The 265,933-nt window shown below is 39.2% G+C and overlaps 3 protein-coding genes and 1 non-coding gene across 7 annotated transcripts; all 4 read left to right on the top strand.

The window, feature by feature from the left end:
• Nucleotides 1–11,075: 11,075 nt before the first annotated feature.
• On the top strand, nt 11,076–156,500 carry MROH9 (maestro heat like repeat family member 9). Of its 3 annotated transcripts, none has more exons than XM_061382585.1 (21): nt 11,076–12,862; nt 16,324–16,370; nt 35,589–35,668; nt 41,528–41,663; nt 42,212–42,298; nt 44,683–44,787; nt 51,074–51,209; nt 54,520–54,644; nt 57,827–57,976; nt 71,805–71,959; nt 75,607–75,772; nt 76,892–77,034; nt 78,287–78,424; nt 80,135–80,255; nt 83,978–84,115; nt 87,153–87,329; nt 90,183–90,335; nt 90,438–90,554; nt 91,137–91,239; nt 109,773–109,835; nt 156,417–156,500. In XM_061382585.1, the coding sequence occupies exons 1-21, from the start codon at nt 12,808–12,810 to the stop codon at nt 156,470–156,472; spliced, it is 2,451 nt and encodes an 816-aa protein (XP_061238569.1). In that variant the 5' UTR covers nt 11,076–12,807; the 3' UTR covers nt 156,473–156,500. The 3 variants fall into 3 exon arrangements, 2 of the variants coding, with proteins under 2 accessions (XP_061238569.1, XP_061238568.1); XM_061382584.1 differs by lacking the exon at nt 156,417–156,500 and adding an exon at nt 111,962–113,886; XR_009729921.1 differs by lacking the exons at nt 109,773–109,835; nt 156,417–156,500 and having other exon boundaries at nt 90,438–90,903; nt 91,137–91,223.
• A 1,775-nt stretch (nt 156,501–158,275) lies between these two features.
• TRNAE-UUC (transfer RNA glutamic acid (anticodon UUC)) lies at nt 158,276–158,348 on the top strand. Its single transcript has one exon. It is a non-coding gene; the product is annotated as a tRNA-Glu (tRNA).
• A 1,279-nt stretch (nt 158,349–159,627) lies between these two features.
• Nucleotides 159,628–186,677, top strand: FMO3 (flavin containing dimethylaniline monoxygenase 3). 2 transcript variants are annotated; one of them, XM_061382586.1, is made up of 9 exons: nt 159,628–159,847; nt 160,543–160,680; nt 172,112–172,300; nt 175,044–175,206; nt 175,691–175,833; nt 176,911–177,110; nt 181,910–182,265; nt 184,715–184,787; nt 185,495–186,677. In XM_061382586.1, exons 2-9 carry the CDS (start codon nt 160,549–160,551, stop codon nt 185,835–185,837), a joined length of 1,599 nt encoding a protein of 532 aa, XP_061238570.1. In that variant the 5' UTR covers nt 159,628–159,847; nt 160,543–160,548; the 3' UTR covers nt 185,838–186,677. The 2 variants fall into 2 exon arrangements, with proteins under 2 accessions (XP_061238570.1, XP_061238571.1); XM_061382587.1 differs by lacking the exon at nt 159,628–159,847 and adding an exon at nt 159,903–159,989.
• An 18,848-nt stretch (nt 186,678–205,525) lies between these two features.
• Nucleotides 205,526–235,370, top strand: LOC133227733 (putative dimethylaniline monooxygenase [N-oxide-forming] 6). Its single transcript, XM_061382588.1, has 8 exons — nt 205,526–206,552; nt 213,293–213,481; nt 214,697–214,859; nt 217,534–217,676; nt 219,450–219,649; nt 228,949–229,304; nt 232,683–232,755; nt 234,461–235,370. The coding sequence occupies exons 1-8, from the start codon at nt 206,421–206,423 to the stop codon at nt 234,801–234,803; spliced, it is 1,599 nt and encodes a 532-aa protein (XP_061238572.1). The 5' UTR covers nt 205,526–206,420; the 3' UTR covers nt 234,804–235,370.
• The last annotated feature ends 30,563 nt before the right edge of the window (nt 235,371–265,933 follow it).

Here is a 265,933-nt window from a genome sequence, read left to right on the forward strand (position 1 = left end):
CTGGCAGGGGAAGGATGAGAAGAGGATGAGAGTGACCTCTTGTGGGCAGAACCTCCTTTACTTCACCTTTGTTTACTCTTCTTCCAGAACCTCATATAGTGTCATGAATGTAAAGTGATAAAAGTTAAAGGCCATTTTCTTAATCTTGATTTTCTTCATTAACAAACCTCTTCTAAAATTAAGTCTCATTTACTTGTATGTTCCTCTCATTTCAGTTCAGTCACTTAGTCATGTCTGACTCTTTGTGACCCCATGGACTGCAACACGCTAGGCTTCCCTGTCTATCACCAACTCCTGGTCCATGTCCCAGTCAAACTCATGTCCATCAAGCTGGTGATGCCATCTAACCATCTCATCCTCTGTCATCCCCTTCTCCTCCCACCTTCAATCTTTCCCAGCATCAGGGTCTTTTCCAAATCTATCATTTAGGAGTTTGCTTGCCTGCAAGTGATAAAAACTTAAAGCAGTAGACTAGAAGTTTAACTATCTTCATTAAAAGAAGCCTATGTATACAAAGCTGCCAAGTCAGTTCCATGATTGCCAAGGCCCTCAGCACAGGGCTTCCACCTCACTGTCACAGAGCCTGCAAGACTATGTCCTTGCTCCAGCTGATATGAAAGAGGAAAGGAAAAACAAAGCTAGCCTCTTCATTTAAGGATGCTTCAAGAATTTGTACATAGATCATAATACAGGGAGAAGGCAATGGCACCCCACTCCAGTACTCTTGCCTGGAAAATCCCATGGATGGAGGACCCTGGAAGGCTGCAGTCCATGGGGTCGCTGAGGGTTGGACACGACTGAGAGACTTCACTTTCATTTTTCACTTTCATGCATTGGAGAAGGAAATGGCAACCCACTCCAGTGTTCTTGCCTGGAGAATCCCAGGGACAGGGGAGCCTGGTGGGCTGCCGTCTATGGGGTGGCACAGAGTCGGACATGACTGAAGCGACTTAGCAACATGATACAGGTGAGTGGGAAATGAAGTCCTTATTGCAAGGGACCGTGGGCTCAGCTAAAACTTGGGACTTTTATTATTATAGAAGGAGGGAATACCACAGTATGTAATCAAGAAAGGTATATTAAAGATAAATTTGACATAAAATAAAGAAATTTAAAATATATGAAAGACTGAGAGAGAGTGGCCAGCTAGAAGAAAATGCTTAGCTTGAACCTTTGAAAGTGCAATCAAATGTTTCTATCTCAAAAGCACCATTCAAAGAAAGACCATTTACTTCCCTTGTCGTCTCTTCTTCTTTCCGAAGTATGTTAGGGAGTCAGAAAGGAGATGAGTAGAAGTACCATAGGAGCTGAGAAGAGTATGTTAGTCACTTTTGGAAGCTGCCAGACCACCACCAGCCCCAGTTTGGGGAAGGTAAGTTGTGATTTTGAGTAAAATAAGTTGTGTTATTACATGAAATTGTACAGTTTTCATTACCAAATTGTGACAGTTCTACCACTGAAAGTGATCAGGGGATGTTTTAGTATCAATAGGAGATCATATATCCTAGGTGTGCCTGAAGGTTTTATCCAGGAGCAGGGAAAGAATTTTCCTACTGAATAAAGGTTTAAGGGATGATGGCATCTGGTCCCATCACTTCATGGGAAATAGATGGGGAAACTGGAAACAGTGTCAGACTTTATTTTTGGGGGCTCCAAAATCACTGCAGATGGTGACTGCAGCCATGAAATTAAAAGACACTTACTCCTTGGAAGGAAAGTTATGACCAACCTAGATAGCATATTCAAAAGCAGAGATATTACTTTGCCAACAAAGGTCCATCTAGTCAAGGCTATGGTTTTTCCTGTGGTCATGTATGGATGTGAGAGTTGGACTGTGAAGAAGGCTGAGTGCCGAAGAATTGATGCTTTTGAACTGTGGTGTTGGAGAAGACTCTTGACAGTCCCTTGGACTGCAAGGAGATCCAACCAGTCCATTCTGAAGGAGATCAGCCCTGGGATTTCTTTGGAAGGAATGATGCTGAAGCTGAAACTCCAGTACTTTGGGCACCTCATGCGAAGAGTTGACTTATTGGAAAAGACTCTGATGCTGGGAAGGATTGGGGGCAGGAGGAGAAGGGGACGACAGAGGATGAGATGGCTGGATGGCATCACTGACTCGATGGACATGAGTCTCAGTGAACTCCGGGAGTTGGTAATGGACAGGGAGGCCTGGCGGGCTGGGATTCATGGGGTCGCAAAGAGTCGGACACGACTGAGCGACTGAACTGAACTGAACTGAACTGAGAGATAAAAGTAAAGACCATTTGTCTTTATATGCTGTGAGTATTGCTTGTACTCACCCATGATTACAATAACTACCTCACAGGGTTTTTTGTGAAGATTAGGTAAAAGGGGAATGCAAGAAAGCCAGAAGAGAACAAGGCATAAAGAAGAACTAAATAAATACTGGTTTCCTTCCCTTGATTCATAGTGTTCATCCAGCAAATATGTACTTAATTTATACTATCTGCCAGTTTTGTTTTTCAGGATAAAGACATAAATGGGGGAAATCATAGAGAAAAGTAAAAATTAATTTGAAAAAAAATCATATCTCAATTTCCTTGTCTAAAGAGAATTTAATTTATCTGACTCACTGCCACCTGGAGGCAGCTGTTGAAATTTTAGATACAATTCCCAAGAGGGACTTCAGAACTTGAGGCTTGAAATTTTAACCCCATTTTATTAACAAAGTCATTCTATAACATACTTCTTGAGTTTTTTGTGAGGTCATTTAGTTATTTTTTTGCTAAATGCTTTTGCCAACCCAAATGGGTCCATGCACAGATATGACTGGGCCTGAAACCATTTCCTAGGGGTATTAAGCTAGGTATTAAGCCATTTTCCATTGTGTCAAATGAAGGTGGAAATTTCAGTTCTCTCAATTAACATGATGAATTGCGCTTGCCTTTTCTGTTTTCCTAGTCTCTAATGTATACAAGCTTTATCTTTAGTGACACCTAGTGGTTCCACATGGTAATGACAACTCTTTTTGATGCTTTCTCCGGCTGAGTAACAGGTCAAGAGGGACTAGGCTTAGGTTTGTTTTTCATTTTACCTTGTCAAATAGTCTGTGAGAAAAATTATGTATCATGGCAATTCAGATAACCCCACTTACTGCTTGTAAAATAGAACTGATATCTGTGCTCCTATAATGGGATGTCAGGAATCTCTGGAAATGAGGTGATAATTCTTTCAAGTGGTTATAACTGTAAAGTAACTCCTTTTCCCTCCACTGGAAAGCTATGGAGGCATTACAAACCAAGAATTTGGACAGAAGAGAAACTCTGTCGATTGTTTCATTTCCGTCACTGGAGCAGAGACATACTATGGAGATTTTAGGAAGGCTGAAGGGAATGATTCACGTTTTTTCTGTATGGTTTGAGCTTGTGATTATTTTTTTTTAAAGAAGAATGAAAACCAGAATTTGACATTCAAGATTTGAAATCCATTTCAAAATCATTTTATAACAGACCCAATTGTGACTCAGCAGTTATTTATCTTACTCTTGTCTTTTCTTTTCTGTTCACCCATAGATTATAAAAAATTGAACAGAGTCAAGTGAATTACCAGAGAACAGAACCCAAACCATTATGACGTTCTTCTCTTTTCCTGAGTTCAAATAGAGAAAACCACCCAAATAATATAGCAAACATTCATGTGTCCATGTTTTCTTCATAAAAGAATAAATACTATAAATAAACATGGGGAAAGTTGCTCTTATTTTTTTATTCCAAATCTCCATCACTTGTGCATAGGTATTTACCCTCCCAGCCTGTGTTTTGTAAAAATAATTTTCTTTCAATATATACACATATCAAAAATATTAGTGTGTTTTATATGTCTTAATTATATAAATATTTTTACTGTAGGTATAATTCTACAATTTGGTTTTTGTAGCTATCCATGTACAGATTTTATACTTTTAGTCCATATTTTAACTGCTGAGTTCCACTGTACAGAGATCACAATTAACTGTCCATTCTCTTAGTATAACATATTTTTACAATTTTTTTCCTATTAAAAGTAAGGCTGTGTAAGTACTTTCATAATGGTGGAGTCTGTGCGTGTGTGCTAAGTTGCTTCAGTCATGTCCGACTCTTTGTGACCCTATGGGCCATAGCTCATTAGGCTCCTCTGTCCAAGGGATTCTCCAGGCAAGAATACTGGAGTGGGTTGCCCTTCCCTCTTCCAGCTGATATTCCAGACCCAGGGATCCAATCCTCTTCTCTATGTCTCTTGCATTGGCAACCAAGTTCTTTACCACTGGTGTTACCTGGTAAGCCCAATGATGGAGTAAAACCTCTAAAATTTATTCTTCTATAAAAGCAATGAGAACACTAGCAAAATCTAATTTTTTATAACTTGGGGGATTAATTAATGCAATCATGTAAGAAATGTTTATTTTTAAAAATAGCTGAAAACCAAGAACCCCAATACCATGGTAGCTGTGAAAATCAGCAGCCTAGCCACTGCTAGAGAGGGCAGAATATGTTTGTAGATTTCCCAAATCCTTTAGGGAACGATTACTGTTTGAGTTTTTTGTTATCTCCCTGAGAACTTACCGTTCATAGGACCTGTCACTGTTTTACCTGACTCAGAGATTTTTCAGTGCAAACAGCTTTATTCTCAGAGCAATTGCCCAAACCAATCAGTGGTAACTGTTTAACATGTATCTCCCAGAGGTGGCAATACCAGCTGGAGCAAGTAAGAGGCTGACCAAGAAGAGAAAAATTGGAAAATAAGTGCCCATAGGAGGTTTTGAAAGCTCTGACACATTTCTGGGAATCATGTTCAGGGCTCTGCACATGCCAGGGAAAAACCTGAGAAGGTTCTAATCTCTTACCTCTGGGCAACCTTAAGGCTCTGCAATCAGGGAGCAAAGGCTAAGGCAGTGTTGTAAACTGCTGGAAGTGTGGAAGGCATTCAACAACAACACATGCACACAGACAGAGCTCCTTGGCAAAGGAAGGAAGACTTAGTGGTTCAAAACCCTTAAGAAAATCTCTGTCTAATCATTAGCTGGTAGCTCAGCTGGTAAAGAATCTGCCTGCAATGAAGGAGACCCTGGTTTGATTCCTCGGTCGGGAATATCTCCTGGAGAAAGGGATAGGCTACCCACTGCAGTGTTCTTGCCTGGAGAATCACATGGACAGAGGAGCCTGGTAGGCTGCAGTCCATGGGGTAGTGAAGAGTTGGACACGATTGAGCAACTAACAGAGCACAGTCATTAGCTAACTGAGCAAAGAAAGTGGCCATATGTGACCAAGAATATGAACTTTACAGACTTAGTCCAGGAAAGTCACTACATTCACACACAAAAAAAAACACCACCAACAATAACAATAATGAGCATAACAACAAACTCTGAGAGGGGAGCAATATGATCACTAGAGCTGCTATTAAGTTATTTTAAATATCCATATTTTAATGAAAATTATGACATGCAATAAAAAAGGAACTATGGTCCATATGCAGGGGGAAAAAAAGACCAATAGAAATGGTTGCTAAGAAAACCAGATGTTGTACCCACTAGACAAAGACTTTTAATAGACTGTAAAAAATATAGTGAAAGAACTAAAGGAAACTGTGTTTTAAAAAATATATAAAAACAATGTTTCTCTTACCAAATAGGGTGTATCAAAAAGGAAATAGAAATTATACAACACAGTCAAATAGAAATCCTGAAGTAAAAAGTATAACTAAAATGAAAATTTTACTCAGAGGGGCTAACAGCAGATTTGAATAGCAGATGATAAAATCATCAAACTTGCAACTAGGTCCGTTGGGGTTATCCAGTTTTAAAAGCAGAAATTTGAATGAATGAGGAAAAATAAACAAAGTTTCAGAGACTCGTGGTATATCATCAAGTATACTAAAATATGCCTAATATGAGTAACAGAAGGAAAGGAGAGCGAGAATATTTGTAGAAATAATGGCCAAAAGCTTCCCAAATTTGACCCAAAAAGCCATTAACCTCCACACACGGAAGTTCAGAGAATGTGAAACAACATGTCTAAAGCCAAAATCAAAGAGAAAATCTTAAAAGCAACAAATGAAAAGCAGTTCACTTATTTTATAAGATACTGTCATAAGATTAACAGCTGGGTTGTCATCAGAAACACAGATGGCAGAATGTAGTAGGGTGATATGTGGAAAGGGCCGGGGTGGGGGGGGGAATTGTCAACGAAGGTTTTTATATCTGGCAAAATTATGCTTTAAAAATGAAGAAAAACCTTTCCAAAATTGAAAAGATCATAAGGGAATGCTCTGAATAATTTCCATCAGGTTATATAACATATGAAATGGAGAGATTTATAGAGACACACACCGTCAAAACTGACTCAAAAAGTAGGAAAAAATGGAACAGAACTATAACAAAAGATTAAATTAATAGTCAAAAACCTTCCTATAAAAGAATGTCAGAACCAAATTGCTTTAATGGTTCAGTTCAGTTCAGTTCAGTTGCTCAGTCGTGTCCGACTCTTTGCGACCCCATGAATCGCAGCACGCCAGGCCTCCCTGTCCATCACAAACTCTCAGAGTTCACTCAGACTCATGTGCATCGAGTCGGTGATGCCATCCAGCCATCTCATCCTCTGTCATCCCCTTCTCCTCCTGCCCCCAATCCCTCCCAGCATCAGAGTCTTTTCCAATGAGTCAACTCTTTGCATGAGGTGGCCAAAGTACTGGAGTTTCAGCTTTAGCATCATTCCTTCCAAAGAACACCCAGGGCTGACCTCAAGTTCTACCAAATGTTTAAAGATAATTTTACACCAATTTTATAAACTCTTTTAAAAAAAGTAGAAGAGGACTGAACATGACTGACTAATGCAATGAGGCCCTGATATCAAAATCAGATGAAGACATCTAAAGACAACTTCAGACCAGATTTATATCTCTCATAGTTATAGCTGCATAGGTAGTGCTGATGGTTGTACAGATCTGTAATTATAATTAAAACTACTGAGTTGTACACTTTTAAATGGTAAATTTTATGGAATGTAAAATATATCTTAAATTTGTCATAAAAATAATGCTGCAGTGAATATCCCTCCCCGTGCCTCCAAGTTTGCAAATTCCATGAACATTTCTGTCTATGGACCAACAAATGAAAATTCTGGCATGCAGTTTTTCAATTTTTCTAAAATGTGAAAATCACTCTACAAAGTAGCTATGTCATTTGTACTTCCTCCAGTGGTGTGAGAAAGTTCCAGTTTCTTTGATCTTTGCCAATATTTAAATAATCAGTTTTTAAATTTTACTTGCTTTTAGTTTTTATTTTTACTTATTTGTTGTGAAATGGTACTTTACTGGTTTACATTTCTGTGACTTTGAGGAAGATTAAGCATCTTGTAGTCTATATTGACCATTCACTTTTCCTCTTCTGTGAATTTTCTACTCATATCCTTTGTCCACTGGCTAACAAGCTGTTGGTTTGCAGAGCTACCTTAAGTGCTGATAACATAGGAACCAGAGACTTCCCTCCCCAGGAGTGACAGTGAGCATTACCAGCCATTTGGGCATATCAGTACTTTCTAGGCAAGAACCATGTCCATTCCAAAATGGAATCTTTGAAATATATTGTTGTCATGACGAGCAACAACATCTCAAAGGATTCCTTTGTCTAAGAGGTAAAACACTGGACTTTCTCTTCACTACCTGCCTGCTATCAATTGCAAAGAAGTTACACATAAGTTAAGTGTTTTTTCTTCTATTGATCCTTCAGTCAAAAGCCTGTCTTCTTTCTAACCTTGATTACTTTTCTTAGTTTTTGTTCTCTTGAAAAAATTATGAATATATTATAATTTACCTCACAATGAGCCCTCTTCTAAAGTTCTTAACAAATTTGCCATTTGGAAGAGTTTATTTTTGTTAATCTCCTGACTCCATATCTATCTTCTTTCCCACCATCTTGACCACATCTCTCTTGCCTCACAGGCATCTCGAGTACTTATACTAACTTATGGCAGTTTACACCATCAAAATTTAGACTCACCTCAAGCACTCAAGCTCTAAAATTGAGCTCCTTTCCATAAAACATTTACTTTTCTCAATGAAGCTGGATTTCAAGGAGTCAGGAAACAGAAAAATTCATCAGGTGGTGAAACGCTCAAGACTAAGTAGTTTAAAGATCAATTTTTTAAATGTCAGTCACAGTTTATTTATTAAAATAAACCTTGCACATGTAAAAACCCAGAATAGCAAAACTTGTATCGCAGGAAAAATTCTAGATCTGTTCTAAAATTTCTTCACATTTGTATTCAATCCTGTGAGAATTTTAAAGGGGAAACTTTTGCTAAAGCTAAGACTTTGATACAGTAAACTGGTAATACACATTTAGTAAATATGGAATGTTTGAAAAAAACAATCAGAGTGAGTGTGAGAAATGGCTTTTAACAAGAAAGAACTCAAGGAATGTGATTCCCTTCTTCAAGAGACTAATAGAAAATAAACTTCAGCTCAAAGAGATGCTAGAGAAGCAGTGTGCACTGAATCTATTTAAAAGAAAATGGGGATTGTTTTTACAGAACTGAATGTAAATATTTAAACCTTGTAAGCATAAAAATTATATAACTAATCACCCATGAAAATTAGGAAATAAGAAAATGTAAGTACCTTGATTTCTTTATTATTTATATTTGAGAATTAATAGGTCATCAAGTAATATATACAAAAAGGCATAAATTTTTCACTAAGTGATTTAATCAACTAAAATCATATAGAGAATGAGGGAAGGGAGGAAATATAAATAAAGAAACTTCATCTTTGTTCATAGCTGGAATCGACAGATTCAGTCTATAAAGTTTTGAGAAATAAATACATTACAAAAAAATTATAGTCATCTTAATGATAATCAAAACAGGAATATAACCTTTCATATTTAAAGAAATACCCCAAAACACACCATATCACACACACACACACACACAAAGAAAGGGAAAAAATACCAAGCATTAAAGGACTTAAAAGTAGCAAAAGCAACCGAAAAACAGCATAAAATTTTAACAAAATTAAGACCAAAATCTACTCTGTTCTGTTCAGTTCAGTTCAGTTGCTCAGTGGTGTTCAACTCTTTGCAAGCCCATGAACTGCAGTGCACCACGCCTCCTGTTCATCACCAACTCCCGGAGTTTACTAAGACTCATATCCATTGAGCCAGTGATGCCATCCAAACATTTCATCCTCTGTCGTCCCCTTCTACTTCTGCCTTCTGTCTTTCGCAGCATCAGGGTCTTTTCCAGTTAGTCGGTTCTTTCCATCAGGTGGCCAAAGTATTGGGGTTTCAGCTTCAACATCATTCCTTCCAATGAGTATTCAGGACTAATCTCCTTTAGGATGGACTGGTTGGATCTCCTTGCAGTCCAAGGGACTCTCAAGAGTCTTCTCTAATGCCACAGTTCAAAAGCATCAATTCTTCAGCAGTCAGCTTTATTTATAGTCCAACTCTCACATCTATACATGACTACTGTAAAAACCATAGCTTTGACTAGATGGACTTTTGTTGGCAAAGTAATATCTTTGCTTTTTAATATGCTGTCTAGGTTGGTCATAAATTTCCTTCCAAGGAGTAAGCATCTTTTATTTCATGGCTGTAGTCACCATCTGCAATGATTTTGGAACACCCCCCCATCACCACCAAAATAAAGCCTGTCACTGTTTCCACTGTTTCCCCATCTATTTGCCATGAAGTGATTGGACCAGATGTCATGATCTTACTTTTCTGAATGTTGAGCTTTAAGCCAACTTTTTCATTCTCCTCTTTCACTTTCATCAAGACGCTCTTTAGTTCTTCTTCACCTTCTACCATGAGGGTGGTGTCATCTGCATATCTGAGGTTATTGATATTTCTCCCTGCAATCTTGATTCCAGCTTGTATTTCATCCATTCTAGCATTTCTCATGATATACTCTGCATAAATAAGCAGGGTGACAATGTACAGCCTTGATATACTCTTTTCTTGATCTGGAGGTAGTCTGTTGTTCCATGTCCAGTTCTAACTGTTGCTTCCTGACCTGCATACATATTTCTCAGGAGGCAGGTGAGGTGGCCTGGTATTCACTTCTCTTTAAGAATTTTCCACAGTTTGTTGTGATCCAACAGTCAAAAGGCTATGGCATAGTCGATAAAGTAGAAGTAGATGTTTTTCTGCAACTCTCTTGCTATTTCAATGATCTAACAGATGTTGACAATTTGATATCTGGTTCCTTTGCCTTTTCTAAAACCAGCTTGGACATCTGGAAGTTCACAGTTAACATACTATTGAGGCCTGGCTTAGAGAATTTTGAGCATTACTTTACTAGCGTGTGAAATGAGTGGAATGTGCGGTAGTTTGAGCACTCTTTGACATTGCCTTTCTTTGGGACTGGAATGAAAATTGACCTTTTCCAGTCCTGTGGCCACTGCTGAGCTTTCCAGATTTGCTGGCATATTGAGTGCAGCACTTTCACAGCATCATCGTTCAGGATTTGAAATAGCTCAACTGGAATTCCATCACCTCCACTAGCTTTGTTTGTAGTGATGCTTTCTAAGGCCCACTTGACTCCACATTCCAAGATGTCTGGCTCTAGGTGAGTGATCACACCATCATGATTATCTGGGTCATGAAGATCTTTTTTGTACAGTTCTGTGTATTCTTGCCACTTCTTCTTAATATCTTCTGCTTCTGTTAGATCCATACAATTTCTGTCCTTTATTGTGCCCATCTTTGCATGAAATGTTCCCTTGGTATCTCTAATTTTCTTGACGAGATCTCTAGTCTTTCCCATTCTATTGTTTTCCTCTATTTCTTTGCATTGATCACTGAGGCAGGCTTTCTTATCTCTCCTTGTTATTCTTTCGAACTCTGCATTCAAATGGGTATATCTTTCCTTTTCTCCTTTGACTTTCACTTCTCTTGTTTTCACAGCTATTTGTAAGGCCTCCTCAGACAAACATTTTACCTTTTTGCATGTCTTTTTCTTCAGAATGGTCTTGATCATTGCCTCCTGTACAGTGTCACAAACCTCCGTCCATAGTTCTTCAGGTACTCTGTCTATCAGATCTAATCTCTTGAATCTATTTGTCACTTCCACTATATAGTCATAAGGGATTTGATTTAGGTCATACCTGAATGGTCTAGTGGTTTTCCTACTTTCTTCAATTTAAGTCTGAATTTGGCAATAAGGAGTTCATGATCTGAGCCACAGTCAGCTCCTGGTCTTGTTTTTGCTGACTGTATAAAGCTTCTCCATCTTTGGCTGCAAATAATATAGTCAATCTGATTCCAGTGTTGACTATCTGGTGATGTCCGTGTGTAGAATCTTCTCTTGTGTTGTTGGAAGAGGGTGTTTGCTATGACCAATGCATTCTCTTGGCAAAACTCTATTAGCCTTTGCCATGCTTCATTCTGTACTCCAAGACCAAATTTGCCTGTTATTCCAGGGATCTCTTGACTTCCTACTTTTGCATCACAGAGAAAGGAATCTGGTTAAAGTTACATGAAACCCAGCAATATTCTACCTACTAGAAACATTTAAAAAGCAAAATAACTCAAAAATGGGGCAAAGTACACAAAGTACACAAACTGAAGACAGTTTCTAGAAGCTGAAAAATGCCCTCAGACACAGCCAGCAAGAGGGAAGGATCTTCAGTCTTTCAGCCTCAAGGAATTGAACTCTGCCAACAACTTAATGACCTTGGAAGAAGATCCTGAATCTCAAGTGAGATGGAAGTTCATACTGACACCTTGATTCTAGCCATGTGAGACCCTAAGCACTGCCTGACCTTGACCAGCAGAAAATGTGAAATAATAAATGGGTGTTTATTATTATTATTACGTTTGTGGTAACTTGTTACACAGCAATTGAAAATTAAAATGATCTAAATTGATGGGAGAAATATCAATAACCTCAGATACGCACCCTTATGACACCACCTTTATGGCAGAAAGTGAAGAAGAACTAAAGAGCTTCTTGATGAAAGTCAAAGAGGAGAGGGAAAAAGTTGGCTTAAAGCTCAACATTCAGAAGACTAAGATCATGGCATCCGGTCCCATGACTTCATGGCAAATAGATGGGGAAACAGTGGAAACAGTGGCTGACTATTTTTCTGGGCTCCAAAATCACTGCAGATGGTGATTGCAGCCATGAAATTAAAAGATGCTTACTCCTTGGAAAGTTATGACCAATCTAGACAGCATATTCAAAAGCAGAGACATTACTTTGTCAACAAAAGTCCGTCTAGTCAAGGCTGTGGTTTTTCCAGTGGTCACGTATGGATATGAGAGTTGGACTATAAAGAAAGCTGAGCACTGAAGAACTGATGCTTTTGGACTGTGGTGTTGGAGAAGAGTCTTGAGAGTCTCTTGGACTGCAAGGAGATCCAACCAGTCCATCCTAAAGGAGATCAGTCCTGGGTGTTCATTGGGAGGACTGATGTTGAAGCTGAAACTCCAATACTGTGGCCACCTGATGCAAAGAGCTGACTCATTTGAGAAGACCCTGATGCTGGGAAAGATTGAGGGCAGGAAGAGAAAGGGACGACAGAGGATGAGATGGTTGCATCGCATCACTGACTCAATGGACATGGGTTTGGGTGGACTCTGGGAGTTGGTGATGGACAGGGAAGCTTGGCGTGCTGCAGTTCATGGGGTCACAAAGAGTCGGACACAACTGAGCAACTGAACTGAACTGAAATACCATATAACATAGTAGTATCAAAATTTATAAAGCAAAACAAAGCTCTAGGAACACATACTGGTTTATGTACTAATACAAAATACTCTTTTACAGCATTAGTAGCAGAAGGCTTTAAGTCACCTCTGTCGGCATGTCCTCAAGGATTATTAAAGCAAGTAAGAATTTAGGCTATGTTGAAGACAAAGGTAAGTGTGTATATACGTGTGTGGACGAGAGAGAGAAACTTCATTCTCTAGCCCTGAATGCAAAGAATGTATCTTTTTTTCCCTAGTGCCCACAAAAAGGAATACTCATAAAAGATAACCATATGTTAAGCTAGAAATTTCTGTATAAATTCCAAAATGTAGAAACAGCAGAAATATTCTCTGATCACAATGCAAAAAAAAAAAAAAAAGTTAGTAATAAATTTAGGAAACAAAAAGTTCCTATCATTTGCCATATAAGATATTCTATTTAAACAACTCTTAGGTTAAAGAGAAATTAATACAGAAGTTACAGAGTCTTGATAGCCCTACATATTAGAATCTATAACATACAGCTGAAAGAGCATGCAGAGAAAAATCCAAAGCTTTACATACTTAGAATTATAAACTAGGAAGTATGGAAATAATTGAATCAAGAATCCACAAGAAGTTAGAAAAAGAACCTCACAGTAAATCCAAGGAAGATGGAGGAAAGAAGGCATACATAAAGATGAAGCTGCATCCTTGAATTTGATAAAGGAAAAACAGTACAACTAGTGAATAAACTCAAAATCTGATACTTTCTGATAAGAAGAACACTTCACTTCTGTGATATTTTCCAAAAAAGAAAAAAAACCTATATCTCCAATGAAATGTTGATAAAATATCAGATAAATGCAAACTTGAGGGGCATTCCAAAACATCTGACCAGGTACCTTCCAAAATAGTCAAATTCATGAACAAGGAAAGATTACAAAATAATCACAAAATAGAGGAAATGAAGGAGAAATAACTATTAAATGCAATGTGGGATCCTGAATTGAATCCTGGAACAGGAAAAGGACTTTAGTAGACAAAGTCTACAGTTTAGTTAATAAAGTTGTACTTTTATTAACTTTTCAGTTTTTACAGATGTGCCATGGTTATGTAAGATGATAACATTAGGGGAAATAAGGTGAGGGGTACATGAAAACTCTATGCTATTTTTTTTTCTTTCCAATATTTATTATTTATTGTCTTCATACACTCGCTAGGGCTCTTAGGTTAATATTGCATAGAAATAGAAAGGGCAGACATCTTGATTTTATTGACCTTAAAAATATATATATTCAGCTTTTTAAGTATAAAGTTTAAATTTAATTAGTTCTTTTCCTATCTTCTTCTTTTTTTTTTCATTTTTTTAAATTTAATTTTATTTTTAAACTTTACATAATTGTATTAGTTTTGCCAAATATCAAAATGAATCCGCCACAGGTATACATGTGTTCCCCATCCTGAACCCTCCTCCCTCCTCCCTCCCCATACCATCCCTCTGGGTCGTCTCAGTGCACTAGCCCCAAGCATCCAGTATCGTGCATCGAACCTGGACTGGCATCTCGTTTCATACATGATATTTTACATGTTTCAATGCCATTCTCCCAGATCTTCCCACCCTCTCCCTCTCCCACAGAGTCCATAAGACTGTTCTATACATCACTGTCTCTTTTACTGTCTCGTACACAGGGTTATTGTTACCCTCTTTCTAAATTCCATATATATGCATTAGTATACTGTATTGGTGTTTTTCCTTCTGGCTTACTTCACTCTGTATAATAGGCTCCAGTTTCATCCACCTCATTAGAACTGATTCAAATGTATTCTTTTTAATGGCTGAGTAATACTCTATTGTGTATATGTACCACAGCTTTCTTTATCCATTCATCTGCTGATGGACATCTAGGTTGCTTCCATGTCCTGGCTATTATAAACAGTGCTGCGATGAACATTGGGGTACACGTGTCTCTTTCCCTTCTGGTTTCCTCAGTGTGTATGCCCAGCAGTGGGATTGCTGGATCATAGGGCAGTTCTATTTCCAGTTTTTTAAGGAATCTCCACACTGTTCTCCATAGTGGCTGTACTAGTTTGCATTCCTACCAACAGTGTAAGAGGGTTCCCTTTTCTCCACACCCTCTCCAGCATTTATTGTTTGTAGACTTTTGGATCGCAGCCATTCTGACTGGTGTGAAATGGTACCTCATAGTGGTTTTGATTTGCATTTCTCTGATAATGAGTGATGTTGAGCATCTTTTCATGTGTTTGTTAGCCATCTGTGTGTCTTCTTTGGAGAAATGTCTATTTAGTTCTTTGGCCCATTTTTTGATTGGGTCATTTATTTTTCTGGAGTTGAGCTGTAGGAGTTGCTTGTATATTTTTGAGATTAGTTGTTTGTCCGTTGCTTCATTTGCTATTATTTTCTCCCATTCTGAAGGCTGTCTTTTCACCTTGCTAATAGTTTCCTTTGATGTGCAGAAGCTTTTAAGGTTAATTAGGTCCCATTTGTTTATTTTTGCTTTTATTTCCAATATTCTGGGAGGTGGGTCATAGAGGATCCTGCTGTGATGTATGTCAGAGAGTGTTTTGCCTATGTTCTCCTCTAGGAGTTTTATAGTTTCTGGTCTTACATTTAGATCTTTAATCCATTTTGAGTTTATTTTTATGCTATTTTTTCAACTTTTCTGTAAATCTAAAATTATTCTAAAATAAAGACATTATTTTTTAAAAAGAAGCACAGAAGACCTAGAACATTTAAATAGAACAATTAGAAGAAATGAAAGTAATGATCAAAGGGCTACCCCCTTAAACAAGCAAACAAAACATACCATGTTCTAAAAGTTTTATTAGAGTATTTACCAAACACTTCAGTCATCCATAACTTCAATGCTAGTTAAATCATTCTGATATAGACACATTTAAAAGGCACTCGTGTACTTTCCCATGAGATAAAGAATTAAAAGATACTACAGTCTTTTTCTTTCCAATTTTAATATACTTATTTCTTTCTATTTTTCAATAATACTGGATGGAATGTCCAGAAATGGCAAATGATAGTAGTAATAATGGTCATCTTTGTCTTGTTCTTTAATTGAGAATGCTTCTAATTATCTCTCTATTACACCTGGCTCTGGCTTTTGTGTTTATATGTCACTTTAAGAGAATGACACACATCTATTTTATTAAGGAATTGTTATCAAGAATTGATTTAAAATTTTATCAGAATTTTGCCTTAATAAAAATTATCATGTAATTTTTTAATAATTAAAGTCGAGAATTATATTTTATGTTCTCTTTAATATCACCATTCTTGTGTGTTTGAAATAAATACCACTTGATTATACTTTTAATATGGCTCTTTGGCTAATCTTTAGTTAAGAGTTCAGTAAAATTTGTGATGAATTTGTGTGAAGTTTTCCTGTGTGTGTGTGTGTGTGTCTTCATGCACTATCTTTATTGGGCTTTGCCATTAAGGTTATACAAAGCTTTAGATTTGGGGATATGTTCCAACAGGTGGTAAGAGTTCATTCTCTCTCTCTTTAAAATTAATTTATTTATTTTAATTGGAGGCTAATTACTTTACATTATTGTAGTGGTTTTTACCATACATTGACAAATACATTTTAATGAGTCTCTCTCTTCTCTTTGACTAGTAAGTAATCTCCACGTTCTACAGTCCAGTGTCAAGTGGCACCGTGTGGTAAGTGATATTTCATGAGTATATTCATGTAACTGAAATCTCTTGAGGGGGAAACAAACAATACAGTTGTGTGGGTAGATGGAAGAGAAAAGGGCAGTTTGGTTGAAAACTGTTTTTAGCATTTTCTTGGCAGAGTCCTATTCCTGCTTACCCTTGTGTGCCCCCCAAAACGACCTTCAACACTAGTTCAAAAGGATGAAAGTTTTGACTCATCACACTATTTTTCCCATCCACCTTCACCTCCTGACTGGCCTGCTACAATAGCCCATTATTCTTCTTCATTACTGTGGAAATCCTTCCCAGCAAACTAGGTCGGAAGTGAGTGACCACCAGAAAGAGGACAAGAGGTCATGCTGTGGGCAGACAAAAGAGAAAACTATTTTCCCAGTTCACCACCACAACCTCAGAGAAGCCTCCCTGGTGGCTTAGTGGTAAAGAGTCCGCCTGCCAATGCAGGAGACACGGGTTCGATCCCTGGTCTGGGAAGATCCCACATGCAGCGGAAGACTAAGCCCTTGTGCCGCAACTATTGGGCCGGTGCTCTAGAGCCCAGGAGCGTTAACTACCGAGCCCACGCGCCCCAGAGCCTGTTCTCCCCAACAATGGAGCCACTGCAATGGAAGCCTGCACTCCACAACTAGAGAGTCGCCTCTACTTGCCACAACTAGAGAAAGCTCACACAGCGATGAAGACGCAGGGCAGCCAAAAATAAAATAAATACTATTTTAAATATAAAAATAAAGACAGAGGAGACAAGGAGAGCTGTGAGAGAGAAAACCCCATTATTCACTCCAATAATGGTAAAAATGGCTAACAGCTTTAATAACATCTTAGTTATGCTCCGAGTGCTTCACATGAAAAGCTCATTTAATCCTCACAGCAGTCCTACACAGTAAGTACTTCTATTATCCCTGCTCAGAAAATGAGGACTGAGGCAAGAGGTGTGACCTGCCAGTGGGCCCATAATTTTCAAGTGGTGGAACAGGATACAAATTCATGGAATCTGGTCCCAGAATCACTGGTATCACTACCAAGTTATAATGTGTTGGCCCTAAAACCAAGAATCTTGCCTGCCCTTGGGATCAAGGAAAAAATAATAAGGTTGAAGTTTTTAAATAAACAGGATTCAGTATTAAAAATAATGGTGAATTCATTTTAGTAACCAAAAGAGATGGAAAATTCATGAAATCAGACTTAGAAGTCAATAAGGGAGACAACGAACTCGGAGAGGATCGGATCAGTGAGTAGAGAGGGATAGAGTACAGTAGAAGAATTACAAGAAAAAATAAAAGCATTTCCTGGTCTTCTCAGCTAAAACAGTGTTATTAGCACTTCCATATCGGTGCATTCTATCTCTGCATAGATAGAAGGAAGACGTGGAAATTTTGTCGCTATTTACCCTATCGTGCTGTGCTCTATGTGTGTGCATTACTTTTTAAAATGTTTAAATCAATATAGTGCTTTAAAACTTTACTCAAAAAGATGCTTCTATAGATAATTAAGTTTCATCACTGGCTCAACCTACACATTTGTATCTAAATTTGAAATCTATCTCCTGCTCTTGTAAAGATGCTGTTTCCTATGTATGTCTGTAAATGTGCCTCACAGATCATCAATTTTATCCTACTTTTAATCTTTATTTTACTTTTATGTCATTGGGTTTCTTTTCTTTGTCTCTAAGTCACCCTTAATCCCTTTTATTTCTATGGTGAAGGGGTATCTTAATAAAATAAATTAGTATAGAGCAATCTTACTGTGAGAATTTGAAACTGTTTTGTTGTTAGCTGTTGTTGTTCAGTCAGCTGTTTTACTGATTCCTGCTATGTCTCCAGAGATAAACTGGTGATCTAGTAAGACAGTTGCTAAACTCGTAAAGTAAGAATATGGTCCTAAGAAGGTTAAAATTGCACTGTAATTTCAGTTCTTAATGTTTTTCAGAAGCAGTGTCCATATTTCACTTAGGTCCAAAAACCAAATTATATTTAAGAGAATGACATAGACTTATGTTGGAAATAGATGTATATAGACAGAGAGTTCCAGAAAAACATCTATTTCTGCTTTATTGACTATGCCAAAGCCTTTGACTGTGTGGATCACAATAAACTGTGGAAAATTCTGAAAGAGATGGGAATACCAGACCACCTGACCTGCCTCTTGAGAAACCTGCATGCAGGTCAGGAAGCAACAGTTAGAACTGGACATGGAACAACAGACTGGTTCCAAATAGGAAAAGGAGTATGTCAAAGCTGTATATTGTCACCCTGCTTATTTAACTTATATGCAGAGTACATCATGAGAAATGTTGGACTGGAAGAAGCACAAGCTGGAATGAAGATTACCAGGAGAAATATCAACAACCTCAGATGTACACCCTTATGACACCACCCTTATGGCAGAAAGTGAAGAGGAACTGAAGAGCCTCTTTTCGAAAGTGAAAAAGGAGAGTGAAAAAGTTGGCTTAAAGCTCAACATTCAGGACACTAAGTTCATGGCATCCAGTCCTATCACTTCATGGAAAATAGATGGGGAAACAGTGGAAACAGTGGCTGACTTTATTTATCTGGGCTCTAAAATCACTGCAGATGGTGATTGCAGCCATAAAATTAAAAGACACTTACTCCTTGTAAGGAAGTTATGACCAACCTAGTTAGCATATTCAAAAGCAGAGATATTACTTTGGCAACAAAGGTCTGTCTAGTCAAGGCTATGGTTTTTCCAGTGGTCATGTATGGATGTGAGAGTTGGACTATAAAGAAAGCTGAGTGCCGAAGAATTGATGCTTCTGAACTGTGGTGCTAGAGACGACTCTTGAGAGTCTCTTGGACTTCAAGGAGATCCAACCAGTCCATCCTAAAGGAGATCAGTCCTGGGTGTTCATTGGTAGGACTGATTTTGAAGCTGAAACTCCAATACTTTGGCCACCTCATGCAAAGAGCTGATTCACTTGAAAAGCCCCTGATGCTGGGAAAGATTGAGGGCAGGAGGAGAAGGGTACAACAGAGGATGAGATGGTTGGGTGGCATCACCAACTCAATGGACATGGTTTTGGGTGGACTCTGGGAGTTGGTGATGGACATGGAGGCTTGGCGTGCTGCGGTTCATGGGATCGCAAAGAGTCAGACATGACTGAGCAACTGAACTGAACTGAGACAGGAGATGGTCAAATGATTCATGGGACAAAAATTAAACTTGTTTCATGTAAAGGTCATGGTTTGAGCCTAAACTAAGTTCTTGCTAGAATTCAGGCCCACTTCAGATGGACCACTCCAGATGAGACAGGACTATCAGGATGGAAGAGACTGCAAGAGAAGAACACCTCTTGTGTGAAAATATTATCAAGGTGCATAAGTGTGATTCAAGGACAATGGGCTGGTAGAAGAGTGGGCAGTCTTACTATAGCAGTCCTAGCTGCCAAGTCCTAGAAAGATGAGGCTGCTGTAAAAGAGAGAGAAACAATGAGTAGATAAAATGGTGAGAGTGAATGCAGTCACCTGTGGCTCTTGCTAGAAAGTGAGAGAATCTTTTGTGCAAGGCCAGTTTTCTTTCTCTCTCTTTTAAATTGAAGTATAGTTGACTTTCAAATTATATTACTTCAAACCAGTAACTCAACTCCTTTGTGTTTATTTGAAGAAAACAAAAACACTAATTTGAAAATATATATGACCCCTATGTTCACTGCAGCATTATTTACAGCAGCCAAGATATGGAAGCAACATAAATTTCCATCAACAAATAAATGGATAAAAAATATGTAGTACATATATACAATGGAATATTACTCGGCCATAAAAAGAATGAAATCTTGCCATTTGCATCAACATTAATAGACAGAGGATATTATGCTAAGTAAAATAAGTTACGAGTTCTCTTGATTGTGGGTATCATCCGTCACGGAACTCTACCAGCAAGCACTAGCAGCAGTATCAATGCCTTTGACAGATGGCCGCTTCAGCAGCATCATTTGGCTCCAGCAAAACTGCGTGCTTTCTCAGTCACGTCCAACTCTTTGCAACCCCATGGACTGTACCCTGCCAGCCTCCTCTGTCCATGGAGGCAAAAATACTAGAGTGGGTTGCCATTTCCTGCTCCAGGGGATCTTTCCAACCCAGGGATCAAACTCGCATCTCTTGCATTGGCAAGCGGATCCTTTACAATCAGCAAAAATAGTCAATATTATCTTAGCAAATCACAGCAGTAAAGGAGCTATCACACTTTTAATCTATTACAGATGGCTCAGCTATATATTAATAGCATAGAGCTTTTCTATATCTAATTAAGTGAATCTATCCAGTGGTTCCTCTTATTTACTTATTTACTTTTCAAAACAACTTTGATTTTTTATTTATTTTATTGGAGTATAGTTGATTTACAATGTTGCATTAGTTTCAGATGTACAGGAAAGTAATTACTTACACATACACATTTATCCACTCTTTTTTATATGTATTTTTTCTATATAGGCCATTACAGATCAACTTTTTTGTTTTTGGTCACACTGTGCTGCATGTGAGATCTTAGTTTCCATACCTAGTATCGTGTCCTCTGCAGTGGAAGTGTGGAGTCAACCCCTGGACCACCAGGGAAGTCCCCACTTTCAGAAAAATTTTTAATTGTACTTGTTAAATTTCTCCTAGAATTTCTTTTGGCATTTGATTAGAATTATACTAAATTGCATACCACCCTAATGGCAGAAAACGAAGAGGAACTCAAGAGCCTCTTGATGAAAGTGAAAGAGGAGAGTGAAAAAGTTGGCTTAAAACTCAACATTCAGAAAACTAAGATCATGGCATCCAGTTCCATCACTTCATGGCAAATAGATGGGGGGAAAGATGAAAACAGTGACAGGCTTTCTTTTCTTGTGCTCCAAATCACTCAGGACAGTGACTGCAGCCATGAAATTAAAAGACACTTGCTCTTTGGAAGAAAAGCTATGACAAACCTAGACAGCATATTAAAAAGCAGAAACATCACTTTGCCAACAAAGGTCCATATAGTCAAAGCTATGGTTTTTCCCATAGTCATGTATGGATGTGAGAGCTGGACCATAAAGAAGGCTGAGCACTGAAGTATTGATGATTTCAAACTACAGTGCTGGAGAAGACTCTTAAGAGTTCCTTAGACAGCAAGGAGATCAAAGCAGTTAATTCTAAAGGAAATCAACCCTGAATATACATTGCAAGGACTGATGCTGAAACTGAAGTTCCAATACTTTGGACACTTGATGCAAAGAAGTGACTCACTGGCAAAGACCCTGATGCTGGGAAAGATGGAGGGCAGGAGGAGAAGAGGGTGACAGAGGATGAGATGATTGGATGGCTTCACCAGCTCAATGGACATGAGTTTGAGCAAACTCTGGGAAATAGTGAAGGACAGGGAAGACTGGTGTGCTGCAGCCCACAGGGTCACAAACAGTCACACACGACTTAGCAACTGAACAACAACAACAATAAATACTAAATTTATAGACTAGTTTATGGAGACATCATTTAAATTCTTATCATCAGGAACATGTTTTATTCTCTCATTTACTTGAATCTTCAGTAAAGTTTTTTTCATGTATACCTTAAATATTTCTTAATAATTTATCTAGGTGTATTTTATATACTTATAGTTATTGAGTATACAATATATGATTTGTAAATATTTTCTCCCAGCACATTGACTTTTTTTTCTTTTCCTTAATTGTGTCTTTATGAAAAGCAAAAATGTTTAGTATTGATCAAATCTAATTTTTCTTTTCTTTTGTTGACTGTGTTTTGGGGGCTGTATCTAAGAAAATGCTGCTGAAACGAAAAGTGACAAAGATTTTCTCTTACATTTTCTTCTAAAGATTTTACAGTTGTAGCTCTTACACTTAGATCTAGTCTCTATTTTGAGTTATTTTTGTTTAGGTGTGAGGTAGGAATATAAATTCATCTTTTTTACATATACATATCCATTGTTTCCTTCTTTTATTTTTAACATATAATCTCATAGCATTGTTGCAGCAAAATGTGACCTGCACAATTTCTGTTCTGGGAACTTAGAGATTTGTGTGTGTGTGTGAAGTAGATATATGATCAATTTTAAATGGCTTTTTTTAGTTTTGTAAAAGTAGTATGCTTCCATCTTTTAAATAATGCAATATAGATGAAAATTTTAAAATATAATAATAAAAACAGCTATCATCAATGATGATTCTAGCCATTTCCCTAGGTTGCAAATAATTTTCTTTAAATAATAAAATTGAAGGCATAACTTACATTTTTCTGGTATACAGTATAATCAATGAAAAATCTGATCATGATCTGATTTTGCAGCCTTAGTCATCTGTTTTATTTCTCTGGAAGCCTTTAAGATTTTTCTTCATCTTGGCTAAACTGAAATTTCATAACAATAGTTTTAGGTGCATTTTTTATTCAAGTATGTTAGGCACTTACTCATATGTCAATCTCCAGATTCCAGCCCATTTATCTTTGAGAAACTATCTTGTATTATTTTTTTAAGAATTTATTTATTTATTTCTTGGCTCTGCTGGGTTTTCATTGCTGCACAGGCTTTTCTCTAGTTGCGGCAAGCAGGGGCTACTCTCTAGACATTGGTGTGCAGGCTTCTCATTGGGGGCTTCTCTTGTTGCGGAGCACAGAGTGCAGGGCACATGGGCATTAGAGGTTGCAGCTCCTGGGCTCTAAAATACAAGCTCAGTAGTTGTGAAGCATGTGCTTATGCTCTCTGGCATGTAGGATCTTCCCAGACCAGGGATCGAACTCGTGTCTCCTACGCTGGCAGGCAGATCCTTCACCACTGAGCCATCAGGGAAGCCCCTATCTTGTATTATTGTTTGAACAATTTTCTTCCTCAGGTTTTCTTCATTCTTTCCCCTGAGACTCCTATTAGATATTATACTGTAACATTTTAAGAAATCCCAAGATCTCCTGGCTTTGATCTGAGATGTGTGAAAACATACTGAAGAATCAACTCAGGACACAACCAAAGAGGTTCTCCTTGTGGAGAGACTGAGGTGTGTGTGTTAGTGATTTGGCACATCGAATGTTCACTGACAAGACAATTTCAACAATGCTCTAGAAGGACTATGTGAGGAGAGATTAATGCTTTAGGTATTCATATAGTTAGAATGTAGCTTTTCCATTCTAACTGCTATTGCTAAATGTCTGTCCAAGAGTAACAGTAAAAAGAAATACAGAATTTTTAAAATTCCGTGTATTAACATAATCACTGAGCAAATGCCCTCTATCTTGCCTTCAAGAGTCATCAGACTACTTGCTGGAATGTTATGGTTTTCCATGGGTTACACTGGCTAAGTCAGTGTTACTACTTCCAATTATCATATAACATTCACTGATGAGGATAATAATAAAGGATTTTTCTGCCCATTGAAGATTTATTCATTTAAAGAGGAACTTTTCAACACTAAATAGATAAGCAGTTAGGTAGTATGAGTTACCTAGAACTACTAGTGTTCACAGATGATGTGATTTTTGTCAAAGTGGACAATAAAAGGCATAACAGATGGCAAATTGAAATACTAGATTGACTAGGTAAATCTAAATTGAAATTGTTCCAAAATAAGTGCATGTTCTAGAGAAGTCGCTCAGTTGTGTCCAACTCTTTGGGACCCCATGGACTGTAGCCCAACAGGCTCTTCCATTCATGGGATTTTGCATGCAAGAATACTGGAGTGGGTTGCCATTTCCTTCTCCAGGAGATCTTCCTGATCTGTTCTAGAGGCCTTTCTAAAATGTGGGGATTAGGAAACAATGTCTGTATCACCAACTGGCTAAAACTTATTAATCATTTGGAAAAAAAAATGTGTTCTGCTTACACAGATACCATAGAAGAGATGTAAAGAATGTTTATATTATTACAATAATCCCTATTGACCTAACTCAGAGGTCTAATCTAGGTCTAAATTGGGGATTTATTAGGGGAATGGGTTATAAGGAGCCGTGGGAAAACAAGTAACTAGTAATCCTCATCCTCTTGAACCACTGAAGTTGATGTGAATATGACGGCTTCATCAACTGTTCTGCTCATGCTTTTTTGTATTTATGTACTGATAATACTGTATTACTAGTTCTGATGGTTTATACAATTATATTTTTGAAAAATGAAGGAGGAAGAAACGATTAAGTTTTATCAGCAGAATTCTCTCAAATATTGAAGTGGATATATGAATATATAGGGCTCCAAAGTGGACAATCACCAAAAAGGTTTGGAATGAAGTCGTATTAAGACTTGGACTTAAGTACCGATACTATTGATACTAGGCAGTGATACTGGATATATTAACTGGTTACGATGTCCATGCACACTTGAGCTTGAAAAAGTTTCTCTTTTTGCTGGTCTCAATCAAAGAAAATGGAAATCTTCCCCTTTGGAAGTGAAGGAAGTGAGGGATATTTGGGTCTCTGAAAAGGTTGTCTACTTTTAAAGTCATGCTATAACTTCTGAGATGCCTCAAGAAAGTATACTATAGTGGCCGTCAATAATGAGTTCAACAGAAATGTTCACTGCTCTGTTTGGAGTAGAGAAATAAAAGAAAGCACAAGGGACAGAAATCCAGCTGAGAACAATGAGATAGGAAAAGGTACTATTTAAGGTCTCAGGCAATGGCACCCCACTCCAGTACTCTTGCCTGGAAAATCCCATGGATGGAGGAGCCCAGAAGGCTGGAGTCCATGGAGTCACTGAGGGTCGGACACGACTGAGCGACTTCACTTTCACTTTTCACTTTCCTGCATTGGAGAAGGAAATGGCAACCCACTCCAGTGTTCTTGCCTGGAGAATCCCAGGGATGGGGGAGCCTGGTGGGCTGCCGTCTGTGGGGTCACACAGAGTTGGACACGACTGAAGTGACTTAGCAGCAGCAGCAGCAGGCATAGAATATCAAGTTTCAATGAGTATTACTATGTCACACCAGAATCAATAAGTGACAAGTATTGTCCCCATTATAGATGGTTCTGAAATGGGAACAAATAAAATGGTTTTGTTACAATATCACAGCTTGTTTTTGTTTTGTTTTGAGTGTCTCACTTGTTGACTTTGGTCTTTCTTGTAGAAAGGAAAAGCAATCTTTGACTAGTAGAATTTTTTTCTTTGTTTATTTGTGTATAGCTTCATTTGTGTCTGAAGATAGCTGAGAACCTCAATCTTTGACTAGTAGAATTTTTTTCTTTGTTTATTTGTGTATAGCTTCATTTGTGTCTGAAGATAGCTGAGAACCTCAGATCCAAATATAACACTTGAGCTGAATACTCAGCATGATGACCTGCCAGTCTGGGCATCTACAGAAACCCTCCAGGTCTCCAGTAGTTTTCATGTCTCAAATCTAAAGGATAATTTTCTTGTATGACCTTTATGCAGCATTTGATATTACTACCAGTCACTATGCATCTCTCTTTTTCTACTGCCAACATTCTAATCCTAGTATATTACAATCTCTCTTTTATAACATTCTCTTGGCAACAACTTTATCTCATTCAATCAAGTCTCTACAAAGCAGCCCTGTGGTCTTGTCCCTCCTTCTATTAAATGGCTCCCATTGGCCTTGTGGGCTTCCCTTGTGGCTCAGCTGTAAAGAATCCATCTGCAATGTGGGATACCTGGGTTCGATCCCTGGGTTGGGAAGATGGCCTGGAGAAGGGAAAGGCTACCCACTCCAGTATTCTGGCCTGGAGAATTCCATGGACTGTATAGTCCATGGGGTTGCAAACAGTCAGACACAACTGAGCGACTTTCACTTTTATTGGCCTTAGAGATGAGTACAAGACCTTTTAGAACTAACACCCAAAAAAGATGTCCTTTTCATTATAGGGGACTGGAATGCAAAAGTAGGAAGTCAAGGAACACCTGGGGTAACTGGCAAATTTGGCCTTGGAATACGTAATGAAGCAGGGCAAAGGATAATAGAGCTTTGCCAAGAGAACACACTGGTCATAGCAAACACCCTCTTCCAAAAACACAAGAGAAGACTCTACACATGGACATCACCAGATGGTCAACACCAAAATCAGATTGATTATATTCTTTGCAGCCAAAGATGGATAAGCTCTATACAGTCAGCAAAAACAAGACCGGGAGCTGACTGTGGCTCAGACATGAACTCCTTATTACCAAATTCAGACTTAAATTGAAGAAAGTAGGGAAAACCACTAAACCATTCAGATCAGATCAGATCAGATCAGTTGCTCAGTCGTGTTCGACTCTTTGCAACTCCATGAATCGCAGCACACCAGGCCTCCCTGTCCATCACCAACTCCCGGAGTTCACTGAGACTCACGTCCATTGAGTCAGTGATGCCATCCAGCCATCTCATCCTCTGTCGTCCCCTTCTCCTCCTGTCCCCAATCCCTCCCAGCATCAGAGTCTTTTCCAATGAGTCAACTCTTCACATGAGGTGGCCAAAGTACTGGAGTTTCAGCTTTAGCATCAGTCCTTCCAAAGAAATCCCAGGGCTGATCTCCTTCAGAATGGACTGGTTGGATCTCCGTGCAGTCCAAGGGACTCTCAAGAGTCTTCTCCAACACCGCAGTTCAAAAGCATCAATTCTTCAGTGCTCAGCCTTCTTCACAGTCCAACTCTTACATCCATACATGACCACAGGAAAAACCATAGCCCTGACTAGATGGACCTTTGTTGGCAAAGTAATGTCTCTGCTTTTGAATATGCTATCTAGGTTGGTCATAACTTTCCTTCCAAGGAGTAAGCGTCTTTTAATTTCATGGCTGCAGCCACCATCTGCAGTGATTTTGAAGCCCAGAAAAATAAAGTCTGACACTGTTTCCACTGTTTCCCCATCTATTTCCCATGAAGTGGTGGGACCGGATGCCATGATCTTCCTTTTCTGAATGTTCAGCTTAAGCCAACTTTTTCACCCTGCACTTCCACTTTCATCAAGAGGCTTTTTAGTTCCTCTTCACTTTCTGCCATAAGGGTGGTGTCATCTGCATATCTGAGGTTATTGATATTTCTCCCGGCAATCTTGATTCCAGCTTGTGTTTCTTCCAGTCCATTCAGGTATGACCTAAATCAAATCCCTTATGATTATACTGTGGAAGTGAGAAATAGATTTAAGGGACTAGATCCGATAGATAGAGTGCTTGATGAACTATGGATGGAGGTTCATGACATTGTACAGGAGACAGGGATCAAGACCATCCCCATGGAAAAGAAATGCAAAAAAGCAAAATGGCTGTCTGGGGAGGCCTTACAAATAGCTGTGAAAAGAAGAGAAGTGAAAGTCAAAGGAGAAAAGGAAAGATATAAGTATCTGAATGCAGAGTTCCAAAGAATAGCAAGGAGAGATAAGAAAGCCTTCCTCAGTGATCAGTGCAAAGAAATAGAGGAAAACAACAGAATGGGAAAGACTAGAGATCTCTTCAAGAAAATTAGAGATACAAAGGGGACATTTCATGCAAAGATGGGCTCAATAAAGGACAGAAATTGTATGGACCTAACAGAAGCAGATGGAGAAGGCGATGGCACCCACTCCAGTTCTCTTGCCTGGAAAATCCCATGGGCAAAGGAGCCTGGTAGGCTGTAGTCCATGGGGTCGCTGAGGGTCAGACACGACTGAGTGACTTCATTTTCACTTTTCACTTTCATGCATTGGAAAAGGAAATGGCAACCCACTCTAGTGTTCTTGCCTGGAGAATCCCAGGGACGGGGGAGCCTGGTGGGCTGCCGTCTATGGGGTCGCACAGAGTCAGACACGACTGAAGCGACTTAGCAGCATCAGTAGCAACAGAAGCAGAAGATATTAACAAGAAGTGGCAAGAATACAGAGATGAACTGTAAAAAAAGATCTTCACGACCCATATAATCATGATGGTGTGATCACTCACCTAGAGCCAGACATCCTGGAATGTGAAGTCAAGTGGGCCTTAGGAAGCATCACTACGAACAAAGCTAGTGGAGGTGATGGAATTCCAGTGGAGCTATTTCAAATCCTGAAAGATGATGCTGTGAAAGTGCTGCACTCAATATGCCAGCAAATTTGGAAAACTCAGCAGTGGCCACAGGACTGGAAAAGGTCAGTTTTCATTCCAATCCATAAGAAAGGTAATGCCAAAGAACGCTCAAACTACCACACAATTGCACTCATCTCACACGCTAGTAAAGTAATGCTCAAAATTCTCCAAGCCAGGCCTCAATAGTATGTGAACTGTGAAGTTCCAGATGTTCAAGCTGGTTTTAGAAAAGGCAGAGGAACCAAATATCAAATTGCCAACATCCACTGGATCATGGAAAAAGGAAGAGAGTTCCAGAAAAACATCTATTTCTGCTTGATTGACTATGCCAAAGCCTTTGACTGTGTGGATCACAGCAAACTGTGGAAAATTCTGAAAGAGATGGGAATACCAGACCACCTGACTTGCCTCTTGAGAAACCTATATGCAGGTCAGGAAGCAACAGTTAGAAGTGGACATGGAACAACAGACTGGGTCCAAATAGGAAAAGGAGTACATCAAGGCTGTATATTGTCACCCTGCTTATTTAACTTATATGCAGTGTACATCATGAGAAACGCTGGGCTAGAAGAAGCACAAGCTGGAATCAAGATTGCCGGGAGAAATATCAATAACCTCAGATATGCAGATGACACCACCCTTATGGCAGAAAGTGAAGAGGAACTAAAAAGCCTCTTGATGAAAGTGAAAGTGCAGGGTGAAAAAGTTGGCTTAAAGCTGAACATTCAGAAAACAAAGATCATGGCATCTAGTCCCATCACTTCATGGGAAATAGGTGGGGAAACAGTGGAAACAGTGTCAGACTTATTTTGGGGGGCTTCAAAATCACTGCAGATGGTCACTGCAGCCATGAAATTAAAAGACGCTTACTCCTTGGAAGGAAAGTTATGACCAACCTAGATAGCATATTCAAAAGCAGAGACATTACTTTGCCAACAAAGGTCCATCTAGTCAAGGCTATGGTTTTTCCTGTGGTCATGTATGGATGTGAGAGTTGGACTATAAAGAAAGCTGAGTACCAAAGAATTGATGCTTTTGAACTGTGGTGTTGGAGAAGACTCTTGAGAGTCCCTTGGACTGCAAGGAGATCCAACCAGTCCATTCTAAAGGAGATCAGTCCTGGGTGTTCTTTGGAAGGACTGATGCTAAAGCTGAAACTCCAGTACTTTGGCCACCTCTTATGAAGAGTTGACTCCTTGGAAAAGGCCCTGATGCTGGCAGGGATTGAGGGCAGGAGGGGAAGAGGACGACAGAGGATGAGATGGCTGGAAGGCATCACCAACTCGATGGACATGAGTTCTCCGAGTGTTGGTGATGGACAGGGAGGCCTGGCATGCTGCAGTTCATGGGGTCGCAAAGAGTTGGACACGACTGAGAGACTGAACTGAACTGAACTGAGAGATGAGTACTAAATCCTTTTACTCACAAAAGGGCTCGCAATAGGACCAGCTGCGATCCACCCTTTCTGGCCCCATGACTTACCATTCTCCTTACTTTCTTTGCTCCATCCATATGGTTTCATTTTATGACCTCAATAAAATGGTTCTCAATTCCAGCTTCATATTATTGGGTTGGCCAAAAAGTTCATTTGGGTTTTTGTGCCATCTTATGGAAAAACTCAAACGAACTTTTTGGCCAACCCAATGGAATTGTGTGTGGAGCTTTTAAAATACTGTTGTTAGAGCCACACCTTCGGAGATTTTGAATCACTTTTGTGAGGTGAAGTCTAGGCATTTGTATTTTCAGAAGGGATCCAAGTGATTTTAAGGTTCAGCCAGGGCTGAGAACCACATCTGTAATGCAACAAATACTTTCTCAAGTCATCTTTAGGCCCTAGTGTTTCTCTGTTTGAAAAACTCTTCCTCTGCTCTCCTGACCCCTATAAGTCTCTAAACTTAAGTCTAAAACTTCTTCAGAAAACAAATGTTCCTTGATATCCTCTGCTAGATTAGCTTCCCATAGAAGTCCCTGTAATTCCTCTTTTGATCATGTACCAATTTCCTTTGTTTCAAGTTTACTTACCCACGAGATTATAGGCAAATACTATCTGTCTTGCCCCCTGCTCTAGTCCCACCACTTAACACAGTGCCTAGTACATGGTAGATACTAAATAACTGTCTGATGGTCAACTGAAAATATCTGCATCCTGGGAATGCAGTCTTACAGTAATATTAAAGAACTATTCAGTTCTCTATTTTTCCATAGCAAGATGCTTGGTCGAAAGGGAAGATTTGTAAGAATGGCAAAGGCTTTTTGATGAGGGGAGTGTGTATTTGGGGTCCTATCACAAGTCAAGCTATTAATATGTTGACACTAAAACCCTAAAATGTCTGGAGAATCGGTGAAGTATGACTTCTAGTAGGGTGCAGAGATGAGAGTCCCACACCTCTCTGGAAAATAGCTTTCTAAGGAAAGACAGTGGAGGCACAAAACTAGTTTAAATAGAATGAGTTTTTAAAAGGAGGGGGGCAGTTCTATGTAATATAACAGCATAGTAAATTTCTCTCAGGAATTTGTCCCACCAATCTCCCCCAGAGTTAAAGTCTGAAATGAATGTAAGAACAAGTGAAAACTGAAAAAACTACAATACTGAGAGTGCACAGTGTAGTTACACTGGTTCTGGTGCTTTTTGCAGTAGTGAAAAATAATTTAACTGGATTGGGGAGTTGTTGTTTTAGTCACTAAGTTGTATCTGACTCTTTGTGACCCCATGGACTGTAGCCCACCAGGCTCCTCTGTCCAAGGGATTTCCCAGGCAAGAACAATGGAGTGGGTTGCATTTCCTTCTCTCTGCTTTGCAGGTGGATTCTTTACCTCTGAGCCACCTGGGTAGGGGGTGAATTTATTCTGGTGTAGCCTTCGGCTCTCTTAGTATCTGGTCTTGGCAGGGTTGGTAGGGACACAAGAGCATCAGCAACAGTATCACTACCTTCCCTGTGGCACCAGCACAAAACGAAGAGGTAAGGACATTGAATATTCATACCTCAGTTCACATGCCCCATTTCCCTGAACTTTTCACATTTTGCTGTTGTCAGAGAAAGGAGATGTTCTAGTGAGGTAGAGATGAAGGAAAAGGTATAGACTCACATACTATTCTAGAAGACCAGTCCATGGCTCCCTTTGAACATTCCCAGGAGAGTTTGTGAATTACCAGAGGGGAGTTCAAATTCCCTCAGGATAATGATTATTATGATAATACCCTGGCTAAGGTGGCATAAGACACACGTGATATGTATGTGATTTGAAACATCTGAGATTCAAGAAACTAGCCAAGTTGGCACAACTCCAATTTTTCTGGCCAAGAATGACAAGTGATACTGAACAAAGATGTCAATGATATAAGATATATATAAAAAGCAGATGGCTAGCTTAGAGAAGAAAACCAAAATAATAAATATGGAAGCTTAAGGCCCATAAAACTAGCCCTAAAATCCAGTGTTATGAAATATATTACGAAGTATACATTTCCAGGATTGTGACCATTTTGTCAATTTTTATGGGTTTCCAATGAAGAGTCATAGTGATTAAGGAGTAATTGAAAATGATATAAAAGAGAACTTATCCATATAATAGAAGTTAAAGCTATAATGATAAATGTATCTCCCCAGAGGAAGCACTGAAGAATTTCTGCGAACACTGGTGAACATGTTATATATTCTGAAAAACAAAAAGCCTAATTGGGAAAAGTAGAAATTCCTAGCTAAATTCTATAACTTCCTATACTGACACCACTGGAGAATCAGTTTGTATATGTTCAGTTCAGTTCAGTTCAGTCGCTCAGTCGTGTCCGACTCTTTGTGACCCCATGAATCCCAGCATGCCAGGCCTCCCTGTTCATCACCAACTCCCAGAGTTCACTCAAACTCACATCCATTGAGTCAGCGATGCCATCCAGCTATCTCATCCTCTGTCGTCCCCTTCTCCTCCTGCCCCCAATCCCTCCCAGCATCAGAGTCTTTTCCAATGAGTCAACTCTTCGCATGAGGTGGCCAAAGTACTGGAGTTTCAGCTTTAGCATCAGTCCTTCCAAAGAAATCCCAGGGCTGATCTCCTTCAGAATGGACTGGTTGGATAGGTATATGTTAGACAATCCTTATTGCTTATCAGTGTGTACACTGGCTTTTGGAATTAGGTAAGCATTATCAGTATATATAGCCCAGATGAAAGCACGCTGATAACAAGGAAGGAGTATTGTGAATCAGTGAATCCACAAATGATATACTAAAATAATATGAGCAGAACAATAAGATGGTGCTAGAGTTGTGGTAACAAATCTGGCTCCATGAAAAAGAGAGATGCTAGTTAACAGGAGAAGCAGAGGTCCACATTATTATAGATCAACTTAACAATGATTATTACTGCACAAGCAAGCAGGAGGATTAAAAAGGGCTTCTCAATTCTGGCTGTACATCAAAACTTCCTTGAAGCTTTTTTTTTTTTTTAATGTTGATGCCAGGTCTTGAATACAGACTAATTATATCCAAATTTCTGAAGGTGTGGTCCAGTATTCAAATCAGTATTTTTTAACCCCTTAATGTACTGTGAGAGTTGGCCTGTGAAGAAAGCTGAGCACTGAAGAATTGATGCTTTTGAACTGTGGTGTTGGAGAAGACTCTTGAGAGTCCCTTGGACTTCAAGGAGATCCAACCAGTCCATCCTAAAGGAGATCAGTGCTGGGCGTTCATTGGAAGGACTGATGCTGAAGCTGAAACTCCAATACTTTGGCCACCTGATGCGAAGAGTTGATTCGTTGGAAAAGACCCTGATGCCCGGAGGGATTGGGGGCAGGAGGAGAAAGGGACGACAGAGGATGAGATGGTTGGATGGCATCACCGACTCGATGGACGTGAGTTTGGGTGGACTCTGGGAGTTGATGATGGACAGGGAGGCCTGGCGTGCTGCAATTCATGGGGTCGCAAAGAGTCGGACACAACTGAGTGACTGAACTGAATGTACTGCCAGTGTTGAGATCCAGTGACTGAGATTTAAAGTGTCATATATTAATTTCCAAGGACTCATGCTCAGTTAGAATGTATTTTATAAGAAAATCTGCCACTGAGACAATACCGCCAGAGGATCATTACTCATATCAGACAAAATGTTCAGTTAGTCATTGTCGAGAAATACAACTTGTGGATCTCTGGGCAAATCAAATGAAAGTGGTGACGAGGACAAAAATGTCTTTCCAAAATAAACGAATTACCATTATACTTCCATGTTACAATGAGAGCTGTCTGCCATACAGAAGGTTCCATGCTCTCTAAGTAAGAATGTGCAAAATGTTAATATGTAGCATAGCAAAGACCTATTCTCTCAAGATTAAGTAAAATCATATTTGATGTTGTTAGGAATCAATACTAAATATGAATATAAATATTTTAGAGAAAAGAAAATAAGTCCTCTGCACCACTCAGTCTGAGCACAGCACAAAGAAGAGGTGTTAGACAACAATCAATATGATTCCCAGAAAGGTCATGGCAGGATGCTTATCTCTAGTGGGAAGATGCTATTTTCTAGTTAAGATCCCCAATCAGGAAGTTTCTATGACTATTTCAGTTAGTTTGGGCTGGTTTAATACGAGACCAGAAAATGGATGGGCTTCCCAGGGGGCTCAGTGGTAAAGAATCTGCCTGCCAAGCAGTAGATGTGGGTTTGATCCCTGGGTCGGGAAGATCCCCTGGAGGGGGAAATGGCAACCACTCCAGTATTCTACACCCACTTCAGTGTTCTAGGAAAATCCCATGGACAGAGGAGCCCGGAGGGCTACAGTCCATGGGATTGCAAAAGAATTGGACATGACTAAGCACTAAACAACAACAGGAGAATGAACGGTTTAAACAACAGAAATGTATTTCTCACAATTCTGGATGCTGTGAAGTCCAAGACCAAAAAATGGCAGATTCAGTATCTGCTGGGATTCCTCTTCCTGGTTTTCAGACAGCCATCCTTTCCTTGTATCCTCACTTGATAGAGAGATAAATTGAAAGCAAGCTCTCTCTTAGAAAGGCTCTAGTTGCTAAAGGATTGCTTATCCCTCGTGACCTCATCTAAACCTAATCACCTCCAAAAGATCCTGCCTCCTAATATCATTACATTGGGGTTAGCATTTCAATATAGAAATTTATGAAAATTCAAACATGCACCCCACAACATGGACTTAATAGATAGGAATATAGTTCTATCCTTCAAGATTGTTCTTACACTCCACAGAGGCAGAACATAGATCCCACAGGGCACTCATTGCTGGAGTCAATGGAGCAGCACTGAGCAAATGGAGAAGGGCTCTTTTAGGGTGAGAAGCAATCAGGGGCAGTCATTTGCTTATGTGCTAGAGAGAAAAAACCCTCTTTGAAAAATCATTATCATAAAGCAGTACCTAAAAGAAAGGGTCTTCCCAGGTGGCACAGTGGTAAAGAGACATGTGTTTGATCCCTGGGTTTGGCAAGATCCCCTGAAGTATGAATTGGCAACCCACTCCAATGTTCTTGCCTGGAAAATTCCATGGAGAGAGCAGCCTGGTGGGCTACAGTCCATGGGGTCTCAAAGAGTTAGACATGACTGAGCGGCTATGCACACATACATGCACCTGAAAGAACTCTGAGCTATTTCAGAAATACTGAGGATTTTTATAGACAGCACTAATGGGCCTGATACAAGAAAGTGACATTGCAACAGAGGCTTACATAAACAAGGGTGAGATGCAGAGAAGAAAAGAAATCCTGTTCTATTAGTCCTTCTCTAGTTCTCCAACTTCTTGTATAAAAAACTGGAAATTCTTATTGGGATCCCACTGAATATCATATATAAGTTTAAATTGTTATATTAGACAGCTATATATTTACCTGCACCTGGTTCTCATTCTGTAGTAGTGTGAGTTTGGACATTCTTCAGTAAGGCCTAACATAAATCATCTTGCTGGTATCTTCATAGACAGACTCCACAAGGAGTATATTGCACTTAACAGTGGTGTATACAAGAGCACCTGGTAAAGAGCATTCCTAACAAAATTTTGTCTGGAAATGCCAATTACATAGACAACCATGGTTGGCTACAAAAGGCCAGCATTTAGTATCATGCATAGCTTTTAAATTACAATTTGTCTGGTCTCAACACTTCTATAAAAGTTTGGGCTTATGTTTCAAGTCCAGTTTGGCCTCTTTGGTCTCTGTAGAAGGCAGAATTACACACGGTGTTATGAGCCCCACAGATATATCATCATTGACTCTTTTCTTTTTCCTGGTACTTGCAGGAGCAATCAGCTACCAGCCTTTGGGACGCATACTCAGGTCTGATAAGTAATCAAGCCATGATCCTGGCCTTGAACTCCAGGTATAATAAGCTTTCATGCTCTCTTATTGGACTAGCTGAATACCTTTAAAATGTAATAGATACATATCAACAATGTGAAAAGTTACTCCAGGCTCCTCACCCTAATTCAGCACCTATTCCTTCTGATGTTTATAAACCTTTCTGTATTGCATAAATAGGCAGATAAACTACTATACTACTTTTTATTTTTACTTTGTCTTAACTTTTCTGTAAGATCATATTTTCATTTCAATGGCAACAGAATACTTCCAAATTTTGACATTTTCTTATTGGAAGAAAAGTTATGACCAACCTAGATAGCATATTCAAAAGCAAAGACATTACTTTGCCAACAAAGGTTCGTCTAGTCCAGGCTATGGTTTTTCTAGTGGTCATGTATGGATGTGATAGTTGGACTGTGAAGAAAGCTGAGCGCCGAAGAATTGATGCTTTTGAACTGTGGTGTTGGAGAAGACTCTTGAGAGTCCCTTGGACTGCAAGGAGATCCAACCAGTCCATTCTGAAAGAGATCAGCCCTGGGTGTTCATTGGAAGGACTGATGCTAAAGCTGAAACTCCAGTACTTTGGCCACCTCACGCGAAGAGTTGACTCATTGGAAAAGACTCTGATGCTGGGAGGGATTGGGGGCAGGAGGAGAAGGGGACAACAGAGGATGACATGGCTGGATGGCATCACCGACTTGATGGACATGGGTTTGAGTGAACTCCGGGATATGGTGATGGACAGGGAGGCCTGGTGTGCTGCGATTCATGGGGTCTCAAAGAGTCGGACACGACTGAGCGACTGAACTGAACTGAAACTAAATTTTATCAATACTATGATGATCATCCTTGTACATAAAAGATTGTATCTGCTCTGAAAAACTTCTTTGAAATACCCTTCTGAGAGTGAGGTTTCTGGTTTAAGTGATGTGTGTGTGTGTGTGTGTATGTGTTAATCGCTAAGTCATGTCTGACTCTGTTACTACCCCATGGACTGTAGCCCACCAGGCTCTTCTGTCCATAGTATTTCCCAGGGAAGAACACTGGGATGGGTTACTGCCGGGAGCCACCACGGAGATCCCATCCATGACAAAGGTCATGCGGAAGAGACCTGACAGGCAAAGGCAGATCAGGCCTCGAGGGACCCCCTGAATCTGCTCGAGCATCTACCCCAAAACCAAAATCTGTCTGTCTTACTATTTTTTGCCTTTCACCAACTCTTCTGACATTAACAGGGGGCTATCCCCGACCACCTTTCTCTGGAAAAAGTCAACTTAGGGCTTTAGTTAATAAGTCTCTTGGACATAAAAGGAATATTTCTATTTTAACCCCTCTGTTGATATTCTAGCTTGCCTGACAGGTTTATCCATACTCTTGCAATTAACACACATGATTGTTCACAACTCCCCAGTCTTGAAAGGAACAGGAAGCCAAAACATTCTAAAAGTCCTAATGAGCATAGAGTCCTTTAAGGGATGAAAAATTATTAGACTAGATAGTACTGGTAAAGGGCTTCCTTTTTGGGCCAATGCTTGCTGCCAAATGCCCATATCCCTTATCCATTGTGCACCTGGGAGTGCATTGGTTAACATAGTTGGAATCTAAGAAAAACAAGCAGCAGCCTTGGAATTAACTACATCAGACCTTTGAGCTAATTGGTTCTTTCTTTGTTGTAACTTGCTGCACCTTTGCTCTGTGAGAATGTAACTCTGTTTATTATTTTCTGAGGCTGGGAAAAATAGAGAAAAAACACTTTAAGGGAAAATAAGTTTTCTGACTGATCAGCCTTTACCAAAAAAGGGTCATAAAATGTCCACAGGCCTCCAAGGCCAGAACATATTGTACACAACATTGTTTATGGGAAAGGTATGCAGAAAAAGTCCTGGTTTTGATAAACAGATGTAATGTTTGGGCTGACTCTGTATGACTTTGCATCTTTCATTTCCCTCTATGTACAAGTCAAGGTATAAAAGTTCCTTTTGAAAATAAAGTTATGGGCCTTGCTCACCAGAGCTCGGTCTCCCCATGTCGGTTTTTTTTTTTCCTTTTCCCTCCTTTTCTCTCTCTGTTCTTTCAGGATGACTCCTTGGAACACAGGAGCTTTACTGGCTTTCTGTGTTAATCAAGGAAGATCAAGCCCTGCTCTCTGCTTTGCTATCCTTATCGCCTAAGCCGTCATCCTGAGGGTACCCCTGGATCCTGCTGGGGCTGGACCCCGGCAGGTAACCATTTCCTTCTCCAAGGGATCTTCCCAACATAGAGACGGAACCCAAGTCTCATACATTGCAGGTGTATTTCTTTACCACAGAGCCACCAGGGAAGCCCTGATTTAAATGATAGGCAACCATAAAAATGCCCTGCTCTGGAAGATCTTCACTGGCCAACAGCTACAGCTGCTGCCTGTGTAGATTTGCCAACATGGTCTGCGAGGCCTCACTTCCTGTGGGCTGCTCGCATCAGTGACCCAGCATGGTAGGACAAATAACTCCAGTGGGTGCCAGTGGGTGACTTCAGCTCGAGAGATCCTCATCAGCCAGGCTGAAACCTCCTTGGAACTTGCTGTAATCCAAGACTCTTCCTACCCTAATCTTTTTTCCTTCCTTCTCTGCTTCTTTTGGAAATCTCTTTTACTTCTCTTAGACTTCTTAAAATCCTCTTTTAGCATCTGTTTCCCCTAAACCCGAAGTAATGCAAATTATATGAATTGTCTTAGAGCTTTTGACAGCGTCAATTTGTTCTCCAGAAGAACTGCACCTATAAGTGTTTCATCAAAGCCTAGTCACCTGGAAGATATGCATGCATATATACAAAGATACATATAGACAAGATTTGGAATATTATATTATTTTACAAGGTTCATGGAAAGGCAGACTGTAAATTAGAATCCCCTTCTCCATATTTTAATTTTTTGGTCTACTTAAATGTGTTAAAAATCTCCCACATACATAATGGTTTTCCTTTATTTTAAAAAATTTATTATAAATTTTGCTTTTCATATTTTGATCAAGTATTATTTGATATATAAAGATTTACACATGTTATATCTTCATATATACCTGTACAATTTAACAATATAAATGAATTTTGTTACTATTAAACCCATGGACTTCCCTGGTTGTTCAGTGGTAAAGAATCTGCCTGCCAAGCAGGAGATGTGGGTTCAATCCCTGGATTGAGAAGATCCCTTCGAGAAAGAAACGGCAACCCACCCCAGTATTCTTGCCTGAGAAATCCCATGGACAGAGGAACCTGGTGGGCTATAGTCCATGGGGTCACAAAATAGTCAGACACAACTTAGCAACTAAACAATAACAAAATTAAACCCATATAATATCTCCCTTCTTTTTTTGACTAATTTAGTCTTCCTAGTTATTTAGTTTCTACTCCCTTTTTACTTCTCTTTTAAATCTTTAAAATTGCCATTATACTTATTTCCCCTTATAATTTTTTTTAAATAATGCATTTATTTTGTTTATGCCCTTCACTTCTTTGGTTGTATTTTTAGCCCTTTCAGAATCTTAAGTTATATGCATAGTTTATTATTTTTGTCTCATTTTAAATAAGAAAAAAAATGTTGATAATATTTAAATACTTCTAATTTTATAATTTTTAAAATAGATTTCTCATGGTGATGAGAGAATGAAATATATATGCTTTTATAGTTTGAAACTTTCTATGGCTAACTATATGCAAAATATTTTTCAGCATTCCCTGATTATTTAAAGAGATAACCCTTGTTATCTAATTAGTATAATTTATTTATATCTCTTTATTAATTATATTAAAGCATAGCCTTATCATTTGCAGATTTTAAATTTTTACCTGCCACATACTAATAACTGAATGCTTAATCTTCTCCCATGTACTTCTATTTCTCCTTATATTCTTAATAATTTAATAGTTTTTATATTATATTTTAATAAATATGTTCAACAATTTTCAATTTTGTTTCTATGTGCTTGAGATTTTATGTTAATAACTATGACTTTTATCAATTAATATTAATTGTACATATCTCTTAATACTTTTTTATTTGAATTAATCATACAGCATATTGACATAGCCCTCCTGATTTATTTCTGATGTTTTATATAATATTCCCATGCTTTTATCAAGAGACATCTACTTTCCTTTATTCAATTGTGATTCTTGAAATTAATCTTGCAAAAATTTCACTTACTAATATTATATAATACTATTGCTCTATAATGAGAAGAAATAAAACATTTTCAAGAAAAAATTTTAGTATATTTGGTTTACCGCTAATTCTCACTTCACTCCAATATCTGAAACAAGTATTTAGCTCAAAAATTTTTTTAAAGCACACAGTAATTTGTGAGAGATATTTATTGTTTCTTCTCACATTTATTTCTATACCATATTGTTATATATCTTAGAATATAAGAAAAGTTTTACACTGAAATTCTCAAAAGTGTACTTGCTGATAATTGTCTATGTTGACCCATATATTTTTGTTGGGCTTTCTTCTTTATTATCACCAATATCTGACCCTCAACCTTCTTCACATTTAAATGGGAAGATTCTTACTCCATCAGCAGTTGTGAATGCATCAGAGCATCACGTGTGTGCTTAGCGTGCATAGTCACTCAGCTGTGTCTCATTCTTTACAACCGCATGGTCTCTAGCCCACCAGGCTCCTCTGTCCATGGGGATTCTCCAGCCAAGAATACTAGAGTGGGTTGCTATGCCCTCCTCCAGGGGATCTTCCCAACCCACGGTCTGAACCCTGGTCTCTCACATTATAGGCGGATTCTTTACCATCTGAACCACCAGGGAAGACCAAGAATATTGGAGTGGGTAGCCTATCCCTTCTCCAGGGAATCTTCCCAACCCAGGAATCAAAGCGGGGTCTCCTGCATTGCAGGCGGATTCTTTACCAGCTGAGCTACCAGGGGAGCATCATGCTACTTTCCTAATCCTTGTTCATTATGTGGACCATTTTAGCATTTTTAGAACTGGTAATATGATTTCAAAGTACATTACAAGATGATTTTCTATTTTATCAAAATATTAATTTTTCATTTTCCTAAACCAAATCATACATCCCTAGAATCCTACCACTGAAAAAAAAACCACTGGAACTTATTGATAGGTAACACACTTTTATTTGTTCAGAGTCTGAAAATCTACTGGAGTCCATGAATAGGTCAAATCAATCTTCCTAAGATTTAAAAAATTATCTACTATGTTCCAGGAAATTCCATTTCAAACAATGGATAGCAGATATTTAGATCTTCTTGTCCAGTAGAGGGAAATGATTCTGAGTTCAGCACAAGATTTCCTACCTTTACCAACTATATTACCATCTTGTAAAAAAAAAAAAATTATTATTTGTACTTTAAAAAATCAGGAGGCACAGTTATCCAGATCACACTTATCAAAGGAAAAATAGCTGTGTCACAACTTATCTTTTTAACGGTTGATGGGAAGGTTTATTTTGCCATCTACTGAAAGATATATCTCAATATCAGAAGTGTTACATGTGAAAAACACAGTCTCATGGATTAGATAAAATGTGGCAGTGATATATTTCAACTACCTAAATTTCAGCATGGCTTGAAGAGCTTAGCTGGGAAATAACCACCCTGTAAAGTATTATGTCTATGGAGAAATATATTTTGAATTCTAAATAACTGATTACAAATTATTTTTTACCAAAAAAATGATTCCTTTATATTTAAATCACCATAATAATTTTAGAGTAATACTTAAAATTCACACGTTATATAAAGCCAAAAGTTGGGCCTCATGTTCTAGTATACTAACTCTTAAACTAAGAAAAGGCCACTAAATTTACCTTACATCTGTTCTTTCCTTAGTTTAATAATTATATCTTTTTTTTTTTTTTTTTGGTCAGCTTCGTGGATCCTGCATTGCAGTTTGAAACTCAAGTGAAGATAATAAAGTCATCCTTTAAAATGGCATTTGCTGTCACAAATCTTGATGAAGTGAGGGAAATTGGAATGCATGAAGAAGACGAAAATGACCTAGAAGTAAGACTTTGCTTCCTTTAATCATGATGAGACGTCTTTATGCACAGCAATCCCACAGAATGTCTGCCCACAAGTTGTAATCTATGTTTTCTTCTTCACTCTTTTTGGATATAATAGATAAATAGCATATTCCAGCACTAATCTCTTTTCCTGGATTCCTGGTGAACTCTACAATCCCTGGGGTGTAAGGAATTGTATAGAACTTATAGGAACAAATGGGTGAAGAGATTTTGGTTAATTTGTTTAGCAAGTTCAGCAAGTTTACTGGCAAGTGCTTCAAAGTAAATAGGAGCCAAGAAAAGTGCAGGTAGGCAGACTTCTGTAGTAAGATCAGTAACATCCATGGTTTTTTATTTCTCAGTCTTGCTACACAGTTCTCTTGTCCTACAAGGTATTAAAGCAATTCATGGCATGTTGTATTGAATGAGGTCTCACCTCCATAGATACATCTTGCTTTATTTTTTTTACCTTCAATATATGGGGAGAACTGAGGATCCAGGATTACATAACTACTGGCTGGCTGGTTGTCTAACTTACTTGTTTTTCAGAATTTATACCGAACTATTTTAAACATATTTGAGGACACTCTTCTGATCTTAGTGTCTAAAGATGTCTACAAACTGCAGTTCTTAAAGGTAAAGGGAAAATATATGGCTTTGTTTTCTTGTTATAAAGCTAAAGAGCATACTATATTGTTATTGTTGTTTAGTCCCTAAGTCATGTCCAACTCTTTTTCAAACCGATGGGTTGTAATCTTCTAGCCTCCTCTGTCCTTGGGATTTTTCCAGGCAAGAATACTGGAATCAGTTGCCATTTCCTCCTCCAGGGGATCTTCTCAACCCAAGGATTGAACTTGTGTCTCCTGCATTGACAGGCAGGTTCTTTACCACTAAGCCACCAAGGAAGCCCATACTATATTTTACTTTTTACCATTTGCCATACTTGCATCTCCTTCAAGTATCTGGCAGCTGAAAGATTTTCTTTACCTTCCAGAATGTGTCATTATCTCCCAAGTGAAATCCCTTCCTTTTATTTGAACCACAGAGACAGAATTTTAAGAATTCAATTTTGGGAGTATGGCAACAACAGACACTTAAGAAGCCAGGTTTTATGTGGCAACATAAGTGTGAACACAATATAGGGTAGCAGAACATACAATGATTGGTCAAAACCATCTTCAGGTCCATGTAACAGTTAGCCATATTTTGATAATGTTAATATGCACGTTCTTCCCTCACAACTCTGGGACTAGAGAATTCCATGGTCATCCTATCTTCATGGATATCATGGTATCAAGGAAGGTCTAATAAACATCCATAATCCCAATGTTCATATCCAAGACTTCAGTATATTTTTAATGTGCCAGCCAGAGACAGAGACTTATCTGGACATATTATGATTTTCAGTTTTGCATTTTTAATATGATAGCATCCGGAGGCAGCTGTCTGGAAATACTGAGAAACTAGATTGATGGGTTTTGCAAATCATAAAATACATTCAAGGAAAGAAGTAGAGTTGATATATATGAAGATAAATAGAAATGTGAAAGATAATAAAATATACAGTGCCTGATTTTAGCCATTTATTTTCCATGCACTTTAAGGTGGTTATTGAAAGTGAAAGGTAAAGCCAAGGGTTTCCTTGGAAGCTCAGATGCTGAAGAGTCTGCCTGCAATGCAGGAGATGTGGGTTCAATCCCTGGGTCAGGAAGATCCCCTGGAGAAGGGAATGGCTATCCATTCTAGTATTCTTGCCTGGAGAATTCTATGGACAGAGGAGCCTAGTGGGCTACAGTTCATGGGGTTGCAAAGAGTTGGACACAACTGAGTGACTAACACTTTCACTAACACTCCCATGTATACTCTTTCAACCACCCTATGCTGCTTATTGATCATTTACTCTATATCAGGCACTAAACTGAATACTTAATAAATGGGTTATTTAACTTAATCCTTAAAATAACCCTATGAGGAAGTTAAAATTATTTCTCCCATTTTGCAGATAAGGAAGTGGAAGCTGAGAGAGAAGCAATATGTGGGCCTCTAATGAGTGGAGGCGCTACTATAACTTGGGAGTCCATTACTTAACCACCTTATTCTTAAACGTACCACATCTAGAAACTCTCCTGATCCTCAGAAAGAGCTGAACCTCACTCCTGGAAAAGGAAGAGGCTGAGATTTAAAGACTCTTCATTCTTAGGAAATAAACTTCAGAACAGTTTTATACAATGGGAGCAAGTGAAAGGGATGAGAGTTATCCAACCATTGGCATAAATACTAAGGACTCCAACAATCAGTCTTAAGAAGTCTACTTACTAATGGTGGTTAACATGTGAGGCACATGCAGTCTTATTCCTTTCCCAAGGTTATACCTATGTCCTTGCACCTGAGGATTTAGAACAAAGAGGCAGAAGCCACAGCAAGACAGACCAAATTTAGCAATGAATCAAAATTAACAAGAACTTTCTCACTGAGCTGCCTCCAGGAATATATTCTATACCGTGAGACAGAAAATATCTGTATCGTGAATTTGCAGAGGAAATTCTGGAATAAAATGACATTTCAGGGTCAGATAACATTTTGATTCTTTTTTAAAACTGAAAATCAGATCCAATGATTTAACAGAGAGAATTAGCATGCACTTTAAAATAAAAAGAAGAGAAGCAGTTGATGATAATCCTGTTTTCCATGATAATCATGGTAATCCTAATAATCCATGCTGAAGTTTTCATGATGTCTGGCAAAGTGTTAATAGTGGATATTAGTAAATACGTGTTGGATAGAATTAAATAAAACAAAACCCATAGTGTAGCAACTGTGGCAGATGAAGTACTATACTATTATAGACAGTGGTATACAAGCTCATTGTCATACTTTTTAAATACATAGAGAATAGGTGTGAAATTATTGGGAGATCATGGGGAATCTTGGCTTCGTGAAGGTGATGATCTGAGCAGAAGAAAGGAAATTGTGGAAATAGAAACATCACGGTTCTAGGATGGTTCTTGTGTTTTCAACAGGAAATGGCTGTATGGATGAATGAAGATAATTCGTACATGCAGGAGGAAGCCATGGTGGTGATCAGCAGAGTGCTAAGCTTTGCAGCCAGGAAAGTCAGGGGATCTGTAAGTCACAGGGACTGCTCCTTTGCCACCTGCTCCTAAAGACTGTGCTTCTGCAGTATTGCTTTCCTTTGTTCTGCAGTGTTTGCTGAACGCCACCAGGTGGAAGCACACCAGCATTTTCCAGATGGTGGGAACTATAAGAGCCTCATCCAGCTTATCTCTGGAGAAGGCAATGGCACCTCACTCCAGTACTCTTGCCTGGAAAATCCCATGGATGGCGGAGCCTGGTAGGGGTCGCTAAGAGTCGGACACAACTGAGTGACTTCCCTTTCACTTTTCACTTTCATGCATTGGGGAAGGAAATGGCAACCCACTCCAGTGTTCTTGCCTGGAGAATCCCAGGGACAGGGGAGCCTGGTGGGCTGCCGTCTATGGGGTCGCACAGAGTCGGACACGACTGAAGCGACTTAGCAGCAGCAGCAGCTTATCTCAGTCTTGGAAACAAACCTTTACTAAGTTAACATTGTCTTTAAATAATGTCTTCTAAAGATAATCGTTATTATTTTAGTCGCTCAGTCGTATCCGGCTCTTTGCAATCCCATGGATGATAGCCTCTGTCCACACAATACTAGAGTGGGTTGCCATTCCCTTCTCCAGGGGGTCTTCCCAATCCAGGAATCGAACCCAGGTCTCCCACGTTGCAGGCAGATTCTTTACCATCAGAGCCATCTTTGAAGCACAGGAAGATCACAATTTTTAAAGATAATTAAGTCCGTGAAATTAATGAAGGTGAGGGGACCAATACATACAATGGGCAAAAATATTAACAAATTAAAAGCTAAACTTCCCATAAGCAAGGTCTGTGTAGGTCTGTATATATCTATATCTGACACAGTGTAAATAATGAAGATTTGTTCTGCCATTCTCTAACTAAATATAACTACCCATTCCGTTCTCAGATTCTGGCCATTCACTGGATAAAACTATTTTCTTCATAAATTACCATGGCCTGTGTCTTCCAGACTCTCAGAGGCCATTGTCAATTTGAACAATTCTTTCATTTGTATTCTATCAGAAATATATTTTAAAATGGCATTCCTTTTACATGACCTGTGTGCCCATCAGGGTGAAGGAATGGCTCCACCCAAAGAATATTTGTCCTTTCGATTAAACTATTTTCAAACAGGTGAAGACATGTGAGCTAAACACGTCACCTTATCTTATCAACAGAGATTTTTCCTAGATTTGGCATATCAGCATTCAAAAGACAGGTGAAAGATTTCCAGTCGAAGCTAACAAATTGTCCACATGTCTATCTCCACTCCCTCCACAAAATGATAGTAATAAAATGCATTGAATGTATAAAGCTACAGCAACAAAGAGAATTAGTAAAGGGATCCTAATGGGCTAGCGAGGTCAGCAAACTTCTGGATGACAGAATAGATAGAAGATGCTGCTGCTGCTGCTATTAAGTCGCTTCAGTCGTGTCCGACTCTGTGCGACCCCATAGACGGCAGCTCACCAGGCTCCCCGTCCCTGGGATTCTCCAGGCAAGAACACTGGAGTGGGTTGCCATTTCCTTCTCCAATGCATGAAAGTGAAAAGTGAAAGTGAAGTCGCTCAGTCGTGTCTGACTCTTTGCGACCCCATGGACTGCAGCCTACCAGGCTCCTCCATCCATGGGATTTTCCAGGCAAGAGTACTGGAGTGGGGTGCCATTGCCTTCTCTGAGATAGAAGATGGTAACTGATAAAGTCTGGCAGGAGAAGCTGAAAGACCAGGGGCACGTGAACATCAGGATGGAGGATGGCCGAAAAGGGAGGTAGTTTTCCCTATGGACCCTGGAGAGTCTGAAGCTATGGAAACCCAAGTAGTGATGAAGGGTGGGAGGCAGAGGAAACTTGAAGATGTGCTAACTCACTGAAAAGACTCACCTCATACAGAAGGATCTACATTGCATCCCATCCTCCTTTACACATACACTATTCCACAGGGAAAGGAGTCCATTGGTAGACAAAATGTGAGGACTTATTTCTCAAAACAATTGCAAATTCCCTGAGAAAATCATCTTGGTTCTGTTGTTTAGACATACTTCAGCATGACCCCAGTGTCCCCATTCAGCTACTCTAAAGCCAAGTCGACCAGTTGACAAGTCTTGCTCACATACAAAATCCCACTAGTAGCATCCCATTCTTAAATATGACTAGACAACTGAGATTTGGCAGGCATTTGAGAAAACCCTCCAAATACAATAGCCCCAGGTAAATAAAGAGTACAAAAATGATTATCAAAAATAGATAATTTGGGGTGCAGATGAGTATCTAGTCTCAAAAGGAGTAAAGAGGAAATATTTATATTCCAAAAGGAAACAACAAAAAGTGAATATGGCCCCTGTACTGATTCATCAAGCAGGAATAGGTAGGCAATGCCCCAAACTGATGTGAGAACTGAAGTGGAAGTCCATTGTTTAGAGATGGATAAAAAGCAGCTAAATGACTTAGTAAATGTTTGCCTTTGGAAGTTAACACTTGAAACTCTCATAATTCTTATAAGGAATGGAGAGGCCAGAGATGTGCAAAAGAAGGAATCCATTAAGAAAGGGCCAGAAAACTAAGCAGGAGCACTTAGGGACAGAAACAGAGAAGCTACATGTCTCCATATCTTAACTCTTTTTTACTTTCAACACTTTATATAGATTTTCTAAAAAAAAAAAAAAAAAAAAACAGAATTATACTGTATTAAAAATTCCCAAAGTCTTGTGTTTGAGGAGGTGTGACTGAGGTTGGCAGACTTCTGAAAGGACCTGTGCAGGGCATAATCAGTGTGCCCCGAGGTTCAAACAACCGTACTCTTCTCTTTGCCCATACTAGGTCATGTCTCCCCTCCACCTCAAACATGCTATGCAATCTAGACATGGCCACACCTACTCTGCTAGAGACACACATCTAGAAAGACCCTATCTGGCATCATTAGCAGCTTCCTTTACAAAGACACCTGCTCAGAGTTATACATACACGAGTTCATGAGAAGGGATAATCAGAGAGAATGCTCAAGGCAAAAAAACTATATACAAAAAACTCTAGGGCCAATCCCCTGTAAATGCTCCCCAGCTCCAGTGAGATAAACTGTAAGACATACTCACCTGGTTCTAGATACTTTTGCTATAAGCATCTTTACCATAGATATCTTTGTAGTGTAACTAATTGGCCATGAGGCAATTTTTTTTTTCATGAAAAATAAAAGGAGGACATTGAAAAGGTCATTATGAAACTTGAAAATTTAATAACAAAATTTAAAAGACTTTCTTGATAAATGCAACTTAAATACATTTAAAATGTGTGTAAATTCGTGTCAATCCTGCCCCTGCAAAAAAAATGGATTTTATTTTGTGGGTGGTACTTAAGCACTTGTCTTTGAAGGTTTTCATTCATAGTATAAGTTTGTTGCTTGTTGATTCATCTCCTTATTCAGCATGGCAATTTTTCTCTTTTTTTGCCAAAATTTCTTCCTTCATTAAGAGAGGCATTGGTTTCTGAGTATTAGAATGCATATTTGTAACAGCTTTATATTGTGTCATAAAAACCTCTTTCCTGTTTTTTGTTCTTGGCATGTTACCACATGTCTATTTGTAGACATTCCAACATTCTATGGAAAATGTAGGTTCACCTCTGAGCCTTTGAGACTCTTAACCTCTTTTTCCTTCAATGTAGCATGTTTCAAAATAAGAAACCAACTCTCGGGGCAAATCATTGTCATCTGTCGGCTCAATAAAGTCATCAATAAATGGGCTAACTGAAATAAAGTCTGACTCATTGCAACGAGTTGAAACCAAAGTGTCAGACTGAACTGTCAACTAATTATTTTATCTTTCACAGCAAAATTGCCTTATCACCAATTAGTCATGTGTTAAAATGTTTGCAGCAGAAATGTATGTGGCAAAAATTTTTATGGTAGAGAAGCTTGTGGCAAAAATACTAGACACATACTCATACTCCTCCGTTACCCACAATAGAGAAAAAGAGCACCTTGCCCTTTTTTCTTAATACAATTGCAGTTCTGAAAATCTTGCCATTCAATGGAAAATGAAACTTGGAATGCAAACCAAAAGAGCAGAGTACCCAGTGGAAATAAAAGGTTTCTTCCTGGGGCCTGAACAGCGACCTCTACTGTCTGCTTGTAGATTCTCCTAAATCATGTGCTGAGGCTTGTCCAACTCTGTGCCACCCCATGGACTGTAGCCCACCAGGCTTCTCTGTCCATGGAATTTCCCAGGCAAGAATACTGGAGTGGATTGCCATTTCCTACTGCAGGGGATCTTCCCAACCCAAGTATCGAACCTGCGTCTCCTGCATTGACAGATGGAGTCTCTACCACTGAGCCACCTAAGGATGGGGGGAGCCCCAGGTATCCTTACAAAGAAGTATAGGCAGAAAGAATCCAAGGAAGACATCCACAGAAGCAAGAGATTATCTTCTCTTCTACTTAGACCATCACTTCCAGCATTCTAACTTGGTTATACGCTTGGCACATGACCTAGGTCACCTCATGTTTTTTCAGGAATGACTCCATATAAGTGTGTGTGTGTGCGCTATGTGTGTGTGAATGTGTGTAAGACTGAGATAGATGTGAGTGAGTCAAGCAACAAGAGAAGGTATATGAGATAAGGGTATATGAGAGTAATACAAAGAAGGAGAAACAGGTCGTGGGACCTCCCTGGAAGGTTGGTTTGACTCTTTTACCACCAACCATTGTTCATTCATCAAAACATCTATCTAGGAAAAGTAATGATTCGTCTTAGAGACAAGAAGATTCTGCAGGCCCACTAGTTGAGCAAACCTACATGTGGGCAGAGTCCTAATTGTTTTTAAAAAATTGGTAATAACACTCACACTTTCAGAAAAGCAAAATGTCTCTTCCATCTCTTCTTCTACATGTCTGCTTCCCTCTCTATTTACATGTGATCTGACTAAACAAATCAGTCAAGATGTAAACCTAAATATTCGAGAAGCCTATTTGAGAAGCCACAAGGAAGTTGTGTGTGTATGGGGTGGGGGAAGGTGGGAGGAGAGATACATAAATGTTCTGATAGTAGCTTTCATACCCGAAGCAAATGTACTGAGTTTTTTAAAAAATTAATTTCCCTGGAAAGAATTAGAGCAATTGTAGGAAGAAAAGTCACACTTCTCCAGTGACTCACTCACAGAGTCATCTGAAGTGTTTCATACATGGAGAAGGAGCATGAAAGTTTTTGGACATTCGCTCCCCTACCCAGTATCCTAAGAATTTGCTACCTACAAATGGGTACCTACTTTATGCAATAGAAACTAACATTAGGTGGAATCTCTAGTATTTCTAAGCACTTTGCTAGGAACTTTCCTTTTTGTCATAAATGTTACCGGCTTAGTTTCCACAATAATGTTACAAGGTAGCATTTGTTATATGCATTTCATAGATGAGAAAATTGAGACTCAGTAACAGAGAAAGGATTTTAATACATAGTTTGTGTACTCTGACACTCAACTGTAACCATAGTCAGATACAGTAAGCCCCCCACATATAAATCTTCAAGTTGTGATCATTCAAAGGTGTGAATGCAAATATGCCAGCCATTTCACTGTACTACTGTACTTTTCAAAATACTGTACTGTAAGATTTTAGATGTGATATTTTTGTGGTTTTTTTAATGTATTTGTGTGAAAAGTATTATAAACCTATTACAGTACAGTACTCTATAGCTGATTGTACCTAAGGTAAATTTTTTGGACTTATGAACAAATTGGACTTATGAACACACTCTCAGAACAGAGTATGTTCATATGTGGGGGACTTACTGTGTGTTTGAGTCTGTGTGAATGTGTGTGTGCATGTGTGTGTGCATATAAGACACAAACATTTAACATTGACTATGCTTAGCAAGCAGAGAAGGCAATGGCACCCCACTCCAGTACTCTTGCCTGGAAAATCCCATGGACGGAGGAGTCTGGTAGGCTGCAGTCCATGGAGTCACTAAGAGTTGGACATGACTGAGCGACTTCACTTTCACTTTTCACTTTCATGCATTGGAGAAGGAAATGACAACCCACTCCAGTGTTCTTGCCTGGAGAATCCCAGGGATGGGGGCGCCTGGTGGGCTGCCGTCTATGGGGTCGCACAGAGTCAGACACAACTGAAGCAACTTAGCAGCAGCAGCAGCAGCAGCAGCATGCTTAGCAAGGGCTTCCCTGTGGCTCAGAGGAGCCTGGTGGGCTATAGTGCATGGAGTTGAAAAGAGTCGGACACAACTGAGCGACTTCACTTTCACTTTCACGCTTAGTAAATGCGTCTTTCTGCTTTGTTTGTTCACTAGGCAAGTGTTAATGCTCCATGTTTGGGTGTCCTGGCAGCAGAGTTATCTCTTTTGTGTTCTCATTCTGATCCCTCAATCACACAACAGGCATTTGTGGGAATGTATCACCTCCTCTGCATTGCAAAGATTCAGAGCGGTAAGATTCATCTTTTTTAAGGGTTACGAAGAATCTGTTCCTAATTATTCTACTGTGGGTTCCAAAGAGGTTCTACATCTGTAGATTTCTAAATCCTGCCCCAAGATCTATAGCTCCATTTATCAAAATGTATTTTTAAATCTTTTTTAGAATTATTTGTAAAATGTTATAGTTGGTTCTTCAATATTTATCCCTAGGTCAGGAATATCACCTGGAGAAGGGAATGGCAACCCACTCGAGTATTCTTGCCTGGAAAATCCCATGGACAGAGGAGCCTGGTGGGCTATAGTCCATGGGGTCATAAAGAGTTGGACATGACTAAGTGACTTACACTTTCACTTTCATACTTAGATTAGTGTCAGGGTGTTACTGGCAGGGACAGAAATGCTGGGTGGAGGCAGGGAAGAAAGAGAAGAAAAATTACCAATCAGTTCAGTTCAGTCGCTCAGTCATGTCCAACTCTTTGCAAACCCATGAACCGCAGCATGCAGGCCTCCCTGTCCATCACCAACTCCTGGAGTCCATCCAAATTCATGTCCACTGAGATGCCATCCAACCATCTCATCCTCTGTCATCCCCTTTTCCTCCTGCCTTCAATCTTTCCCAGCATCAGGGTCTCTTCCAATGAGTCAGTTCTTCACCTCAGGTGGCCAAAGTATTGGAACTTTAGCTTCAGCATCAGGCCTTCCAATGAATATTCAGGATTGATCAGAATATTTAGGATGGACTGGTTGGATCTCCTTGCGGTCCAAGGTCAGACTCTCAAGAGTCTTCTCCACACTATGGTTCAAAAGCATCAATTCTTCAGAACTCAGCTTTCTTTACAGTCCAACTCTCACATCCATACATGACCACTGGGAAAACCATATGAGACTCTTAAAAAGCATTCTTTTTGTCTCTAATGGAGCATCAAATAGAATTCTTGCTTCAGTGATGGGGAAAAAGATGTAAATAAATGCTGTTTTGGTCTACCTAACAAAGCATGAGGGCAAGACCTTATGGTATCAAACTATTTCTAAGTACCTAAATAGAGAACAGATTTGCCTTCCCATAATAAACTGTTTAAAGACAACAGATAACAAAGGACAATGATTCCTGAGAGAAGAGAACAAATAAATGAATAAATAAAGCAGAGTCTACAATTGATTGAGTTTACAACCTAGAGTAAGTTTCTAGGCTGCAGCCCAGAAATGAGCAATCCAAGGGTCCCAAGTTGAAGAGACAGATTTGGGAATCCAGAAAGATCAAGATATCTAGAGTTCACATGGCAGAGTACCAGAAAGGAGTGCTCCAGAGATCTGCAGAGAGTCCATTTAACTATTTAGCTATGTAAGGAAACTTCCTGAGGTTTGCGGGGTTAGGGGGTAATACCCAAAACAGTTAAAGAGGTAAAAGCACTGAATTCCAAAAGACTGGGAATGGTGCCCATGCCTATAAGCTAGAATTTGAAACTTCATAATTCACAAGTAATAAAGCAGATTACTCAAAGAGATTTTGTCTCATCAGGAGGAAAAAATTATCCCTGAATTACTTTAGTGCCATTCAGTCCATCTGTGTTAGTTGTTCAGTTGTGTCTGACTCTTTGCAATCCCACAGACTGTAAGCCAGGCTCCTCTGTCCATGAAATTCTCCAGGCAAGTATACTGGAGTGGGTAGCCATTCCCTTCTCCAGGGGGTCTTCCCAACCCAAGAATCGAACCTGAGTCTTCTGCCTTACAGGCCAGAGATTCTTTACCATCTGAGCCATACAGTGTCAGAGGGAATGTGAAATGATACAACTTTGGAAAATAATTTAGCAGTATCCTAAAAAGTCAAACACACATCTACCATATGATCCAGTCATTCTTCAGTCATTCCTCCAGTCATTCCTAAAAGAAATGAAAGCAAATATCCACTCAAAGACTTGTACATGAATGTTGACAGGATCTTTATTTTTAATAGCCAAAAACTGGAAACAACCAAATGTCCACCAAGAGGCAAATGAATACATAGATGATGGTATATATGTACAATGGGGTAGTATTTATCACAGAGAAATCAATCAGCTACTGACAAATACAATAATGTGAATGAATTGCAAATAATTTTGCTGAATGAAAGATGCCAAGCAACAGAAGAGCAGCACATACTAAATTGCTCCACTTACATGAAATTATAAAATACAAATGAAAGAATGCAGATCTGTGTGTATCTTTGAATCAGGAAGTGCTATAGTGTGTATCCAGTAGCAGGTTTGAGCAATTATGAAAGGACAGGAAGAAACTTCTGGAGGGAATAAATCTTTTTTATTGCAGTAATACTCTTATGGGCATATACATATATATAACCAGTCCATCCTAAAGGAGACCAGTCCTGGGTGTTCATTGGAAGGACTGATGCTGAAGCTGAAACTCCAGTACTTTGGCCACCTCATGCGAAGAGTTGACTCATTGGAAAAGACCCTGATTCTGGGAGGGATTGGGGGCAGGAGGAGAAGGGGACAACAGAGGATGAGATGGCTGGATGGCATCACCGACTCGATGCCCATGAGTTTGGGTGAACTCTGGGAGTTGGTGATGGACAGGGAGGCCTGGCATGCTGCGATTCATGGGATCGCAAAGAGTCAGACACGACTAAGCAACTTAACTGAACTGAATTGAATATATATATATATATATATATATATATATATATATGTCATTTGTGAAAGTCGCTCAGTCATGTCCTTTTTGAAATACACTCAGACTCTTTGCGACCCCATGAACTGTAGTCCATGGAATTCTCTAGGCCAGAATATTGGAGTGGGTAGCCTTTCCTTTTAAGAACTTACCAAATTATACACTTTAAATATGTTTCATATTGATTATATCTCTACAAAGCTGTTAGCAAATAAAAATTCAGTTAAAATCTACCTCTTCTAGAACTAAAGACATCTGCACGTGAAGCTTATTTGAAAGCTTTTCTCTTTGTTGCTATACCACTCCCTCAGTTCTTTGCAAAATGCCTCCAAGTCTGCTCTTTTACCAATAGACTTTCCAACTTAGCAGTAGCTCTTCCATTGCACTGAACTATGCATTTGATGGCCGAAATGTACTTGATACTTGGTCATCCTATTAAAATTATATATGTCCTCCACAGAGACTTCTCTTAACACTTTATAAATTCTGGTCATAATATTAATATTTTATGTGACTAAACTTTCAGCAGAGAGTTAAACATTCAGAAAATTTTACATTCCCAGAATTGGGCAGGAAGAGGAAACTAGAAATAGCAATGTTATGGAAGGAACCAGTGGTCAAATGAAAATCTTAAACTTTCTTCCTTAATACAGAGGGTACTGCAAAAAGTAAAAATAAAAAGTATGATAAGCCTGGAAATCATTGTATCCAGCCTTCTTCCTCTGGTACAGAATTTCTACCCAAGAATTTGCAAAAAGACAAAAGTAAAATTGCTCAGGTAACTTAGCTCCCACTTTATCCTATAGCTTTTGTTTCATGTGTAAATTACTTTTAATGGCAACTTATTTCAACAAAATTTATATTAATAGATTTTTTCTCTTTTATTTAAATTAAATTCAGTAAAGCAAAGAGTAAATGATAGAGTATTTGGCTTCTTGATCTTCATCTGTTAATAAGAATTATGCCTATTACTCCAGAACATAGCAATTTACATTATTTACTAGGTAATTCTTACAGAAAGCAAAATGAGGTAAGTGTTTCCTAGTTGTTATGCTTCTTTTTGTTTGGCTAATAAGTTACTAAAGATGGGAAACTTCTGGTTTTCTAGAAAAATTAGTGAAGTCAGCAATTAAGAGGTTTTTCAATGCTATTATAATTTACTCAGCAAACATCAAAATAATTTGGTATATCTTTTAAAAACCTATTAAATTTTAAAAACTTCTTAAGTTTAAGTGATAAACCTTAGTACTAAGTAAGTAATTTCTACATTGACCCAACCTTAGGGAAAATCATGAGACTCTACATCTCTATACACTCTTTCACCTTCTTCAAAGTATATATGCTTATTCATATGCTTGCGAGGTCATCCGGCACAGGTGCCTGAATCATGCTGTCCAACGCTCTTCTAGCTACACAGGAATCAATAGTTCAGCAAAACCGGCTGGAGAGGCCCTTCAGGCTAGCTTATCTCTTGAATTGAAGGGTCTTAGATTTTCTCCTGAAACTACATACATAAAGCATTGTCTTGCCCTCCCACACTGAGGCAGATAGAATTGTGGGAGGCTGTGGAGATATGGAAGCAATACATCTCAAATAATACAATAAAAAAGACCACATAGATATCCTTAAATATGCATCTGCATTATGATGCATCTTTCCAAAATCAAGCATTATTCTTAATCCACCTCCCCTCAGAAGTCACAAGCCTGGTTAACTATAAAGTTTTCTATTTACATGAAGAAACTAAGCATCCATCTAGGTTTACTAGAAAGTCCATCTACATTCTTCCATTCTTAACTCCAGAGCCCTGGAATTGAAATCCTGAGACCCACAATTAGCTAGTGAGCCTAGCACTAGCAGCCTCCTCAGGGTCTGTCTCTTTCAAGTGCTTTATGACGCTTACTATCTCCACTTCCAGCTTGGTGTCCTCTCACCTGACTTCAATGTCCATAAGATTTAGAAATCCTGGATTTGGGGAGGGTGCCCTGGTCCTTGTGTTCATGACCTCTATTACTCAGTTCCCAACTGTGAGATCAAAACAGGCCTAGGACAGCACTGTGTGCAAGAGCAGTAGCTACAAAATCCGGAGGAAGGGACTTTCAAAGGTAGATTGGGACAGGTAGGTGAGAGAATCTAAGGTTGTAGTAAGGAAACCAACAGGACCATTTACAACAACAAAGTCCAGAGGATGCAAATCGGAGGATACGCATCAAGGTTTTTAGCCAAGAGAGCTAGATCACGTTTTATAAGGGAGTCTATCATTTGATGTACTCTACTGTCATATCTATACCTTTGTTACTGAGTCCAAGTTCATACTACTCAGCACACAATAGGCCAATAAATCAACAGACAAGGTGTTGGGATAAGAAATAGCAACATATTTGGAAAACCAGAAAACCCAAGAAGATGGTTGACTAGTATCCCAAGGAACCATCTTACTGGACTTAGAATTTAAGCTTCTTTTATACTAAAAATGGAGGAGGTGTGGCTGGTTGTTGGAAACTTATGTTTCTGCAGCTGTCCAGGATGGTCTGGTCACAATGCTCCCATAAACCTTCAGAAAGACAACTGTTATTTTCTTGTCTTCAACATTTAACCTCTATATGAATGGAAATGTGTTATACTTTAAAGGTCAAGACTAGGAGGCAGAACATTGTTGAGAAAGGGCTAGTATTTTATTTCAGGCTATAGGCAACACTCTTTTACTATTTGAGATAAAAGTGCAAAGCCAGCATTTCTAATCACAGGTTATGGAGCACAAAGGCTAGAGTTAAAAGAATAGATCCAATATGGAGTCAGGTTTGTTTTTCTCCATTCTACCTTCACATGACAGAAACTTCTAACACTATCTCTAAGTTTCACTAGGAATTGCTCCTTCCACAACTCTTAATAGACACTAAGCTATTTTGTTGAATAAACAAATGTCCCAAAAGAATATCCCCTCTTCAATGATTTTTTTTTAACTCAACATCTTGTACAATCAAATCTGACTTTCTGAAAGTATAGCCAACTATGATATTCTGTTCACCTCACTAAGCCTTAGTGACCATCCTTTATCTTTCTTTCATAGCTTTCCAAAAATACTATACCTCACCTGTCTGCTCAGTAGGAGGGAGCCTGGTGGTCATCAGTTTTCAATTAGACCTCAATCCTTCCCTACTGACCAGAAAGATGTATGCTCCATTCCTTTAACAGGGATGCTGAAAAGCTGTTATTGGCAATATTGAATACTTTCTGTATTTCAGAGAATGGCATGCACACACACACACAAAAGAAGTTTTGTATATATACATATACATTTAGAAAGGGAGAAAATGTGGTTCATTTGTCTTTCTTAACTGAGAGATCCATAGTACTGTGATTTTGTTCGTATTTTATGGTCCATGGATGTTCCTCTAACTTTAAAAAGAGATTGTTTGAATTGCAGTTGTTGTGCCTCAATCATAGACATATTGGCCTTTTTTCTCTTCCCACTTCTTGATGCTTCTCTGAAAAAGAGAAAAATACACACCCTTCAGTGGCCCTTCCTTTCTTATCCTATCCTTTCCTTCATCTTCCACAAATCATGTTTGTTTTGGATCTGAACGAGCTTATTTCCAAAGCTTAAGAACTTCACAATAGTTTTTAGTATTTGAATAGCTGAAATGGGGTTAAATCAATATTTTATAGTTGCTCTAAATTTTAATGATATGGTTTCCCACTTCTCCCTGGCTTGCCCCAGAGCTGACTTATTCAGGTAAAAATGTTTTAATTGCTTTTAAAATAAGATGAAAAATAGATATGATTAAGTTTAAATGACAGTCATCTTAATACTAACACAGTGTAAAGTGTAATTTTTAATATGTTTAATGGAGGAAGAGGCTGACAACAGCAAAGGTACCTAAAACCCACAAAAATCATGTAGTTGTCTTTGTTGATATAAGTAAGGTGTGAGATCATGATTTTTCTTTTTGGTTTCAGAGTGTAGGAAAAACCTTATTGCCACCCTTGCTGACTGACTTTGTGTGGAGTCTCCTGATGAAACTCTCTGTACCTGATCAATCAATTGCATCTGAGGCAGCAACCATACTGAAACTGACTCTGGAATGCAATGCCCATAAGGTCACCATGGTAAGATATTTCACAATGAGTGGAGGAGTACAGAGTACATTCTCGAATGGGCTTTTTCTGACTTTGTTATATGCCTACTTCTTTTCATATATATTTCTTGTCATTGTTCATTATGTCACTTCAGTCAAATGAAGCTTTTTGTATGAAATAGTTCAAGCATGAAGAAAAGTTTCAAAACTAGTGTAATGAACATCCAACCACCAATCATACGAAATTGTAACATTTTGCTATACTTGCTTCAAATTTTAAAGAAATACATTAACAACAATAAAATAGTACAACTATAATTGAAATACCCTGTGTAACCATTAAGGACAGTTTTAAGAGCCCTCAGTTTGCTGTAGGGCTGGCCACATATTTGTGGGTCCCAGTGCAAACTAAAATGTAGGACTTCTTATTCAAAACATAGAAAAAAGTAGTATTAAATGTACAAACGTATGAAGCTCCGCCTCCTCAATTTATCATGGGGTTATTTTCTAATTAAAAAAAAAAACTAAAAATTTAAAGTTTTAGCATGAATTCTGCAGCCCACCTTTATATTGTGCAATGCCAGTTATAAATGCAAATGTAAGACCACACAACTTAACAAAATACTACAATTCCTATTTCATAGCTTATGCATGCATATGCATTTTATTCTTGCCAAAAGAGTTATAAACACTACACAAAACTAACTTAATTGTCTTTATTCAACTTCTTGTCATTCACACATTCTTTAACACTCTCTATCACCATCTTACTCATGAATAAGGAAAGATCGGAAGGAAAACAATTTATGGATTGCCACATCTTTCTCTTTCCTCTGTTGTCATTTTCAGCCTAATTGACTGAAGCATCAATAAATGCTTATCTTATACCAGTTTTGATTTCCCCCTACACACTAATGTAGCCACTGGAGTTCTATGGCCTTAGGGCATTGTGAATGCTACCTCTGAAAGAGGCTACTGACTCACATTCTTGGGCCCATCTGGTGGCGGCTCAGTTGGTAAAGAATCCACCTGCAATGCAGGAGACCTGGGTTCAATCCCTGGGTTGGGAAGATTCCCTGGAGAAGAGAACAGCTACCCACTCCAGTATTCTGGGTTGGAGAATTCCATGAACTGTATAGTCCATGGGTTTGCAGAGTCAGACATGACTGAGAGGCTTTCACTGACTCACATATTGTACTTATCTCCTCCATGTACACGCAGGCTCCACTGTCCTTTGGGAGTTTATTTAAAAACACAAGCTAAAGGGAAAACTTATTAAAAATTCAATACAGTGACAGCAGAGATTTAAACAAACTGATGGACCTTCAGCATATGGGACCTTATGCAGTTGCATAGGTCATATGCCCATTAAACCAGCTCTGATGGAGACATAAGGGCTGACCTCCCAATTCCCTCTCTTGACATAGCAGTGTTACGTGATTATAGATAAACTGAGTGCTTGCACACAAATTCAGAGAGCAGGAAAAAGGAAGTAATGCTTCTTACAAACTCCCATGCTAATATAGTCAGGAGCATTCCAAAAGGCAAGCAGAGCAAAGGCAAGCAGAGCATTCCAAAAGGCAAAGCAAAGCAAGCTTGAGGGCAACAGTCATTTCCTTAACAAAATAAAGTTCTCCTCTCATGCAGTGAGGAAAGGAATCTAGGTAAAGCCATATCAGGTCATAGAGAGGAAGAGAAGCCAAATAGAAAACTAGATGTGTAAAATTAACCTGTTCTACAAAAATCATTAACTAGGGAGAAAAAATGAACAAACCTGGGTTTAGCAATTTATTTCCCCAGCTCCCACAAAGAACTGAATTACTGAATACAGTGGATTCTTGAACAGGGTTAGGTTCTACAGTCAGTTATAAGGAAAAAATGCATTAAAATTTTCCTGAAAACTCCTAAATTTCAAATATAGTTTGTGGGCTTACAGTTTCTAAATAATCTAATCCAGCACATCCTTCCTCGAGGATTGAAAAAAATCATCTTTTCTACAATTGAACATACAGTAACATAGCTGGCTCGTTTTAGGGGCATGCTGAATTTATAGTAGTAGGGGGAGGATGAGAAGAAAAAGCTCCAAACCTAGTAGTTAAGAGATCTGTGGAGAATAACAATGGTTTATGTCTTCCATCTCATGTTCATCTTGGTAGGATGAATATTTTACAGTAAACACTTGTTTAGAGTAAAGGGTTGAATGTATGCTAAGTTGCTTCAGTCAATTCCAACTCTGCAATCCAATGGATTGTAGCCTGCTGGGCTCCTCTGTCCATAGGATTCTCCAAGCAATTATACTGGAATGGGTTGCCATGCCCTCCTCCAGGGGAATCTTCCCAATCCCAGGATTGAACCTGTGTCTCCTGAGACTCCTGCATTGCAGGTGGATTCTTCACTGCTGAGTCGCCAGGGAAGCCCCAGAGTAAAGGGTTGTACACAGATAATTCAATTGTACATAAGGAAACTGCAATGGAATATAAATTTACATCAACCAACTTTTCAGCTTATAACCTCTGAGAAGCATTTTTGAAATAAGAAGTGAGGTGAGGTGGGTAGATTAAGCTTGATGTTGAATATACAACCTTTGGTTTGAGAAGAATTCCAGGTCTAGCTAAAACTCATTTAAAAGTGAAGAGGGGTTGGAGACAAGACAGTGGAGTAGAGGGACCTGAGTTTGCCTCTTCTCACAAATGCACCAAAATCACAACTAACCTCTGAACAACCATTGGCAAAAAGGACTGGACCATACCAAAAAAGATATTCTACATCAAAGACACAAAGAAGAAACCACAATGAAACAGTAGGAGGGGCACAGTAGTGATATAATCAAATCCCATAGCACTCAGGTGGGTAACCCACAAACCGGAAAATAATAATGTCACAGAAGTTCTCCCAGAAGTGAGAGCTCTGAGTCTCATGCCAGGCTCCCCAGCTTAGGGGACCAGCATTAGGAGAAGGAGTCTTCAGAGTATTTGGCTTTGAATATCAGTAAGGCTTGACTGCAGGAGGTCTGCAAGACTAAGAGAAACAGAGACATCACTCTTGGAAGGCACACACAAGTTCTTGTGTGTAAGAGGATCCAGGATAAAAGTAGTTATTTCATAGAAGCCTGGGCCAGAACTACCTGCTGGTCTTGGAGGGTTTCCTGAGAAGGCAAGGAGAAGCTCTCGCTCTCTCTGGGGTCATAAAAGCTGGTGGTGGACATATTGGGGAGTGTTCATCTACATGAGTAAAATATCTTGTTTGGGTCTTTGGCACCAAGACCTGGCCCCATGCAACAGCCTGTAGGCTTCAGTGCTGGGGCCCTTCAGGTCAAACAACAGAGTGGGAACACAGCCACACCCATCAGCAGACAGGCTGCCTAAAGACTTCCTGAGCCCACAGCCACCAACAGATACACCCCTTGACACGTTCCTGTCCGCAAGAGAACCATGACCCATTTCTACCCACCAGAGGGCAGGCACTTACTCCTCCCTCCAGGAAGCCAGCACAAGCCTCTAATCCAGCCTCCCCGACCAGGGGGCAGACATTAGACTAAGAAAATCATAATTCCACAGCCTGCAGATCTGAGTGTGCAAACACAGGTCAGAAACTACCCTGGGGCCAGTTAGTTCCTGGCCATTGGGTAATAAGAGGAAAATGTACTGCTGTGATACATAGGACATCCCCTACAGAGGGCCACTTCTCCAAGGTCAAGAAACATAACTAACCTACTACATGCATAAAAATACAAAGAGAAATTTAGAAAAAAGACCGAGAAATAGATGGCAAAGAAATGTTCCAGACAAAGGAACAAGCTAAAACTTCAGAAGGACAACTAAGTGAAATGAAGTGGAAAAAGGCAATCTATCCAAGAAAGGAGTTCAGAGTAATGAACATAAAGATGATTCAAGAACTTGGGAAAAGAATGGATTCACAGAACAAGAAGTCACAAGAAGTTTTTATCAAGAATACAATCAGTTTAGTTCAGTTCAGTCACTCAGTTGTGTCTGACTCTTTGCAACCCCATGGACTGCAGCACGCCAGGCTTCCCTGTCCATCACCAACTCCTGGAGCATGTTCAAACTCATGTCCATCAAGTTAGTGATGCTATCCAACCAACTCATCTTCTGTCATCCCCTTCTCCTCCTGCCTTCAATCTTGCCCAGCATCAGGATCTTTTCTAATGAGTCAGTTCTTCACATCAGGTGGCCAAACTATTGGAGCTCCAGTTTCAGCATCAGTCCTTCCAATGAATATTCAGGACTGATTTCCTTTAGGATTGACTGGTTTGGTCTCCTGGCAGTCCAGGGGACTCTCAATAGTCTTCTCCAACAACACAGTTCAAAAGCATCAATTCTTCAGTGCTCAATTTCTTGAGTACTTTCAATCTCTTTGAAGCCCAATTTCTTTGGGCTTCCCTGGTGGCTCAAATAGTAAATAATCCACCTGCAATGTGGGAGACCTGAGTTCAATCCCTGGGTTAGGAAGATCCCCTGGAAAAAGGAAAGGTTACCCACTCCAGTATTCTTGCCTGGATAATTCCATGGGCAAAGGAGCCTAGTGGGCCACAGTCCATGGGGTTGCAAAGAGTCAGACACAACTGAGTGACTTTCACTTCACTTCATGTGCACACGTGTGTGTGTGTGTGTGTGTGTGTATACAACTTGTGTTTCAAGAATACAATGCTGCTGCTGCTAAGTCGCTTCAGTCATGTCCGACTCCGTGCGACCCCATAGACAGCAGCCCAACCAGGCTTCCCCATCCCTGGGATTCTCAAGGCAAGAACACTGGAGTGGGTTGCCATTTCCTTCTCCAATGCATGAAAGTGAAGAGTGAAAGTGAAGTCGCTCAGTCGTGTACGACTCTTAGCAACCCCATGGACTGTAAGCCCACCAGGCTCCTCCATCCATGGGATTTTCCAGGCAAGAGTACTGGAGTGGGGTGCCATTGCTTTCTCCACAAGAATACAATAACTGAAACGAAAAATACACTCAAAGGAATTAAGGGTGGAATATGTGAGGCAGAATAATGAATCAGTGAGTTGGAAAACAAAATATTGGAAATGACTGCTGCAGAACAGAATAAAGAAAATAGAACGAAAAGGAGTGAGGACAGTTTAAGAGACAACGGGGTCAAATACACCAACATTCACATTATAGATGTCCCAGAAGTAGAACAGGGAGAGAAATAAGCTGAGAAAATATTTGAAAAGATAACAGCTGAAAATGTCCCTAACACAGGAAAGGAAACAATCACCTAAATTCAAGAAGCACAGAGAATCCCATACAGGACTAATCCAAGCAAGAACATGCAGAGATACACTGTAATCAAATTGACAAAACTTAAACACAGAGAAAACATTAAAAGCAACAAATAACATAACAAAGAAATTCCCAAATAGTTATCAGTTGATTTGTTAGCAGAAACTGTAGACCAAGAGGGAGTGGAATAATATATTTAAAGTGATAAAAGAGAAATAATCTCATTCAGATTTGATAGATAAATCAAAAGCTTTACATACAAGCAAAAGCTACAAGAATTCAGCACCACCAAACTAGCTTTACAATAAATGCTAAAGAAACTTCTCAAAGTGGAAAATAAGAGACTACAAGTAGGAACAAAAAAAATTATGAAAGTAGTAGCTCACCAGTAAATGTAGGAGATTATCCACAGACAAATATGATATCAAAATCAGTAATCATGAGAGAAGAAGAGTACAAATGCAGGATATTAAAAATGCATTTGAAATTAAGAGATCAGGAACTTAAAATAATCATGCACATATATATAGACTGCTATCCCAAATGTCATGGTAACCACAAATCAAAAATTTGTAATGGTTATACACACAAAAAAGGTAACAAAACACAACACTAAAGATAGTCATCAAATCACAAAAGAAGAAAGGGAGGAAAATATCTACAAAAAACAAATTCAAAACTATCAACAAAATGGCAATAAGAATCCACATATTGATAATTACCTTAAATATAAATGGAATAAAGGCTCCAACCAAAGACATAGATTGGCTGAATGGATACAAAAGTAGGACTCATATATATGCAGCCTACAAAAGACCTACTTAAGATCTAGAGACATATACAGACAAAAGTGAGGGGATAGAAAAAGATATTCCATGCAAATAGAAATCAAAAGAGAGCTGAAGTAGCAATACTTATCAGACAAAATAGACTTTAATATAAAGCCTGTTATCTGAGACAAAAAAAGGACACTACATAATGATTGAGGGATCAATCCAAGGAATAGAAATAACAATTGTAAGTTTCTATGTCCCCCCATCATAAGAGCACCTCAATATATCAGACAAACATTATCAAACACAAAAGGAGAAAATAACAGCAACACAATCATAGTGGGAAAATTTATCATCCCACTTACAGCAATGGACAGATCATCTAGACAAAACATCAATAAGGAGATACAGGTGACACATTAGACTAGATAGACTAATGATATTTAGATGGAGCATTCCATCTGAAAGCAGCAGAATATACATTCTTTTAAAGAGCACATGGAACAGTCTCCAGGATAGTTCTGGGCAACAAAGCAAGCCTCATTAAATTTATAAAATTGAAATCATATCAAACATCTTTTCCAACTACAACAATATGCGATTAGAAATCAACTATAAGGGAAAAACTAAAAAGCACAAATACTACTACTACTACTACTGCTGTCACTTCAGTCGTGTCCGACTCTGTGCGACCCCATAGACAGCAGCCCACCAGGCTGCCCCCGTCCCTGGGATTCTCCGGGCAAGAACACTGGAATGGGTTGCCATTTCCTTCTCCAATGCATGGAAGTGAAAAGTGAAAGTGAAGTCGCTCAGTCACGTCCAACTCTTAGCGACCCCATGGACTGTGTAGCCCACCAGGCTCCTCAGTCCATGGGATTTTCCAGGCAAGAGTACTGGAGTGGGGTGCCATTGTCTTTTCTGAAAAGCACAAATACATGGAACCTAAACAATATGCTACTAAACAACCAATGGATCACTAAGGAAATCAAAGAGGAAATAAATACCTGGAAACAAATGAAAATTAAAACAATGATCTAAAATCTATGGGATGCAGCAAAAGCAGTTCTAAGAGCTAAGCTTAAAGCGATATGAGGTTATCAAAAAACAAGAAAAATCTCAGATAAACAGTCTAACTTACACCTAAAGCAACTAGAGAAAGAATAAAAAAAAATTCAGAGTTAGTAGGAAAAAAGAAATCATAAAGATCAGAGCAGACATAAATGAAATATAGACTAAAGAAAGAAAAGATCAATAAAAATAAAAGATGGTTCTTTGAAAGTATTTTAAAAACTGATAAACCTTTAGCCAGACTCATAAAGAAAAAAAAAAAAAAAAGGGAGAGGACCCAAATCAATAAAACTAGAAATGAAAATGGAAAAGTTACAATGGATACAACAGAAATGCAAAGGATCATACTACTACTAGAAGCAACTATACACCCCAAAATGGACAATATAGAAGAAATGGACAAACTCTCAGAAAGGTACAATCCCCCAAGACTGAACCAGGAAGAAATAGAAAATATGAACAGACTAATAGCAAGTTCTGAAATTTAAACTGTGATTTAAAAACTTTCAACAAGCAAAAGTTCCAGAATGGGTAGCTTCACAGGCAAATTCTACCAAATATTTAGAGAAAACATCTGTACTATACTAAACATCTATACTACTAACATCTACTAAACATCTATGCTACTAAAACTGTTCCCAAAAAATTGCAGAGGAAGGAATACTTTAGAATTAATTCATGTTGATATATGGCAAAACCAATACAATATTGTAAAGATAAAACATAAAATAAAATAATTTAAAAAATAGTTTAAAAAACACAAAAAAGAAAATTACACACCAATATCACTGATGATCATAGACGTAAAGATCCTCAATAAAATGTTAGCAAACCAAATCCAAAAATACACTATAAGGATCATATACCATGGTCAAGTGGGATTTATTCCACAGATGCAAGGATTTTACAAAATCTGCAAATCAATCATGATGTGATATAAAACATTAAAAAATTAAAGAACAAATCTATGTGATCATTACAACAGATGCAGAAAAATCTTTTGATAAAATTCAACATCCATTTATGATAAAAACTCTTCAGAGAGTGGGCACAGAGGGAACATACCTCAACACAATAAAGACCATATATGACAAACCCACATCTAACATAATACTCAATGTGAAAAGCTGAAAGTATTTCCTCTAAGATCAGTAACAAGACAGTTAAACACCACTTTCATTAAACATAGTTTCAGAAGTCTTATTCATAGTAATCAGAGAAGAAAAAGAAATAAAGGGAATCCAATTGGAAAGGAAGAAGTAAAACTGTTACTGTTTGCAGATGATGTGATACTATAGATTGAAAATTCTTAAGATGCTACCAGAAAACTACTAAAACTCATCAATGAATTCAGTAAAGTTGCAGGACGAAAAATAAATATGCAGAAATATGTTGCATTTCTATACACTAACCATAAAAGATTAGAAAGTGAAATTAAGGAAACAATCTCATTTACCATCACATCAAAAAGAATAAAATAAACCTATGCAACATGGTCCACCAGAGAAGGGAATGGCAAACCACTTTAGCATTCTTGCCTTGGGAACCCCATGAACAGCATGAAAAGGCAAAAGTCAGGACACTGAAAGATGAACTCCTCAAGTCGGTAGGTGCCCAATATGCTACTGGAGATCAGTGGAGCAGTAACTCCAGAAAGAATGAAGAGATGGAGTCAAAGCAAAGACAACACCCAGTTGTGGATGTGACTGGTGTTGGAAGCAAAGTCCGATGCTATAAAGAGCAATATTGTATAGGAACCTGGAATGTTAGGTCCATGAATCAAGGCAAATTGGAAGTGGTCAAACAGGAGATGGCAAGAGTGAACATCAATGTTTTAGGAATCAGTGAACTAAAATAAACTGGAATACGTGAATTTAACTCAGATGGCCATTATATCTATTACTGTGGGCAAGAATCCCTTAGAAGAAATAGAGTAGCAATGATAGTAAACAAAAGAGTCCAAAATGCAATACTTGAATACAATCTCAAAAACAACAATGATCTCTGTTCTTTTCCAAGGCAAACCTTTCAATATCATGGTAATCCAAGTCTATGCCCCAACCAGTAACGCTGAAGAAGCTAAAGTTGAATGGCTACAAGACTTTTCAGAACTAACATCCAAAAAAGATGTCCTTTTCATTGTAGGGGACTGGAATGCAAAAGTAGGAAGTTAAGAGATAACCTGGAATAACAGGCAAATTTGGCCTTGGAGTACAAAACAAAGCAGGTCAAAGGCTAACAGAGTTTTGTCAAGGGAATGCACTGGTCATAGCAAATGCCCTCTTCCAACAACACAAGAGAACACTCTACACATTGACATCACCAGATGGTCAACACCAAAATCAGACTGATTATATTCTTTGCAGCCAAAGATGGAGAAGCTCTATACAGTCCGCAAAAACAAGACCAGGAGTTGACTGTGGCTGAGATCATGAACTCCTCATTGCCAAATTCAGACTGAAATTGAATAAAGTAGGAAAACCACTAGACCATTCAGGTATGATCTAAATGAAATCCCTAGCGATTATACAATGGAAGAGAGAAATAGATTCAAGGAATTAGATCCAATAGAGTGCCTGAAGAACTATGGACAGAGGTTCGTGATATTGTACAGGAGGCAGTGATCAAGACTATTACCAAGAAAAAGAAATGTAAAAAGGCAAAATTGTTGTTTGAAGAAGTCTTACAAATAGCTGTGAAAAGAAGAGAAGCAAAAGGCAAAGGAGAAAAGGAAAGATATACCCATTTGAATGCAGAGTTCCAAAGAATAGCAAGGAGACATAAGAAAGCCTTCCTCAGTGATCAGTACAAAGAAATAGAGGAAAGCAACAGAATGGGAAAGATTAGAGATCTCTTCAAGAAAATTAGAAATACCAAGAAAACATTTAATGCAAAGATGGGGACAATAAAGGACAGAAATGGTATGGACGTAACAGAAGCAGAAGATATTAAGAAGAGTGGCAAGAATACACAGAACAACTGTACAAAAAAGATCTTCATGACCCTGATAATCATGATGATGTAATCACTCACCTAGAGCCCGATATCCTGGAATGAGAAGTCAAGCGGGCCTTAGGAAGCATCACTACAAACAAAGCTAGTGGAGGTGATGGAATTCCAGTGGAGCTATTTCAAATCCTGAAAGATGATGCTGTGAAAGTGCTGCACTCAATATGCCAGCAACTTTGGAAAACTCAGCAGTGGCCACAGTACTGGAAAAGGTCAGTTTTCATTCCAATCCGTAAGAAAGGCAATGCCAAAAAATGTTCAAACTGCCGTACAATTGCACTCATCTCACACGCTAGCAAAGTAATGCTCAAAATTCTCTAAGTCAGGCTTCAACAATACGTGAACAGTGAACTTCCAGATGTTCAATCTGGATTTAGAAAATGCAGAGGAACCAGAGATCAAATAGCCAACATCCACTGGATCATGGAAAAAGCAAGAAAGTTCCAGAAAAACATCTATTTCTGCTTTATTGACTATGCCAAAGCCTTTGACTGTGTGGATCACAATAAACTGTGGAAAATTCTGAAAGAAATGGCAATACCAGACCACCTGACCTGCCTCTTGAGAAACCTATATGCAGGTCAGGAAGCAATAGTTAGAACTGGACATGGAACAACAGACTGGTTCCAGATAGGAAAAGGAGTACATCAAGGCTGTATATTGTCACCCTGCTTATTTAACTTCTATGCAGAATACATCATGAGAAACGCTGGGCTGGAAGAAGCACAAGCTGTAATGAAGATTGCCGGGAGAAATATCAATAACCTCAGATATGCAGATGACACCACCACACTTCTAGCAGAAAGTGTAAAAGAATTAAAGAGCTTCTTGATGAAAGTGCAAAAGGAAAGTGAAAAAGTGGCTTAAAGCTCAACATTCAGAAAACTAAGATCATGGCATCTGGTCCCATCACTTCATGGCAAATATATGGGGAAACAGTGGAAACAGCATCAGACTTTATATTTTGGGGCTCCAAAGTCACTGCAGATGGTGATCGCAGCCATGAAATTAATAGACGCTTACTGCTTGGAAGGAAAGTTATGACTAACCTAGACAGCATATTCAAAAGCAGAGACATTACTTTGCCAACAAAGGTCCATCTAGTCAAGGCTATGGTTTTTCCAGTGGTCATGTATGGATGTGAGAGTTGGACTGTGAAGAAGGCTGAGGGCCAAAGAATTGATGCTTTTGAACTGTGGTGCTGGAGAAGACTCTTGAGAGTCCCTTGGACTCCAAGGAGATCCAACCAGTCCATTCTAAAAGAGATCAGTCCTGGGTGTTCTTTGGAAGGAATGATGCTAAAGCTGAAACTCCAGTACTTTGGCCACCTCATGTGAAGAGCTGACTCATTGGAAAAGACTCTGATGCTGGGAGGGATTGGGGGCAGAAGGAGAAGGGGACAACAGAGGATGAGATGACTGGATGGCATCACCGACTTGATGGATGTGAGTTTGAGTGGACTCTGGGATTTGGTGATTGGACAGAGAGGCCTGGCGTGCTGCGATTCGTGGGGTCACAAAGAGTCGGACACGACTGAGCAAGTGAACTGACTGACTGACAGAGCAACTATTGATGAGAAAGACTAGGAGACTAGCAGAAAAACAAATCTACAACTAAAGAACTAAAGAAGGAAGCACAATAAGATGGGTAGGAAGTCAGAGACACTATACAGTCAATATCCATACCCCCAGGTTGGAGACCAATGAAGCAGAGGATAATACAATTTCAGAGGTTCTTCCCAAGGAGTAAGACATCTAAAGCCCACATTGGGCTAGCCAGCTTGGGGTCTGTTTGCACCAGACAGATGAACTCCCAGAATATCTGATTTTGAAGGCCTCTGAGCCTTGCTTTCAGGAGAGTCAGAGGGCTGTAAGAAACAAAGACTTTACTCTTAAAGCATACACGGTAAAACTCATATGCTCAAAGACCCAGGGCAGAAGCAGTAATTCAGAAAGAACGTGGGTCAAACACACTGATCTTGGAGAGGCTCCTAGAGTGAGTAATTAGGATGAAAGTTACAGTGTGGCAACCATAGCCAAGAATAATGTAATATCTTCACACAATGACAGATGAGAAATTTACATGGTGAACATTTTGTAACATATAGAAATATGGAATCACTATGTTGTACACCAGGAACTAAGGAAGTGTTGTAGGTCAATTATATTTCAAAAACAAATTAAATTCATAGAAAAGGAGATAGGATTTGTGGCTTGCCAAAGGCTGGTGGGAGGTGTAATTTCCAGTTAGAAGATAAATAAGTACTAGGGATATATGGCAGAACATGATAAATGTAATTAACACTGCTGTGTATTATATATGCAAGTTGTTGAGAGTAAATTCTAAGAGTTCTTCACCAGAAAATATTTTTTCTTTTCCTTTTATTTTGCATGATGGATGTATGCTAAACTTATTGTGGTAATCATTTCACGATGTATGGACATCAAATCATTATGCTATATGCTTTAAACTTATACAACGCTTTATGTCAATTATGATCTCAATAAAACTTGAAGGCGGTGACTCTCATGGAGGCAGCGACTCTCATGGAGGCAGCAAGCACGAGATGTGTCTGTTGCCCTCATTAGGTTTAATTACCCAGTTGGATCATGATCATGTCTGAGTCTCTCAAAGTGTTCTAGTAATTGTCAGTGGTTTACATGAAGTGACCATGGGTGTATCAAACTGTACAAAACTGTATGAAAACTATCAAAGTTGTACATATTTCTAAAATGAAAAGGCTCTCATATTCTCCTCACTCTGCACTTTGCTGTTGGTGTGACAAGGCTTTTTAAGATGTTCCTGGCATTTTTTTTTTAATTTGTAAGGTTATGGGTTAACTTTATGGTCATTGGCAAGAAATCCCAAGTTCTCAACTGTACATATGTATAGTTTGTAAAAGAACAAAGCAACTGAGATACACTCTTAATGTTCCTTGTTTGGTGTGGAGGCTGCGGGGCAATGCCTTCCAGAGGGGCCGTAGTTAAGGTGTGCACTGTGGAACTGGACCTGTGGACACTACAGTGGGCATCCAAGCTTGTCTTGTTTTTGTATATAGTGACATAGCATCCCGCTGCCATTATTAGCTGTGGAAAAGGAGAGGGTCAGCTGGAATGAGAATTGTTTTGGATAGTTTTTCACTGAAGTGCTTCCCTTGTGGCTCAGCTGGTAAAGAATCCATCTGCATTGCAGGAGACCTGGGTTTGATCCCTGGGTTGGGAAGATCCCCTGGAGAAGGGAAAGGCTATCCACTCCAGTATTCTGGCCTAGAGAATTCCATGGACTGTATAGTCCACGGGTTCGCAAAGAGTTGGACTCGACTGAGCGACTTTCACTTTCACTGAAGTACAGTAGTTTTAAACTTTTTTTAAACAAACCATAGAACTCTGCATTGTCAACAAAGCCAAGAGCCACTGCACCAATGAAAGTTCAAGAACCTTCTGTACTAAACATGATCTGCAATGTCCTATTAATTTTGTTTGTATGTTTGGAGTACTTAAATGTTTTTGAAATCAAATAAATAGTATTACATTTTTTAAAAACGTCAAGGAAAAAAATAAATGCATGTTAATTTCTCATGCAAATAATCATTTCACTATGTAAAAAAGCACATAAATATATTTTCCATTGGTGCTTATTTGTGTGTTAGTTGCTGCCTCGGTTATTCTGAGAAAGACTAAATTCTTAATGTCTAAGAAATGTTTGGTTTATAAGTGCCTAGGGAACAAGAGACTCTAATTGGCCTGTGAAATTGCTTTTACAGGTGTCTAAAATTGTGGATACTATTTATAAGCAATTGTGTGGAGATGATTCTCCCATTCTGAGGGAAGCTATGTTGCGGGTCATCACCTTGTTGACACGTACTTCACCGAAGAAGGTCATCTTTCAACTTATGGACTATCCAGTACCAGCAGATGAGTAAGGCCCCTCATGCAGGGTTTGTTCAGTCTTGAGAGTCAGATAGAGCGGGGCAGGTCAGATCTCGTTTCTTTTTTTCCTGAAAGATAATGTCTATTTTTACACCACATGAGATGATTGTAAGGCTTAACTAAGATCATATACAGTATGTGTAGCTTCATAAAATACATGACACACAGTAGACAATCAAGAAATGATAATTGTTATTATTTATTCGAGGCTTTAATTGTGTTCTGTTGTGCATCCCACATTGAAAAACCTCTCCTCAAAGTAATAATGGTTTTTTTCCCCATATGTGATAGAATTCATAGTGGTTTTTTTTTTTTCATTTATGAAGGACAGACCTAAGATATTTCCACCCACCAATAAGATAATAAAACAAAAAAATTCCCAAGTATACTTGGGAGACCCCTGTCCCTTAACTGTTTATTTGAAATTCATGATCCAGGATCATAAGAAATATTTAAGAAGAAAGGATGCTAATGTGAGCCTACATGACTTTATAAATCTAACAGCCAAATTAGAAGAGCTTATTAAATCACATTACTCCATTTCTATAGTTCATACATTGGAAGGGAAGGTATTACTTCTCTATTACTAAAAGAGAGTAATAGGCAGGAAGTTACATTATGGAAAGAATGCAGGCCTTGGAAACAAATTGACCCTTATATCCTGTGTGACATCATGTAAGTTTCATAAACATCATGATCCTCAATTTCCTAATCTATGACATGAGGAAACTTTTTATCTATGAAGCTGTTACACGGATTAAATTAATGTCTATAAGAGGTCAATGATTTCAAAAAACACTAAACCAATTTTGTTGATTTTTTTCAACAAGCCAACCAAGTTTATTGGTTTTTTGTTGGTTGTTCTTGTTGTTGTTGACTTTTTTCAACTGAAAGATTGCATTTTTAAAGGAAGCTTAAATTCACAAAGTATTTTACTAAGTATTTGTGAAAGTATTTGTGAAAGTATTTGTGAAAGATGATGCTGTGAAAGTGCTGCACTCAATATGCCAGCAACTTTGGAAAACTCAGCAGTGGCCACAGGACTGGAAAAGGTCAGTTTTCATTCCAATCCATAAGAAAGGCAATGCCAAAAAATGCTCAAACTACCGCACAGTTGCACTCATCTCACACGCTAGTAAAGTAATGCTCAACATTTTCCAAGCCAGGCTTCAGCAATATGTGAACCGTGAACTTCCTGATGTTCAAGCTGGTTTTAGAAAAGGAAGAGGAACCAGAGATCAAATTGCCAACATCTGCTGGATCATGGAAAAAGCAAGAGAGTTCCATAAAAACATCTATTTCTGCTTTATTGACTATGCCAAAGCCTTTGACTGTGTGGATCACAATAAACTGTGGAAAATTCTGAAAGAAATGGCAATACCAGACCACCTGACCTGCCTCTTGAGAAACCTATATGCAGGTCAGGAAGCAACAGTTAGAACTGGACATGGAACAACAGACTGGTTCCAAATAGGAAAAGGAGTTTGTCAAGGCTGTATATTGCCACCCTGTTGATTTAACTTATATGCAGAGTACATCATGAGAAACGCTGGGCTGGAAGAAACACAAGCTGGAATCAAGATTGCCGGGAAAAATATCAATAACCTCAGATATGCAGATGACACCACCCTTATGGCAGAAAGTGAAGAGGAACTCAAAAGTCTCTTGATGAGAGTAAAAGTGGAGAGTGAAAAAGTGGCTTAAAGCTCAACATTCAGAAAACGAAGATCATGGCATCTGGTCCCATCACTTCATGGCAAATAGATGGGGAAACGGTGGGAACAGTGTCAGACTTTATTTTTCTGGGCTCCAAAATCACTACAGACTGTGACTGCAGCCATGAAATTAATAGACGCTTACTCCTTGGAAGGAAAGTTATGACCAACCTAGATAGCATATTCAAAAGCAGAGACATTACTTTGCCAACAAAGGTTCATCTAGTCAAGGCTATGGTTTTTCCTGTGGTCATGTATGGATGTGAGAGTTGGACTTTGAAGAAGACTGAGCACCAAAGAATTGATTATTTTGAATTGTGGTGTTGGAGAAGACACTTGAGAGTCCCTTGGACTGCAAGGAGATCCAACCAGTCCATTCTGAAGGAGATCAGCCCTGGGATTTCTTTGGAAGGAATGATGCTAAAGCTGAAACTCCAGTACTTTGGCCACCTCATGCGAAGGGTTGACTCATTGGAAAAGACTCTGATGCTGGGAGAGATTGGGGGCAAGAGGAGAAGGGGAGAACAGAGGATGAGATGGCTGGATGGCATCACTGACCCAATGGACGTGAGTCTGAATGAACTCCGGGAGTTGTTGTTGGACAGGGAGGCTTGGCGTGCTGCGATTCATGGGGTCGCAAAGAGTCGGACATGACTGAGTGACTGATCTGATCTGATCTGATCTGATTTTACTACTTAGGAAATTCTTGAAAAGTAAAAATATTCATAAGACTCAGTGTTTTCTTGTTTAGGTAGGAACTGAGTATGCACTGTGTGTAAAGTATTCCCAGCCTTCAAGCATTTTGTTGAGGAGAGTGAATATACCCACATGAGTATAAGATAAAAGCTGCCAATGAGTCCATCATAAACAGTATGACTGAGAAGGTACAGAAAGGAAACATAATTAGAATTAGATGAACTTTATTAAACTGGTCACCAGCAGGTCTTGTGCAATAGTAGGTGAGGATGGACGTAAAAAAGAGTGGAATTTGTAGGTAAGCTTAAACGGAGAAACAGAAAGAAGATCTAGTCAGCCAGAGGATACGATCAAGAGGTAACGGAAGAGGCCTTGAAAGATTTGATGTCCATGTGGTTCTAAGCATGGTTCTATGAATAAGCCTTGCAGACAAAAGCATTTGGCACTAGCGTTCTAGAGAGCTGAGTGTGTCCATGTTCTGAAGTGCCAGGGCCCCATAGTAAGAACCCAAATGCAGAGAGAATGAGCAACAGAGTTCAGAACTCAGCACGGCTTGACAAGCTATCAAGAATATACCAAGACAGAGGACTGTTTTTAAAATGAGCAACAATAAGAATAATCTTGAAGAGTAGCAGGTATGTAGGGAAAGGAACTTGGGAATTGGAAGCTGAGAAGCTGGGGTTCTAGTCACATCTGGTGAACTGATTAGATATGTGACATTTGGGGAAATGGCTTAGTTTTTAAATTTAACTTTCTAATTTTTAAGTTATGTAGATTTTTATTTAATTACCTTTTTATCTAGCTTTTCACATTGATTTATTTACATATATGTTAATTTGTATATCGATACCAGTTTTAAAATATTCAATTATCCCTGGACAAACAAGGTCACAAGGTGGAAGGAAGAGTATGGGGTACAGAAGCTGATCAGTTCCTGATGTTGAGCTGGACAGATATTTAAATAATAGTAGGAAATGAACTTGCAGACTGAGAGACTGTATTTTCCATAAGACCTTATTAAAATTCTTCCTCTGTTTTCAAGGACAAAAATCTTAATGGGATCATTTGGGAATGGGAATATCAGTTTGTTTTGGACTTGTCTGAAGTTTCTTTGCTCTATAAACATGTAAAACCAAGATTGTTTTCCTGATTTGAGTCACACTGTCGAGCAGGAAATGAAAAGTGCATGATTCTCATGATCAGGGGTGGGGGGTTGTGTTTGCAGCATTTTGATACTGATGTGGTACGCAGCCGGTTCTGAGTCAAGTGTGGTCCCTCATGTACTGAAGACAATCTTGTTGATACTGAAAGGAAAGCCTAGAGAAATGGAGAAAATAATAACAGAAAGAAAACATTTCTCTCTCGACGCTACGAATATGATGCCTGTGGCGGTAAATAACACAATGATTAATTTCTGTTTGTTGTCATTGTTTTCTTAATCATGAAAATTCCTATCTGCCCACAGACTCAATCATACTTCTTTGACACAGTTTGGCTCTCATTCATTCATTCATTCATTCACTCAATGCACACCCATGATCACAAAGCTTACAGTCTCGTAAGAGACACAGACAATGAACCAAAAAAATGTGTCATATGTCAGATGATACAAAGCTTAGAAGAGATATAAAGCAGGGTAGGAAAAAGAAGTGGCTGGGAGGGTTTCGGTAAATTGCTCAGGGTAGGTCTCTCTACTATAGTAATCTAATCAAAGACCTGAATGAGGTGAGGAAGTGATCCTTGCAGGTACCTGGGCATGAGAGTCCTAGTCAGAGAGAAGGGCAAAAGCCATGTAGTGATGGGAGTTTACCTGGTATGTTAGTGAAGCAAGGTCAAAACATCTGGAAAGAACTAACAAGGGTGAAAGTGTAGGAGATGGTATCGGAGAGGTAGGCACCAGTCAGGTCACATAGACTTGATAAGCACGTGAAGGCCTAATCTCATTCATGCCATCATTATATATCTCCCAAGCACCCACACTGGCACTCCTGAGAGTAAATTCAAGTCTTATAGAGATATAATAGGAAAAAATGGATAATGTTCCGTAAACATGAGGTGGTGAGATATGTTTCTCTGATATTGTAGGTATTGTAGTGGTCAGGGCACCAAACAATTTGTTAGTGACCTGGTACGCCCTGTCCCCCCTTAAATATTTCACTGTCCTGGATTGTTGAAGCAGTGGGAGGACCTGCGTTATTAACCACGTTGGCATGGAGTTGGGGGAGCTGTGTCCTCCTTGGGAACCAGCTTGATTCCTGCCAGTTTGGCAGTCAGGCACTGTTGACAGTGCTTTGGGAGCCCATGGCCAGAAAATGCTTGGCACGGTTCCTGCCTCAGAATGGACTTAGTGACCATTATTGAATGAATGAGTATACATGCTCGCTTCAGGTTTCCCTCAAGGAAGTTGGGGGAAGGGTTGCAGAGTCCCTCCCTTTCCACGTCCCTCATCACTGCTGACTGGGTTTAAAGGGAGATGGTTACATTCTTGACGCCAAACCTTTCCATTACAGGCATCCCAGGCCCTGTGCACATTACTGCCTCTTGGTCCTTACAAGAAAGCGGTGGCCCAGTTTTTCCCCCAGCTTTTGATGGCCCTCATGCTTCAACTCTTTTACAGCAGCAACCTGCGACTGATGACAGAAGACAGGCCTTTGTGAGATACTAGGGCTTGTTTCAGACTGAATAAGAAATGTGCTACTCCTTTGGGTTCCTTTGGAACTACATAATCCCATGTGCAGTATATTCATTTATTATAGTTTTCTCCCCTTAGAAGGGTAGGATGCCTTTGCAAAAGTAATTACCCTAAGTACCTCAAAGTAAGCTAGGACCTTCCCTGAATGTGTATGTAGTGTATAAAAAAAAATCACTCCCACAGAACACAGTTTATTCCTGCCACAAAGGGAGGCCACCACACAGAGAGAAAGAGTAGGGAGGAGCAGCAGGTCCAAAGCTGGATATGTACTAGCTCTGCCATTTACCCTGATAATAATCTCTCAGGGTAAATTAGGTGTCAGGTGAAATAATATGCCCAAATGTGTTTTGTGAAATGTAAAGTTGCTTTGTGGTTGGTGATGTGATGGGTGGGCTTATGATAGCATGCTGCCATTCTGTCCATGTATGCATGCATGCTAAGTCACTTCAGTCATGTCTGACTCTTTGCAACCCCATGGACTATATAGTCCACCAGGAAATTCTCTCCATGGGATTCTCCAGGCGAGAATACTGGAGTGGGTTGCCATGCTCTCCTCAAGGGGATCTTCCCAACCCAGGGATTGAACCCGCATCTCTTACGTGTCCTGCATTGGCAGCTGGGTTCTTTACCACTAGTGCCACTTGGGAAGCCTGTCATTCTGTCCACATAAGGTAAATTCAGCTTTTCTCTTTTGCCCAAGAGATTACAGTTAGGTTTACTACTGTGCAGGGTAATCTGGACCCAACTGTCTGCTATTTGCCCTCATCTAAGCCAGGCAGGACTCTCAAACACAATCTGTCCCATTAAGATATTAAGTATGCTAATATAATCCACTCTCTTTCAAGCAGACATACACCAAATCATCTCAAGTAGGTAAGAATGTATTCTATTTATTTAAAGCATCCAAAGAAGACAATCAACAGGCACCTTTAGCATGTTTTCATATCATTTAGCATCTTTTGCTAATAAGCTTTTAATAAACTAATATGCTGCTCTATTATTAATCCTAGATTTTATATGCTACAATTTCAGTTTAACTCCACACCCCCACACCCTGTTAATCAGGAGAGATGAAGACCATTTAGTGCTGTTTTCCTCTGAAGCATCCCCTTTCCCAAATCAGCATCCTGCCCATCGTAGAAAAGCCAGGTCATTTGTATTTAGTTATGTAATGGCTACTGGCAGGTGATGACTCTCTTTTTTGGGCCCTTAGCTATGCCCGGGATGCCCTGAGAGTTCTGCTGAATTGTTCTGGACTTCAAGAGGTGGATACTGCTCTAAAGAGAAAGAACTGCTGGAACCAGTTTTCCCAAGTGCTGTTTCACCATCACGGAGTCTACCTTGTGGCCAAGTAAGAGCAGGGGCTTTGAGAAATGTTCTGTCTCTTTCCTACCCGTTTCATCTTTCTTCAACTGTGGGAACACAGTCAGTATCCACTCCAAACTTCCAAATCTCTCTTAATAATCTGAATTGCCATTCAACTTCTACTTTTTCACTTATTTTTGAGGGGGGGGGGTTTACTTTTCCTTGCCTTTCTCTCTTACCTAATGATATAGATACCAAATTATCCTTCCTCTACCCAACAAGTTTCTCTTTCAGATAAGGAGAGCTGGAGGGGAATCTGCTTCTTCCTTCCTCTGTTGTTAGCTGATTTCTGCTTTATAGACATCAGATGGTTATAAATGTGCTCCCACTTAGAAGAGGTCTGATATAAACCTGTGCCCAATGAGACAGATAAATTTGGGAAAGTATAATAGAAAAGGGATTTTACTTGTACCACAGTTCTTTTTCTAGTTAATCCACCAGTGAATAGCAAGCTTCTGATTACAGGAATCAGATTTTCTGATCAAGAATCAAGATACATGGCCTTGACAACTTAGTAGACCATTTGAAGTTGTGACTGACTCAGAAAGTACAGTGCATATGGTTCCTGGACTCTTGGAGCTTTTAAACCAACATTTTGTTTGCACATAGATTTCAAGAACATATCTTATTTTATATAAAAACAAAAGGTGGTACCTTTCCATCCTACAGATAGAATCATTCTATCATCAGTACCTTAGTACATTTGAATCTTCTTACTCAAAGCATGGTCCACATACAAATAGCATCACCTGGGAGTGAAATATGCAGAATCTCAAGGCCCTCTCCAAACCTACTAATCAGAAGCTGCATTTTAGCAAGATCCCTGATTGATCTGTATGCCCATTCAAATTTGAGCATCAGAAAAAGACCCTGATGCTGGGAAAGACTGAGATCAGGAGAAGAAGGGGGTGACAGAGGATGAGATGGTTGGATGGTATCACCAACTCAATGGACATGAGTTTGAGCAAACTCCAGGAGACAGTGGGGGCCAAAGGAGCCCATGTGCTACAGTCCACGGGGTCGCCAAAAGTCAGATGCAAAATAGCAACTGAACAACAACACTTTAGTGCTTCTCTTCCTGGAATCTTCAAATCGAAGCTCTGTTACATGATCCTTCCCAGTCCTGCTAATCTGATCCAGGCCAGCATGTTGGAATAACTGTGAGCCTGGTCACTGGCCCAAGTGTCTTATAGAGAACGGCTCAGTGAATCAGGGCTCACCACCTCTTCTCCTTAATAACCTAGGATATCTCCCAAGATAGTTTCTTAATTATATCATTCAAAGGAATGATTTGGTCTAAAACTACCAGTGTAATCTGTGTGGTCACCTTTGATTGTCAAGATATTTATTTTGTATTATTTATTTTTTCTACTTTTGGTTAGGCATGGATGGGAGCTTGCAGTAACATAGGGCAGTCTATACTGTGACACAGGATAGGAGAAACAGGAAAGAGGACTGATGTTAAGGACAGAGATATTATCAGTGATCCAGGTATATATAACTCCCCAGAGTCTGCACAGAATTCATAATGGGGCTGCAGTTTACCTTGGATTAAGGGATATTTGAGAATATTCTTTTTATCTGCATGATACAAAATATAAGGCTAATGGTTCTCCCTTTTCTACCATTAGCATTTGCTGATGCAGAAAGTGTTTTTATCTTCTTTGCTAATTCAGTGCCTTATTCTTCTTTACAGAACTCTCAGTGAATACAACTTTCCACAGTTTCCAGAGACCTTGCATTATCTCTACAAACTCGCTGTAGAAGGTCCTAGAAGGTCAGAAGACAGTGTCATAACAATAATATTCTTCACTGAAGTGAGTTTCACTAGGAGACTGTGAATAACTGGGTTCTCATTTCCTTTCCTCATCCAAACTTAAATCAACATTCCAGTGTTTTATCTCCCTCTCCATATACTGATTCTTACCAAAAGTTAAGACAATAACAGATATCTGAAGCTGAGGGGGTAAGGTGAAGATAGATTTGGACTATGAGAGGGTTGTCCCTTTAGACTGTTCCAGAAATTGAACTTTGAAGGGGTTTGAATTGTGCAAACTAATTATTTTTGTAGAACTAATTCATATATCTCTGCATGCTTGTTAAAGTATGTGGATAATTGAGTTTACTAAAGGTGCTAGGTAACATTTGGATCTAAATGAGATTTCAGACTGCATGGAGGAAAAAAAAAGAATGGACTAAATAACTGGGTAACATGAAACTATAGAACTCTATCACTTTGTACATGAACATTACATCAAATATTGGAATGCCATAAAGAATTAAGCAAATTGAAGATTTTTGCTCACAAAAGGCATGTAGAAAATTCTATAAAATGAAATTAACTAAATGAAATCTAATCTTCCCTAAAAGTAATATATAATATACAAGTTTCGATTTAAGGTATGATGCTAAATATTTCCCAAAGTATGACATGATTTCAAACTTCATAGGAAAATAGTTAATAAATTACAAAGGCATACCCCTACACTATAGTATGTACTTCTAAAGCTTTCAGAAGGATACATGAATTAGTTTAACTTAACATTGCAATAGCAAATCACCTATGTTTTTCAAACTTGCTTAATACATTTGAATCTCTCATATTTTATTATGTGACTCATTATTTTTATTGTACTATCCTTTAATTATGTACAAATACTTAACTGGTCTAAACATAACATACCAAATCCCTCCCCTACAATAACACAGTTAAAAGAGATTTACACTTACTATTTGTTTTTAATTTCTATCTCAAATAAAGCAAATGAATTCAGGTTTTTAACATTAACAGATGGATGAAGAGAAAGACAAGTGGTGGGGGAGAAAAAAAGGATGGAGGGAGGGAGAAAAAAAATTTCTTAGCTCAGAAAGGCCTAGAAGTTGTGAGTACCTCTACTCCTCAGATCTTGGTTTCTACATACTGTTTCCCACAAAAGGAACAAGGGTTCCCTGTAGGAGTGGTTGATTCCACGGAATGTACACAATGAATCTGAAACACCCTGTTCTGCCAGACTTACTTAAAAAAATGACAGAATGGGTCAAAAGGACACAGAAGCCAGCTTGAAGGACCATCCCCAGGAAAACCTATGACAATCTGATCAACAAAAGGATCGACAGTAATGGCTTAAAATCCTTTGAATAAAATAAGAATCCTTGAGCCTGAAAAAAAAAAACAAATAAAAAATAAACATACAGACTACATAAAATTTATATAAGCGTCATTAATATACCTGATAATGTTGAATGAAACCTAGTTGCCTCTCTCATCATGGATGTAATACTTACTGGATGTAATATTACATCATGGATGTAATACAATTGGAGAGTCACATGACTGTCCTTCCAGGAAATCAGCAATGACCACACTCTTCCACTGCTTTCTCTGTTTAGAATTTCTGGACAATTGTCAACTTTCCAGTTCAACTATGCAGCCTCTTGGCCTTTAGTTATTCTGAGCACACAATCTATGTATTTTACCTTATTTTGGTCTTTTAAGCCAGTGACACCTAAGATAGTATTACCAATGCCCATGCCATATATTTATATTTGTTATTTCTAGTTTTCTACTGGAGTAGGCAATGGCACCCCACTCCAGTACTCTTGCCTGGAAAATCCCACGGACGGAGGAGCCTGGTAGGCTGTAGTCCATGGGGTCACTAAGAGTCAGACACAACTGAGTGACTTCCCTTTCACTTTTCACTTTCACGCACTGGAGAAGGAAATGGCAACCCACTCCAGTGTTCTTGCCTGGAGAATCCCAGGGACAGGGGAGCCTGATGGGCTGCCGTCTATGGGGTCGCACAGAGTCGGACACGACTGAAGCGACTTAGCAGCAGCAGCAGCAGCAGTTTTCTACTACTGTAAATAGCAATCAAGTTTACATCTTTGTGCCTAAATTTTCTTTCTTTTGGTATTTTATTTTCTTATAATAGATTCCAAGAATTTGCAATAATAACTAAAGTGTATAAGCATTCTTGGGCTTCCCTGGTGTCTCAGTGGTAAACAATCTGCCTGCCAATGCAGGAGACGCAGGTTTGATCTCTGGGTCAGGAAGAGCATCTGGAAAAGGAAATGGCAACTCGGCCCGGTATTCTTGCCTGGGAAATCCCATGAACAGAGGAGCCTGGCAGGCTACAGTCCATGGGGTCACAGAAGAGTCGGACACAACTTAGCGACATAAACATTCTCAGTCTGGGGACGGTTAACTGGAAGGCAGGGCCATCGGTGCTCCCCACACAGTTCATGGGTGAGCTCATTCCATAGCACTTCACCACCGTGGACAAGCTCTCCAATGTGAGAGGTAGAATAGATGTCCTGCGGGTGATTTGATTTGTTCTTACTGTTAAAACTTTCAGAGAGGTTGAATATTTTTAAAATATTATTATCTATAAATTAAAGTTTCATATTATGGATACCCTGATCTTTATCCATTTAGCTACTATGACCTTAGTTTTTTCTTAATGAATTGTATGATTCTCTCTCTCACACACACGCACACACACACACACCACAGATTTGTGGAGGATATCAAGCAACATATGAACACGGTACTTTAAACATCATTAGTGAGATAAATCACAAAGATTAAAAAAAGTCGGTAAAGAAATATTTTCCCCGCCTCAGAGGGTTTATTGATGTTATATGCATTGAGACCATAATTTTAAGATTATGATATGCATTGAAAGTGAAAGTGTTAGTCGCTTAGTCATGTCCAACTCTCTGCAACCCCATGGACTGTAGCAGACCAGGCTCCTCTGTCCATGGGATTCTCTAGGCAAGAATACAGGAGTGGGTTCCTATGCCCTTCTCCAAGGGATATTCTGGACCCAGTGATTGAACCTGGGTCTCCCGGACTTCCCAGGTAATGCTAGAGGTAAAGAACCTGCCTGTCAATACAGGAGACATAAGAGACATGGGTTTGATCTTTGAGTTGGGAAGATCCCCTGGAGTAGGGCACAGCAACCTACTCCAGTATTCTTGCCTGGAGAATCCCATGGGCCGAGGAGCCTGGCGGACTACAGTCCATAGGGCCACAAAGAGTCAGACACAACTGAAGTGACTTAGCACACACACACGCTCCTGCACTGCAGGCAGATTCTTTACCATCTGAGCCACCAGGGAAGCCCATGGTATGCATTACATGGTAGAAAATGAATAAGTAAACATATAACTGCTATTAGGCACCAAGGTTCTCCAGGTAAGAGAAAGAGGAGGCAGCATAAAAGTATAAAAAGTTAAAAAAAAAAAGTTAACATAAACTCTATTATCCTATGTGAAAAATTTCTTTCATCATATCTATATGTATGAAATTTTCTTTCATCATATGTATATAACAAAGCACGTATTTCTTATTACATCTGCTACTTCTCCTTCCCTCTATGGGCCCAGAAATATATGTGAAGTAAAAGTTTGTGTATGTATTTAGAGTTTTAGTGTGATTTGTATTCGTTTTACTAAACATGTCTTGATTTTTATTACTGAAGCAAAAAAATCTTGCTTGGCCATTATTCCATCTACAAACTTAACTGTTTTCTTTTAGCTTCTCAATAATTTCTTCAAGGACCCATTCCCAGAAAAATTTTTGGTTCTCTTCAGAAACTGGGTCAATGATCCCGATCCTGCAGTTTGCAAATTGAGCCTTCAGAAAATTGCCAGTATGGCACCAGTTATCAATGAGGTATGCATGTGTATGTGATTTGTGTCTGCCAGCACTCAAAGTTACGATCTGAGATTTGATGATCTGAGATAACTCAATATCATTACTGACAAAACACTGATTATTTTTAGTTTATACATCACTAAAACAAAGTCAAGTATTTTATCAATAAGGAAACTGAGTTGAATTGAAAGGATGTGTTGTTAATAGGCTTTATCATCTTATTTCTATTTTCCCAGAAGATTATTCACTACACTCAGGACTTATCAAAATTGCCTTACATAAACACTCTTGTTTCAGTCTAAACCACATGTCTGTAAGTTATTTTTCACTCCAACATATACACATGAATACACACTAATTCCTGTCTCAGAGCGTTCATTCAAGTTTTTTCTTCCTTTATACTACTTTCCTCCTCCACCCATTCACATTTTTCTTATTTTTCAATGATTATCTCAAGGCAAATTTCACTGAATATTCTGCTTTCTAGCACCCTGATCCCTTTCAGAGCCACTCCAACTATAAGCACTTGCTTATATAATATTTATATTTATGGCTCTCTACCTATGACTCTGAAACTAACAGCATCAGCGTCTCTTGGAAACTTGTTAAAAATGCACCTTGTTAGGCCCTATCACAGGCCTATGTTATCACAAATCCTAGAGGTTGTGCCCACCAACCTATGACTTCAAAATTCCTCCAGGTGATCCTCAGTTCAGTTCGGTTCAGTCACTCAGTCATGTCTGATTCTTTGCAAATCCATAGACTGCAGATTACCAGGCTTCTCTGTCCATCACCAACTCCCGGAGTTGCTCAAAATCACATCTATAGAGTTGGTGATGCCATCCAACCAACTCATCCTCTGTCGTCCCTTTCTCCTTCTGCCTTCTATCTTTCCCAGCATCAAGGTCTTTTCAAAAGAGTCAGTTCTTCACATCAGGTGGCCAAAGTATTGGAGTTTCAGCTTCAGCATCAGTCCTTCCAATGAATATTCAGGACTGATTTCCTTTAGGATCAACTGGTTTCATCTCCTTGCAGTCCAAGGGACTCTTAAGAGTCTTTTCCAACATCACAGGTCAAAAGCATCAATTCTTCGGCACTCAGCTTTCTTTATGGTCCAACTCTCACATGCATACATGACTACTGGGAAAACCATAGCTTTGACTAGATGGACCTTTGTTGGCAAAGTAACGTCTCTGCTTTTTAATATGCTGTCTAGGTTGGTCATAGCTTTTCTTCCAAGGAGTAAGCGTCTTTTAATTTCAAGGCTGCAGTCACCATGTGCAGTGATTTTGGAGCCCAGGAAAATAAAGTCTGTCACTGTTTCCCTTGTTTCCCCATCTATTTGCCATGAAGTGATGGGACCGGATGCCATAATCTTAGTTTTCTGAATGTTGAGTTTTAAACCAACTTTTTCCCTCTCCTCTCTCACTTTCATCAAGAGACTCTTTAGTTCCTCTTTGCTTTCTGCCATAAGGGTGGTGTCATCTGTGTATCTGAGGTTATTCATATTTCTCCCTGCAGTCTTGATTCCAGCTTTTGTTTCATCCAACCCAGCATTTTGCATGATGTACTCTGCATAGAAATTAAATAAGCAGGGTGACAATATACAGCCTTGATGTATTCCTTTCCCAATTTTGAACCAGTCCGTTGTTCCATGTCTGGTTCTAACTGTTGCTTATTGACCTGAATACAGATTTCTCAGGAGGCAGGTGAGGTGGTCTGATATTCCCATCTCCTGAAGAATTTTCCACAGTTTGTTGTGATCCACACAGGCAAAGATTTTAGCCAGGTGATTCTGGTACAGGCTAAACTGGAGAACTACTGTCCCATATCATTTCCCACTGTCATGTGAATACTTGCCTTCCCAGAAGAGTACATCAAAGCATATTCCTAAGTTTTATAATTCACTTGCAAATTCCAAAGTACCTTGCACAATGCTGAGACTGCAGATATTCCATAAATTGTTACTGATTTAATAAGAAATTTAATAAATCCTAGTATATGTATTTGGAGAAGGAAATGGCAACCCACTCCAGTGTTCTTGCCTGGAGAATCCCAGGGACGGCAGAGCCTGGTTGGGCTGCCGTCTCTGGGGTCGCACAGAGTCAGACACGACTGAAGCGACTTAACAGCAGTAGCAGCAGCAGTATATGTATTAAGCATAGTCTCTGAAAGCTTAAAGACAGTCAGTGGGCACTCATTTTAAATTTAGAATGAAGTGAGCCATAGTTAATTTGCTTTAGATAAATCATAGGAGTCAATAGTATGAATTATAAATAGAAAGTTATTTATTGCCTTGTCTAGTGCTCTGACCAAGAGAGACACAGTAGAAAGTGATCTGGATTGAGGTTTAATATACCATCTACTAGTAAGGACTCAGTTTTCCTGCATGACACAAGCGTCTTCTGGCTATTACTTTGGCAAATGGTATTTATTTCTTTTACTTCTTTTCTTTCCAGCCTTTCTTTCTCTTTTTTGATGCCTCCTTTTCATGTTTTAATGGCTTGATACTCTGCATGTCTCTGATCTGCAATTGAGGCCCACAACTTAGCTCAGGAGCTCAGTGGCTCTCATGTTTAGATGTTAGTACTGCCAATGGCATGTTGGTAAATATTTATTAAACAATCAACTCTGTGAAAATAAGACCACTTATTCCCTGATGTAAATACTCCCACCATCGCTGATTTCAATCTATCAAAGGGACATCAGTAAACATGGATCTGGGCAGAGATGCACAGTAGCACATTATTAGTTAATATTTCCACCATCCAGATACAATACATGTAAACAACCGGAAAGGCAGAAAAAATTAGAAAATTTAGCAAAAGAAATAGGAAGAAATGAGTCTTGAATATTTACTACCATTGTTTTTTATTTATTTCTAAATTTACAAAATTTAAATTTTTAATAGTGACTTTTTTTGACAATTGATTCCTATAAGCCAGCCCCAGCACATCACTGCATGGTGCCCACAATCAGAGGTGTGCGTATCAAATGCTACCTCAAGTCTCCTTCTAGTCTCTAATTCCCACCGCTTTCTTTCTGTTATACATAGATAGAAAATGTCTGCAGCTTGTTAACATCCATCTTGGACGCCTTCCTTTCCAAAGACATGACTGTTATAATCCGGGCCTTGATAACCCTCAGAAAGCTTTTAGACAGACTGGACAAGGTGACCTACTCCTCCCTGTCTACCAGAATTGCCTCCAGCTACTGTCCTCTGATGGATCATGTGAGTTTCTCACAGATATGTGAGATCATTGGGTTTCATCATTCAGCTGAAGCACCAGCTAAGGCAATGATATTACATTCCAGAATAAGTGAACAGAAGGCGGTCAATTTGTGCCGATCTGCCATTTGTTTTCCAGAGATAATAATATTGACCAAGTAAGCTCTAAGTTTGTATATGTGTTTTTACACATTTTTAAAATTTTATGTATTCATTTATTTTTGGCTGTGCTGGGTCTTCCGTGCTGCTCGGGCTTTTCTCTAGTTGCAGCAAGCAGGGGCTATACTCTAGTCGCAGTGCACAGTCTTCTCACTGTAGTTTCCTCTCTCGTTTCAGAGTATGGGCTTCAGGGTACGTGGGCTTCAGTCGTTGCTGCACATGCGCTCAGTTGCTGTGGCTCCTGGGCTCTAGAGCACAGGCTAACTGAGACTCACAGGCTTAGTTGCTCCATGGCATGAGAGATCTTCCCGGATCAGGGATCAAACCCATGTCTCCTGCATTGGTAGGCAGATTCTTTACCACAGAGCCACCAGGAAAGCCCTGTATGTTTGTTTTTAAGCTACAGAAGTCTGACCATAGGAAATGAGAGTCAAAATGTAGCCTTTATTTTTAGATGAAAGAGGAATTGTAGTTTAGTGGCTATATTTGTTAACACAGAATCTGGACTTTCTAGGTTCAAATCCCTGTGCTGCCACTGACTAGCTGTGAAATCTTGAGCAAGTGGCTCAGTCTGTTAGTACATCATCTGTAAAACAGAGTGAGTAGCAGGTATATTATGGGTATTAGAGTTGACATGTGTAATACCCCAAATGAATTTATTATCATAGAAAACATTAATTAGAAAGTCTTTGATCAGAAAGTTGTGCATTTTGAAAATTCTCATTTTTATGGTAATGTGTAGTATTTATGGTAAATGTATAGTTTATTAAAAATATAGTATTTTAATAAACAAGAACATGTTGGTATGCTATGAGAAATCTATTTGTTTTTAAAGACTCCTTTGATGAGTTGTTTGTGAACCAGAGAATTGTGTCATAGTAAATTATCTTGCCAAAATTTGTAACTTCTTACTAGTTCTGCAGATTTCATTGAAAGGGGGCTCAATATTATTAAATTATAGAAAGAGGAAACTTAGTGGCAGAAAAGATTTTTATAAGGACATAATAATAGTAATAATAACACTGGCTAAAATTTATTGAGCATTTACTGTACACCAGGCATTATTCTAAGGGATTTACATGGACAATTTCATATAATTCTCTAGACAACTCTCTTGGGCTTCCCTTGTGGCTCAGCACGTAAAGAATCCACCTGCAATGTGGGACACCTGAGTTCAATCACTGGGTTGGGAAGGTCCCCTGGAGAAGGGAAAGGCTACTTACTACAGTATTTTGGCCTGGAGAATTCCATGGACTGAATAGTCCACAGGGTCCCAAAGAGTCGGACATGACTGAGCGACTTTCACTTTCACTAGAAGACAACTCTATTACTATTTTCCAGTTTACATATAAGCAAACTGAGGCAAACTGAAGTGAATATTAGACCAAGTTCATACAGCTGATAATTAGTATGTCCATGTAAATAATTATCTTCAAAGTGGAATAATATTTTTGTAAAACCTGGAAGTGATATTATATTTTTAAAAAATTAACCTCTTCCTCTGACTTGTAATTTTTCTCTTCTAGAATCCTTATAATTCAATCACCATCCTATTTGGACTAAGTAAACCCTTGGAAACCTAGTATTATGCCAGTATGCAAAGAACTCGCGTTGGTATTCAGTAGCAATTCTGTAAAGGCCTCCAGCATTTGAATATATCATGGTTACATTACCCTAAGTATTTTGATAGAAATTATCTCCAAGTTATATGGATTTTTACATGTTATATCTTTCAGTTCAGTTCAGTTGCTCAGTCATGTCTGACTCTTTGTGACCCCATGGACTGCAGCATGCCAGGCCCCCCTGTCCATCACCAACTCTCGAAGCTTGCTCAAACGCATGTCCATCAAGTTGGTGATGCCATGCAACCATCTCATCCTCTGTCGTCCCCTTCCCCTCCAGCCTTCAATCTTTCCCAGAATCAGGGTCTTTTTCAATGAGTCAGTTCTTCGCATCAGGTGACCAAAGTATTGGAGTTTCAGCTTCAACATCAGTTCTTCCAATGAATATTCAGGACTGATTTTCTTTAGGATTGACTGGTTTGATCTCCTTGCAGTCCAAAGGACTCACAAGAGTCTTCTCCAACACCACAGTTCAAAAGCATCAATTCTTCAGCTCTAAGCTTTCTTTATGGTTCAACTCTCACATCCATACATGGCTACTGGAAAAACTATAGCTTTGACTAGATGCACTGTTATTGGCAAAGTAATATCTCTGCTTTCTAATATACTGTCTAGATTGGTCATAGCTTTTCTTCCAAGGAGCAAGAACTATGGATGGAGGTTCATGACATTGTACAGGAGACAGTGATCAAGACCATCCCCAATTATATCTTTAGTATGTTATTAAATACTATCTTCCTAAATTTAAGAAGCTCACTTTTCACAGGGGATTTTATTTCATGTAATATGAATTTTGGTAAGTAAGTCTTACTTCAAAATCAGAAGAAGAGATGATTTCTTAGACCCAAGGTGAATTTACCCAAGGTGAATCTTTTCTAAAAACAAATGATAAATATATACACACACATATATACACATCATATATAGTTATATACATTATATAAATATATATACTATATAGTGTGTGTGTGTATATATATATATATATATACATACTATATGTTAGTGTGTGTATATATTTAGTGTGTGTGTATATATATCCTCAAATGAGGTCTTTTCTGTGTGCATGTTTTAGGGTAATGAAGGTATTCGGAGTATGGCCATTCGCCACTTTGGTCAGTTACTCATGGACATGAGTCAGTACACATGGATGCTAAATGATGTGGTTTATGCAGGCTTGGTGCCTCTGATCCTGTTTTTGGAAGACACAGAGGAAAGAGTAGTTAAAGTAAGTCCTAAAATTTTGTTTGTCTTAGTTTTGCAGAGAATCACAGTGTTTTATATAACACCAGATGGAATGGATCTTTACTGACCTTTTTCTGCTTCACAGGCATGTAAATATACATTAAAAATCTGTGCCTCAGAATTAAAATGGTCAACATTATATTTCCTAAAGGATGAATATTACAATTTTGAGCTGGTGGTGCTCAACATCTGTAACAATCTTGTAAGTGTCCACTCAAGATTTACTACCCTAAGAGTTACCAAGACAATGTTAAAGGATATACAAAGTGATGAAAAGCATAATGGGCACAAGGTGAATCCAGAAGGACTCTGAAGAGAAGATAATAAGTGGACAATTACAGCTAGGGCTTGAGACCAGACAAAAATTAAATTTTCCCACTTTCTTCTCCTTTACATGGATCATCTATTTTTTCTTCCTCCAACCCACCTACTTTGAGCAGTCTAAAGATGGGCACAGCATTTCAGATCACCAAAAGAAAAACTGGAATTAGTTTTCCATGGCTGAATGAGCTGGTTTTCTGAAAATCAGCATAAACTGCAACAATAGACAGGTAGGGATGGAAGGATGTTAACCAAAGGTTGGAAACCCAAAAACTGGATATCATATAACAAGCTGAATAATACCTGCAAGCAAGAGAGTAACGTTTCTACATAGAAACCCCCAAGTTTTAACCTGGCCCTGATTTGGTATAAGCAACCAAGTTCATTTCCCTGGAAGCCTCTCTGAATTTAGCATATGTATATTTTCAAGAAGTGAGAGATTTTTTTTCCTTTTTATTTTCAGCTTATTTCTCATCAAAAATACATTACAGATTTGATATCTGAGACCTTAGGATTCTTGGAGAGTTCCAGAACATATCTGAGAAGAGGATCAGTTATTTTACTAGGTAAGTAAAATTCAATTCTCATTTCCTAATTTGTCTTAACAGGTAAAGAATGGATAGCAGCTAAAAGTTTTCCTTGAAAAAATTATAGATTTTCTTTGTTTAGGATGGACTTTAATTTTCAGATGATATCTATAATGAGCAGAAGTTAAAATATATGATGAGAATAGAGTTCTATTTTATAATACACAGCTGAGTATAAGTATGTAATTAAACTATCATACAAAATATTCAACCGGATGAATTTCAAAATTTAAGAAGGTGGCAAACCACTAAAGTTCTCCCTTGCTGCTTAAAAATCACCTCTCCCCATTGAAGAATAATATATTTTTTTAAATGCCAGTCTTTAACAAAACATGAACATCTCTAACACAAATTACAACATATGAGTGATAGTCGCTCCGTCCTGTCCAACTCCTTGCAACCCATCAACCGTCACCTGCCAGGCTCCTTTGTCCATGGAATTCTCCAGGCAAGAATACTGGAGTAGGTTGCCATTCCCTTCTCCAGGGGATCTTCCCAAATTATGGACTGAACCCGGGTCTCCCACATTGCAGGCAGATTCTTTACCATCTGAGCTACCAGGGAAGCCCACAACAGATGAGGAAGAGCTACCAAATCCAATAAAGTTCAACAAAAGAAAATGTAGAGTTGAGGGAGTACAGTAAGATTCTAAAAGAAGACAACCAAAATTTTCAACCTTGAACAAATCTGACCAACCAGTTTTTTTTCCCACTAGCTTCTTACCATGAAGATCAAAACTGCTGCTGCTGCTGCTGCTAAGTCGCTTCAGTCATGTCTGACTCTGTGCGACCCCATAGACGGCAGCCCATCAGGCTCCCGCGTCCCTGGGATTCTCCAGGCAAGAACACTGGAGTGGGTTGCCATTTCCTTCTCCAATGCATGAAAGTGAAAAGTGAAAGTGAAGTCGCTCAGTCGTGTTCCACTCTTAGTGACCCCATAGACTGCAGCCTACCAGACTCCTCCATACATGGCAAGAGTACTGGAGTGGGGTGCCATTGCCTTGTCTGAAGATCAAAACTAATAATCCTTTATTTGGAATGAGAGGAAGGAGTTCCCATTTGCCATCAGGAAGTACGTAGGGCATCAAAGAATGAGAAAATACTTAGTCATATCATACTTGTGGGCTTCCCAGGTAGCTCAGCTGTAAAGAATGCACTTGCAATGCAGGAAACAAATCAAATCTTAAAAAATGTTTCTACACCTGAACTCAGAAAGAACTCTCAAAACTCTAAAAGAAAGTGATGTTTCTGCTTCCAGTTCCCAAACTGGTAAACCATTACTCATCATTCTCAACAGATCACTCCTTTGGGGAATGGGAGAGAGGTACCACCAACCAAAACAAGTATAAAAAGAAACTGTGGATTACGGCTCCTTTTGAATCAGCGTCTATCTTAGGGAGGCAGAACGCGCTTCTCTAATGTTCTATGTCCAATATAACTATCAATACTTTGGCAGAAATAAATTGAGATCTATCTTTCTTTGAAGTTGAAAACAAAATGTTTCTACAGAGTACTTGAAAATGATAATAATTATATTCATGAATCCAAAACATTTAAAAATAAAGGTCTATAGATATAAGTGCTCAGGAATATATAATGGTAAAATGGGAGCACATGTAAAATAATCTTTCAAAGTATGGTAGGAAGTGTAAGAAAAATATATAACCATTATTTAAAAAAAAAAAAAACTACATTGCAGGCAATGGAAGAAAATACATAGTGTTGATAACCCAGTAAGGGACAAGAAGTAAAGGGTTGAGAAATGGTAGCAAAATAAGATGTAAACCAATAAGAAATAGTTTGAAAAGTTAGGGAGTAATGATAGAGAAGACAGATTACAGAAAGATAATATCCCTGAAGAAATAATGGACAATTAAAACAGAAAAAAAGTATTCAAAGGTAAAATTTAAAAACTAAAGGAATTTTTAATTAAATATGCTGAAGATGGTAAAAATTTTCAAGACATATTTTATACAGAATAAAACATTCCTAACAAAGTTATTGGACTTTAGAATTAAAGAATTCTCTGAACATTTGGGTAAAAAAGTCACCTATACATTACAAAATAAATAAATCTTCCATTAGACTTCTCCACTTCAGTATTCAACTCTAAAATATAGTGGAACAGTACCTACAAATCCTTAGTAGAAAAACATGTTACCAAAGATTTTTAGATCATCAAAATTATGCCATGCTGTTCTTAGTCATTCAGTCATGTCCGACTCTTTGCGACCCATGGACAACAGCCTCCAAGCTCTCTGCCATGAGGATTCTCCAGGCAAGAATACAGCAGTGGGTTGTCCTGCCCTCCTCCAGGGGATCTTCCCAACCCAGGGATTAAACCCAGGTGTCTCACCTTGTAAGCAGATTCTTTACTATCTGAGCCAACAGGGAAGTCCAAGAATACTGGAGTGGGTAGCCTATTCCTTCTCCAGGGGATCTTCCTGATCCAGGAAGTGAACCAGGGTCTCCTACATGGCAGGCAGATTCTTTACCAGTTGAGCTACCAGGGAAGCTCCATCAAAATTATATCCAGCTATAAAGATAATAAAATATTTCTAAAACACAAAAACTCAGCAAAAGTTCACTACCATGAACCCTTAAAGAAAGCAGTGATGGGGGGAGGAGCCAAGATGGCGGAGGAGTAGGACGGGGAGAACACTTTGTCCCCCACAAATTCATCAAAAGAGCATCTAAACATCGAGTAAACTCCACAAAACAACTACTGAATGCCGGCAGAGGACATCAGGCACCCAGAAAAGCAACCCAACTCTTCGAAAGGAGAGAGAAGAAATACAGCTCCACCCACCAGAACACCGACACAAGCTTCCCTAACCAGGAAACCTTGACAAGCCACCTGTACAAACCCACACACAGCGAGGAAAAGCCACAATAAAGAGAACTCCACAAACTGCCAGAATACAGAAAGGACACCCCAAACTCAGCAATTTAAACAAGATGAAGAGACAGAGGAATACCCAGCAGGTAAAGGAACAGGATAAATGCCCACCAAACCAAACAAAAGAGGAAGAGATAGGGAATCTACCTGATAAAGAATTCCAAATAATGATAGTGAAATTGATCCAAAATCTTGAAATTAAAATAGAATCACAGATAAATAGCCTGGAGACAAGGATTGAGAAGATGCAAGAAAGGTTTAACAAGGACCTAGAAGAAATAAAAAAGAGTCAATATATAATGAATAATGCAATAAATGAAATTAAAAACACTCTGGAGGCAACAAATAGTAGAATAACAGAGGCAGAAGATAGGATTAGTGAATTAGAAGATAGAATGGTAGAAATAAATGAATCAGAGAGGATAAAAGAAAAACGAATTAGAAGAAATGAGGACAATCTCAGAGACCTCCAGGACAATATTAAACGCTACAACATTCGAATCATAGGGGTTCCAGAAGAAGAAGACAAAAAGAAAGACCATGAGAAAATACTTGAGGAGATAATAGTTGAAAACTTCCCTAAAATGGGGAAGGAAATAATCACCCAAGTTCAAGAAACCCAGAGAGTCCCAAATAGGATAAACCCAAGGTGAAACACCCCAAGACACATATTAATCAAATTAACAAAGATCAAACACAAAGAACAAATATTAAAAGCAGCAAGGGAAAAACAACAAATAACACACAAGGGAATTCCCATAAGGATAACAGCTGATCTTTCAATAGAAACTCTTCAAGCCAGGAGGGAATGGCAAGACATACTTAAAATGATGAAAGAAAATAACCCACAGCCCAGATTATTGTACCCAGCAAGGATCTCATTCAAGTATGAAGGAGAAATCAAAAGCTTCTCAGACAAGCAAAAGCTGAGAGAATTCTGCACCACCAAACCAGCTCTCCAACAAATACTAAAGGATATTCTCTAGACAGGAAACACAAAAATGGTGTATAAATTCGAACCCAAAACAATAAAGTAAATGGCAACAGGATCATACTTATCAGTAATTACCTTAAATATAAATGGGTTGAATGCCCCAACCAAAAGACAAAGACTGGCTGAATGGATACAAAAACAAGACCCCTACATATGTTGTCTACAAGAGACCCACCTCAAAACAGGGGACACATACAGACTGAAAGTGAAGGGCTGGAAAAAGATTTTGCATGCAAATAGGGACCAAAAGAAAGCAGGAGTAGCAATACTCATATCAGATAAAATAGACTTTAAAACAAAGGCTGTGAAAAGAGACAAAGATGGTCACTACACAATGATCAAAGGATCAATCCAAGAAGAAGATATAACAATTATAAATATATATGCACCCAACACGGGAGCACCGCAGTATGTAAGACAAATGCTAACAAGTATGAAAGGAGAAATTAACAATAACACAATAATAGTGGGAGACTTTAATACCCCACTCACATCTATGGATAGAGCAACTAAACAGAAAATTAACAAGGAAACACAAACTTTAAATGATACAATAGACCAGTTAGACCTAATTGATATCTATAGGACATTTCATCCCAAAACAATGAATTTCACCTTTTTCTCAAGCGCACATGGAACCTTCTCCAGGATAGATCACATCCTGGGCCATAAAGCTAGCCTTGGTAAATTCAAAAAAATAGAAATCATTCCAAGCATCTTTTCTGACCACAATGCAGTAAGATTAGATCTCAATTACAGGAGAAAAACTATTAAAAATTCCAACATATGGAGGCTGAACAACATGCTGCTGAATAACCAACAAATCACAGAAGAAATCAAAAAAGAAATCAAAATTTGCATAGAAATGAATGAAAATGAAAACACAACAACCCAAAACCTGTGGGACACGGTAAAAGCAGTCCTAAGGGGAAAGTTCATAGCAATACAGGCACACCTCAAGAAACAAGAAAAAAGTCAAATAAATAACCTAACTCTACACCTAAAGCAACTAGAAAAGGAAGAAATGAAGAACCCCAGGGTTAGTAGAAGGAAAGAAATCTTAAAAATTAGAGCAGAAATAAATGCAAAAGAAACAAAAGAGACCATAGCAAAAATCAACAAAACCAAAAGCTGGTTCTTTGAAAGGATAAGTAAAATTGGCAAACCATTAGCCAGACTCATCAAGAAACAAAGGGAGAAAAATCAAATCAATAAAATTAGAAATGAAAATGGAGAGATCACAACAGACAACACAGAAATACAAAGGATCGTAAGGGACTACTATCAACAATTATATGCCAATAAAATGGACAACATGGAAGAAATGGACAAATTCTTAGAAAAGTACAACTTTCCAAAACTCGACCAGGAAGAAATAGAAAATCTTAACAGACCCATCACAAGCACGGAAATTGAAACTGTAATCAAAAATCTTCCAGCAAACAAAAGCCCAGGTCCAGACGGCTTCACAGCTGAATTCTACCAAAAATTTAGAGAAGAGCTAACACCTATCCTGCTCAAACTCTTCCAGAAAATTGCAGAGGAAGGTAAACTTCCAAACTCATTCTATGAGGCCACCATCACCCTAATACCAAAACCTGACAAAGATCCCACAAAAAAAGAAAACTACAGGCCAATATCACTGATGAACATAGATGCAAAAATCCTTAACAAAATTCTAGCAATCAGAATCCAACAACACATTAAAAAGATCATACACCATGACCAAGTGGGCTTTATCCCAGGGATGCAAGGATTCTTCAATATCCGCAAATCAATCAATGTAATACACCACATTAACAAATTGAAAAATAAAAACCATATGATTATCTCAATAGATGCAGAGAAAGCCTTTGAGAAAATTCAACACCCATTTATGATAAAAACTTTCCAGAAAGCAGGAATAGAAGGAACATACCTCAACATAATAAAAGCTATATATGACAAACCCACAGCAAACATTATCCTCAATGGTGAAAAATTGAAAGCATTTCCTCCAAAGTCAGGAACAAGACAAGGGTGCCCACTTTCACCATTACTATTCAACATAGTTTTGGAAGTTTTGGCCACAGCAATCAGAGCAGAAAAAGAAATAAAAGGAATCCAAATTGGAAAAGAAGAAGTAAAACTCTCACTATTTGCAGATGACATGATCCTCTACATAGAAAACCCTAAAGACTCCACCAGAAAATTACTAGAAATAATCAATGACTATAGTAAAGTTGCAGGATATAAAATCAACACACAGAAATCCCTTGCATTCCTATACACTAATAATGAGAAAACAGAAAGAGAAATTAAGGAAACAGTTCCATTCACCATTGCAATGGAAAGAATAAAATACTTAGCAATATATCTACCTAAAGAAACTAAAGACCTATATATAGAAAACTATAAAATACTGGTGAAAGAAATCGAAGAGGACACTAATAGATGGAGAAATATACCATGTTCATGGATTGGAAGAATCAATATAGTGAAAATGAGTATACTACCCAAAGCAATTTATAGATTCAATGCAATCCCTATCAAGCTACCAACAGTATTCTTCACAGAGCTAGAACAAATAATTTCACAATTTGTATGGAAATACAAAAAACCTCGAATAGCCAAAGTGATCCTGAGGAAGAAGAATGGAACTGGAGGAATCAACCTACCTGACTTCAGGCTCTACTACAAAGCCACAGTTATCAAGACAGTATGGTACTGGCACAAAGACAGAAATATAGATCAATGGAACAAAGTAGAAAGCCCAGAGATAAATCCACGCACATATGGACACCTTATCTTTGACAAAGGAGGCAAGAATATACAATGGATTAAAGACAATCTCTTTAACAAGTGGTGCTGGGAAATCTGGTCAACCACTTGTAAAAGAATGAAACTAGACCACTTTCTAACACCATACACAAAAATAAACTCAAAATGGATTAAAGATCTCAACGTAAGACCAGAAACTATAAAACTCCTAAAGGAGAACATAGGCAAAACACTCTCTGACATACATCACAGCAGGATCCTCTATGACCCACCTCCCAGAATATTGGAAATAAAAGCAAAAATAAACAAATGGGACCTAATTAACCTTAAAAGCTTCTGCACATCAAAGGAAACTATTAGCAAGGTGAAAAGACAGCCTTCAGAATGGGAGAAAATAATAGCAAATGAAGCAACCGACAAACAACTAATCTCAAAAATATACAAGCAACTCCTACAGCTCAACTCCAGAAAAATAAATGACCCAATCAAAAAATGGGCCAAAGAACTAAATAGACATTTCTCCAAAGAAGACATACAGATGGCTAACAAACACATGAAAAGATGCTCAACATCACTCATTATCAGAGAAATGCAAATCAAAACCACTATGAGGTACCATTTCACACCAGTCAGAATGGCTGCGATCCAAAAGTCTACAAATAATAAATGCTGGAGAGGGTGTGGAGAAAAGGGAACCCTCTTACACTGTTGGTGGGAATGCAAACTAGTACAGCCACTATGGAGAACAGTGTGGAGATTCCTTAAAAAACTGGAAATAGAACTGCCTTATGATCCAGCAATCCCACTGCTGGGCATACACACTGAGGAAACCAGAAGGGAAAGAGACACGTACCCCAATGTTTATAATAGCCAGGACATGGAAGCAACCTAGATGTCCATCAGCAGATGAATGGATAAGAAAGCTTTGGTACATATACACAATGGAGTATTACTCAGCCATTAAAAAGAATACATTTGAACCAGTTCTAATGAGGTGGATTAAACTGGAGCCTATTATACAGAGTGAAGTAAGCAAGAAGGAAAAACACCAATACAGTATACTAACACATATATATGGAATTTAGAAAGATGGTAACAATAACCCTGTGTACGAGACAGCAAAAGAGACAGTGATGTATAGAACAGTCTTATGGACTCTGTGGGAGAGGGAGAGGGTGGGAAGATTTGGGAGAATGGCATTGAAACATGTAAAATATCATGTATGAAACGAGATGCCAGTCCAGGTTCTATGCACGATACTGGATGCTTGGGGCTAGTGCACTGGGACGACCCAGAGGGATGGTATGGGGAGGGAGGAGGGAGGAGGGTTCAGGATGGGGAACACATGTATACCTGTGGTGGATTCATTTTGATATTTGGCAAAACTAATACAATTATGTAAAGTTTAAAAATAAAATTAAATTAAAAAAAAAAAAGAAAGCAGTGATGGATGGAATTAGCCAACTAAAGAAGGAATGGATAAATTATTGCATAAGAACATCCAGATGTTCAAGCTGGATTTATAAAAGGCAGAGGAATCAAAGATCAAATTGTCAACATCGGTTGGATCATCGAAAAAGCGAGAGAGTTCCAGAAAAACAGCTTCTGCTTTAGTGACTATGCCAAAGCCTTTGACTGTGTGGATCACAGCAAACTGTGGAAATTTCTTAAAGAGATGGGAATATAAGACCACCTGACCTGCCTTCTGAGAAATCTGTATGCAGGTCAAGAAGCAACAGTTAGAACTGGACATGGAACAACAGACTGGTTCAAATCAGCAAAGAAGTACATCAAGGCTGTGTATTGTCACCCTGCTTATTTAACTTATAGGCAGAGTACATCCCAAGAAGGCAACGGTACCCCACTCCACTACTCTTGCCTAGAGAATCCTATGGACAGAGAAGCCTGATGGGCTGCAGTCCATGGTGTCGCTAGGAGCTGGACACGACTGAGCAGACTTCACTTTCACTTTTCACTTTCATGCATTGGAGAAGGAAATGGCAACCCACTCCAGTGTTCTTTCCTGGAGAATCCCAGGGACGGGGGAGCCTGGTGGGCTGCTGTCTATGGGGTCACACAGAGTTGGATATGACTGAAGTGACTTAGCAGCAGCAGCAGCAGAGTACATCATGAGAAATGTGGGGCTGTATGAATAAAAAGCTGGAATCAAGATTGCCAGGAGAAATATCAATAACGTCAGATATACAATTGATACCACACTTACAACAGGAGGCAAAGAAGAACTGAAAAGCCTCTTGATGAAAGTGAAAGAGGAGAGGGAAAAAGTTGGCTTAAATGTCAACATTCAGAAAACTAAGATCATGGCATCCGGTCCCATCACTTCATGGCAAGTAGATGAGGAAACAATGGAAACAGTGACAGACTTTATTTTTGGGGGCTCCAAAATCAATGCAGATGGTGACTGCAGCCATGAAATTAAAAGACCCTTGCTCCTTGGAAGAAAAGTTATGACCAACCTAGACGGCATATTAAAAGGCAGAGACATTACTTTGCCAACAAAGGTCCATCTAGTCAAAGCTATGGTTTTTCCAGTAGTCATGTATGGATGTGAGAGTTGGACTATAAAGAAAGCTGAGCACTGAAGAATTGATGCTTTTGAACTGTGGTGTTGGAGAATACTCTTGAGAGTCCCTTGGCCTACAAAGAGATCCAACCAGTCCATCCTAAAGGAAATCAGTCCTGAATATTCATTGGAAGAACTAATGCTGAAGCTGAAACTCCAACACTTTGGCCACCTGATGTGAAGAGCTGACTCATTTGAAAAGACCCTGATTATGGGAAAAATTGAAGGTGGGAGGAGAAGGGGACGACAGAGGATGAGATGGTCGGATGGCATCACCAACTCAATGGACATAAGTTTGAGTAAACTCTGGGACTTGCTGATAGACAGGGGGGCCTGGCATGCTGCAGTCCATGGGGTTGCAAAGAGTTGGACACGACTGAGTGACTGAACTGAACTGAAGAACATACAGTATCTGCTAAACAGTAGGACTTCCAGCTCCCAATCCATTTTTCACTATTTTTTACATTTCTCCATGCCTCTGAAAACTGTGTTTTATATCCCCCAGGCTCCCTTGTCTGCTTGCTTCAGGTTCATATAGCATTTAATGTCCATTAATGCATTTAATGTTACAGGAGTATGCTTAATATTCAGTAATAATTGTAACAGTACTAGTCACAACTTATCCCATCTAGAATTCCCTCTGAGCCCCCATTGAGAAATATTAATCAGTAAATTAAATACAATTATAATTTAAAAAATAGATAATTCCATAGATCTTGACAAGTTGATTCTGGATGTATGTGGACGTTCAAGACCAACATGTGAGATATAAGTAACAAATTGTAGACGATCTGTTACTCACTCAAGGAAAGATGAGACCTGTGAAACAGTATAGAAAGCCTAGAAACAGATCTACACATACAAAAACACCTAATATAAATATTAGAACTGACAATGTATATCAGATCAGAAATGATGGGCTGTCAAATAAAAAGTGCTAGGACAATGGAAATGCGCACACACACACACACACACACACACAAATTCCTACCTTACAACCATACAAAAATCAGTTCAAAGTGTATCAGATCATGTTAATGGAAGGAAGGAAGATCTAAAAAGAAACTTTAAAATGTATGCAGTATTTCCATGAAGGACTTGCAAGCATTACTGAAATACACAAAGAAAAAATAAATAAATAGAAAAGTATAAGTGACATTTTATGGAAAGAATCAAATTTTAAATGTGTCAGTTCAGTTCAGTCACTCAGTCATGTCCAACTCTGCAACCCCATGGACTGCAGCACACCAGGCCTCCCTGTCCATCACAAACTCCTGGAGTTTACTCAAACTCATGTCCATTGAGTTGATGATGCCATCCAAGCATCTAAACTTTTGTGGAACCCTTCTCCTCCCACCTTCAATCTTTCCCTGCATCAGGGTCTTTTCCAATGAGTCAGCTCTTCACTTCAGGTGGCCAAAGTATTGGAGTTTCAGCTCCAACATCAGCCCTTTCAATGAATATTCAGGACCCATTTACTTTAGGATGGATTGGTTGAATCTCCTGGCAATCCAAGGGATTCTCAAGAGTCTTCTCCAACACCACAGTTCAAAAACATCAATTCTTCAGTGCTCAGCTTTCTTTATAGTCCAACTCTCACATCCATACATGACTACTGGAAAAACCATAGCTTTGACTAGATGGACCTTTGTTGGCAAAGTAATGTCTCTGCTTTTGAATATGCTGTCTACTTTGGTCATAACTTTTCTTCCAAGGTATAAAAGTCTTTTAATTTCATGGCTGTAGTCACCATCTGCAGTGATTTTGGAACCCCAAAAAATAAAGTCTGCCACTGTTTCCCCATCTATTTCCCATGAAGTGATGGGACTGGATGCATGATCTTAGTTTTCTGAATGTTGAGCATATCTGAGGTTATTGATATTTCTCCCTGCAATCTTGATTCCAGCTTGTGCTTCCTCCAGCCCAGGTTTCCCATAATGTAGTCGGCATTTAGGGTTTCCCTTGTGGCTCAACTGATAAAGAATTCGCCTGCAATGTGGGAGACCTGGGTTCTATCCTTGGGATGGGAAGATCCCCTGGAGAAGGGAATGGCTACCCACTCCAGTATTCTGGCCTGGAGAATTCCATGGACTCTATAGTCCATGGGGTCGCAAAGAGTCGGACACGACTGAGCGACCTTCACTTCACTTCACTCTGCATATAAGTCAAATAAGCAGGGTGACAATATACAGCCTGGACGTACTCCTTTTCCTATTTGGAACCAGTCTGTTGTTCCATGTCCAGCTCTAACTGTTGCTTCTTGACCTGCATACAGGTTTCTCAAGAGGCAGGTCAGGTGTCTGGTATTCCCATCTCTTTCAGAATTTTCCACAGTTTATTTTGGTCCACACAGTCAAAGGCTTTGTCATAGTAAATAAAGCAGAAATAGATGTTCTTCTGGAACTCTCTTGCTTTTTTGATGATCCAGCAGATGTTGGCAATTTGATCTCTGGTTCCTCTGCCTTTTCTCAAGCGAGCTTGAGCATCTGGAAGTTCACGGTTTATGTATTGTTGAAGCCTGGCTTGGAGAATTTTGAGCATTACTTTGCTAGTGTGTGAGATGAATGCAATTGTGCGGTAGTTTGAGCATTCTTTGGCATTGCCTTTCTTTGGGATTGGAATGAAAACTGATTTTTTCCAGTCCTGTGGCCACTGCTGAGTTTTCCCAATTTGCTGGCATATAGAGTGCAGCACTTTCACAGCATCATCTTTTAGGATTTCAAATAGCTCGACTGGAATTTCATCACCTCCACTAGTTTTGTTCATAGTGATGTTTCTGAAGGCCCACTTGACTTCACATTCCAGAATGTCTGGCTCTAGATGAGTGATCACACCATCATCATTATCTGGGTCATGAAAATCTTTTTTGTACAGTTCTTCTGTGTATTCTTGCCACCTCTTCTTAATATCTTCTACGAGAGTACTGGAGTGGGTTGCCATTGCCTTCTCCCTTCTTAATATCTTCTGCTTCTGTTAGATCCATACCATTTCTGTCCTTTAATTGTTTCCTAAATCAGTTTGTACAAGGAATGAGATGCCGATTAAAATACCACTGGGACTTTTTTCAAAACTGACATGCTAATTTTAAAATTGATGTAGAAAAGTTACCATGCAGGAATATCCAGGAAGTTCTAACCAAAAAAGAAAGCGGACTAGCCTTATCAGATATTACTATAGCTACAATGGGGCTTCCTGGTGGCTCAGTTAAGAATCCACCTGCAATGCAGGAGACCTGGGTTCGATCCTGGAGTCCGAAAGATCCCCTGGAAGAAGGTAGAATACTACTACTGCAGTATTCTTGACTGGAGAATTCCATGGATAGAGGAGCCTGGTGGGCTATGGTGTCACAAAGAGTCAGGCATGACTGAGCAACTAACACAACAGTAATTATAATCATGTGGAATAAATAGGAAAATGGAATAAAATACAATCCAAAAATAACTGCTAAAACATACAATTTTTTAAAGTGAATCATTGTTTTTAAGTACTAGTGATGAAAATATGAAATATTCCTTAAATGGTTTGGGAACATCTGGTGAGCCATCTGGAATTTTTTTGATCACTTTATCCCTCTTTTAATTTTTACATTAGATAAATTCCAGATGGTCAAAGGCTCAGATACTAAAACTGAAACCATAATAATAAATAAAAGTAAACAAAATGTAGAAGAATTTGCTTTATAATCATGGGGTAGGTAAGATTATTCTAAGTAAAAGTAAAAGTCGTAAAGAAAAAATTGACACACTATTCAGAAGTAAACATTTCTGCAAGTAAAAACCACTGTAAACAAAATCAAAAGGCAAATTGTAATAAAACATGTTTATAACACATATCATATATAAAAGATGAATAAGTTCTTACTGGTAGCTCAGCTGGTAAGGAATCTGCGTGCAATGCAGGAGACCTTGGTTTGACCCTGGGTCAGGAAAATCCCCTGGAGAAGGGTAAGCTACCCATTCCAGTATTCTTGAGCTTCCCTGGTGACTCAGATGGTAAAGAATCTGCCTGAATTCGGAAGACCTGTGTTCGATCCCTGGTTTGAGAAGATCCCCTGAAGGAGGGCATAACACCCCACTCCTGTATTCTTGCCTGGAGAATCCCCATGGACAGAGGAGCCTGGCAGGCTACTGTCCATGGGGTCGCAAAGAGTTGGACACAGCTGAGCAACTAAACACGGCATAGCAAAGAATCTTTACAAATCCCTAAGAAAAGAAACAACCCACTAGAAAAATGGACAAAATACAGGAAAAAATTTATTTGGTTCATATACATAAAATTTTCACAGCTTCATTCAAAAAGTGATGCAAACTGAACTGATAAAGTGTTTCCATCCATCGAACTGACAAAGAACAAAACAACAAATTTCTGTCCAGGTTACAGGAAGTAGACAATCACATTACTGGTTAGTGTAAATAGCCACAATGTCTAAGAACAGTTTGGCAATATCCATCCAAATGTGAGATGCATATTCTTTTGACACAATAATCTCCCCCCAAAAGAATTTATCCTATGATATATTCACATATGAGAAGTGATATGTGTATATAGGTATTCATTGCATCATTGGATTTATAATGCTATCATTCTTAGCATGTGGTTTTTATCCTTCTTTGTCTTTTCTGATTAACTTCAGCATTTTAGCAGTATTGTGTGTGTGTTAGTCGCTCAGTCATGTCTGACTCTTTGTGACCCCATGGACTGTAGCCCACCAGGCTCCTCTGTCCAAGGGATTTTCCAGGCAAGAATACTGGAGTGAGTTGCTATTTCCTTCTCCAGAGGATATTCCCAACCCAGGAATCGAATCCGGGTCTCCTGCATTGCAGACAGACAATATTAGCAGTATTACACCAAGAAATAAGCAAAAACATAAAGGGTAAAAGGTGTCGCTGGGTTAACCTAATTATGGCTTAAACAAGATAGTAGCTGCTTTCTTTCCCATTTACCAATCCTAGTGTAAGTAGACTAGTGCCAGTTCTTTTGTTGCTCTTGTATTCTCATCATACAGTTTCCTACATCAGATCTAAGATGTTTGCTCTAGCTCCTGCCATCACTTCTATGTAACAGTCAACTGGGAAGGGAAATATATCAAGAGGACACAGCCATCTCTGTAAAGAGTGAATATAACCTACTAAATGATCATTTGCCCAGAACATAGACATGTCACCATACCTAGCTGCAGAGAACTCTTGAAAGTCTAGTCATCTGCTGAACAACCATGTGTCCAGCTAAAACTCACTTTAGTTTTAGTAAGAGAACTAAAGATAAAGAAGTAATTTGACAATAGGGAAAATTAGTATTCTCTGGCATAGGAAATTTTCATTCATTTATTTGTAACCTCAATCTAATTCTAAAAGGAATTACACTGGATTACAAAATTAAGCAAAACTATGCCAGTTAAGGATACCTCCACAACACAGGGCTTTGTCTTTAAGCATCAGTGTTAAATTCTCAAGCCCATGTTCCACATGTCAATGAGAATATCCCGAGTTTTATTATCTGTAAATCATATTATCAAAATAATGTATTGCTGTGATTTTTGTGATCCCTATTTTAACTGAGGTAGGGGCAATGTGAAATATTGGTGAGAATATATAAGCTTCCATTGAAATCTCAGAATGAATACCCACTAGCCATGTGAACTTCACCAAATTTCTTTATCCCTATGAATTTTTTTCAGGCTTCCCTGGGGGCTCAATGGTAAAGAATCTGCCTGCCAATGCAGGAGATGCAGGTTTGATCCCTGGGTTGGGAAGTTGCCCTGGAGAAGGAATTGGCAACCCACTCCAGTCTTCTTGCCTGGAGAATTCCATGGACAGAGGAGCCTCGTGGGGCTACAGTCCATTGAGGTCACAAAAGAGTCAGACATGACTTAGTGGCTAAACAATAATAACATGAATTTTTATGATGTGTAAAAGGAAGATAATAAGAATATCAATAAAAATATTTTTTAAGTCTATCTGAAAACATTTAAGAGCTTTTATAAGGCAGTGAAGAGTAGAAAAACTAAAAGAAGTAGGCCTGATATTTGGGGGTTATTTTCCTTTATGGATTTTCCAATTCTATATTCAAAAAGGGTAGTGGGAGGCTGATAAACTATGAAGAAATTTTAGCTGTTTCACTGAACTGGTGGAACAAAACTTAGAGTGGATTGACAATGAGGAGGGATCCTGGTAAAAACACCCAAGTTTTCCACTCGATCCCTGATGTCTCTACCCTAGGAGTAAGAGTAAACTAAAAATATACCAACCCTTATAATTATCGAATCTTTGAATATCTAACTCCATGGTCTAATTAAGGAGATATACTTCTAGCCCTACTGCCTGCCAAAAAAGCAAAAACAAATCCTCTCTGGGAGAAGATAAAATGCTCAGAGACTAACAGTATCAACACAAATCTGTATACACTATAACTGATATTTAATTTAAAAAATCATTTAGATTTTTTTTAATTACAAGGAAGAACAGTAGAAACAGAATCTAGTACATGCGGTTATTCAACTTTATCAGATATGAACTTTAAAATAAATATGATTAGTATGTTCAAAAGATTACACAATGAGATAGAATGCAGATCTCAATGAATGAAGTTAGCAGCAGATTAGAAAGAACTGAAATGAGATTAAGAGAATTAGAAATGTCAGAATAAACCAACACAACATTGTACTTATCCTTCAATTTAAAATAAATAAATTTAGGAAGAGAAAAAATAGAAATGTCAGAATAAAATATTCAGCCTCAAGATCAAAACTTGAAAAGATAAAAATGGAAAATATGAAAAAAGCATAAGAACATGAGATATGGTTAAAAGGCCTAATATACACTTTCATAAGGATAGTGGAAAAAAAATAAGACTAAATATTTAGAGAGATAATGACCAAGAATTTTTCAAAACTAAAATAAGGTAAAAACAAGAAATAAAATGGGTAAGTTTGGAAAAAAAGAAAATAATACTTCCAAAATTTGCAGATAAATAATTGAGTATTTAGAACATTGGAAAGAATTCATAAAAACTATAAGAATTAAATTTAGCAAGTTTTCTATATATAATACCAATATACAGAAATCAACTGAGTTTCTACACACTTAACAATAAATACTAGAAAATTAATCTTTTAATGCCTAATACATTACACCAAAATTTATCAAATATCCCAAAATAAAACTAAGGAAAGAGGTACAATTCTGAATCATAAACATACATACACACACACAGAAAACAAAACAAAACTAGAAAATTCTGACAAGTTTTTTATTGTAACATGGTCAGCTCTCCTCAACTTGATCGGTATATTTGACACAACTCCAAAAAAAATTTCACCAGGAGTTTTGGGTGTGTATGTATATGAAATATGAGAAGTTGATTCTAATTTTTACATGAAAATTTAAGGGTTTGAGAATAGCCAAGAAAATTTGAAAAAAACCCACAAAGTTGAAGAATTTATACTATCAGATATCAAGACCCATCATATATTAAGGTAATATAGAAATGGCACAATGATAGAATGGAGTTAAGACACTGACCCTCACATAATTTTTGATATAAATGATCCTACAAAGCAATAAGGAGAGGACTTTTTTTTCTCTCTTAATAGTGCTAGATTAATTACATAGGTAATTAATCAACCCCTATTTTATGCCATATAATTGCAGTTGAATTTGAAATACATAAATGCGAAAGGGTAAAACAATAAAGTTTCCAAAAGTAAATATGGGAGAATATCTTTATGACCTTGAGACAGCAAAAATTTCCTATCAGGAGCCCAAAATTCACTAATTGTAAATTGGACTGCAATAAAATTAGAGGACTTCTCTGGTGGACCAGCAGTTAAGAATCCCACCTGCCAGTGCAAGGGTCACAGGTTTGATCCTGGTCTGGAAAGATACCACATGCCTCAGGACAACTAAGCCAGTGTGCCACAGCTGTGGACCCTGTGCTCTAGAGCTTGTGATCCAAACAAGAGAAGCCACCACGAGTTGCCCCCACTAGCCATAACTAGAGAAAAACCCCTGCACAGCAGCAAAGATCCAGCACAGCCAAAAAATAAATAATTCTGCTTATCAAAAAGAAAAGTACAAATGGAAAAGTTTTGCCCTGGGGTAGGAGAAAATGTTTGTAATAGGTGTAATATTTTTAAAAGACTAGTAATCAGAATTTAAAATGCCCCAAAATAAATAATTTTAAAACAACTCAATAGAAAAACAGGCAAGAGACATACAGAACAGATGCTTTGCAAAAGAAATATACAACTGTATATCCAATATACCAAATTATATATCTAATTATATATTCAACATATATAAAATTATATATCCAATTTGTATATCCAATATAATAATACCACCAAATCCATGAGATTGACTGAAAGATTGACTAACAATTATCAAGTGTTAGAAAGGATGGAGAGCAGTAGAAATGTTCGTACAATGCTGGTGGGAGTGAAAATTGGAACAATCACCTTGGCAACTCTTCTGCAGTAATGATTAAAGGTGACCATAAGCATATTTATTAGCTAGTAAGTCCACTCCTAGCTATACACCAAACAGTAATGCATATAAATCTACACCAAAGTTCATGTACAAGAATGCCCACAATAACATCACTATTCATAATAGCCTCAAATTAAAAACAACACACTGTCCATCATAAGCACAATGGCTAAAAAGTGATGCATTAATAAGATGGCATATCATACAAAAAGCATTCAGAAAACTCTTTCTGTGAAGAACCAGATAGGAAATATTTCAGGCTTTGAATACCAGGCTCTGTGGCAACCACTCAACTCTGCTGTTTGTAGGGTGAGAAAAGCTGGAGATGATCCATAAGCAAATAAGCTAATAAGCATGGCTCTGTTTCGAGAGAACACTGCTAACCTCTGTCATGAAGCAATGGAAATGAATGAACTATTGCTATGTTTAAAAACAGGATGAATCTCACAATGTAGTGTTGAGCAAAAGAATGTATTCTGAAAGGTGAAGGAGGAAATTGGGAAGGGCATAAAGGAGGCTCCTAGGATAATGGTAATATTCTATTTAAAGGCCTAAGTGGTAGCTAGAAGTATTCACTCTGGTCATATATTAAGGTGTACAAATGTGATTTGTGCACATTTATATACACACATATATCTCAATAAAGATTTATTAATTATTTTAAATCACTAATTATTCAAGAATAATCTAGAGATGTTTTGCTTTGAAGAAAGCACTGAAGGTAGATACTATCAGATAATGTATTTTCATAATGTATTTTGGGGTAACTTTAATTTTAATTTGTGCATAGGGTACTTGGCAAAATTGGGTGGCCATTTACTGCTCAGAGATGAAATTGATGTCATGCTTGAGGGTAAGTGTTGAAATTATAATGAAATCTTTATATATAGGTCTAAATAACTTCCCTATTTGTGATTCCATTTATATCTGAGCTCTATAGTGATGCCAGGGATGGGAAAGTGCTATAGAGGTAGTTAGGTGGTTAAGGGGAAATCAGTAGAAGGACTGGGATAAGGGGCATATTTTTTTACTTTTTATTCTTTCCCTCTATCTTTCTCTGCTTCAATCTCTCCATCTACCCCTCTCATTATCTAAGACCTAGCTATCATCCTAGAATCCTTAGGAACTACAGAGAGTTAAGAATTCAATCACTCATTAATCCATTCAACAAATATTTATCTGGCATCTACAATATGACAGCACTATTCTAAGAGCAGGACATACAGCAGCAGACAAAGCAAAGTCCCTTCCCTTAGAGAATTTACATTTTAGGAGATAGCAATATGTACTTGCATCAGAAGAGCTTCTCTGATAGCTCAGTTGGTAAAGAATCCACCTGCAATACAAGAGACCCTGGTTTGATCCCTGGTTTGGGAAGACCCCCTGGAGAAGGGAAAGGCTAACTGTATAGTCCATGGGGTCACAGAGTCAGACATGACTGAGTGACTTGGGCTTCCCTGATAGCTCATTTGGTAAAGAATCCGCCTGCAATGCAGGAGACCCCAGTTCTATTCCTGGGTCGGAAAGATCCACTGGAGAAGGGATAGGCTACCCACTCCAGTATTCTTGGGCTTCCCTGGAAGTTCAGATGGTAAAGAATCCACCTGCAATGTGGGAGACCTGGATTCAATCTGGGTTTTGAAGATCCCCTGGAGAAGGGAAAGGCTACCCACTCCAGTATTCTGGCCTGGAGAATTCCATGGACAAAGGAGCCTGGCAGGTGACAGTTCATGGGTTGCAAAGAGTTGGACAGGACGGAGAGACTATCACTCATATGTTGTAATTTGTGTTACATTTGTGTTATGGATTATAGGGTTGCAAAGACTCGGATACGACTGAGTGATTTTCACTTTCACTTTTCAATACTTATTCTATCAAAATGTTTGGATCTCTCTCGGCCTCTGCATATTTCCCCTTCAGGATCAGAATATCAAACAGGTTGCAGCAGAAAACAAGGTGGCTGCCTTCCTTCCTTCTTTTGGTAGCAGACTTTATATTGAAGAGACATTTTAGATTAGTAGAAACTAGATATTTCCTGTATACCTCCTGCCCCCACACATGCACAGCCTCCTCCTGTTACCAACATCTCCCAGCAGAGTAGTATATTTGTTACAATTGATGAACCTACACTGACACATCATTTTCTTCCTTTTTCATTTTTTCATTCACTCATATTTATTGACTGCCTGCTGCCTGGAGAATCCCAGGGACGGGGAAGCCTGGTGGGCTGCCGTCTACGGGGTTGCACAGAGTCGGACACGACTGAAGCGACTTAGCAGCAGCAGCAGCTAAATGCAAAGCACTCTCTCCATGTTGCTCAGATATTTTTGTTTGCTCTCTTCCTCCTCCTCCTGCTCCTTCTCCTTTTTCTCTCATTTCTACATCTATCTGTTTTTTCCTTCTCTATTTCTTTTTATTAAGAAAGAAAATAATAACTTCCCACAAGCTCAGCATCTGGATATAATGATATTTGCATTTTTGTATATATTTAATTGCAGGTATTTTTAAAAAATATAAACTATTGTGTATTTATTTTTTAAACTATCATAACTGTTTTATAATTTTTTCACTTACTCATGTCATAAACATCTTTTCATGCTAAGAAACATGAGTCTACATCATCATGTTAACATGTATGTTCTACTTGGCTTTATGATATTCCATTAATAACTTTAAGCCCTTTCCTGCTGATGAACATTTAGACTGATTCTACTTTTTTCATTATTCTGAGCAATATTGAGCCTATTCATGAATATATGTTTATGCTGTCTAGCAGAATGCTCAACACATAATATGCCCTCAGCACGTAATGAGGTCCAGTGAGGACAGAAGACAAAAACTTCCTGGATGCTATTTGTCTAAGTGACAAACATTAGGGCAGCGGGGCTCCTGTGAAAGGTGGTGAGACTGTTTTGAGTCTGAGATCTTCTCAGACTATGAAAGCAATGCTTTGAATTAATGGCCTGTCTACTGTTACAGCTATTGACCGAGTGATTAGGGATGAAGATCCTGTGATCAGAGAGCTGGCAGAAAAAACAAACAAAATTTTTATGGAAATAGCATATAAATTGACCACTTCAAATATTAAACAAAGCTTCCAAAGACTGTTTAACTTCATCTACTTAAAAAAACTGAAGCTTCTTTATAATTATAACCCGCCCAAGGACCTGACAGGCAGTCCTATGGGGATTAAAGAAATCAGGAGTGATAAAGAAGCCACCACAAAAGATAATTATGAAGATGTATTGGTAAAGAATGAAGGTGCATCGGTAAAGAATGCAAGGTTCCCCAGTGCCTTGGAGCACTCCTCGTAAGAGAAGTGATTTCCTATCTCCCTTGATAACTGGAGTCCTTTTTAGATGCTTTTGTGAAGGATGCAAGAAACTTTTATAGTCTCTTCTTGATCCTCTAACTCAAATGTAGAAATGTCCAGCCTCTCTCTGTCTGACAGTGATTAAAAAGCCTTACTTCATCAAAACCACTAATAAAACTGAAAAAACATATAAGCAAAGTGTTTGATGAGAAACTCTTGGAGCTTGATGTGGTCAATACTTACCTACTGAACATCTTCTAAGTGCCAGACACTGTGCGGGGGTATTTGGATGATGTCAACAAGGTTCCATCCTCAGGAAGACACATGGTATTGTTATTTCCATCCTGCAGTGAATGCTGCCTGTTGTTGTTCAGTTCCTAAGTCAAGTTCGACTCTGTGACCCCATAGACTATAGCATGCCAGACTCCTCTGTATTTCACTATCTCCCAGAGTTTGTTCAAATTCATGTCCATTGAGTCAGTGATACTATCTAACCATCTCATCTTCCGCTGCCCCCTTTTCCTTTTGCCTTCAATCCTTCCCAGCATCAGGTCTTTTCCAATGCGTCAGCTCTTCCCATCAGGTGGCCAAAGTATTGGAGCTTAAGCATCAGTCCTTCCAATGAATATTCAATGTTGATTTCCTTCAGAATTGATTGGTTTGATCTCCTTGTGCAGTATTTACAAAGGAAGAAATAGCATTGCAGGGGAAGAAGATTGAGAGCAGACAAACTATTCCAGATAGAGATATTGAGGCAAGAAGAGTGTTGGGGGAAGCTGGAGACTTTGTTGTGGATACAGATGGTTAAGGAGAGAAGAATAAGGAGAGTTGAAACCTGAGGGGAAGAGTGTGCTCTGCTAATGGCTTTAAACTTTTTGAAATGCAAACTGCATAATCAACATAATTAGTGGTCCCCATTGCCATCAGGATCCTGTTTAACACTTTATTCTGGTTTATAAGAAGGTTGATATATAGATGTTGATCTGCAGTGATCTTGCCTGACTTAAGACTTCGGGTTCATCTTTCACTCATCTCACCTTACCTTCCTCCCACCTGTGTCACATCCTAATATAAACCATCCCAGCGACAGGGACATCTACTTATAGTTAGAGGAAAGCCCCTTTTCCTCCATCACTTCCAGTGCTGTGGGCTTTGGGATGGGTCAACTTGCAGTTCACACACATTTTCATCTCTCTGCCAGCTCACCTCGCTGGTGTGGGGCAGCAGCCACTCTACTTTCCCTTGGGTCTTCCTCCAGCTTCTGTCACTTCTGGGCCAAGTGGGTTGAGTAATGTTTACAAAAGACACCAACTTCTCCTGCAGGACAACTACATCATCAACATCCTCAGTGTCGGAGGCAGCAAGAGACTGACACAGTCCCCAGCTTGTGGGTTCTACCTTATCCCTGCTCTCTACTTTACACCCACCTTCCCTTCCCAGTTGCCTGTCCTGCAGACTTCAAGCTCCAACATCAGATGTGAACACAACAACCTTGCAGAGATTTCTTCACCTGCTTCCATAGCTTCTTACAGTCAAACCTCTGGTTCTGCCTCTCTGATTGAACCCTGACTGATATATCTGAGATGCATTTCCAATCCTCTTTGATCAGATAGTTGGATGTTGTTCCTATGTTTTGCCTTAATGCTCTGAATACCTATTATTAAATTCATCACACTGTAGTGAAATTACTAATGTCTTTCTCTCTCTGCCCCACAAAACTGAAATTTCCTAAAAGGAAATGTTATACGTGGTTAAGTATTCTGGAACTCATAGTCTGGCACCTAATATATGCTCAATGAATACTTGCCAAATGAATAAAATGCTAAAGTGACATATTGCTCTCATGCTTCAATAAAAATTTTCAGATAATTATGAGTGCTACTTCATATTAGAAATGATGACAGAATAGATGATTTCAATTTACCTTTTAACCCATATTATTTCATATCATCCAGATGTCCCAGACCTAACTTTTCCAAATCACAACAAATTTTCTTTCCCACCTTCTAAGCCAGCAGGATACCTACTGTGGTAGGCTGAACAATAACCTCTTTAAAGATAACCAATTCCTAATCCCCAGAATCTACGAGTATGATATTTTACATAGCAAAAGAAAATTTATAGACATGATTAAATGACATGATCTTGAGATGGGGAAATGATTTCTGGATTATCTGGACTGGCCCCATGTAATTGCAAGGCTCTTTATAAGACGAAGATGGAAGTTAGGAAAGATTTTTGAAGATGCAGTGATGCCAGCTTTGAAGAGGAAGATAGGAGCCATGAGGCAAGGAATTCAAGGAATACAACTCTAAAAGCTGAAAAGGGCAAGGAAATGGATCCTCCCCTAGTGCCTCCAGAGTGAGCACAATACTGCCAGCAACTTTGTTTCAGCCCAGTGAAACCCATTTTGGGCATCTGAGTCCCAAAACTATAAGAAAATAAACTGGTACTGTTTTAAGGCACTAATGTGTGGTAATTTGCTAAAGCAGCAGTAGGAAGCTAATATACCTACCTGCTGCTGCTGCTGCTAAGTCACTTCAGTAGTGTCCAACTCTGTGCGACCCCATAGACGGCAGCCCACCAGGCTCCCCCGTCCCTGGGATTCTCCAGGCAAGAACACTGGAGTGGGTTGCCATTTCCTTCTCCAATGCATGAAAGTGAAAAGTGAAAGTGAAGTCACTCAGTCGTGTCTGACTCTTAGCAACCCCGTGGACTGCAGCCTACCAGGCTCCTCTGTCCATGGGATTTTCCAAGCAAGAGTACTGGAGTGGGGTCCCATTGCCTTCTCCATATACCTACCTAGATTTCTACAAAACAAAGCAAGCCAAACCAGTTCATAACCATTCAACCTCGGCCACCCTCAACTCTTCCCTACAAAAATAGACATAACAACAGTGGGCCTTATACAAATGTTGAAAGTGAAAGTGAAGTCGCTTAGTCGTGTCCAACTCTTTGCGACCCCATGGACCGTAGCCCACCAGGCTCCTCCATCCATGGAATTTCCCAGGCAAGAATACTGGAATGGATTGCCATTTCCTTCTCCAGGGGATCTTCCTGACCCAGAGATCGAACTCAGGTCTCCTGTATTGCAGGCAGATGCTTTTTTTTTTTTTTTTTTTTTACCATATGAGCCACCAGGGAAGCCCTGTTTATACAAATGTTGAGGGTTTTGTAAAAGGTCAGATAATCTGTGATATTTATATGTTCTTTAAAGTCCTGTAGATTGGTGACCAGGGATTTCTTTCTTGCTTTCAGCTACAACAGTAATGTCCTCCATCATTTCCTGGTCCTTTCTGCTGTTTCTCCTGTTCTAATTTTTCTCATTTTAATTCCAGTGTGTCTTGATATGTCACTCTTTGGGTTAACTCTATATGGGACTCTCTGCAACCTCCTGGGATTTAGATGTATGCTTCTTTTCCCAGAGTGGGGAAGTTTTCCGCTTTTATGTCTGTGACCATCACAGCATCAGTTATCTTTTCTTTCAAAGAATAGAAAGAAAGTATAACTTCTGAATACAGAGTTGAGTGGTGGCGGAGTGCACTCAGATAACTGAGTCAGCTAATTACCCAACATGGGCACATGGCTACTCAAGGGGCAATCAATCCCCTTTGGTCTCTAAGTGGCCAAAGTTCTCACCAATAGAAGGTGAGCAGAAGCAAAGTGTATGACTTTAGCCTACTCACTTCCTTTAGCCACCAGCTTCCCTGGTGTCTCGGAGGTTAAAGCGTCTGCCTGCAATATGGGAGACCTGGGTTCGATCCCTAGGTCTGGAGAAGGAAATCGCAACCCACTCCAGTATTCTTGCCTGGAGAATCCCATGGACGGAGGAACCTGGTGGGCTACAGTCCAAGGGGTCACAAAGAGCCGGACATAACTTCACTTTCACTTTCAATCATTTCCTTAAAGAGGAAATCTGTTCTATCCCTTCCTGATAGTTGAATGTGGATATGGAACTCAGCTTCAGACTTGCAGACAATTAATAATATGCCCCTTGGAATATGGCTAAGCCCCTATCAGCCTGGATATCTGGAAAGCTTCTCAGAGCAAGTTCTACCCAAGATGCATTTTTACATTAAAAGAGAAATAAACAACTCCAGGGAGTTGGTGAAGGACAAGGAGGCCTGGCTTGCTGCAATTCATGGGATCACAAAGAGTCGGACTACACTGAGTGACTGAACTGAACTGAAACAACTACCTATTTTAGTCTTTGTATTTACAGATCTCTTTATTACAGTGATTTGCTCTTGACTCTAATTAATACAGCCTTTCTCAAACCCCCAGCTCCCTAAAGCTTGAAATTACACCTTTAAATCTTTATCCTTTGCCATAAAAACAACTCTGTTAAGATACAAACCCTGTATCTCAAAGAAGCATTAGCATAATGAGGTAGCATTGACTTGTGTCTACAAATAAATGAGTCTAAAGGATCCTTTCTGGAGGGGAATGAAGAACATAACACAACTGTTCCATTCCACCAAAACATACCCCTTCCCTGAGGAAGACAAAGGTCATATCCAGTTACTGCTCTCAGCATCAGTTCTGTGACCTGAGTCACACGACACCACTAATGCTCCTAACACTCTCTTTCAATGAGACTCTGCTGATTTCTCTTCAAGGAAACCTCCCTTCCCTCACCACCTCACTATGGCATAGACAGAAAATCTAGTGGAACTAAAAATCTATGGTTTGAAAAGAGAATGGTAGGGAATATTCTATTTGGAGGTCCTTTGTCAGAGGCCATAGGAACCAGAATTCTATAATAATACATTGATTCCAACTGAATCACCACTTAGAATTAGATTCATAAGCCTGTCCCACAGTCTTAGAGAATTTAATTCCTGAAATTTGGGTGTCCTATTTCTTTATAGCTTGATTTGTTAATGCCTTTCTCTCTTCCTTTTATTCTCCATTTTTTACAACCAACAAATAATAAATATATAAATATTTCCCAAATAAATTTTATTCCAAAGATAAAATTTCTCTTCACAAACTCTCAGATGCAGAAGAAAGTATTCCATTCAGTTCAGTTCAGTCATTCAGCCATGTCGGACTCTTTGTGACCCCATGAATCAAAGCATGACAGGCCTCCAAGGCCATCACCAACTCCCAGAGTTCATTCAAACTCATGTCCATCAAGTCAGTGATGCCATCCAGCCATCTCATCCTCTGTCATCCCCTTCTCCTCCTACCCCTAATCCCTCCCAGCATCAGGGTCTTTTCCAATGAGTCAAGTCTTCACATGAGGTGGCCAAAGTATTGGAGTTTCAGCTTCAAAATGAGTCTGTCCAAAGAACACCCAGGACTGATCTCCTTTAGGATGGACTGGTTGGACCTCCTTGCAGTCCAACGGACTTTCAAGAGTCTTCTCCAACACCACAATTCAAAAGCATCAATTCTTCAGTGTTCAGCTTTCTTCACAGTCCAACTCTCACATCCATACATGACCACTGGAAAAACCATAGCCTTGACTAGATGGACCTTTGTTGGCAAAGTAATGTCTCTGCTTTTGAATATGCTATCTAGGTTGGTCATAACTTTCCTTCCAAGGAGTAAGAGTCTTTTAATTTCATGGCTGCAGTCACCATCTGCAGTGATTTTGGAGCCCCCCAAAATAAAGTCTGACACTGTTTCCACTGTTTCCCCAATTATTTCTCATGAAGTGATGGGACAGATGCCATGATATTAGTTTTCAGAATGTTGAGCTGTTAGCCAACTTTTGCACTCTCCACTTTCATTTTCATCAAGAGGCTTTTTAGTTCTTCACTTTCTGCCATAAGGGTGATATCATCTGAGGTTATTGACATTTCTCCTGGCAATCTTGATTCCAGCTTGTGCTTCTTCCAGCCCAGTGTTTCTTATGATGTACTCTGCATATAAGTTAAAAAAGCATGGTGACAATATACAGCCTTGATGTACTCCTTTTCCTATTTGGAACCAGTCTGTTGTTCCATGTCCAGTTCTGTTTCTTCCTGACCTGCATATAGGTTTCTAAATAGGCAGGTCAGATGATCTGGTATTCCCATCTCTTTCAGAATTTTCCACAGTTTGTTGTGATCCACACAGTCAAAGGCATCAGTTGGCATAGTCAATAGGCAGAAATATATGTTTTTCTGGAACTCTCTTGCTTTTTCGATGATCCAGCGGATGCTGGCAATTTGATCTCTGGTTCCTCTGCCTTTTCTAAAACCAGCTTGAACATCTGAAACTTCATGGTTCATGTATTGCTGAAGCCTGGCTTGGAGAATTTTGAGCATTACTTTACTAGCGTGTGAGATGAATGCAATTGTGCGGTAGTTTGAGCATTCTTTGGCATTGCCTTTCTTTGGGATTAGAATGAAAAGTGACCTTTTCCAGTCCTGTGGCCACTGCTGAGTTTTCCAAATTTGCTGGCATATTGAGTGCAGCACTTTTACAGCATCATCTTTCAGGATTTGGAATAGCTCAACAGGAATTCTATCACCTCCACTAGCTTTGTTCGCAGTGATGCTTTCTAAGGCCCACTTGACTTCACATTCCAAGATGTCTGGCTCTAGGTCAGTGATCACACCACGGTGATTATCTAGGTCATGAAGCTCTTTTTTACAGTTCTTCTGAGTATTCTTGCCACCACTTCTTAATATATCCTGCTTCTGTTAGGGCCATACCATTTCTGTCCTTTATCGAGCCCATTTTTCATGAATTTTTCCCTTGATATCTCTAATTTTCTTGAAGAGATCTCTAGTCTTTCCCATTCTGTTGTTTTCCTCTATTTCTTTGCACTGATCACTGAGGGAGGCTTTCTTATCTCTCCTTGCTATTCTTTGGAACTGTGCATTCAGATGCGTATATCTCTTATTTTCTCCTTTGCTTTTGGCTTCTCTTTTCACAATATTTGTAAGCCCTCCTAAGACAGCCGTTTTGCTTTTTTGCATTTCTTTTCCATGGGGATGGTCTTGATCCCTGTCTCCTGTACAGTGTCACATACCTCCATCCATAGTTTATCAAGCAGTCTATCCATCAGATCTAGTCCCTTAAATCTACTTCTCCCTTCCACTGTATAATCTTTAGGGGTTTGATTTAGGTCATACCTGAATGGTCTAGTGGTTCCCCCTATTTTCTTCAATTTAAGTCTGAATTTGGCAATAAGGAGTTCATGATCTGAGCCACAGTCAGCTCCTGGTCTTGTTTTTGCTGACTGGATAGAGCTTCTCCATCTTTGGCTGCAAAGAATATAATCAATCTGATTTCGGTGTTGACCATCTGGTGATGTCCATGTGTAGAGTCTTCTCTTGTGTTGTTGGAAGAGGGTGTTTGCTATGACCAGTGCGTTCTCTTGGCAAAACTCTATTAGCCTTTGCCCTACTTCATTCCATATTCCAAGGCCAAATTTCCCTGTTACTCCAGGTGTTTCTTGACTTCCTACTTTTGCATTCCAGTCCCCTATAATGAAAAGGACCTCTTTTTTGGGTGTTAGTTCTAAAAGGTCTTGTAGGTCTTCATAGAACCGTTCAACTTCAGCTTCTTCAGCGTTACTAGTTGGGGCATAGACTTGGATTACTGTGATATTGAATGGTTTGCCTTGGAAACAAACAGAGATCATTCTGTCGTTTTTGAGATGCATCCAAGTACTGCATTTTGGACTCTATTGTTGACCATGATGGCTACTCCATTTCTTCTCAGGGATTCCTGCCCACAGTAGTAGATATAATGGTCATCAGAGTTAAATTCACACATTCTAGTCCATCTTAGTTCACTAATTCCTAGAATGTCGATGTTCACTCTTGTCATCTCCTGTTTGACCACTTCCAGTTTGCCTTGATTCATAGACCTGACATTCCAGGTTCCTATGCAATATTGCTCTTTACAGCATTGGACCTTGCTTCTGTCACCAGTCCCATCAACAACTAGGTGTTGATTTTGCTTTGGCTCCATCCCTTCATTCCTTCTGGAGTTATTTCTCCACTGATCTCCAGTAGCCTATTGGGCACCTATCGACTCAGGGAGTTCATCTTTCAGTATCCTATCTTTTTGCCCTTTCATACTGTTCATGGGGTTCTCAAAGCAAGAACACTGAAGTGGTTTTTCGTCCCCTTCTCCAGTGGACCACATTCTGTCAGACCTCTCCTCCATGACCCGTCCATCTTGGATGGCCCCACATGGCATGGCTTAATTTCACTGAGTTAGACAAGGGCTGTGGTCTGTGTGATTAGATCGGCTAGTTGTCTGTGATTGTGGCTTCAGTCTATCTGCCCTCTGATGCCCTCTCTCGGCGCCTACCATCTTACTTGGGTTTCTCTTATCTTGGACCTGGGTATCTCTTGACGGCTGCTCCAGCAAAGTGCAGCTGCTGCTCCTTTCATTGGATGTGGGGTAGCTCCTCTTGGCCACTGCCCTTGAACTTCTAAGAGTTGTGCTAAACTAAGTGTTGGAAGTCTATTGAATAGCTAAGTCATATCCAAATAAAATTAGAATTTGAAGCATTTACTACCAAACACTGATTACCTCTTACAGAGAAACTAAAGAGATTTGGGATTAAAAATAAATGATATTTGGTGCCATCCTAAAATGTTCTAAAAAAACAAAGATTTTAGAAATTATCACTGATATTTATGCTCTCCAATCTATAAAATGCTAATATAAAAGTCAGTTCTTGGTTCCTTAAGGGAAGTAGGAAGTGTGTTTTTGGTTTAAAAAAAAAAAAAAAGGTATGAGGAATGAAATTGCATTTTATGAAGGGAAAAGGAGGTAAGCCTGACTTACAGGTAGCTTTTTAGGATGGAAGAAAACAATAATGAATACAGAAAGCGATAAGGTTTGTGAAAAGTGAACCATGAGGAAAGAGTTTTCTATCTGGTTAGGACTAAGTTTAAAATAAAGTTAATTAAGTTTATCTTTTAAATAAGCTGGTGCAACACTTGAATTTAGCTTTTCTTTCTGTTAAGAGGACACCTTTTATTCAGATACTGAACTGCCTTTGATAATAGATTTGTTTCTTTATCTATTAAATGATCTGTTCTGAAATCCCTTATTGTTACTGTGGCTAAGTGAATAGCATTGTTTCACAATGGCCTATAATCCTATCTGACTGAGTGTTCTAAAACTTTTTGATGTTTGTTGACAAAGCTTCCTAAATCATCCTAATGAAGATTTCTAGCTAACTTTGGGATGCTTCAGAGGGCCCCTGGAACACCCCAAAGAGAGATATTACACTAATTAGGTTCATTTTGTATACAGAATTACATGGGATGTATTGTCAAGTGAGTAACAAGTCTCAGGTTATATTGCATGGTAAATGTTACTAATATAGATATCCTAGAAACTGTATGGAGTTCCTAAAATTTTGATATGCTTGGGTAAAATGTTATCAGGCATAATTCTAGCTACTATCTCAAAATATTGTCATAGCACTAACCAAGTTTTGCAAAAATGCTTCCACTTCAAGATGTATAAACAGGACTTTTGGATAAATATCAGTTTCTGAACTGGGTAAAGATTCTTTTTTTTAAAATTTATTTTAATTGGAGGCTAATTACTTTACAATATTGTGGTGGTTTTTGCCATACATTCACATGAATCAGCAATGGGTGTACATGTGTTCCCTCCCTCCCCATCCCATCCCTTAGGGTCATCCCAGTGCACCAGCCCTGAGCACCCTGTCTCATACATCGAACCTGGACTGGCGATCTATTTCACTTATGATAATATGGATGTTTCAATGCTATTCTCGCAAAACATCCCACCCTCGCCTTCTCCCACAAAATCCAAAAGTCTGTGTTTTACATCTGTGTCTCTTTTGCTGTCTCACATATAGGGTCATCGTTACCATCTTTCTAAATTCCATATATATGCGTTAATATACTGTATTGGTGTTTTTCTTCCTAACTTACTTCGCTCTGTATGATAGGCTCCAGTTTCATCCACCTCGTTAGAAATGATTCACATGTATTCTTTTTAATAGCTGAGTAATATTCCACTGCATATATGTAAACAGCTTTTTTAAAAAGACACTTACTCCTTGGAAGGAAAGTTATGACCAACCTAGATAGCATATTGAAAAGCAGAGACATTACTTTGCCAACAAAGGTCTGTCTAGCCAAGGCTATGTTTTTTCCAGTGGTCATGTATGAATGTGAGAGTTGGACTGTGAAGAAAGCTGAACACTGAAGAATTGATTCTTTTGAACTGTGGTGTTGGAGAAGACTCTTGAGAGTCCCTGGACTGCAAGGAGATCCAACCAGTTCATCCTAAAGGAGATCAGTCCTGGGATTTCTTTGGAAGGACTGATGCTAAAGCTGAAACTCTAATACTTTGGCCACCTCATGCGAAGAATTGACTCATTGGAAAAGACTCTGATGCTGGGAGGGATTGGGAGCAGGAGGAGAAGGAGACTATAGAGGATGAGATGGCTGGATGCCATCACCGACTCGATGGACATGAGTTTGGGTAAACTCTGGGAGTTGGTGATGGACAGGGAGGCCTGGCATGCTGCAATTCATGGGTTCACAAAGAGTCGGACACGACTGAGAGACTGAACTGAACTGACCACAGCTTTCTATTCCATTCGTCTGCCGATGGACATCTAGGTTGCTTCCATGTCCTGGCTATTATAAACAGTGCTGTGATGAACATTGGGGTACACGTGTCTCTTTCAATTCTGGTTTCCTCAGTGTGTATGCCCAGTAGTGGGATTGCTGGGTCGTATGGCAGTTCTATTTCCAGTTTTTTAAAAAATCTCCACACTGTTCTCCATAGTGGCTATACTAGTTTGCATTCCCACCAACAGTATAAGAGGATTCCTTTTTCTCTGCACACTCTCTAGCATTTATTGTTTGTAGTCCTTTTGATAGCAGCCATTCTGACTGGCGTGAGATGGTACCTCATTGTGGTTTTGATTTGCATTTCTCTGATAATGAGTGATGTTGAGCATCTTTTCATGAGTTTCTTAGCCATCTGTATGTCTTCTTTGGAGAAATGGCTGTTTAGTTCTTTGGCCCATTTTTTGGGGGGGAGGGGGTCGCTTATTTTTCTTGAATTGAGCTGCAGGAGTTGTTTGTGTATTTTTGAGATTAATTCTTTGTCACTCGCTTCATTTGCTATTACATTCTCCCATTCTGAAGGCTGTCTTTTCACCTTGCTTTTGCAAAAGCTTTTAAGTTTAATTAGGTGTGATCTGTTAATTTTTGCTTTTATTTCCATTACTCTGGGAAGTGGGTCATAGAGGATCCTGCTATGATTTATGTCAGAGAGTGTTTTGCCTATGTTTTCCTCTAGGAGTTTTATAGTTTCTGGTCTTATATTTAGATCTTTGATCCATTTTGAGTTTATTTTTGTGTATGGTGTTAGAAAGTGTTCTAGTTTCATTCTTTTACAAGTGGTTGACCAGTTTTCTCAGAACCACTTGTTGAAGAGATTGTCTTTTTTCCATTGTATATTCTTGCCTCCTTTGTCAAAGATAAGGTGTCTGTAGGTGCGTGGATTTATCTCTGGGCTTTCTACTTTGTTCCATTGATCTATGTTTCTGTCTTTGTGCCAGTACCATACTGTCTTGATGACTGTGGCTTTATAGTAGAGCCTGAAGTCAGGCAGGTTGATTCCTCCAGTTCCATTCCTCTTTCTCAAGATTGCTTTGGCTATTCGAGCTTTTTTGTATTTCCATACAAATTGTGAAATTATTTGTTCTAGTTCTCTGAAAAATACCATTGGTAGCTTGATAGGGATTGCATTGAATCTATAGATTGCTTTGAATAGTATACTCATTTTCACTATATTGATTCTTCCAATTCATGAACATGGAATATTTCTCCATCTATTTGTGTCCTCTTTGATTTCTTTTATCAGTGTTTTATAGTTTTCTATATGTAGGTCTTTAGTTTCTTTAGGTAGATTTATACCTAAGTATTTTATTCTTTTCGTTGCAATGGTGAATGGAATTGTTTCCTTAATTTCTCTTTCTGTTTTCTCACTGTTAGTGTATAGGAATGCAAGGGATTTCTGTGTGTTAATTTTATATGCTGCAACTTTACTATATTCACTGATTAGCTCTAGTAATTTTCTGGTAGAGTCTTTAGGGTTTTCTATGTAGAGGATCATGTCATCTGCAAGTGAGAGTTTTACTTCTTTTCCAATCTGGATTCCTTTTATTTCTTTTTCTACTCTGATTGCTGTGACTAAAACTTCCAAAATTATGTTGAGTAGTAGTGGTTAGAGTGGGCATCCTTATCTTGTTCCTGACTTTAGGGGAAATGCTTTCAATTTTTCACCATCGAGGATAATGTTTGCTGTGGTTTATCATATATGGCTTTTACTATGTTGAGGTATGTTCCTACTCTGCCTGCTTTCTGGAGGGTTTTTATCATAAACGGATGTTGAATTTTGTCAAAGGCTTTCTCTGCATCTATTGAGATAATCATATGGTTTTTATTTTTCAATTTGTTAATGTGGTGTATCACATTGATTGATTTGCAAATATTGAAGAATCCTGCATTCCTGGGATAAAGTCACTTGGTCATGATGCATGATCTTTTTAATACGTTGTTGGATTCTGTTTGCTAGAATTTTGTTAAGGATTTTTGCATCTATGTTCATCAGTGATATTGGCCTGCAGTTTTCTTTTTTTGTGGCATCTTTGTGTGATTTTGGTATTAGGGTGATGGTGGCCTCATAGAATGAGTTTGGAAGTTTACCTTTCTCTGCAATTTTCTGGAAGAGTTTGAGTAGGATAGGTGTTAGCTCTTATCTAAATTTCTGGTAGAATTCAGCTGTGAAGCCAGCTGGTCCTGGGCTTTTGTTTGTTAGAAGATTTCAGATTACAGTTTTGATGTCTGTGTTTGTGATGGGTCTGTTAAGATTTTCTATTTCTTCCTGGTTCAGTTTTGGAAAGTTGTACTTTTCTAAGAATTTGTCCATTTCTTCCAAGTCGTCCATTTTATTGGCATATAGTTGATGATAGTAGTCTCTTACGATCCTTTGTATTTTTGTATTGTCTGTTGTGATTTCTCCATTTTCATTTCTAACTTTTTTATTTGATTCTTCTCCCCCCCACCTTTTTTTTTTTTTTTTTTTTTGATGAGTCTGGCTAAAGGTTTGTCTATTTTATTTATCTTCTCAAAGAACCAGCTTTTAGCTTTGTTGATTTTGGCTATGGTCTCCTTTGTTTCTTTTGCATTTATTTCTGCTCTAATTCTTATGATTCCTTTCCTTCTACTAACCCTGGGGTGCTTCATTTCTTCTTTTTCTAGTTGCTTTAGGTGTTGAGTTAGGTTATTTATTTGATTTCTCTCCTGTTTCTTGAGGTAGGCTTGTATTGCTAGAACCTTCACCTTAGCACTGCTTTTATTGAATCCCATAGGTTTGGGGTTGTTGTGTTTTCATTTTCATTCATTTCTATACATATTTTGATTTCTTTTTTGATTTCTTCTGTGATTGTTGGTTATTCAGAAGTGTGCTGTTTAGCCTCCACATGTTTATATTTTTAATATTTTTTCTATTGTTTATTTTTATTTTATTAAAAAAAAAACAAACTTGTGAGTGAGTAAGTTTTAGAAGAATAGACTGTAGGAGAGCATAAAATGTAGTAAATAGCTGTGAGGCTTGCCTGGAGCCCCTGGTTCTAGTTGGGGTGGAGAGGCATGCATTTCTAACAGAACATAACTTGTTCATGCACAGGAACAACATTTGGGATGTGCTTGTGTGATTTTTCTCCAGGAGCAATGTTAATCTAAGATCAGGGAAGGAATGTATAACAGATAAGTTGACCTTCAGTGTGTATTTCTTACATGGATTCAATGGAAGAGAGATGGTGGAATTATGGCTTTTGTTAGGAGGGTGGCTGGAGTAAAAGACAAGAGTTCATAGGCCATGCAAAGAAGAAAATGAAGATGCAAGAGGATGGGCTCGACAGTTAGACCAGGTGTAGTAGGAATGAAGGTTATGGGCTGAATTGTGTCCTTCCAGGTTCCTTTGTTGAAGTCTTAATTGCCATTACTGTAGAATGTTATTTTATATGGAAACCAGTTATTTTAAAAAGTAATTAGAGTTTAATGAGGTCATTAGTCTAGACCCTAGTCCAATATGATTGGTCTCCTTATAAGAAGAGGAGATAGGACACACAAACACACAGAAGAAAGACTTATGTGAAGACACAGAGGAAAAGCAGCTGTGATGATTAATTTTAGGTGGTAGCTTGTCTGGGGTAAGTAATGCCCAGAGAGCTGGTAAAGCATGATTTCTGGGTGTCTGTGAAAGTGTTTGGAGAAGAGATTAGTATTGGATCAGTAGAGTGAGTAAAATAGATTTGTCTTCACCAATGCCTGTGGGCATCATTCAATAAATTTAGGGCCTGAATAGAACAAAAAGGTGAAGGAAAGGTGAATTCAGTCTATTTTTTTGAGCTAGAGTATCCAGGTCCTCCTGCCCTCCAATGCTGGAGCTCTTGGTTCTCAGGCCTTTGGACTCAAACTGAATTATTCCACTTGTTGTCCTGATTTTCCAGCTTGCAGTCAGCAGACAGTGGAGTTTTTTGAAGCCTTTATGTTCATGTGAATCAATTTCTACAGTAAATCTCCTGTTGTACAGATCTACATGCTTCCCAGGTGGCGCTAGTGTTAAAGAACCCACCTGCCAATGGAGGAGACATAAGAGACACCCGTTGGATTCCTGGGTCAGGAAGATTCTGTAGAGGAGGGCATGGCAACCCACTCCAGTATTCTTGCCTGGAAATCCCATGGACAGAGGAGCCTGGTGGGCTACAGTCCAAAGAATCACAAAGAGTCATACATGACTGAAATGACTTACCATGCACACACAAATATACATATATCTTATTGGTTTTATTCTGGAGAACCCTGACTAATCCAGTAGAGAGAAGTTTTAGAAGAAATCTAACCCACCAGAGTTGGACTATGAAGAAGGCTGAGCGCCGAAGAATTGATGCTTTTGAACTGTCATGTTGGAGAAGACTCTTGAGAGTCCCTTGGACTGCAAGGAGATCCAACCAGTCCATTCTGAAGGAGATCAGCCCTGGGATTTCTTTGGAAGGAATGATGCTAAAGCTGAAACTCCAGTACTTTGGCCACCTCATGCGAAGAGTTGACTCATTGGAAAAGACTCTGATGCTGGGAGGAGTTGGGGGCAAGAGGAGAAGGGGATGACAGAGGATGAGATGGCTGGATGGCATCACTGACTCGATGAACGTGAGTCTGAGTGAACTCTGGGAGTTGGTGATGGACAGGGAGGTCTGGAGTGCTGTGATTCATGGGGTCGCAAAGAGTCGGACATGACTGAGCGACTGAACTGAACTGAACCCACCAATACCTTCATCTGGGACTTGTAGCTTCTAGAAGTATGACAAAGTCAGTTTCTGTTGCTTACACCACTCGTTCTGGGGTACTTTGTTATGGCAGCCCTAACAAGCTAATACAGAAGGTGTCAGGGTTCTGGAAAGATAAGAAGTTGAGATCCCAAAGGAGGATTGCTTGTGTTTATAGGTATGTGTGCTCAGTCTTGTCTGACTCTGCAACCCCAAGGACTGTAGCCTGCAAAGCTTCTCTTTCCATGGAATTTTCCAGGCAAGAATACTGGAGTGGGTCACCATTTCCTACTCTAGGAAGAAGATCTTCCCAACCCAGGGATTGAACTCTTGCCTCCTGCATGTCCAGCATTAGCAGGCCAATTCTTTACCACTGAGCCTGGGAAGCCCATGTTTATACCAAATATAATATGTGATATTATACAGTACTCTACAAGTGTTTAGTGTAGGTACTTCCCAAATTACCCTGGGTTTCCTTGGGTAATTCCTGGTGATGGCAAGATCCAGAATGTTGCTATGGGAGTAAGGGCTAAAGTGGTAAGGAAGGGAAGGTCACTGGATTGCAGAGAGAGCAAAGCATACAGTGTAAAGGTAAATAATTTAAAACCAACTTTATGATATAAGAAACTGAGACTTAACTGGTAATTGAGGGATCAGTTCACAATATGCTTTGAATCTTTTATAACAAAAATGGCCAAGAGATAGTAAATGTGAAAGTGACTTTTTAATTTCAAATCCTAAAATAAAATCTCTGAAATCTGGTATGTATGAGTATAAACCTATTCAGAAGTACACTCTGATTTATCTTCCCTACAAATACTATCTTCGTTTGACTTCCTTCCCTATAAATTCAGTTTGATATAGCAACTGAGTTATATGGGTAGAGAGTTCTCAGGGACAGCACAGAGCCTAGAATAGAGCATGGTATGTTTGTTGAATTGGTACTGCAAGGGGAGTGCTGGCCACCCCATTCTCCCTCCCAGTGGTATGACTGCCAAGTTGTCAGCAACTCCTAAGATAAACAACCTTAACAATAAGAGGAAGTTACCAACCCATGTAGGCGACACCTCCATCCCAGAATGTCCACAGTCTTTCCCTTGTCACTGTTTCTCTCAAGCAGGTAGACTCAAATTACTCATCAGAACAACTCCAAGAAGAGTAGCTCTCTTAGCCATGATCTTCTCTCATTGGGAAAAAGCAAATGAGCCCTGCTGTGGTGCATCAAGTATTGAGATGTCCTTTTCTGGTTTTACATCCTAGGCAGGTGCAGAGCAAAAGAAGCCACATACAACAGTTCACTCTCACTCACATTTCTCCCCCTTCCCTACATAACTTTTTCTTGAAATACTCCCCATCAGCCAACATGGTCTATATTTTTATTCATTTACTTTGTTTACTGTGTATTTTCCCAAGTTCTACTACAGCATAAGTTTCATCAGTGTGAGGATTCCTCTTAGTTCACATCCCCAGCCCTTAATGCTGGACACACAGTATACACTCAGTAGTAATGTGAACTGAAAATCCTAAGAAAAAAAATCACTTTGCTCCGAACTCTGAGAGTCCATTCTGACCCATTCACCAGGAGGTAGATTTAGAAGCTGGTTTTGGGTTCTCTGTAGGGTCTGAGGACAGTTAAGCCAAGTGAGGCATTTTGAAGTTTTTTTGAAGACTGTGCTTGCATTGGAGCCACAGAACTCTCTACCCATATAACCCAGTTGCTATATCAAACTGAATTTATAGGGAAGAAAAAGTCAAGGGAAGATAGTATTTGTAGGGCAGATAAATCAGATCATACTTAATAGGTCTATACTCATACATACCAGGTTTCAGAGTCTTTATTTTATGATTTGAGATAAAAAGTCACTTTCACATTTACTATCTCATGGTCATTTTTGTTATAAAAGATACAAAGCATATTGTAAACCTATCCCTCAATTTGCCATTTAAATCTCAGTTTCTAATATCATAAGAAAACATGTCTCCACTTATACTTACATGAAGAATTCCATGGACAGAGAAGCCTGGTGGGCTATAGTCCATGGGGTTGCAAAGAGTCAGACACGACAGAGTGACTAACATGCTGCATCTACTGTGTGCACAGTTCTGACCACTGTACCTTTGTTATCTCATTCAACACATGAAACAATGCTGTGAGGAAGGTACCATGATCATCTCCATGACACAAACAAGAAAATCGAGGCACTAAAAATACCCAAAGTCACAGTTAACTGAGATTTGAACCCAAGCCATTTGGCTCTAGAGCCTAAGTTGCTTAGTCACAACTTTACAAGCCCTCCTTAAATCAGTGAATTCACATAAATATGAACGATGATAGTAGCTGTAAAATAGGATAATCCACATTTTGATATATTAAATACTATTGTTCTCAGTATCCCTTGAACCTTATGATCTATTCCCTCCTTCAATAGCACCTATGACTTAGTGCCCTCAGCAAGGCATGGTGGAATAGAACACAAGAAACAGAAGAACTAAATTGTGAGAGACTTCCCTGGTGGTCCAGTGGTTAAGACTTTGTCTTCCAATACAGGGAGTGAGAGTTTGATGAGGAGTAAGATCCCACATGCCTCATGGTAAAAAAAAAAAAAAAAAATCTTCAAGTACAAAACAGAAGCAATATTGTAGCAAATTCAATTAAGACTAAAAAATGATCCACATCAAAAAAAAAAAATGGTCCATATAAAAATATATTTTAAAAAGAATTAACATTCAGAAAACGAAGATCATGGCATCCGGTCCCATCACTTCATGGGAAATAGATGGGGAAACAGTGGAAACAGTATCAGACTTTATTTTTTGGGGCTCCAAAATCACCGCAGATGGTGACTGCAACCATGAAATTAAAAGACGCTTACCCCTTGGAAGGAAAGTTATGACCCACCTAGATAGCATATTCAAAAGCAGAGACATTACTTTGCCAACAAAGGTTCGTCTAGTCAAGGCTATAGTTTTTCCTGTGGTCATGTATGGATGTGAGAGTTGGACTGTGAAGAAGGCTGAGCACCAAAGAATTGATGCTTTTGAACTGTGGTGTTGGAGAAGACTCGAGAGTCCCTTGAACTGCAAGGAGATCCAACCAGTCCATTCTGAAGGAGATCAGCCCTGGGATTTCTTTGGAGGGAATGATGCTAAAGCTGAAACTCCAGTACTTTGGCCACCTCATGCGAAGAGTTGACTCATTGGAAAAGACTCTGATGCTGGGAGGGATTGGGGGCAGGAGAAGAAGGGGACGACAGAGGATGAGATGGCTGGATGGCATCCCTGACTCGATGGACGTGAGTCTGAGTGAACTCCGGGAGTTGGTGATGGACAGGGAGGCCTGGCGTGCCTCAGTTCAGTCACTCAGTCATGTCCAACTCCTTGCAACCCCATGAATCGCAGCACGCCAGGCCTCCCTGTCCATCACCAACTCCCAGAGTTCACCCAGACTCACATCCATCGAGTTGGTGATGCCATCCAGCCATCTCATCCTCTGTCGTCCCCTTCTCCTCCTGCCCCCAATTCCTCCCAGCATCAGAGTCTTTTCCAATGAGTCAACTCTTCCCATGCGGTGGCCAAAGTACTGGAGTTTTAGCTTTAGCATCATTCCTTCCAAGGAACACCCAGGACTAATCTCCTTTAAAATGGACTGGTTGGATCTCCTTGCAGTCCAAGGGACTTTGAAGAGTCTTCTCCAACACCACAGTTCAAAAGCATCAATCCTTCGGTGTTCAGCTTTCTTCACAGTCCAACTCTCACATCCACACATGACCACTGGAAAAACCATAGCCTTGACTAGATGGACCTTTGTTGGCAAAGTAATGTCTCTGCTTTTGAATATGCTATCTAGGTTGGTCATAACTTTTCTTCCAAGGAGTAAGCGTCTTTTAATTTCATGGCTGCAATCACCATCTGCAGTGATTTTGGAGCCCCCAAAATAAATTCTGACACTGTTTCCCCATCTATTTCCCATGAAGTGATGGGACCAGATGCCATGATCTTAGTTTCCTGAATGTTGAGCTTTAAGCCAACCATTTCACTCTCCTCTTTCACTTTCATCAAGAGGCTTTTTAGTTCCTTTTCACTTTATGCCATAAGGGTGGTGTCATCTGCATATCTGAGGTTATTGATATTTCTCCCGGCAATCTTGATTCCAGCTTGTGCTTCTTCCAGCCCAGCGTTTCTCATGATGTACATAGGGTCACTTAAATTCATTCGGAGTGATGAGCTAAGTCTCAATAAAAATTTAACTTCTCATTTATTAAAAGGAAAACTCCCACAATTATGGGGAGGATCTACATGGTTAAGTCCAGGCTATGGTCATTTAGATTTAAAGGCTGCTCTATGATCAAGCTGGTAATTGTGAGACAAGGCTGGGTGTTTTATTAACTATGCCTATCATTACCCTTAGAGAGAATAATTGATATGGAACTCAGAGTGGATTTGTGGCACTAACTTATGGCCTTCACATCTACAGGGATGGATATGAAGGCGTAGCCTGGGATTCCCATGAATTTAAGATCATACATGTTAACAAATTAGAGGTAACCCTAATCAATATACCATTGGTATGATACCAGTGGGTCAAAGATCTGTATTCTACTGGTATGGCCACTTAGCAGTGTGTGTGTGTGTGTGTGTGTGTGTGTGTGTGTGTGTGAGTGTGCCTTCAATGGGGTTGGAGGATGTAATTGACCGTATCGAAGCCTTACCAACTTTCATAAGCTTTAAATGATAGTAACTGGGCTATTAGGCTATTGAATTCTGTCTCTATGATAAGAAAGGCAGTGCTACACAACTGCAAGGCCCTTGACACCTTTCAGCATCTCAGGGAGATATCTGTGCTGTAAGTCAAACTGAATGCTACATTTTCATACCTGATAAATCCTTCAATGTAACATATTTGAACCACATGAAAAATCTGATTTCTGCTTTAAGTGACTCATTCCCTAGTCTTGACGATCTTTAAAAAAAAACCGGTGTGGGAGGCTCATGGCTAAAATAATTACTTTTAATTCCACTAATGTTATTAACTATACCATTTGTATTTTGCTTGTTTCACAAGATTATTATTTCTTGTATTACCATGTATATGACTGAGCCTCCAATGGCAATGATGACTAGACTTGAAACAGTCGATCAAATGTATAGCTCGATATATGATCAATGATTGTAATAGTGTAACTCTAGATATGAAAAGATGCAATGAGAGGGACTACTTTCCTGGACCATAGAAGACAGGTGTCCAGAAATCTTTGACTATTAAGACCTAGTCCAGTAATAGCACATTGAGTGTCTTATCAACAAAAACCTTCTTCAGAACTGGGAACAAGCCTTTCCAGCAACAAGGGACAAAATGGTCATGAAATGCCCCCCAAAGTATGGTCGAATTTATGACCACAAGGGGGCCTTGTCAACTACAAATTGACACTTACCAAGAGCATTGCCAGTGACTGAACAGATCTGCCATCTGCCTCTATGGAGATTGAACCCCATGCTGCTATAGCTGTTCAACAGTCCCTGAGGGAGTTCAGGGTGTTGGGAAGATCCCCTGGAGAAGGAAATGGCAACCCACTCCAGTACTCTTGCCTGGAAAATCCCATGGACAGAGGAGCCTGTTAGGCTACAGTCCATGGGGTCATAAAGAGTCAGACACGACTGAGTGACTTCACTAGTCATACAAAGATCCTGATTATCAAAAATCTTTTACATCTAGGATATATTCCTATTTAAGCATTTTTTTTAAATTAAACTTTAGGTTTATTACTTTTCCTGTGGCAGATTCATTTCGATATTTGGCAAAACTAATACAATATTGTAAAGTTTAAAAATAAAATAAAATTTAAAAAAATAAAATAAAATAACATAGACATTAAAAAAAGACTCTAATGAAAAGAAATGGGCTAACATGAATGCTAAAGAAATATTGGACAGATTATTTTTTATTAAATTTGGAAAATACCAAACTATGAAATAGAATTACTTGAAAACAAAACAAAACAAACAAACAAAAAAAGAGTTAACCTCAAACTGAGCCAGCCTTAGACATTTGGAGAAGTAGTAAGCCTGGTGCATCAAAAGCACACCCAGCTTCTCTGCCAAACCAAGCCTAGGCACACTCCCTGCAAACCTTTCATTTGTCACTGAGTTAATATTTGTCAAGTGCCATCTGTCGAGTGGGCTTCCCAGGTGCCACAGTGGTAAAAGAATCTGCCTGCCAATGCAGGAGACACAAGAGATGCAGGTTCCATCCCTGGATCAGGAAGGTCCCTTGGAGTAGGAAATGGCAACCCACTACAGTATTCTTACCTGAAAAATTCCATGGACAGAGGAGCCTGGTGGGTCACAAAGAGTTGGACACAACTAGGAGATCAGCCCTGGGATTTCTTTGGAAGGAATGATGCTAAAGTTGAAACTCCAGTACTTTGGCCACCTCATGCGAAGAGTTGACTCCTTGGAAAAGACTCTAATGCTGGGAGGGATTGGGGGCAGGAGGAGAAGGGAACGACAGAGGATGAGATGGCTGGATGGCATTACCGACTCGATGGATGTGAGTCTGAGTGAACTCTGGGAGTTGGTGATGGACAGGGAGGCCTGGCGTGCTGCGATTCATGGGGTTGCAAAGAGTTGGACATGACTGAGTGACTGAACTGAACTGAACTGACTGAAGAGAAAACTTACATCTATGACCAGCATCAGAGCAGGTATTATTAATTGGCCAGGTGAGAGGATCCCATCTAGTAATATCATGAATAGATAGAACAGGACTGAACACTCATCTAAAATAAATTTCCTAGGAGGAATCCAATGAGAGCCCTAGAGAACAGAAATCCACCCAGAGAACAGGTAACCCAGAAATACTAGGCACAGGTAATTGGCTACAACCCAACAACTGGATTGAGTTTTAAACTAGCATAGAACCATGTCCATGATAGAAAACATGTGACTAATAGGCATAGGTCCAAGGAATCAAGAAAACATCATAAATGATCATAAAAGTCAGATCAGCATCTTGGGCAAGCCATCTACTTCTGATATTATCTTCTTCTCATCCTAGTGTAGAGTAGTTTCCTCTGAACATTGTTTTAAGGTGAGTTTGAGGTCAGCAGGCCTTTCTATGGACCAGTCCAGCTTAGGGGCCTTTGGAAGTGGGAGTTAACCTGAGTCAATTTTCCTTCAATTTGACTGGGCATGAGCTAGTTAAGAGTACCTGATAGAAAGGTCCTTCCATCCAGGTTGGAGACAGTTCCTTAAATTTTGTGTCCTTCCAATCTTGATTGAAGGTCATGTGTGAGGCATTTGATCTTCATCCAAAGAAAGATTACTGAGATAAGCTTCAGAAACTACCCTAGAGTGTCCTTTAATAATTCAATTAAATTTTACATTAATATACCCCAACAGCAAAGAACTATCCAGGAAATGAGTCTTAGTAGATACAGACCTCCCTTAACAAACTGGGATTTAACATTCATTGAGACATCTCTTTCTTCCTAAAATCACCATCATTTTTACCTAATATAACCAAATTAAGACCTGTTTGTAATATAGGTCTGGTCTCAATAAACTTGGCCTCATGACTTATAGAACCATAATTGATCAAAGACCTTTTGCTTTGCTGAGACTTTTATAGAGTCTCAGACTGAACTTTTAAAATAAAACCTTTCAGGGCTAGGAAAGTCATCCCAAAGGCTTATCACAGGTTTTGCCTAAAAGATCTAAGAAAATTCCTGCCTTTTCAGGGTCTCCAAAACTCCTTGATATTTCTGTACCTGTTATTGAGATATCCTTCCTACCTTATCTGATAAAGTTACTGGAAACGAAGAGCTTTCCATCTCTGAAGGGTTCAGATAGAGAGAAAAGATAAATATTTCAATTTATTTATAAAATATAATTTTACCAATTTACTGTTATAATTAGTTTGAGGGGAAGGTGTTTTTTTTTTTTTTTTCTTACACCTGGAAAACACAGATTCAAATCAGTAATTTTTCAGATAGAAACAATAAAAGTTATAAGCATATTCACCAGTTCATTCAGTCCTTTTGTTAACCCTTGTGAAACCATCAGGTTTTTCATTAGAATCTTTACCCAGATGACGGAGGAATAGGATGGGGAGACCACTTTCTCCCCCAAAAATTCATTGACAGATCATTTGAATTCTGAGCAAATACCACAAAACAACTTCTGAACGCTGGTGGAGGACACCAAGCACCCAGAAAGGCAGCCCATTGTCTTTGAAAGGAGGTAGAACAAAATATAAAAGATAAAAAGAGATACAAAAGAGTTATGGATGGAGACTCATCCTGGGGAGGGAGTTGTCAAAGAGGAGAAGTTTTCAAACACCAGGAAACCATCTCACCGGCAGGTCTGTAGGGAGTTTTGGAATCTCAGAGGGCAACATAACCAGGAGGAAAGAATAAATAAATAAAACCCACAGATTACAGGCCTAACAGCAACTCCCAGTGAAGAAGTAGCCCAGACACCCACGTCTGCCATCAGCAAGAGGGTGCTGAACAGGGAGGCGCGAGCTTCATTGCTTAGGGTAAGGACTAGGCCTGAATGTCCTGAGGACAATCTGAGGGAGCTAACGTGAGATAGCAACCCAAATTGTGGGATAGCCAGAGAGAGAGAACTCTCCCATGAAAAGCTCTAACCTAAGGCACTGCTGGGCCCGCTCACAGAACTAAGGACTGAGCAAATACCAGAGGAGAGCTAGCCGGCTGTGGACCAGCCCATCCCCCGCCAGAGGCAAAGAGGCAGGCAGGCGACAGCCAGAACCAGAAGGCAAGGGGTGAGCAGGCTCCCAGTTGCTAACCAAGTCTTCCTGGGATCCTGGATGGTTGACATCTGCCATGAGGTTTGCAGTCAGAAATCAGCTCCCCAGAGGAGATACAGGGCACGCCTGAGTCGGCACTCCTGCTGCGCACCCAGGAAACCTAGTGGCTGGGACCAGGGAGGTGATAAGACACACCGCCCCACCTGGGGAGTGTGCACTCGCCAAGCACCTGGTCTCCTGAGCTGCTCGGACCTGGGAAGGGCACATAACGCAGGCCCAACTGAGTCTGTGCCTTTGTGGAGTACCTGAGAACCTGAACCTGAGTGGCCTAGATCTGGAAAGTGCATGCAACTCAGGGCCGGCCTTAGACAGTTCCCCTACAGAGCAACCTGGAGCCTGAGCAGTGTAGACCGGAAAAGCACACACCCCATGAGTTTGGGCCCATTGTGGCCCAAACACTGCTAACACTCCCCACACATGCCAGTGATATTTGTTTGCAGTTTTACTCCCTCCCTGCAGCACAACTGAACAAGTGAGCCTAAATAAATTACCACCTTCACCCCGTTGTGTCAGGGCAGAAGTTAGATACTGAAGAGACTTGCAAACAGAGGAAACCAAAAGAAACAAAGAAGAGGGAACCACTATGGAAGTGACAGGTGCAACAGATTAAAACCCTGTCGTTAGCATTGGCTACATTGGAAGGGACCTAAAGACCTTGAGAAGAAGTATAAGCTGGAACAAGGAATTATCTGAAACTGAATTGACCCCACACTGCCCTCTACATCTCCAGAGAAATTCTTAGATATATTTTACTATTATCATTTTTTAATTTTTTTAAATTTAAGTTCTTTATTACTCCTTTAATTTTCATTTTTAAAACCTACTGCTTCTGCTGCTGCTGCTAAGTCGCTTCAGTAGTGTCCAACTCTGTGCAACCCCATAGGTGGCAGCCCACCAGGCTCTCCCGTCCCTGGGATTCTCCAGGCAAGAATACTGGAGTGGGTCGCCATTTCCTTCTCCACTGCATGAAAGTGAAAAGTGAAAGTGAAGTCGCTCAGTCATGCCCGACTCTTCACGACCCCATGGACTGCAGCCTACCAGGCTCCTCCATCCATGGGATTTTCCAGGCAAGAATACTGGAGTGGGGTGCCATTGCCTTCTCTGTAAAACCTACTATTACCTTGCAAAAAAAAAAAAAAGACCCTATTTTTAAAGCAAATTTCATATATGCTGCTGCTAAGTCGCTTCAGTCATGTCCAACTCTATGCGACCCCATAGATGGCAGCCCACCAGGGTCTCCCATCCCTGGGATTCTCCAGGCAAGAAGACTGGAGTGGGTTGCCATTTCCTTCTCCGATGCATGAAAGTGAAAAGTCAAAGTGAAGTTGCTCAGTCGTGTCCGACTCTTCACAACCCCATGGACTGCAGCCTACCAGGCTCCTCCGTCCATGGGATTTTCCAGGCAAGAGTACTGGAGTGGGGTGCCATCGCCTTCTCCAATTTCATATATATATATATATATATATATATATGAAGACAGCTAAAGTTATTAATATATATATATTAATAACTTTAGCTATTTTGGGGTTTTTTATTGTATTTCTGACAGTCTAACGTCTACTCTAGATTTTTAATCTTTGCTTTTTGGTATTTGTTATCAATTCTGTACCTTTAAGAATCCAATTTTCAGTACCCATTTTTACTTAGGAGTGTGATTACTGGCTTGATTGCTCGTTCCTCTTTTGACCCTCCTTTTTCTCCCCCAGGTCACCTCTATCTCCTCCCTCCCCATTCTCTTCTCTACTTAACTCTGTGAATTTCTTTGGGTGTTCTGGGTTGTGGAGAACACATAGGGAACTGATCACAGGCTAGATTGGTCTCTCTCCTTTTGACTCCCCTTCCTCTCCTCCTGGTCACTTCTATCACCTTCCTCCCTCTTCTCATCTCTATGGAACTCTGTGAACCTCTCTGAGTGTTCCAGACTATGGAGACCAAATAGGGAATTGATTACTGGCTAGATTGCTCTTGCCCCTTTTGATTCCCCCTCTTCTCCTCCTGGTCACCTCTATCTCCCTCCTCCCTCTTCTCTTCTCCATGTAACTCTGTGAACCTCTCTGAGTGTCCCCCACTGTGGAGAATCTTTTCACCATTAACCTAGATATTTTATCATCAGTGCTGTATGGATGGAGAAGTCTTGAGGCTACTGTAAGAATAAAACTGAAAGCCAGAGGCAGGAGGCTTAAACCCAAAACTTGAGAACACTGGAAAACTCCTGACTTCAGAGAACATTAATCGACAAGAGCTCATCCAAAAGCCTCCACACCTACACTGAAACCAAGCTCCACCCAAGAGCCACAATTTGCAGAGCAAGACATACCAAGCTAATTCTCCAACAACACAGGAACATAACCCTAAGCACAAAAATACAGGCGGCCAAAAGTCACACCAAACCCACAGACACCTCAAAACTCATTACTGGACACTTCATTGCACTCCAGAGAGAAGAGATACAGCTCCACCCACCAGAACACCAACACAAGCTTCCCTAACGTTCTGGAAACTTTGACAGGCTACTCATCCAACCGCACCCACAGGGAGGAACCTCCACAGTAAAGAGGAACCATAAACTCCCAGCAAACAGAAAGGCTGCCCCAAACACAGCAACCTAAACAAGATGAAAAGGCAGAGAAATATTCAGCAGGTAAAGGAACATGATAAATGCCCACCAAACCAAACAAAAGAGGAGGAGACAGGGAGTCTACCTGAAAAAGAATTCAGAATAATGATAGTAAAAATGATCCAAAATCTTGAAAACAAAATGGAGTTACAGATAAATAGCCTGGAGACAAGGATTGAAAAGATACAAGAAAAGTTTAACAAGGACCTAGAAGAAATAAAAAAAGAGTCAATCAATAATGAATAATGCAATAACTGAGATCAAAAGCACTCTGGAGGGACCAACAGTAGAATAACTGAGGCAGAAGATAGGATAAGTGAGGTGGAAGATAGAATGGTAGAAATAAATGAAGCAGAGAGTAAAAAAGAAAAAAAAAATGGAAAGAAATGAGGACAACCTCAGAGACCTCTGGGACAATGTTAAACGCCCCAACATTTGAATCATAGGAGTCCCAGAAGAAGAAGGCAAAAAGAAAGGCCATGAGAAAATACTTGAGGAGATAATAGTTGAAAACTTCCCTAAATCGGAAGGAAATAGCCACTCAAGTCCAAGAAACCCAGAGAGTCCCAAACAGGAAAAACCCGAGGCAAAACACCCCAAGACACATACTAATCAAATAAACAAAGATCAAACACAAAGAACAAATATTAAGCACAGCAAGAGAAAAACAACAAACTCACAAGGGGATCCCCATAAGGATAACAGCTGACCTTTCGATAGAAACTCTTCAAGCCAGAAGGGAATGGCAGGACATACTTAAAGTGATGAAAGAGAAAACCTACAACCCAGATTACTGTACCCAGAAAGGATCTCATTCAAATATGAAGGAGAAATCAAAAGCTTTACAGAAAAGCAGAAGTTCAGAGAATTCAACACCACCAAACCATCTCTTCAACAAATGCTAAAGAATCTCCTCTAGACAGGAAACACAGAAAGGTTTATAAACTCGAACCCAAAACAACAAGGTAAATGGCAATGGGATCATACTTATCAATAATTACCTTAAATGTAAATGGGTTGAATGCCAATCAAAAGACAAAGACTGGTTGAATGGATACAGAAACAAGACCCTTATATATGCAGTCTACAAGAGACCCACCTCAAACCTAGGGACACATACAGACTGAAAGTGAAGGGCTGGAAAAAGATATTTCACACAAATGGAGACCAAAAGAAAGCAGGAGTAGCAATACTCATATCAGATAAAATAGAGTTCAAAATAAAGGCTGTGAAAAGAGACAAAGAAGGACACTACATAATGATCAAAGGATCAATCCAAGAATAAGATATAACAATTATAAATATATATGCACCCAACATAGGAGCACCACAATATGTAAGGCAAATGCTAACACGCATGAAAGAGGAGATTAACAGTAACACAATAATAGTGGGAGACTTTAATACCCCACTCACACCTATGGATAGATCAATTAAACAGAAAACTAGCAAGGAAACACAAACTTTAAATGATACAATGGACCAGTTAGACCTAATTGATATCTATAGGACATTTCACCCTAAAACAATGAATTTCACCTTTTTCTCAAGTGCCCATGGACCCTTCTCCAGGATATATCACATCCTGGACCATAAATCTAGCCTTGGTAGATTTCAAATTCAAAAAAATTCAAATCATCTCAAGCATCTTTTCTGATCACAATGCAGTAAGATTACATATCATCTACAAGAAAAAAAAAAACTATTAAAAATACAAACATATGGAGGCTAAACAGCACACTTCTGAATAACCAACAAATCACAGAAGAAATCAAAAAAGAAATCAAAATATGCATAGAAATGAATGAAAATGAAAATGAAAACACAACAACCCCAAACCTATGGGATTCAATAAAAGCAGTGCTAAGGTGAAGGTTCTAGCAATACAAGCCTACCTCAAGAAACAGGAGAGAAATCAAATAAATAACCTAACTCTACACCTAAAGCAACCAGAAAAAGAAGAAATGAAGCACCCCAGGGTTAGTAGAAGGAAAGGAATCATAAGAATTAGAGCAGAAATAAATGTAAAAGAAACAAAGGAGACCATAGCCAAAATCAATAAAGCTAAAAGCTGGTTCTTTGAGAAGATAAAAAAAATAAAATAAAATAGACAAACCATTAGCCAGACTCATCAAAAAAAAAAAAAAAGGCGGGGGGGGGGGGTGCGGAGAAGAATCAAATCAAAAAGTTAGAAACGAAAATGGAGAAATTACAACAGACAACACAAAAATACAAAGGATCGTAAGAGACTACTATCATCAACTATATGCCAATAAAATGGACAACTTGGAAGAAATGGACAAACTCTTAGAAAAGTATAACTTTCCAAAACTGAACCAGAAAGAAATAGAAAATCTTAACAGACCCATCACAAACACAGACATCAAAACTGTAATCTGAAATCTTCTAACAAACAAAAGCCCAGGACCAGATGACTTCACAGCTGAAGTCTACCAAAAATGTAGAGAAGAGCTAACACCTATCCTACTCAAACTCTTCCAGAAAATTGCAGAGGAAGGTAAACTTCCAAACTCATTCTATGAGGCCACCATCACCCTAATACCAAAATCACACAAAGATGCCACAAAAAAAGGAAACTGCAGGCCAATATCACTGATGAACATAGATGCAAAAATCCTTAACAAAATTCTAGCAAACAGAATCCAACAACGTATTAAAAAGATCATACATCATGACCAAATGACTTTATCCCAGGGACGCAGGATTCTTCAATATTCGCAAATCATATAATGTGATACACTGTACTAACAAATTGAAAGAAAAAACCATATGATTACCTCAATAGATGCAGATAAAACCTTTGACAAAATTCAACATCCATTTATGATAAAAACCCTCCAGAAAGCAGGCAGAGTAGGAACATACCTCAACATAGTAAAAGCCACATATGATAAACCACAGCAAACATTATCCTCAATGGTGAAAAACTGAAAGCATTTCCCCTAAAGTCAGGAACAAGATAAGGATGCCCACTCTCACCACTACTATTCAACATAGTTTTGGAAGTTTTAGCCACAGCAATCAGAGTAGAAAAAGAAATAAAAGGAATCCAGATTGGAAAAGAAGAAGTAAAACTCTCACTGTTTGCAGATTACATGATCTTCTACATAGAAAACCCTAAAGACTCTACCAGAAAATTACTAGAGCTAATCAGTGAATATAGTAAAGTTGCAGGATGTAAAATTAACACACAGAAATCCCTTACATTCCTATACACTAACAATGAGAAAACAGAAAGAGAAATTAAGGAAACAATTCCATTCACCATTGCAACGGAAAGAATAAAATACTTAGGTATAAATCTACCTAAAGAAACAAAAGACCTATATATAGAAAACTATAAAACACTGATAAAAGAAATCAAAGAGGACACAAATAGACGGAGAAATATTCCATGTTCATGGATCAGAAGAATCAATATAGTGAAAATGAGTATACTACCCAAAGCAATCTATAGATTCAATGCAATCCCTATCAAGCTACCAATGGTATTTTTCAGAGAAGTAGAACAAAAATTTCACAATTTGTATGGAAATACAAAAAAACTAGAACAGCCAAAGCAATCTTGAGAAAGAGGAATGGAACTGGAGGAATCAACCTGCCTGACTTCAAGCTCTACTACAAAGCAACAGTCATCAAGACAGTATGGCACTGGCACAAAGACAGAAACATAGATCAGTGGAACAAAGTAGAAAGCCCAGAGATAAATCCACGCACCTATGGACACCTTATCTTTGACAGAGGAGGCAAGAATATACAATGGAGAAAAGACAATCTCTTTAACAAGTGGTTCTGGGAAAACTGGTCAACCACTTTTAAAAGAATGAAGCTAGAACACTTTCTAATACCATGCACAAAAATAAACTCAAAATGGGTCAGAGATTTAAGTGTAAGACCAGAAACTATAAAACTCCTAGAGGAAAACATAGGCAAAACACTCTCTGACATAAATCATAGCAGGATCCTCTATGGCCCACTTCCCAGAGTAATGGAAATAAAGCAAAAATAAACAAACTAGTTTATTTATCCAAGCTGGTTTTAGGAAAGGCAGAGGAACCAGAGATCAAATTGCCAACATCCACTGGATCATCAAAAAAGCAAGAGAGTTCCAGAAAAACATCTATTTCTGCTTTATTGACTATGCCAAAGCCTTTGACTGTGTGGATCACAATAAACTGGGGGAAATTCTGAAAGAGATGGGAATACCAGACCACCTGACCTGCCTGTTGAGAAATCTGTATGCAGGTCAGGAAGCAACAGTTAGAACTGGACATGGAACAACAGACTGGTTCCAAATAGGAAAAAGAGTACGTCAAGGCTGTATATTATCACCCTGCTTATTTACCTTATATGCAGAGTACATCATGAGAAACGCTGGACTGGAAGAAACACAAGCTGGAATCAAGATTGCCGGGAGAAATATCAATAACCTCGTATATGCAGATGACACCACCCTTATGGCAGAAAGTGAAGAGGAACTCAAAGGCCTCTAGATGAAAGTGAAAGTGGGGAGTGGAAAAGTTGGCTTAAAGCTCAACATTCAGAAAATGAAAATCATGGCATCCGGTCCCATCACTTCATGGGAAATAGATGGGGAAACAGTGGAAACAGTGTCAGACTTTATTTTTTCTGGGCTCCAAAATCACTGCAGATGGTGACTCCAGTCATGAAATTAAAAGACGCTTACTCCTTGGAAGGAAAGTTATGACCAACCTAGATAGCATATTCAAAAGCACAGACATTACTTTGCCAACAAAAGTCCGTCTAGTCAAGGCTTTGGTTTTTCCTGTGGTCGTGTATGGATGTGAGAGTTGAACTGTGAAGAAGGCTGAGCACCGAAGAATTGGTGCTTTTGAACTGTGGTGTTGGAGAAGACTCTTGAGAGTCCCTTGGACTGCACGGAGATCCAACCAGTCCATTCTGAAGGAGATCAGCCCTGGGTGTTCTTTGGAAGGACTAATGCTAAAGCTGAAACTCCAATGCTTTGGCCACCTCATGCGAAGAGTTGACTCATTGGAAAAGACTCTGATGCTGGGACGGATTGGGGGCAGGAGGAGAAGGGGACGACAGAGGATGAGATGGTTGGATGGCATCACTGACTCGATGGATGTGAGTCTGAGTGAACTCCGGGAGTTGGTGATGGACAGGGAGGCCTGGTGTGCTGCGATTCATGGGGTCACGAAAAGTCGGACACGACTGAGTGACTGAACTGAACTGAACCAACTGAAACAAACTAGTGAGTAAAATAAATAAACTAGTAAAAAAAAACAAATAAACAAACTCATGATTCTGCTCCTTGTGTTGAAGAAAAGTAGAAGCTATCACCATAAACCATTCAACTCCATGTTCCTGCCCCATGAACATTTGCTTCTATTCCCTTTCTTACCACCGATCTATTTGATTTAGAATAAATTTTACTCCAAAACTCAGGCATTCTGTGTTTATAGGAGAGAGGGGAAAAAGGAGTTCATGAGATTATTTCTAATCTGCAGTCAAGCATAGAGATAAAACAAAATATGGTATTCATGTTTTAAGACATAGTTTTGTATTTTATTCATTTTGCTTTTAGGAGCTTTAAAATAAAACCATATCCTATTAAAGTATGGAGGTCTGGACTTCCCTAGTGTTCTAGTGGTTAAGAATCTGCCTGCTAATGCAGTGGACATGAGTTCAATACCTGGTCCAGAAAGATTCCACATGCTGCAGGGCAAGTAAGCCCATGCACCACAACTACTGAAGCCCGCAGTCTACAGAGCACGTGCTCCACAGCAAGAGAAGACATCACAATGAGAAGTCTATGCACCACAACTAGAGATAGCCTCTGCTTGCTGCAACTAGAGAGCCTGCATGCAGCAGCTAAGATCTAGTGCAGCCAAAAATAAATAAATAAAAAGTCTTTTAACTATTAAAATATATATATAGGTTTCTTCTTTCTTTTTTGGACATGACTGAGTGACTTCATTCACTTCTTTCTTAAGAGGCTATGGGGGTTGGTTAGTCGCTAAGTCATGTCCAACTCTTGCAATCCCATGGACTGTAGATCCCCTGTCCATGGGATTCTCCAGGCAAGAATACTGGAGTGCGTTGCCATTTCCTTTTCCAGGGGATCTTCCCGACCCAGGAATCGAACCCAGATCTCCTGCACTACAGGCAGAGTTTTTACAAATTGAGCTATGAGGGAAGTTCACTATTTCATTTATTCCACTCCTCAGGTTCCCATTTCTACATCCTCATCCCTCAATCTTTGCTTCGTATTCTCACTAACTGCATTCAAGACATTCTGCATTTTATGTGTCAGAACTCTTCTATAGATATAGAGGTACAGCTTCTGCCTTTGAAATCCAGCAAGCCTTGATCCTCCTTGTTCAACCACCATCTTGTTGGTAGCTTTTCACCATATTCTGTATCTATGGGAAGGTTTTGTTGGCACTATCACCATTGCTCCTTTCTATTTGTGTAGTCCTGGAAACATCTCCTACCATTCTGATTTGCAGTGACACAAAGGCACTTCAATGAAAGAGATTTTTTCCTTCAAATAGAGATGAGAATGGTACCCTCAACATAACTGAATAAATGATACTTCTTCTTTCAAATACTTTTTTTTTCCACTTTCCAGCTTTCCTATTGTGGTAGTCTGATTAAAAGTTAAAGGATGTTTAAGAAACTAAAATTCTTAGTAGTGAGTCTGTTGTTGTTCAGTCGCCAAGTTATGTCCAACTCTTTGTGACCCCATGGACTGCAGCAAGCCAGGCCTCCCTGCCCCTCACCATTTCCCAAAGTTTGCCTAAGTTTATGTTCATTGCATCAGTGACTGTGAAGAAAGCTGAGCACCAAAGAATTGATGCTTTTGAACTGTGGTGTTGGAGAAGACTCTTGAGAGTTCCTTGGACAGCAAGGAGATCCAACCCGTCCATCCTAAAGGAGATCAGTCCTGAGTGTTCATTGGAAGGACTGATGTTGAAGCTGAAACTCCAATACTTTAGCCACCTGATGTGAAAAGCTGACTCATTTGAAAAGACCTTGATGCTGGGAAGGATTGAGGGCAGGAGGAGAAGGGGACGACAGAGGATGAGATGGCTGGATGGCATCAATTCAATGGACATGAGTTTGGGTAAACTCCGGGAGTTGGTGATGGACAGGGAAGCCTGGCATGCTGCGGTCCATGGGGTTGCAAAGAGTTGGACACAACTGAGCAACTGAACTGAAATTTGGATAACTAAGATGGAATTAAAAGATGCTTACTCCTTGGAAAAAAAGTTATGACCAACCTAGATAGCATATTGAAAAGCAGAGACATGACTTTGCCAACAAAGGTCCGTCTAGTCAAGGCTATGGTTTTTCCAATGGTCATGTATGGATGTCAGAGTTGGACTGTGAAGAAAGCTGAGTGCTGAAGAATTGAAGCTTTTGAACTGTGGTGTTGGAGAAGACTCTTGAGAGTCCCTTGGACTGCAAGGAGATCCAACCAGTCCATTCTGAAGGAGATCAGCCCTGGGATTTCTTTGGAGGGAATGATGCTGAAGCTGAAACTCCAGTACTTTGGCCACCTCATGCGAAGAGTTGACTCATTGGAAAAGACTCTGATGCTGAGAGAGATTGGGGGCAGGAGGAGAAGGGGATGACAGAGGATGAGATGACTGGATGGCATCACTGACTCGATGGACGTGAGTCTGAGTGAACTCCGGGAGTTGGTAATGGACAGGGAGGCCTGGCATGCTGCAATTCATGGGGTCGCAAAGAGTTGGACACGACTGAGTGACTGAACTGAACTGAACTGATAGGATCCTAAGTTTTAGAAATATACCGCTATTGTCAGTCATTTCGGAGTAGAACTGAAATAGTCACAACAGAAGAGATCACTCAGATATAAGCTACATGAGGAAATGTATCACTAATGCTTAGAACATTACTGCACATATAGTAGGCACTCATTTACTAGATTAATGTATGAAAAATGCATATGAATATAATTTAAGATACAAATAAAAGGTACTGTGTGCATTCTCCATGGTTATAAAATCCAACCAGCTTCACAAACTTTATCTATTTGTTGTTTTGCCAAATTTTGCCAATTTAGTATGTCATCTGTCTCAGCACACTGGCAATATATGTGTGTGAGTGTGAGTGTGTGTGTGTGTGTATGTGAGTGTATAATGAAAGTTGTTCAGTCATGCCCAACTCTTTGTGATCCCATGGACCGTAGCACGCCTGGCTCCTCTGTCCATGGAATTTTCCAGGCAAGAATACCGAAGTGGGTAGCCATTCCCTTCTCCAGGGAATCTACTTGACCCAGGGATCAAACCCAGGTCTCCTAATTCTTCACCATCTGAGCCACCAGGGAAGCCCATATGTATAATAGTGAAATCAACTATTTATATGTCTGCCTCCTGTGCTAGACTCTGTAGTCTATGTCTTACAAATCTTTGTATCATCAGCATCTGGCTCAGTGACTGACACATGGTCAGACCTATGAAATATTTGTTGAACTAGCCAGCTATGATTTGAATAAGACAATTAACATCTTTAATCATTTTTTGCCTAAAAATAAAATAAGCGTTCTCAGTGCCATCAGTACTTCCACATAGAAGCATCTGGGAATGTGTGGGGACAGGGTTTTTTGTTACCCTAATGCCAGAGATGTATTACTGGCATTATCGACTGGGTACCAGGCAAGCTAAATATACTGCAGTCACTAAGATAATCCCTCACATTGAAGCATCATCCTGCCCAAAATGTCATAGTGAGGCCACTCAGAATTTTAATCCTTAATGTCCTTTCAAGTTTTAAAATCCTAAGTGGAAACTAAATTTTGAAAATTATTGCTTTAAAATGCAGACATGAGTATCCAGTTAACAGCAGCCAAGAAGCTTACTGTTTTGTCTCCTATTGCCTTTTGGGTTTGTTCCCAGGTGGCGTATTTCTCTCAAGTACAGTATGTGGACTCTATGAGTGAAATGTCTAAACTTTTCTGGTATGAACGTCAAACTCATGCCCCTATTCCTCACAGATCCAAAACCATCTTAGGAAATCCTTTTGGCTCTTGTACATCAACCTGGTTCCAAGTGAGAGGATCTGGGAGATGGAATAGGGCCAAAAGGCTCTCTTATTCTCCCAGCTGCCCCCCAAATTTATCAAAGCCACCAAGACAATGAATCTCCTTCTAATGAGTCATAAAAATGATACTTCTTATTCCTCAGACCTCCTGCTCTAGATGGAAGGCCGGTGGTATTTCCTGTGGCTTATCTTGTGGTGACTTGTGGTTACTTGTAACTTGTGCAACTGATGGGAACTCAGATGCAAGATATACTCTTTTTTATTTAGTTCTTTCATCACAACCCTTTGATTTTCCTGCTTCTGGGGTAATATTAACAGTGTGTGCAATAGCAACCTTGCCCTTTTGTAAAAGAATACTAGGTGGAGGAACCATTCAGCAGGTATGGTTACATACAACTTCCAAGTCTATGTTTCTCAACAGTGCGTCCAAGGGTCAAAAAACTCCGTAAGTCACAGCCAAACTTTGTCACAGGCTCCTGTTTCAATTTTACCTATCTGTTAGCTCCCAGCTGAAATCTTTTATTACCTAAGTTCTAGAACTTTTTGGTTTTATTATTTTTCTGATTAAAAAAATTTAGCTGTTTTATTTGTTAAATTTTGTTTATATATTTAGTCTTAGCTAAATTTAGTTTTAGCTCTTTCATCCATTCATGTGTAATTACTCCCCAAGGTAAAGTATATGGTATATATCCACTCACAGTTTTCTTCCTAAATAAATTCTATTATACATTACATCAATTCTCATCACCATGTTTCTCATAGTCATTCTCTTTCCTTAATTACCAAGCTCTGGGAAACCAAAGTCACTTGGGATATGCCCCTCTTCTCTCTCCAGGCCCATATCGTGTGATGGTTCTAATAGGAAACTACAGCTTACATCTGGTTCTTACTTCAAGATCATTCCAAATAAAACTGTCCATCTAGTCCCTTAAATAAGACATCTTGGGGGACTAGTGACTAATCATCCCATGTTCCCACATAGTTGTGCTGTCATACATTTGGTATCTTTTTAATTATGGGGGATACTATGACTTAGTAATGGCCATCAAAGGCCTTAACACAGTCAAACAAATTGTAACTGAGCTTATAACCCTAACCAACATCAAAATCAAAAGGGGTTAATTAGCCAATACTTGTAGGACATAAAAATGTAATTATGAACTCGTATACTTATTATCATCAAACAAAATTATTTTAACAAACCCTCTTAACCCTCATAGACCTTTACCTATACATGTTATACAGGTACGCCCCTACCCACTTTTCAAAATTTTGTTTTATGCCACTTTACCTTTACAGAAGACCTACATTGTTACCTGCTTTCACTATCTAAAAGAAATACAAAGAAGATTTTCACTTTTATGAAAAAAAGTGAAAAGTAAAAATTGCATTCAATGTTTGTTTTGCAGGAATCCTTATAGAGGCAGCATATGCCCTGAGAGGGAGAATGGCCCCACCGAGCTCCTTCCCTGGATACTACATTCAGCATAGCATTAAGCCACCACACCTTTCAACTGTGTCTATAAGCATTTGTGCTTCATCTCTATTTATTACATCTGGAGCATCCACTATCAATTGCTTCTTCCTTTTAAACCACTGGCTTACAAAAGTTTTCATAAGAATGTTCTGCTTTTGAAAGTGGTGGTGGTGGTTTAGTTGCTAAGTCATGTCAGACTCTTGCAACCCACATCTCCTGTGTCTCCTACATTGGCAGGTGGATTATTTACCATGGAGCCACCTAGGAAGCCTCACAACAATTCATACAAAGCCTACATAATTTTAATTGTCTCATAATTTATAGCATATATCCTCCAATTATATATAATCTCAACCAACCATGCTCTAACCTAACTCCCAATTAAATGAGATTTTAAAACACTAAAATGTTTCAAAAAATTAAATTTCATGGACTAAAATTTTTTTAATTCTTTAATAGATTTAAACCTACATCTGAAAGTTCTTCATCCACATACTGTTGAAGCCTAGCTTAGAGGATTTTGAGTACTACCTTACTAGCATGTGAAACTAATGCAATTGTGCAGTAGTTTGAACATTCTTTGACATTGCCCTTCTGTGGGATTGGAATGAAAACTGACCTTTTCCAGTCCTGCAGCCACTGCTGAGTTTTCCAAATTTGCTGGAATATTGAGTTCAGCACTTTAACAGCATCCTCTTTTAGGATTTGAAATAGCTCAGTTGGAATTCCATCACCTTCAGTAGTTTTTTTGTTCATAGTGATGTTCCCTAAGGCCTGCTTGATCTCACACTCCAGGATGTCTGGCTCTAGGTGAGTGATCATACCATCATGGTTATCTGGGTCATTTATACCTTCTTTGTACAATTCTTCTGTGTATTCTTGCCACCTCTTCTTAATCTCTTTTGTTTCTGTTAGGTCCTTGCCATTTCTGTCCTTTATTGTGCCCATCTTTGCATGAAATGTTCCCTTGGTATCTCTAATTTTCTTGAAGAGGCCTCTAGTCTTTCCCATCCTATTGTTTTCTTCTATTTCTTTGCATTGTATATGTGCTAATATACAATATTTTTTTGACTTACTTCACTCTGTATCAGTTCAGTTCAGTTCAGTTTAGTTGCTCAGTCATGTCTGACTCCTTGCGACCCCATGAATCACAGCATGCCAGGCCTCCCTGTCCATCACCAACTCCCGGAGTTCACTCAGATTCACATCCATGGAGTCAGTGATGCCATCCAACCATCTCATCCTCTGTCGTCCCCTTCTCCTCCTGCCCCCAATCCCAGCATCAGGGTCTTTTCCAATGAGTCAACTCTTTGCATGCGGTGGCCAGAGTACTGGAGTTTCAGCTTCAGCATCAGTCCTTCCAATGAACACCCAGGACTAATCTCCTTCAGAATGGACTGGTTGGATCTCCTTGCAGTCCAAGGGACTCTCAAGAGTCTTCTCCAACACTACAGTTCAAAAGCATCAATTCTTCTGTGTTCAGCTTTCTTCACAGTCCAACTCTCACATCCATACATGACTACTGGAAAAACCATAGCCTTGACTAGACGGACCTTTGTTGGCAAAGTAATGTCTCTGCTTTTGAATATGCTATCTAGGTTGGTCATAACTTTCCTTCCAAGGAGTAAGCGTCTTTTAATTTCATGGCTGCAATCAGCATCTGCAGTGATTAGCAGACTCTAAATCCATCCGCATATCTACAAATGACCCAGTTTTGTTCCTTTTTATGGCTGAGTTTTATTCCATTTTGTATATGTACCACACCTTATTTATCTGTTCATCTGTTGATGGACATTTAGATTGCTTCCATGTCCTGGCTATGTACCCAATGTTCATTGCAACACTATTTACAATAGGAATTGGTCAAATAAAATCTTGCTGTAATTATGTCAAAGAATGTTTTTCCTATGCTTTCCTCTATGAGTTTTATAGTGTCCTGTCTTACATTTAGATCTTTAATCCATTTTAAATTTGTTATTGTGTATGGTGTTTTTTTATACTTCCCTGGTGGCTCAAATGGTAAAGCATCTGTCTACATTGCAGGAGACCCAGGTTCGATCCCTGGGTTGGGAAGATCCCTTGGAGAAGGAAATGGCAATCCACTCCAGTACTACTGCCTGGAAAATTCCATGGACAGAGGAGCCTGGTAGGCTACAGTCCATGGGGTCTCAAAGAGTTGGACACAACTGACTTCACGTTCATCGTGTTTTTTATTCTTCAATTTGCTTACATGGAGTATCACATTGATTGATTTGCATATATTGAAGAACTCTTGCATCCTTAGGATAAATCCCATTTGATCATGGTGTAGGATCCTTTTAAACTATTGTCAGATTTGGTTTGCTGGTATTAAGTTGAGGAATTTTGCGTCTATGTTCATCAGTGACATTGGCCTGTAATTGTCTTTTTTAATGGTATCTTTACCAGGTTTTCCTGTCAAGGTGATGGTGGCCTCATAGAATGAACTTGGGAGTGTTCCTTTCTCTGCAATGTTTTGGAAGAGTTTCAGATGGATAAGTGTTAACTCTTCTCTAAATGTTTGATAGAATTCATCTGCGAAGCCATCTGGTTTTGACTTCTGACATCTGGTTTGACGTTTGTTGGAAGTTTTTAAATTACACTTTCAATTTCAGTACTTGTGATTGGCTTGTTCATATTTTCTATTTCTTCCTGGTTCAGTCTTGGAAGGTTGTACCTTTCTAAGAATCTGTCCATTACTTCTGGGTTGTCCAGTTTATTGGCATACAGCTGCTTGTAGCAGTCTCTATGATCCTTTTTATTTCTGTGGTGTCAGTTGTAACTTCTTTTTGATTGCTAATTTTATTTGAGTCCTCTCTTTTTTTGGTTTGAGTCCTCTCTTTTTTTGGCTCATCTGGCTAAAGGTTTATCAATTTTGTTTATCTTCTCAAAGAATCAGTATTCAGTTTCATTGATCTTTGCTATTATTTTCTTGGTCTCTATTTTATTTATTTCTGCTCTGATCTTTATGACTTCTTTCCTTCTACTAACTGGGTCTTGTCTCTCTGGTGGGCAGGACCATGTCAAGGGTGTGTTTATAGGTGACTGTGAGCCTAGTTTGGTTTGAGGCACCCTGTCTGCTGAGGGGTAGGTCTGTGTTTCTATCCTGCTGGGTTTTTGGCCTGAGGCGTTCTCGCTCTGGCGCCTATATGCTCTTGGGTAGAGCAAGGTCTTGATGACAAAATGCTGACCTCAGGAAGACCTCATGTTGATCAATATCCTCTAGGACCTCTGCCACCAGTGTTCTTGCCACCTCAGTGAGAAGCAGCTGACACCTTCCTCCCTCTGAAGATCCTCCAAGATTCATAAGGAAGTCCAGTCCTGGCTCCTATGGATTTTCTGCTTTGTGCTGGGTCCCAGTGCATGTGAAACCTTATGTACACCCTCCAAGAATGGCATCTTCGTTTCCTCAGACCTATGGAGCTCCTGCACTCAAGCCCCACTGGTCTTTCAAGTCAAATGTTTTGGGTATTTCTTCTTCTAATGCCAGACCCTCAGGCTGGAGAGCCTAGTGTGGGGTTCAGGGCTCATTCTTGTGGGAGAACTTCTGTGATATAATTATTTTCCAGTTTATGTGTTATCCACTTGTCAGATATAGGATTTATGTCATGAAAGTTCCCCCTCCTGCCATCTCACTGTGTCTTTTTCTTTGACTTTGAATGTAAAATATCTTGGTCAGTAGGTTCCAGTCTAAACAATTGATGATTGTTTAGCAGTTAGTTGTGATTTTGGTGTTTTCTCAAGAGAAGGTGAACTCAAGTCCTTCTACTTCACCCTCTTTTCCAAAACCAAGGAGCTGCTTTTACTTTGGATGTTTGCTGTCTCCTTCCTCCATGTGTTGGCCATGATCCCCTTGATATGAGATGTGTAGGTACAGTGGCCTTTGCACACTTCTACAATAGCAGGGGCATAGCCCAGCACCTGTTCACAGTTTCCCTAGGGCTGGCACTCTCCATGTCCTCCTGGAAGAGTAGGGGCAGGGCCTGGTACCTGATCATGGATTTCCTAGGGACAGGGATTATCTTCACCCACCCACCCCCAGACAAAGAGGGCAGTGCCTGGAGCCTACTCCCAGATTTCCTAAGTGCTGGTGCTCTCTGTGCCCTCCCAGGACAGCAAGGGCAGGGCCATCTGTAGTGGCAGCCAGTGCCTACATCTGGAGCTCACAATGGCAGCACTGACTCAAGCCTGCCTCCAGAGTTTCTGTAGGTAGTATCTTGTTGCCCAGGAGCACTCACAAGGAAAAAGGATCTTCTGGTGGTCTCACCCCTCTCCTCACGTGCTCCGAATTAATGGTGCCTTGCACCTTGGCAAGTCCGGGGTTCTGAGTATACACTCAGTTGCCACAGCCCAGCCTCTTCAGGCTGTTTCCACACAGTCAGTCCTGGTCCTCTCCCTGGGTCTGACCTCTGAAGCCTGAGCTTCAGCACCCAGCCCCTACCCCTGCCGACAGATAAATATCTCTGGCTGGGGAGCAGAGGGCTGCAATGCTGACCTTCTGTGCAGGTTACCCTTCATTTGCCTTCCACGATCTGGCTGCCGTGCTCTCCTCCAAGGCTCCAAAGCTCCCTCTCAGTCTAGTCTAATCTCCCCACCAGTGAGGAGACTTTCTTGGGTGCAAGAACATTTCCTCCTTCATAGCTCCCTCCCTGAGGTGCAGGCCCCATCCAGTTCCTTCTTTTTTTTTCCTTTTGTCCTATTCGGTTATATGGAGGTTTTCTTGTCTTTTCAGAAGTCTAAGGTCTTCTGTTGGTGTTCAGTAACTGTTCTGTGTGAATAATTCCACTTGTAGAAGGTAAACTTTTCCACTTCCTACTCTTCTGCCATCTTGATACCCATCAGTGTCCACTAAATATGTCATAACACAAGCCACTGCATCTATGGTTCCCATAACGGCTATCGGTATTAAATCAATATATTCTCATCAATGAACAACTACTAAAATTTTTAATCCAACATTTTTTATTATGATAGTAGCCCTTATTATAAAACTTTGACATTCCCCATTCCACTTTTGAGTACTAGAAGTTACACAAGGTATTCATTCCATTAATATCAGGCTTAATCTTCAACATGATAAAAACTTACACTTAGATCAATTTTATATCAAATTCAGAGATTATTCATGGAAAAGACCCTGATCTTGGGAAATATTGAAGGCAGGAGAAGGGGGTGACAGAGAATGAGATAGTTGGACGGCATCACCGACTCAATGAATATGAATTTGAGCAAACTCTGGGAGATAGTGAAGGATGCGGAAGCCAGGTGTGCTGCAGTTCATGGGGTTGCAAAGAGTCAGACATGACTTAGCAACTGAACAAAAACAACAACAAATCTAGATATATCAATTATTGCTGTAATATCAATTACAGTTAGAGTACTGAGTAAGGTTTAACCAAACACAACTAAAGAAATCTGCCCTATTTATCAACTGGCCATATTCTAATAGTCTTTTTATAGTAATATCTATTATGATCAGGAGCTTTGGCAGTTGATTAGTATACACCATTAGTAATTAGAGATCCTGATACAGCATCTCCTATAAACAATGTAAGCTCTACTTCTCCCATCATCACTCTTAGGGATTCCTGGATGGCTCAGTGGTAAATAATCTGTCTACTATTGCAGGAGACAAGGGTTTGATTCCTAGGATGGAAAGATCCCTTGGAGGAGGAAAAACTGTCCTTAACCAGTAATTTAACTCTTGAAGGACCTTCGATAGATTTGACTAACTTTTCACTACATTTAGCAGTTGTCTCATCAGTTTTAGGTGCAATCAGTTTTATTACTAGAATTATTGATATAAAACCACCAGCCATATCTCAGCATCAAATACCACGACCGTTTGATCCATTCTAATTACAGCTGTATTTTTACTACTTTAACTTCCAATACTAACAGCTGGTATTACTGTATTATTTATCTTTCCTTCAATTCTCAGTGATAAACTTACTGGGTAAAGTATCCTAGATTATAAGGTTTTCTCTTTCAGCAGAGATAAACTATCCCTGTTCCATTAGGTTTTCTTTCAGGGGTTTTTCTTACTCTTTCACTTGAAATATATTCTTCCATCTTCTCATTTTGTTTAACTTTTTCTGTCTCTATGAATTAGTGAAACAGCTACCTATTCCAGTCTTGAGGGGTGTCTGTGTGGGAGCATTTCTTTGCAGTCAGAGTGTGGGCAGTGGCTTTGGTGGGAGAGCAGCAGTGTCAGGAATCAGTGATCTCTTATACAGAAGGATTCAAAGATGTTTCTGGGATTCAACTGATCTTGAAGGGAATATGTAAACAGGGGAACATATTAGTTAAGGACATGTTTGACTTGGATTTGGCTTTACTCAGTTGGACTTTTTTTGGAGAAGGCAATGGCACCCCACTCCAGTACTTTTGCCTGGAAAATCACATGGATGGAGGAGCCTGGTAGGCTGCAGTCCACGGGGTCGCTAAGAGTCGGATACAACTGAGACTTCACTTTCACTTTTCATTGTCATGCATTGGAGAAGGAAATGGCAACCCACTCCAGTGTTCTTGCCTGAAGAATCCCAGGGATGGGGGAGCATGGTGGGCTGCTGTCTATGGGGTCGCACAGAGTCGGACACAACTGAAGTGACTTAGCACCAGCAGTTGGACTTTTTACCTTCATTTTACATCATTCTTGGCCATTGTAGCAGCCTTTTGGGATTCATGATCTCTGCAGATAAGCAGATAAGTAAACAGATGGAACTAATAACTTAATTATTGTCCCAGAGAATGGGTGACATTCCCAGCCATACCTCCATTAGTTGAAGAGTAATTCTACCTTATTCTCATTTCAGAGGCAAGCAGGAGTGCGATGAACACCCACTACATTAGAATATATCAGGATTGCTAAACTGAACTGGTAAAGGCATATTTATTTCAAAACTTTCTTCCCTAGGAAATTTCTTAAAAACACAACTACATGCTCATACTTTGAAGCATTTTAGTACCTTCACTTCACAGAAGACCCATAATACACTGAGCAATGGTTCACTAGAATAGGGCTATTTCTCTAAAGCAGGGATCAGTTCAGTTCAGTTCAGTTCAGTCGCTCAGTAGTGTCTGGCTCTTTGCGACGCCATGAACCGCAGCACACCAGGCCTCCCTGTCCATCACCAACTCCCGGAGTTCACCCAAACTCTTGTCCTTCGAGTCGGTGATGCAGAGATAGACCTAGCTAAGTCTCGTCCCATTTGTTTTGTACAACTTGCAAGCCAAGAGTCACTTTTACATTTTGAAATAGTTGGAAGAAAATCAAATAATGTTTCATAACACAGAAAAATTATATGAATTTCACATATCAGTGTCTGTAAGTAAGTTTTCTGAGAACACACCCATGCCCATCAATTTTCTATGGCTGTTTTTACACGACAGCACAGAGTGGAATCATTGCAACAGAGACTGTATGGACTACAAAGGAAAAGTATCTAATATCTGGCCTTTTGCAGAAAAAAGTTTCTCAACCTCAGCTCTAGAGTTCATGTGAGGAAAGGAGGCATTGAATTCCCCAGGTACTACAAAATGAACACCTCTTTACAAGCTTATAAACACATCTTTCTATGCAGTTATGGCAGAGAAGGCAATGGCACCCCACTTTAGCACTCTTGCCTGGAAAATCCCATGTACAGAGGAGCCTGGTGGGCTGCAGTCCATGGGGTTGTGAAGAGCCGGACACAACTGAGTGACTTCCCTTTCACTTTTCACTTTCCTGCATTGGAGAAGGAACTGGCAACCCACTCCAGTGTTCTTGCCTGGAGAATCCCAGGGACAGTGGAGCCTGGTGGGCTGCCGTCTATGGGGTCACACAGAGTTGGACACGACTGAAGTGACTTAGCAGCAGCAGCAGCAGCAGCATGCAGTTATGGGGACTGTACAAAACAAAGAACAGAGAAAAGAGAGAGAGCTAGTAGGGTCTAGGTACTCAGCACCAACATTCCTTCAGGAAATCATTGTCATTCCTTTCATGGAAACACTCACTTTTAAACTATCACCTAGAACCTTGAAACTACAGGATTCAGGAGAAGAATAGTCAAATAGAGTGTGTAGGCAGTGTGGCCAGGAATTAACAGTAATCTTATGATTCACTAGGGACACATTTTTGGGGTGCCACACTCTTCTAAGCTAAATTGTTATTCCTAATGTTCTCTCTCACCAGCCCCACTCCAGAGATCCTGAAGGAAACCACATAAAAGAGTGTGGAAAATAGGGGCGATGATGCAGGGAGTGGCCACTCCAACCAGGGCCTGGGCATTTGGGATTCTGAAGATGAGAGGGCTTTGCAGAAAACTGCAGCAACCAAAAACTAGGCTGAGGTGCCAGGGAGAGAGGATGGGCTAGTTAATGGGTACACCACAGATGAAATACACTCCTATAAAGGGCAGAAAGGGGGAAGAGTAGCCTTTTTTACCTTGTGGAGAGAGACAATAGCATCAGAGGCCAAGACAGAACTAGGTGTGATGTGCACACCCTTAGACAAAATAAGGTTATACAGACAGTACTGCTTCCTCAGGAAGGTATCTGTGATCACTATAGTTTGTGTAGCATTAAAAACTAAAAAGAGCTCTATACAAAACGAGAGGAGATAAAATCATGTGAATTGAATTGCAGCCTAGAAAATTTAGGAAACCTATGATTTTAAAAAGTTGTTCTGGGGACTTCCCTGGTGGTCCAGTGGTTAAGACTCTGCACTTTCACTGCAGGGGACACAGGTTTGATCCCTGGTCAGGGAATTAAGATCTTGCATATCATGCAGCACAGTAAAAATTTTTTTTAATAAAAATAAAATTAAAAAGTGGTTTCTTCTTACTTACAATGCACATTTACCATATTGCTAACTACATGCCAGATTTATACATACATACATATATATATATATATATATATGCTATGCTAAGTCACTTCAGTCGTGTCCGACTCTGTGCGACCCCATAGACGGCAGCCCACCAAGTTCCCCCGTCCCTGGGATTCTCCAGGCAAGAACACTGGAGTGGATTGCCATTTCCTTCTCTAATGCGTGAAAGTGAAAAGTGAAAGTGAAAAGTGAAAGTGAAGTCGCTCAGTCATATCCGACCCTCAGCGACCCCATGGATGGCAGCCCACCAGGCTCCTCCGTCCGTGGGATTTTCCAGGCAAGAGTACTGGAGTGGGGTGCCATTGCCTTCTCCGACATATATATATATATATATATATATATATATGTATGTATGTATAAATATAAATACAAATACATTTATATCCTCTAAGTTTGTGACAATTGAGCAAGAAATAGTAGTAGTGTAGATCTTCATTTGATTAATGAATAAAACAAGAATTGAAGAGGCTTAATGACTTGCCCAGTGTCACACTGCTGTAAGTGACTGAACTAAGATCTGAGGTGTTTCTGACTCTCCACTTTACTATATTTACTTAAGAGATGAGGATTACCACCTCCAAAAGACATAAAGAGCAATTTCTCCAGGGTTAAATATATGTCAGTTTATTTTAAACATTGTTTGCTTAATGAGAATAATTGAGGTATCAATTTTAAAATAATTGAGGTATCATAATTTTAAGGAACATGATTAGTAGGAAAACAATTTTTACAAACTTCAATATACCTCATGACTGGGAGTTAGGTATAGTTTATTTAGTCTTATGACCAACTAATTTTACCTGGTACAAATGGATCAATGTATGGAATTTGATCTTTTCCATGACAACACACTAGCCAGAATCAATAAGAGACATTTTTGAGAAATCTAACCTTTGACCTCAAAGGTCAAAAGAGAGGATAGGAAGAAAGAGAGAAAACTCATCATCACTGCAGGACCAAAAAGTCTCAGTTAAGCAACTAGTTTTCAAGAGTATTGGAGGGGGCGGGGGCGGGGTTTACTATGAAATACCTACAGAAGAATTAGAAATGAGAAAAATAAAATAAACTTTGAATAACACATCATAAAATGGAGCAGATAACTGCAGAGTCATCTATCTAGGACAAGTGCCTGAGTCCCAGGCCAAAAGTCCAGGATTTTAAGCATTAGATTGGGTTTGCTAATGGAAAGCAGGCACTGGGTGGCCAATAGACTGGAGCAGAGGTCTCCAGAAGCAAGTTCCTCTTTAAGAGTAGCTCCTCCCATTTTCCAATATCACCCTACTAGAGCGTTGATTCAGGGAAGTATTTTTTCTTTCAAACTGCTCAGACGTTTTGGACAAGACTTAAATCTACAGAAAAAAGGAAGATTACAGAAAGGTAGAAAAAGAATGATACTGCAATGATTTGAGAGGGGGGAGAGTGGGACTGGTAAATGGAGAAGGAGAATGCTACCTTTATACCAAATATGGCCAAAATGAGAATGACATATAGTTCAATAGAGATCTTTCTTTTCTGAGCAGTAAGGATTCTAATTTTTGTTATCCAAATCTACTTTTCTGTGTAGCTATGTGATTTTGCCTTTAAAAAAAAAAAAAAGAAGTAACAGTAGGGTCTAAAGATATTGTCAGGAATAGGAAAAGATTAGGAAACAAATTTTTAGAACAGAGGTTAAGGATAGTAGCTAGTGAGAAGTTATTTTTAGATAAAGAGATGATTTTTATTTTTAATTGAGAAGGTTAAGAACATTATTAGAGGAAGAAACAGATGACTACCTGGCATACTGAAATACAGATGGAACCAGACCTTATTCTTCATCAAGCCTTATGTAAAGTAGAAAGAAGAAATGAATATGTGTGTGTATGTATATACATACACATACATATGTCTCTTCATATATATATATGAGAGTGGGTGTGAGTATATGTACATGTGTGTATATATATGTATGTGTGCATATATACATATATACTTACGCACATATATTTGTTTCTTCTTCCGTATATGCATAACAGTTTGTGGGTATAAGTGTGTGCATATGTGTTTTAGTTGTGAATCTCTGGGCCTTTGCACAGGTAACTATGGTGAAGAAAGTGGCCATCATTGGAGCAGGCATCAGTGGCCTGGCCTCCATCAGAAACTGCCTAGAAGAGGGACTGGAACCCACCTGCTTTGAGAAGGGTGAAGACATTGGGGGCCTGTGGAAATTCTCGGTGAGTGGGATATCACTGCAGCAGACTGGGGAGTGAGGGGGGAAGTGTGCGAGAACACATTGCCTGAGCACAGGCTGTCATGCCAGTTACACTTGCTCTACAAAGCTTAACATCAGTAGCAGGTTGGAAAGTAAATCCCTTGCTTACTTCAGAAGTAAATGGGATAGTGAGCTGGTCAGTCTCTGTGTACAGAACTCAACTCCAATAAATCATTAATAAGTGAGCCACTTGGGGATAAAATCCATGGTCAAATATTGGTTAAGTTTATGTAACAGAATTACATGAGCTAATCATTTAAAAATTGATGGTTCTTTCCATTCATTTGTTGAGTTTCTGGAACAACCTCTTAGAGATTCAGACCACAGATTTTAAGATTTCAGGTGCTGACTTTTGGTCTGGCCAAAAATACATAATTCTTGAGATTGCTGCAAGAGGAACCAAGAAGAGGACACACTGATTTGACATTCTTCAAAGACTTTTGTTGTTGTTCAGTCACTAAGTCATGTCCCGCTCTTTGCGACCTCATGGACTGTAGCTTGCCAGGCTTACTTCTATGCATTTATATCAAGGACTCTATCAGCAGGTATGCTTGTAAGCTGCTGTGAGATCACTTCCTTGTTGTCTAACAAGTATATTATCAGGTGTGGAGGCTTCCCTGTGCCCCAACTCTCTCCGTGCCTACAACCTTAGGAATACTCTCTGGTTAAGCCTACTCCTGTTTTCTTCTTCTTCCAATAAACCATAAATACATAGGAACACAGGAAGATAAATAACCCCATTTTCTTGTTTTTACCATGCCACACAATATGTGGGATTTCAATTTCAAGGATCAAACCTGTACCCCCTGCATTGGAAGCACGAAGTTTTAACCACTGGACCACCAGGGAAGTCCCCAGTAATCCCTTTTAAACCACTATTCCCTCCACAAGTACAAAATTAGTGTTAACCTTTATACCTTAATAGAAATGTTATGTTTAAGAAGAAAGTGTCTATGATGGCTCTTTAAATATTATCAATATATGAGAATTGTTCTTATTGATATAGATATTTTCTAGATTTCAAAGAACTCTTTTTGAACCACTCAGCATCGATTATTTTAAAACTGGAGTATAATTGCTTTACAGTGTTGTGTTAGTTTCTGCTGTACAACAACATGTATAAGTATACATATATCCCCTCCCTCTTGAACCTCCCACTCACCCCCATCCCACCCTCTAGGTCATCGCAGAGCGCTGAGCTGAGCTCCCTGTGCTATACAGCAGCTTCCCAGTATTGCGGAGCTCAGTGTTTGTCACTGGAATGTGCTGACAGAATTTCAGATTAGCACAGTGAAGGCTGATAAGGCTGTTTTATTAAGTACTTTCTATATACCAAACACCTTTCTCATTTCATTCAATCTTTATAATAATCCTATAAGCTAGCTATGAATTTTTCCCTTTTACAAATGAATGTGAAGCTTAAAAGAAAATTTTTAAAAAATGGTAAATAGCTTGTGAATGGCAAACACAAGACTCCAATTCAGTCTGACTTGTATTTCCAGTTTGAATTCTTAATCCCTTAATAAATTGCTGGGTGCCATTTCAACAAGTGGCCTGTTGAGCTGGCAGGTCTTCTATCCGGTGATCTTAACCAGATCCTCAAATTCATGCTTACTTTACAAAGCATTGTTGAACAAAGACACGGCTGATAAAGCTTTTGAGAGTAGCTGCCTCTCCTGTTGCTCAAGGAAGGCTTTAAAATTTGAACTTAGCATCATGGAGGTATAAACTACTCACCTGCAAGCATGTGGTACTCTTCAAGAAAAAAAAAAAATTTACCCCAGAGGGTGGAACCACAAACCCAGAAGCTGGAGCCTTGAGACACAAATGCTTATTTCCCAGAACTTGAAACCTAATGAAACTTACCCTTCTGGATTCCAAAATTGCTTGGGACTGATGACTCCTTTTTTTCCTTCCATTTTCTCCCTTTTGGAATGAGAATGTTTTTTACTGATACCCTGTGACTGTCCCATCGTTGTATTTTGAAATAAGATAACTTATTTTCTAGCTCGACAGGTCCAGAAATAGAGAATTCTGTCCCAGGGTGAATTACACTCAGAGTTGCTTTCATACCTGATTCAGACAGTTTAGACAATGAGATTTAGAATTATTGAGTTGATATATGTGAGATTTTGAACCTGGTTTGATGCTGCAGTGGACTGAGACTTTGGAGATGTTGAGATGAAATGAATGTAGTTGACATGTGGGATAAATGTCAACCCTTAGGGGCCTGACAGTGAACTGTGATAGGCTATTCAAACAATGGGCCCCTCAAAGATGATATCAGGTCCTGATCCTAGAACCTGTAAATATTTCTAATGAGGGAAAAAGAAGATATTTACAGGTATGATAACATTAATAATCTTGAGACGATGAGCTTATCTTGGACTATCTGTGTAGGGCAAAAATGCCATAACATCTATCCCTAAAAGAGAAAGTCATGGGACTTCCCTGGTGGTGCAGTGGTTAAGAATCCACATTTCACGGGTTCAATCCCTGGTCAGGAAACAAATATCCTACTTGCCAGCCCTGGGGCAACTAAGCCCACACACCTCAGTGAAAGATCCCACATACCACAACTAAGACCTGACACAGCCAGAAAATAAAGTAAACTTCAAAAGAGAGAGAGAGAGAAAGGCAAAGGGAGATTCGACACACAGAAACAAAAGAAAAAAGGGAATATGACTTTATCAGAAAGAGAGATATGAAGATGCTATGCTATGACCGTGAAGGTGGAGAAAGGAGACATTAGTCAAGGAATACAGGTGGCCTCCAGATGCTAAAAAAGCTAAGGAATGCTGGCATCCAGCAGGAGCAGGAAGAGATAATGAATCTCCCCTAGAGCCTCTGGAATGGACTTGGCCCTGCCAACACTTTGATTTAGGCCCAGTGATGCTGGTTTTCAACTCCTGGCCTCTGGAATCATGAGGGAATAGATTCCTGTTGCCTTAAGCTGTCAGGTTTGTGGTAATTTAATTAAATTTAAATTTAATTTAATTTATAGTAGCCACATGAAACTAATACAGTTGATTATTCACCGTTCCCTAATTTTTTCACCTCTGTGGGAGGACTTGAAGATGCAAATGATACTGTGACTTGCAGTGTTTCTCAAATACCTCCATGAGTCTGTAGCAATATACCTAGAAATCACATTACAGGATTATACTATAAAATAAAGTTAAATTTTGTATTTTCATTACAGTTAGTTGATAAAGTCAGCATTTTACATTTTCTAAGATCCAAACATTAGCTAGGTGTAAAAAAATAATAATAATAAAACTGCAGGGACTTCCCTGGTAGTCCAGTGTTTAAGAATCCATGTTTCCAAGGCAGAGGCCATGGGTTCGATCCTTGGTCGGGGAATTAAGATTTTGTGTGCTACATAATGCAGCCAAATTAAATTAAAAAAGGAATGTGCACATAATTAAAACTTTTGTAGCTTTTTTCTACAGCACTTTCTTAGGTCCTTCTATTAATAGTTCCTTCTTCTAACCCAGATCTAAAGGCAGAATGATGTATTTGCCTCACCTGCTTTGATCACTAAGAAAATACTTTATGACTAGGCTGCAGATCTAGGGAGAAGGTCTTTCTCAGGAGTTCCACAAACAACATGTCAACAAATTTTCTGGATTTTGTCCTGAAGTGTCATGAATAAAGTCTCCTTTTTCTGGGAAGGCAATCCTTTGTTCACTTCCTCTGATTTTTTTTCTAGCCTATGTATCACTTTGATCTTTAATATTTAGTCCCTCCTTGTGTTGACTATAATCACTGTCAAGCATCCTCAACTCATCCAAAGCTGTGAATTCCTCCACCTTCGCATCCCACATGCACACTAGCAGAGTTAACTACCCAAGGGAATAGCAGAAAACTCTCATCATATTTCAAAATCACATTGCTTTCTGATGCAGATTTGGCAACTAATCTACCACTGAATTACTTTTCAATAGCAAGCCAAGACACATTGGCTTTTGATGTGATTGGCATATTCTAATATGACACTAAAAATTTGTATTCTAGGGGCCTGACATCTTTGAGTTATATGAGCCCTAATTAAATTTCTAGTGCTCAGTGCTTTTCATTATAAACTAGCAACTCTACAAGAGTGATCTACAGTTTGATCTTTCATCAAAGGGAAAACCATTTCAGATAGAAAACAATGTTAATTTTTTTAAGGAAAGAAAAAATGTTTTTCTTTGGAGTCCCTTTTAGAGTTTTTTTGACTTTTTAAATTTGAAAACGCAATCTTATGAACTGACTAATATTTACACAGTTGTTTCCTGTTTGTTTTTGGTTTTTTAAGGATCATAGCTTCGGTCAAATAGTAACTTAGCAAGCATTGCATCTTGCACTTTGGTCTGTCATTAGTTGATATACAACAAACCCTGTATTTTAAAAAGATGAAATATGCCTTATTTTCAAGTGCCCATGGAACATTTCTAAAACTGATTAAGTCAAAAAAATCCTCAAATTTTTGGAAAAAATATGTAAGTAAAATGTATGGCAAAACCAATACAATATTGTAAAGTAAAAAAATAATAATAAATAAATAAAAGAAAGAAAAAAATAATAAAATGAAATCCTCAGGTGACAATACAATAAGATAGAAATTTATAACAAAATGAAGATGGAAAATACTGCCTCCAGGAAATTAAGTTCTCTCTTAAAGATCTATTAATTAATGTTCTTTTAGAAGTTTAGACTCAGTAAGATAAATGATTGATAACTTAAAAAAGAGAAAATAGAATGGATGAAAAATTATCAACTGCTGACTATCTGATTTTATACCATGAAGGATATCAATTGGAAAATGGTTACAAAAAATAAGATAATTCACTGAGGTGGATGATCACAAAATTGCCAGACAAAAATCTATAGTTTATATATGTTGTAGAGTTAGCAAACTGGCTTGGCTCGTCCATTTTATTTGATCTCTATGTTTTTAATTTCGGTCCATTATTTTAAAACCAGGATATTTCACATAAAAATCTAAGGAAATGTCTTCTTTTGAAGAATCAGAAAATCAGGTAACCCTGGATCTCCTCTTACTCTAATACATAGAATTTGAATTCTCTGTTTCATCATGTTCATTTTTGATTCATTTCTTGTAATTTTCTCTGCATTTATAGAATTTATTTTGACTGGTGCTACATAAAAACAATAATCCCTTAGAATTTTGGGAACAGATTCATTTACAAAATTTTTCATTTTCTCTTATTCCTACAGTCATACCATTCTTTTTGTTTAATTAACCTTCATGTCTATATTATTACAACCATGTAAATATCATTGCTAAGCTGCTTAGTGGATTCTGATTATACTTTCTTTCTTGATTAACTTTTTGTTTTCACTGGAGTTAGTAACTGCCTTGTGGTATTTGTTGATTTAATGTTACAATGCTATTCTAATTCACTCCCCAACCTCTCCCACCAAATTTTGACTCTCCTCTGAACAGTTAAATACATGAGGTGTTTCACTGGCTTAATTCTTCTCTTAACTATCTCTTAAAGACACTCTTCTGGATTGTTTCCCTTCTCTAGGCTAACCACACTGCTATTATCCTGGGTAACCCTGTTTTCTGAAAACTTTATCTTCCTACTATTTTTTTATTCTCTCATTTTATTTTTTAATAAATTTATTTATTTTAATTGGAGGTTAATTACTTTACAATATTGTATTGGTTTTGCCATACATCAACATGAAATCTGCCACAGGTATACACGTGTTCCCCATCCCGAACCCCTCTCCCTCCTCCCTCCCAGTACCATCTCTCTGGGTTGTCCCAGTGCACCAGCCCCAAGCATCCTGTATCCTGCATCGAACCTGGACTGGCGATTCGTTTCATATATGATATTATATATGTTTCAATGCCATTCTCCCAAATCATCCTACCCTCTCCCTCTCCCACAGAGTCCAAAAGACTGTTCTATACATCTGTGTCTCTTTTGCTGTCTCACATACAGGGTTCTCGTTACTATCTTTCTAAATTCCATATATATGCATTAGTATTGGTGTTTTTCTTTCTGGCTTACTTCACTCTGTATGATAGGCTCCAGTTTCATCCACCTCATTAGAACTGATTCAAATGTATTCTTTTTAATGGCTGAGTAATACTCCATTGTGTATATGTACCACAGCTTTCTTATCCATTCATCTGCTGATGGACATCTAGGTTGCTTCCATGTCCTGGCTATTATAAACAGTGCTGTGATGAACACTGGGGTACACGTGTCTCTTTCAATTCTGGTTTCCTCGGTGTGTATGCCCAGCAGTGGGATTGCTGGATCATAAGGCAGTTGTATTTCCAGTTTTTTAAGGAATCTCCACACTGTTCTGCAGAGTGGGTGTACTAGTTTGCATTCCCACCAACAGTGTAAGAGGGTTCCATTTTAATGAGAGTACCTCCTTGGCAGTTTCCTATGAAGTTAAAATATATGAAGTAAAAGACGGTAGACCTTGAATATCTTATAAGATCACTATTTAATCTGGATTCCCATTTGATTAGATCTAGTCTTAACTTGGAGAAGGCAGTGGCACCCCAGTCCAGTACTCTTGCCTGGAAAATCCCGTGGATGGAGGAGCCTGGTGGGCTGCAGTCCATAGGGTTGCTAAGAGTCGGACATGACTGAGCGACTTCACTTTTCACTTTCATGCATTGGAGAAGGAAATGGCAACCCACTCCAGTGTTCTTGCCTGGAGAATCCCAGGGACGGGGGAGCCTGGTGGGCTGCCATTTATGGGGTCGCACAGAGTCGGACACGACTGAAGTGACTTAGCAGCAGCAGCAGTCTTAACTTTTGGGCTTCCCAGGTGGCACTAGTTGGAAAGACCTCCTGCCAATGCAGGAGACATAAGAGATGCTGGTTAGATTCCTGGGTCCGGAAGATCCCTTTCCGCTTTCTTTGATCTGGTAAGTCAGTTAGCACTCATCCACCTGTGTTCTACTTTCAAAATATTGTTGTTTCTTGTTTGCTTTCACTTTTTTTTTCTTTTTTTCCCTGTGGGTTTATATCTCTGATACCTTTACAGTAATTTTAGGGGTGTGTGCATGCTAAGTCACTTCAGTCATGTCTGACTCTTTGCAAGCCTATGGACTGTAGCCTATCAAGCTCTTCTGTCCATGCAATTTTCCAGGCAAGAATACTGGAGTGGGTTGCCATTTCGAACTCCAGGGGAACTTCCCAACTAGAATTGAACCTAGGTTTCCTGCATCTCCTGCATTGGGAAGAAGGTTCTTTACCAATAGCACCACCTGGGAAACCCAATTTTAGGGGAAGAAGAGTTAAATACATCTGCATAATCTTTCATATGTAATCAGAAGTCTGAGTTACTTTAGTAATTTTAAAAAGATAGATAAAGCTACTTCCATAGATAAGTAAGGTTTGGTTCTTTGTTGATCACTTGCCCCCCCCAAAAAAATTATTATATTTGAAAATGTCATTTATGATCTTAGTCACTCTTATGAACTTCTCATATGATCAACTTAAAAGGATCAGTCTATACACATGGACTCTGAGATACACTATAATACCAAATAGGAACAATAAGATGTTCATGACATATTTTTTTTTAATAGCAAGTCACAGATGATGTGATTAGCTGATGCTGCAACTCCTTTTTCAGTAACCATGGCTCTTGGGGAACCTAAGAAAAACTAAAGACCAATCAGCTCAGCATTGCTAGGGAAATTTATTATCCTGGAACACCCAAAATTGCAAAAACACCTCAAATCTGTCTCAAGGGTTTGCACCATTTTTATCATATAAAATTCCTCCTTTGTTGTTACCTAATTTTCCTCAACTTTGCCTTGCTCCAGAACTTTACCTTGGACTTTGTATTAGTTTTCTATTTCTGCGTAGCAAATTACCACAAACTAAAACAGCTAAAAATGTTTCTTTATTACTCTCAGTTACACAGATCAGTGGACCTCCCTGGTGGCTCAGATGGTAAGAGTATCTGCCTACAATGCAGGAGACCTGGGCTCAATCCCTGGGTTGGGAAGATCCCCTGGAGAAGGAAATGGCAACCCACTCCAGTACTCTTGCCTTGAAAATCCCATGGACGGAGGAGCCTGGTGGGCTACAATCCATGGGGTCACAAAGAGTCGGACACAACTGAGCCACTTCACTTTCACTTTTCACTTACACAGATCAGAAGTACAGTATAGTTCAGCTAGCTTCTTTGGTTAGGGTTTCATGAGGTCAAAAATTAGGTGCTGCCTGGGCTGGGCTCTTATCTGGAAGCACAGGGAAAGAATCTGCATACTACAGGGTGGAGGCTGAATTCAGTTCCTTGTTGTTTCAAGATTAAGGTCTTTGTTTCCTTGCTGGCTGTAAATGGGATTCCTCTCAACTCCTAAAGGCTGCCAGTATTGCTTGGCATATGTCTCTCTCCATCTTCGAAACCAGGAACAAGCTGAATTCCCCTCATGTTTTGAACCTCTAACTTCTGATACCAGCCAGAGAAAACTCTGCTTGTAAAGGGATCATGTGATTCAATAATACTTAACAACATAGTCAGAGGAGTAATATATTTACAGATTTCATCCATACTCAAGGGCAAATGACTACCCAAGGAGGAGATGAACTAAGGGTCATTCTTAAAATTCTGTCTACCATATAGCTCATATTATAAGTTGAGAGAAAATATGAAATTGTTGAGTGAAGCATGTCAGCCAAATTTAAAACTCTCACTCTGTCCAGGGAGATCCTCTCCCATTTTCTCTGGTGAGATCTTAATATTTTGAAATGTTTTATCTGTAAGTAACACTAGACTACTAAGTGTTCAGGTCACTCTTTTACATCTAGCATAAATAGGACAAGACAAATATCCAGAATTACATAGAGAAAAACATAAAAGCATGCTAAGACCCAAGGAGTACCCCCATTTGGCACAGCTTAATCTCTAGGTCTCTTTAGGAGCAATACTCAGTCTTTTAGTTTCCCTTCCTTGTCCCTCAGCTCTTTCTAAAATTGTCTCTGGGCTTATGCAGAAATAGAACTTATATGACCTTGTGGTGAAGCAAAGCCAAAGTTTCCCAAATTCAAACACAGTCTTGGGCCTGTCCTCTGAATCCTCTGGTCTCCTGATGTTCCTATTGTAGATGATTACCCTTCATGCCTATCCTTCAGTAATCTTTAACCAAAGGCCAGTTGATGAACCTGGAACTGTCCTCCCTTAGCTGTCAGGGGCTGGTGAAACTCCTAGCTGAACAGACTCCACTTACCAGGTGCAGTTTGCACATTGAGTCCCTGACCCAAATGGTCCATTCTTCAGCTCTACTAAAATGCCACTTAGCTGCCCCCCAACCCTTGGCAACTCTCTGGCAAAGTAGCTACTAAGAGTCTCAGATGACTTCTGCATCCCCTTTGGGAACAAGCAGGAACTCATGTTTTATTCAAACTGAATGAGTTCAAGAGAGCTAAACTAAGGTCCGAGCTTGTCTTAATCATGTTACCTCTTCCTAATCACTGCTACTTGACTCTTCAGTGTCAACCCTCCCCAACCCAGGTTGTTTTGGGGAGGCTTTGAAATGATATCTTACCAGAATTTCAAATGTGAAAACAAATTCCCTCTGCCCTCTGTGTTTTGCTCAATCTTTCTAATATGTCAGTTTGGTCACTCAGTCTTGTCTGACTCTTTGTGACCCCATGGACTGCAGCATTCCAGGGTTCCCTGTCCATCACCAACTCCCTGAACTTGCTCAAACTCATATTTATTGAGTCAGTGATGCCATCCAACTATCTCATCCTCCGTCATCCCCTTCTCCTTCTGCCTTCAATCTTTCCCAGCATCAGGGTCTTTTCCAATGATTCAGTTCTTCATATCAGGTGGCCAAAATATTGGAGCTTCAGCTTCAGCATCAGTCCTTCCAATGAATATTCAGGACTGATTTCCTTTGGGATTAACTAGTTTTATCTCCTTGCAGTCCAAGGAACTCTCAATAGTTTTCTCCAACACCACAGTTCAAAAGCATCAATTCTTCTAAGCTCAGCTTTTTTTATGGCTCTCACATCCATACATGACTACTGGAAAAATCATAGCATAGATGGACCTATGTTAATTTCAGAATTTTAGCCCAAAGAATAATGCTTAGGGTTTAAGTAATCTCCTTTTCTGCCTCTATTCCCCTTTCTCCTCACCTAATTCCTTTAAATCAATGTTTTTCATTCTGGAGATTATAACCCATTTGTGTGCAATGATATAAATTAATGAATTAATCTGCATATTTAAATGGAATGGATAGACAAGAACTATAATCCCACAGCCTCCAGAACAAAAACCACAATCACAGAAAGCTAATGAAAAGAAACAGGATTATGTACCAGATGAAGGAAGAAGATAAATCTCCAGAAAAACAACTAAATGAAGTGGAGATAGGCAACCTTCCAGAATGGATGGAAAGTATGTGTGCAACTCAAGTTCTTGAAAATAATTTTTCTTCATAAAACTTTTGTTCCCTGTGTATGTGTGTATATACGGGGTTGCAATAAAAAATATGTAACTATAGGGTATGGTTAAAAACATTTTAAAAAGATATTGTAAACATAATCAAGGTGCTCTCTGCCCTAGATACATAAAAAATATTATGATCTAATCTACCAGCATAATATGCTAAAGGAAGTTTTTTTTTTCATTTTGTGGTAAGTAAACCACAATAAAGATATACCATGTAGCTATTTTAAAGTGTCCGGTTCTGTGGCATTAAGTTCATTGACATTATTGTACAATCATACCACCATCCCTCTCCAAAACATTTTAATCTTCCCAAAGTAAAACTCTGCAGAAATTAAACAATTTAACTCTCAATTCCTCCCTCTCCCTGGCCCCAAGCCACCACCACTTTCTTAGTCTCTGTGAACATGATTACTCTGGGTATCTCAGATAAATGGAATCATACAGAATTTGTCTTTTTGTGGCTTGTCTACTTCATTCAGCATATGTCCTCAACATTAATGCATATCCCGGCATGTATCAAACCTTCCTTTCTTTTTAAGGCTGAATAATGTTCCATTGCATGTATATATCACATTGCCTGTCCATGCTCATGAGTTGGCATATTGAAATCGTGCACGGGTAAATTTTGGGAAATACTATCACTGTAATTAATGGTTCAAAGCAACAAAATTAATCCAGTTATATATTCTTGAAAGGACAGGATGAAATGCAGAATCTGTTTCCCTCAGAAAAGATGTGAATAAAGATATATTTTAACATTCTAAGTTCCTTTGATTATCATCAAATTATGTAAGTGAAGTTAATTTATGCCTCATCTTATTGCATTTACTTTTGGAAAGACCAACCAAAAATGAGTGATAATTATTTGGGACTGGTCCTGACCATGATAAATATACTCATTTACAAACTCTGTTCCATTTAAAATGTTTCTTTCACAGGACCATGTAGAGGAAGGCAGGGCCAGCATTTATCGGTCAGTCTTTACCAACTCTTCCAAAGAGATGACATGTTTTCCAGACTTTCCATTTCCTGATGATTTTCCTAACTTTATGCACAACAGCAAGCTCCAGGAATATATTACTATGTTTGCCAAAGAAAAGAACCTCCTGAAATACATACAATTTAAGGTAAGATATTATTAAAAAAACTTATTGGGGGCATAACTGTGAGGAATTCTATAGTTATTAAAAGATTCCCATTTGTTCCTTTCACTATCTCTTTCTCAATTGTAAACAATTTTAACAGTATGGCTTCTTTGACCCTAGATTTAGAAAGCATACATTCTTCTTAAGATATGTAGGAAATTTTTAACTACACATAGTTCTTGGACCAAAATGCCATAAGCTTAGAAATCAGAGCAAAGAAAAAAATGCTTGGGTAGACATGAATTTATAAATTAAAAACTCATTATTCCTAAACAATTTACAGGTCAAAAAAAGAAATTTCAGGGGAAATTTTTAAATATTTAGAGCTAAATGATAATTTAATTTGATATATCAATATTTATGGCAAGTAGAGAGCACAAAAACTTTTATGAAAATTATAAGCTTAAATGTTTATATCAGAAAATAAGATTTTCCAGGTGATCCTTAGCATACTAAAACATGAGAACTTACACTCTGGATATAGATGGTATCTTTCATTTTGAGATAATAACATTAAAAATAAAATGACAAGGAAGTATATTAAGAAATTGCTGTTAATACAAAAATTATTGGCCACCAGATTATTTACTACATGTTCTACATGGCTCTTGTAAACTATAATTTAATTGTCAGAGCTCCAAAAGGAATCACTCTTATACTGCAGAGAATATTGGTCATACACAAGGAACCACGTGGAAATAAAGTTTAATAAAACATAGATAGGGGCTTCCCTGGAGGTCCAGTGGATAAGAATCTGCCTTGCAGCGCACACCAGTTCAATCTCTGCTCTGGGAAGATCCCACATACACGGCGCAACTAGGCCCAAGAGTTGCAACTTCTGAGCCCCACATGCCGCAACTCCTGAAGTCTGCATGCCCTGGAGCCTGTGCTCTGCAACAAGAGAAGCCTTCCTACCGCAACTATAGAGTAGCTCTTAATTTCTAATGCTGAGATGCCGTATGATTCTATGATCATTTGGCAAAGTTGGAAAGTCTTTCTATGTTTTGATGATCTGGGAAAGGTGCCTTCTTAATCTAGTAAAGAGACCATTAAGGAAGCTGCAGGGTTCATTTCACTCCGATAAGGACAAAACCCTGATAGTGTTTAATATCAGTGCATCTTCACAAAACTCAATGACCATACAAGTACAAAGTTTAAAAAAAAAAAAAAATAGAATCCTCCTTCCTTGAAGCCCTACTGTAATAGACACCCTGGCCTCATTTCTTTCTCCCTTATATCCCTCAATACTGTTTATGGAAGTTTTCCCCTGAGAAGCCATGTGTTCCAATTTATAGGGAGTATCCATGTTATGAAATAGTGAAAGTTACATGATTCATTTGGGGAGGAAACTTGTAACTCTTGGCCAGTTGGCTTCATCTTCAAACCTATAGAGAGAAATGCAATAGAACAACAACCCTGCAAGCGCTTTTAACTCTGCCTTCACTTCTCAGTCCAGCTCATTCTCTTACTTTATTAAGAAACAGCGTGGTATGACTTGGACACAGAAGAAAAAGAAAAGCGTGTTGTCACTTGAGTGAGACTGCCTCAGAAATGTTACCAAGTCAGGGTTGGGTGTTTCCTGTCCTTTGGAAGAGAACAGTCCTAAATAGTATCTTACTCATCATGTAGCTACAAGGCATGCACCATAATTGAGATCAGAGATGCTTCCTTGGCTGACTTTTAATCAAGTGTAAATTTAACTTCAAACACATAGTAAAAGGATGAGAGTAAAAAAATGCTGTATTTTTACAGGATCTATTTCATATAAACTCTGTGTCTTGACCAAAATATGAACCACCTAAAGAATGAAATTGGAAAGTCAATGGGAGAAACAGCTGTAGAATCAAGGACCTATATTTAACTAGTTATTGGATTTTATGCACATTATTTAACTTCTTTAAGTCTCCATTTCATATGTAAAATGAAGCAACTATGTATCTTGTAGAATTATTCTGAAGATCAAATAAAGGCTTTAAAGCAGTTTAAAAAAAATAAAATGGCTAAAGAAATATGTTAGGAAATTGCTATTACTATGTAAATTATTGGCCACCAGATTATTTACTACATGGGCTACCTGCCTCTTGTAAACTGTAATTCAATCGTCAGAGCCCCAAAATGAATCACTCTTGTACTGCAGAGAATACTGGTCATACACAAGGAATTATGTGGGGATTTAAAAACAAACACACACACACACACACACACACACACATATAGATAGGGGCTTCCCTAGTGGTCCAGTGGGTAAGAATCTGCCCTGCAATGCAAGGGACACTGGTTTGATCCCTGGTCCAGGAAGATCCCCTGTGCCATGTGCAACTAAGCCTGAGAGTTACAACTACTGAGCCTACACTCTGCACCACAGCTACTGAAATCTGCATCCCCTAAAGCCTGTGCTCTGCAACAAAAGAAGCCACCACAATGAGAAGCACTCGCCCCATAACTAGAGCGTAGCCCCCGCTCACTGCAACTAGAGAAAGCCTGTGAAGCAACAAAGATGCAGCACAGCCAAAAATAAATAAATATTTTTAAAAATCATATAGATCATTTTATGCTTTGACTTATTAAAAAGGAACTTTGAATTTATAATATGCACCTTCATAATGAATTAAGTATTTTCCCTAAGGCACTATTAAGGATTTTCTTCATACTATTTGATGATGTTGGTGCCAAATCTGCCTTTTAGCTTAGAGTAAAGAAGATTATCTTTCTGCGTTTCTCTTAGACAATTGTATCCAGTGTAAATAAGCGTCCCGATTTCCAAACCACTGGCCAATGGGATGTTATCACTGAAAAGGATGGTAAAAAGGAATCAGCTGTCTTTGATGCCGTAATGATTTGTTCTGGACATCATGTGTACCCCAACATACCTAAAGAGTCCTTTCCAGGTAAGGCCAAAGTTTACGCTGCCATCCACACATCTTGCATGAAGAAATAACCTTGATGATGTCTTTCTTATGTATACAAAAGTATAGTTTATAAAAGTACACATTAAATTAAAATATGCTTTTATTGTATCTAATGGGCTTCCCAGGCAGCTCAGTGGTAAAAGAATCTGCCTGCCAATGCAGGAAATGCAGGTACAATCCCTGGATCAGGAAGATCCCCTGGAGGAGGGCATGGCAACCCACTCCAGTATTCTTGCCTGGAGAGTCCCATGGGCAGAGGAGCCTGGTGGGCTACAGTCCATAGGGTCGTAAAGAGTTGGACATGACTGAGCACATATATCTATACAATTTGATATATTGTATCTAATATAGTTTAAGTATTAAAATTCCTATTACTGCAACCATATTCACTGACAAGTTCTGTTATAGCAGTTTTTTCAGTGAAAATCAAAATAATTCACATGTTTTCCACTTTTTCACTCAGGAATAAAACTTTTTAAAGGCAAATGCTTCCACAGCCGGGACTATAAAGAACCAGGAATCTTCAAGGGGAAGCGAGTCCTGGTGATTGGTCTGGGGAACTCAGGCTGTGACATCGCCTCAGAACTCAGCCACATAGCTGAAAAAGTATGCCTCCCTGATACTCAGGGAACTATCTTTAAAAGGCCAGCCATACCATTTGAAAAGTGTGAAAGAAAGCGGGGAGGGCAGAGTCCTTGATGCAAAGACTAAGTAGTGGTTCATATAGCTCAATGCCCTTTGGTAACAGGTGGGATTTTAAATAGCTTGATGTGGCAAAGGCAGAACATCAGCTGGAATGATGTCATTCAACAAGCTTCTTCTTTGGGATGTTTGGTGTCTAATGTGTCCAATAAATTCTTCCAAAACCAGTGGGATCATCAAACAAGCACTAGAAGAAATATAACCAGTATTCAGTTATTGGTCACCTACACCAGAGAAGATTTGGCTAAAAGATGAGAATACCACAGAAATGATTTGACGGGTGTTGATCCTAAGATATGGGTTATAGTGCAGGAAGTTCATCTGGGAGTGCTCTCTGGATGAATACCTCTGAGGGAAGGGAAAGAAGTTTTCCTTTATTTACTCTGAAGCTAGGATAATCCTTCCAAATTGTCCCTAGTTGAAGTGAGGGGCTGGGTCTTTTTTTTTTTTTTTACCAGTATAGATATTTATTTTTATTTACATATATTGCCTCCCTTTTGAGCCTCCCTTGCATCCCACCCCCATCCCACCTCTCTAGGTCATCACAGAGAACCTAGAGCATGTTATACAGAGTGAAATAAGTCAGAAAGAAAAAAAAACAAATATCATATATTGAAGCATATATACGGAATCTAGAAACATGGTACAGATGAAACTATTTGCAGGGCAGGAATAAAGATACAGATGTAGAGAATGGATTTGTGGACACAGCAGGGGAAGGAGAGGGTGAGACAAATTGAGAGAGGCTAGGTATTTGTCTTCCTCCTTCAACTGGTCACTGAATGCAGGGGATCCAAAAAGATTATAAAATGCTGGGGGAAGCCCCCTCTTCACCAAAGCAACTCCCAAAGAGGGCTGAGAGCTGAGGGCTGCCTTCTGGACACTGCCAGCAGTGGTGCAATAACTCCATTCCTAAAGGCAGATCTGAGAGGCATATCTACTACAGTCACCACGTTAACAGTTGAATTGGTGTTTTTCAAGGTCATCATCAGCTCCCGAAGTGGCTCCTGGGTGATGAGCCGGGTCTGGGATGAAGGCTATCCATGGGACATGCTGTTTATCACTCGATTTGAAACATTCCTCAAGAACACCTTACCGACAGTCATTTCTAACTGGTGGTACATGAAGCAAATGAACGCCAGATTCAAGCACGAGAACTACGGCTTGATGCCTTTAAACAGGTAAAGCAGAGTTAAACATGAAATGCCTACTAACTTTTATTTCACTGTCAACAACCCTAATATGTGAAATAACACCTAGACAAATCAAAGTGAAGTAATCACCTCTCACATTTCAGAGGACAAAGAACTGCAAAAATTAGGAGTGTTTTCCTGTTTCACAATTCTCCTTACCAGATTTGCACAGCTGGAAAGTTATATAACAGGTCAAGAATTTTACTCCCTGCTGCTGCTGCTGCTAAGTCGCTTCAGTCGTGTCCAACTCTGTGCGACCCCTGAGACGGCAGCCTGCCGGCTCCCCCGTCCCTGGGATTCTCCAGGCAAGAACACTGGAGTGGGTTGCCATTTCTTTCTCCAATGCATGAAAGTGAAAAGTGAAAGTGAAGTCGCTCAGTCGTGTCCGACTCTTAGCGACCCCATGGACTGCAGCCTACCAGGCTCTTCCGTCCAGGGATTTTCCAGGCAAGAGTACTGGGGTGGGGTGCCATTGCCTTCTCCATTTACTCCCTAGAGTAATGATAATAATAGTCAACATGTTTTTAAGTACTTAATACATGTCAGAGCCTTATTAAGTCTCAGACATGCATTATCTCACTTTATTCTCACGACGACTATGAAAAAGTGAAAGTGTTAGTCTCCGTCGTGTCCAACTCTTTGTGACCCCATGGACTGTAGCCCACCAGGCTCCTCTGTCCATGGGATTCTCCAGGCAAGAATACTGGAGTAGGTTGCCATTCCCTTCTCCAGGAGATGTTCCCAACTCAGGGATCAAACCCCAGTCTCCTGCATTGCAGGCAGATTCTTTATGAGCCACAGCAACTATGATGATGGCTCTATTATAATCTTCATTTGAGAGATGAGAAAACTGTGGTTTACCAAAGCCCCACAGCTAGGAAGTCAGAAATGGTGATTGAAACAAGTCCAGATCTGCTGACTCCAAAGTGCCTCACTCTTAGCCACCTTGCTCTAAAACCGCTTTCTTAACTGCAAAGTTAAGCAAAGCAGGACTTGGTGCTTCACTCTCATTCAGTTCAGTTCAGTCACTCAGTCATGTCCAAGTCTTTGCGACCCCACGGACTGCAGCATGCCAGTCTTCCCTGTCCATCACCAATTCCTGAAGCTTGCTCAAATGCACGTCCATCGAGTCGGTGATGCTATCCAACCATCTCATCCTCTGTCATCCCCTTCTCGCCCTGCCTTCAGTCTTTCCCAGAATCAGGGTCTTTTCCAATGAGTCAGTGAATCGCATTAGGTGGCCAAAATATTGGAGTTTCAGTTTCAGCATCAGTCCTTCCAATCAATATTCAGGACTGATTTCCTTTAGGACTGACTAGTTGAATCTTCTTGCAGTCCAAGGGACTCTCAAGAGTCTTCTCCAACATTACAGTTTAAAAGCATCAATTCTTCAGTGCTCAGTTTTCTTTATGGTCCAACTGTGGACCATAAACAGTCCAACAGTCATGTATGGTCTCACATCCATACATGACTACTGGAAAAACCATAGCTTTGACTAGACAGACCTTTGCTGGCAAAATACTGTCTCTGCTTTTCAATATGCTATCTAGGTTGGTCATAACTTTCCTTCCAAGGAGTAAGTGTCTTTTAATTTCATGGCTGCAATCACCATCTGCAGTGATTTTGGAGCCCAGAAAAATAAAGTCTGACCCTGTTTCCACTGTTTCCCCATCTAATTCCCATGAAGTGATGGGACCAGATGCCATGATCTTCGTTTTCTGAATGTTGAGCTTTAAGCCAAACATTTCACTCTCCTCTTTCACTTTCATCAAGAGGCTTTTTAGTTCCTCTTCACTTTCTGCCATAAGGGTGGTGTCATCTGCATATCTGAGGTTATTGATATTTCTTCTGGCAATCTTGATTTCAGCTTATGCTTCATCCAGCCCAGTGTTTCTCATGATGTACTCTGCATAGAAGTTAAATAAGCAGAGTGACACTATACAGCCTTGGCGTACTCCTTTTCCTATTTGGAACCAGTCTGTTGTTCCATGTCCAGTTCTAACTGTTGCTTCCTGGCCTGCATATAGGTTTCTCAAGAGGCAGGTCAGGTGGTCTGGTATTCCCATCTCTTTCAGAATTTCCCCCAGTTTATTGTGATCCACACAGTCAAAGGCTTTGGCATAGTCAATAAAGCAGAAATAGATGTTTTTCTGGAACTTTCTTGCTTTTTTGATGATCCAACGGATGTTGGCAATTTGATCTCTGGTTCCTCTTCCTTTTCTAAAACCAGCTTAAACATCTGGAAGTTCATGCTTCACGTATTGCTGATGCCTGGCTTGGAGAATTTTGAGCATTACTTTACTAGTGTGTGAGATGAATGCATTGCTCTCATTACCTGCCCCTTAATGGAGCCCTCCAACTGATCTATGGCCACAGTGTTTTCATCTTCAGCCTTCTCCTCACTCTCTCCTATAATATCCTCCAAGCCAATCACATGATAAGAAATTGCTTTGACATGGGTGAAAAAACCCAAGTTCTAAGCTGTTTACCTCAAAGTTATTTCATTAAGTCAACAAATAGTTATTAAGCTTTTATTATGTGCCAGGACCTGTGGATATAGCACTGAATAAACTCATAAAATCCCTATCCTCGTGGGGCTTACATTCTAATAATGGGAAACAGACACAAACAGCATGAAATCTAAATAAGGCAGATAAGGGTAAGAGGGGATGACATCAAGACAATTTTAAACAACCCTTAGAGAAGGTCTCACTGAAAAAGCTTTCAAGCAAATTTCTGAAGGAGATGAGAAAATGAGCCATAAGGGTATCTGGAGAAGACTATTCTGGATGGTAGAAACAGCTAGGACATCATCTCTTCAAGGGTATGACTGGCATGTTTAACAAAATACAGTGGCTTCTTTTCTTGGGGAAGAAGACTGGGGAGAATAGCAGGAAATGAAACCAGAGACATCAAAATAGCCAGTTGATGCTAGGTCTTGGAAGCCATTGTAAACACTCTGGCCTTTACTCTGAATGCAGTGCGAAACCATAGCAGGCATCTGACCAAACTGGAAACAAAGTCTAAGTTAGTTTGAAGAGATCACTTTGGCTGTTATGGCCATAACTCACTGTAGAGGGTAGGTCAAAGAAGGAAGTGGAAAGACTGGTTAAGAAGCTATTATCAAAAACCCAGATGAGATGGGAAGGTGGCCTGAACCAGGATCATCAGTGGTCAGAAGTTGTCAGATTGGGATAAGAGTTTGAAGGTAAAGTGAACAGGATTTTCTGTTCAATTGAATAGCAAATGTGAAAGCAAATAAAATGTCAAGGATGTCTTTCAGACTTTTGATCTGAGCAAGGGAGCAAAGATGGAGGTGATGTCTACTGAGATGTGGACAACCATGGGAGAAGCAGAAGTTTAGTTTTAAATGTATTAAAGTTGGAATGCCTGTTTGGTATTTGCATAGAAGAATGTGGAACAGCAGTGGGTACATAAGAAGAGAGATTCAAACCATAAGTTTAAAATGTGGACTGGTCAGAATATAGATAGTATTTAAATAAATGAAAACTAGATGACATCTCTTGAAGAATGAATGTCAAAAGAGAAGACAAAAGACCTGAGGCATGTTGCTATTTAGAGGTCAGGAAGAGAAGAATTCAGCAGAGGACACTGAGAAGTAATAGTGAGGTATAGCAAGGTAGGTTGAAAGGAATCAAGAGTGAGTGATGACATGAAAGCAAAACGAACACAGTGTTTCAAGGAGGAGGAAACCATCAAGTGTGAGTTTACTAATAAATTAGTTAAAATAAGGAGTAAGAGTGGATCACTGGATCTGGTGGCTTGAAGATCCTGGTGGCCTTGACAAAGGAAGTTTCAACATAGAAGTGAGTTTAAGATAAATGGCAGATAATTCGAGCGGTTGAATCCAGCCTTCTTCCAACCAGCAGTCCAACCAATCTCATTGTCTGGCTCAGTTTCCTCCCCAGAAGCATCTACCTACAGCTTTCTCTCACACACACACACACACAGTTCCCATCATCCTATAAGAACCATGTCTTTTCTTCCAACATTATTGCGTTTACCCCTAAGGCAGAGTTCTGTGGACTCACTAGAGATATTACTGAATAAAAAATAATCAAAAGCTCTCTTTCCAGATTTCCAGTTTCCTCTTCTTCTCCTGGCCTTATTTAAATTCCTAGACCCTCACTTTCTCACCTGACATGGCTTTGTCTTAATGGGGTTCACACTTCACCCTCTATGGTAGAACCTGGCTGCAGCCTTCCACCTTTGGCTTCCTTCCTCCTATTTGATCTTCTTCACATCACAATGATCAGTTTGGATTATGTTACGTTAAGAATAATGGCTAACATTTCGAGCACTATCTGTGTGCTACAGACTGTGCCAAATTCTTTATATTACTTAGGTCTGCCAATGATCTGAGATAGGTATAGCAGTTATTGCCACTTCAGGTGAGGAAGGTGAGGCAAGAGAAAATAAGAAAATTTAATTTGATCAAGGTTCACAGTTGATTAGTAGAAAAGAAATTTAAAGACCCAGGTACTCTAACCTTTGTTTTCCCCTATATCTGAATGCTTATTCTGGGATTTGGGGAGACTTCAGTGGGAAAAGAGAGAAAGATCAAAGGAAATAGAGAAGGGATTAGCAAAAACCAACTTCTGTTACTCCATAATGTGGCCTTACATAAGTTTTATCTATCAGCCATATTGATGACACTCCATGGAACATTAAAAAACCTTAGGTAGGTTTTTCCTATCAATTAATTATGGACCAATAAAACAAAGGAAACGGTACTGTTCTAATGCTTGTTTCTGTTTTCCACACAGCACCCTGAGGAAAGAGCCTGTGTTCAATGACGGACTCCCAGCTTGCATTTTATGTGGCATTGTGACCATTAAGCCAAATGTGAAGGAGTTTACAGAGGATTCAGCTATTTTTGAGGATGGGACGGTGTTTAAGGCCATTGACTATGTCATCTTTGCAACAGGCTATAGTTATGCCTACCCCTTCCTTGATGACTCCATCATTAAGAGCAGAGACAATGAGGTTACCTTATTTAAAGGCATATTCCCACCTCCACTGGAAAAGCCAACCTTGGCTGTGATCGGCCTTGTCCAGTCCCTTGGAGCTGCCATCCCCACTACTGACCTGCAGTCTCGCTGGGCAGTACAAGTAATTAAGGGTAAGTAGACAAAGAATCTCATTGAGAATGCCTTTGAGTCTTTAGGAAAACAATATTCCTATTAACAAGGAACAAATCCTAGGTCCCACCCAGTTTCCAGAATCTATAATTCTATATTTTTGGTACTATATTCTATAAGCAATTTAAAATATATTAGATTGTCATAAACAATAGACAAAACAATGATTCAAGAGTGTTTTTGTGATTTATAACTCCTTGCATGCTCGGTCGCTTCAGTCATATCCGACTCTTTGTTACCCCATGGACCAAACCCTCCCAGGTTACTCTGTCCATGGGATTCTCCAGGCAATAAAGCTGGAGTGGGTTGCCACTTCCTCTTCCAGGGGATCTTCCCAACCCAGGGCTTTAACTCACATGTCTTATGTCTCCTGAATTGGCAGATGGGTTCTTTACCACTGGCACCACCTGTTAAGCCCTATAACTCCTTAGAATTGTCAATTATCCAAGACCTTTCATTAAACTTGAGAATACCTGAGCTTCTCATCTTAGATGCAGAAGAACTTTATAAAATTAAGATTTTTAAAACTCAATAGAATGATATTTCTTGAAAGGTTAATGAAAGAAGATGTTTCAAAGCCAATATCCAGCAACTTTAAATATCCACATTCATGAAAAAAAGTATGATTTCTGGAAAGGAAGTGGTTTTCTTGTTCTGTTTTCTTCCTTGCCATGTATCAGATAAGGACAAGCAGTGGATCAGTAGAAGCAGAAATCATTTGGTGTTGTAGACAGTCTCTAAGGTAAAGGAATCCTAAGTCCCTGTATTTTAAAAGGAAAAAAGAAACAATGAACTTGATTGGGGTCAAGCAAAGAAGGCAGGCAGCATCATCCAGCCCCAAGTACTGGAATCAGATTCACATTAAGGTTTGAATGCCATTGTGGGCAGACTCAGAAAATAAAACCAAGCTATGGTTAAAGAACAAATCAAGATGTCAAAGTGTAATGTGCAAAGTCTGGTTGGTCTTAAACCTGAAACTTCTAGATAATGAATCTTAGCAGGTCTGCTTCCTTTGAAGCCCAATGTAAGGCTTCCAGTCCTACCTGACTTGCTGGGGTTTAAATGCTCTTTTATCCTGGATATTTGAACCTGCAACTACATATCCTGCATCATCACTCACCACCAGGCTCCCAACCACATCATTATGGTCCTACATATCAGCAATCTCTCTAAATCTCCTTCACTCCCCTGGTCCCAAGCAGAGATGTGTCGCAGGGTGATGTTTCTCCAGTGAGGCAGCAGCCAGGAAAGTGATGGAATGAAATCCTACTTAGAACTGAACTCAGGATTCAGGTTCAGAAAGACTGGCATTAAAATGTAGGTTTTAACTGCTTATAAAATATTCACTTACTCTCTGTGAAGATACTAGTTATAACGTGGGCTCTGAAGAAAGGAGACAGGGCACAGACCCAGCCAACAGAGAATTGATGCAAAGACTCAGTCTTAGGGAAAATGAGATATAAGGCAAACAACCCAATTTGGGGGAATAGGATTACCAGACCAAGGGGTCAGTTACAAGCAGCCCAATGGCAATAGCTGGTGGACTACAGAATATAGCCTCTTCTCTATCTCTCCTTTTGCCCAAGGACAGAACCAATTCCAAGGTTTGGAACAAGGCCATGTTGACAAACTATTCTTATGATCCTGCCTGTAGGCATTTCAGGAACAGAGAGTCATTGTAGGTCTTGAGCAATCAGAGCTAGACTGGAAATTCTAGTCTTGTTCCAGGTGACCCCAAAGTTGCCAAAGAAATCACACTAGATTTGAAGCATCTCCGAGTACAAATGTTTGGGTCTAGGTTTTAGAAAATTCTGTAAGGTAATGCCAGGAAGAGCTTGAAATCCTGGGGCAGCCCCAACTCAGATTTGGCCTCCCAGGACCTCCCTGTATCCTTGGTGACTTGTAAACAGTCCACATCCACAGTCTCATTCAGAAACTGTTGGCTTTCCAGAAAGAACCTTGTAGCTTTGTTAAATTCTCTTTCTTATCTGTTAGAAATTCCCTTTTTTGGGCAAAGCAAGATAACTTCCTATGAAGATCTGTTTGTTAAATCTTAAAAAAGAGATGTCAATATACCTTTGACTATAATTTATTAGATGACATACTTAAAAATAAAGCTTAGAGAGTAGAATATAATCCTTCAAACTGATTTTTAAATCCAATAACCAGTTTAAGAGCAAAGATAGAAAGATGAAAGGTTATTTGGTTTTAATCACTGTGACAAGTATCATTTCTGAGAAGATTAGGAATGACCTATATGTTTGTCTCAGAATGACTCCCTGGGTATTTGTTCAAGATATTATTTTGCTAGATAATGACAGCAAAATTTGAAAATACTAATGCAATTCACAACTCATTATTAAAAAAGAAACATTGCAGGCTCAGACTTATTTAACTATTATCGTGTCTTTCCACTTTTTTTTTTTTTAGGAACATGCCCTTTGCCTTCTGTCAAGGACATGATGAATGATATTGATGAAAAAATGGGGAAAAAGCTCAAATTGTAAGAACATCTGTGGTAAAGGGGATCCAGAATTTTCATAGCAAAATTTGACTTTGTGAATACTTAGAACTGTTTTAGTCTTGAATACTCCTGAGTGGGACCATTAGGGTGACAGCTATGAGCTAAATTCAGCCATTCAACAAATAGTTATCAAGGATATACTTCGCACCTGATAGACCACTAAATCCTGTTTCAGCCCTCCATATCTCCTGCAATATATCATAAAAGAGAGACCCAGAAAGATTAAATTTCAGAGGAGCTTGGGAACACACGGATGTGGACTTCTATTTTCTAGCTCATACATCCTCTAAAATGTAAGGATGCCTTCCAATAGGTGGCTCTAATAAATGACTCAGCCACACAACAACTAGTCAGAAGAACTAGGCTCCAGTCCTACCTCTGTCACTAATCAGCTCAGTGGCCATGAATTAATAACTACACGTGAGCAAGAGACAATTCCTCTACTTGTAAATGTGGATAAAAATGCCTTTCTCAGCAGCCTTGTTGTGTTGTGGAATGTCCAAGTGAGATCAGTATGAAAGTCCTTCAGTAAAATCTACAAAGTACTGGATAATGAGCAATAATCCCCTTACCAACAAAAGGATCGATGTTGATTTGCGTGGATAAAAAGGTGTGAGGCATTTTCCCTGTTCTTGTTTCTAAAGGAAGCTCGGATAGCCACAGTCTTGTTTCTCTCCCTCCTCTAGGTTTGGCAAAAGTGATACCATACAGACGGATTATGTTGTTTATATGGATGAGCTTGCCTCCTTCATTGGGGCAAAGCCCAACATCCCATGGCTGTTTCTCACAGATCCAAAGTTGGCATTGGAGGTCTACTTTGGCCCTTGCACCCCATACCAGTTTAGGCTGGTGGGCCCAGGAAAGTGGCCAGGAGCCAGAAACGCCATCCTGACCCAGTGGGACCGGTTACTGAAACCTATGACGACAAGAGTGGTTGGGAGTCCTCTGAAGCCTTGCTTATTTTGCAACTGGTTCAGACCTGTTCTTATTTCTGTTGTATCAATTGCTGCTCTCATTGTGTTGTTCTAGCCATCATTCTATCTAGGATTCTGAACATTACTAACAATACCTGGAAAGAAGCTTCACTATATAAAAATTAAGAATTTCACACCTTCTATTTTCCTATTCAGTGGGCATTAGTAAGACAGTACTATCTCTAGGCTTCTAAATAAGCCCATATGAGAATCATGTCATGATCTAAAGAGCATTTATCATTTCCCCTTAACTTTCACTAACATTGCATAATTCTATAACATTTCCATAACATTTTATAGTTAGATATATGCTTTTTAACTTAACTCATCTGAAATATTTGACATGATTCCTTTTCTCCTATAACAGTCTTTGAAATACGTATTTCAAATCTAAACAGTGAGTAAATAAAGCAGAATAGTCACAATATGATAGTCTCAGCCTAATTTTACAAACTATTCACCAGGATCAAGCGGCGAATTTGGTTATTTGACTATTATATTCTATTTTTGTTTTCTGCTGTGTCCTCCAGGCAATTCCTCCTGTTCCCTGGCCAAGACAAGTAGCATGAAGACCCTGTCTATAATGAAAGTTAGCAAGAAGTAACTCATTTTATTTATATTTTCAATAAAGAAGCAAACTTTCACATGTAGCAGCAAGATAAGGACAACAACAACAATGAGTGGAGCACCAAATATACCTTTTAACTGAATGGAAAGTCATAAAAAATTAAATCTTTAGCCAAAGCTGTGACCCAAGTCTAATAAAACCTGATATGGATCATATAGAATTATATCCCTTGTGGAATGTAGTACCAAAATAAATCTAAAATGTTATTTTTAAAGTATTACTACATGTTACAATTAAATTTTGATAATTAAAAATGTTTACATTTGACATTATGGAGCAGATAAAATAATCCATTAGCATCATCAGTTACCAGGGGGTTCTTCATATTGTTAAACTCTATATTTCTTACTACACCTTCAATTTTTTTCCAAACAAACTTTATTATTTTTTAAAAATGTGTTATACTTGGTTATGAAGGAACAGACACAGATTTGGGGGAAAACACTCTTGTATCTTTCTTATCCACTATTCCTTTCTCTATTATGCTTCTTTAGATAGAATACTTACAAAACCCTGGAACCTGTCAAATCTCTACCAGTTCCTAATAACCACACAAAAAGTCATGCTAGGCTCAGAAGTCAGCATAGGCTAAGCAGGACAGCCCCTTTAACCTGTCAGAGACTGAAGACACGCCTATACCTTCATCTGTAGCTAGAGCCAGTAGAGCAACAAGAGGAGAAGGAGACCACGTTTTTCTCTAACACTTTCTACTTTTCTTTTTTTAATTCTCTTTGTATTTTAATCTTCAGAGCTAAGATTTACTATGGATGCTGTTGTACACAACTTTAAAGCATTCCCTTTTCTTAACTGTTTAAGTCAATAGACATGAGCTAGTGAAGGACAGGGAAACCTGGTGTGCTGCAGTCCATGGGGTTGCAGAGTCGGACACGACTGAATGACGGAACAAAGCAGAATAGCATTCTGCTTTGAAGTTCTTACAAGATGTGAAATATTCCTAAATTACCAAGCAACACAGAACTTTTCTGGAAACCCTATAGCCTAAATGGAATCAAGTAAACAAATTAAATATAGCACATAAAATTTATTTTGTTGAAGTTATAAATACTAGTGCACAAAATAAACTGAAGACTAAAACTGATATAATACAGTTTCTATTATTCTTCCTCATATGATTCTTTAAGTTTTGTAAACATTAATTGGCTCATGAAGGATAGAATATTCTTCCTAAATTATTATAGCCAACATACTCTTTTTACTTTTTAAAATTAATTTTTATTGGAGTATAGAAACTAACAAAGTTGTTAGTTTCTACTGTACAGAAAAATGAATCACTGATATATATACACATATATCCCCTCCCTTTTGGACTTGCTTCCCATTCAGGTCACCACAGTGCATTAAGTAGAGATATACTCTCTTAATAGTCCTATTAACATCAATCTATTCCCATAACAAGCGCTTCCCAGGTGGCTCAACAGTAAAGAATCTGCCTGCCAATGTAGGAGACTCAGGAGACATGGGTTCGATTACTGGATCAGGAAGATCTCCTGAAGGAGGAAATGGCAATCCACGCCAGTATTCTTGTAGGAGAATCCCATGAACAGAGAAGTCTGAGGGGGGCGCTACAAGTCCACAGGGTCACAAAGAGTTGGATATGACTGAGCATGTTCACACACATACCCATAGGAAACTGAACTATTGCAGTGTCTTAATTAATTTGTACATAACATTAATGATTCTCAACTATTCGTTGATAAGACTAAATGTGTGCATGTATTTCAACTGACTTAGAGAATTTGAACATATGAAGCACAGAAGATTATTTTCACTCCCAGTTTCATCTAGAAATTCTTACCTGTTCTTTAAAGTACATCAGTTCAGTTCAGTTCAGTTCAATTGCTCAGTAGTGTCCGATTCTTTGCGACCCCATGAATTGCAGCACGCCAGGCCTCCCTGTCCATCACCAACGGAGTTCACCCAAACTCATGTCCATCGAGTCGGTGATGCCATCCAGTCATCTCATCCTCTGTCGTCCCCTTCTCCTCCTGCCCCCAATCCCTCCCAGCATCAGAGTCTTTTCCAATGAGTCAACTCTTCACATGAGGTGGCCAAAGGACTGGAGTTTCAGCTTCAGCATCAGTCCTTCCAAAGAACACCCAGCACTGATCTCCTTTAAAAGGGACTGGTTGGATCTCCTTGCAGTCCAAGAGACCCTCAAGAGTCTTCTCCAACACCACAGTTCAAAACCATCAATTCTTCAGCACTCAGCTTTCTTCACAGTCCAACTCTCACATCCATACATGACTACTGGAAAAACCATAGCCTTGACTAGACAGACCTTTGTTGGCAAAGTAATGTCTCTGCTTTTGAATATGCTCTCTAGGTTGGTCATAACTTTCCTTCCAAGGAGTAAGTGTCTTTTAATTTCATGGCTGCAGTCACCATCTGCAGTATTTTGGAGCCCCCAAAATAAAGTCTGACACTGTTTCCACTGTTTCCCCACCTATTTCCCATGAAGTGATGGGACCAGATGCCATCATCTTCATTTTCTGAATGCTGAGCTTTAAGCCAACTTTTTCACTCTCCTCTTTCACTTTCATCAAGAGGCTTTTTAGTTCCTCTTCACTTTCTGCCATAAGGGTGGTGTCATCTGCATATCTGAGGTTATTGATATTTCTCCCGGCAATCTTGATTCCAGCTCGTGCTTCTTCCAGCCCAGCATTTCTCATGATGTACTCTGCATAGAAGTTAAATAAGCAGAGTAACAATATACAGCCTTGACGTACTCCTTTTCCTATTTGAAACCAGTCTGTTGTTCCATGTCCAGTTCTAACTTTTGCTTCCTGACCTGCATATAGGTTTCTCAAGAGATATTAAAAATAAAAGCAAATAAACAAAAATTTTTTGTACAGCTGACAAAGCTATGCTGATTAAGTATGAAACTGACCTGCAGGATCACGGGATGATTGGCCACATCCAATTTCCATAATGGGAGGAAGGGCCTTGAAAGAGGTTTTGGCAATTCAGCCATTTAGAATTATCCAGCTTCTGAAACCAAGTAGTAGATTTTGGCCAAACACTGAGGTCAATGCCAATCTTCAGGGTATTTAACTACCAATCTTTTTCACTTTCTCTTTTCTGGCCTTTCATTTTCCTCTTTATCTTTCTCTCCTTTCTTCTCTGTTACCATTCTTTCTTCTTTTTACCTTTCTTCAACTTCTTTGTCTTCCTTCTTCCCCTTCCATCTTTCTTTTTCCTTTTCCTTCAGCAGAGATGGAGGCAGGACCACTCACTTCAGAGGACTCTTAGATCTTCCCACATGCTAACCCCAAACAGTCTTCCAAGAAGTGAGCATGCTCCCCTAGGCATAACCATGCTAGATGCTGTGATGAAAATGCTGAGTTAAATATCACCATTTCAGTCTATATTTAAATATCTTCGGTCAGGTACATAGTCTGGTATGTAACAGAGAACTGAAAAAAAAAAAAAATCTGACTTTGCTTTGAGCAAGCAGAAATACTTTTTATAGAAATCAAGTCTTTATGTTCTCAGTTGTCCAAGATTTTCAGAATTTTCTAGAATCTGCTATAATGTTAGAGTAATAATTAAAGTTTAATTAGTCCTCAGAATCACCCTTTGATACAGATGTTATCACCAGAGATTCTCAGAAGTCAAGAGAAGTCTATTTTTCTATATAAACATTTTTTTAATGAAGAAATGTCAAGAATACTATAAAAACTGTAATTTATATTAAAAGGTTATATAGAAAAAAGTAAAACTTTAGCACAAAAGAATATAATGCAATATTGCATATACAGTCAAAAGATAATTACAGGTTTTATTACTAAAATAGGGATTTATAATACCCTACCTGTACCCTAAGATTCAGTTGCAAGTTCAATCTTTAAAGATAGAAAATTTCTTTCAGTTCTATCATAGTGAATTTCATTTGGAGACAACACTAAAATGATGTGTGAGGCCCTTTATGAATATAAGTCTTGGACTAAGTGGTCTCTCTGATGGCCCTTCTAATCAGGATCTTAAAAGTCAATGGCCCTCAATACAATCCAATACAATATCACCCATTTAATAGTAAGTGTTTTGCAATGCTCTACCTACAGTCCTGAAATGACACTTAATAGACAATACAACCTATCTACACACATTAAAAAATATGTCAATCACTGTGGCCTCAGTTGTAGTGTATAGGATCTCTTTGCATTCACATACACTGGGTTTCAAAAGTTGTTTGAAATATTGGAAAAGTCATTGAACAGGATTTTAAATGGTTTCTAATATCTGAAAAGAACTGAGAAAAAGAGCCTCCCTGGTAGGCCAGATGATAGAGAATCTGCTTGCAGTGCAGGAGACCTGGGTTCAGTCTCTGGGTTGGGAGATCCCCTAGAGAAGGGAATGGCTACCCACTCAAATATTCTTGTCTCATCCTAAATGAAGCAAAATCACCCCTAATAAGAATCATTATATAATGATTGAAAAAAATCTGAGTCAAAGATCATAATCCAGTATTATACACTCATCCAGAAAGAACACAGTTCAAATCCAAAGCCACATCATATGACATCTATCCAGTACATTGTTTCAGCATGTCACAATTGCCTCTTTATCTGGAATGGTTTTTCAGGGTCACATCTGACCTTTCTGTGTCTTGTCCAAGATCTATTTATCTTTGCAGACACAGAAATCATGCAGCACATATTTCTCCTCAATACAAATAATATACAAATCATAGTCCAACTTGCTGACATTGATAAGTGATATTCAGTTCAGTTCAGTTCAGTCGTTCAGTCGTGTCCAACTCTTTGTGACCCCATGAATCGCAGCACGCCAGGCCTCCCTGTCCCTCACCAACTCCCAGAGTTCACTCAAACTCATGTCCATCGAGTCAGGGATGCCATCCAGCCATCTCATCCTCTGTCGTCCCCTTCTCCTCCTGCCCCCAATCCCTCCCACCATCAGAGTCTTTTCCAATGAGTCAACTCTTCGCATGAGGTGGCCAAAGTACTGGAGTTTCAGCTTCAGCATCAGTCCTTCCAATGAACACCCAGGACTGATCTCCTTTAGGATGGACTGGTTGGATCTCCTTGCAGTCCAAGGGACTCGCAACAGTCTTCAACACCACAGTTCAAAACCATCAATTCTTTGGTGCTCAGCTTTCTTCACAGTCCAACTCTCACATCCATTCACAACCACTGGAAAAACCATCGCCTTGACTAGATGGACCTTTGTTGGCAAAGTAATGTCTCTGCTTTTCAATGTGCTATCTAGATTGGTCACAACTTTCCTTCCAATTAGCTATGTATAACCAGCTCTTTGTATTGACGTCCTATGAGGAGTGGCTGGACTCTCTTTTATTTGAAGTACTTATATAACCATTTACAAATTTTCTATGTTTATACATAACACTGCCTACGTGATGTATTATCTGGCACATAGATAGGCATCTCAAACATAAAACTACTAAACCCCACTCTTCATTTTTCGCACCATTAACACACATATATACCCCAAACTTGTTCCTCCCTCAGCCTTATTCACCCTGGTAATAAGATGTCTAAGTAGTCAGTTTCTCAAGCCAAAAACTAAAGCATGATCCTTGATTCTTTTCTTTGCCTCCTGTATTAGTTTGCTAGAACTGCCATAACAAAATACATGAGATTGACTGGCTTAAACAACAGGAAGATATTTTCTCACCATTCTGGAAGCTAGAAGTCTGAGACCAAGTTGTCAGCAGGGTTGGTTTCTTCTAAAGTCTTTCCTATGCTTGTAGACAGCCATCTCTCCTCCCTCTGTTATCACATGGTCTCCCCACTTTGTGTGCCTGTATCCAAATCTTCTCTCCTTATAAATACACAGATCATCCTGGACTTGGCCCATACTCAAACCTCATTTTAAACCAGTTACCTCTTTAAAGACCCTGTCTCCAAACACAGTCACAATCTGAGGTATTGGGGCTTAGAACTTCAATACAGAAATTTGAGAGGGGACACAATTCAGCCCTTAGCACCTCACTACCTTCCTACCTGTATCATCAGCAGATGTTTGTACTTCTCTCTACCTCCACAGCCTCTGCTTTGGTCCAAAACACCATTAACTCTTAACCATCACTCTAAGAGCCTCCCGAGTAGTCTCTTTGCTTCCAGTCTTGCATCCTAACATTCCAATTTCTATGCAGCAGCAAGAGTGATCTTTCTCAAACACATATAGGATCTTATTACCCCCAAGATTAAGTCCCCACAATAGTGAGTCATTATAATTAGAATACAACACAGAATCCACTAAAGCCTTTGTGTGGATTACACTGTGGAAAATTCTTAAGAGGATGAGAATACCAGACCACCTTACCTACCCCTTACGAAACCCACATGCAGGTCGAGAAGCAACAGTTAGAACCATACAGGGAACAATGGACTGGTTCAAAATTGGGAAAGGGGTACGTCGAGGCTGTATATTATCATCCTGCTTATTTAACTTATATGCAGACAATATCATAAGAAATGCTGGGCTGGATGAATCACAAACTGGATTCAAGAGGGCCAGGAGAAATATCAACAGTCTCAGATATGCAGATGATACCACTTTAATGGCAGAAAGCAAAGAGGAACTAAAGAGCCTCTTAATGAAAGTGAAAGAGGAGAATGAAAAAGTTGGCTTAAAACTCAGCATTCAGAAAACTAAGATCATGGCATCTGGTCCCATCACCTCATGGTAAATAGATTGGGGGAAAAAAGGAAATGTAATAGACTTTATTTTCTTGGCCTCCAAAATCACAATAGATGGTGACTGCAGCCACAAAACTAAAAGATGGTTGCTCTTTGGAAGAAAACTATGACAAACCTAGGCAGCATATTAAAAAGCACAGACATCAGTTGGCTGACAAAGGTCCCTATAGTCAAAGCTATGGTTTTTCCAGTAGTCATATACGGATGTGAGAGCTGGGCCATAAAGAAAACTGAGTGCCGAAGAATTGATGCTTTCAAACTGTGGTATTGCAGAAGACTCTTGAGAGCCCTTTGGACAGAAAGAAGATCAAATCAGTCAATCCTAAGGAAAATCAACCCTGAATACTCATTGGAAGGACTGATGCTGAAGCTGAAGCTCCAATACTTTGGCCACCTGATGCAAAGAGCTGAGTCACTGGAAAAGATCCTGATGCTGGAAAAGATTGAAGGCAGGAGAAGAAGTGGATGACAGAGGATGAGATGGTTTGATGGCATCACCAACTCAATGGATATGAGTTTGAGCAAATTTCAGGAGATGGTGAAGGACAGGGAAACCTAGTGTGTTATAGTCCATGGGGTTGTGAAGAGTCAGAGATGACAGTGGCTGAACAATGAACAACAACAAATGGAAAGAAACCCATGTTACTAATTTATGAGGCTAATCAACTTGTTATCTAAAGTACAGAAGTACATGGTTGCCCTTGTTTCTTATTATTACCATCCTCATCCAGATAGCATTCCCTGTATTTTTAGGACATCACACTGTTCTCCAAGGGCTTTCAAATTTACTTTATCATCCTCTTTTCATGAACACATGAGCAGTATGTAAGCTTACCAGGATAGTCTCCACATCTATATTGCAGATGAGGAAATAAATATACAGAGAGCTAGTGGCAGAGCCAAGAATCTTTCAACCCCCTGGCAAGGTACAGGTTAATTCTTTGACAAAAATAGAAGGAAAGCAACTGTAGTCTACAAGCCCAGTTCTCTGTTGACCATTTTTCTAGGGTTAAGATAACACCATTAAACAAAGGAAATTCTGACTACCTTTTCCAATCTTAAGATGGTTCCTACAGCACTCAAACCTTTTCTTATAGACTTTGTACCTACTGTATTCATGACTGCTGTTCACAAACTCAGTTATTAGACTTAGCTATGGAGGAAGCCCTGAAAATAAACAGCTTACTGAATTGGAAACATAAGTTGGTCAGAATAATTGCCCTTTTATTCTTGCCAAAAGGATTAAGTTGTAATAGTATACCCCACGTGGAAATGTAAAGCATCTTGCTTGTTATGTAACTATGTGGGAGTCTGGTAAACAGAGGTTTCAACTTTGTGTTGAGTCCATGCCACAGATATGTAGAAAGTCCAAGGCACTCCCTGACACTGGGAGAAACTATAGAGGCAATGGGGTTTGCTTTGGAGTTACAAGATTTCCCTTTATGCTTTTGTGCTCCTTGGTATATTTGCCATGTTATTCCAATACCCACTGCTTTCATACTTCTCCTACTTTCGCACTAACCTCAACAAAGAATCTGTAATTCACTCTCATTAAGGATTACTGAAAACAGCTGACAATGTCATCTCTGCTGAGATGTATATTTCAACATCTCATTTACACGATTAGTACTTTAATTCTGTTCTGTACATTTTTATTGGAGTATAGTTGATTTCCATACAGTCAAGGATATGTATGGTCTTCCCAGTGGTCATGTACAGTTGTAAGAGCTGGACCGGAAAGCAGGCAGAATGCAAAACAACTGATGCCTTAGAACTGTGGTCCTGGAAAAGACTTCTGAAAGTCCCTTGGACAGCAAGGAGATCAAACCAGTCAATCTTAGCAGAAATCAACCCTGAATAGTCATTGGAAGGACTGATGCTATAGCTGAAACTCCAGTATTTTGGTCATCTGATGCAAAGAGTTCACTCAGTGGAAAAGTCCCTCATGCTGGGAAAGATTGAGGGCAGAAGCAGAAGATGGCTGGAAGACATCACTGATGCAGAGGAAGTGAACTTGAACAAACCCCAGGAGATGGTGAGGGACAGGGAGAACTGGCATGCTGCAGTCCGTGGGGTCACAAAGAGTCAGACATGAGTGGGCAACTGAACAACAACAACTGATTTACATTATTGTGCTGGTTTCAGGTGTACAACAAAGTGAATCAGTTGATATTCAAGAGGACGGCAAGGTGGTGATTTCTTGCTCGTAGCAATAATGAAGACAAGACAGTGAGTTTCCAGGTGGTAGCAATAGTCAAAGTCTTACAAATGGTTCCAAAAAACACTGTGATTCAATATAGTCTAACCATTTGAGTAAGACTCCAGCCAGAAGTAGATGGTATGAAAAAATCCAGCTACTGAATGGAAAAAAGGGATTATAGATAAGAACCAGACAGGCTCTCAGAGTCCCACTCAAATGGCCTGGAGACCAGATTAGGGAATCAGTTCTAATGAGGTGGATGAAACTGGAGCCTATTATACAGAGTGAAGTAAGCCAGAAAGAAAAACACCAATATAGTATATTAATGCATATATATGGAATTTAGAATGATGGTAACAATAACCCTGTATATGAGACAGCAAAAGAGACACTGATGTATAGAACAGTCTTTTGGACTCTATGGGAGAGGGAGAGGGTGGGATTATTTGGGAGAATGGCATTGAAACATGTATAATATCATATATGAAACGAGTCGCCAGTCCAGGTTCAATGCACGATACTGGATGCTTGGGGCTGGTGCACTGGGACGACCCAGAGGGATGATACAGGGAGGCAGGAGAGAGGAGGGTTCAGGATGGGGACACATGTATATCTGTGGCGGATTCATGTTGATATATGGCAAAACCAATATAATATTGTAAAGTTTAAAAATAAAATAAAATTTAAATAAATAAATAAATAAAATTTTATGATTTTAAAAACAAAGAGGGTAAAAGTCCAGTCATAAGACAAAGGATTAGTCCAGGGTACTCCAAGAAGCATATACCAAGACAGGACTAAAGGAACAACTTTGTTCCAAACTAACTAGACGGTTTACATTTCACTCTCTGAATAAACCTATGTGTGTTCTAAGTCACTTCAGTCATGTCTGATTCTTTGCAACCCTATGGACTATAGATCACCAGATTCCTCTGTCCATAGGGATTCTCTAGGCAAGAATACTGGTGTGCGTTGCCACACCTTCCTCCAGGGGATCTTCCCAACCCAGGGATCAAACTCACATCTCTTATGTCTCCTGTATTGGAAGGCAGATTCTTTAACACTAGTGCCACCTGGGAAGCCCCCTTCATGCCTACAGATACAGTTATCTTTATGCTTGGAGTCTAAGCATCTTTCAAACCCATCTTAAATCTAAACTCTTTCCTCCTGAGTCAGACTTTTTACCTGTTCCCCTGGAACATGCTGAGGTCTAACTCTGATTATGAATCTAAAGGCAACAAGGGATAGATAGGGGTAGATCTTGAGGATAATAGCCATCCTTTCACAGTTATTACAGGATCTTTAAGCATCCTCAGATATGGAAGATAGGCTGCTTCCAGGAGTAGAGTGACTTACAAGTACAAGATTCTCAACTTCATTGAAAGACTTGATGAGGCTGAGGACTCAGCTAATGTTATGATTCTGAAACCTACAAAAGTAAAATTTGCTCTGATTTCCAGCAAGATTACCACTGAAGCTAAAAGAAATAAGAGGTTCTTTTAGGTCCACCACAGAAGCTCTGCCTCTCTGACCATTCACTGAGCCCAGAGTCTAAAGACCTAAGCCTGTCATTTTCCTTCTTAAGCACTTCAGTTTCTTCAGAAGTAGCCATCCCTCCACTTGACCTTTTGAGCATCTTTGTTGCCACACAAGTAAGCATAAGAGCCACTTGTTCCTACAAGGCACTTGCTTTAGTACACAATTTGCCACAATCAAACATACGTGATATTATGGTTAGTTGTGATACCACCATTTTCCATGGATTACTGCATCCCAATTCACAGTTGTCAAAGGGCTCAACACTACACTGAGATCTAAGGACATGACCAAGCCAGCTCCCAAATGTCATTTTTAAGTGTTTTTTTTATTGGACCATTCCTGACAGCAACTTTTGTATTAGTCACTACCCAGTCACCATTTATTTTCACATAAAGAATATAATATTAAAAATTGTTGGCGAGATACTAGAAACCCTAAAGAACAAAAAGAGGATACAGAATATCATAGAGGTAGTAATTGCAGAAAGGGCTACCACCTCCAGGCCCAAGAGACAAAGGGAAGAGACTGGGATGATTGGAACTTAGAAGCTTAAAGGAAAATTGCAGGCCTGAGATTGCACCTCTGAGGAGGGTGCCAGCTGGCTACTGTTGGCTCTTTGAAGCAGCATGTAGAAACTGGCTCTACGAGTATTAGAACAACTGTAATCTGGAGCTGGCTATGGAACCAGTATATTGCTACAGTAGTGCTGACAGGAACAGGAAGCAAATAGAAAGGAGTAAGTCCCTTCTCTTCTAGGTTCTAAACTCCCCCAGACAAGGAGCCAGCTGGCAAAGAAGAATGAGGTTTGCAGAGTCCCAGGCCCAGAAAGTAGAGCAGAAAAGAACAGATTTGATGAAAAGACAACCTACTGAATGGGAGAAAATATTTGCCAATGATATGAATGATAAGGGATTAATATCCAATGTATATAAACAGTTCATACAATTCAGTATTAAATACAACCTGGTTTAAAAATGGGCGGAAGAATTGAATAGGCATTTTTCCAATGGGGAAATACAGATGGCCAATAGGCACATTAAAAGATACTCAACTGATTCACACTGTTGTTATAACAGAAACCAACATAGCACTGTAAAGCAATGAAAAAAATTTTTTAAAGATACTCACTATCACTAATCTTCAGGGAAATGCAAATCAAAACCACAGTGAGATATCACCTCGCACCTGTCAGAGTGGCTATCACCAAAACTCTACAAATAACAAATGTTGGCAAGAATGTGGATAAAAGGGAACCCTTATACATTAGTGATGGGAGAGTAAATTAGTGCAGCTACTGTGTAAAACAGCATGGACGTTTCTCAAAACACTAAAAACAGAACTACTATATGACCCAGCAATTCCATTCCTGGGTATATACAAGAAAAAAACAAAAACACTAAGGCAAAAAGATACATTCACCCTAATGTTCATAGCATCATTATTTACAATTACCAAAAGATAAAAGCAACCTAAGTGTCCACCAACAGGTGAATAAATAAAGAAAATGTGACATATATACAATGGAATACTACTCAGTCACCGAATGAAATTCTGCTATTTGCAGCAACATGGGTGGACATGGAAGGCATTATGCTAAGTGAGATAAGTCAGAGAAAGACAAGTACTGTATGATATCATTTATATGTGGAATCTAAAAACTTACAACAAACCAGTCAACATAATGTAAAAGAAGCAGACTCACACATATAGAGAACAAACTCGTGGTTATGGGTAGAGGGCAATATAGGGGTAGGGGAATGGCAGGTACAAATTACTGAGTGCAAGACAGGCTCAAGGATGTATTGTACAACATGAGGAATATAGCCAATATTTTTTAATAACAGTGAATGAAAATTAACTTTTAAATCATATAAAAATTAAAAACAATGACAAAAATTTTTAACGACTTTGAGTCAAAGGAAAATAATAATCAGCCAGCATTCTTTAAACCCATCCCAAATACCACTGCTGCTGCTGCTGCTAAGTCGCTTCAGTCGTGTCTGACTCCATGTGACCCTGTAGACGGAAGCCCAGCAGGCTCCCCTGTCCCTGGGATTCTCCAGGCAAGAACACTGGAGTGGGTTGCCATTTCCTTCTCCAATGCATGAAAGTGAAAAGTGAAAGTGAAGTCGCTCAGTCACGTCTGACTCTTAGCGACCCCATGGACTGCAGCCCACCAGGCTCCTCCGTCCATGGGATTTTCCAGGCAAGAATACTTGAGTGGGGTGCCATTGCCTTCTCTGTCAAATACCACACTTCCACCATAAAGCCTCTCAAGTTACTCGCATATAAATATTTGTTCTCTCTCATTTGAGTCAATATAGTAACTTGGTTTCCTTTTGGTGTCACTTGTATTTTTCCCTGAAGTAGATTTATGCTTGTACTTATCTTAATCTCTCCCCTCCCCACTGTCCTTCTCCTCCATACATGGACACATCCATGCTGGTTCGTGAATACTGAAACAGTAATTCACCTCTCTCCACATTCCCTGTGACTTCCCAATAACTAGTTGTATAGATTCACTGCCACATAGTAGGTATACATATTTTAATGAGTGACTAAGTTAGTGAATAAATTTAACTGATTGAGTATCAGTCTAGGGAAATCAGACTTGGATAACACTAGGGGTTTTTGAACATAGGACCATAATGTGTACCTAAATTTTAACAATATATTGCCTTGGTTAAACCAAATATCCTTTGAAGAAATAGAAGAAAATGGCCTCTTTGTGGAGTGATTGACCTAATTTCAAACTCAGGAAAATTCTCAGTATCTAATTCACTGCACCTTCCTCCTTATCCTCCTGGCCATGTCAGAAGGGAGATATATGAAAATTTCACAGACTTAAGTGGATCCAAAAACTGAAGCCAGTTTCACATAACACAACAAACAGAGACAACATATTTTGCAACCAGTAAGAAAAACAAACTAAAAAAAAAGCATCTGGTGTAGACTTATCTGAAAAGTTAAACAGAATATTATACTCAGAACAAAGGAAGGATGGCTCCAAGCATTCTTGTGGAAAGAGATGAAGTCTGTTCCAAATCCCAAGATACCAAAAAATACTTCTGGCAGATGAACTGAATCACTGTTCTGTGTTACTAATAAGAAAATATTCAGAATAGGGTCACCAAGTTAAATCAACATTTACTTATAGAGCTCCTACGGAATACCCAACTCTACTAGGTGTTGAGGAAGATAAAATTTAGGTGCACATTATAGTCTGTGATAGGAAATATCAAATCAGTCGAACGGAGGTAAGACTTAAAACTCATGAGACAAAAAAAAAAAAAACCTCATGAGACAATGAGCACACAACCCCAGAAGTCTCCAAGGTAAGGGAGTGTGAGACATCATATTTGACCTACAGGAAATCATCAGCAAAGTGTTTAGGTACTAGGAAGCCTTCTTGAGGAGACTGAAGTTTATTCAGGGTCTGAAAGATGCACAGGACTTGTACAGACCAAATGACGGTGGAAGAGTTCCTCCACCCCTGAATTTAGGGGCCTGCACCAGGAGAGAGCATGATCACAAGCAGAGAGATGAGAAGGAGTAGGGTGTATGTGATGGGCAGACAGGGTGTGTGCAGAGAAATGGTGGGATGGGTAGAGCAGGGCAGAGTGTGACTGCCAGCAGGAAATGATCTTCAACTCCTAAGAAGGGGCATGACATAATAGGTGCTTTGGGAAGATTAATTTCTCAAAGTCACTTGAAGTCCCAGCTTCAGAAGAATGGCCCTTGGGAAAGAGCAAAAGAAAGAAACAATGCTAGCCGCAGAAGAGCACTCAAAGAGAATGCAGTTGAGTCTAAGTTCATTCATTGGGACAGGCTGGGGCCAAGAAGGTAAAGTCGTCACTGAAGAAAGGAAAGGGGATACTGCCATTCTGACCCTTCAAACTTTCTTCTGACTGAACAGCTTTCTTCTCTGTGGCCCAAGGCCTCCCCTTAGATAACCCTGAGGGGTCACCTTCAAGGCAATTGCCATAAAATCTTGTGCTTGAAGGAAACTTCCAAGAAAGAGAAACCTAAATCTCTTTTCCTGTCTCCCTCTTCTATATTTGGCATAAACCAGGTAGAGCTAGACATCAGCTCAGGGAAAGGAGTAAGGGCGTAACTCTGTGGTCTGAGCAGTTCTGGAGATACAATGACATGAACCCCAGGGATCTAGAATCACAGTAAAGCAAGGCCTCTGGCTACAGTTGTGAGTCTCCCAAGACTCCATTAGGTTCAGCAAAATACAATAATGAGAATTACAAGATATGAAGTGATCTGGAAAATCTTCCCAAACCCTCACCTATTCTGCAATAATCAGCTTGTCTGTCAAGCATCAGTGCTTCTCACGCCTTATACAAGGCTCACAGTAAATTCTCTTATTCTCCCCCAGTCTCCAAGAATTCTAGTCTGCTTCCCAGGGAAGCCAGACAACAGGCAGCCTGTCCAAACTACTTCTGCTCTGTCCAGCATTCAAACTACAAACCACCTATGGAATTTGGAAAATGGAGAATTGAAGAAAGAGGAATGAAAAAGCTGGCTTAAAGCTCAACATTCAAAAAACTAAGATCATGGCATCCAGTCCCATCACTTCATGGCAAATAGATGGGAAAACAATGGAAACAGTGACAGATTTTATTTTCTTGAGCTCCAAAATCACTGCAGATGGTGACTACAGCCATGCAATTAAAAGATGCTTGCTCCTTGGAATAAAAGCTATGACAAACCTAGACAGCATATTAAAAAGCAGAAAAAAATAAAATAAAAAGCAGAGACATCACTTTGCTGATGAAGTTTCGTCTAGTCAGAGCTATGGTTTTTCTAGTAGTCATGTACGGATGTGAGTGTTGGACCATAAAGAAGGCTAAACGTCAAAGAATTAATGCTTTCAAACTGTGGTGCTGGAGAAGACTCTTGGGAGTCCTTGGATAGCAAGGATATCAAACCAGTCAATCCTAAAGAAAATCAATACTGAATATTCCTTGGAAAGACTTGATGCTGAAGCTAAAGCTCCAATACTTTGACTACCAGAAGCAAAGAGCCAACTCACTGGTAAAGACCCTGGTGCTGGGGAAAATTGAGGGCAGGAGGAGAAGGGGGCAACAGAGAATGATATGGCTGGATGGCATCATCAACTCAAAGGACATGAGTTTGAGCAAACTCCAGGAGAAGGACAGGGAAGCCTGGTGTGCTGCAGTCCATGGGGTGGCAAAGAGTCAGAAACAACTTAGTGACTGAACAACAATAACAACAATCCTTATATAGCTGGTTTGGCTTATACTTCAGAGGCCTCAAACAGTAGTAGTCTCTCCACAGTATCCCCTTGACCTAGAAGAGGAGGAACTGGGAGGCACTTCCTCAGCAACATCTCCTCACACTGGGGTCCCATGCTGCTTCTAGGCAGCTGTACTGGACAGAATTTAATATAACCCCATTTTAGCTCATCTTGGGAGGCTCACATTTGGCCCTCAAGAAACCATTACACACATTTTGTTGTAACACCCTCTGGGAGTGCAGGCCAAAGCCAACACAGAAGGTCCTTCCTAGGTAGCCAGCCAGAATCTGATCCTCTAGATTTCCCAGGCAGGAGGCAGGTAGACAAAGTTCCTCCCTCTAAGTGATCGAATGGAGCTCCTTTATGCATGTGGCAAGAAGGTCTTCTGATCCCGTCTCTTTGATGGAAAATGGACACAGAGCATACCTCCAGCTCTTTCCAGAGAGATTCATTTCAAGATTCTCTCTCAAGTTCCATTTTCTTGACACTCTTACACTTTCAGTTGCATCAGCTGAAACTTCCAATTTAACCTGGCTCTTAGCACCCAAATTAAATCAACTTTTGGACATTAGAGTCATATAGAACAATCTCTTAAGCAGTTTAAATGTATTTGCATTGTCTTTAGCTTACATTTTCTATCTTTGAAAAGTTTACTTTGATTTATTCAGTAGATTGGGCTTCCCTGGTGGCTCAGCAGTAAAGAATCTGCCTGCAATGCAGGAACCGCAGGAGACAGGGGTTCCATCCCTGGATTGGGAAGATCCCCTGGAGCAGGGCATGGCAACCCACACCAGTATTCTTGCCTGGAGAATTCCATGGACAGAGGAGCCTGGCAGGCTACAGTCTATGAGGTCATAAAGAGTCAGACACAACTGAAGAGATTTAGCATGCACTCATGCATTCAGTAAATCAACAGATTCAGAGAATGTTGGAAGGATGCTATTAATAGTTCAATTTTCTCATTTTACAGAGTAGAGATCTGAAGTCTTCTAAGAATTAACACAAAATATACAACCAAAGGGTAAATCACTGAGTATTTATTATATAGCCATTAGAGAAGAGTATGAATGTGTTTAGGGGTTCTAGAAATACAAAACTGGTTTCCAATTCTTTTTTTTTTTTTTTTAAATTTTTGACTGTGCTGGGTCTTTTTTGGAGCACATGGGCTTTTGCTAGTTGCGGTGCAAGGGCTTCTCTTGCTGGGGAGCACAGGCTGTAGGGTGCATGGGCTCAGTAGTTGCAGCATGTGGGCTTCTCTAGTTGTGGCACACAGGTTTAATTGCCCTATAGCATGGGGGATTTTAGTTCCCCAACCAGGGATTGAACCCTTGTCCCCTGCATTGGAAGGTGGATTCTTAACCACTGGACCACCAGGGAAGTTCCTGGCTTCCACTTCATACATAACCCCCTGTGCTAGACACTGCTCAGTGACATCGACCCACTCCTGTAGCGTCACTCCTGCATCCCAAGGATTTGAAGGTTCAAACTACACTTCTAAGACTTGTTTGCAGTTAAAGCTTGGATACAATTTAGGTTTTCCCATTGAGATAAACATCTGGACTTGTAAGGCAAAGGGAAGGAGAGGCTACATTTCTGTGACATGTTGGTAGGCAAACACGTTCCAACAGATGTGTTTACATCAGTCAGACTCCATACGTCACTTTTTGAAGGCATCTGTGGTAATAGCAGAAGTTTCCTGTCCTTTGGGTGGTAGCTCTAGTGATACAACCTTACAAGGCCTGTGGCAGTCCTCCAGTTTCTGCTCCTCTTGCCCTTTTATCTACTCCTTTTTTTGTGAAATAGAATAGTTTCTGCTTCCTGTTCTAAATCATGAGTGATATGCATATAGGCCACGAATATAAAATCTTAAAGATGGAAGGACCTTCTCTGAGGCATCAACTCTATAATTACCCAGCAAATCCCCAAACATCTACCTCCTAAATATCTCATATGTCCAATCTCTATTCTCCTTTCTGCTGACATTGCTCTAATTTAGGCCCCCCACATCTCTGCCTAGACTTCTGAAATAACCTCCTGGGTTTTGATATCCTCGATTGTGGTTATTGTCCATTCTAGTTTCCATGTGAATCTGATCTTTTCTGATCTTATCACTCCCTTGTGCAAAATTCCTGAATGCATCACCACAACCCAGAGGATGGTATCCAAACCCTTGAATGTAGCACTTCAATGCCCTTCATAATCTGGGACCTGCCTGATTAATTCATCTGCTATTCCCATCACCTTCAGTTCAGTTCAGTTCAGTTGCTCAGTCGTGTCCGACTCTGCGACCCCATGAGTCACAGCATGCCAGGCCTCCCTGTCCATCACCAACTCCCGGAGTTCACTCAGACTCATGTCCATCTAGTCAGTGATGCCATCCAGCCATCTCATTCTGTCATCCCCTTCTCCTCCTGCCCCCAATTCCTCCCACATCAGAGTCTTTTCCAATGAGTCAACTCTTCGCATGAGGTGGCCAAAGGACTGGAGTTTCAGCTTTAGCATCATTCCTTCCAAAGAACACCCAGGACTGATCTCCTTTACGATGGACTGGTTGGATCTCCTTGCAGTCCAAGGGACTGTCAAGAGTCTTCTCTAACACCACAGTTCAGTAATGTCTCTGCTTTTCAATACGCTATCTAGGTTGGTCATAACTTTCCTTCCAAGGAGTAAGCGTCTTTTAATTTCATGGCTACAATTACCATCTGCAGTGATTTTGGAGCCCAAAAGAATAAAGTCTGACACTGTTTCCACTGTTTCTCCATCTATTTGCCATGAAGTGATGGGACCAGATGCCATGATCCCATCACCTTACAGTTCAGCAACACTGAACTAATTGTAGCTTGTTCTATCTTGTTCTCTTTTTTGTGCATTTGCACATATTTTTCTTTCTATTTTATGTTCCTTGCCCATCATCTACCTAAGAAACCTCTATTCTTCCTTCAAGATTCAGCTTTCTTCTCACTTCCTCTTGAGGTTTCTCTCACTCCTCTTCCAGGTGGACCTAGATGTTCCTACCTGAGTGCGAGCACTCCACTGAATCATACTTCCACTGTGACTCTGATCACCTCTCTCCATTAGACTAAATATTTCTAGATGGTAAAACTGTTCTTTCCATCTTTGAGCCCCCAACAGACTACTACAATGCATGACATTGGAAGCACTCAGGGAAGTGGACAGAAGGGAAGGGGGGAAGAGTAGGAAGAAGGTATATAAAAACAGGAAAAGTGAGACGGGGACAGAGCCAACATTCAGTGACTTTGAAATTCTGCCTGTTTCAAACTTTGAAACTCATATTCTCCAAGAGTTAACTCATCTCATAAAGCCCTCCTAAATTTCTAGAAAATTGAGACTTTTTTTTCCACTGTTGGCCAAGCAAAACCTTTCATTATAGTCCAGGTGCATAGCCTTTGTTTACATATTCTATAATTCCAGAGCAAAAAAAAATGTTTAAAAACCATTATTCCTCTAATCTCCCAGGAGGTTTATTTTACAGCTTTAATAACCATATCATAGTTACTGCTTTATTTTTTGGAACTAGAACCACAGACTTCATTTTTGCCTTTACCTTTTTCCTTTCTTCCTCTGCCCCGCACCAACTTCCCTGCCCCTGTTCTCCTATGCCTACCACACTCAACCTTTCTCTTCCAAGTTTTCTCTTTCCAGTGCTCTACGTCATGAAAAATACAAGTAAAAAGGAATTTTTACTTTAAGAAAAATAACTCCTCCCCTTTCCCAATTTTTACATCAAAAGACATTCTTAAAAGCCATTCTCTTCTATGTTTAGAGAACTATAACTTCTCTGGGGAAAGAAGGTGGTTGATTAAGAGTAAGGCCACTTAGCGCCAAACATTCCAAGTAAGTATAAGTGATCTGTTATGGTAGGTTTTTATGTAGAAGGCTTGAATTCTTGTTCCAGTTCTTATACTTATAAACTCTGAGACCCTGAAGAAGTAATTTCTAAACTTCTTGGAATGACAGCCATTTCATTTGCAATTGAGAGCATTAGATAGATGATTTATAAGGTTCTTACTGCTCTGGGGTTCACTGGCTCTGCTATTTTTGGCATCTTGAATAACCAGAAGAAGTCAGATTCAGTATCTTACTATAGCAAAAGTGGTAAAAAAAAGAAAAAAGAGCATAAACATTTTTTTAGCATAAACTCTTAATGTATATCTATGTCTTCTTGAGTGTTAAGATGAGGATCGTGACATACAAACCTCAGCTGATTATTTCTACTGAAAAAAATTTAAGCATTTAGGGATATGTTCTGAAGAAGTTCTCTCCAGATCCTCCTACAGGCAACAATGGTGAAGAGAGTGGCCATCATTGGAGCTGGTGTCAGTGGCTTGGCCTCCATATGGTGTTGTCTGGAAGAGGGGCTGGAGCCCACCTGCTTTGAAAGGAGCAATGAAGTTGGAGGTCTGTGGGAATTCTCGGTGAGTAAGACAATAGAAAGTGATGGGTTTACACTGCAAATCAAATGTGAACAGTTCTTTCAGACTTGATCACAATGCTCCAGATGCTCTGGAAACTAAAATCTTCTCTCTCCCATCCTACTCAAGTCCTATCATTTAAAACTATGTCATACCAGCAAGGCTTATCCTGAAGAGGGCTTCTCCAGCTCATTAAGTGTTGCCATCTACATGGCAGAGCCCAAATCTCTAGGCTTTTAAGGGGTAAAAGGGTCAGTAGTTAACAGAGCTTCCCCATGTAACTGAAAGATCCTGTGCCTATTGCTATTAAATCCTGAGAACATGGGCATGGGGGTGGGGGACTTGTGAAAAAGAAAAACCTAGACTGGGGTCAGAAGTCCTGAGTTCCAGTATCAACTCTGATTTTTTAAGCAGACAGATTTCAGGAAAGTCACTTTTTTTTTCCCACCCTTCAAATGCTCATTAGTCAAATGCAGGAGTTGAAAATTAAGTTTATTCTAACCTGCCTCCTAGTTATAGCAGGATATGATTTTTTAATTAATTCATGTCTATTAGGCACATATTATAAGTTATTATAAATGTTGATTGTGTGTGGCATGTACATGGATATTAAATACTCTTGTCAGGCCATATCCAGAGAGAAAAATGATTATCTCTGCCATTCGGTTCATTGCTAGAAAAACAATGTAATCAGGAAATATTCATTATAAACCCAATTCTTAAATTTCAAAAAACAGCTTTGGGAAACTTCCAGACTTTCTGTCCTGAACTTCTTAGCCATTAGGATTAGATATAGATGATACTTATTTGGCTTGAAGATATTCTAGCCACATCATTTATCTTGTAACCTCAGTCTGTCCTGATCTCTGTATTGTGGAACCTGCAACAATAGGTTGCTCTGGGGGTCCTATAACTCTGAAAATATTGCATGAAATACAGACCATAAATTTGTATTTTCCACTATGAAATAACCGATGTATTTTTTTTTATGAATTCAATTTTTAATTTACATTTTATTAAGGAGACATGACCAATTAATCTAAACCATGAAATGGTTGTTTACTGCCTTATTCAGTTCAGTTCAGTTCAGTTCAGTCACTGAGTCGTGTCCAACTCTTTGCGACCCCATGAATCGCAGCACGCCAGCCTCCTTGTCCATCACCAACTCCCAGAGTTTACTCAAACTCATGCGGGTCAAGTCAGTGACGCCATCCAGCCATCTCATCCTCTGTTGTCCCTTTCTCCTCCTGCCCCCAATCCCCCCAGCATCAGGGTCTTTTCCAATGAGTCAATCTTTGCATGAGGTGGCCAAACTATTGGAGTTTCAGCTTTAGCATCAGTCCTTCCAAAGAACACCCAGGATGGATCGCCTTTAAAATGGACTGGTTGGATCTCCTTGCAGTCCAAGGGACTCTCAACAGTCTTCTCCAGCACTATAGTTCAAAAGCATCAATTCTTTGGTGCCCAGCTTTCTTCACAGTCCAACTCTCACATCCATACATGACCACTGGAAAAACCATAGCCTTGACTAGATGGACATTTGTTGGCAAAGTAATATCTCTGCTTTTGAATATGCTATCTAGGTTGGTCATAACTTTCCTTCCAAGGAGTAAGCATCTCTTAATTTCATGGCTGCAATCACCATCTGCAGTGATTTTGGAGCCCCCAAAAATAATTCTGACAGTGTTTCCACTGTTTCCCCATCTATTTCCCATGAAGTGATGGGACCGGATGCTATGATCTTAGTTTTCTGAACCTTGAGCTTTAAACCAACTTTTTCACTTTCCTCTTTCACTTTCATCAAGAGGCTTTTGAGTTCCTCTTCACTTTCTGCCATAAGGGTGGTGTCATCTGCATATCTGAGGTTATTAATATTTCTCCCAGCAATCTTGATTCCAGCTTGTGCTTCTTCCAGCCCAGCATTTCTCATGCTGTACTCTGCATATAACTTAAATAAGCAGGGTGACAATATACAGCCTTGGCGTACTCCTTTTCATATTTGGAACCAGTCTGTTGTTCCATGTCCAGTTCTAACTGTTGCTTCCTGACCTGCATATAGGTTTCTCAAGAGGCAGGTCATGTGGTCTGGTATTCCCATCTCTTTCAGAATTTTCCACAGTTTATTGTGATCCACACAGTCAAAGGCTTTGGCATAGTCAATAAAGCAGAAATAGATGTTTTTCTGGAACTCTCTTGCTTTTCCAATGATCCAGCAGATGTTGGCAATTTGATCTCTGGTTCCTCTGCCTTTTCTAAAAAACCAGCTTGATCATCTGGAAGTTCATGCTTCACGTATTGCTGAAGCCTGGTTTGGAGAATTTTGAGCATTACTTTACTAGTGTGTGAGATGAGTGCAATTGTGCAGTAGTTTGAGCATTCTTTGGCATTGCCTTTCTTTGGGATTGGAATGAAAACTGACCTTTTCCAGTCCTGTGGCCACTGCTGAATTTTCCAAATTTGCTGGCATATTGAATGCAGCACTTTCACAGCATCATCTTTCAGGATTTGAAATAGCTCAACTGGAATTCCATCACCTCCATTAGCTTTGTTCGTAGTGATGCTTCCTAAGGCCCACTTGACTTCACATTCCAGGATGTTTGGCTCTAAGTGAGTGACCACACCATCGTGCTTATCTGGGTCATGAAGATCTTTTTTGTACAGTTCTTCTGTGTATTCTTGCCACCTCTTCTTAATATCTTCTGCTTCTGTTAGGTCCATACCATTTCTGTACTTTATCGAGTCCATCTTTGCATGAAATGTTCCCTTGGTATCTCTAATTTTCTTGAAGAGATATCTAGTCTTTTGCATTCTGTTGTTTTCCTCTATTTCTTTGCATTGACTTATTAGAAGTAATTAAGTGCTGCTTGAGCATCTATTTTGACAGAGTTTTGTACTAAGTCCTGGGATGACAAATATGTGTCATAACCACTTTATGTAAATGGTTTCTACTTCATTTGGTGTAGCAAGCTTTAATAAAGGTCCACAATCTTGTGACAGAAAAACTCATTTAATAGCAAAACCTGTCCTGAAGTCATATGGTCAGGAAACATGATTGAACTGATACGATGCTATATATATGGTCTTTGTCCAACTCTGTGTTTTGCTGTAATAATTTTATTACATTTGATGATAAGGTGTTGCACCAGATCTCACTAGAAATATTAAGGAAAAACTTCAAAAATCTACAAATTCCAAAATGTTAATATATCTGGTCCTAAGAGTACAAACAAAAGATTATATAGTCTTTTATATATATATATAATATATATATATATATAAAACACTTTTAAGTTAAAGTTTATAACAAGATAGCCTGTGGTGACTGTTAGTTAAATAAACAAGTGCCTTGAGATTTAGATGAGGCTGGACTCCTAAAATACTAGCAAGTCAAGAGAAATTTCCTATAGGGATAACACTTAGCTGAGACTTGAAGGATGTTCTCAGATGAGAAACGTAAAGAACCATCATGTGACACAGCTCCAGAAAGAGGGGCATTCCCAACAGTACAGACACCAACAGTGTGCCAGCATCAGGTGGGAAAGGCTTCTAGGTAGCAGTGATCAGCAATCCATGAAAGGTGCAGGGAAGGCAATGAATACAGTGTGTCCACGGATCTATAACTTAACCAGTACAGCTAGATCAGAAAATTGATTTTAGGAAGCACTAGATGATAGATCAATATGATTCAAAGTCAGACTCTGGGTTATCCACAAGAGGGAAAGATATCTTTTTCATAAAGTCATTGTGTATAAGCAGAATTATTCTCAAAAGCCCTGTGGGAGTATGTTGCTGCTGCTGCTGCTAAGTCGCCTCAGTCATATCTGACTCTGTGCGACCCCATAAATGGCAGCCCACCAGGCTCCCCCGTCCCTGGGATTCTCCAGGCAAGAACACTGGAGTGGGTTGCCATTTCCTTCTCCAATGCATGAAAGTGAAAAGTGAAAGTGAAGTTGCTCAGTCGTGTCCAACTCTTAGCGACCCCATGGACTGCAGCCTTCCAGGCTCCTCCGCCCATGAGATTTTCCAGGCAAGAGTATTGGAGTGGGGTGCCATTGCCTTCTCCGTGTGGGAGTATAAACATATACAAATATTCTAAACTTTAGCCCTCTCCATACACCCCACTTCTTCCTTCTTTTCTAAGAAAAGTTCCTTGGTATGCTGTATTATCAGAGAGGAATTTTTGAAAAGTGTGTTACATTAATCTTTTATCTTGCAAGTTCTGTCATGTAGAAGGTATTCTGGAAGAGAGAAACTTGAGAATTCTGCACTTTTCTCTGTGTGCTTTTTCTGTAAAATAAAAACCAAATGGGATTTAAAAACCAGCAGGCTGAATGTGAGTGTGTCTTAAATTTTATACACTCTAATATAGGACCTCATGACCTCAAAAGATTCTGTGTGCCTATAATAAAAGGTTGCTCAACAAGCCACATACAATAGGTCATTTGGATTCCAAAGGGAAAAGTATTGAACCAGAACTATCTGAATGAATGAACACTCATTCATTCCTTTATTCATTCAGAAAATGCATATTTGAGTTCATTATGCATAGGGTACTACATTAGGCATAGCTGCAAAGAAGAGGTAGAGCAGGCATGCAGTATTCTAAAAGCGGAGAGAAAAGAAGTCTTAGAGTAATCATAATACAAATGAATAAACAGAATATGATTAGGATAGTAAATACAATTAGAGCTTGGTGAAAGTAGAGATGACTTCCAGTGGGTGGGATGGAAGATAAGGAAAGGCAAGAGACAGGGACAACTTTTGAGCTAGATCTTGAAGGTTTATCTAAGCAAGCTTGCTTAGATATAAGCAAAAATGGGATTGATAAAATGGGAATATGAAAGATGATCAACCAGACTGCTAAAATGCATGCACAATAGTTTTGAATTAGTCTCTGACCTTGCCCTCAAGTTACTTATGTTCTAGTGGGGATGATAGGAGATGGACACAATTACAACCCAAGACAGACAATGCTAACATGCCCCATAGCATGACATCTTGTCCTAGACATCTAGGTCTAGGACAAGCTCTCTCAGCCAGTGGGGAGCATCTGAGCTTAATTTCCTCCCTACTGGCTCAAACCACCCCACATATTTAAATAATAAAAATATGAACTCTCTGGAACTAGTTAGTGTCTGTTGTTACATAATATTTTTATTTTCCTCTGTTTGTAGAACAGTCTTTTAGGGAAAATTCTAAGGAGCTATAGGGAACATAGTCTTCTCTTCTTGTGTTAAGTTCGGCTGGAGTCCAGTGGTGAAAGAGTCTAGTAATTCATTAATGATGGAAATAATTCATGGTCTTATCACCTCTCAGAGCAAAATCATACATTTTTTAAACCAGTCTCCAACCCACAGCTCAGCCCTCCCTTTAGTGGGCAGCTTAGAAAACTCTTTCTCACAAACATTAACACAAGTTACTGGCTAGGGGTGAACAGTGACAGACCCAAACATGAGAACCCACCAAGGCAAAGCATTCACTCTTTCTCTGACCTTAGCAGAAATTTCCAAGTGTGGTTTAAAATGTTAAAATCTCTGGGCTTAGTTATCATGAGAAATGCAGCAACCATGAGTAGAGGAAGTTTATTTTTGTCACTTAAGGGGAAACAGTGAAGACTCAAGCAGCCCCCCAGAGACACAGTTCTCTCATTTGGGGTTGTTGGACTGGAGGGAGTTAGCTGTCTTGAATCCAGGAGCAATATAACATTTCATCTTTTTCCTTCCTTTCATGAGAATTCCTTCAAGATTTGGGGAAAGATGGCTTGCCAGCTTTTAGATGTACTTTCAAGGCAGCACATTTTGTGAACTTTTATCCTATTCTTGAAACAGAGAGGAAATGTTTGTTTTGAACTTAGCCTTCCACTGCTCCTCAAAAGAAGCCACTTTTCAATTACATGGTGGCTTTACTATAAGATGCCAAAATTTAACACCAGTTCTAAGACTTCTTGTTTCTTCTGTTTCTTTGGTGAGGAGTGAATGCCACTAGTTGGTGAGTTCAGGAATTCCTCAAACACAGAATTCATTTACACTACAGAAGTGGTCTTCAGGCTTGGTCCCTGGACCAACAGCATCAGCAGCACAGGGATCTTATCAGAAATACACATTCTCAGGCCTCAACCCAGACACAATGAGCCAGAAATTCAGAAGTGGGACCCAGGAAGAGACAGTCTAAGGAGCCCTTCAAGAAATGACTTCTTTAGAGAGTTCTATGGCTAGTGAAGAGAAGAGTTCACCGAATTCCATACAGCCAATCAAACAGGCTAAAAGCCACAGCATCCATTGGACATTTAATTATGTTCTTGAAAATGAGTGAGATCAGACCCAGTGCTGTGACTGGGGGGGAAAAAAAGAGCTAAACTGGAGCTAATCAGAGTAAAAGGACCAAGACGGAAGATTCACCAGCTCTGTGGCAGGTGTTGTTGAAGGCTTTCCTTTCCATGTCTTACAGACAGCACTCAATTTTTTTCATGTTGTTTTCTTTTTTTTAAACATATGGAAAAAGTTTCAATCAACTGAGCATTGAATAGTCACTTAGGGGAATACCATTCTTGGTTTCCTTTTTAAGCCTTATTATTCTTCTTCAGTTTGGTCGCTCGGTCATGTCCAACTCCTTGCAACTCCATGGACTGCAGCACACCAGGCTTCCCTGCCCATCACCAACTCCCGGAGCTTACTCAAACTCATGTCCATCAAGCCAGTGATGCCATCCAACCATCTATTCTTCTGTTGTCTTATTCTCCTTAGGACCATTCAGAAGAAGGCAGAGCCAGCATCTACAAGTCTGTGTTCACCAACTCTTCCAAAGAGATGATGTGCTTTCCAGACTTCCCATACCCTGACGATTACCCGAACTACATGCACCAAAGCAAGGTCCAGGACTACATAAAGACATTTGCTCAAAAGAAGAATCTTTTAAGATATATACAGTTTGAGGTAAGGACCTTATAACGTGTGCTGTTGACATCAATATGTTTAAGGATTAGAGGAAAAGCAGAGATACAGGGATACATTATCCTAGAAAATAGAGTCAAAGGTTTGGACACCTCACCAACCAACTGTTGGTTCAGATTATAAAGTACTCATGAATTGTTTTTATTTCTCCTTAAAACATGTTCTCCAAAGTCTCTAAGAACTTTCAAAACATCATAGAAAGTGGTGGAGGCAGCTGTACCAGCCTAATGAACCTTCCACCCTCACACACTTATGTTTTAGAAACAACCCCAAAGTCTCTAGTTCACACTTAGACTTCTGTAGGTCCAATGCCCAAGTTGTGATTCTAATAGATGTGGCATTTGTTAGAGATTCTGCCTTTAATAAGAGTGTAACAATGTAAAAGGATAATTTTATTGCCCTCATTCTTCACACACTTAGTCCCTTAGATTAGAAGCCTTACGAGTTATGGCATAGCAGCATTGTTTCCATAATTATAAGTAATTCTTCACATTTGTTTAGAACTCAACTTCAATCCATTAGTTATGTGCAGAGCACATATATATAGTGGGAAAAAAAAAAAGAAGCAAAATCATAAATTGGAACATTACTTAATATTTTATTTATTTATCTTATTATATTTTAAATAATTTTACTTATACCAAGCTCTGGGAGTTGGTGATGGATAGGAAAGCCTGGCATACTGCAGTCCATGGGGTCGCAAAGAGTCAGACACGACTGAGTGACTGAACTGAGCTGATATCAACATAACAGTCTTACAATGGAAGTGACTAATATTTCCAAAGGATAGTGTCCTTATATTGCAAAACAGAAATCAAGGATTGAAGCCTGAGATAATCTCATATTATTGGAGTAGATAGAAGAGGAAGCTAGAGAGGAAGAAGCCATGGATGTCAATGTAGGGTGACAGCAAGCAAATGATATGGCACCTTCATAAGATTCATAAGAATACTCACTGCAATATATCCCAAATCTACTAACTACATGCAAAAAAAATAAATATACCCCAGTGAGTAATTATTCTTGTGAAGTTTGAAGATTCACTGTGACTTCCTATTTTAATGCCTTTCCACACTATCCTCAATGAACATGAGAACACAGCAATTATTTTCTCCACAGAAATACTGCAAGGAACAAACAAACAAAAAACCTCATAGAACTGTAAATAGAAGCAATTTCTTTCTGGTTTTCTTTAAGACCCTGGTTACTAGTATAAAGAAATGTCCCAACTTCTTGATCACTGGCCAATGGGAAGTTGTTTCAGAAAAGGATGAGAAACAAGAATCTACTATTTTTGATGCTGTAATGATCTGTTCAGGACATCATGTGTACCCCAATCTACCAACGGATTCCTTTCCTGGTAAGTTTGGGAAATATATAAGAATCTTAAACACAAACATCATGGAATAAGATAGAGTTTTCCACAGATTGCACATAATAATCATTCTTAATGTTCCAAATATTTTTTTAAAAATTTGTCTGATGATATGTCAAATATACTCATCATTGGCCTCATCCTAAAAGAAACAAGGACTTGCAGGTCAGAGATTAAATGAAGACACAGGTCTGTAGAGAAGAAACTTGGGTCTTAAAATTTCATCTATATCCACATTTTGCAAATTAACTTTAAAAATCACAGTAAGTATGTAAGTATTTATGTGTGTGAGTGTGTAGTGATACATTTCATTACTCTGCAGAAGTGGCAAATAGCAAATAAATACATAAGCAACCTCCCTTCCTTTTTCCTTTCTTCATCTTTCTTCCTTCTTTCCTCCTCCTCTCTTCCCCCTCTCCTTCCTTCCTATCTTCCTTCCCTCATTCCTTCCTTCTTTCTTTGAAACAGGAATGCATCCCCTCAAAAATATTAGAGCTCATATGTCAGAGGCTGATGTTCATGAAAGTGAAAATGAAAGTCGCTCAGTTGTATTCAACTCTTTGCCACCCCATGGACTATACAGTCCATGGAATTCTCCAGACTAGAATACTGGAGTGGGTAGCCTTTCCCTTCTCCAGGGGATCTTCCCAACCCAGGGATCAAACCGTCTCCTGCACTGCACGCAGATTCTTTACCAGCTGAGCCACAAGGGAAGCCCACGTTGTTCATAAACCAAGGTAATTAAAAGAGTAGAGATTAAGGAAGAATAGTAGATTGACATAACTAATGCTAAGAGGCAGCATATTTGGGGGTTCTGAATGTAGAATACCCGGGCTCAACTCCTTATTCTACTAGATACTTACCATGTAACCCTAGACAACTCACTAAACTTCTTTGTCTCAATTTCCTTTTCTTTTAAAATAGAGATAATACTAGTACCTACCATTCAGAGGTGTTATCTGGATTAAATGACTAAGACAAGTAAACCCTCAACAAATAGTATGCTGCTACTGCTGCTAAGTCGCTTCAGTCGTGTCCGACTCTGTGCGACCCCAGACGGCAGCCCACCAGGCTCACCCATCCCTGGGATTCTCCAGACAAGAACACTGGAGTGGGTTGCCATTTCCTTCTCCAATGCATGAAAGTGAAAAGTGAAAGTGAAGTCGCTCAGTCGTGTTCAACTCCTAGCGACCTCATGGACTGCAGCCTACCAGGCTCCTCCGTCCATGGGATTTTCCAGGCAAGAGTACTGGAGTGGGGTGCCATTGCCTTCTCCAACAAATAGTACGGTTATTAGCAAATATAAGTTCAAATTCCTTAAGTTTTTTATGACGTCTTTAAAAGTAATTAGTTAGGGATTTAGTGCCAAAAATATCCAAAAGGATAAGTGCATTTCAATTAGGGAAATTTTTTAAATTAAAATTGCTAATAGGAGAATCAAACATTTAAAAATAGTGGGGGGAAGAAAAGTGACTCTTAATTGCTGGTAGCAGGAGCTCTGCCCCTGGCAAAGGTCATGAGGAAGAAGGCTTGGCATACACAAAGGCGAGATCGAGCCTCAGGAGTCCCCCTGGAAATTCTCGAGCATCTACCCCCAAAACCAGAGTCTGCCTACTTTCTGCTTTGTGCTCTCACCTACACCTCTGACTTTACGGGGGGCTGTTCCCCACTACCTCTCTCTGAAACAAGAGTTAACTTACAGCTCCAGTTAATAATTCCTGAGTGTGACAGTGTTTCAACCTACAAACTCCTTTGGAAATCCTCTAGCCTACCTGAATAGGTTTTTCTGGCCACATGTGATTGTTCAGAGCCTCCCAGCTGTGAGAGGCAGGAGATGTTCTAAACTGTCTAAACACAGATTCCTTTGAGCAGTTAAAAGATTGATTAGAAATTGTATTGGTGAAGGGTTTTTCATTTGTTGGGCCAATGTTTGCTGCTAAGTCTCCATATCCCTCACCTGCTGTGTCCCTGGCAGTGTATTGATTAATATAATTGGTGTAAGTAGTAGCTTTAATGTTTGCAACCTTGGACCCTTGAGTTAATTCTTTTTCTTGTTATAGCCCACCACACCTTTGCCCTATAGGAATGTAACTTTATCTAATGCTTTTGGAGGGTGGCGCTTGACTAATCACCTTTAGAGAAAAATAAGTTTTCTGAAGAAAGGGTCTTAAAATGTTAACAGGCCTCCAGGCCAGAAGATGATGCAAAATCACCTAAACTTTTGCATATGATAAGTTTGCAGGAAGAAAGCCTGGCATACTGCATGACTCTACCCCTTCCCCCATTATCCTCTATGCATAACTTAAGGTATAAAAACTACTTTGGAAAATAAAGTGCAGGCCTTGTTCACCAAAACTTGGTCTCCCCATGTCGTTCTTTCTCTCACCTTCTGGCTGAATTATTCAGCCTCTTTTCTCCACTGAATTTCCTCACTGAGCTATCCTTATTTCAGCCTCTTTTCTCCACTGAATTTCCTCACTGAGCTATCCTTACTTAACCACTCTTTATATCCTTAATTAACGTTTAGTTAAGCAATTGTTTCCTGATCCTCGCCGACGCCGTCCCCGCTTCGAATTCCCTGGATCCACCGGGGCTGGACCCCGGCACTTAATCATTTCTTCTGGAAGTCAACTCAAACCACTCTCCGTGTTCTGTGTAGGCCTCGACCGATTTCAAGGCCACTACCTCCACAGCCGGGACTATAAGGGCCCAGAAGTGTACAAGGGGAAGAGGGTCCTCGTGATTGGCCTGGGGAACTCAGGATGTGACATTGCTGTTGAGCTCAGTCGTCTGGTTACACAGGTATGAGATCTAAAAGGTCTGGGGAAACAAACTTAGGATGGCTATGCTACAACAGCAGTATCCGAAGCATTGAGGATGGCATTGACCATGTCATACCACAGTCTACCTGCTGTATATGCCAATCAAATCAAGGACTTGAGACACTCCCTGTGAAGCAATGTAATGTGTCCCATGCTAATAAGGAAGTATAGTCTGCTGAAACCAGAGTTAAGTACATGTATATATATGTAAGTATGCATTTTTGGTTTTAGTTTTATGTTCTGATCACCTCCAAGCAAACTGGTTGCTAGTCAAGCTCTGCCTTTATTTATTTAATAGTATTTCTTGTCACCTACCATGCAACAGTACTATGCTTACCACACTGGAAGAAACAAAATTTAGGTTTTACTATTGTTTACCCATTCAACAGCCAACAAATAACAGGCTGTTTTTATGTGTCAGCACTCCATCAGGCTAGAAATAAACACAGAAGTAAGTCAAGCTACTTCTTGATTTCAAGGAGGAATCAATGGGTAGAAATAGGATGACAGGTACACGATCATCATGAAAGGAAGCAATGAGACTTTAGTTGTGGCCGTGGCAGCACCATGACTAGATAATCGAACTTTGCATGGATGAATTGTCAAAGAAGTCTTCCCAGAGGACTCCATGCTGAGTCATACATAACCAATAAACCCAAAAGAACTTAACATATTTCTAATACAAGATTAAACTTGTCACAGTTGAATAAAGAGCTCTCTTACTCCCAGGTGTCAGGTAGTCATTCTTTCAACACCTATGCACTTGATCTCTAGGGTGGAGAGAGGGTAGTTCTGCCTCTAAATACCTAGTTTCAAAGATGGACTATTCATCTTGACCTACCTCTTTAAAAGTGCTCCTACTTGGATATTAAGGGAAATGTATATGGAAATATCCATAGATACGTACTAACATATTTCTAAGGAAATAGTTGCTCAATAAATAAATTCGTAAATGGATATTTAAAAATACCTAAGGATTATTCAAAGTCAGGCTCCTTTAGCTTATCACAAAAGTGATAAAATAGATAAGCAGTCGGGCTTGTCTTAGGCTAAAGCAGCTGCCCAAGGTCCTGGAGTGTATGTGTAGTGAGGACTGGAAAAGGAGACCAGGCACAGAGAACAGAATTAAATCCTTGGCATTTCCTCAGACTAATTTTGGCCAGCAAGTTAAATGCTTTACCCCCACTCAGCCAAGCAACTACCACCAGCCACCACCATTGACTGATCTTTACTAGACCTACCGTTTTAGTCTTAAAGGTCTGCAAACACTATATTTGTCACAGTTGAATAATGCATGCGTGCTAAGTCACTTCAGTCATGCATGACTCTTTGTGACCGTACAGACTGTAGCTCACCAAGCTCCTCTGTTCACGGGATTCTCCAGGCAGGAATACTGGAGTGGCGTGCCATGCCCTCCACCAGGGGATCTTCCCCACCCAGTGATCTAACCCACCTCTCCTGTGGCTACTGCACTGCTGGCAGATTCTTTACCACTGAGCCACCAGGGAACAGAGAACTCTCATATTCCAAGGTGTCGGATACTCATTCTTTCAACATCTATGCACTCGCCCTCTGGGGTGGAGCAAGAGAGGGTAGTTCTGCCTCTATCTAGCTTCTATCATGGACTACTCATCTTGACCTACCTCTTTAAAAGTTTTCCTACCTGAATAATGTATAGAGATGTCCATGGAATTGTGTTGTATCTGCTTAATTCTTACAGAGTGATATTGAAATCTGTTACCTTCCCTACCAGGTCATTATCAGCACCAGAAGTGGTTCCTGGGTCATGAGTCGGGTTTGGGATGACGGCTATCCTTGGGACATGCTGTATGTTACCCGCTTTGCATCCTTTCTTCAGAATGCCCTTCCTTCATTTGTCTCTGACTGGTTATATGTCAAGAAGATGAACACATGGTTTAAACATGAGAACTATGGCCTGATGCCTTTAAATAGGTACTAAAAATAATACATATCTTACTATTAAAAAAAGTGAAGCACTGGTTTAAGTTGAATTCTTTCTAAGTCTTGCTTTAGTTACTGCATTAAGCCTGGTGAAATTAAATTAAGGACTGCATAGATGACATGGTATAATCAGAGACCATGAATGGGATGAAAATCTTACTGAAATTAGTCTAGTGGTAAAAGTAGTAAGAAAGAATACAAAATGGGGGTGGATCTGGTAACTAGATTACCCTAACATGCAAGATTCATTTGGGGTTGCACAAGCCATAGCACAGAATTTTGAGGGCTGAGACATCTCATAAATGATTTTCTTGAGGAATATTTTGTCCATGCTTATAGATGAATATGCATAGCAATAGTAAGATGTACTCCTCAAGACTGTTGTGGTATTCAGTGAAATTTAATATGTAAGGATTACTTTGTGAACTCTAAAGCTTTACAAATATCAGTTCATATTAGTGTCTTCTAATGGGCATCAGTTCAGTTCAGTCGCTCAGTAGTGTCTGACTCTTTGCAACCCCATGAATTGCAGCACGACAGGCTTCCCTGTCCATCACCAACTCCTGGAGTTCACTCAAACTCAGTTCCATCAAGTGAGTGATACCATCCAGCCATCTCATCCTTTCTTGTCCCCTTCTCCTCCTGTCCCCAATCCCTCCCAGCATCAGAGTCTTTTCCAATGAGTCAACTCTTCATATGAGGTGGCCAAAGCACTGGAGTTTCAGCTTTAGCATCATTCCTTCCAAAGAACATCCAGAACTGATCTCCTTTAGAATGGATTGGGTGGATGTCCTTGCAGTCTAAGGGACTCTCAAGAGTCTTCTCCAACACTACAGTTCAAAAGCATCAATTCCTCAGCACTCAGGTTTCTTCACAGTCCAACTCTCACATCCATACAGGACTACTGGAAAAACCATAGCCTTGACTAGATGGACACTTGTTGGCAAAGTAATGTCTCTGCTTTTCAATATGCTATCTAGGTTGGTCATAACTTTCCTTCCAAGGAGTAAGCATCTTTTAATTTCATGGCTGCAATCACCATCTGCAGTGATTTTGGAGCCCCCCAAAATAAAGTCTGACACTATTTCCCCATCTATTTCCCATGAAGTGATGGGACCGGATGCCATGATCTTAGTTTTCTGAATCTTGAGCTTTAAGCCAACTTTTTCACTTTCCTCTTTCACTTTCATCAAGAGGCTTTTTAGTTCCTCTTCACTTTTTGCCATAAGGGTGGTGTCATCTGCATATCTGAGGTTATTAATATTTCTCCCGGCAATCTTGATTCCAGCTTGTGCTTCTTCCAGCCCAGCATTTCTCATGATGTACTCTGCATAGAAGTTAAATAAGCAGGGTGACAATATACAGCCTTGGCGTACTCCTTTTCATATTTGGAACCAGTCTGTTGTTCCATGTCCAGTTCTAACTGTTGCTTCCTGACCTGCATATAGGTTTCTCAAGAGGCAGGTCATGTGGTCTGGTATTCCCATCTCTTTCAGAATTTTCCACAGTTTATTGTGATCCACACAGTCAAAGGCTTTGGCATAGTCAATAAAGCAGAAATAGATGTTTTTCTGGAACTCTCTTGCTTTTTCAATGATCCAGCGGACGTTGGCAATTTGATCTCTGTTTCCTCTGCCTTTTCTAAAACCAGCTTGAACATCTGGAAGTTCATGCTTCACGTATTGCTGAAGCCTGATTTGGAGAATTTTGAGCATTACTTTACTAGCGTGTGAGATGAGTGCAATTGTGTGGTAGTTTGAGCATTCTTTGGCATTGCCTTTCTTTGGGATTGGAATGAAAACTGACCTTTTCCAGTCCTGTGGCCACTGCTGAGTTTTCCAAATTTGCTAGCATATTGAGTGCAGCACTTTCACAGCATCATCTTTCAGGATTTGAAATAGCTCAACTGGAATTCCATCACCTCCACTAGCTTTGTTCGTAATGATGCTTCCTAAGGCCCACTTGACTTCACATTCCAGGATGTCTGGCTCTAGGTCAGTGATCACAGCATCGTGCTTATCTGGGTCATGAAGATCTTTTTTGTACAGTTCTTCTGTGTATTCTTGCCACCTCTTCTTAATATCTTCTGCTTCTGTTAGGTCCATAACATTTCTGTCCTTTATCGAGCCCATCTTTGCATGAAATGTTCCCTTGGTATCTCTAATTTTCTTGAAGAGATCTCTAGTCTTTCCCATTCTGTTGTTTTCCTCTATTTCTTTGCATTGATTGCTGAGGAAGGCTTTCTTATCTCTTCTTGCTATTCTTTGGAACTCTGCATTCAGATGCTTATATCTTTCCTTCTCTCCTTTGCTTTTCCTCTTCTCTTCTTTTCACAGCTATTTGCAAGGCCTCCCCAGACAGCCATTTTGCTTTTTTTGCATTTCTTTTCCATGGGGATGGTCTTGATCCCTGTCTCCTGTACAATGTCATGAACCCCCGTCCATAGTTCATCAGGGACTCTATCAGATCTAGTCCCTTAAATCTACTTCTCATTTCCACTGTATAATCATAAGGGATTTGATTCAGGTCATACCTGAATGGTCTAGTGGTTTTCCCTACTTTCTTCAATTTCAGTCTGAATTTGGCAATAAGGAGTTCATGATCTGAGCCACAGTCAGCTCCTGGTCTTGTTTTTGCTGACTGGATAGAGCTTCTCCATCTTTGGCTGCAAAGAATATAATCAATCTGATTTCGGTGTTGACCATCTGGTGATGTCCATGTGCAGAGTCTTCTCTTCTGTTGTTGGAAGAGGGTGTTTGCTATGACCAGTGCATTCTCTTGGCAAAACTCTATTAGACTTTGTCCTGCTTTATTCCATATTCCAAGGCCAAATTTGCCTGTTACTCCAGGTGTTTCTTGACTTCCTACTTTTGCATTCCAGTCTCCTATAATGAAAATGACATCTTTTTTGGGTGTTAGTTCTGAAAGGTCTTGTAGGTCTTCATAGAACCGTTCAACTTCAGCTTCTTCAGTGTTACTGGTTGGGGCATAGACTTGGATTACTGTGATATTGAATGGTTTGCCTTGGAAACGAACAGAGATCATTCTGTCATTTTTGAGATTGCATCCAGGAACTGCATTTCAGACTCTTTTGTTGACCATGATGGCTACTCCATTTCTTCTAAGGGATTCCTGCCCACAGTAGTACATATAATGGGCATCTGAGTTAAATTCACCCATTCCAGTCCATTTTAGTTCGCTGATTCCTAGAATGTCGACATTCACTCTTGCCATCTCCTGTTTGACCACTTGCAATTTGCCTTGATTCACGGACCTGACATTCCAGGTTCCCATGCAATATTGCTCTTTATAGCATCGGACCTTGCTTCTATCACCAGTCACATCCACAGCTGGGTATTGTTTTTGCTTTGGCTCCATCCCTTCATTCTTTCTGGAGTTATTTCTCCACTGATCTCCAGTAGCATATTGGGCACCTACTGACCTGGGGAGTTCCTCTTTGAGTATCCTATCATTTTGCCTTTTCATACTTTTCATACTAATGGGCATACGAGGAGCAATTAACAAAGTAGTGTTAAGCAACATGTCTCAGCAAGTAGATAGTCTGAAAATGAATGTGCATGCCTCCACGGAAGGGTTGACATTTCTGCAGGACAGTGAGGAGGCATGGAGCATGTAAGGCAGGGGAGAGACACAGAACTGATGTAACCTGGCAAATTAATGAATCACTATTTACTTCTCTATAAAGACAGAGTCCAATACCTACTAATTAAAAAGGTATCTAGGTAGATGAATCAGTATATCAAAAAAAAAAAAAGTAACATTTAAGTGGGTAAGAAAAAAAAAAAGAATTCCTTAGAAATTTCATCTTTGGTCCATGAAAAGCAAAAGCTTTTCACTGTGATTAGAAATACAGGCTTAAAAAGTGAGAACAAATTGCAAACTTTAGTACTAAATACAAGGTTTAGTAGCAAATTCTCACTCTGTAGCACTTATCTTACTTTGTCTGGCAGACTGCTATATCCCTCGAGAAAAATGTTGATTTCATGCATTTAAAATTATTTTTTTAATGTAATAGAAATTTCAGAGCTTGAACTGGTAAAGATTTTTTGTCTTGTAATAGTAACTGCAAACCATATTTTGGCTTTTTCCTTCAGACAATAAAAACAGAATTGGAAATCCATTCATCCAGGAAGGGTTCCAATTACCAAAAGTTGTTGATGATACCTTCTCACTCCTCCCTTTGTAGGGAAGGTAACAGGGGAGAAAAACAGGTTTGGCTGTGACCTATTTATCGCCACCTATAGGGTTAAAGAACAGTTTGCAGAATTAAAGAGGTAGAGAACAGTGTGGAATATAAAAACAAATTCTAAGACTTATAAAGTTTCTTAGTCTTTGAAATAGTTAGAGGAAACTCCAGAATCCTTGAAGGAAACTTAAGTCAAAATGAAGAATGTCATCAAAAAGCAGCATTCCTAGAATTTTGGCAACTGAAGTGCAGTATCAACGTTGTACTTTTTTTTTTTTTTTTTGCAACTACAGTTAATGAAAGGAAACCGAAGTGGAGTCCGACTCTTTGCGACCCCATGGGCTGTAGCCTACCAGGCTTCTGTGTCCATCAGATTTTCCAGGCAAGGGCACTGGAGCGGGTTGCCATTTCCTTCTCCAGGATATCTTCCCAACCCAGGGACTGAACCCGGGTCTCCCGCACTGTAGGTGGACACTTTACCGTCTGAGCTACTGGAGTGGCATTAAAACATCTCACCACAATAGATATGATTTCCTCATGTAAGATGAGAGCTTATTTATAATAATAGTTCGCTTAGAATAATGATGCTTGCACATGCCAGGCACTGTTTTAAGTGCTTTACAGATAACTGTTCATTTGACTCTCAAAACAACTGTAAAAGATAGCTTCTGTACTATCCCTATTTTCCATATAATACAAAATACAAATACAGAGAAGTAGCAGCTAGTAAGAGAAGGAACTAGGTTATGAAATTGGGCCACCTGATTCCACAGTCAGCACTCTTAACAACTTTATTGTGACTAGGAATTAGTTTTATCCTCATCTATTTGGTGAGTCTTCAAATAGTTTAAGTTATCCAGAAGCGAATATTCAAGTTTCAAGAAGCCAAAAGAAACAGCTCAGATATTCTTTTTTTTTTAAGTATAGTAGATTTACAATGTTTCAGGTGTAGTGAAGTGATTGTTACACATATGTATTCTTTTTCAGATTCTTTTCCACTGTACATTATTATAAGATGCTGAATATAGTTCTTTGTGCTACACAGGTCTTTACTGTTTACCTATTTTGAATATTAAAAAGGTAAAGTGGAAGTTGCTCAGTCATGTCCAACTCTTTGTGGCCCCACAGACCGTGGCATGCCAGGCTCCTCTGTCCATGGAATTCTCCAGACAAGAATACTGGAGTGGGTTGCCAGGCCCTCCTCCAAGGGATCTTTCTGACTCAGGGATCAAACCTGGGCCTCCAGCATTGCAGGCTGATTCTTTACCATCTGAAGCACTAGAGAAGGCCATTTTATACATAGTAGTTGTATATCTGTTAAACCCCATTTCCCAATTTATCCATTCCTTGTTTCCCCTTCAGTAACCATAAGGATGCTTTCTCTGTCTGTGAGTTTATATCAGCTTTGTGAAAAAGTTCATTTGTACCATTTTTAAAGATTCCACATGTAAGTGATGTCATATGATATTTGCCTTTATCTTATTTCACTTAGTATGATAATCCCTAGGTCCATCCATGTTACTGCAAATAGCATTATTTCATTCTTTTTTATGGCTGAGTAATATTCCTCTGTGTGTGTGTGTGTACCACATCTATTTTATCCATTCATCTGTCAATGGTCATTGAGATTGCTTCCATGTCTTGGCTATTATAAACAGTGCTACAATGAACATTGAGGTGCAAGTATCTTTTAGAATTAGTGTTTTTATCTTTTCCAGATATATGCCCAGGAGTGGGACTGCTGAGTCATATGGAAGTGCTATTTTTAGTTTTTGAAGGAAAATACATACTGTTCTTCATAGTGGCTGCATCAATTTACATTCACACAAACAGCGTTAAGAGGGTTCCCTTTTCTCTACACCCTCTCCAGTATTTAATATTTGCAGACATTTTAATTGAAATATAGTTTATTTACAATATTTCAGGTATACAAAGTGATTCTGTTAAATATATACATATTCAGTCAGTTCAGTCGCTCAGTTGTGTCCAACTCTTTATGACCCCATAGACTGCAGCATGCCAGGCTTCCCTGTCCATCACCAATTGCCAGAGCTTTCTCAAACTCATGTCCATTGAATCAGTGATGCCATCCAACCATCTCATCCTCTGTTGTCCCCTTCTCATACTGCCTTCAATCTTGCCCAGCATCAGGGTCTTTTCCAATGAGTCAGTTCTTTGCATCAGGTGACCAAAGTACTAGGAGTTTCAGCTTCGGCATCAGTCCTTCCAATGAACAGTCAGGACTGATTTCCTTTAGGATGGACTTGTTTGATCTCCTTGCAGTCCAAGGGACTCTCAAGTCTTTTCTAGCATCACAGATCAAAAGCATCAATTCTTCAGCACTCAGCTTTCTTTATAGTCCAACTCACATCCATACATGACTACTGGAAAAACCATAGCTTTGACTAGACCAACCTTTGTCAGTAGAGCAATGTTTTTGCTTTTTAATATGCTGTCTAGGTTGGTCATAACCTTTCTTCCAAGAAGCAAGGGCCTTTTAATTTCAAGGCTGCAGTCACCATCTGCAATGATTTTGGAGCCCAAGAAAATAAAGTCTGTCACTGTTTCCACTGTTTCCCCATCTATTTGCCATGAAGTGATGGGACCAGATGTCATGACTTAGTTTTCTGAATGTTGAGTTTTAAGCCAACTTTTTCACTCTCCTCTTTCACTTTCATCAAGAGGCTCCTTAGTTTCCCTTCACTTTCTCCCATATGTGTGGTGTCATCTGCATATCTGAGATTATTGATATTTCTCCCGGCAATCTTGATTCCAGCTTGTGCTTCATCCAGCTTGGCATCTCGCATGATGTACTCTGCATATAAGTTAAATAAGCAGGGTGACAATATACAGCCTTGATATACTCCTTTTCCAATTTGGAAGCAGTCTGTTGTCCCATGTCTGGTTCTAACTGTTGTTTTTTGATCTGGATACAGATTTCTCAGGAGGCAGGTAAGGTGATATGATATTCCCATCTCTTGAAAAATTTTCCAGTTTGTTGTGATCTACATGGTCAAAGGCTTTGGCATAATCAATAAAGCAGAAGTAGATGTTCTGAAATTCTCTTGCTTTTTCTATGACCCAATGGATCTTGGCAATTTGATCTCTAGTTCTAGTTTCTGTCTTTTCTAAATCCAGCTTGAATATCTGAGAGTTCTCCATTCACATACTGTTAAAGCCTGGATTGGAGAATTTTGAGCATTTCTTTGCTAGCATGTGAGATGAGTGCAATTGTGCAGTAGTTTAAAAATTCTTTGGCATTGCCCTTCTTTGGGATTGAAATAAAAACTGACCTTTTCCAGTCCTGTGGCCACTGCTGAATTTTCCAATTTTCTGTCATATTGAGTGCAGCACTTTCACAGCATCATCTTTAAGGATTTGAAATAGCACAACTGGAGTTCCATAGCCTCCACTAGCTTTCTTTGTAGTGATGTTTCCTAAGGCCCACTTGACTTCAAATTCCAGGATGTCTGACTCTAGGTGAGTGATCACACCATCATGGTTATCTTGGTCACGAAGACCTTTTTTGTATAGTTCTTCTGTGTATTTTTTCCACCTCTTCCTAATATCTTCTGCTTCTGTTAGGTCCATACCATTTCTGTCCTTTAGACAGAAGCTGAAGCTGAATGGTTTTATGAAGACCTACAAGACCTTTTATAACTAACACCCAAAAAAGATGTCCTTTTTCACCTTGAAATGGGTACATCATAAGAAACACTGGGCTGGATGAAGCACAAGCTGGAATCAAGATTGCCGGAAGAAATATCAATAACCTCAGATATGCAGATGACACCACCCTTATGGCAGAAAGTGAAGAAGAACTAAAGAGCTTCTTGATGAAAGTGAAAGAGGAGAGTGAAAAGGCTGGCTTAAAACTCAACATTCAGAAAACTAAGATCATGACATCTGGTTCCATCACTTTATGGTAAATAGATGGGGAAGCAATGGAAAGAGTGACAGACTTTATTTTCTTGGGCTCCAAAATCACTGCAGATGGTGGCTGCAGCCTTGAAATCAAAAGACCCTTGCTCCTTGGAAGAAGAGTTATGACCAACCTAGACAGCATATTAAAAAGCAGAGACACTACTTTACTGACAAAGATTGGTCTAGTCAAAGCTATGGTTTTTCCAGTAGTCATGTATCGATGTGAGAGTTAGACTATAAAGAAAGCTGAACGCTGAAGAATTGATGCTTTTGAACTGTGGTGTTGGAGAAGACTCTTGAGAGTCTCTTAGACTGCAAAGAGATCCAACCAGTCCATCCGAAAGAAAATCAGTCCTGAATGTTCATTGGAAGGACTGATGCTGAAGCTGAAACTCCAATACTTTGGCCACCTGATACGAAGAACAGACTCATCTGGAAAGACCCTGATGCTGGGAAAGATTGAAGGCAGGAGGAGAAAGGGACGACAGAAGATGAGATGGTTGGATGGCATCACCAACTCCGGGAGTTGGTGATAGACAGGGTGGCCTGGTGTGCTACAGTCCATGGGGTCATAAAGAGTTGGGCACAACTGAGTGACTGAACTGAACAGAGATCATTCTGTTGTTTTTGAGATTGCACCCAATTACTGCATTTCAGACTCTTTTGTTGATTATGAAGGCTACTCTGTTTCTTCTAAGGGATGGAGAACATTTAGATATATTCAGTTAAAATATATTCTTTTTCATATTCTTTTCCATTACAGGTTAATAAAAGATACTGAATACATTTCCCTGTGCTTATTTTATATAGTAGTATGTATCTGAAATCCCTAATTATTGTTTATAGACTTTTCGATGATTCCCATTCTAACTGGTGTGAGTTGGTACATCATTTTAGTTTATTATTTCTCTAAAAATTAGAAATGTTGAACATCTTTTCATGAGGCTGTTGGCCATCTGTATGTCAAACAGATGTTCTTAAGGACTATTAATATCTACAGGAAAGAACTTTTCCAAAAGAAGAGAGTTTAGTTGCCCTCTATGTGTTCATGCTGATGTTCAACTGTTTAAATTTGGTTTCAGTGCCATGGACTGTTGCAGATATTTCTTGGAAATGAGGTACTTTATAGCATGGGCCTCTTTCTCTTGTTTCTCCACAGCACCTTGAGGAAAGAGCCTGTGTTCAATGATGAGCTCCCCTCCCGCATCCTATGTGGCACTATAACCATCAAACCCAGTGTGAAGGAGTTTACAGAGACTTCAGCCATGTTTGAGGATGGGACAGTGTTTGAGGCCATTGACTATGTCATCTTTGCAACAGGCTACGGTTATGCCTACCCCTTCCTTGAGGACTCCATCATCAAAAGCAGAAATAATGAGGTCACCTTGTACAAAGGCATCTTCCCCCCATTCTTGGAAAAGCCAACCTTGGCTGTGATTGGCCTTGTCCAGTCCCTTGGTGCTACCATTCCCACGGCTGACCTGCAGGCCCGCTGGGCTGTTAAAGTATTTGCAAGTAAGTGAGTCATTCTGTCTTTCATTCATTTAGTCAACAAATATTTACTAAGGACATACTGCATGCCAAGCTCTGTGATAGGTGCTAGGGATATAAAGGCAATAAGACAGACATGAGCCTTGACCTCACAGAGCTTAAAACAGGGTAGGGGGAACGCTACAACAGGGAAAGGTTTAGGGTGTTGTGGTGAGGATAATTGGGATGTGAGTTACTGTCTAAAAACAGAACAGTCTGAGAAAAGGTATAAAGGTAAGAGACAGCATGGACTGTGTGAGGAATGAGAAGCATTTTAGTGTAACAAAATACAAAGCAGAGGTAGAGAGTAGCAAGAAAGAAAGTAAGGAAGGAACCAGAGCATGGAGGGCCTTACAAGCTATGTCAGAGAGCTTAAACTTCTCATTGGGGGATTGATAGGACTTTGAAAGCCTATAAAAGCAAAAGGACAGCAGTGGGTCACTGCAATGTCAAGTTACCCTGCAAAGATTGAAAGGGCCCTGGTGGGTGTCAGGGCATGCTGGAGACATTATTGGTGTCAATGCTGTCAAAATAACAGTGTCAGGCCACTCCTATATTCTGTTGATAATCTTCTCCCCCTTCCTCCACCTGGATCCTGTGGGCTTCAGGGGCAACGAGTATGTTTATGTGGACAAATTAAGAATACAAGGGTGTATCCCAATGTTCATCGCAGCACTATTTATAATAGCCAGGACATGGAAGCAACCTAGATGTCCATCAGCAGATGAATGGATAAGAAAGCTGTGGTACATATACACAATGGAGTATTACTCAGCCATTAAAAAGAATACATTTGAATCAGTTCTAATGAGGTGGATCAAACTGGAGCCTATTATACAGAGTGAAGTAAGCCAGAAAGAAAAACACCAATACAGTATACTAACACATATATATGGAATTTAGAAAGATGGTAATGACAACCCTGTATGCAAGACAGCAAAAGAGACACAGATGTATAGAACAGTCTTTTGGACTCTGTGGGAGAGGGAGGAGGGGGGGATGATTTGGGAGAATGGCATTAAAACATGTATAATATCATATAAGAAATGAATCGCCAGTCCAGGTTCGATGCAGGATACAGGAAGCTTGGGGCTGGTGCACTGGGATGACCCAGAGGGATAGTATGGAGAGGGAGGTGGGAGGGGGGTTCAGGATGGGGAACACGTGTACACCCGTGGTGGATGCATGTTGATGTATGGCAAAACCAATACAATATTGTAAAAAATAATAATAATAATAATAAATTTTTTTAAAAAAAGAATATAAGGGTTACACAGAGAAAAACAATGTCTCAAATGTTGATTTAATTTACTCCAGAAAACTAAAATCATGGCATCTGGTCCCATCACTTCATGGGAAATAGATGGGGAAACAGTGGAAACAGTGGCTGACTTCATTTTGGGGGGCTCCAAAATCACTGCAGATGGTGACTGTAGCCATGAAATTAAAAGACACTTACTCCTTGGAAGGAAAGTTATTACCAATCTAGACAGCATATTAAAAATCAGAGATATTACTTTGCCAACAAAGGTCCATCTCGTCTAGGCTATGGTTTTTCCAGTAGTCATGTATGGATGGGAGAGTTGGAGCATAAAGAAAACTGAATGCCGAAGAATTGACACTTTTGAACTGTGGTGTTGGAGAAGACTCTTGAGAGTCCCTTGGACTGCAGGGAGATCCAACCAGTCCATCCAAAAGGAGATCAGTCCTGAGTATTCATTGGAAGGACTGATGTTATTATTTTTTTTTTTTTTACTTTACAATATTGTGTTGGTTTTGCCATACATCAACATGATTATCTCAATAGATGCAGAGAAAGCCTTTGATAAAATTCAACATCCATTTATGATAAAAACTCTCCAGAAAGCAGGAATAGAAGGAACATACCCCAACATAATAAAAGCTATATATGACAAACCCACAGCAAACATTATCCTCAATGGTGAAGAATTGAAAGCCAGAAGGACTGATGTTAAACTGAAACTCTAATACTTTGGCCACCTGATGCAAAGAGCTGACTCATTTGAAAAGACCCTGATGCTGGGAAAGATTGAAGGCAGGAGGAGAAGGGGACAACAGAGGATGAGGTGGTTGGATGGCATCACCGACCCTATGGAGATGAGTTTGAGTAAACTCCGGGAGTTGGTGATGGACAGGGAGGCCTGGTGTCCTGCGGTTCATGGAGTCACAGAGTTGGACATGACTGAGCAACTGAACTGAACTGAACTGCATCATGTTGATCGCCACTGTTAAAGTATGCTTTTATTCAAGGATTCAAGAACCTTGGCCAATATAGTTGTACCTTACCTAACATACTGTCCATAGAAATTTAGACTATAGGTAATAAAGAAAAAGTTACAATCATAGAGCATATGTATATGTTTTCTTAACATGTTGTGGGTAATCAAGTTTCTATTTCAAATGTACCATGAAGGATGATTACTTTCAAAAACCCATCATGAAATCTTTTGTAAGTGATCCTATTGTTTTTTTCTCTTGAAAGGCACAACACTCTTATGGGAATATCAGATACAGTTCATATATCCAAGAAATTTACATAAAACTAAGGGCATCATTTATTCATTCAACAAATATTCACTGAACACCTGCTGTGTGCAAGGCTCTGTCTTGGCACTTAAGATACATTGAGCAAAATGACCAGAATTCTGGTCCCTTACTTTCTCATAGGGGCATAGCAAATATCTGACCACAGGGTACCAGCAGGCTGAGGCGAGATATGAACAATGATTGGGGAGTATTCATGAGAATGTCATAATATCCCCTGCCATTATTACAGAGGCAAATTAGCTATAGTTAGCAATTGGAAGAGGCCTCCATTAATGTGAAATTTACAAAAAACTAAAAATTTTCTGTCATCCCTTAAAATATCCTCCAGGCTGATGCTGGAAAATCCAGATTTCCTTCCATTGTCCCAATTGAATTGCCATGGACCTTAGATTTAATTACTTTACCAGACTATCTCTTGAGATAATTCTTAGTAAGAGGATGCAGAAAGAAATATGAAGACACTGGTAAGCTATTATATGCATGAGGCATGTTGAGGATTAGGCCCTTCATTATGTCATCAGAAGTATAAGACTGAGTCACTTGAAGCTACAAACTTCTCCACGGTCACTATCTCACAGAAAGCCAGTTTTGCAATTCCCAGAGCAAGTTCATTGGCTTCTCAAATCTTTGTTTCTGTGAATTGTTATTCTGCTAAGCACACTAAAGATAGTTCCTCTTGATAGAAAATCTTTTAGGGATATAGTTCATAAACACTGAATGAAATTCATCATGTGTAATTGCATATTTCTGATTTCTTTTTCTTTTTCAATATCTCTGACTTCATTTCTTTTTTAGATTCATGTACCTTGCCAACTACAAATGAAATGATGGATGACATTGAGGAGAAAATGGGGAAGAAACTCAAATGGTAAGAGATGGTACTCGCTAATGAACAAATCTTAAAATTTGCCTTTATATGTAGGGAAACATTAATAGATTCTATAACCTTGTCATTAGTCAGTTTACATTATTGAAACATTTGCTATAATCAAGCAGTATTAGATGGGCAAATAATAATCATTATATTTCTCTTCTATAACTCTAGCACACAGGTTCTCAAACAGGGGTGATTTTGCCCCACAGGGGACATTTGGCAGAATCTGGAGACATTTCTGGTTATTGCAAGTGAAGAGGTCATGCTAATGGGTAGAAACCAGGGATGCAGAGAACAGTCCACCTATACAAAGAATTATCCATCTCAAAGTGTCAATAGTGCTGAGGTTGAGAAATGACTGTTTTCCCAAGAGCTTATTTCCCATCAGCCACATGTCTATCACTAATTAGCTAACTGGAAAGTGACCGGTGGCAATGCTGTAACAAGAAAACCAAATACAGAATTAAATAGAGTTCACCTGCCCTAATATTTTCTACTAATAGAATAGTCGCTTCTGATTCATCCAATCATGAGTTTTCAAGTAACCATAAATGGGATTTGTAGGAAGTTAAGTGACTCAACATCATATGTATAAATGTACTCTTTTTTGTGTTAATCACTCCTATAAAAGTCAGTCCTTTTCAAATTAAATGTAAAAATCTATTAAAAATAATTAGGTAATGGATCACATATAGATGAATAAGTGACCATATAGGAAGTATTTCTACTTTAAAGTCTCTAACATGCCATTCATTAAAGGCCCAAGAAAGTCATTCTAAGGGCCTAAAGAAGAGAAGACATGGGTATACTCAGACTCAACAAAACCTTCCCTGTTTCATACAGAAAACCATCACAATATTGTAATTAGCCTTTCATACAGAAAACCATCACAATATTGTAATTATCCTCTAATTAAAATTAATAAATAATTTTTTAAAAAATAAAAAGATCAGCCCAAAAAAAAACCTCCCCTGCACCTCCTCCAGTTCACAGGACAGCTCTGTGAAATGAGCACTCCTATGTGCTAACAGTTCATGCAGCTTACTCTACTCTGCTTACCACCCTTTATGACTGAAGCCAATAAGAATAAAGAGGAGGGGAAAGAGAGGCCTCAATGTCAATCTTATTCTTAAGAGTTTCTAAAGGCAAATGAGATCACATTCCAGCTAAATGCATGAAACAATTTATAAATTGCAGCAAATATTAAAACTATTCATAAACCCAATTTCAGTTCAGTTCAGTTCAGTCGCTCAGTCATGTCTGACCCTTTGTGACCCCATGAATTGCAGCACGCCAGGCCTCCCTGTCTATCACCAATTAAAACACATCAATATAAAAAACTAACTCTGGAGAAGATCTTACACAAGTGTCATATAAAGAATATCATGTATCAAAGACTAAGTTAATCAGTCACCTTGAGACCCTAGGGTCAGTTCACTCTCGGCTTCATGGCTAGAGGCAAAAACCAAAAATGACATCATAGTTGAACAGAGGTTAGAAAGGAGAGGAAAAAACAAAAACAGGTAATTTAAGTCGAAGAACATATGATGCATTCTATGTTGTGAGAAAAGAGAGGAGTCATGGGGTATCACTGGAGTTGCTGACTAAAACGCTACTTTTCTGAAAGTAAAAAAAATGAAATTTGTGCCTCTGTTTACAAATGTGGCACTCACTGCAATGTGTTATTTTGTTTCCTCAGGTTTGGCCAGAGCCAGACTTTGCAGACAGATTACATCACATACATGGACGAACTGGGCTCCTTCATAGGGGCCAAACCTAACATACCATGGCTCTTCCTGACTGATCCCCAGCTGGCCCTGGAGGTGTTCTTTGGTCCTTGTAGCCCATACCAGTTTCGACTGATGGGACCAGGGAAGTGGGATGGGGCCAGAAATGCCATCCTGACCCAATGGGACAGGACATTAAAGCCAACCAGGACAAGAGCGGTCGGTGAAGCTAAAAGACCCCAACCTTTTTACAATTTGCTTAAAATTCTTTTATTCCCAGTGCTTCTTCTGGCTGTTTTACTTGCATTTTATTGATAAGAAATTTATTTGGGTCTCAGAATTCAGCCTAGAAGTTTAATTGCAGATATGTATACACATATATTAAATTTTATAGCTGTTGTTTCCCTTCTTGCAGATGTAAGAATAAATCCTAGCCAATCTGACTAAAGTCTAAATAAAATGCAAAATAATAACTCTCTTTATGATGAGCATCTATACTTTAAATAGATTTTCACATACTGAATTGACAAGTTTGGACATGCTTAAGATACAGAAAAAGATGGGAGGGTATATGGGAGTGAGCCCAGATTTGTTGGCTGAATAAAGTTTAATAAGCTTTTTAAAGTGTGTTTGGTCATGGGGAGAATTTACATCACAAAAAATGTTGAGTCTTATAACCCATGACACTGTATATCTCTCCATTTAGATCTTTAATTTCTCCCTCTTATAGTTTTTAGCACTGTGCCCATTTTATGTCATGTTTATCCTGAGTATTAAGCATTTTTGAATATTATAGTTTAATTTTTTTAATTTCTTATTGTTTATTGCTAATATATAGAAATGCACTCATTTGTTCTAGGAACTTTATATAGATCCTATATACTCTACATAAATAATCATGTTGTCTAAAAATAAAGATTTCTAAAAATATTTCTAAAAATAAAAATGTATGGCAAAACCAATACAATATTGTAAAGTAAAAATAAATAAATAAAATTAAAGATATTTTACTTCTCTCATTTAAAATTAAATGTCTTTTATTTCTTTCTCTGCATTATTGCACTGACTAGAAACTCCAGTATTATGGATAAAAGTGGGGAGATCAGACATCCTTGCCCTGTTCTTGATCTTAGGAATAAAACATTGAGTCTTTTACCATTAAACATGATCTACCTATAGATTTTTCATAAATGTCCTTCATTAAATTGAAGAACATTCCTTTTCTTCCTAGTTTTCAGACAATTTTCATCAAGAATGGATTTTGTCTTTTTCAACTGCTTTTTTCTGCATCAATTGAGACGGTCTCTTTTTTGTTTTTTTTTTTTGTTTTAGTTTATAAATATGGTGTTTATAAATATGGTGAATTCCACTGTCTGTTAAACCAATCTTGCATTCCTGAAATAAAACCCAACTTGGTCATGATAAATATTATCCATTTTATATGCAATAGGATTATATTTGTTAACATCTGATAAGAATTTTTATACTTTTGTCTGTTAGGGATATTAATCTGTCTTTAATTTCTCATAATATTTTTGTCTGGTTTTGGTATCCATGTAATGATGGACTTATAGAACAAATTGAAGAATATTCTGTCCTCTTTGTCTGGCAGAGTTGTATATAATTGGCATTATTGTTTTCTTAAATGTTTAATGGAATTAGTAGTGAAGCCATCTTTAATCTGAAGTTCTTTGTGGGAAAAGTTTTAAACTAAAAATTCAAGTTCTGTCATAGATGTAAGGCTATTCAAGTTATATATTTCTTCTTAAGAGAGTTGTGGCAATATGAGTATTTCAAGCAATCTGTACCTTTTACCTCACATAATTCAATAGTGACATGATAGTCTTATCAACAAGTGGTACTGGAACAATTGGATATTTATATGATATAAAAATAGTGATTTGAAACATAAAAACACTTGAGAACAGGAAAAGTGAAAATTTGAACTTCCCTGGTGGTATAGTGGTTAAGAAATTGCCTGCCAATGTAGGGTCAGATCAGATCAGATCAGATCACTCACTCAGTTGTGTCCGACTCTTTGCGACCCCATAAATCACAGCACGCCAGGCTTCCCTGTCCATCACCAACTCCCTGAGTTCACTGAGACTCACGTCCATTGAGTCAGTGATGCCATCCAGCCGTCTCATCCTCTGTCGTCACCTTCTCCTCTTGCCCCCAATCCCTCCCAGCATCAGGGTCTTTTCCAATGAGTCAACTCTTCGCATGAGGTGGCCAAAGTACTGGAGTTTCAGCTTCAGCATCATTCCCTCCAAAGAAATCCCAGGGCTGATCTCCTTCAGAATGGACTGGTTGGATCTCTTTGCAGTCCAAGGGACTCTCAAGAGTCTTCTTCAACACCACAGTTCAAAAGCATCAATTCTTCGGGGCTCAGCCTTCTTCACAGTCCAACTCTCACATCCATACATGACCACAGGAAAAACCATAGCCTTGACTAGATGAACCTCTGTTGGCAAAGTAATGTCTCTGCTTTTGAATATGCTATCTAGGTTGGTCATAACTTTCCTTCCAAGGAGTAAGCGTCTTTTAATTTCATGACTGCAGTCACCATCTGCAGTGATTTTGGAGCCCCCAAAATAAAGTCTGACATTGTTTCCCCATCTATTTCCCATGAAGTGATGGGACCGGATGCCATGATCTTCGTTTTCTGAATGTTGAGCTTTAAGCCAACTTTTTCACTCTCACTTTCATTAAGAGGCTTTTTAGTTCCTCTTCACTTTCTGCCATAAGGGTGGTGTCATCTGCATATCTGAGGTTATTGATATTTCTCCCGGAAATCTTGATTCCAGCTTGGGTTTCTTCCAGTCCAGCGTTTCTCATGATGTACTCTGCATATAAGTTAAATAAACAGGGTGACAATATACAGCCTTGACGAACTCCTTTTCCTATTTGGAACCAGTCTGTTGTTCCATGTCCAGTTCTAACTGTTGCTTCCTGACCTGCATATAGGTTTCTCGAGAGGCGGGTCATGTGGTCTGGTATTCCCATCTCTTTCAGAATTTTCCACAGTTTATTGTGATCCACACAGTCAAAGGCTTTGGCATAGTCAATAAAGCAGAAATAGATGTTTTTCTGGAACTCTCTTGTTTTTTCCACGATCCAGCGGATGTTGGCAATTTGATCTCTGGTTCCTCTGCCTTTTCTAAAACCAGCTTGAACATCTGGAAGTTCACGGTTCACATATTGCTGAAGCCTGGCTTGGAGAATTTTGAGCATTACTTTACTAGCGTGTGAGATGAGTACAATTGTGCAGTAATTTGAGCATTCTTTGGTATTGCCTTTCTTTGGGATTGGAATGAAAACTGACCTTTTCCAGTCCTGTGGCCACTGCTGAGTTTTCCAAATTTGCTGGCATATTGAGTGCAGCACTTTCACAGCATCATCTTTCAGGATTTGGAATAGCTCAACTGGAATTCCATCACCTCCACTAGCTTTGTTCGTAGTGATGCTTTCTAAGGCCCATTTGACTTCACATTCCAGGATGTCTGGCTCTAAGTCAGTGATCACACCATTGTGATTATCTGGGTCGTGAAGATCTTTTTTGTACAGTTCTTCTGTGTATTCTTGCCACCTCTTCTTAATATCTTCTGCTTCTGTTAGGTCCATACCATTTCTGTCCTTTATCGAGCCCATCTTTGCATGAAATGTTCCTTTGGTATCTCTAATTTTCTTGAAGAGATCCCTAGTCTTTCCCATTCTGTTGTTTTCCTCTATTTCTTGCACTGATTGCTGAAGAAGGCTTTCTTATCTCTTCTTGCTATTCTTTGGAAATCTGCATTCAGATGTTTATATCTTTCCATTTCTCCTTTGCTTTTCGCTTTGCTTCTTTTCACAGCTATTTGTAAGGCCTCTGCAGACAGCCATTTGCTTTTTTGCATTTCCTTTCCATGGGGATGGTCTTGATCCCTGTACATGGGTTCAATCCCTGGTCCAGGAAGATTCCATATGCCACAGGGAAACAAAGGCTGTGTGCCACAAATACTGAGCCCATGTTCTAGAGTCCATGAGCTGCAACTACTGAGACCATGTGCCACAACTTCAAACCCCTCATTACCTAGAGCCTGTGCTCTGTAACAAGAGAAACTACAACAAGCAGAAGCTCACACACAGTAACTAGAGAGTAATCCCCATACACAACTAGAGAAAGTCTGTGCACAGAAACAAAGACCCAATGCAGCAAAAATAAAAATAATAAAAACAAATAAATAGAAGAGAATGGAATGAAATATTTTTTTTAAAAAGAAGAAAAGTGATATTCTGAGTAAAGATATCTATGCTTCAAGAACATGTTTCAGGGTGTGAAGAGTCTCCTCCCAATCCAGACCCAATGCTACAGGGATGCTTTCCCCAACCAAGATTCTCATGGAAGTGTGGATAAGTACAGTGTTGGCTCTTTTGATTAAAAAAAAATCTAAGCCAACTGGAAATTTCATTGGCAAATTGGAGTAGTTGGTATCTTATTCAGTCAAAAGGACTATACTGATTTTTATCAAACTAAATTTGGTGGGATGCTATTTACAACGTCTATGTACTTAGTCCTGTGTAGTAAACAGACTTAAGTATGTCTTTTTCCCATCATATTTATCAGTTATGCAAAATAAGATGAGAACAAGGAACAATGAGGAGCAACAGGGGTCTACAGAGCAAGGCAACTCAAGGGCAATTCATATTCCTGACTTAGTACTTAGCTGGATCTTTGGTGAAATTCATGTTGTGTAAGAATATGTATATGTAGGTGTGTGAATATGTTTGTGACTGAATCCAGTGTGAGGATTATAGCAGGCAAACTCATTAACAAAGTTAAGAAACAAAACCTTTTTTAACTGTTCGTTATCATTGATAACCACTGATTTTTTTTTTTTTTTTACATCAGATTGGGAGAAAGTCTAACAGTTAAGCAACTACTGGTTTCCCATAAAACACAGACTTCTTTTTCCCCAAACTTCAAACTTTTTATTTTGTATTGGGGTACAGCCAATTAACAACATTGTGGTAGTTTCAGGTCAATAGCAAAGGGACTCAGCCATACACGAACTATTTTTAATGTTCTCCTTTACTCCTAAAATCCTGCTGCTGCTGCTAAGTCGCTTCAGTCGTGTCCGACTCTGTGTGACCCCATAGACGGCAGCCCACCAGGCTCCCCCATCCCTGGGATTCTTCAGGCAAGAACACTGGAGTGGGTTGCCACTTCCTTCTCCAACCTAAAATCCTAGCATACAGTAATAAATTAAATTGAGATAATATACTTAGTGTGACCATCACAGAACTCATTAACATGACTCTCTTTCATGTTTGAGAGTACTTCATTAATCTTTGTGGCATTCCCTCTAACAGTCCATGGGGTCACAAAGAGTTGGACACAACTGAGTGACTCTATTATCATCACCTTGCCCCATTTTACAATGAAGTGGAAACTTTGAGGTAACATGAGGATTAAGGGTAGCACTAAGGAGTCCTTTCCAAGAGCTAATTGACTAGTTCCTATTGTTTTCTCTAAACAACACATGAGGGCATTGAGAACAAAAAGGACATATTTATGTCACCACCCACGTATTAATAACATTCTTCATACACAGAAGTACTCTTCAGGAATATGATTAAATGCACTGTGTACATTATATATGTGTATGGGTATATACACATATATGTGTGTATATATATAATACACATATACATGTTTGTATATACAAATGCATATATACATATATATTGTTTGCATGTGTACGTATAAATATGGCACAATGCATTTAATTATATTTCTGAGGAGTACTATACTTCATATGTGAATTACTGTATATGTCTTTGTGTGTATGTGTACATATATAAAACATAGCAAAAATGTAACCATGATTACAAAGACAATGTGAGGGGAGTAGTGTAGGAAACAGAGAAATATTTCCTGGACTTCTCTAGAAAAGGTTCCCAGAGGAGGTGTCATTTGTTTGGACATATGAAGAATACACAGGAGAAGATGGAAAACAGTATTCTAATAAGAAGGAATGAACTCATCAAAGCCATGAATAAAACAATTTCAAGTTCAGTGATAGAAGTAAAGGATATAAAAAGGCAAGTGATAGAAAATAAGGATGAACAGGAAGGTAGGCCAAACTAGATACAGTGTTATATTTTATACTAAGGGCTTTCAGTTTTATGACATTGAAGTGCAGTACATGTCACCCCAAAATATGCCACTATGGCATAAGGATTATCTTGAGGTGAAGCCAATTGGGAATCAGACACAAGAAAAGCTATCTGCCTAAAAGCAGGACAGAAATTCACAAAGAACAAACGTTAATACCTAAAGACAACTTTAGACTCTATCAGCCTGGAAAAACCACCAGAGGAATCTACATAACAAACGCTACTAAATAGTGCTTATCTTCACCCTTGGAAGCAAAAACCTGCTTTATTTTGTCCTGTCATTTCTCCACAAATTTATTATCTTTTTGTTGAAAATGCTGTATAATTGGAATTCTAAGCCATCTTGGGAAATTACTCATTTTCCTCTGGGCATTTCCCATGTATATATGAGACATACATGTTAATAAACTTCTGTTTTTTTCTCTTATGAACTTATCTTTAATTACAAGGGTCTCAGCCAAGATCTCAGAAGGCTAGGGGGAAAATTATTTTCCCTTCCCTAAAATGTCTACTGCCAAGAGTTAATAGAGGAAAAAATAGATCATACAATCTGAATTTTTTGAAACTTTAGGAGTTCAAAATTAACCTCAATTTATTTTTTCAAGCATACAACATTGTATCTATACTTCTATATACCCTACAGTGTGCTCAACACCAAAAATTTAGGCTCCATTGACCACCATACATTAGATCCCCTTCACCCATTTGATCCTCTCCCTCTGGTAAACACTACTTTGTTCCCTACAAGGTTGGGGGGTTTTGTTGAGTTTGTTCTTTTACTTTGTTATACTTCACATATGATAAAATCATATGGCTTTGCCTTTCTCTGTCTGGCTTATTTCACTTGGCAAAATACCAAGGTCCATTCATTTTGTCACAGTTGGCAAGATGTTATTTTTGTATTTCATCACACACACACACACACACACACACACACACACCTTTATATACACCACTTCTTCTTTATCCATGTATCCACTGATGGGCACTTAGGTTGTTTTCATATATTGGCTATTGTAATTAATGCCATAGTAAACATACAGGTGGATATAGCTTTTCAAATTAGTGCTTTTTTATAGTGCTTTGGATAAAGTTGCAGAAGTGGGATAGCTGGATCATATAGTAGTTCTTTTCTTAAATTTTTAATATTTAGAGGAATCTATATATTGTCTTCCAAGATGGCTGCACAAATTTCCATTCCTACCTTTTTCTATATCCTTGGCAACATTTGTTATTTCTTAGCTTTTTGATAATGTCAATCTAACAAACATGAAGTAATATATCATTGTGATTTTGATTTGCATTTCCCTAGTAATTAGTAATACTGAACATCTTTTTATGTGCCTGTTGAGTAGAGAGGAAAAAAGTTGGCTTAAAGCTCAACATTCAGAAAATGAAGATCATGGCATCTGGTCCCATCACTTCATGGGAAATAGATGGGGAAACAGTGGAAACAGTGTCAGACTTTATTTTTGGGGGCTCCAAAATCACTGAAGATGGTGACTGCAGCCATGAAATTAAAAGATGCTTACTCCTTGGAAGGAAAGTTATAACCAACCTAGACAGCATATTCAAAAGCAGAGACATTAGTTTGCCAACAAAGGTCCGTCTAGTCAAGACTATGGTTTTTCCAGCGGTCATGTATGGATGTGAGAGTTGGACTGTGAAGAAAGCTGAGCGCCGAAGAATTGATGGTTTTGAACTGTGGTGTTGGAGAAGACTCTTGAGAGTCCCTTGGACTGCAAGGAGATCCAACCAGTACATTCTGAAGGAGATTAGCCCTGGGATTTCTTTGGAAGGAATGATGCTAAAGCTGAAACTCCAGTACTTTGGCCACCTCATGTGAAGAGTTGACTCATTGGAAAAGACTCTGATGCTGGGAGGGATTGAGGGCAGGAGGAGAAGGGGATGACAGAGGATGAGATGGCTGGATGACATCACCGACTCGATGGACACGAGTCTGAGTGAACTCCAGGAAATGGTGATGGACAGGGAGGCCTGGCGTGCTGTGGTTCATGGGGTCCCAAAGAGTCGGACACAACTGAGTGACTGAACTGAACTGAATTGAACTGACCATCTGCATGTCTTTTTTGGAAAAATGTTGGTTCAATTCCTCTGCCCATTTTGTAATTGGGCTCTTTGGGGTGTTTTTCTGAACTGTATGACATCTTTATGTATTTTGGATATAATTACTTATCAGATATATTATTTGCAACTATCTTCTCCCATTCAATAGTTGTCTTTTTATTTTATTAATGGTTTCCTTTGCTGTGCAGAAGCTTTTTAGTTTTATATAATCCCATCTGTTTGCTATCACTTTTGTTTCCCTTGCCTGAAGAGACATATCTAGAGAGATATTGCTAAGACCAATGTCAAAGAGTATACTGCCTAAGTTTCTTTCTATGAGTTTTATAATTTCAATGACCTGAATTTTTTAGGAAAAGACTCTGGCAGTTGAATGGAGGATGGCCTCACAAAAGAACAGTTTGGTACGAAGGATCACAGTTAGAAGACTGTTCTGGAAACCAAAGATGGTAATCTCCTAACTTAAACTGATGTGATGGTGATGATATTGGAGATGAGAGGCTAAATTCCAGGGGGAACTGATGGAATTAGTGTCTACCTGAACATGTAGAATAACACATAGAAAGGTAGAGACAGAGACAACATTACAGTTTCCATTGGGAACCTAAGTGGATGGTAACTCTTCCACCTGAACTAAATAATCTCAAAGGACCTGGTTCAGATTAGAAACAGTGATGACAAGTTAGGGTGAGCGAAATTTGAAATTCTTTTGAAAATGTCCCAAAGGCATTTGGAAGCATAGTTCTAGAAGACAAAAGTGAGAGTTTCAAAATTAACATGGGCAAAAACAGTTGTTGAAGCTAAAACCACGAGTGAAATCAGCTAGGGAGAACATGTAGTGTCAAAAGAAAATAGACAGCCCTAGTAGGAAAAGTAAAAGAAGGAAATTAAAAAGAAATACTTAGAAAGATAGGAGTAGAAACTAGGAATAAGTAACATGCTGAAATATGAAGAAAGGAGTTTTGAGGTGTTTATAAACCCAACAAATACAAATTGTCCATTAAATGACAATTCCAAAATTAATCTGAAATAAGTCAAAAAAAAAAGGAGCCTGGAAAATTTTGATGAAGACAAATCTGGGAGAAAATATTTCTCTGTCAGGTGTTTAAGTATTGTGTAAAGATATAATATGATAATTATACTATTATTTCAAATGAATACACAGATTTATGGATCAGAAAAAATGATCCACTAAAACATGAAGTCCTCAGGAGAAAATCTGTGTTGGTCGCAACAAGCCTAACCCAAAATGCCAAGTCCAGACTTGTTTTTAGACTTATTCCCCTGAATCCACAAGGGAACAAGGTTTATTTTCCAAAGTTTATTAAAACTCAGCTTGTCACATCTCCTCCTAAATCTAATTGGGTCTAATAGCTTCAAAATGGTGTACAAGGGGGGCTGAGGTATTAATCGCAAAACTCTGATTCACAACCTGGAATTCAGGGAATTTCCAACCCCTTGGTGTCCATTCCACAAACTGAGGCAGAACTATGTCCCATTTAAGCAGGAAATAGCCAGAGTAGTTACCACCCCATTCCCTCAAAGATTGGGAGAAGGTTGAAACAGGAGTGGTTGAAACCAACTCTCCCTAAAACCTAGTTCCTCTGCCAAGTTAACCTTTCTATCCAAAATTTTATACCCTTTCTTGTCCCATTACCCAAAAGCCAGGTTCACCTCTTGGTGGCTGTCAAGCCAAAAGATACAGCCACACCAAAGGTCAGGGAAAGGAAGTATTTATTATTACTTGCAGCAAGTAAGATGGAAAAGCAATGGCAACCCACTCCAGTACTCTTGCCTGGAAAATCCCAGGGGTGGGGGAGCCTGGTGGGCTGCTGTCAATGGGGTCGCACAGAGTCGGACACGACTGAAGCGACTTAGCAGCAGCAGCAGCAAGTAAGAACACTAGAGATCTTTCCCAAAGCGACGTTTCCTCAAACAGCAAAAATCAGAGAAATTTTAAGCTTCTCTTTCTCTGAGGACCCCTTAACCTGTCTTCTTACAGTCCCAAGACTGAGGAGTATCAAAGAAAAGGGGTCACTGAAACAGTAGAACCCTATGGGTCCCTCTTGTTTAAAAAATCCTTTCTGTTCTCTCCATTTTATATTTGGTTTTTTTGTTTGTTTGTTTGTTTTTAGTTCCACAAAGGTAGTTTTTTTTTTATTTAATTTAACTTTACAGTATTGCATTGGTTTTGCCATATATCAAAATGAATCTGCCACAGGTATACATGTGTTCCCCATCCTGAACCCTTCTCCCTCCTCCCTCCCCATACCATCCCTCTGGGTCGTCCCAGTGCACCAGCCCTAAGCATCCAGTATTGTTCACTGAACCTGGACTGGCGACTTGTTTCATATATGATATTATACATATTTCAATGCCATTCTCCCAAATCATCCCACCCTCCCCCTCTCCCACAGAGTCCAAAAGACTGTTCTATACATCAGTGTCTCTGTCTCGTATACAGGGTTATTGTTACCATCTTTCTAAATTCCATATATATGCGTTAGTATACTGTAGTGGTGTTTTTCTTTCTGGCTTACTTCACTCTGTATAATAGGCTCCAGTTTCATCCACCTCATTAGAACTGATTCAATTCATATTTGAAGAGAAAATGTTTCAGCCTCCCAGATCTTCCCTGAGTTCCAAAGGGCAGATTCTAACAGTTGCTATTGGGTTGTTGAAAAAGTTTATTCAGGTTTTTCCATAAGATATGATGGGAAACCCAAACAAACTTTTTGGCCAACCCAATAATCAGGGAGATGAGACAGAGGGTGGTAACTTCCGAGCACAAGATTCCTAGAACACCACCCTGCTACCTCACCACCAATTAATAAAAGTAAAGTCACACATCATGCAGCCATCAAGCCATCACCCCAAATGTTGCCTTTAAAAATACCCCAAAATCATCTGGAAATTCAAGCTTTTTTCAGTATCCATCCAAAAGTCGCAAAATGCGCATTCTTTTCAAGCACACATGGAATAATCTCTGGGATAGATCACTTGCTGGACCACAAAACAAGTCTCAATAAATTTAAGAAGCTTGAAATCATATCAAAGTATATTTTCTAACTATACCAGGATGTGATTAGGAATAAACTACAAGAGAAAAACTACAAAACCCAAAAACACATAAAGGTTAAACAATACATTACTACACAATCAATGGGTCACTTTAGAAATCAAAGAGAAAATCCAAAAATACCTTAAGACAAATGAAAAAGAAAACACAATGATCCAAAATCTATGGGATGATCTAAAATGAAAGTTTATAGTGATACAAATCTACCTCAGGAAACAAGGAAAATCTCAAATAAATAATCTAATCTTACACCTAAAGGAAATAGAAAAAGAAAAACAAAATCCAAAGTTAGTCGAAGGAATAAGTTTAAAGAGCAGAGAATAAACAAAATGGAAATTTTAGAAAACAATTTAAAATATCAATAACACTAAGAGCTGGCTGGTTCTTTGGAAAAGATAAAATTGATGAAAACCTTAGCCAGATTCAGCAAGAACAAAAGAGAGAGGGCCCAAATAAATAAAATGCAAGAGTTATAACTGATACCACAGAAATTCAAAGGATCCTTAAGAGAATATATAAACAATTATATGCCAATTAAATGGACAAGGTAAAAGAAATGAATAAATTCCTAGAAATGTTAAATCTCCTAAGACTAAATCAGGAAGAAATAGAAGGTATAAACAGACAAATTATCAGTAATGAAATTAATAATTTTAAAGTTTCTAAAACAAAAATCCAGGAACACATGGCTTCAGTTGAATTCTACCAAACATTTAAATAAGAGTTAACACCAATCCATCTCAAATAATTCCAATAAATTGAAAAGGGAAGAATGCAGGTCCATTACAATCAAATTTTCTAAAATTTTTGAAAGCTTAGTATTGATATTTATATCTGTTATTTTATTTTCTGGATTTTTAGTGTATGGCAACTTTTTTGAGATTTTTCAGCCTGGGACAGGCCAGTAAATACAGTTTTCAGGGGCTTCTAGTTTAAGATATCTTTCTTGCCTTCCTTGAAACAGTAAGTATTGCCTTCATATAGTCACCATTTCAAAGTTCAAAGGAATTTGAAAGACTGCCTAGTTCATTCCTTGATAGAGGTTTGTGTTTTCTGCACAATATCCAGCCTCCTCTTTGATACCTATTTAGGCATATGATTCATTCATGACCTTCTGGAGCAGCCTTCAGATTACTGACTGCCTCTAGTCACATATCCAGTATGATTACTATTCATTCACAGTGGTGACTAGCCCTGCGATGTCTGTAATTTTCAGAGTCAAATGTAGGAGTCATGTTCTATCTACTTGCTCAACAACCAAAAGTAAAGCACTGAATTAATTCCAAACTATGGTTTTAATTACTTAAACGAATATTGAAAAAGGCCGGATTACCTCCCAGATACTATCCTATACAAATGTTTGCATAAATGCACAAAGATGGATGGACAAGGAGATTCAATGCAGCTTTGTTTGTAATCATGAAAAACTGGCAACAAGTCAAATATCCACCATAATGTAAAATAATATACTGTAAAATATATGAAATCAACTTGACATGGAACTCTACAAAACATATTGTTTAATGAAAAAAAACTAGTAATTAAATAATATGTGCAATGTTTTCTCATTTATGTAAATGCTGCTGCTGCTAAGTCGCTTCAGTCGTGTCTGACTCTGTGCAACCCACCAAGCTCCTCTTTCCATGGGATTCTCCAGGCAAGAGGGCTGGAGTGGGTTGCCATTTCCTCCTCCAATGCATGAAAGTGAAAATTCAAAGTGAAGTCGCTCAGTCGTGTCCGACTCCTAGCGACCCCACGGACTGCAGCCCACCAGGCTCCTCCATCCATGGGATTTTCCAGGCAAGAGTACTGGAGTGGGGTGCCATGCACATGTATATATATGTACATATATGTTTTCAATATGATTATGTTCATATATATCTTTCTTAAGATTTTTTAAGAGGTATCATTCAGCCTACAAAGCACCTACAAGATGTTTGATTGGTTAACTTCATGAAGACAAGAGGAAATGAAAGATTTTGTGTTTAAGAATTCCAGCCTCAACTGCAAATTAATTTTCGTGCTTTCTCAGTGACACTCCTTTGTGGTGTATATCATATTACCACTCCCTGTGGTAATATGATACCATATAATATGAGCTTTATCCATTATATAACAATGTTTACTGTAATTCTATCTTAGAGCACTGTAATTAGAGAGTTTTGTACTCACTACTAGAATGCACTTCATTAGAATAAACAGTCATAGATGAGTTAACAAAAGCTCAGGCAAGATTGTGGACAAACTCACAATGCCCAGCCTGTGGGATAAATACTCTGGGGTCAGAGTGTCACAAGCCAATAACAGTATACATTGCCTTATAGATAAGAGAAAGGTAAGAAAAAATGAATTCTGAAAGTCTCCAGGTAACTGATATAAATGATGTTTCATAATACATCATCCAGAAAAATGCACAGGACTGCAAAAGAGATAATAATAGGATATTGATAATGCCCTGCCACCCCCATCCATCCTCCTTCACACTGCTACAAGGCTGGCACAGCAAGCCCATCCTTAATATCCTTCAAAAGCTTCCCATACCCTTTGGATAATGTTCAAGCTTGATAGCATACAAAACCCATTATCTGGCTGTAGCCTACCTTGTTCTTACCCCTCCCTGCTGCCCTCTTTATATTCTGGTGACATTGGACAGGTCATATTTCCTAAACTCATACCATAATGACTCATTGCTTTGCCTCAACAGTTCATGCTGTTCCCCTTGCCAGATAGCCCCCATGACCTCATACTCATTTCTACAACCCCTTGGATAACTCCTGATATTTTATTATTTATTTTTCTCCATAGTGGTTATTCCTGGAGGTCATTGACCTGACTCTTCTTTTGCTCACAGTTGGCCCATACATTTACTTCTCCTCTTAAAAAAAAAAAAAACAAAAAACTTCTTTCAGTAAAAAAAAAATCTGACAAATTAATTTACACTCCATTTTCAATGACTGACATCTGCTAACACTGGTGAGCCCTTCCAAAGAAGGCTGATAAAATTGGCAAATAAAAATACAGAACATCCAGGTAATTTTAAATTTCAGGTAAACAACAAATAATGTTTTAGTATAAATGCAGCCTATGGATTATTTGTATTTCACCTGGAAACTCCAACACCAGGGTGTCTGAATCATCAATGTAGCGACTATTTGGTAAGGTGTTGTGCTAATGCTACAGGAGGGAAAAAAGTATCAAAGACTTCACCTAAATGAAATGGATAAAGACCCAAGAGTGGGACTTTGAGCATCTGTCAGCAGATGGAGAGGCATTTATCTGATCAGAGCCTTCCCACCACTCCTGGGTAAAATACTGAGAGAAGGTTTTCTCCTAAGTCCAACCTTAGAGTGCTCACATGCTCATTCTTCTGTGAGTTTTCTCTTTGCCATGACTCTCACTTCTCACCTCATCTATCTTTAGCCCTTACCCTGGCTATTGCTCAGGCCCAGATATTCTGCTGCCTTTTAGGCATTCTAGCAGCACTTCTAAAGCCAATTCCAAATAGGCTACACCAAGAAGGCTCTTGTTCCAAGTACATGATGGTCTACAAGGCCAAAAATCTTACAAATAATCTTTACTTTCTCCCTCTCTCTCCTTAGCTATTTATAGCTATTATTAAGTCATCAGGTCCTGAAAATAGAAAAGGTCAAACAAACATATGCACATTCTTCCTGCTCTCCTCCATCTAGACATACACAAATTGGACTGTGGAGTACATTGTCCTTATGCTATGCTATGCTAAGTCACTTCAGTCGTGTCTGACTCTGTGTGACCCCATAGACGGCAGCCCACCAGGCTCCCCCGTCCCTGGGATTCTCCAGGCAAGAACACTGGAGTGGGTTGCCATTTCCTTCTCTAATGCATGAAAGTGAAAGTGAAGTTGCTCAGTCGTGTCCAACTCTTGGCGACCCCATGGACTGCAGCCTACCGGGCTCCTCCACCCATGGGATTTTCCAGGCAAGAGTGGGGTGCCATTGCCTTCTCCACATTGTTCTTAAAATACTAATTAATTTTGTTGGCAACCTTTGCTCTTGTTCTCACTATTCCCTTAAATAAATCTAATTCCATGAAGCATTAGCAAACAATTCAGATTGTCCTGTTGGAAAACAGAGGGATACATCTGGCACCATAAGGGAAAACTTCATCGAAAAATCATCAGACACCTCTACTTGCTCTCAAAGCTTCTCTTTGATTATCATGTCATTCTCATCATCTTCTCAACCCTTTCTACCCCCTGCTACTGCATTCTCCAGTACCAAACAAACCACCTCCTCTACCTTCTCCCTACTAATCTTTTACTCCTTTCTTATTAGTACAGTCCCATTTTCTCTAGTTTCCTCAACCATCTCAGTCAACAAAGGATTCTCCTTTGAACCATAACAACAACCTTTCTAATTTTCCCCATGTGTCATAATTGTCCAGTCACAAAAAAATCAAGGGCAGCCTTGAAAGCTTAAAGGAAACACAAAGTAGAATCATAAAACTGGAGGAATAATATAGAAAGAAGAAAAAGGTAAATGACTTTGCTTTGTCTAGAGTTTAGAGCCACAGAGACTGTGATTATGGATTTTGTTCTAAAATGTGGAGATTTTCTCCACATCTCTATTAGGTTTGTGCATTTTTTAAATTATCTAGTTGTGACACAGTTTGATGTTGACTAGATTCATCATTTCATCCGTATAGTGAAATTTTTGTTTTGTAAATTTGTTACACACAAATCACATGCAAAATGTGACTAGCCTAAAATATTTATAACATATACTAAAAGGCTCAAAAAATTTTAATGGGAAACCAAATAGCGTTTTTTAAGCAAAGAAGTGGCATAAGTTAAACTAGCAATATGAGAAATTTCTGTAGCTTCAGGATGGAGAATGTGTTGTAAGTGGACAATGGTGGAAACAAGACTAGTTAGAAACCTATTGCAATAATTCAGGCCTTATTTCAATAATTCAGAAGATGTGATAATTCCAATAAGGATGTGAGTAAAGTATCCCTTTTTCTTTTCTATAAAACAGAAATTTCATGAACAGTTAGTACTATAAAAAGTTGTAAGAGAAAACAAATATTACAAAGTACAGAACATTTAAAATACTTTGGTAGCAATCATGTTTACATGACTAATGAGGAAGTTTTAAATGACTGTTTATTTTTGAAAGTATGTTCTTGAAAGACTCTGATTGGGCTACAACCAGCCCAAATTGTACTTTGATAACTTGTTTAAGTATGTGCAATATTTGGCAAACACTTAGCACTCAATTAATATTTACTAAGTAACTGCACATATTCATTATTTCTTTAAAAATATCCCCTCATTCAAATATTGTAACAGTTGACCAGCTTCACCCTTTTACCCAAGATTCTATGAATTAAGCTTTCAATCCATGAAATAATCTCCTTAAAAAATATATGAGCTATAATCCAAGTATGTATTTTAGAATATGCAAAAATAGACCAGAAATCATCCTTTATTTATAAAGTAAAATCATGTAGTTTTAAATTACACAAAATATACTAGAATTAAAAGTTACAGATGTGTCCGCAGAGAAGAAAACCAGTAAAAATTCAAGTTGTTTGTTTTCTTAAGAATTAGTGATACAGAAAGTGTACTGCTAATAAGATTTAAAGGATTTAGTTAAACATAATAAAGAACTCCCTGAGAGTGAGCACTGCTAAAAGAGAATGAGTTACAAAGGGAATTGAACATCTCCTTTTCTAAGAGGCTTTATAAAGATAATCAATTCAGTTCAGTTCAGACACTCAGTCATGTCCGACTCTTTGTGACCCCATGAACCGCAGCACGCCAGGCTCCCTGTCCATCACCAACTCCCGGAGTTCACTCAAACTCATGTCCATCGAGTCGGTGATGCCATACAGCCATCTCATCCTCTGTCATCCCCTTCTCCTCCTGCCCTCAATCCCTCCCAGCATCAGGGTCTTTTCCAATGAGTCAACTCATTAAATATTCCCTTGGTATCTCTAATTTTCTTAAAGAGGTCTCTAGTCTTTCCCATTCTGTTGTTTTCCTCTATTTCTTTGCATTGATCGCTGAGGAAGGCTTTCTTATCTCTTCTTGCTATTCTTTGGAACTCTGTGTTCAGATGCTTATATCTTTCCTTTTCTCCTTTGCTTTCTGCTTCTCTTTTTTCACAGCTATTTGTAAGGCCTCCTCAGACAGCCATCTTGCTTCTTTGCATTTCTTTTCCATGGGGATGGTCTTGATCCCTGTCTCCTGTACAACATCACGAACCTCCATCCATAGTTCATCAGGCACTCTATCAGATCTAGTCCCTTAAATCTGTTTCTCTTCTTTCTTCTTCTATTGTATAATCATAAGGGATTTGATTTAGGTCATACCTGAATGGTCTAGTGGTTTCCCCCACTTTCTTCAATTTAAGTCTGAATTTGGCTATAAGGAGTTCATGATCTGAGCCACAGTCAGCTCCCGGTCTTGTTTTGCTGACTGGATAGAGCTTCTCCATCTTTGGCTGCAAACAATATAATCAATCTTATTTCAGTGTTGATCATCTGGTGATGTCCATGTGCAGAGTCTTCTCTTGTGTTGTTGGAAGAGGGTGTTTGCTATGACCAGTGTGTTCTCTTGGCAAAACTCTATTAGCCTTTGCCCTGTTTCATTCTGTATTCCAAGGCCAAATTTCCCTGTTACTCCAGGTGTTTCCTGACTTCCTACTTTTGCATTCTAGTCCCCTATAATGTAAAGGACATCTTTTGGGGTGTTAGTTCTAAAAGGTCTTGTAGGTCTTCATAGAACCATTCAACTTCAGCTTCTTCAGCATTACTGGTTGGGGCATAGACTTGGATTACTGTGATATTGAATGGTTTGCCTTGGAAACGAACAGAGATCATTCTGTCATTTTTGAGATTGCATCCAAGTACTGCATTTCGGACTCTTTTGTTGACCATGATGGCTACTCCACTTCTTCGAAGGGATTCCTGCCCGCAGTAGTAGATACAATGGTCATCTGAGTTAAATTCACCCATTCCAGTCCATTTTAGTTCGCTGATTCCTAGAATGTCAATGTTCACTCTTGCCATCTTCTCTTTGACCACTTCCAATTTGCCTTGATTCATGGACCTGACATTCCAGGTTCCTATGCAATATTGCTCTTTACAGCATCGGACCTTGCATCTATCACCAGTCACATCCACAACTGGGTATTGTTTTTGCTTTGGCTCCATCCCTTCATTCTTTCTGGAGTTATTTCTCCACTGATCTCCTGTACCATATTGGGCACCTACCAACCTGGAGAGTTCCTCTTTCAGTATCCTATCATTTTGCCTTTTCATACTGTTCATGGGGTTCTCAAGGCAAGAATACTGAAGTAGTTTGCCATTCCCTTCTCCAGTGGACCACATTCTGTCATAAATCTCACTAAATCTCTATGTAGAATTCATAATGTCATGAGTAGAGTACTTGCTAACTATGACTTCTGTTTTTCAAATTGAAAAGAAAATGAATAAAAGAACAATATTTAAATGGAGAATACTTAGCCTAATTAAGAAAAACTAATTATTTACTATTACAGCACAAAATGCATAAAAATTAGAATTATGGAAATTATAAATGATGATCTCTTTGCTAAGAAAATGCCTGCTGAGGTCCGTGGCACATTAAAAAGTGAACCATGTTATATACTTTAAAAGTAATCATTATTCAAACTTTTCATTGATTTTTCACTGATACCCTCAAAGGCAAATACTAATCACTTTATTTGCCTTAAATTTAAAATTGGTAGGACTATGTCAATAATCCTCAAGAAATCCTAGTGGATTAAGGTACCATTTCATTCAAAATCAATTGATCCTGAATGTGATCATTATTCAACAACTAGGACATGCAAAGCATTTTGCTAGTAAGGGAAAAATAGCTAATCCTGCTTGAAAAGAATTTATCTAAATGAACACATACACACAAGCTACATATAAGCAAAAAAAATCCGGAGCAGTTGAGGATAGTGACAGCTGTATATGACCCCTCTCCAAGGATCTCCTTATCAAAAAAAATTGAAACAAGCAGAAATAAAAGGTAATTTCTACACCAAAACATTCCTTCAGTATAACTTGAGGACAGAGGATGCCAAAACTGCAAAGTAATTGTGAGTAAGAGAGAAAGATCACCAAATAACAGTGTGCAACACTCTGCCACCCCTCCTCCTCAAATTGCAAGACTTTGTAGAGGCAGATCAAGAAAAACTGCATGAAAGAAAGATGGAGATAGTGAAGGAGGCTAAAGGTGAGTTGAACAATCTCTAGATTAATTACATTCACCATGCATTACAAAATACCAGAAAAGCATCTAGGCAGACCAGAGTACAGACTAGAGGAAAGGAACTTTAAATACAAGGAATTTGAAGAACTGGGCACCATTTTAGGACTGGTGCAATATAAAAAGACAGACACTTTTTTTTTTTTAGTAAGAACGATTTCTTATTAAATTAATTAATTTATTTCAATTGGAGGATAATTTCTTTACAATATTGTGGTGGTTTTTGCCATACATCGATATGAATCACCCACAAGTGCATTCATGTCCCCACAACCTGAACTCCCCTCCTACCTCCCTGCCCAACCCATCCCTCTGGGTTGCCCCAGTACCCAGCTTTGAGTGCCCTGCTTCATACATTAAACTTGCACTGGTCACCTATTTTGCATATGGTAATATACATGTTTCAATGCTATTCTCTCAAATCATCCCACCCTCACCTTCTCCCACATAGTCCACAAGTCTATTCTTTACATCTGTGTCTCTTTTGCTGCCTTGCATATAGGATCATCATTACTGTCTTTCTAAATTCCACATATATTCATTAATATACTATATTGATGTTTCTCTTTCTGACTTACTTCACTCTGTATAATAGGCTCCACTTTGATCCATCTCATTAGAACTGAATCAAATGCATTCTTTTTTATAGCTGAGTAATTCTGAAAGAGATGGGAATACCAGACCACCTGACCTGCCTCTCGAGAAACCTGTATGCAGGTCAGGAAGCAACAGTTAGAACTGGACATGGAACAACAGACTGGTTCCAAATAGCAAAAGGAGTACGTCAAGGCTGTATATTGTCACCCTGCTTATTTAACTTCTATGCAGAGTACATCATGAGAAACGCTGGGCTGGAAGAAGCACAAGCTGGAGTCAAGATTGCCAGGAGAAATATCAATAACCTCAGATATGCAGATGACACCACCCTTATGGCAGAAAATGAAAAGGAACTAAAAGGCCTCTTGATGAAAGTGAAAGAGGAGAGTGAAAGAGTTGGCTTAAAGGTCAACGTTCAGAAAACTAAGATCATGGCATCTGGTCCCATCACTTCATGGGAAATAGATGCGGAAACAGTGTCAGACTTTAGTTTTTTGGGCTCTAAAATCACGGCAGATGGTGACTGCAGCCATGAAATTAAAAGACGCTTACTCCTTGGAAGAAAAGTTATGACCAACCTAGACAGCATATTCAAAAGCAGAGACATTACTTTGCCAACAAAGGTCTGTCTAGTCAAGGCTATGGTTTTTTCACTAGTCATATATGGATGTGAGAGTTGGACTGTGAAGAAAGCTGAGCGCCAAAAAATTTATGCTTTTGAACTGTGGTGTTGATGGACAGGGAGGCCTGGCATGCTGCGATTCATGGGGTCACAAAGAGTTGGACATGACTGAGCAACTGAACTGAACTGAATAGTCCATTGTGTATACGTACCACAGCTTCCTGATCCATTCGTTTGCTGATGGACATCTAAAGTTGCTTCCATTCCCTAGCTATTGTAAACAGTGATGAAATGAACTTTGGGGTACATCTGTCTCTTCCAATTCTGGTTTTCTTGGTGTGGAAACCCAGCAGTGGGATTGCTGGGTCATATGGCAGTTCTACTTCCAGTTTTTTAAGGAATCTCCATACTGTTCTCCGTAGTGTCTGTACTAGTTTGCATTCCCACCAACAGTGTAAGAGGATTCCCTTTTCTCCACACCCTCTCCAGCATTTATTGTTTGTATGCTTTTTGACAGCAGCCATTCTGACCAGCGTGAGATGGTACCTCATGGTGGTTTTGAGATTAATGCAAAGAAATAGAGGAAAACAATACTATGGGAAAGACCAGAGATCTCTTCAAGAAAATTAGAGATACCAAGGGAACATTTCATGCAAAGATGAGCACAATAAAGGACAGAAATGGTATGGACTTAACAGAAGCAAAAGATATTAAGAAGAGGTGGCAAGAATACACTGAAGAACTATACAAAAGAGATCTTCACGACCCAGATAATCACGATGGTGTGATCACTCACCTAGAGCCAGACATCCTGGAATGAGAAGTCAAGTGGGCCTTAGGAAGCATCATTATGAACAAAGCAGGTAGAGGTAATGGAATTCCAGTTGAGCTCTTTCAAATCCTAAAAGATGATGCTGTGAAAGTGCTGCACTCAATATGCCAGCAAATTTGGAAAACTCAGCAGTGGCCACAGGACTGGAAAAGGTCAGTTTTCATTCCAATCCCAAAGAAAGGCAATGCCAAAGAATACTCAAACTACTGCACAATGGCACTCATCTCACACACTAGCAAAGTAAAGCTCAAAATTCTCCATACCAGGCTTCAACATTACATGAACTGTGAACTTCCAGATGTTCAAGCTGGATTTAGAAAAGGCAGAGGAACCAGAGATCAAATTGCCAACATCTGCTGGATCATTGAAAAAGCAAGAGAGTTCCAGGAAAACATCTATTTCTGCTTTATTGACTATGCCAAAGCCACTGACTGTGTGGATCACAACAAACTGTGGAAAATTCTTCAAGAGATGGGAAAACCAGGCCACCTGACCTGCCTCCTGAGAAATCTGTATGCAGGTCAAGAAGCAACAGTTAGAACTGGACATGGAACAACAGACTGGTTCCAAATAGGGAAAGGAGCACATCAAGGCTGTATATTGTGACCCTGCTTATTTGATTTATATGCAGAGTACATCATGAGAAACCCTAGGCTGGTCAGACTTTATTTTTGGGGGCTCCGAAATCATTGCAGATGGTGACTGCAGCCATAAAATTAAAAGACACTTGCTCCTTGGAAGAAAAGCTATGACCAACCTAGACAGCATATTGAAAAGCAGAGATATTACTTTGCCAACAAATATCCATCCAGTCAAAGCTATGATTTTTCCCATAGTCATGTATGATGTGAGAGTTAGACTATAAGAAAAGCTGAGCACTGAATAATTGATGCTTTTGAACTGTGGCATTAGAGAAGACTCTTGAGAGTCCCTTGGACTGCAGGGAGATCCAACCAGTCCATCCTAAAGGCAACCCGTCCCGAGTATTCATTGGAAGGACTGATTCTGGAGCTGAAACTCCCAGTACTTTGGCCACCTGACGCAAGAACTGACTCTTTTGAAAAGACTCTGATGCTGGGGAGGATTGAAGGTAGGAGGAGAAGGGGACGACAGAAGATCAGTTGGTTGGATGGCATCACCACCTCAATGGACATGAGTTTGAGTAAACTCTGGGAGTTGGTGTGGACAAGGAGGCCTGGCGTGCTACAGACCATGGGGTCACAAAGAGTAGACACGACTGAGCGACTGAACTTAACTGATAATGAATGATGTTGAGCATCTTTTCATGTGTTTGTTAGCCATCTGTATGTCTTCTTTGGAGAAATATCTGTTTAGTCTTTGGCCCATTTTTTGATTGGGTCATTTATTTTTCTGGAACTGAGCTTCATGAGCTGCTTGTATATTTTTGAGATTAATTCTTTGTCAGTTGCTTCATTTGCTAATATTTTCTCCCGTTCTGAAGGCTGTCTTTTCACCTTGCTTATAGTTTCCTTTACTGTGCAGAAGCTTATAAGTTTAATTAAGTCCCATGTGTTTATTTTTGTTTTTATTTCCATTGCTCTGGTAGGTGGGTCATAGAGGATCTTGCTATGATTTATGTCACAGAGTGTTCTGCCTATGTTTTCCTCTAAGATTTTTATAGTTTCTGGTCTTACATTTAGGTCTTTAATCCATTTTGAGTTTATCTTTGTATAAGGTGTTAGAAAATGTTCTAGTTTCATTCTTTTACATGTGGTTGACCAGTTTCTCCAGCACCACTTGTCAAAGAGATTATATTTTCTCCATTGTATATTTTTGCCTCCTTTGTCAAAGATGAGGTATCCATAGGTACGTGGATTTACCTCTGGGCTTTCTAATTTGTTCCATTGATCTATGTTTCTGTCTTTGTGCCAGTACCATACTGCCTTGTGACTGTAGCTTTGTAGTATAGGCTGAAGTCAGGCAGGTTGATTCCTCCAGTTCCATTCTTCTTTCTCAAGATTGCTTTGGCTGTTCGAGTTTGTGTGTGTGTGTGTGTTTCCACACAAATTGTGAAATTATTTGTCCTAGTTCTGTGGAGAATACCATTGATAGCTTGATAGGGTTTGTGTTGAATCTATAGATTGCTCTGGGTAGTATACTCATTTTCACTATAGTGATTCTTCCAATCCATGAACATGGTATATTTCTCCGTCTATTTGTGTCATCTTTGATTTCTTTTATCAGTGTTTTATAGTTTTCCATATATAGGTCTTTTGTTTCTTTAGGTAAATTTATTCCTAAGTATTTTATTCTTTTCATCACAATGGTGAATGGGATTGTTTCCTTAACTTCTTTTTCTGTTTTTTTCATTGTTATAATACAGCAATGCAAGGGATTTCTGCATATTAATTTCATATCCTGCAATTTTACTATATTCATTTATTAGCTCTAGTAATTTTCTGGTGGTATCTTTAGGGTTTTCTATATAGAGGATCATGTCATCTGCAAAAGTGAGAGTCTTATTTCTTCTTTTCCAATCTGGATTCCTTTTATTTATTTTTCTCCTCTAATTTCTGTGGCTAGGACTTCCAAAACTATGTTGAACAGTACTGGTGAGAGTAGGCACCCTTGTCTTGTTCCTGATTTTAGAGGAAATGCTTCAATTTTTTGCCACTGAAGGTAATGTTTCCTGTGGGTTTGTCATATATGCCTTTTATTATGTTGAGGTATGTTCCTTATATGCTTTCTGGAGAGTTTTGATCATAAATGGTTGTTTAATTTTGTCAAGGATTTTCTCTGCATCTACTGAGAGAATCATATGGTTTTTGTCTTTCAATTTGTTAATATGGTATATCTCATTGATTGATTTGTAAATATTGAATAATCATTGCATCCCTGGAATAAAGCTCACTTGGTCATGTTGTATGATCTTTTTAATATGTTGTTAGATTCTGTTTGCTAGAATTTTATTGAGGATTTTATCTATGTTCATCAGAGATATTGACCTGTAGTTTTCTTTTTTTCTGGCATCTTTAAGGTAGGTGCAATTTGAAAGGATAAACTATGCGTAAAGAAACAGTCTTTGAAATACACAGCTCTGGGGGAGAAAAAAGACAAAAGAAAGGACAATGTGCCCTTTTAAATTTTGGTGGTAAAGAAAGAAGAAAAAAAAAAGGGTGAAAAATCTAGGAACTTCCAAGACAGAAAAAAAAGAACCTCAAGATGAGAGGACTCATAACCCTTCCACTACCATTTAAACAAAACAAAAATTTTAAATACCAGAATTTTTCTGTTCTTCAGGAGGAATGAATCATTAAGTGGGGAATCTAATAAAACATCCCACTATCATAAAAATAAAAATAAATAAAGAAGATGAAGACTCAGTTCAGTACAGTTCAGTCGCTCAGTGGTGTTCGAGTCTTCACAACCCCATGGACCACAGCACACCAGGCCTCCCTGTCTATAACCAACTCCTGGAGTTTACTCAAACTTGTCTCCATGGAGTTGGTGATGCCATCCAAACATCTCATTCTCTGTCATCCCCTTCTCCTCCTGCCTTCAATCTTTGTCAGCATCAGGGTCTTTTCAAATGAGTTAGCTCTTCACATCAGGTGGCCAAAGTATTGGAGTTTCAGCTTCAACATCAGTCCTTCCAATGAACACTCAGGACTGATCTCCTCTAGGATGAACTGGTTGGATGTCCTCGCAGGGTCCAAAGGACTCTCAAGAGTCTTCTCCAACAGCACAGTTCAAAAGATGAAGACTATGCTATATCTAAATAGATAGGGGAAAGGAGGAAGAGAGAGGGAAGAATATGGGAAGAAGATAATGGAGGGGGAGAAGAGGAGAAGATGGGGGAAAGGAGAGGAAGGAAGAGAGAAGGAGGGAAAGAGGAAGAATGAAACGAAGGAGGGAAAGAATGATGGAAGGAAGAAAGGGAAGGAAATCAAATACTTCCCAGAAATCCACTGGAAGACTTCTATGTATGTTTCATCATTAAAATTAAAATTGCATGGTGACTTCCAGGTGGAAGGGCATCTGTAATAATGAAAATCTTTTCCAACCTATAGTGGAAAAGGAAAATGAACTTGGAAGCTTTTGGAGAGCCAATAAACAGTCTCTGATATGTCTTTCCTCACAAACTTAATTAGTAAACATTTCAGTTGGATATAAAACTATAAGCTGAAAATGTTATTACCTCAGAGTTTTTAAGTCATTGCCCCACTGTCTTTTAGCTTCAGTATTATTGTTAAAAGTCCATTGTTATTTCTATTCTCTTTTCTTCTCATACAACTTGTATTTCTTCTGGAAGGTTATAGAAACTTCTTTTTACCCCTGCAATTTTTGTCATAGTGAAGTGCCCTGTTTGGGGGTCCTTTTACATCTTCAGGTCTAGATCTTCACCAGCTCAGTTTCTACAAACATCAAACTTTCAGTTCCCATCCAAGATGGATGGAGGCCAGCCTCACGGTTATGCCGTATTTGAGGGAGAAATATCTGTCCCTTAAACAAATTTTCAACCAATATTGTTGTTTCCTTACCAACATCTTGCAGTTCCTGATGCCTTCAACTCCTAAGCCATCCTGACATCATCTGATTTAATTCACCTTTTTTGTGTTACCATTTCTCATGCAAATACATACGTTAACTTTCTCATTTCTGATGAATCAATTCCCATCTTCAAAAAAATGTGTTGACATGTCTTCTTCTTTTTTTTTTTTTTTGGTAGCTCTTTTTTTTTTTTAACTTTACAATATTGTATTGGTTTTGCCATATATCAACATGAATCCGCCACAGGTATACACGTGTTCCCCATCCTGAACCCTCCTCCCTCCTCCCTTCCCGTACCATCCCTCTGAGTCGTCCCAGTGCACCAGCCCCAAGCATTCAGTATCATTCATCGAACCTGGACTGGCAACTAGTTTCATATATGATATTATTCATGTTTCAATGTCATTCTCCCAAATCATCCCACCCTCTCCCTCTCCCACAGAGTCCACAAGACTGTTCTATACATCAGTGTCTCTTTTGTTGTCTCGTATACAGGGTTATTGTTACCATCTTTCTAAATTCCATATATATGCATTAGTATACTGTACTGGTGTTTTTCTTTCTGTCTTCTTTACTGTAATCTCCTCGCCTATTCTGTGTATCCTTTGAATTTATGCTTTTTGGGGGGTATTATTATTAATATTTTAGTGGGATTTCAAGGGCAACAGAAGAGAAATGTGTTCAGTTAACCATACTTAGCCTGAAGTTCTCTTATTTACACCTGTAGTTTAATGAATAAATCTGGCGGCGGGGAGGAGTGGTTAAGGTGGAGGGCAGTGATGGGCTAAAACTGAGAGTCAGGAGACAATCAGACTTTCAGTAAGAAAGGACAACCACCTGAACTTTGATAGTAGCAGGCATAATGGAGATAAGAGGCCAAATTTCAGACAAACTAAGTTGATAGAAACGACTGCAGTTGGTTATTGGTTGTAAAGAAGTCTAACAGACACAGTATATGAGAGAAACTTGAGCAGGTTACAATTCAATAGTAGCAATGTAAGTTCTAATTTCTGTGTGGGTTGATCAGGAAAGACCCCAAAGATGGGTAAGAGTTTGATAGTTGGAAATGGAGGCAAGGTATTATGATTAATCATTATAGTTTATTTGTAACAAGTTCTACAAAGACTAGGATTTAGACGTTTTTGGTTTTTTTTAATATATTTTTTTATATTTTAACTTTACAATATTGTATTGGTTTTGCCATATATCGACATGAATAAAACTGCTATTTCATCAGATACAATCAGTTTCTGCCTTCCTGAATGGGGACTGTCATTTACCTCTTTAGGTAGATCCTCCTTTTGTTCCTTAGTTCATTGCTCCATTATTTCAGTAGTGACCATGTAAGACAAGCATCAAACACTTTCCTTAGGTGAACCCAGGATTCAGTGATGTTATCCAAATGCACAGGCTTTTTTGATGTCCTAAACAGTAACAATTGTGCTTGTTTCAACAGTTATATATTTTCATTGTTCAAAAAACTTTTAATAAAAAAAAATGAAAAATCTTATATTCACTCATGGCCTCTATCTACCAAGGTCCCATCTCCCTACTTTTCAGTTCCCATTCTCTGATCCCCTTGAGTATTCACTTTTATTAACCTCCTGAATAGCTTTTCAGTTTATTTATGCAAATATGAGAAAACTAAAATGCATTTTTGTTTTATTCTTTTGGTTTTACACCAAATATACCATGGTACATATACTGCTCTGTACCTTTCTTTTTTCATTTAATAACATATCTTGGCAAGCAGTATATAGAGAAGTTTCTCACTCCTCAAAGCTGCATATTATTTGACTATATGGATGGACTGTAATTCACTGAACCCAGTCTTCTATTGATGAACATTTTGTTTGTTTCCAGTGTTTTTCTATTTCCTTCCATTATAATCTTGTAGGATCAAATATTTTGTTTAGAAATAAAAATTGAATGTTTTAGCAAAGCCATGATCATTCAGATTTAGTGAAATGTTTGGCATTATTTTTGGTTTTGATTTTTCATAAATCTGGAGCTAGACCAATCTATGCTTAAAACCATCCATTGAATGATATATGTAAGCTTGTGTTTACTTCTAATTTGCCTTCCAGGATGCAAAAGTAGAAATGAGAATACCAAAAGTAGAAATGACAATATAGCAAAAAGGAACGTTAGGGCAGTTTTTCCCTGAGAGATAAAGAATTGAATAGAAAGATATTGGTCTTGGCAGCACAACATGCCCCAATTAGGGCATTACTCACATAGTGTTGAGGCCTCATAACTGCAACTTTGGGATGTCTTTACTGGAGCTTCCCAGGGGGCACTAGTGGCAAAGAACCAGCTTGCCAATACAGGTAGAAAAGAGACATGGGTTCAGTCCCTCAGGTGGGAAGATCCCCTGGAGAAGGGCATGGCAACCTACTCCAGTATTCTTGCCTGGACTATAGCCTGCCAGGCTCCTCTATCCATGGAATTCTCCAGGCAAGAGTACTGGAGTGGGTAGCCATTCCCTTCTCCAGGGGATCTTCCCAACTGAGGGATTGAACCCAGGCCTCTGCATTGCGGGCAGATTCTTTACCATCTGAGCCACCAGGGATGCTCGTGTGTGTGTCTGTATATGTGTGTGTGTGTGTGTGTGTTTTAAAAGATTTTTAAAAGAATGTAAATTCCATGAGATCATTTGTCCAGGCATGGTGATATGTCAGATATAGAAATGGGTATTTGTTAGATGGAAAATTAATCCATCAACAAAATGGAATTCATGCAGCCATTTTAAAAATGCTGCTATAACTGGGACGACCCTGAGGGATGGGATGGGGAGGGAGGTGGGAGGGGGGTTCAGGATGGAGACACATGTACATCTGTGGTTGATTCATGTCAATGTATGGGAAAAACCACTACAATATTGTAAAGTAATTAGCCTCCAATTAAAATAAATAAATAAATTTTAAAAAATAAATAAAATAAAAGCACTGCTCTGAGTTTATTTGAGACTGTGTGAAATTTGTAGGTTAATTTTGACAAAAAGTTGACCTCCTTATATGGCCTTCTCATTCATAAGTATGAATTCTCTCTGTTCAGTTCAGTCACTCAGTCGTGTCCAACTCTTTGCGACCCCATGAATCGCAGCATGCCAGGCCTCCCTGTCCATCACCATTTCCTGGAGTTCACTCAGACTCACGTCCATCGAGTCAGTGATGCCATCCAGCCATCTCATCCTCTGTAGTCCCCTTCTCCTCCTGCCCCCAATCCCTCCCAGCATCAGAGTCTTTTCCAATAAGTCAACTCTTCGCATGAGGTGGTCAAAGTACTGGAGTTTCAGCTTTAGCATCATTCCTTCCAAAGAACACCCAGAAATCTCCTTTAGGATGGACTGGTTGGATCTCCTTGCAGTCCAAGGGACTCTCAAGAGTCTTCTCCAACACCACAGTTCAAAACCATCAATTCTTCGGTGCTCAGCCTTCCTCACAGTCCAACTCTCACATTCATACATGACTACAGGAAAAACCATAGCCTTGACTAGACAAACCTTTGTTGGCAAAGTAATGTCTCTGCTTTTCAATATGCTTTCTAGGTTGTTCATAACTTTCCTTCCAAGGAGTAAGCATCTTTTAATTTAATGGCTGCAGTCACCATCATGGCTGCAGTGATTCTGGACCCCCCCCAAAAAAAAGTCTGACACTGTTTCCACCATTTCCCCATCTATTTCCCATGAAGTGATGGGACCAGATGCCATGATCTTCATTTTCTGAATGTTGACCTTTAAGCCAACTTTTTCATTCTCCTCTTTCACCTTCATCAAGAGGCTTTTTAGTTCCTCTTCACCTTCTGTCATAAGGGTGGTGTCATCTGCATATCTGAGGTTATTGATATTTCTCCAGGCAATCTTAATTCCAGCTTGTGCTTCTTCCAGCCCAGTGTTTCTCATGATGTACTCTGCATCTAAGTTAAATAAGCAGGGTGACAATATACAGCCTTGATGTACTCCTCTTTCTATTTGGAACCAGTCTGTTGTTCCATGTCCAGTTCTAACTGTTGCTTCCTGACCTGCATACAAATTTCTCAAGAGGCAGGTCAGGTGGTCTGGTATTCCCATCTCTTGAAGAATTTTCCACAGTTTATTGTGATCCACACAGTCAAAGGCTTTGGCATAGTCAATAAAGCAGAAATAGATGTTTTTCTGGAACTCTCTTGCTTTTTCAATGATCCAGTGGATGTTGGCAATTTGGTCTCTGGTTCCTCTGCCTTTTCTAAAACCAGCTTGAACAACTGGAAGTTCACGCTTCATGTATTGCTGAAGCCTGGCTTGGAGAATTCTGAGCATTACTTTACTAGCATGTGAGATGAGTGCAATTGTGCGGTAGTTTGAGCATTCTTTGGCATTGCCTTTCTTTGGGATTGGAATGAAAACTGACCTTTTCCAGTCCTGTGGCCACTGCTGAGTTTTCCAAATTTGCTGGCATATTGAGTGCAGCACTTTCACAGCATCATCTTTCAGGATTTGAAATAGCTCAACTGGAATTCCATCACCTCCACTAGCTTTGTTCGTAGTGATGCTTCCTAAGGCCCACTTGACTTCACATTCCAGGATGTCTGGTTCTAGGTGAGTGATCACACCATTGTGCTTATCTGGGTCATGAAGATCTTTTTTGTATAGTTCTTCTATGTATTCTTGCCACCTCTTCTTACTATCTTCTGCTTCTGTTAGGTCCATACCATTTCTGTCCTTTATCGAGCCCATCTTTGCATGAAATGTTCCCTTGGTATCTCTAATTTTCTTGAAGAGATCTCTAGTCTTTCCCATTCTGTTATTTTCCTCTATTTCTTTGCATTGATTGCTGAGGAAGGCTTTTTTTTTATCTCTTCTTGCTATTCTTTGGAACTCTGCATTCAGATGCTTATATCTTTCCTTTTCTCCTTTGCTTTTCACTTCAAAATTTAGTTCTTTTGCACTGTTCTTATTATGACTAATATTATTTTGGAATGTTTTGAATAAATATGATTTTTTTGCATTATGTCCTCTAATGTATATGTATGACCTATGGAAATCTACTGAATTTATTTTAGTATTGTTATATTGGGTTTTGGTATTTCCTTTTCTATTCATCCACTTTGCTAAACCTGTGCCATTTTTAAACATTTTATGTGCTTCTATATTACATTATCCAATTAATGGTTGTTGTTAAAGTGTATTTTGGAGTTATTATTTAAAAAAAATAAATACACATGTTCAGTGTTTTATAAAAAAATGCTGCTATAGATATAAAGGTATTGCTATATTGTAGAGTGAAAAATCAAG

This window comes from Bos javanicus, chromosome 16 (assembly GCF_032452875.1).
Source record: "Bos javanicus breed banteng chromosome 16, ARS-OSU_banteng_1.0, whole genome shotgun sequence".
In the NCBI taxonomy this organism is placed as follows: domain Eukaryota; kingdom Metazoa; phylum Chordata; class Mammalia; order Artiodactyla; family Bovidae; genus Bos; species Bos javanicus.

Bases quoted from the DNA above. Each gene is read 5' to 3' on its own strand.
- FMO3 (XM_061382586.1), top strand. From the start codon at position 160,549: ATGGTGAAGAAAGTGGCCATCATTGGAGCAGGCATCAGTGGCCTGGCC. The intron at 175,834-176,910 runs GTATGCCTCCCT...GTGTTTTTCAAG, and splicing joins TCAGCCACATAGCTGAAAAA to GTCATCATCAGCTCCCGAAG. The intron at 182,266-184,714 runs GTAAGTAGACAA...TTTTTTTTTTAG, and splicing joins GGCAGTACAAGTAATTAAGG to GAACATGCCCTTTGCCTTCT.
- MROH9 (XM_061382584.1), top strand. From the start codon at position 12,808: ATGTCCTCAAGGATTATTAAAGCAAGTAAGAATTTAGGCTATGTTGAA. The intron at 42,299-44,682 runs GTAAAGGGAAAA...TGTTTTCAACAG, and splicing joins ACAAACTGCAGTTCTTAAAG to GAAATGGCTGTATGGATGAA. The intron at 77,035-78,286 runs GTGAGATACTAG...TTGGGCCCTTAG, and splicing joins ATGACAGAAGACAGGCCTTT to CTATGCCCGGGATGCCCTGA.
- LOC133227733 (XM_061382588.1), top strand. From the start codon at position 206,421: ATGGTGAAGAGAGTGGCCATCATTGGAGCTGGTGTCAGTGGCTTGGCC. The intron at 213,482-214,696 runs GTAAGGACCTTA...GTTTTCTTTAAG, and splicing joins TAAGATATATACAGTTTGAG to ACCCTGGTTACTAGTATAAA. The intron at 214,860-217,533 runs GTAAGTTTGGGA...TGTTCTGTGTAG, and splicing joins ACCAACGGATTCCTTTCCTG to GCCTCGACCGATTTCAAGGC.